The following is a 288358-nucleotide window of genomic DNA, read 5'->3' as shown; positions in this document are numbered from 1 at the left end:
ATTTAATCAAAAACCCCCTTTGTCTCTCATCACAGGAAAAACCATGACCTATTTCAGCAGCTGACCTCAAAAACAAAGTAGAGCCGTAGTATTGGGACTTGATACAAAAGATGTATTTGTGGGCATCTCCACAAAAGGTGTCCAACCACAGCTGACTGACTAAATGAAAGTCCACATCATGTTTAAATACCGAGGAACGTTCATTCCCTCCTCTTTACTCTGCCATGGTTTTCATCTGACATCACGCTCTCAGTAAGAAGCTCATTTGATTTAAGAGGTTTTGCTGTGATTGATAAAAAAGATATTTCACACGAGTTTCTAGTGAATTAAAGAGCATGAATCTTGAAGAAATGCATGTTAATATAGGTTTAAGCTGCTTTTTACACATATGGGACAGCCTGACTCTGAAATCTTGTTGTTTTGCATCGTGTCGAACAAACCTCATAGCAGGAGACTTTCCCGTTAGATGGGACGGGGCTCAGACGGCAGGACGTGATGAAATAGGGACGTCACAGAAATGGCGGATTAAGTAATAGAGCCCAACTTTATTTTTATTGTTTTTGCCTCTGTGCAGCGTGGAATTGGACTCACAGTATTATAAATGAGTGGAAAGAGATAAAACTGGCAAGCAGAAAAGTCAAAAGAAGCAGCTTTATTTCAGGAATGAAAACTTATATAATGATTGCATGAAGTACATGTCAAATGACCTGACCTTACCTATCAGTTTTCACATGCATGTTCACACCAACTTCTTAATAACAGTTTACTAGATGAAACACTCAATGAAAAAAAAAAAATTCTCAGGAGAGCATCAATCTACAAATTAATTTACAACTCTGCCAACTCCAGCTCCAGCTCCAGCTCCAGCCCACCTCTGCTGAATCCTTCTCAGAACTCATTTTGAATTGTGAACTCTTATAGGTTGTTTCCACCTAGCGGTCGGGTTCAGTACGATGCAGTATGGCACTTTTTTTTGCGTTTCCATCCTTAAAAAGTTGGAAAGAGTCCCAAAAAAACAGCCCGTACAGTCCCACTTTTTTCACACCCCTCCATAGGGGTATCAATCTTACTTATTCATCCCAAAAAGGTGGAGCTCCATACACGACTATAGGTTTGCAATGACGTCACTTTCAGCACACGACACGACTGCTCAGCTTACTGCTATTTCTCTGCAACTTCTTACTTTTTACTTGTGAAAAGTTGTGTAAAACTTTGGGCTGCAGCCTATTTTAAAACAAGATCAACGCACCCAGGATATCTTAATTAATCTGGTTTGATTTTAACACCAGTTAAATGTTAAGTTTATTTTAATGTGACAAATTATCATGGTACAGCTCACAACTTTTATGTCATCTAAACTGTTTTAGATATATTCACATATGAATGTTTCTGTACACGTATTCCATCAGCTGGGTATCTGTACTGACCGCGGTTAACATAGTTAAGAAGTAATTCTTTTAAAAACAGCAGTTTTCAGCTGAAATAAAGCTGTTTACTGCTACTGATGTCTGTCACTCATCTTTTCTACAACTTAGCGGCTGGAACAGCAGATTCATGCTGCATGTGACATCACACACATAGCCTCTACAGTCCACCTATCAGGTGAGGGTACCGATGGAAATGCAAACTAGTTTTGGGTTTAGCGTACTACACCATACCAAACTTTACTCAATCAAACAAGACCACCTGATGGAACCGGCTTTAGAGAACCTTGTAAGTGTTTACTACACACAGAACCAAGGTTTTGCTTTGATTCATAAATTTCTCATACAAAAGGACAGTTGCACTTAAAAGTGCCCTTCCGTGTTCTTGATGGAAGTGGTCCCAGGATGTGCATGTGCACTAAAGCAACACTGGAGCGCACCGTGCTATTTTTATTGATCAGAGTCCTCAATTCAGAACAAGGCAGACTGGTCAGTTTTTATCAAATTGTGTTATTATTTTGGTTGAGAGCCCCCTGGTGGTGGGATTTTACACCACTTTTTGCACCATCAGCGCCAACAACTTCAGCTTAGAAGTGCTTCTCACCAGCATTTATTGTAAGCTACAACTGTTAACTGTAACTGTTAACTGTTTCTGATTTCCACAATAGTATAAAGCAGTGGTTTTCAACCTTTTTTGCCCAAGACACATCTTAAACCAGGCCGAAATCTCAAGGCACACCATATCCTTACTCATACAAAATGGCCTTTTTCAAACATGTTACGCCAACTTAAATTGTTGTATAATTGTATTGATAACATACTGTAGTTGTACAAATTCCCATGGCACACCAGTGTGCTTTGCCACATTATTTCAGAAATACTGGTATGCAGTATTTAAGGATGTTTTAAAATAGCTCTGTGGGCTTAAAATTTCCCACATTCAAGTAAATAGCACCAAGAAAACTGAAATTAGTCTAAATGAATCCTATTCTGGTATTTGCAGAGGCTGTAGACCACAAAATGACTCCCTTGAAAAGGTGAGTCAGTTGGTACCTCCTTCACCATGATAGGTGACAAGGTTGCAGTGCTGCCCCTTCCTGATTTTGATTGGGCACCACTGAGCACAGTGCTGTAGCAATGTCTCACATTATCATGAAGTGTGCTGTGACACTGTTGCATCGCAGATAGCCAGTACAGTGGTTACTCATGTAAAATAATGATGTGGTCCAGGATAGCTAATGTAAACACAGGATTGAACATTGTAATGGAGGCTGAGCAGAGCACTAATATACACAATTGTAGCTGCTTTTCTCTACTTCTGCGTATTCCTACATAGCCTTGATAGTTGCTACCAAAGCTAAACACTTCTAGGCGTTACTGCCACCTAGACTGTCGTGTAAATACTGCAATGTGTGTTTTCCATTCTTCTCTCCATTCAGACATATTGCATAACAGGCATGTTCTTGATCATCATTTTACAAATATTGAGTTCTACTGAAGGCATCTCAGGTTTTCCAGCCATGTCTGGAAATACGCTGTCCAACTAATAGAACTAATTGCTTTTTGTTCAGTGACCAGCTTTATTATTTCCCAGCAGCTGTTTCCTGTCTGACAGTGCAGCCAAATGCCACGAGCCAAGAACAAAACATAGATAGAAGATAAGGCCCTAAAAAAATAAATCTGGTCAAATCCCTTTAATTGAACAGATGTAATGCCTATATGTATGTCAGACAAATCAATTATCAGGAATGCATAGAAGTTGGAGATTAAATATTAATTTCCTGATGTTTTTCATGACATCTGTGCTGTTTTTGACTCATGGATAGATTTAATTACCACTTTTCAGGCTCCTGGCTAGAAGAAAAAGAAGTAAAGAGCCTCTGCTTGAGTCAGCACCAAAGTGAAATGGAGTTGTTTAGACATCACCAAATCACAATCAATATCCCAGCGGGCTGTGCCATGATATACAGTTCATGTTTGCTGGCTATACTCGGCCCTCGGCCCCCTCGCCTCCCCTCCAGTCTGCTCTGATGTGTCCCGGCTTGTTAAGCCAACCATTGGCTTTGATCCAAGGGGGATAATGCCAGATTGAGGGGTTAGAGGCAGGGTAAGAGTTTACCACATGATACAGGCGGGACGTGACACAGGACAAAACAAACCAGTCACACACTATTGGCTTAGTTAAGCTGAGAAGACTTGACTCTCAATATGCTACACTGTCTGATCATACGGGGAAAAATATAAAGACATAAACAGTGCAATGGCAACCGTTTTTCTCCTGTAAGGTCGTACAAATCCATGACAAATATGGCTTTAGCACAGTACAATAAGAGTCTGAACACTAGTACATGATTATACATTTAAAGAGACATTATAATTTTAGTTTTGGATTTTGACACATAATGAACTTAATTTTATGGCTTAAACCAGAAGATTATTGGTTAACATGGGACTAAAATTGTGATAGTTAGCATAAGTATTTCATTTAAAAAAATATTTGGACTTCCTTGCACAAGCTCTAAAAAGATATGAGGGATTCATATTTACAACTGACCCTTAGCTGCTTCTGATTGGTCCACTGACCCACCAATCAGAGGGCCTTCTGCCATAGCAGCTAGGTTACCTCCAGTCAGACAAACTTTCACTGGTCTTTTAAGGTCATTGCTGTGATATTATGACTTCAGTACACTTAAAGAGTGTGATCGGGGTGTCTGAAGAGTGATATTAGATATCTAAGTCGAAGTCCAGGAGCAGTTTTTTTTTTCCTGTTTCCAAAACTGAGGGTAAAAATTTGAAAATACTGACTTTGGATTTGACACTGTGAATGTGTAATAAAAACAGCTGCAAAAAATACTTGCAATGCTTGAAAGGATGAGAGAACACTCTTGATACTGACAATAGAGGGTATGCATGTGACATCACAGGCAGTGAGTGCAGTCCAGAGAGTGGCAGAAAGCATGAACTGGTGACAGTAGGTAGTGAACGTGAGCGCTGTTATCCCAGCTGAAAAGTGCCGTATTTTTATTAACTACACCTTGATGATGTTCACCGTGTCCAGTACAGATCCTGGACTGATGGAATATATTTATGGAAATGTTTTGGACCATAACTGTAGCTCAATAAAGACACAAGATGAAGCTGGGTACAACAAGCATTCAGACAGTGATTAATATCAGCTTGACCTCACTCCAGTCTCCTTCCTCTTACCTTAAACGAAAATAAGGACCTTAAATTTCAGCAACACCATACAATTGTGTTTATAGCTTTACAAATAGCCCCATGATGGCTGATTAGCACAGTTGATTTTATAGGGGAAAGATCAACAAACTGTTAAGTCCTCTGATAATTATCACAGATTAAATAGAGCAGCCATTGCAAACTAACAAGATTTCTATTCAGTTAAAAACTTATTTGGTTAAATAATTTCCTTGACTCTTCATGAAGTGAACGTATGATGCTAACAAATGTGAATTTATCGTATTAAAAATAAAATACGGGTGTAATTCAGGTTAATTGTGAACTAGCTTAAGAAAGACATGCGTGGTCTGTATTCTGAGTTTTTGCAGATATAACAACCACGTAGCGATCTTTTTAAAGATTAGCTAAGTAGGAAGAAGTAAACAAAACACTGAATAGGCCTGCAGAGAAAGAACTGATCTACAGCATCACATTAACTACATTTTTCCATGTTAATTCAGTTCACAGCCATCACTGATGAACCAGGCTGGTGTGTGCCTGAAGGCTCTGCTTTGTTTACTTGAAACAAAGTCCATTATAAATGTCAGGAAACTTGGTATATGACCACATTATCAATGTCAACGGTCCACAGTGTCTTTAGGAAATGGTACGGATCTCTGTCCAGTCCAAATATCCCTAGTTTAAACAGATATTAATCAGTTTTTATCCCATTTTTACCTGTTCCCATAGAGCAGACAGCCGTTTTGCCATACTCTCTATATGTGATGTTCTGCTAATTATTAGCAGCGATAACATAACCTAATTTTTAAACCAGCACTGGCATTGTGTAATGTTGATGTTCTATTCTTTAGCTTTAACTAACTACAATTTATATCAACTTACAACTTATTGTTAATGCTAGTATAAGGCAGATTGAATGTATAACATTTCTAATGTACCTCATTTTGCAAAGCAAGCACTTTGTTGATTTACCAAAAGACAGCTAACATTAGACAACATCACTAGTGTCAGACATCACTACTAGTGTGATCATTTTATTATGTTTCAAAGGTTTGAGTTATCCTCATAAACCTTACTATATATCATTGCCTTGATTTTTTTTCTGAGGCTAAATTTAGAAAAAAAAAATTAATTAAGTTGTATATGAATGAGAATTGATCTGAGTTGATTGATCTTAACCTGGGAACAGTCAGTGAGTGAGTTATAGTTTTGGAATTTAAATTTATGTTGAATATGTAGAAAAAGAGAGCAAAATTGTCATACGAAAAATATAAATAAATCTAAATAAGTCTTAATTAGCAGTTTATTTCAAAGATGCAAAAAAAAGGAGAAAGAATGCGATTATGTGAGGCTAGGTATGTTTTCTGAACACTGTTGAGAAAGTTACTCAAAAACGTCTTGCATTACACATTATTAGTTACTCTGTTTAAAAAAGTAATAAATTATATTACTGTCTTTCAAAGGTAATTGGTTACACTACCAGTTAAATTACTTTTGCATTGCTCCACAATACTACCTCAGATGCCCTGTCACTTAAATCAAAATTAAAAATGTAAAGTTGAACATAACATAGTCTGCTTACATCAGCACAAATCCTCACTCTAATAATAATGACCAGGCCTACCCACAGAAATATCTTGGCCCCTGAAAGGCACAGGCCTAAAAAGAAGCAGTTTATTAATATCAATGCTTGTTGAATGAGTAGCATTGGGACCCGCCTCCTGGACAGTGTTGGGGTCGTTCCTCCATAAAAGTAATCCATTACACATCACTAGTTACGTTCTAAGAAAGGTAATGACTAACATTATAGTTATACTAGTTTTGTATTACTTCTTGTCACCTGAAATCTTCTAGAACTTAATTGCCAATGGAAAGTACAATTTTAAACCTTACGTGTCCCCCACATTAGTGGCACTGTTTCCTGCAGTTAAAGGTTAAGGACATGTGAGTGATGTCAGCATAAGAAGTGATGTTATCAGATGGGACTAATATATGCACCACCAGAAGTCAGCAGCTGAGTGCATCTGTCATGTTATGTTAGGTTAGAAACGGTTTCAAAAAGGCATCAATAAATAAATCTGGATTTTTTTCTGCTTTGTATTTAGGTTAAAAATGAAGCGCATCAATGCTTGAATTTAGGATGGATATCTTTACTTAATGCCATGGGGTCCTCCATGACCCCAGCCCCCAGAAAGCTTTCAACTTTAGCCCCCCTTATGTGCAGCCTTGATGGGAACAAACACAAGATCTTTTCTTTTTTTGCTCTTGGTACAATTAAAAAAAAAAACTCTGACTAAGCCTTTTTTTTTTTTTTTTTTAAATCTCTGCTGATTCTTGTTGTTAAAGACCAAGTCTTGGTAGCTTGGTTGATGGCTGTGAAGCAGGTGCTGATAGATTTGATTTAGAATTCACAGCAGTGGCGAGTACTCTGGGCACAGTTTACACGCTATCATCACATACAGTACATGTTGTTTTTTGCACAGCAAATTCAAACTAGCAGACTTTTCACAAGGCCTCTAAAGATGTTTTCATTTGAATGTACTTTTAAAATTTTCTTCCTCTGGACTCAAGCCGATGCAACTGAGTATAGTCAGATAAGTGTTATGTAAGCGAGTGTAAAAATGGACATTTGATTTGTTTTTCTGGCCTCTTATGACACAGATAAATGTCACATTTGGTAGTTTTGGTACTGAATAAGGTTGACTAAAAGATTCAACCCAAAATAGTATGAAAAATATTTTACGGATTTTTTGAAGTGGACATTGTTTTCCTTAATGGCACTGATGTTAGAAATTTGATTCCAGAGGGTAAAATGAAAAACCTGACATTACTTTGGTAATGGTATTTTAAAGAGTAAATCAGTTCTTTTAGTTGTTTTGATAAGTCTGTGCAGTTCTGGATATTCCTGGGGATGAACTTTTGAAACAGCACACTTCCTCAGAAATGCTGGAGCTGTGTATCCACAGGGAAATAAACTCTGTGCTCCTGCAGCTTTCTGCATACTTGGATCAAACTCTGGGCTCAGCAATGGCACCTGGCGATGAAACCATCTTATCAGAACACAAGCTCTGCTGCCTCTGCTCTTTGGCTCCCACCGTGATATCGTATTGCTGAGTCTCACTTTGCATGAGAAATCGAAGTGCAATCCCGTTCTTTATGGCCGCTGCCCGCGACCTTTGTCAACCCAGCGAATTAACCTAGAGGCGTATCAGCAACGCTGGCCCTTTTCTCCTAGAGCCTGTCCTATTAACTGAGTGAGGAGCACAGTGAGGGTCACACTTAAGTAACCTTATCTTGTAATTGGGTTCAAGGTTAAGTGACCCTGGAGCACGGAGGTCCGGGGGTTAAGGTCACAATGTCAGGCAGAAGGGGGAGCTTTTAATCACCGATGGGGCTGGAAATCAAGGCCCCAGCTTTTGCTATCTGACCGGGCTGGATCCGCCCACCCCCATCACCTCCAGCTTCACCCTCATCCACATCCCGCATGAAGCTGTCCACGTATGCTGGAACAGGGTGGGGTTTAGGGGGGATCGAATGGAGCAGTTGCCAGGCAACCCCTATTCAAGCCAAGGTCTTGCAAGCTTTTAACCTTAGCACAAATCGATATAGACAGCAATTGGGCTAATATTCATCGAGCAGATGGGAAAATTAGGCACAAGTCTGCCTGCAGGAGATAGAGGAGACACGCCGGTGGGCGAGCGGTCAGAGCATCACTCAGACTCCTGGATGAATATATGCATGGCCAGGAAGACTGTGAACAGGATGACAACTGTGGCAAGCTTTTTAGAGGAGTAACAACTCTGAGAAATCCCTCTTTTCATGTGTATCACTTTCTCTCTAACCCTGCTCTCTTCTCATCCCCCTCTTTCCTGTCTCAACAGCTAAAATCTTAGCCCTCCTTTGTTTGCAGACTATCCTTATTCCTTCAGTCTTTCCTTCTGTTGGGACATATCTGAATAGGTCCCTGTGTCCAGGTTAAACACGCGCTTATTCCCACCAATTATTCCACCCCCACCCTCTCTCTCTCTCCCTGTCTTTTAAAGAGGGAGATGGATGACCACTGGTGGAGGGGTTCAGGCAGCATGACCCATAGACCTATCCATTGCCAAGGGCGAGGAAATAGCCCAGATTAAAGAGCTTGTAAATAATGGCCCATAAACATCTGCCTGTTAGCCCGGCCAATCCATCTCAGTCTCCCATCTGGTCCTCTCTCTTTCTCTCTCTCGCTCCCCCGCTTTTGATTTCCTCATCGCTAACAGTCCACAGGGCAAATGCATCATCAGACCAAAGTCAGTCATATTCCAACACAAACAAACACCCAGATTGACCCTCAGGTCGTGTACAGTTCAAATCCCCAGCAGCCACTGCACCCATGACTCAACCCAAAGACAACAATGGAAAGCATTAGCTTTGTTTTCTTTCCCTGGGTTTCCTTCCATTTATTAAAGCCTTGTTGTACAGCGTTGCTTTGTTAGATTAGCATACGGCAAAACTGAGTGCATGTACGTATTAACTGTAACTAATCAGTCCCAAATTCCCCTAATCATTTTTGCATGATTACAGTGGTTTTACAATCCTCCACTGGGGCTCTTGTTAGCAGGGCCTCATCAGGAGCCCGCCCTAATTACCGACTAGGTGTCGTTAATGTTGAGCCTCAAACATCTGCTCAGACAACTGCCCACTTGCACTCCCTCAGATCTCCGACCAGAGCGATGTAGTCTGGCCGGAGCTGTGAGAACAGGCCGCTGGCACTGGTTTTAAGCACCTCAGTCATGGCCGGACTGCAGGTGGCAAATTAGAGCGAACAAAGGGCAGATTGCAGGAAGCCTGAGGCCGGGCTCTCACCAACAAGCCTCACGGACGGTGAAAGCTTTGTCTTTTGTGTCACATCCAAGCCTCAAAACGCTTCACTGCTGGGATAAACCAGTTACATAAGCATTTTCTAACTCTAACTATGGTCTCTTTTGTGTTTTAAAAGCTTTGCTGCCTCATAATACATTGTTAAAATGGCACTGTGGCATTAATTGCAATACAACACAGGTCTGAAATAACACATTTAACTTTTATAACCACATTACTTGCATGCTAATGCCCTGTTTTAGCTTCTAGGCAGCTTGATAATATTCATAGTGATAGAAATTTGGGACAAGATCACATTTTCTAGTGTATACGCTGAGTTATATGCTGTTTTTCAGGATCTCTAACCATTCATATAGAGCCAAGCTGTGGATTAATGGTTAGTACATTTGATAACATTTACATACAAAGAGGTGCATTAACTCCATCCATGCTGTCTCCATGTAAACGCTCATATCTATGCAGGCAAATGCTTACCTTGGCAAAGCAGCCGTCTGATGTTGGAAGGCAGAGCGGTTTGGAAGTATTGTTATCTGCAGCGTATGCAAAATTGAAAATGAGTGAAATGCAAGCTAGGAGAATCACCAAATAATGTATTGATCCCATTGAATCTCTTAATTGTGAAAGTAGCCATCTTGTTCTTTCTGTAATGGCTAAGCAGATAGAGATGGCTAAAATGTGACTTTGTGTTGCATGTCCAAGCAGCAACTTTGAATAAATATTTAGCTTTAAGTGGTTCACACCAAAATATACCAGAGAGAAAACATCACAAAAGCATGGAGGCTGGAAATTCTTTGGCACATAAATCCTGATTGACACAGCTTCTCACCATAACACCGATCATTTGGCAATAATTAAAGATTTTATGTAAATGGAAAGTAACTTTTAGCCAAGTGGAAACACTGTGGCTGTGACCAAACTTTAAAAAGTGTTGCATATATGTAAAACTAGGAAGAAAAGGTTAAAAGAGGAAGTCAAAGACCCAACACATAGTCTTGTTTAAACACAGGCCTGTTTGTAAAACATTTAACTTTCACACATGAAGCTTACGTTTGTGAATGGCTGTTCAAAATCGGCTGCATGGTTTAACATCATCCACTTTAATGGACCTCAGTAAGTCCTCTCATACAGCTCCACTCGGTGGTTGATATACCAAAAGCTTCTTAAAAATCAAGATTGCATCAAAAATAAATGGTATTATGGTAAATTTTAGTGCCTTTCTGTTGTTGAATTACTTAAAGCACTGTTTTCACCAGTAGTCACACATAACCTGAGCCTCCGATTGCTGGCATAGCTGGTTTCACGGGTGGAAATCCCCCAGATAAAATATTATCAAAATTTCCGGCTGAAAAATATGCAAGTTACCAGTCACCATAGTGAACGTATTATATATTGTGTTTCCAAAAAGATATGTTGCGAGAATCCTTCAATAGCAACTGAAAGTAATAATACTACTTTCCCAGCAATGCTGAAGAATTTCAAAAAATGGCTCAAATATCATGTATAAAGTTTTTATGCTCTCATGAAGAGGTTTTTCAGATGTTTCGATATAGAAATGTATTGCAAAAGTGCAATGGAAACAAATTTTCCACATTTACACATCACCGGATGTTACATAAAGTGTCACATGACCAGTTCACTCCCAGACAACATGAGACTCTGAGACTTTTCTTAACATCATACTCATCCAGCACGCGTCCATCTTCCTTGCAGCATAGTTTCGCAAGATGAGATTTTACAAGTATTGCGAGGCTCATGCTCAAAACACCCTTCAAATTTTACTTATCTTTGGAAATATTGCTTTTATTTTCCAAGAACTGTAATGGAAACGCAGCTAATTACTCTGGTTTACTCTTGGTTTGGTTTGTCAGAAAAAAGAACGTGTCCCATTTTAGCGCAGACTCGAAGGCTGCTGTTAAATGTGGGACAGTGGTCACATACTCCAGCAAATGTCTGGTAGTTTTTCTCAGTGGTCACAATCCTTGAGAACTAATAGTCATTTTGGCTGGAGACAAAAAAGTCTAGCAGACTGTATGGCCACAGCAGCACTTTTATCAGAACTGGATCACATTTCTTTATTAAAACAAGAGCAAAGAGCCACTGTCTCTGCCTTTCAAACACTATAGTAGTGCTAGCCTGTGTAGCTCAGGTTAGCACTGGACTTGTGCATATCTACTACCTCACTTTGTCTTGTTGCTCTGATTGGCCAGTCATGAATGACAGAACATTCATCCAATTACGTCCTGAGAAAGTCCTGTCCTTCCCAAACGCTTTGTAAGGGAGGTTTCCCAGATTAATGTGAAATATATACATGCTATAGATATATGAAACAGTCTGGTGTTTGGTGTGTCACATTATGGAGGATGTAACAAACTGAAAACATGTTTGTTAAAAGAATTTTTTGTTTGTTTTATGCATTAAAAAGGAATTTTTGCATTGCACCATTGCATAATGTCCTTTCTGACTGACACTCCTGTAAGCTGTGTAGAATGAATATTCAAAAAATTATAGCATCACATTTCATGTGCCAAATTCTTTTCATTATCTGTGCATGAAAGGGTTAACTGTGGAGTGTAAGCCGCTAATAAAGTTCCCTGAATGTTCCTTTTTAAAGTATTCTGTTCAGAGTTGGCCGTCACTCATTATTTTCCTCATTGAATCTCAATGTCACAGCAAACCACACACACTAACCTCAACAAGACATAAAAGTTGGAATGAGAGGCAGGTAAGTAGATTTTCCAGGCAGGTGAGCTGCAACTAAAGCTTCATGATCTGACATCACTGAGGGGGACACTGGCCTTCACTTCAGAAATGAGCCCTCTAACCTCCTGCTGTCAAAATGACTGATAGACCATCTTAGCGCTGAATCTCACTCAAGGTAAGGTGTCCAGTGATGGCACCTTATGTGTCCTGTTTTTATGCATCTCAGAATTGCTCTCTCCTCTTCTCTAGATTGCTTTTTAAAGTCATTTTTATTCTTAATTCTGAAAGATTTTCTCTCAAAATCACCATTTTATCCTTTCCCCTTTTTTCACTCATTCTTTGCTTCAATTTATGAGCCGCCATATTTGACCTAGTGAGCGACCCCGCAGCTTAAACACATTCCAATGGAGCCAACAAATTTATTTGGCAGATAAATCATTGCTTACCAAATGCTGGTGGTGTGCAAGGTCAAAGTTGTGGAAGGGGATAAAAATGAGATCACAGAGACGCTGGGTCGGGCTGAGTGCAAACATAAATGTCCTGTGAGTCGGTGCTTAGACACAATGTAAATAGAGATTTAAGACACCAGTTGTTTGCATGCATTTATCTAAATGAGGCACACATGGAGCAGGTCACGGTCAGTATCCTCTTATATGATTGAGCTTTACCCAACAAAGAACAACAGTATCTATCATCGTCTGCACCATGTGCAGAAAAATAGCCAGCAGATGTTGGTCAGTTATAATAATTCTTTCACAGCTTCAGTCAGGTCTGACCGCTTCTCTCTTCTTCTGCAGCTGTAATTACCGTAAAGCAGCAGTCACACTCTAGCAGCACAACATTAACAGGTCAGCACTCTTGGGCCTCTTCACACCAAAGTTAAATGCTTGTAACACTTTGTATTAGCAGCTCCAATAAAACGTGAGAAAAATAAATACTTCACTAACAAATGAGCCCATCTGGACATGAGACAGTGATGAAAGTCTGACACAAATAGAACTACACGGTTCAGTTGTGGTATAGATCTTTAACTTTATGAATATAATGACAATATTCAAATACAGATAACAAGAGAAGAGTCTGTTGGCTAATTGTTGTGATTTGGGACACTCTGGCTCAGAAGTCTTGCTAAGCAGATAGACTGGCCAAATTCTATTTCTCTCATTGGGCAGATCCATCTTACTTTTCAAACTGATTGCCATGCTTCTTGCAAGAAAGTAGCCCGACCAATCAGCCTATATTTAAGGAGAAAGAGCAGGTAGTTATGATTGGGTTCGATTGGAGCCGCTGCATGCCTGTAAACAATGGCAGTCAGGGAAGATATTAGCATGGGCGCAGCTTTTGCGATCCCTGGATATCAGTGGAGCCAGTTTACACATTAAAGTCTTGTCAAAGATAGTCAGGAGCAGAGCAGAGCGTCTTTTAAACCAAGAAAATCTTTTATTGTGGTTCTTTGCTCTTGTTTTAATAAAGACGTGTTGTCCAGTTCACATAAAAGTGCTGCTATAGCGGCACTGCAGCTAGGATCTTCACTGTCCACCATTGTTTACAGTCTAACAATAGTTCAGGTCAACAGCATCCATAACTATTGCCCTTTCTCCGTGAATGATGTGATTGGTGCAGTCCTTCTCTGACCAGGAACGAGCATGTCAGCTTGAAGCTTTGCAAGATAGATAACAGACATGGAATCTGGCCAATCAATCACTTTGCAAGGTATAGGTTCTTTATAGATGACATCATGTGGCAGTGAAGAACTCCTGATGGGGGGAAGGAAGGGATTTCTGTATAAAGAAATGCTAACACAGGGTTGCCAGGTCTGGGTGACAATTCTAGCCCAATGGCTGAAAAAAACTAGCCAAAAACCAAGTCCAACACTGAAATTCAACATAAGCCAGAAAAACCTCTGCAACACTGCATATATTGCATGTGTGCCTGCAGGCGTGCCGTGTGTGGTGTATATGTCTATGTGTCAGTGTGGCAAAGTGGATTAATGTTTTCCTGCCTCTCTACTGGTTGACTTAGTTGTATTTGAGGGTAAATAAAGTAGTTAATTCTGCTTTGCATATTAAATGTACATACAGAAGACATCAAAAACGGGTCTGCTCAACCTGCATACAACAAAATCTACCCACGGCTGTACGGAAGAAGTAGCCCCTTGTTGACCCCTTTACACACCTACATTCAACCTTAAACAGTCAATGCAAAGCTCTATATGAATAACGAAGCATATAAATTGTGTATAAATACAGAGTAAGAGTAAGATTGGGTAAAAATAAAGAAATTAAAGCGACTGCCTGCTCATGAAGTACTTTGGGTTATCAGCATTCGTGTACCAGGTGAGCTGTATTGTTTTTCTTCTCATTGGCTGCCACAGGAGGGGATTTGCAGTACCTCAAATACAAAAATGTGCATGATTTTTTCACTCTGAATGCTCTTATAGGCTACTCCCTCAGGTATCAGTTTTACTACATTATTCCCACTTTCAAACATGTCTGTGGATATGCCTTTACCTCATAACTACAACAAAGATGAAACTGTAAATGAACAGTTTGCTGACAGCTGCTTCTATCATGTCAGTTTGCCTTCATAAAAGCTTTCTCTGGTGTTACTTTGGGAGGATGTTCTCACCTTGTCATGCACTGCCAATGATGCACACACAGCACATCAATGATAATGACTGGTTGCATAACAATTATGCAATTCCTGTTTCTATACAAACTCTGCACCAGGAGCAGGCTCAGTAAGCTTCACTAGATTATCATCCTGCACCTTATGACAAATGTTAAAGCACACAAGAGCCTCTCACTGCACACGTGGACACCCTGAGGCATTAACACCTGTACGATACCTGAACTCTGAGGTGTGCTTCATTGTTAACTTTTTACTAGCCCACAGGTCGAATTCTACAAAGTGGAATTTTTTTAAAAAGTGCAGCTACCTCCTCTAATTCTTCATGGGTGGCGGTTTAAGAGGGAATCACCAGGGGATGCTAATTTGATTTGTCTGACCAATCATCCAATAGGGCGGCTTATCCATGACCTCTGAAACTGTGAGTTTTCCAGTCGGCTGATCAGGGCGAGAACCTTCACTTGACCCCCTCAGTCTGTATGGTAATGTGGTTTACTGGGGGAGGGGTCACTGATCAGGGGAAAAGATGCAGATGGAGCTCAAGGCCTCCATGTGTCTTTTTATGTCCACAGTATGACTCATATCTGTTAAAAAAAAAGCTGAAGATAATGTCCTGGGGCAGTTAACTCTGAAATAACATTAAAAAACAAAGACAGACTTTGTTTTCATCATTACTGACATTTTGAAATGTATGCTGATGAGTATCAGTGTCAGATAAGATGAAACCAACATCATATGCCTTGCAAGTTGTATAGCTTTAAGGATGTTTGTCATTGAATTCCCGACTAAAATATTTTGATAAAAATAGACCTTGTTTTCAGCAATGGCTTTTGAAATGTTTTCTGGTGCCACTAAGTGTTTGACTTTCAAGACTTTACATGAAATGTCTGGACTTACAGCACTGTGCAGAACTTTTAGGAATGTTTGGGCTTAGAATTGATGCTGTTGTAATGCGTAGATGCAGCGAGTAAGCTGCCTGATGGCACCATCAGGTGTGAAGGAGGATTGACACAACCCAGATCTTGCTCTGCATGTCCTTGCATTTTACCAAGGGCATGGGAAAAGAATGTTGTAAAAATAACAGTCCACAATATCTAAGTGGGGCCGGAGATGAACCCCTGGTTCTGTGGATGTCCGATGGCCCTGAAAACTGCCGGCAGTCTCTTGGCATAGCACCAGCGGTGAAAAGGCCTAGACAAAAGAGATGCTGTCGAGCTTGACTTTGGCTGGCCCCCCATCCCCCTTGCCAGCCCAGATTCTGGCACATAAAACTTATGTATATGTCTGTATATAGTACAAATAGCAACGCAAGTGTTAGCAAAGGGGTCATCAATGCCATGAGATTTCTCAAACTTCACCAGGTTCTCCAACCGTGTATAGATCGTACTCATCATGCCATCAAAAAATGCGCTAAAGAGAAGAAGTCATGAGGACTACAGTCGTCGCCTCTGGGCATCAGTGAACGTCCAGGCCTCACAAGGGTATAGTAAGACTGGAGGGACAAAGGACTGAAAGACTCAGACACAGCGTGTGACCCAGTAGACTTTGAGAACTTGGAGTTGTGAAATGTGGTCAACAAAGAATCCACTTGTTACTGAGGCTGAACTGTTTTAGCATTTCTGAGGGCATTTTATATTGTTTTTATCATTCTTTTGTTGAAAGTCCTTGACATCTTTTATCAGCTGGTTCATTGGGTTGTCTGTGAAGGACAGCAATAGTCTGAACCACATTGTAAAATTCTGCTCCAAGATTATTGGAGTTCAGCTGAAGGAACTGAGCTGTCTTTGGAGAGGACGTGTGGTCCAGAAAGTCCAGGGAGTAACTGATCAGCCTGGCCAGATTCTCTCCTCTGACTTTTCCTGAATGCTCTTTGGGTGGCACAATCAAGCACCCCAAGAGCAAACTAACAGATACTAAAATGTATTTCAACTATCAGAATGCTGAAAGCTGTAATTGACTTTAAGTCTCAGCTGTGTCTGACTTCTTTATGCATTCTGGCATTGTATTTACAGAGTTCCTATGTTTTCTGGCCAGAGAGACTCCCTAACAAACTTGGTGATCTCTTCACTTTTCATGCGGCATCTCTATTAAAATTTTCAATTTGTTCAATAGAGGAAATTAGCCTAAGTGATTCTTTGTGCTTCATGCTAATTACCAACAGAAGTAACTTGACATGATCAAAGGATTTTTTTTTAAAACAGCTCACTAAATATCAGTATACTTACTCGTCATCCACAAACTTGCCCCCCCTTGGTTACTGTTGCTATGCCTGCCAAGCTTTTATAAACGCGGTGCTGAATACCTAGCTTTCCACTGTGTGAGTAGGGGGTATTCTACTATCAAATTTGATGTGAAAAGTGCTGTAAAAGCTACTTTCCCGGGGCGCAGCTGGCTGAGTGGTTAAGGCGCGCCCCATGTACGCGGACAGCCCTGGGTTCGATTCTGGCCTGGGGCCCCTCACCGCAAGTCTCTCCCCCCCGCTCTCGTCCCTGTTTCTGACTCTATCCACTTTCCTCCTCTGTCAAATAAAGGTGCAACAATACCCAAAATAAACCTAAAAAAAAAAAAGCTACATTCCCGATATCATCTGTGGACAGAGTGTTAGCAGATACATTAGCACTGGGCTAAATACCTAATGACTGATACGTGAGATAGCACATGACTACTTAAGGCAGTGAATTTTCATGAGATTGAGGATGTGCAAAATATCTTTGGTGATGTTAAAACTAGGGATGTTCTAATGCCATTTTCTCCCTCCCGATACGATTCCGATACTAAGGTGTTGGATATTGGCTGATACCGAATACTGATCTGACACCAGTCTGAACTTTCTGAAATGACTGTTCAGACTAGCAAATTATTTTAGACCTATATTTGACTCAGAACATGACTCAACAAATAGAATCATAATGTACAGCATCTCTCAGCCTAAAGCTGTTTTCCTGCTGGTTATTGAGTTTTACTGCTAAATATTAAAATAACAATAAAACAGGGGGCTGTATCACAGGCTCTCTCTCTCTCTCTCTCTCTCTCTCTCTCTCTTTTTTTTTTTTTAAATACCAACTTTATTTCACTTTTCCAAATACAATATAAAACTTACAACTTGCATGTTAACAATTGTTCTATACAGATATGCGGCCTATTTCATGTATACAGTTGTATAAATCATCAAGTGCAATGAATTCTCTCTAATCTCTCCTTTCTGCTATTTTGTGCAGCATCACATGATTACGGAACAGCCTGCTATATATGGTGGTTAGCATTCGAGCTAGCTGTAAAAAAAAAGATCATAATTCGATTAAAATGGATAAAAGAAATGTTCAATATTGGGTTTTCTGGTGTGGATTTAATCATTAAAGTCCCCAAAAGTCACACCTGTTCCAGGCTTGCTTCAATGGGAAAACACCACGGCTAGCTTCAAGAGGAAATACAAGTAAGATGCAACGGTTTATGCTTCAAAAGTTATTTAACTTTTTATAAATGGTGTCACTTCCTGTTGTGTACTACAGTGCGGGTCTGGAAGACTTTTTAATGGTCACATTCTGAGAAAAACTGTCACGCAGACAACATTCTCTGCAGCTGCAGCGGGTCCCTTGGTTGTTCTTCACCGCTGCTGTGCCAATAAGGTAAGTCCGGTCATACAGTGGCAGCAAAGAAAAATTGATTTCAGGTTTATTGCTAACAGTTAGCATGGCTAAACGAAGCAAAATATAAAGCTAAACCAAACAGTATCGGATCGGTGAATAAACTTGTGTACTCGCCGATACCGATACCTGCATTTTAAGCAGTATTGGAGCATATTTATGCTTCATGCCTTTAAATGCTGGTACAGGGCTGACAAGTAATAGCATGTGCCAAAAACTGACTTTTATTAAATCTCTCTAGCAAGTTTATATATTTTGTTAGAAAACACGACTTACATGTGCATAAGACCAAACCAAAAAGAGATATAAGGAACCACTTTGTCCTCAGGGTTGTCAAAAATGAAACAAATGGAAAGTTTCTCACAGTAGCTTTTATGTTTTTAGCCTTGGTTTCCTATGTAGCGCCAATTAGCCAAAAAATGCATACTAACACACCCCGTTAACACGCTGCAAGTCTTGACGTGACCTACCAAAGGGCAGCATGTTAAATTTCTAATTGGCATACTTGGATTTGATGTTTACCCATGCCAGGTATCGCTAATAAAAGCAGGTAGACAGTAAAAGGGATTTCCTGATCAGCCTCCAAAGCCTTGTGAAAGCATGCTGAGCTTTACATGGAAGTGCTGCGATCAGAGCGCTGAAGCTCAATTAGCTACTGTTGTGGGTGGAGAGGTCCAAATCCTCTCTCGCGGGCCCAGCTGGGGGGATTAAGAATGGTTCCTGTCCCGTGGCTGACCTCTTCAAAGCCTGCGCAGATGTCCTGATCTCTCTCCACACACTCAACAAACGCCAACACGCACACTACAATACCCTCTCCCCGTGAACTCTCTCTTGACCCCACAACCAAAACAAAGCACTCAGGTGACATTTCTTATCACAAGAGCTCTCAGCCGCTCTTTGACTCGTTATCTCCCATATCTCCTTAGCCGTACGTCTTTCTGTCTCTCTGGGTCCCTCTGTCAAGCCTCTGGTCCTGGGAGGGATCCCTCCTGGTGTCAGCTGTCCTTTGACACCGAGCATGGTCAGGTTTCTGAATGACCTTAGCATGTTAATGAGCCTGTCGCTTTCAATATTCCAGTGCCCTTTGGTTTCAGTGTGTTTTTGAATAGTAAACCAAGGTCAAGAGGCACCAGAGAAGACACTCAGTGTGAGATTTTGAATCAAACATCTCAATCAAAATAGGAAACAAACACTTTATATGGAGATGACTTAAAGGTCCTCTGAGGTCGGTGGTGGTCCTTAGAGGTTGTGACCCTTTTTTAAGGCTGTAAGTCATGTCAAAGTCATAATGATGGCCACCCAATTGGAGCTTCATTTAAGGCTAAGAAGGCCACGATGGACAATGAATGGATTAAATCACTCTAGGGGGCACAATCCAAGATTACTTTCAATCAGTAAAAACCCGAACAGATCTTTGGAGAATAAGCCAAATGTGAGATTAGCTGTTAGGATAATTATTCTTTTTTTAGTGCCGTCTTTGGTGGCCTCAGGGTGCACGGTTTGTAAAGAAGATAAGATTTTAGGATAGCTCTCCTAAAGCATGGCTACAAGTAAACGCAACAAGGATTCAAATCATGACCATGATTGTTTTGAAAATAAAATGACATAAATGCTAATAATCTAGGAATCCATGCAAGACTCAAGTGAATGTGAATCACTTTTTGGTATTGTCAGCTATTAAAAAAATTATTGAATTCAATGTCTTGTGGATGCACATATAGTATAGCTGCAATGATGACCACACTGGACCACATTTCTGTATTAACATTTTTCTAATTATGTTCTGTATGCATTTGCAGCTCTTACAGAACATTTTCTAGTGAGTCCGTAACTTGGCTGAATTTCTGGGGAAAGCTTTTTTTCATATGATAAAAAGTGATACAGGTTATAAAAAACCGTTAATAGCTTTTGAACCACACTTACTTATTTTTTCTTACCAAAGCGGACCTTTTTGTCATTCGTTTGCTACCACTGCCATCTCTGTAGTTGTAAAGGACAGCGTACTAGTGAGCCTGGAACTTCTGTGACTTTTCTGGGTCCTTAAAGATTAAATCCATGGCATTAGATCCGATATAATAAGCATCTTTTTTTTTTTTTTATCAATTTTTAGTCAATTTTTGATCATTTACTTAATCTTTCTGGCATGGGAATGGCCATATTGTTTATCGGCAATGCATCGTAGGAGGGACCAATGGCAAGCTGTTACGTCTTTACTGCTTTGAGGAATGGCACAAATGAATCTAACTGCAAAAAGCGCATGGACTTTTTTTGTATATATGTTGATATTTTGGAAAACTTCTGTCACAGCATATTTATTTTTCCACTGTTTTGTCCCCAAAAGATATCCCAAAGTCTGTGCAAAGGAAAAGCCTGGTCACTATTGTCTACTGTGTGCTATAAATACAAATCTTTGAGTTTAAAATTCCAATTTTTTTTTCTGTTGTCTTTAGAGTCATAACTTTTTTAAAATTCAAGACATTACTCTGGCAGATATATTCTTAAAGCCCAGGTTGTCCTGAAAAAAGTATGTATAAAGCTTGACTGTGCACCATAGGGTTGATGTTTTACAAGCTGTTTAAGACAAAAAGTCCAGACGAGACATGATGGTGAAAAAACAGCTGTGAGCTCTAAGGATTAACCCGCTTCAACATGAGTTTACAACAGTAACAGGCAGGGTTAAGTAAGTACTGAGTGCTGGTAGTAATGACTGCCGCCAGTGAAGCTTTTAGCTTGAATAAAGGTTTATTAATAGCTCTTATCAGAGCTAGACTGCATTTCTTCACTGAAGGAGGAGCAAAGAGCCACACTGAAAGCTTTTTCTTGACAGGGAAGATGTTTCTGCCGTTCTCCCCACCAGCCACTGCATGAGTTAATCCAACAAGAAGTTCCACTGTTCATAAACTATGGGTGTCCAGGTTCACTTGCGTATGTGTTGTTTTAGTCTGATGAAGAGCAACTCTGCTTTAAACATCACGTTAGTGCAATAAATAATCATATTTTTGGAGCCCTGCAGTGTGTAAGACATCTTTCTGTTCTTTGTTTTTACTCTCTTTCGCCTCAGCACCTGCCTACCTTGGTTTGGATGTGCATGTAGACTTTTTCCTAGTGTTCCACTTGCCTATGTACTCCGTCTGATTCAGCAGCTGGCATTATGCCCCTAGCTGGAGAAAGAAGAAGGAGCTACCATGGCAACCACTCGGAGTGAAGATTGTTTATGTTTTAACCCGGCAAAAAAGTCCATCCTGCCACCACTTCTTCAGAGATGCCAGCAACGTCCATCTTCGAATCTACACACCTACGTGCAGCTGTTTTTGATGTGCCAGGAGAGGTTTATTGCCATTGCATCTCATCTTGCTGACTCCAACTTTTGTTTATCCATGAGGTGAGTCATAACAGACCATTTGACCACATTTTTCCTCAATAAGAGGTCAAAAATCATAATCATAGTCAACAAACTATCGTGCTGCAGAAAGAAGTTTCGTTTTCATGATGACATCAAATAAATGATGTGACTCTCTGTGCCCTATCCGAACATGATTGCATCCATTTGAATCATGCCCGAGACCACCTCCTCAACCCAGGTATGGTTCGTTTGCATTCACACTGTCCAAAACAAACCAGATCCAGGACCGGGCCCCTAATGTGAAGGCCACCTATGATAGCACCTCACTGCTAAGCTTAGGTCACTTAGCTACCTTAGCTACACACACCTACTACCTCATTTTGTTTTGTCGCTCTGATTGGCCCGTAATGAATGTGACTGATAGAACATTTGTCCAATCACATTCCAAGAATGTTTTCCAAAAGTCCTGCCCTTCACAAAAACTTTGTATGGGAGTTTTCCCAGAGGAATGTGAAATATATTCATGCAGTGGGTACATGAGCAAGTCTATCCAGCATGTCAGGTTTGGTGCTGCTTGCTACAACCCTACTTTATTGCAATTATGCCCCATTCCAGCACCAAAAACCAAGATGGCAACCAAAAGCCAAAGTTGAGGTTTCATGAAAGTTGGGGATTACCTCTCAAGGTCAACGGTCATTCTGTATACCAGTAGATTACATGTGCCTCGACTGGTGTCCCAACCCAGATTAGGATTACACTTTCAATGATAGCCTTCAGTGGGTGCCAGTCTAGCTCAGTTGTTGGATCAGGCAACCGTACTAAGAAGCTACAGTCCTCAACGCACTGGTCAAACTGGTGCTGTTTGTCTTCTCTCACTCATTCATGTTGCCTCTCTCTTCAGCTGTCCTGTTTAATAAAGGCAAATCACTAAAAAATTGATTCAATAGCACAATGCATCGTAATGAGTTGCACCCTAACTCCTAACATTACTGCACATGGCTTTTTGGTCCTCAGTGAAGAGAAGCAATCAGAAAAATATGATTTTGTAATGTGAAGCAAAATAAAAAGTGTTAATATATGGTACGAACAATAATTGCTCATGTTCTGCCCCTGCATTGACACAGAAGCCCCTACATCCGCATCTTGATGCATGATCGAATGATTAATTTCAAAAGCCCTAGTGATAGGAGGTGCAGTAGACCTTTCTTTTTCATATCAGCAGTCCCACTGGCAACTTATAACGGACATCTGAAAGGCAGACAACAACCGAATTGACGGGTATGTCTGGAGACTCCGTCTGCTCTTTGACACATCTTCTCCATCTTATCAACCATCAGCTTCTCCTCTTTCTCCTGCTCATCTTCCAATCTGCCCATCTTCAATTTCTACTGTCATCTCTGCATTCATTCCCTCTGCCACTCCATCCGTCCATCTCCCCCTCCCCTCCCTTATTACCCCCCACCTCACCACAAGGCTGTCAGAGTTTTAGGGATCCGCTGAGCTGTGAAATCGCACAAATTGCTGTTGCTTTGCGTCTGGCCCGGCAACAGAGGGGGGAGATAGAGCGAGAGACAGAGAGAGGGAAAGAAAGAGAGGGAGAGATTTTATGCTTCAACACTTCTAAACCTGAATCCCCCCCTTCACTCCCCCCTTCACTGCCCCTTCTTCCCTTTATTCACTCAGACATGGACAAGCACACGCACAGCTGCAAGACCACATATCTACCCACTACAATCCAAATACTCACCCCCAACCCTCACACGTCCCCCACACCACCACCACTAAACATGTGACCATACCACCACCCTCACCGTAAAGACACCTCCGCCACTTTGCTTCAATGTGCGGGTCACTTCACAGAACAACTCGACGAGAGGCTGCAGCCCTCCAGAGAGATAAAACCCCTCCTCGTCCTGAGGAGCTGTCTCAGCCACCTCTACTAGAAAGAGCAACACCAGACCCCCGCTCTAACAACCCCCACACCATAACCCCAGGTTCACCCTCTGGCAAAAGGTCACAAACATACATGATGTTACTCTGGACATAGAGTGTGCATGTTTTAATATTTTATAGCAGAGGGGTGTCACAGCCAGTACATTTAAATGAGGTTAGAAAAAGTCAGATTATTGTGTATTTGTCTTCTCCTTTTTGTTCATGTAAAGTGAGATTGTTTTAAGTTTACGTTTAGAAGTTATTGTCTTTTTTCTTTCCTTGTTCTATTTTCTTTAATGTTTTTATGTTGTCATTTTACATTTTTGAAATAAAGATATCAATCAATGAAATGTATTTGTCCGACTAAAACTGGACCTTTAAATTGCACATAAACATGTCAGTTAAACTGAAATGGTAGTAAATTTAATCTTTTAATGCCTGACTAACACACCTAGGTAATGCAGTTTGAAATGAATTTAGTCTTGCACGTATTTGCCTCAATTATACCCAAACTGGATGTTCTGCACAAAGTAAAGTAACCTGCCACACATCCTCCTGGTTTATGTTACAGGCATGCAGTGGTTTGCTTAAACTGTACAGTCCTGTACTGATATGGGCAGAAAGGCCTTACATCAACTCCAAACACAACATAAAAAAAGTTAGATTAGTTTTGGACAAGGATTTAATTTTTAGAAACATGTTCTGTGGTCTGATGAAACTAAAGTTGAACTGTTTGGCCATAATGACCATCATTACATTTGGAGAAAAAAGGGGAATGCTCGCAAGCCTGAGAACACCATCCCATCTGTGAAATACGGGGGTGGCAGCATCATGCTGTGGGGGTGTTTTGCTGCAGGAAGGACTGGTGCACTTCACAAAATAGATGGCATCATGAGGAAAGAACATTATGTAGAAATATTGAAGCAACATCTCAAGACATCAGCCAGAAAGTTGAAGCAGTTGTTTGGAGCAAGGCAGCCTACAAACCTTACTCAGTTAAAACAGTTCTGTCAGAAGGAATGGGACAAAATTCCAGCAAACTCTTGTAAGGAGCTTGTGGAAAGATACCCATAACGTTTGACCCAAGTCATACAGTTTAAAGGCAACGTTACAAAATACTAAGGAAATGTATGTGACCTTCTGCCTTTCACGAGTAATAACAAATCTCTCTCTCATTTTTGGACATTTAGCAATTAACATAATTTTGGTAATCCTAACTGACATAAAACAGGAAAAGTTTATTTTGGTGTAATGTCAGACAGTGAGACAAAAAAGGTAGTGTCTTGTGTGTTTTATACATTGCATATAAATTTCTGGTTTCAACTGTATGTTTTCTACCAAAGATGTGCGATGTCAAATAAAATCCTGTGGTTTTCTAACTCGTAATGTAAGTTTTTCATCCATGGTGTTATGTTACCTCTTTGACCTTCTGAATGAGTGACGATTCATGGCTTGTGCCACAGGATGAGATGTACAAGTCTGTGCATTGTGTTGTATTTCTAAGATGACCAAATGCTTTGCACGATCTTCCTCCTGTTGGGTCAATCTACTCAATATGGATTAACCTGTTTTTGGAGTTGCCTCCACTGAAAAATAGACGGGGTGAAGCAGAGGGGAGTGATGACAAATGACAGACCACAGCATGCCCAATGGGACTTTAAAAACAGACAAAGAAGGGAGCTATTTTCCCCAGAGTTTGCTTTACATGCAGATCACACCACCGATGGAGTATGTGGAAATTAAGGGTTGGGCGTATAAGAAATGTAAAGACCGGTAGAATTGTAGGATTTTTGCGGTTCACCTTAAGTTTGGTTAAGTGTTTTATGTCAGCTTTCCACCTGATGTTTGTTACATAGTGGTGTGGCAAGGCACACTGGTGTGCCTTGAGACAAATTTAGGTGTGCTGTGGGATTTAGTACAACCGTATGTTATTACAACAACTATATTAAAATTAAAGACACTTTAACATGTGTTGAAGAGGCCATTCTGCATGTATATGAACACAGTGTGCCTTGGGATTTTGGCTAGATGGTAGGTTTGCCTTGGGTAAATAAAGTGTGAAAACCACAGCATTATACAATGGAATATTCCCTCTGAAATATTGTTTTTTCTGTACTTTAACAGAGTCATGGAAATCTGTTTTTATTAATTTGGTTGGATCTATATTGCCATATGATCTAGACTTATGTGTGCATAGACTGGTACAATTTAATATCTCAATGATGCTAAAAATTAAGCACAGTATCTTGAACACTTGAAATTGTATTTATCACATATGGTCACTGAGTTGTATGTTGACATTTACCTTTGAAACTTGCTCATGTGATGACATATGGATCATGTGACTGTTCATGTGATTACCTTCACCTGTATAGTCTGATGAAGAGCAGCAGTGCCCGTAACATCACGACTTTGAGACTCTTAAGAGTCACAGTTTTATGGTGACAGAAGCATCTCAGTGTTGTCGTGGAAATGTCAGTTTCAAACTATAGATCTTGAGGGCAAAAAGTGTGAAATTTTTAGTGGAGCTGAGCAAAGGGAAGTGGAAACTACAGTTATGGCCTTTGTGTACCCATCATTCTTTGTGCTCCACTTCCTGGCTTGATCTAACAGCACGAAAATGGCGGATGCTACAAGTGGCAAGGAAAGCCGTCAAAGTTTTAGAGATTGTGGAGACTCCAGTGACTTTCAAATCTGACGTGTGGAAGCATTTTGGTTTCCTGGTGTCAAGAAAAGAGAAAAGGTGATGGGTGAACCAAAAACAATATGCAGATACTTGATGGGGAATACAAGTTACATGAAGAGCTACTTGGAAAATCCTCACCCTGAAAAGATTCGCGAAGATACGAGGAATAGAATCTGGCCAGGCCAAAAGGCTCTTAAGGAAGCGTTCACAATCCCACTTCCCCACAACAGCATGAGGGCTCAAGAGATCACAAGGTGTGCCAGTGAATATCTGCAAAGACCTACAGCTGTTTTCAGTGGACAAGGAAGGTTTTAGAGGGTTAGTAAACACGCTGGAGCAAAGGTATAGGTTTATATTTTCAAGCTTAATGCACATATTGTAATATTCAAAGTGCAACTGTTGTTTAATTAATGCCAATATCAGTTTTTTTTAAGTCATTTGTTGTTTTGTTTTTTGTTTTTTTAAATACTGCAATAAATACCATACCATGGACTTGTTACTGAGGTGTTATCATACAGTGAGATTTTCATACCTAACATGTCAGTGAGGTCAGGTTGCCAAATGTCTTGCCCAGGTATGAAACGTCCCATATTTTGAACTAAATTTGTCTGCCCTGCACAAGATGCACAAGAAGGCCACACTAGCAGAAGGTGCAAATAATATCAGTGCGTTTTTTTTGTCATTGACACCAGAAAATGACAACCTTGCAGCAAAGTACAGCATTGCACACTGCACCTGACTCAGGTGAAACACAATGCTGATCAAAACCAAACTTATGATATGCATCAGCTGTGACGTTTCCTATAGCCTAAGGAGTTTTCTGTTGCAACAGACTTATTGAAGCTGCCAAGAGCATCAAGGAAACATTTCCTCTCTTTTAGATTTTAACTCCTTTTTTAAGATGCTGATATTAATCCTATAATTTGTTTGAACGTTTATTAGAGCGGTTCTCATAGGGGAGTCAGGGACTGTCATACGTCAGTGAGGGGGTGCAAAGATAGTAAAGTGGGCAAATAGGTCATGATTTTATTCCCTGTCTATAACAAATATGTCTAAAGTGATTCTTAGATAGAGCTCTGTGGTATAATGCTTCAGTGGAGGAGGAGGGGATTTTGGGAGAAAGGAGGGGTTTATTATGAATTACACTGTGGTGAAGTTTTATTAAAAGTACAATATTATGTAAATATTATCATTATTAAATATTAAAAAACTTTAAATGATGATTAGTGCTTTCAGTTTAAATAAGGGACCAAGAGTGAAAAATACTACACAAAATATATTTTGATTAACCAAAAAGTCCCTGGGGAGGACCCCTGGCTGCAGCAGTAAGGTGCAACCCCCTAAAAAAGCCCCCAAATGTCCCTATATCAATCAAAATATAGATAGGAAGATCCCTATAGACATATTGAAACAATGAATTGGTGAATTATTATGTGGTAAGATGGCCTGCAGTAAATAAAAATGTCTGATTAGTGTCAAAAGACTAGATACCACACCAATAACAAGCATAGATCTTTTTTTCATCTTTGGCTGACTGTTGGAGTCAGCCCTACACATGCTCTGTATGTGACTGACTGCCTGACTTTACTTTCAGAGCCGTACAGAGCTGCATCATCAGAGGAGTAGTGATATCTAATGGAGCACAGCGGACCTCCTCTGACGCCATGCTCTGTTTAAATCACTGTGGATACCTTTTTTGGGAGTAGGCGGAGCTACTAGTCTCCCCTGTCCTCACATACGTTCACATAGAAAGCAAAAATGACTGGTACTAGTTGATACATGATGCTGCAATTCACTTGGTGAATTCTGATGACGATTGTTCCATTATGATCTGAGGTGGTGCCGGTGGAGCGTCACTGTTACTGCCGACAGGGCTTTAAAACTTTTGTGATCCCTTAATTCTCAACCCACAGACGTGAGAGACAGCAACCAAGTCCTGTTTGTCAATGTACTTAAATGATGTGACAGTCCTTCCTTAATCTGCAGAGTTTCTCCAGAATATCTTAGGGCATTAGACATTTCTGCACCATAAGTACAGTTACTGACTCAGTTACACATGTCCCACCTATGGAGACAAACCTCTGTATTGTGGACTGAACATGATGGAGGAGGTTTTCAGTGTGCACCTTACAGTTATTGTCTCTTGTAGCCATTCAAGGTGGCCAACAACGAGTGACATAAATGTTTAAGAGTAAAGTACATGATAGAAATAAAGGAGGACTGCAGTCATGAAGAACTTGTAGCTTTATGGAAATACATGCAAGTTGTTTGAGTCGGATTTAAACAGAATTATTATTATTATTTTGTGAAGTTTCCACAGTGTAGATTAACTTTAAAAAGTTGAGATAACCTAAAATAAATGTACAAGTAAAATTGAGTTGATATAACTCAGAAAAGCTAAGTACCTGCCACTAAACAATACTGTTTTTTCAGTTACTTAAAATGTTTGTATGATCAGTTGCCTCTAATGTTTTGAGTTCTATTAACTCATCAGGGATAACAGTGTAAATTATATTTAACTTGAGTCCACTCCAAAAATGTATTCCCACTTCTTAAAATCTTCAACATAATCAGTTTCAACAAATATTTTGGGTATTTTTAACTTATTCAGTTTTACAGTGTACATCTAAAAGTCTCATGTCACAGCCATACGGGCTGCCCTGGTCAAAGAAAGTCTGGCTTTGGTCATAACTAAAGTTAGATTAAGGTACTTATCAGTTTAATTTTAGTCTTATTTTAATCCCCCATCTTTTGATTGTTATTTTATTAAATATATATTTGTGTGCATTCATGTCTAGAAATGTTTTTATCTTTTAAAGCACTTTAAGAGAAACTGAATTTATGTCAAAGACTCCAAATAAATAAAAAGTTATTATTTGTATTTGTTGTGTTTTTTAAATTTGTTTTTATTAAATCAGGAACTGTTCAACTATATTATTCATTTTCTCACTGTATAGAAGAAATCTAGCACTATAACTTCCCTCAGGGTTAATAGAGTTCTGTTTTATCTTTTTAGCTTATCTTATGAAAGATGAAAATAAATATAGGCCTAGATCACATGACAGAAAGCACGCAGCAACTTTATCCATTCACATCAGCCTATATATCAAGCAAAAGCTAAAATGACACTTTAAGATGTAGTTTAATTTTATCAGATTGTAAAAATATATAACTATAACTATTATCATGTAACAGAAATATATAAATGACCAAAAAACAAAACAAAACAAACAAAAAAAAAAAAAACGAACAAGAGCTATGTCTGCTTCTATTTCTTACCAACAAAGTCATTTTTATGTATTATATTAGCAGTTTTTACATTGTATGGTGTCCCACAGTTTACTTTATTTAGAAAGTTTTATAAAAAAGAATTAATCCACAATGTTTGACAGATAATTGCATCACATGTACATTCACACTGAGTCACAGTGCAAAGAAAGGTGGACAAAGTTCTACATTCAAACAAACCAACATTCATGACCCCTCAGGTTGTCATGCATTCATGAGTTAAAGCCTTACATGATAAAAACCATCTACACTGCTCTCTAGTGGAAGAAGTCATCCACTGCACCCTCCTGCCCCTCTGTAGTGCAAAATACTTCTCATGAAAATAGCATGGTATGATCCAGGAATTAAACTATTTCAAATTTATCAGATCATGAGAATTCAAGTTAAAGACTTTAATTTATATCTGTAAAGAGTTTGGAATGGAGTAGTGAAAAGCCAAATGGATCAAGTGCCTTTAGCCAGTTTATTTCAACATTTTAAGATCATCTTTTGTCAAAACATGAAGAGAAGACGAATGAAGGAAATTTAGCATGCTTCCCTAAGTCTGAAATCATGATTTATGATTTGTTAGCTCCAGGGGAAGATGTCAAGCATGCCATATGACTCACATATGATGACTGTGACACATTTTTAGCTCCTGTTAACTAGGCCTACAATTTGGCATTAAACACTAACATTTAGAGACATGCATATGATAAAATATCATATTATTCATGGTCTTTAAAAAACACTTTTGGAGATATATGGTATTACTTTCACTGTTTGACATATCAAGCTATACATTCTTCTCACTAGCTTGTCTGAAACTAGCTGGGTTTGTTGTTTTTCTTAAGGGCATCATGATAAATTCTTGTTCTGCCTTGAAAAAAGGCAAAACATTCTTGTGTCACAGTTTGGTTTGGATGGAAATATTTATACCGATTTTCTACTGGATAAAACTTAAAAGTTCTTCATTCAATTTTCAGATGGAGTCAATAATTCAGGATGTGGTAGACAACTAAACAAAAATGGCTTTACTTTCTTACCCAGTTAATGAAAATTCAACCTTTTTTTCTAAATTCTACATCTGAGATGTCACATAATAAAAATTGCACAACCTCATAGATGTGATATTACATTGATGGGCAAAGCAATTTCTAAAAAAACATAGGTTGACCCTGACAGTTATGAAATAAGCTTTTGCTCGTTTTCATCACAAGGTAAAAGAAAACTGTCAAAGCTGTTAAAATCTCAAGCTTTTTCACACAAACTTAAAATTGATGTCCTTCTGCAACAAAACCAGTAAAAAATGTGCTCATATTGTCTGTTTATTCTTGGAATTAGGTTGTGTTTATGCTGTCTCATCCAACCAATAATGATAATGGTCTGGGGCTGTTTTTCAGGGTTTAGGTGAGGCCCCTTATCTCCAATGAAGGACAATCTTAATGCTCAAGCACACCAAGATACTTTGGACAATGCTATGCTTCAAACCTTGTGGCAACAGTTGCAAGGACTATAAAGACATGGTTTGATGAGTTCAGTGTGGGAGAACTTAACTGACCCACACAGAGCACTGACCTCAACTCAATCCAGCACATTTAGGATGAACTGGAATGGAGACTGTGAGTTAGGTCTCCTTGTCCAACATCAGTTCTGACCTCATAACTACTCTACAGAATAAATGGGGACAAATTCCCACAAAAACAGTCCAAAATCTTGTGAAAAGTCTTCCAATAAAGTCTTGAATACAATGTCATTACAGTCCATGTTGGTGTGATGCTCAGGTGGCAGATTACTTTTGTCCATATAGCATGTTTATTAATAAGAATTTTAAAACTATTTGAACCAAATTAGAGTATAAAAAAATAAAAGCGCTAAATAGCTTTAAACAGTGATCAGTTGTCCTTGTCAAATCACCCAAAGGCACTTGGAAAAAAATAGTTTTAGATCAGTTTCCACAAAAGTGTTGGCATCTTCAGTATCAGAGAAATGTATCATGTATGTGATGTTTCATTAATTCCATTAATGGTAAGAAATCAAATAAAAGACAGAAATTGAAACTATCTCAATAAACCAAGTAAAGTAATCAAAAGAAAATTGCTGCTCACATAATATGGTCCACCTAGATGTTTCTATTGATAAAATACTCTACTTACATACGATTTTTGCTTGAGTTGCACTGCATTTCAAACTACAGAAATGCATGAACACAAGGGGTTAATTCTCTTTGCAGTGAGAAAGGTCATCGTTAACTGGGCCTACATCCTCAGTTTGGAATCACTTCCTTGATTTACTTTTAGCCTGAGCAACAAGACACTGGAGGACAACACTGCAACATTACAGCCTTAAACTGTAAGTACTGTTGATGTGGTTAAATAAACCTAACTATAACCACATACTGTGTTGAAACATTCAGATTTATCGTTTATACGTTTATCAGCTTTGTATTGTGTCAAAATCAATCCTTTAAAAGTCTTAAACTTGACTTTTGGAAATTCTTACATTTTAGAAGAAACATTGGCTAAGACAGCTTTATTCAATCTTTATTTTTTCTAGCATTTGCTTGTAATCACTCTTTTTTACCTTATATTCTTTTTGCATATCTTATGGTACCTGTGCATAATGCATGGACTCGAGGAATTAAATGTGCCAAAAATAATCAAATCAGAAAAAAGTCCTAAACCAATTGACATTTCATTAACAGTGCATTAATTAGTCCTGTGTACTGAGAAAAACTGACTCACCTTACATTTTTGACAACTTGCTGTGCAAAAAGTAGTATTCATTTTTCTCAGTTCAGGTCTTAAAAGTCTTTTACCAGATTCATGAAAGTGTGTAGGAACTCTGTTTATAGCCAGTCCAATTTTCTGAGAATAAGTTACTGGCAATGATATCGGTGTTGCAATGTCTGTAAACTCCAAAACCGCTAAAACTCGGATACATTTGATCAATGACAAGTGGTGTATCGCTTTAAATCGTGAACATGCTAACTGGTGACCTTCGGCTTTCAGAAAGCATCTGTTGTGACTAAATGGTCCTGAATAATGCCGATGTCTTTATTCATTTGTTGCAATAAGGGCACAGTGTATCCTATGTCTTTAAAATAATAAGATAAATCGAAATAAAAACGGCACTCGCGAGAACCAGGTTAGGACACTTTACGTTGTCAACATCCGTTGTAACCACGACTACAACCGACGCATTCGTCTAAAAGTCGCCAGATAACATGGTCACTTTTTTAACCATAACACCGGTATGCCTGTTACAGTTGAAAAATAACTATCCTCACGCCATTTATTTTAGCATATAATCAAAATGTAACCGCTGTTTGGGTATTTCTATGACTTTTGCAAAATGCATACTGGGCTGGCAGCTAGCTAGCAGACCGATAGCAAGCTAACGAAAATGTGGACGTTCCAGAAACAGCCATCAACGCCACTGCGGTTTAACCTACCAAGAGGATCCTTTTGTTGTAAAAGTAGTGAAAATGGGTCTATTAAAAAGTAGATGAGTGAAGTTTACTTACACTCACACTTTTACAGTTTACCTTTACTGGCCACTGAACTGTCACACAGCATGTACCGAAATACTGAGAGAACAAGATGTGAAAGCGAAACAACCAGGCTGCAATGGCGGACTTCCCCAGTGAGTGAAGCTTGGATATAATAGTGTTTTTGCTGTATGATGGACTTACTGTTATTATAATTGAGAAGTGAATGTTGTGCACCTTCAGGCCAGTGTTTCTAAGGAAGTGGAGCAGGCCTATCGTTCACAACATTTTTTACCCTCAGTTTGTGGCAGCGGAAACACATTACCTAAATATAAGCTACCAGAGGTGGCACAAGTGCATGACTGTTGTATGCAGGTAAAAGAACAGTTACTCTAGTTAAATTGTACTTAACTAAAAGTACTGGTCCGTAAAGCTACTGAAGTAAGAGTTTAAAGTATCTCATTTAAACTTTAAGCACTGAGTAGCTAAGTTAAGTAAATTTACTTAAGTACTGTACTTAGGTACAGTTTTTGAGTATTTGTACTTTGCTTGAGTTTTATTTCTTGGGGAGACTTTAACTTTTACTCCCCTACATTCAACAGGCAAATATCTACTTTTTACTCCACTACATTTCCATAAACCATCTCATTACTTTTTCTCTGAAGTCAGCTGATGACTTTTTTCTCCACAGTCCGATTAAGGACATAATACACTCTGTTTGTGTGGTTTGTCTATGTGGAGTTGCCGTAGCTACCTGTATTACATCACGCATCTCCAGGGCAGAGCCAGATGCTAGAGCAAATGACACACAACTAGGGTGTTCCCTGCCTCTCGCCTGATGACTGCAGGGATAGTGCTCCAGCCCCCCACGCCCCCAACGAGATAATAGAAAATGGATAGGCTATATGGAAACCAAAGCACATCAGTATGAATATTATAATCATTAAAAGACAAAGGAAACGGACGTCTGCATTAATTAGCAATAATTAGGTTTCTCAAAAAACCCTTTAAATAAAAATATATAGTGTAGACAAATATCTTTATATGTTTTGTATATCAATCCAGGTGAGTGAATGAACCAAAAACCAAATTTGCATGTGTTATTTAGTGTTTTCTGATGAAATCATCCATCATTTTACTTTAATTTAGGCCCCAGATGGTCCTGAAGTGCTTCTTTACTGCTTAAGTACAGTTAAGACCAACGTGCAGGGTTCTTTTTCCTTTTACTTTTACACTAAATCTTGTCTAACAATGGTAGTTGAATTCTTGATTTTACATGTTTTCTGGCAGAAAGTCAAAAACATTTACAATTAAAAGTGTCAAGTATTTGTTGAGCTGCTAAATCATCTCTTTTTTCCAACGCTGCTTCAAGTGAATTGAAAAGGTTTAGAGGGGCTGGTACAAAATAAACCTCAATAACAGTGGCATCTAGTGGTGGTGACATTGTTCTGACAGCTCTGTAGCTGCACTGAGGATTTGAGCTACATGCTTTGAGCACTTTCTGGTTATTTGAGCGCACAAAAGCTAATTTTGACAGCCTGGACTTGATGTTGGGCTGTAACCTGAACTTTGACTACATTGTAAAGAGCTGCAGCGTACACACCAGACCATATCAGCACTGTATGCCATGAAATAAACTTTATTTTATTATTTACAGGGAAATAGAGGTACTTTATTTAACCCATCCAAGTAAACAGCCTCAGTGCAGCGGACCAACAAAAAGAATAGTCGTTACTTGCAAATCATTCACCTCATAAAGTGATTTATTTTTGAACTAGTGAAAAAAGGATAGTTACAATCAGTTGAATCTTCATGCTTACACTACCTAGTATCTTGTTCTGTGAGAATACAAGTCCAAAACTCCAAAGTATTTAATTGTACTCTGATTTCAGATCACAGAAAGGAAATCTCAGTGTTTCTGAAGCTAAAACGATTGAATGTTTGGAATTTTTGCTTCGAAGATGACTTTAACCTTTAATAGTTAGTTTCAATAGTTATCAGGTAGGTGCAGGTGCACAGCTCTTTGTAGTTTTAAGTGTCAGAAAAACATCTGCAATGACTAATATTTGTACAATGATATTTAATGATAGGTGTCTGCACGCCTACTTAGTGGTTCTGAATACCATCAAAGGTCACCCACTGTGCAACACTCATTGGATGATACATCGTACGTGTGCGCCTCATTGTTCATATAGTTGAGGCTCTGATTAAAAACATGCTCTTTTAGTCTAAAATGTGAAGCATTTAGAGTTGATTTAATCATTAAAAGCGAGCTTTAAGAAGCACCACAGAGAGACGGTGACTCATTTAGCTTCTAATAAGTCACACTGTGCTGGAGACTGCTGAAACCCCCCATAGATGTGTGGGTGTGTGATAAGGGTCCAATGAAAGGTATCAAAAAGCATCTCTGCTGTTTTGAAATGATTTGACTTGTTCGATGTTGTGCTATAATTAACACATTTTATGAAAGTCAAAAGCAAATTTGGAGGGAAAGCGCATGCTTCAAATCACCCTGTTTTCCACTACAAAAAAATGGATTCAGTTGACCTCTGGAAACAAGGAAGAGGTTAAATTCTTACTTGACATAAATATACTGTAATTTTTTTCTCTAAGGAGGTAATTTCAGTTTCCCCTTGACTTTTTTTTTGGCTAACTATTGCATATTCATAGCAGCAGAGTGGATGTGGTTGAAATAACCCTGCAGGCATGGTTTAAAAAAAAAAAAGTAACCACATCCTGAGTCACCCCTACTGATGATGACGCCTTTACAGATAGAAACCTGAAAATGTTCCCCTAGATGTTCTCACACAGACAGCAGAGCATCAGTGAGTCTGTAAGCTTGTTGACTGACTATTGGGACATTTTTGAAATTTGAAAAAGGTAAGATACTTTTAATTTTAAACAAGAACGGAAAAGGCTGAGAATGTTTTTGAAGTTGTTTAGCTGGTATAAAAATGGCTTAGTTTTTATACATTTACATGATTGCGATGAAGAGATTTAATAACTATATTTAATTTATGATACTGCTGCTTTCATGTTTCCACATTTGATACAAACTTTAAATTAAATTATTATTCATTATTTATTTTATAGTGCTTCAACCAGTGGCTGGTAACTGAGTCATCCCCATGGCTCTCAAAACTGGGTTCTTATTGTTCCTATTGGGCCTTGCTTTGTTTGTTTGCGGTGGTAAGTAAATCTAATTTGTGTTTTCTTCATGTTATGATGAGAATTTCTCACAGTGATTCCCAAATTTATTCTTCCTATAAAAATCTTTGTACTCTTTAAACTTGGAGAGTTTATCTAGGTAATCTTAGATTTGACTTAAAGAGTGTTTCTTAACCTGCGTTGAATTTTCTTATTTTAAACACACATCAAATTAAGTGTAAGACTCAAGTGAAAGCTTTAATGTTGAGAAAAGTGACTTCAAACTTGCTTAAATGACCAGTTTTCATTTCTGATGCAGGAACGGCTTTCTGCAATGTCACCTGCTGGACTAACTACAAAAACATGGTGAACTGCTCCTGCTCTGCTTCTTTACCTGTCCTTATTGAAGTCAGCTGCAGGTAAATATCATCTTAAGCATCATTTAATTCAGTGTATTCAGTTGTATTATAATGCTACAAAGTGTTGCATGGGAGCTAGCTGGTTATCTTCCACATTTTATTACAACATGGAGATAATAACCATTTCAACACTGTGCTCTTGGTTAATAGTATAAACAGTTCGAGTAATATTATTAACGTTATAATAAAACTAGAGTTTTCAGTTAGTTTTGCCTAGAGGCCAACTTTTGCACACTTAAAAAATGGTGGTGTTTTGGACCAGTTGCTCTGATATAATGGAGAGACTGTAGTGTGTGGACTTTTGACCCCCATAGTTTCCTCTACTGCATCTGTCTTGAAGCTTTACTTCTGGAAGTTTCCACCAGACTATTTCAGTGTCAGCACCCATCTGTGATGTCTTAGAATTGTATGTCATGTGAAATATATGTTCTGAGTTACCTCCTGGCTTTGTTGCATGCATTTTATTTATGCAAAGTAAGAGCATTTTCAAAAACACATTTTTCAAAAAGCATTTATGCTGTTAATTTGTTGGCTCCAGCTTCTCAAATGTGACAGTTGGATGCTTTTCTTGACGCTTTTATTTGATAAATAACAATAATAAATCAAATTTGCATAGGTTCCTGACTTTTAATGACATTAGCAACAGATGTGATAATAGAAGATAACAGAAGATGATACTGATCCAGACAGAAATTCTTGTGCTTGGTTGCTGCTGGCATTTCAGAACAAAAACAGACTAGCACCAAAGATCATATACAAGTATTAGTAAGAAATATATTAAACCTCAAGTTAATTATAACAGGTTTTGTGAAATTGAAGGAAAAAGTGCCTCAACAAGAATAAATAGTCTTAAGATAAATAAAAGGTGCCAGAAAGATTTGTACGACAGTAATTGTTTTATTAATCCTAGTATTGACCGTTGGAACCAAGAGCCTTGTCTACACATTATTGCTTAAAGTAAATGCCATTTTCTCCAGTGTTCAACGAGTGCTGAAATTGCCTGTTCAATTTATTTTCACAGAGACACTCATGATAGGAACTGAAGCTTTCAGACTTGCACTGCGTCACCTCTGCTCTAAAACAATCACTTTGAAACCACAACCTCTGTGCTGAGATGTCGATTGATGTCACAGATCACTATTGATTAAACCTCTCTGTTTGTCTGGGGTAGTGATGGTTTTGAATCTGAGGCCAGCAGCAGCTGTGAAGTTAGACCGCCTCAGTCCTGGTGCGCCATGTATCCTGAAGATTTTGATGAGGTTACCTATGTTGGAACGACATGTAACACAACCGCCACCCTACAAGATGGTGGCATTTCAATGAACAGCACCGAGTCATCTATCTGGGAACTGAGTCATGTTGGTGAGTTAAACTGATAGCAAATGTGTGAAGTGGCCTTTCAGTTTCCGTCATGTTTGCTAAACAGATAAGGCCATTGTGCAGAGATAACAAAGACATTTAAAGTCGGTCAAAGATCAAAGACTTTATATCCTTTGTGGTACTTTTAAAAGAATTACTGCCTGGTGGTTTGTGCCTCTGCGATGTATACAGTTACCGGAAGCTCGCCTCATTTTTATAATTAATTGCCACCAACAGTAATACAAGCCCAAAGTTGGGGCACTGTTTCAAATGTATATAATGATGGTTTTCAGTGATTCACAAATCTCATAAGCCCATATTTTATTCACAATAGAACATAAACAACACATCAGATGTTGGGAACATATTCTGTTGTAAAGCCTCAATATATTTTTCAGCATTGATAGTGCCTTTCCAGATGGGTAAGCTGCCCATGCCATAGGCACTAACACAACCTCATACCATAAGAGATGCAAGCTGTTTAACTGTGTGCTGATAACAAGCTGGATGACCCCTCTCCTCTTAAGTCCACAGGAAACAGCGTCTGTGGTCCCAAAAGGAATAAAAAATTTTGATTCATCTGACCACAGACACTGTTTTCCATATTGCCTCAGTTCATTTTAAATGAGCTTTGGGTCAGAGAAGATGGTAGCATTTCTGTTCACATATGACTTCTTATTTGCATGATTCAGCTTTAACTTGCATTTGTGGACAGCGCAGTAGAATTTGTTTGTGGCCCTTTTAAGACTTCCTCATTAGCATCATACTTAGACATCATACTCTTTAAGAGTCTGTTGTCTTGACTGTTGGAAGTGAGGCTTGACCTTCTGTTTTCAAATTGTCAGAGTTGATAATTGTACAAAGTTTGAAGAAAATCACTCAAAGAATGAAGTGTGATGTAGAAATTTTGAATTTACAATATAGGCCAGGAAGCATGCGTGCACAGACATTTATTTCAAGAGATTTAAGATGCTTTTCAAAAACTTAAGCTTGGTTTAAAGGGTTCATAAATTATTCAACCTTAAACCAATTTTATGTTTGTTTGACAATGTTCAACTTGCAAAAAAGGATGTATTTATTTACAACGTTTCGGTACTAGACCTTCATCAGGCAAACAGTGACTGTTTATACATCCTTTTTTGCAAGTTGGACAGTGTGCGGGTGTTACCTTTGAACTGTTTGCTGGATACCCTGCCCTCCGACGCACCTGTCCTGAGAAGTAGATGTGCGAAGTAACCTTTTTGATTGTTTGACAATGTTAAAAAAATAATTCTGGAACTTTCCCAGCTCACCTGAAATATACCTTTGTTGCAGACACTAACCCTCCTGTTTCCTCCTAATGATTTAAACAAAAGTTTAACTGCCACATTACATTGTCACAGTATTTCACTTTGTACTTTCCTTTCACAGTAAAAGCAGAGCCTCCTATTGATGTCCACGTGACTAACAGTGATGGATTCTACAACATCACCTGGGACCATGCCAACATAAAAGCCCGCCTCACATACAGAGTTCGTGTTAGAGAGAGTGAAGACACGTCAAAGGTAACAATTGAACAAAAACAAACACTCAAAATTGCATCTTCACATGACTCCCATTAAAAAAAAAACCTTTTTCTCTGTCATGACAGGTTCTGGCTCTTTCAGATTCAGTGAAAGGAAAGTACATTCTCATAGAGCACGGGAAGCTGCAGCCAGCTGTCAACTACACTGTAGATGTTGGGGCCAAAATAGGCACTGAGAATCATTACTGGGGTCCATGGAGCGAGTGGAGCTCCTCTGCTGAATGGAGGACTGCAGGGTGTCAAACAGGGATTGAAGGTAAAAGACTGCACTTTACAACTATAATATGATCATCACCTCCGCCAAGGAAGTTATGTGATCGGGTGGGTTTGTTAGTTTGTTAGTTTGATCGTTTGTTAGCAACATAATTCAAAAAGATGTGGACGGATTTTGATGAAATTTTCAGGAAATGTCAAAAATGGCATGAGGAAGAACTGATTAGATTTTGGGAGTGATCCACATCACTGTCTGGATTCAGCAATTTTTTTTAAAGATTCTGTACTATTGGGAGATAGGGCTAATGGCAGAGGTCTGCGCTGTTACCACTTTACACCAGGAGATGGCAGACATGAGTAACATCAATCCCAGCAGCATTTTGGGTGTGTTTCTAGTCAAAGTTTTGGAGTTTATAGAGTTTGAAAGATGCACGCCCAGTCGAGGAGACGAGTAGGAGCGTAACAGAGAGAAAGACAGTGAATTGTAGCAAGAATACTCACAATGCTGGGAGGAATAGAGGAATATTCACCCTCTGCCATGACTTCCAGTCGTCCAGTGAGACCATGGGTGAGACTGTAAGTGCATCTGTTGGCACCAGCAGGCAATGCTTCTACCATGACAGTCCACACATAGCAAAGTCAGTTCTTTGCCTCACCATGATTCCACCCTACCGGCGAGGGAGTAATGCCATGGTTGGGGCCACATTGGGATTGATCCAGGAATTTTTTAAAGAATTCTTCACTATTAGGAGATAGGTCTAATGGCAGAGGTCTGCTTTTCTAGTTTCTTTCTGCAAGTGCAGGTTTCTGTTCTGATTCATCATATATACAGGACAGCAGTTAGAGCAAGTGTGAACGCTGTTGTTATTTTTTGTCTCTTTTATAGAAATGAATAGAAACTGGCTGTATGCCCTCCTGTCCATCATTCTTGTCCTTGGAGCCGTGGTATATTCACAGAAAACGTAAGTATAGCAGCCAAAGAGTTATGAACTTTAAAACTTTTCTTAACCTCAGTAACTTTACCACATAACCTCAGAAGCCTGATTTCTCTTTTAAGTCTCTGCTATTCACTGTCCTGAATTTACAAGAATAAAATAAAATAAATTAGCTAAGTGAATGTTAATTAAGTCTTCAGGTCAGCAATATGTAGTTTTCCAGTAAGTGATTTGCATAGGCTCAATATAGACTTTACTGGCACCACCTCCCACATATACAGAAACCACTGCAGTGATGTACGTGCAGCAGCACATTGCAGTGAAATAGCTTACAGACGTAGGAAATCGTGCAGAGCATCAGTGTCTGTCACTGAGAGCGCCTCGCTCAAGGGCACACAGGAAAAACAAATATAGGCTTAGAAGATGAAGATGAACTTTGTATCCTCTGTTTATCTTAGAGTGCAAGATGAAACTTGTATGTAAGGAAGAAGTGATGGCTCAGTGCATGCATCAAGTAAGCTCTGTGCAATCAATATTTTAGGGAAAGCAGCTAATGTAGTCATTATATGCTTTGCAGATGCAATATTTTCATACAGTTTTTGTTTTACAAAGTGTGCAGAGCTAAAGCTAATTTTTTCTTTATGAAGATTTTTCAGTTATTTTTTGTTAAACCTAAATGTTCAGGGCTTTACACTGTAAAAACTCAAAATTTTTAAAGTATTTCTCTTACATAATCAAAACTATCTCATTGCTCCTACCATGTTATTTCAGTTTATAAAAGTCAAAATAAAGCCTGAACGGCTTGAATAATGGCATCAATGATTGGATAGCACATTACTTTTTGCTACGATTTGGTTGGCCAGATTCCATGTCTGCTATCTGGTAGATCCATCTTTCAAAACTTTGAGTTTTATGAAATAGATGACGTGTGTACAGCTTAGTTACTTCTCTATACTATCATCTCATAAGAAGTGAGGAAATATGATGCGTAAAATTAATAAAAAAATAGCGAGGTAGTGACAACCTTAATCCAAAATGCCAGTCTACAATTCACTAAATAATGCTGAAATGAATGGACATGACAAGGTGTGACTGAGGCTCCATTCAGTCAAGTATCCAATAAAGATTAGTTATGAAAAATGAAACTCAGGATGGCATTTAACTTTTTGAATTTTTTTTTTTTCAAGATTTTCTTGTTTTTTATTTTTGCCTTTATTGATAGAGGAGGACAGTGGATAGAATCGGAAACAGGGATGGGAGAGTGGGGGAAAGGAGCTGCAGGATGGATTTGAACGTGGGCCACCTATGTACATGGGGTGCTGCCTAACAACTAGGCTATCTGCGCCCAAACATTTTGAATTTAAATGAGAGGAAAATTGAGGCAGTCCTGTTTGTCCCTCCCAACTCCACCACCTCATTTTGTTAGGAACTTCACCCTCTCTCTTCTTATGTGAAACCCTCTGACAAAAATCTAGGTGTGACTTTAGAGTCTGCTTTTACATTTGATCTAGAATAAAAAAATTTGGTGAGAGGATGCTTCCATCAGTAATACTCTTTAGCCAAAGGGAAGCCAGTTTTGATGTGCCAGACACTGAAAAACTACCTAGGCTTTTTTATTTTATTAGTCGAATGACATGCAGTTATTTTCTAATGTTTCCCATCTTATGTATTTTTCAACAAACATAAGCAATAAATAACTATATTATAACCAGCACTATTAGATTAAACCTAGGCTCACACAAAAATATGCATGTATCAGTAAGAGTTACATATCTTTATTAATCTACTTTGATTAATTTACTGATTTGTTTAACTTAAAGCCTTGTATGGATCGTTATGACAATTAGGGCTGAACACTTTTGAAAAAAAAATAGCAGTTATTATTTTGACTTATATTTCAGATGCAATGCGCTTTTTTTGTATTGAAGGAAAATTTATGTAATTGTCATTTTAAATAAGAAAAACATATACAAAATAAGAAAGTCAGATTTTTTGGAAACTATTCTAAAAAAATTATGCTTCAATGTTTGCCTGATGAGTAGAGCATTTCTCCTGCAAAAAAAAAAAAAAAAAAAAAAAAAATGTCTGAAAATGTTTTTGACAGGCAGGTCTGGTCAAAGAGATATTAAAACTTGAAATTTGCAGTAGGACATTTTGTGATTTAATTGAAATTTAGATTGATTGTTTGCTACGAGGGGTTTAGCAGCACAATATGAACTTTCCTTATTGGCCGTAACAACATGAGAATATGGATCTGCAATTATGTTTTTGAGGTAAAGCCGGACCTTAATAATAAAGTAAAATACAACAGTTTTTTGGGATGTGATGTGCTACGGTGTAGTCAACAGAGGTGGAAAAAGTACAAGAGTATTGTACTCTTGTAGTAGCCACTGATTTCAAAATGTACTCAAAAAATACAAGTACCTAAAAAACTACTTAATTACAGGAATTTGAGTAATGTGATTTGTTACTTTCCACCTCTGATAACTACAGACGTGATTTAGTTGAACCTAAAGCAAGCCTGTAAACAACAGCGGGCTGTGAAGACATTCGTATGGGTGCAGACATAGAGGCAAACATTTCTTTATTAAAAGAAGACCAAAGAACAGCACTACGTGCTCTTGCACCTTTCCCGACAGGCTTCAACAATAGTTTGATTTACGAACTAGCTCCACTAATTGTAAACAATTACAACGGCTGCCTGTTGAGCTCACATTATGCAGTTTATTTCCTCTGACAGTGCAAGCCTCCTACGTCTGATGTTTTGTTGCTCTTATCGGCCTGTAATGAATGTAACAGACAGGAACAGCGTTCTTAGAAACATTGCATTCAAAGTCGCTCTCATTTTTGCTGTGCTAACAAGAAATAAAGGTGGAGCCCTCAAACGTTTCTAGGAACTATTAAAACGCCCTCTGGTTAAAAATAAGGTATGGTAAAAGTAAACTTTAATAACTTTATCATGTCTGTGGAGTACGATCAGCGAGATACTGCAGAGGCCATTGAAGTTTTTTCAAGTAACATCTTTGTACTTATTTATGTAAAGTCATACCTTACACATTATTGTAGCTTGACTCATTAAAGTGAACACTAGAGTCATTTTATGACACCACTGTTACTGGTTTTGAGTAAGAAAATTGTCACAGCCTTGCTTTTGCACGTCAGCTACCAAAATAAAACATGAAAGGCAGGCACAGAGGAATTAAAAATGAAATATTCTTTTTTCCTTTTCTGAACTTGTTTCAAATTTCTTTCAGATATCTGCAGAAGAAATTCCACCTGATAACATATGTCCCCACACCAGACGAGTTTTTCAGTCCTCTTTATCACAACTATGGAGGGAACTTTAAGGTAAGAAAAGTGAAAGTGTAACAGGTTCTGTGTGTAGTTTCCACATCGGTCCAGCAGGTGTTGCTAAGAGGGGACTTTCAACACATCTGCACCCATGTTGGTGGGACTTTCCCATGACTTCACATGTGCGGGTTCATGAGGGGGGTGACTCAGGGGCTTCAAGAGGTTTTTGGTTTCTGATCTGTCTAGCTTGCTGTGGGTAGATATTTTTGTGTGATGGAAAGACCTGTTCCACCCTGGTGGAAAATACCTCAGAAATCTAAATTTACATCAGTTATGTGTCATTGTGTCTGACTTGAAACTGCTTGTTTTTCACTTGTGAAGGGAACAAAAAGAGGCATATTTGGTGGCATTTTTTTTTCTTGCCATGATGACAGTATTTTGCCACAGCTTATTATGTGTTCTTCTCATGTTGATTGTGTCTCTGTTTCTTGGGGCCGTTGTGAAAAACCAACTCAATTGTCAAAGTAACGTTAGAGCTGTTGGTTTAATTAACTCAACGCTCAGGAAGAGAGAGGCTTTTTCTGTCCAAAAATCAGGGCATAGCTCCCAACAGAAACACATCTGAAATAGGGTGGTCATCATACCAGAATGTTAAACACTAGTCATAAAAATACAACACCAGGAAAAATCAACGGTTGTAAAAATACCAGTTTGACTGGATATTTCTTGTACATTGCCAGTGAATTTGTGCAGTTTGGACAATTTGCAGGACTTTACTTCTGTTTTTTTTATGGGATTAGGCCTCTTTTAAGCTCAGTTTCTTGGGAGTGGATGTGGTTTTTATCAAACTTTGGCCCTTTGCTACACTATTTTTCATGAAAATAACAATGAACATATTTTTTATCAAGCTTAAGTGTGCTGCAGCCCAATTTTTGAGACCCGATTTTTTTCTGGGGGCCATCAGAAAACTCTTGTACCATAACATAAGACTCAAATATTGATCTCTTTTTAACCTTTTTTTTTCATAAACAGGGCGTTACAATGCCAACGCTTGGCTTTTGGATACATTCAGTGTTTTTGGAGTCACAAAGTACAATTCATGAGCCGCTGACATTAATAATCTTTTTATAAGGCATCCACAAAGTCACTCCAGAGTATTTTTCTGTTACCTTTGTTTCTGTAGCATCAGTGTCTTCAAAAAGAAATTCTAAAACTGGAAAAGTTGTTATATAGCATGTTTAATGAAGAGTCACCAGTTAATCCAGTGCCAGTTAAACCATGACACCTGTTGTATCCATCATACAAAATACGCGATAAAAAGGTTAAACCTGTGTTAAAACTTCTAGCAGTTTTGTTACTTCTGGAACTTAAAATCAAAACATTTAACTAAGTGTTTTATGATCATTTAAAATGTGATTTATTATCATTATTTTAAATAATGATCATTTCTTTGGTCTTCATTTACTTTAAATGACTTTTTGTGGCCCACCTGTAGTAGCTCTAGGGCCCACCAGAGGGCCCCAGACCACACTTTGGGAAGCACTGCTCTAGAACGTCTCAAAATATAGCAAGGTAGTGACATTTGACATTTTGATATTCTTCATTTAAAATGTCAGCCTAAAATTAACTATATAAATACTGATAAAGAAGTATTGCAAGGCATTACTGAGCCACTCGGCTCAACTGTCCAATAAAAATTGGTTGCACTGTAATGAAACCCAGGAAATAAAATCAGCCTCTGGGTTTAGGCAGAAAAAACAACAACAAAACATTAATAACAACAGTAAGAAAAAAAATCTTTTCATGAGCTTTTCACCAATAGATTTGAGTCTGACTAAAGGTCTCATGTCCCCTCCCAAGTTACCATATTACATTACTTATGATTGCTCTTACTTTGTTTTTTAAATATAATATCTATTTAGAAACCAACTGCCATTTTGACAGTATTACTAGGTTATTAATATTCCCCCAAAATACTTCAGTATATATTTTGTGTGTGGCCCATTGGACAGAGTTACATCCCAACTAAAAACACAAAAGAGGAAGAACAACTTATTTAAGGTTGTATGCATTTACACATGTTGGTCAGCAGAGTGCGCCACTGCAACAACTAACATGAACATGCAGTTCTTTTAAAGGGGAAGTGCTTCGGAGACAATGACATAGCAAAATGCTTCCTTTTATACCAAAAATTTATTTGACAAACTATGCAGAACTTGGGTAATAAAGAACATCTGATGCTTTCATGGATTAGATATGAAATGGGGGTGAGTTTTAGGGGGCAAGGAAGGTGTGTTTACAAGCATTTAAACTCAAAATGGTTCTTCCACCATGTGAGTGCAAAACAAAGTGTTACCTCTGCTACAGAGTTGAATCATCTGAATGAAATCTTGGAAGAAAATCAGACATGTTTATGTTTGCTATTATTAATTTTATCACCACTCTATGTGCATCCATGTGCTAGGTAGAAGACATAAAGATGTAATACGCAACTACTGATAACACTAACAGAACAAGCCTGGTCGAGGTAGGGAGAGAAAAATTTCACCGACCAGAAAGTAAACTAGTGAGAGATGTGTCTAAATACTCCTGAACAACTGCCAAGACACTACTGAAGGACTTAGACAAGTCTGGAATTGTAGTCTGAAAGAAGACAGTCACTAGAGCCCTGCACAGGAATGGCCCAGTGACACCTGGGATAGGTTCCACCCCCCATGGGACCCCGAATGGGATAAGGGCTATAAAAAAATGGATGGATGGAAAAGCTCTGTTAAAAATTCAGTGCTCTCTTTAACACTACTTGGGAAATCCTTAAAAAATTAAATTTTCATAGGGGGCTAATAATTTTGACCTTGTCTATACTGTGAGGATCTATGGTCCATAAAGCTCTTACAAAATAGACGTTTCTGCTGAGCCAGCAGTTCCAAAATTAAACATTTCCATCTGCCATTTGACATTTTCTTTATGTAGATGACTACATGTCTCCATTATTAAATAACACAACCACCCACAACACTCCATAAGCACATGTATATCTCATTTACCATCAGCTCCTACTAGAATACTAGTTTCATATTTGCATTCTTCTACATACTATTTGATGGTTGTTTTCCCAAACCTGATTCAAAGTTCTTTATTATCCATGAATGAATATAAAACCACACATGTCGAAATGATTATGTAAAACTAGTGTGATGCTCTCGTCCTTGTAATTGATTTTTTTTCTAGTCTTGTAATCTAGATTTCCGCTGTCAACCTGCCAGGTTTACTTCTTGCTTTAGACGTCCTTGTTCTAGTTTGACTTTGCTATCTCTGTCTTGTGGTGCAGAAGGCTCCATTCAGCAATGTTGTTTAGCTCTGCACCACAGGATGTGGTGTCCTTTACAAGTCAAAAAGCGTAATATGCTTATCTGGTCATCACCTTGCTTAATGGAGGGAAATGGTAGCTGCAAAATTTTCCATTTCGTTATATATTTCTAGATTTTTTAGGAGACAAACATTGAAAACACATCAAAACTAAAATCACAATTGTGTGTGTTTTTTCTGCAGACTTCTTTTCTCATGGATTTAACTTGTCATCTTTTGTTGCCAATGAAAACCTTTCCTGTACGTCAGTCATTTTTAGTACTGATCCCTTTGTATTCATTGTTCAAATCTATTTAGCCCTTCACAAAGTGACTCATTGTTCAGAAACTTCCTGATAAACAGCATTATAAAATCCCCAAATAAGATAAACATTTATGTACATGCCAAGCTGTGCTTCTTCTTACATATCTACTGATCGAAAGATTAGATACCCTCCTCTGATACAGTGTACTCTCACATAGGTATAGAACTAAAAACTTTGGTCAGTCTCACTTTCAGAAGGTTTGATGAAGATCAAACTCTCTTGTCTGTGCAGCGTGATTAGCCATGTAGATTGAAACATGGCGACTCTGGTAACAAAGGCTTGATAAATCACTCTTCCTGCATATTCTCAAGTCAACAATTAACCAGCTATTGCACCAGCTGTGAGGAGCATGCTTTAACCTAATTTAGACTGAAGACCACCTAAAAAGTTCTTCTAAAACCAAAAGATTGTTTGAAGCAAACTCTTAAAACAGAAGTATTTCCTGAAAAGACTGAGCCTTCTTCATTTCTCAGCCTTGGTAGTAGAAAGACATTGATTAAACTATTGGCTTTTACTGTAAATGACTGCATTGTCCAAAAGTATAGGTAACATTTCAGCCAGGAACACCTGTCATAATTGAACCATTTATTACAAAATGGATCTACAGTGTTACTTGGCAGTGAAGGCTCTGCTTAAAAGTTGCTCCTTGGGTTAGTCAAGCAGCATGCTTTGACTTTCCCGGGAATGCATGGCTAGAAAACCCCAGATGGATATATACATTTATGACAATGCATAATACAATGAAAATGAGTGCAGAAGCGTTGTATCTATTCATAGTAGTGTGAAACTGAATGTGAGGGTGTAACAACAGCTTTAGGCTAAAATGAGGCAGCTGGGGTGGTGGAGGTGAAGTTTTGCCAGTGTGGTGTTTTTGGTATCAATGAAGCATGGCTTAATGGCGAGGATGTCATTTTAAATGGAGCACTGTGTTGGGAAAATGAGCCATGATTGTGAGGCTGTGAGAGCTGGGAGGTGATAATTGAAATCAGCTGATGTTATGTCTGAATTTGACTTATTATGAGGTGATCGTGGTTCCTTATAATGTCAAAGTATAATTTAGAATTTTACTGTTGATCTACAGTTTTTGTCACACTTTTTTCATTGCTAATTTTGGTGTAAGACTTCCACTTTTCTCTCATGTGTGAAAATAGATCATAGTTTGTCTAACGGATGGTTAAAACTGTTAAAAGATTACCTATCTCTACTGGTAGTTTTTTTTTTTCTTTTCTTTTTGTAGAGCAACTTTTCACTGCATTTAATGCTTTAAATTTCTCTGTTTTAGGAATGGGTGAAACCTGTCTTCAGTGAGTGTGATTACATAAAAATCAACGCTCATGCTCAGGAGAAAAGTGAGAAGCAGCCTGATGTCCTTCAGTGGAAGAACGAGAAACAAGGCAACAATGAGGACAGTGAGGCAACTCAAGCTGCAGTCTCCCTCCACATGCTGCTGCCTCACAGCAAGTCACTGCCGTCCCAGGACAGTGGCATCTCAGAGGGACCCGATGACTCCAGTGGACACATCTCCATCCACACTGTAATGCTGTCCGGAGAGGACGAGTTTGAGGAGGAAGTTGGGCGCTCTGTCGGCATGCTCAGAGGATACCAAGATGGAGGAAGCTTTGGTTCATTTGGAGACAACAACGGAGAACACGCCGGCTACAATTTTGGAGAAGCACAGCCGTTAAGGCTGGATAGGATAAGTGGGATGTTACCACAGCATGAAATCCAAATATTCAATGAGGTATCAGAAAGAAATGACAACTTTGATCAGCATAATGACATTAATGAACCAGAGAGGGTATCACTTAACTCATTTGGTTCACATGGGCTATCAGAGGATGGCTACCCTCACGTTGATCTGGACACTATTGACAGTGGGTTTGGAGAGTGCAGCAGCCCTGGGGCCTCAGACTCAAACATGAGGGAGCAGATGGATTTATTTCAGGAGCACAAAAGCTCAAATTCGAACTATGTGAAACAGTGGATGATTTGCAGTACAATTCAGGAAGATTCAAGCAATCCAGAAATTGAACCTAATGAAACACAGTGAATAATGTGGCTGATGAACTGAAGAAATCAGAAGTGATTTGGGATGAATATTTAAAAACAGACATTATTTTTAACATTCTAAATGTTTGAAAGAAAGTTGGATGTATCTGTCATTCCTTTTCCTGTAAATAATGTAATATTTCAAGAATGCTTAGGTTTACACTTTTCTTTATATTTATGTTTATAGTAAGATTTGTTTTCTTTGTTCAGATTGGACTATGCACACCAAATCATGTTTTAATGCTGTCACTGTGTTCTTACTACACCAGAGGCAAGCAAGCTTCAATGACAAAATAAACTTGATTACATTGATTCCTTTTATACTGTCATTACAGCATACAGGCAATGCAGCGTGAAGCTGCACATTTTTCTCCCATTATTCCTCAAGATGGTTGAGGAAGAAGGAAAGAGGGAGATGTCAAGGAATCCGGAGTGTCCGCCAGGAATATTTCCTTTATTTTCTATTACTTTCTTACTCACAGAGGTTGTTAGCTTGCTTTACAAAGTGGAAATAGTGGTGCATTGATTATATTCAAATCTACGATTGAATTGCTATGCTCTGACTTGTTTTAACCTGGAAGCAAAACTATTTTGCTCAAAACTGTCAAAGGCACTTCCATTCAAAGACACTTCTGTTTGTCCACATCAAAATAAAAGTGGCAGATGTCATGCTATTTACAAAAGAAGCCTGTCATTCGCAGGGCAGTGAATTCAGTTTTTAACAGATGTAGTGAGGACAGCAACCATGCGAAGCTATGTCTGACCCTTGCATGCTGTTATGACCTGGTATTTGGTTAAATCATCTATGATGAACGAGCCCTCTTAAAGATGCAGTGTGTGGTATTTAGCCTGAGGGCATTTAGCAGAACAATCCTGGTAAAAGATGAAACAGAATATGTATAAGTAGGTCTATCTTAATTAGTGTTTAGTCATCTAATAGAAACAAACTGTTTCCTTAATTAACTCAGAATAAGCCTTTTATTCATACATAGGGATGGTCCCCCCATGGAAGCCGCCATCTTGGATTTTTGCATGTTTCTTTGGCACCACAGAAGGAACCAAATAACAGATACACATACATAAATTTTCTAAATTTCACCGGTTGCCACAGTTATTACAAGAGAAATTAGCATCACATTCTAGAATTGACTGTTAGATGTTGATATTCCCGATTTTACACACTGCACCTTTAAATAGCGTTGTTACGAAGCAGAACTTTACACGTAAGTGGGTCACACACTACACAATCATCCTGCCGATGGTCAGCCTGAATTCCCTCTTCCAACCAAAGTCAGAAAAGGCCAGATTATCGGATGGTTTTTAGGATTATCTTGCCAGATTATCCTGTGGTGTATTACAAGTGAATTTTCCCCCTAGCATATTAAACGTGTTTAATATTTACGACCAAAAATCCTTTGTGTGGTGAGCACCGAGGTCAGCGGAGCAGGTGTAAGCATTTAATGGAGCAATAGCCAATCAGGAAGCAAGCTGGCTGAAGGAGGAAGAAAAACAAAACACAGCCATGGCAACGATAGTAAATGTGAAGCACAAAATCCGATGGACGACAGAAATGGAAAAGCAACTTGTTGATTTGTGGCAACAAACTGACGGAAAGGGGAGTTGGACTGAAAAGGCAACTTCAATGGACTTAGCATGTAGCTAACAGCTAACCGCAGTAGCTTATTCACTCTAAAGTCCCATTTTAACAGTTTAGAATCTGTTAGTATGTGGTGTGCTGAGTTGATCCTCTCAGTCTACACCACACACTATACAAATAAAACCGTGAAATCTGGGATATTTGTCACTATGTGTGGAGTCTCTTTTGCACGAGGAATCACTGTACCAGCTTTTTAAAAATTCACAACTGTGTTACAGCAATCCTTATAAATCATACATTGCTCCAAAAACACATATTATAATTTGCAAATGTATTTATTTTACTTTGTAAACCAGGCAATATTGGGCTGTTTCCTGGTTTGCTTTCTGTTTTGCATGTTTGTTTGTTTTGCATGTTTGTTTGTCTTTTTTGTCTCATGTTTAATACCTCACCGGCGTACCAACTATCACTGATAGTTCTAAATAACACTAGATGGAACTAAATATTGATCGACTGATTGAAATTCATATTTTGAACATCTAAGTAAAGTATTAGCTGCTGCTGCATTAACATTAGTAAAAGAAAGCATAGCTATAATAAGTGAGGGAAATCTAGAATTGTAAATCTGGTACTTTTTCTTTTTTCTAGTCGATGAACTGAACACAAACCAAACCGTGACCCCAAAACCAAGGCACGAACCAAACCGGGACCTCTGTGAACCGTTACACTACTCTTAACACATCATTCACCACAGGAAAATCTGTCAAACTGATCTTTAGAACCACCCAATAATCGAGCCTTTTCTGACTTTAGTAGGAATGGTGGAATCTGGACGGAAATATGCAGTATTATGTAGTGTGTGCCAGGCTTTACTCAGTGGCACCTCTTCAGCTACTTGATTCCAGACTTAATCCAACCAGGACTTAACCTGGTGACCCTCGGATTCCCAAACCTTTACTAATATAATTCTATAATTTAACAACAACTGGGAACAAAAAGTATCCAAATTATTGTTAACTTTGACAACTTTTCTTTCAAGGCTGAAAAGGACAATAGACTTTAAGTTTACATCAAAACAAACCTTTCAGGTTTTTATTATTCAATTATTATTATTATTATTTTATTCAATTTTCAATGAATCATCTGAATTATAATTGAATGCATAAAGGTCTGTTTTACTTTTATCTGTTCACACACTGTGATGGCCTATGTTTAATTTCTCTTACACTTCAGAATGCACAGGCTGCAGTATGGGATCACAATGCCGACTTGCAATGGAGAATATTTTCTTGTCTCTGTATAACTGCTTCATATTGTCACACTTGTGCATGCTTTGCTGCATCTTGCAAGTATTCTACCCTATCAAGATGTCTGATAATGTCTGTTCTCCTTGCACGTGCATATTTCAGAAACCACTGTAACCAGCTGTCCTGATTGTTTTGTTTCTCAGTAAAAAAGAACACACTTGGTAAAAACCTTTATCTGTTCACTCAAGAAGAATGTAACATCTCTGGGCTAGCTTTCAATTATCAGATGAAGTGGAGAAACATGGCAGGCAAGCTGTTCTTTCACCTCTCAGCATTTCTTTTACTCTGCAAAAAAACACATGTTGAAGTTTCTGACTTTGCAGCTGTGGAGATGCAGTATGAACTCAGTTCAACTGGTTTAAACTAGACTGTTAACACCCATATATACAGATGCATTTAAAAAGTCAGAATATCATAAGAAGCAACTTTTCCTGTGATTTTATTCATAAAGTGAACCTTCCATATAGAACAGATTCATCTCATATAAAGTGAAATATTTCAAGATGTTTATTTGTTTTAATGGTCAGCAAACTAGTTTCTGGTCGTCAGTTTCTCCTGATGGTTGACAGCGCTGACTCTGGACTTGATAGGACAAAAGATGACAGCAAAAGATGACCTGGCCCAAACCATCACTGACTGTGGAAACTGAAAACACTGGACTTCAAGCACCTTGGAGTCTGTGACTTTCTGATGTTCTCCAAGACTCGGGGACCTTGTTTCCAAATGAAATTCAAAATTAACTTAAATTTAAAAACAGAACTTTTCTACCACTGAGGGATGATCTAGCTCTCTCAGCAGCCCAGGCGAGAAACTGATGATGTTGTCAGTGGTTCAGAAGCAGCTCCACACAAGGAACATGATACAGGGTCCACATTCAGGCAGGTCCAATTCCTGGACCCATCTGAATGTGGTGACTCTTGGTCCACTGACTCCAGCCATAGTCAGCTCTTTGTGATGCTCTCCTTAGTGCTTGAATCTGCTTTGTTTGTCAATCCTCAGAAGGCTGAGCTCATCCCTGTTTTCTTACTACACTTCTTCCTTCCAGTCAGCGTTCCATGAACATGAATTTGGGGGCGACTATAGCTCAGTAGGTAGAGTCAGTTGTCTCACAGCTGGAAGACTGTGGGTTCGATCTGCATTCACAACGATGGGTCCTTGGACAAGACACTTAACCCCAATTTGCTGCATCAGTGGGTGTGTGTAAATGGGTATGGAAGTGTATGAATGGTAGAATGAAACTGATGGTAGCAATCTCTGCCATCAGTGAATGAATGTGTGAGTAAAATGGGTGTGAATGGGTAGGTGTGCCTGCGATGTAAAGAGCTCTTTTGAGTAGTCGAATGACTGGCCATAAGCTTTGATACAGCATGTCCTTTCAGCCGTGAACTGTGGCTAACCCGCCTTGTGAAGGGTGTCAGTGATTTTCTTCTGGACAAAAGTCAAGTCAGCAGTCTTCCCCATGACTGTAGCTGTGTGTAGAACCAGAGAGAAAGAATAAAAGTTCAGGAAACCTTTGCAAATTGGACTTGTCCACAATATTCTAATATTATGAGATGATGGTGTTCAGATTTTTGTCAGCTGTGAGTTCATGAATCATGAAGCCACCAGCTGCATTTTTTCCCCTAATACTTACAGAGATGTTACCTCAATAAGGATGTTTTGGGAGGTTGAAGGTACATATTATTCAGATGTTGATGAACTTCATTAACTGATAATATCTAAGGCTGTGTGAGGGTGGATTTTTTCTGATTGAAAGCCTTTTGATGCTAGTTACAGTGGGAGGGGGCTTTTGAAGGTTTCTCTGACAGCTAATGGTCTCACTTTGTCATTTGTTATTGCAGATTTGTTCTCTAGCTCACAACAGTCTGGTACTATAGGCTCACTATTATTCATGGATATGTTTCATGGAAAGTACAGTCTATAGTTAAATTATTTATTATTATAGCTCTGTCTGCATCATATTCACTAAAATGTCTTTTTATGAGGATAAAAGTTCAGCTGTCAGACTGATGTGGTTGCAGGTTTCCAGTGCTCAGTTCTAAGTCCTATTAGCATTTCTGTAGCATTAGTAAGACTAGAACCACAAACAAGATAGAACTGCCTTATTGTCACAAGATGTCCGCTGTTATCGTTTTATCTCATGCTGCAGCGTCATAATGAAACCCAGGCTCAGTAATGCTTCAAAACACTAGCATTATTTAACCCTTTGTTAACTAACTGGACAAGTAAAGGATACAGACAGTGTACAGAACTTAACTGTCATAAAAGTCTAAAACTGATTCCTCTTTTTGAACAGCAAAAGTAGGGAAGAGTTTCAACTGGAAGTCTATTTTTCCCTTTTGAAGATGCAAACAAGTCAGAGACATACAAGCAGATTGACAGCAAAATAGCTCTTGTCATGCCTCCTGGCTATAGCCAGGATATGAGGCGATATTTTAAAGGTTGTGCTTTCATACATCTGTACTCCTTCCAAAGAAGCTGTATCAAAACGAAATGTGCACTGGGGCACAGCCATGTTAGACTCGAAATGGACCTTCCCCAAGCTGTTGCCACAAAGTTGGAAGCATAGACCTGTCCAAAATGTCCTGGTATGCAGAAGCTGGAGATAAGGGGCCTCACTTAAACGCTGAAAACAGTATCATACCGGTAATCCTCCTCCACCAAATTTCACAGTTGGCACAATACAGTCAGGTAAACCCAGACTCACCCATCTGACTGCCAAGCAGACAAGCATGAGTTGTCCACAGCCTAGTGCCGGTGTGCTTTCCACCACTTCATGTGACTCTTGGCAGTGGACTTGGTGATGTGAGGCTTGCATGCAGCTGCTCAGTCATGGACCTATTCCTTGAAGCTCCTGTCTCAGTTTTTTCGCTTACATTTATGCCAGTGGAAGTTCAACTTTTACTGTCTTACACTTTGTGGCTGAGTTGCTATTGTTCCTGAACATTTCCACATTCTTATGGTACCACTTAGAGCTGACTGGAACATCCGTCAAGGATGGAGTCTGACAAACCGTCTTATTGCAAAGGTGGCATCCATCACAGTACCACGCAAGAAGTCACTGAGCTCTTCAGAACCACACATTTGTATCACACATGTTTGTTAATGGAGATTGCATGGCTAAGTGGTTGATTTTATACACCTGTGGCAACAGGTCTGATTGAAACACTTGAATTCAGTGATTAACAGGTGGAGCCAAATACTTTGATCCATATAGTGTACTTGCCATTACATTCAAAAGTAGGGCACTGTTCACCCACGCCATACTTGTAGATATGATTTCTCCAAAACACTTTGAGGGATTTTCTCTCTAGACTTTGCAGAAATTTCCACTCTGCCTCAAGGATGAACTGATAAGATTTCTGAGTTACAAGCTTCATGACCTCAAATCTTCAGAGCACAATTTTTTAAAGAATGCATTGAGATAGTTTTGACAAATTTGGCACAAACCACTTGATGACCTGATTAGGTTTTAGAAAACAAAGGTTGTTAATTTATGCAGTTTTGCTCCACTATCTGTGTTAATTGTCCAGAGTTACTACAAACCATGCACCTGCATCTTTAAAGAGATATCATTCTCACTGATCAACAGATTTCTTTCAACTCATTATTGTACTTTCACTGTATGATGACCGTTTAACCTCACAGCGACGTGTAGTCTGGCACCACTTTCAGATTTTATGTGTTTACCAAAGATTATTAGTGACTCATGAACATTATGAGTAACCGGATGAGATTTTCAATTAGAAAACATTTGTTACTCACATACTGCATGCCATCAACAAAAATATAGCATGCATAACTGCAGCCAACTTTTAGATTAAAAAAGTATGCATTAAAAGTGTGGCTTATACAAAGAATTTTACAGACAATGAAAAGGGGTTTGTTTTTTTATTATCTTTTTTTCTCTATGTCGAGATTTTGAAAAGGGAACTCAAAGAAAGGCTGTAACGTTTTTTTTCCTCCTATTTGTGTAAGTAGTTTTTTTAAATTCAATTTTTATCACGTCATAAAAATGATCAAATTAAAAATGTTGTTCTTCAAGCACTTTTTTTTATAGAAAGTAAAAAATGAGAGACTGAAATCATGTTTTTTTTTTCCTATTATTTTTCCTTTTTTATTCTCTATTTCTGACTGAAAGAGCCATGGTTATATTTTTTGCTCTGTTTTTAAATTGTAATTAGGAGACAGCTTGCTTCTGAGTAACAGGGTGATGACAGCCTCCATGACAAGACACGATGCAGTATAACGATAAAAACTGTAGAAAAGATTGACCTTTTTAAGGATATTTTTAAGGGCTTTTAATGCCTTTATCCATAGAGGAGGACAGAGGATAGAATCCAAAAACAGGAATGAGAAAGTGGTGGATGGACATGAGGGACATGGTGCCACGGGCCAAACTTATACCCGGGCCGTCCGCACACATGGGGCATGACCTAACGACGAGGCCGAACGTTTATCATACAGATTTACCATAATGCTAGCACTTTATTTTAGTAGGCCCCCATTACTTTTTTTAGTGTTAAAATGATGATTATCCAGTCATTTTTCAAAGAATAAAGGTGATGATTACACCGTAATAAGCTGGCATTTAACCAAGCAATAACTTGGAAATATGGCAACTTCAAGGAGGTATCTATGTAGCAATATCAATTTTGAGTCATTCTTTGTTATACTGTGGTAATTCTCTGGTGGCATTTTACCCTAGCCATAACCTTTAACCCTAACCCTACCATCTTAATATTTTTCCCTACCTAACCTCTAACTCAACCATTGTGATACTGTGTGTGTGTTTTGTGTGTGTTTGTGAAACAGTGTGTGTGAGTGGGTGTAAGTGGGTGCACATGTAACTGTTGTCTGTAGGGTGGTTGCGGGTGTGTGGGTGTGAGGGAATGACTCTAATTGTCTATATTACGCAAAAGGTGGGGGTGGGTGGGTTTGAGGGAATGTTTTTAATTTGTCCATGTACAGCACTTTGAGTTACATGTCATGTATGAAAAGCGCTTTATAAATAAAGTTTGATTGATTGATTGATTGTGGCAATTCTCTGGTAATTACATGGAATTTAACCCTAGCCCTAACCCCTAACCCTAGCCATTGTGATAATGTGGAAATTCTCGGATAATTAGGGGTCATTTTACTATAATTCTTACCCTACGGCTAACCCTAACCATGACAATCAATGACAACCAATCAGTCTCTTCCCAACAAACGCACAGATTTTTTATATTTTTTTTAAATTATTATTTCTATTATTTTTTTATTCTTATTGTTTTATCTAATAATCTGATTTTTTCAATATACATTGATAATCTTTGTAATTATTTAATATGCAAATATATATTACGTGTAAATATTTCATGCATTTTTATTTCTTACCCTGACTTTGGCAGTAACTGATCTGTTCATGCCAATAAAGCAAAAATGAAATTGGAAAGTGAAATTGAAATTGATAATACTGTAGCAATTCCCTGGTAATCAGGTAGTATTTTACCCTGACCAGAACCATTGTTATATTGTGGCAATTCTCTAGTAATTAGGTGGCATTTTACCCTAACTTAACACTTACCCTACACCTAACCTTAACCCTCAAAATATTGTGGAATTTTACAAAAAATTCCTTTAAAATAAGATGATAATTTTCTATATAGGTTGCTTGGTAATTCCCATGGAATTTCTTCATTTTGGCCCACTGAATTTAAGTAAGTTGTTCCTGAATAATCTAAAAGTAATTTTTAGGGTTAGGGTTGGGTTAGGGAAAGGTAAAATACCATATAATTACTAGAGAATTGCCATCATTATATAAGGAATTACTTGATATTTATTACTAGGTTAATACTTCCTTAATATTAGCATATAATATAGAATATAATATAAAACTGCTGGAAAAATCTCAGGAAGTCATCAGGCCGGGGTAATGTCTATCTATAACAGGTCCTGAGGAGGGCTAATGCTATTCTGGATCATCCACTTCAGAGCTAGTTTGAGCTTTTGCCCTCAGGCTGTGGTTTTAGGGCTCCTATGAGGAGGACAAAGACTTCAGGTCTCATTTATCCCCAGTGCACTTTAATTACTAAATGAAAATGAGCCCTTAGGTTGCTCCTGTTCTTCTCGCACTATTACTGCTCATTTGCACATCCACACATTGCATGTTTTTGCATTAATTGGTAGTAATTTTCCATTTTTGGTATGAGCTCTGGATTGAACTTTTGTTAGTGATTATGTGTATGTGTATGGTGTTTCTTATATTGCGCTGTTTTTTATTATGTCTGACTTTTAGGCTTTTAATTGGGTTTTATTCTCACTGCTGATGTTGTCAGTGTGTACCTTGTCTTCTGTCAACACTAATTTCCCTTCGCGGGACAATAAAGAGATTCTGATTCTGATTCTGAATATAGAACAATTAAAAACATAAAATTCTACATATTGTATAATTAATGCACCAGCTTTATGTATATGCATATTTAATTTTTTAAAATTTATTTTCTGACTGCTGAACTGATTAATTGATAAAGCTACATTCTTAGTAATGATGGGGAATATTTTTATCATGTGTTTTTTTCTGCCTGCTACCTGTGTTATCAGCACATAAATACAGGTGGTGTAGTCAAAGGAACTAATAAATACATAGCTTCCATAAGGTCTTACTCAATGATATGAGGGGATTTACAAAGATGAGACAAGTCCCCCGCTCTGCATTTTACAGTCAACAGAGCTTAAAAAGCTGAGCAGTGGCACCAAGATCAAAGGAGAGTGGTACCCAAAGACAAACCAAAAAGAGAAAAAAAGAGAAAAAACTGTGACGTGAAAAAAAAGGTTTAACATCCTGTGATGTCAGTAGTGATAAGTTAACCCTCAGTTCCATCACTCATTCACGGTCTGAGACATCAAGAGCAGCAGGACAGCCCCTGAGGTACAAGTTTGTTTCTATCCATATATCACATACTGATTTTTGATCATGTAATCTCTTTGTTTTTGTATTTTTTACTCTTATGTCTTGTGTTTATTATAGTGGGAAATAGAGCTGTGAATGTTGTTCATATAACAGAACATGTGGGTGAAATAAGACATTAAAGAATAATGTAATAAGTAGACATGTTTGGCTCATCTTCACAGTGTGATGGTTGTGTTCATGAAGACATGAAGTATCTGATGCTGCTCCTCCTGTCCTGCTGCTCCCTCACACTGACCAGCGCCTTCAAAGGTACTGCTCTCTTATACTTAACATGCTGGTGTTTTCTTCTGAAATTCCTCTGTAGTACAAGCTTAATTATCACTGCCTCTGACATGTATCATCTTGTGGCTTGCATCACAAGATCAAATCATGCCCTTTACATGAATTCTCATCAACAGGCTACTTAAAGGTCATTTAACAGTCATCAACCACAGAGAGGGGTTCATGTGAAATACTGGAAATAGAAATGTCACCTCTTCATCTTTTATTAGAGAGAGCCATGCTTGAGCTAAAAGACTGAAGCCTCTGTACAGACCCTGCACATGAGGCTGCATTGGATGTTTAAATCCCAGTTCCAAAAAAGTTTGGATGACGTGTAAAACATGAATAAAAACAGAAAACAGTAATTTGCAAATCCTTTTTAACCAATCAATTGAATACAGCACAAAGACAAGATATATGATGCCTAATATAAAGATATAAAGCTCTAAATGGACCAATGGCCACATGCCCACGTTTGTCTGCCATTGTTTAATTTCTGTCTTGTCTCTGATGTGATTATTCACAAGCCTTCTAAAGGGTTTTTATGATTGTGGAAATAGTTGTTGATGTTTTTAACCCCTCCTTGTAAAGCACATTGAGCTTTCCTGTTATGAAATGTGCTATATAAATTAAGTTGCTTGCTTGCTTGCTATGTGCTGCAATTGAGCTGCAATCAATCAGAGGCACTAACAAGGAACAAAACTTCACCCAACAGCAACTTTAATGTCTTAAAGGTTTCTGTACATGCTGACAATATTTTCCATCTTCTTTCTTTAGCTGATGGTCATTCCTGCGTGAGTGCTTACTGGAACAGTATTTCATGTGTTGTGAACATCATGAATGTTCCTGTGGGATGGCCCAACATCACCTACCGTCTGGAATTCACTGAATCTCTGTAAATGCACTTGTTGTTGATCACTATAATGAGCTGAAAATGTAAATCTTCCAGCATTGATTAATGCTCTGTCTTTTTTATTGAACCTTCAGAGGTGAAAGGACCTCCTGCCCACTTGTGTTGATAGATGGCAGCTACAGATGTGTTTGTAACGTCAAGAGCGACTCTTTTGATATAGAGGATGAATATAAAATCAAGCTTTGTAATGATTCCAGCTGCATAAACTTAGAGGAGACATTTAATCCATCAGAGAACAGTAAGTATGTTTTTATTACTATGTGTGGTTCTTGTAAATGACATGCATGTGTCAGATAATAGTGTTTGTTTACATTTATTTATGCACAAACATCTGCCATTGCATCTGTATTTGGAACTAAGTGCAGTACCTTCAGGCCCAAAGCCAGCATAGTGGAAGTGTGGAGGGGCGGTCTTTTATTTCCCTAAAAGTGGATCTTTTTGGCAGTTTTTCCTCTAGAGTTACGGGGCACTTCTGGTTATGTCCATGTGGCCATATCCAGAGGCTGCTGTCCTCCAAGTGGACAGCCAGATTTAAATCTGGCTCCTTTCCCCTATCTATCTCCCACTTTCCAATCCTATCAAGACGTCCTTTATCTTCTTCTGAAACCCCCTGGCTATGGGCTTGATCTTTTACATCTTCAAATAAAACAACATAATGCCGTTGCAATGTATTTTCTATATCTTTTTTCACTCACAATATCATTGTACCTATTTTCTGTTCAGTTCAGCTGACACCTCCGTATGATATCGAGGTCAAAGAAAGTCTTGAGACTTTGAACATCACCTGGAAAAGTGGGTATGAAGACCACCGCTACCTTAAGGATGAGCTTGACTATGAGCTCCTTTATCAAACATCTCAAAGTTCTGAAAACAAAGTAAGACCTGATTTTATACACAGCTATATTTTGATGATGTTTTAAAAATAATATCTATGTTTTTGATAATATCAATCTTTGTGCAGACTCTTTTCATCAGCTCACAGAGCTCCTCAGTTCAAAGATCATTACTCAGACCAGGTGCTACGTACTGCTTCAAAGTGAAATCAGTGCCAAGTAATTCTGATTATGACGCTACTTGGAGTCAATGGAGCCCAACAGTATGCCTGAAAAATGAAGCAAGAGATGGTAATGAGTTTTTATTTTTCTTGGACAAAAAAAGTCATCATTCATGATGTCTTGTTACTCTCTAACTAGGCTCAGTTCCATTTCTAACGTTACCCCTACCCAGGCCTGCACAAACATTTGGCTGGGCCCCTGAAAAGCCAAGTGCTGGCCCTCCCAAGTCAGGATTACTTTCTGACATCAGTGCATGTGTGTTGACTCAGTAGCATTAGTGCTAGCATCCTGGCTAACAGTTACCTCATTAAAGAGCTTTTTACCACTTTAAATACCTTTTTGCCACATTCAACCCTTTTAGCAACTTTTCTTTCTGCCCATTTAACCCTTTATGGCCACTCCTTTTCCATTCCTAGTCCATTTTTGCCATTTTTACCACTTTATCCCCCTTTTTGCCTCTTTTTGGCACTTTTTTATTGCATATTTAAAGTCATTTCTACCACATTTTGCTATTTCAACCAATTTTCACCCTATTTTCGAATCATTTTTGCCACTTAAAGCCCATTTAAGTTTGTTGCCTCTTTTAACACCTTTTTGCCATGTTTAATCCATTTTTTTGCTTGTTGCCACTTTTAGCTTTTTTTTTGCTACCATTAACTAGCTATTATCACTAATTTCTGCTGCTTTTAACCCTTTTGTCAGTTCCTTCTTGCTACGTTTAACCCATTTTGCACCACGTTTTAGCTACTTTAAATAACTTTCCCTTACCTTGACCCAATTTTTGCTACTTTGTTTTTAACACTTTAGCTCAACTTTTGCTACTCTTGTGCCACTTTTCACCCATTTTTGCCATTTTTTTGCCTGTTTTTACCACCTTTCTGCAAATTGAAACCCATTTCACAACTCACACCAATGTCATTTATTTCCAACTTTAACCCATTTTCGTCACTTGTCTCCCATCTTTGCATCATTTCACAATTATCTAATTATTGCAGCATGAATTGGGACACCCCATCCTTACACTTGAACATGCAGCATGCAGGGGTAGCGCTAAGTGGTAGAAGCCATCATGTATTGCACTAAGTAGTAAAATTTGCTGTGTAATGAACATTTTAGTTCAGTGAGAGTCTAAAGATGTTTTCCTGTCAAACTCCCTACTTCTTAGAAAAATCCCTCATTGACGTATATGGCCTGATTGATTTAGTGTCAGCTCATGAGTATGACTCAGCAATTCTGTATAATTTTGTTGAACTTCCTCAGAACAAGATAACATCTTGGTCATCTTGATGAAGTCTCTGGGCCCCATGTGTGTGGCCTTTGGTGTCCTGCTGTTTGTCTTTCACAGTCCTGCTGCGAGGTGAGTCATCTGAAATTAAAAATTTAAGTCTGAGGTAACACGAGACCATCTACTTCACCTGTTTCAGATAATGACTGCATGCCTTTAAGGGAAGATGTGATTGTTCTCCTTTTTCTTGATTTGTACGACAGGATGAAGATCAAAACTCTGTCCCATACTCCATCACCAGCCCCTTTCTTCGAACCTCTGTATAAAGACCACGATGGAAATCTCCAGGTGAACTTCAAAATTATTTCACCCTGTCAATAATCAAAAGATTTTGATCTAGGGTACACCTTTTCTGGCCTGTTTCTACCCAAAACTTGCTGGATTAGTAGAGAATCTGTACCCTTCTGCTACGCTGTATGGCCTAGCTTATCTAAGTACGTCCTGTCTGAAGGGGCTCTGGAGGCTAATGGCACTGCTATCACCAAGTACCTTATATATAACCCAACTTCAAAAATATTGAAATATCCCCTTGAAATAGAGCCCTGAATGTCTATGTATCAAGTGAACTATATATTGTACAGGTCTTTGCCTGGGGGCTCCAAATGAGTAAAACCACCTTTGAGCAGGCAGGTTTTGTCTTTCATGTTATTACTGGGGCCATGAAATGACTGCACATTTTAAAATCCTGATTAATCTCATGATTTCTGTAATTAATCACAGTAATTCTCTCCTTTTTACTCTTTTTTCAAATTCCACTATTTGAATTAGAGCTGTTTTTGTTTTGGTTTGAATTTGTGTAATGCCATAAAAGTCTGACTGCTCAGCCCTCTGATCCAGCCGTCCATCCAGCAACTTCTGCTCATCCAGGGCCAGGCGATGGCTAAGCAGGCTAAGCAAGTCCACCCAGACATCTCTCTGCCCAGGAACATTTTCCAGCTCTTCCTGGGGATTCATAAGCTTTCCTAGGCCAGATTAGATATATACACTGTAATTCCTCCAACAAGTCCTACCTGGGGCCTCCTTCCAGTTGGATGTGTCCGGAAGACCTCCACAGAGGGGCGACCAGGAGGCATCCTGATCAGATGCTGGAACCACGGCAACTGGCTGCTTTAGAGGTGAAGGAGTAGTGGCTCTACTTCGAGATCATCCAGATCCAAACTCCCCTCCCTATCTTAGGCTGGGCCCGGGCCAAAATGAGATTCCCAAGGAATCTCACTTCAGCCGCTTGAACCCCAACTTATTCTTTTGGTCATTACCCAGAGTTTATGACCATAGGTGAGGGTTGGGACGAAGATTGACCGGTAAATTGAAAGTTTCTGCTTCCGACTCAGCTCCCTTTTCACTACGACGGTACAAAACAACATCTGCAATACTGCTGATGCTGCACTAATCCACCTGTCGATCTCATGGTCCATTCTATCCTCACTTGTGAAGAAGACCCAGAGATACTTGAACTCCTTCACTTGGGCCAAACCCTCCTCACCTGGAGGAAGCAATCCACTATTTTCCGGCAGAGAACCATGGCCTGAGTCTTGGTGACCACTTCACACTCAGCCACAAACCATAAATGTCATAAATGAAAGTTAATTTCCTTTTTGGATAGAGACATGCCTTTATTTTAAAGGACATAAAGAACTTGGGGTAGATTGAAGATTAAGACATGAATTTAACAACAGGAGAAGAACTTATTGTGGATTGAAAAGGAAATAAGGAAACAGAGGAAAGGTAAATATTTGATAAGACAAGGTGCAGAGGACTTTTGACTTGTCCACTGAGGTGCAGGGAGGTGTTTCATAGGGCTTAGAGTGTGCTGAAAAGGACAATGAATCATGCAATTAGCGTGATTTTTACAAAATGAATGCACTAATTATGCACTTAGTTATCAGGCCCTACCTATTTGGCCTAGAGAAATCACAGCAAGTGAACAACATGTGTCAAATATCTCTCCTTCAGGTAACAAAACCAGACAACTGCAGGAGAAATCTACCCAAATGTACCTCATCCTCTCTTAGAAGAGCATCATAACTCAAACTCACCACATCAAAATAATTTAACACGTCTCTGGGCCAGATGTTACCAACAAAACTAAAATATACGCTCACTACTGCTGCACTATCTTAACAACGTTGTAGTCCACCAGTTCATCATTTCAGTATGTCTGGATAGACATGCCCCACTACAGTTTGCTGGATATTAAGATATTTTGTGGCTTTTTGAAAGGATGGGTCCTTGCTGTTGGGGCTGGAGGTCTGCCCCAGAGACTGTCCTAGGACCAGGGCGTGCCCAGGAACTTTTTTGATCATTATAATGTGTCTCTTTTGATGCCATCTATTCACTCTTGGGATCTTATTTAAATATATAAATGCATGTGTTATCAATATAAAATGGTTGTATAGATGTAGACTTCCATATACAATATTTGAGGCATATCTATGATGACTATCTTGAGGTCCCTGGAGGCCCTTATGTTTGAAATGTTAAGATTTTTAAGATACATTGCAGGTACCATGTTAGGAAATAACCATGGATGCTAAGATCTTTTCATCTTGGTGCCATAAAAACTGATGTAAAGGTCATGGTAATGCATCAAAAAGTGGCTGTGGCAAAGCCATTACAAAACCATTCACACTGGGGAACATGGCATTATGCCATAGGGGTGTGTAACATATGTACTAGTCATTATTAGTTTCATCCATGCTGTGAATTATGTGTCTAACACTAAAAAAAGTCATGCATCTTCATCACATCTAATGCATCTCAATGCTGCTGAATTTTCAGGAATGGCTCTCACCTAAAGGCAAACTTCTGCTGACATATCCACCTGACGAGATCCTGACAGCTGACGCGGTGATTGTTGTGCCCAAACCTGCTGTAAAGGATCCAGAGGAGAACCATGAGCTCCTTAACCCACCACTAACTCAACTGCTCCTCACTCAGGGCCCAACCGCCTATGTTGGCATACCTGGGGTACACGAGCCCCCCCCAGCTGTCCCTATAGCCTGTCTAGGAGAAATGCCGTACACTCAGCTGCCCTGTACTGTCTGGGGCGTCAGTGTGGGAGAAGTAGAGGTCGTCTCCTTTCCGGGAAAGGAAGTCTTAAACATCAGCTGTGCAGACTCTGGCTGCAGCAGTGAGGAGGTGACTGAAAGCCCAGACTGCAGTGAACCAAACAGTCCTGTCAGTGATGTCGGTCCACTACCGTGTTTATGTACTGATTACTGCATCCTAAACAAAACTGCAGATGGTTTCGCTCCTGTTTTAGTTTCCAAATAAAGCAGCCCAAGTGCTCCAGACTCCCAGCAGGAAGTAGAGAGCTAGAATGCACAGGTAACTGGTTACCGTCATTCTTGTATGCTCACACATGTATTTACTGCACATGGCAGCTTTAAAATCAAGCTTCTGATTTAGACAATGTAGGTTTTATTTTATGACTTGAATTTTTTATACATCTACAAAACATTTGAACATACCTCAAAATCTCCTCTGAGACAAACGTGGAGTGAGCAGAGCAGACATGAATGTTGAATTTGATGAATTTATTATGCTAACGTGAGTGTGCAGGCTTGCAGAGCACAGCTATTTTTTATGTATTGCTCATATTTTTACATTTTCTTCTAATATCAAAAGTCCGACACTGTAAAACAATAGCTTTATATCTTTTTCTGTTGCTTAAGAAAAATGCATTTAGATTATTTCTGCACCACTTTAATCTGTTTCAACTTTAGCTGTCCATAATGCTGCTGTAGAAACTTTGACTGTGGCTCAGTTCTCATTAAAAGCATATTTTATCTTTGTTTAATGAAGGTTAATGCTGATTTGAATGTGTCTCTAAGATTTACTCTTTTAATACTACAAGGAAAATACATCAGCATTTTACTGTGGTGTGAAACAGGATGTTTAAGGGGTGAGGGTAAACATGTGGTCAGGCACTATAGTGCACAAACAGATATTAATGATAAAAATCAGTTAGAAACCTTCTCTAGAGTCAAGGTTTTTTTCAAATTTGTCCTGTTTTAGGGAACTTAAGAGGGCATTTTCTCATCTTTTGGTTGCTAAGAGCGCAGTAAAGAGGGCATTTTGTCAAATTTTGTCGACTTAGAAGGAACTTATGAGGGCATTTTCGCCAACTTAGAGGGCAAGTAAGAGGTCTTTTTGTCAAATTTGTCCACTTTGAGAGTACTTAGGCATGTTGTAAATTTTTATCTGCTTGGATGGCACTGCAGAGGGCATTTTGTGAATTTGTCCAACTTGAGGGTACTTGAGAGGGCACTTTGTCAACTCTTGTCAACATGTAAGGAACTAAAGAGGGCATTTTGTCAGATTTTTCCACTTTAAGGGCACTTAAGAGGGAAATTTGTCGACTTTTGTCTGCTTTGAGGGCACTAAAGAGGGCCCTTTTTTAATGTTTAGCTGTTAAGAGAGCACTAGAAAGGGCATTTTTTCCCAATTTTGTCTACTTAGAAGGAGCCTAAGAGGGCATTTTGTCATTTTTTTCAACTGGGAGGGATATTAAGAGGGCTTTAAATCCAATCTGACCACTTTGACAGCACTTAGGATGGCATTTTGTCATCTTGTTTCTGCCTGGATGGAACTAAAGAGGCCATTTTGTTGATTCCTCCACCTTGAGGGTTACGAGGGCACTTTGCCAACCTCTGTCAACCTATAGGGAACTAAAGAGGATATTTAGTCAAATCTGTCCCCTTTATGGGCACTTAAGAGGAAAATTTGTCAAATTCTGTCTGCCTAGAGGGCACTAAAGTGGGCACTTTGTCAAATATGTCCACTTTGGAGTATTTAAAAAGGCACTTTGTCTACATCTGTCTGCTAAGACGGCAATAAAGACGGCATTTAGTCAAATGCTGTCTGCTTAGGGGAATTTTGTCCAAATTGACCACTTTGAGGATACTCATTAGGGCACTCAACTTTTGTTTTCCACCAGTGACTGTTTCTGTGTTTCCTGAGGCCTATAATAAGTAAGAAAAGTATGGTTTCTGGAAACGTCTATACACACGTTGCAGAGCTGAGCCCATTCACACAGAATTAAATAATAAGTCTTCACACAGCCACCATGCACCTAGTCTGAAATGGCCAACATGGAACTGATTCAGCAATCCTGTAGTCCATTCACCACAGACTTGAACAGGTCAGCATTTCAGTGCTCCCCTCAAGACAAAACTCAGTTACTTTGTCACTCCAGAACAGAGACCCTCTTGTTGCTGCTGCTCACTGGTGAACCCACAGGTGGGGCATGGGAGGTCCCATGGGAGGGTAATGCCCCCTCGGTGCCCCAGTGTTTGAAAAGGGCATCCTGTGGTACATGGAACATGACAGTGCCCTCTACTGCAGTGGTTCTCCACTGGTCAGGCATCAGGACTAATAACAATCTCCTTATGAGAAATTGCGATCCATTTTTTAAATGTTCAACCACTTGTATGTATTTAATGAAAAATATTACACTTAGGATCCTAAATGGAGCGACACATGATTGAATGGATGGACGGGACAAAAGAAACCTGTTAAAAAAGCATACCATTACAGAAGGACATGTAGGCGTACATTTTATTATGCTACATTTTTCCTAAGGTAGCATGGATATTTGGCAATTTATGGAAGAATTTTCAAAATTACTTGGGAAAACAGGCTTCTTTTACCAAAAAAAAGGGGGAAAAAGTTGAAATCTTGAGAAAAACATGGACTGAAATGTATGTGCTGTTCTAGGAAAACCTGCAAAAATGCATTAATGTACTTTATGTCCACTTAGGGCTTTTGTTCATTGCAGACTTTTGGTGACATTCTCTTACCCCACCATTCACTGGTTAAAAGCTTCATGACCCTTTTTTGTGTCCCCACCCACCAGTTGAGAACTGCTGCTCTAAGAAGTCCCTCCAACTTGTTTGATCGTCCTCCAGGGTTTAATCTTAACCAGAGTTTTTAAATGTTTCAGAATAATTGATGTAAGCTTCTGTGGGTTTGTGCCCCCTCCCTTCAAACATCCTGAGTCTGCCACTGCTACATTTGTTTTGCACATGCATCACTTTGCAGAGCACAAGGTAAGACAAGGCATCCTATCGTTGCTCCAGGTAGCAAAACCAGGTCAAGAGCCCCCTGGTTTCTGAAATCAGGATCGGATACCCAACCTGAAACCATCAGGATGACTGTAGACCATGTTAAAATGGGAGTCAGAAAGTTCTCTGTGGTATAGCCTACTGTAAGTCTGCACTGAATGAATGAGTTAATTATGCAAGAGGATATTGTCGATGCAGACAAGTAAGGATGTGGTCGTGAAGCTCACCCACTCATCTTTCTATACATTTATCTGTTCATCAGGTGTCGGCACATCGGCACCCACACAAGTTTCCTTACTGAAGGTCTTTCCCCACCTACATGGCCAGGAGAGAACGTTTAATAAAAGAGCTGGATGGCAGGAATCTGAGGAAAGTATTTGAATAGAACATGTAATAAAAGCTCTACTCTTTAACTAAAACTATGACTAAAAAGTTTGATGACTACATTTTTTTCATGAGAAAGACGAGACGAGCTAAACATAGATCTTTAATGATAAGATATGTCTGGTTTCATTCAGGAGACTAAAACAAGACTAATCAAATAAATCTATCAGTCAATCAAACTTTATTGATATTGCACCTTTCAAACAAATTCAATTCCAGTTCAAAGTGTTAACAGGAATGTACAAAAATGATTGACAAGAAGGTAAAAAGGGTTTAGAGACTAATGCACACCAAAATTACTTCAATAAAATAATCTAAAAGATGGATGACGAGTCATGACGCAAGCAAGCAGCAACGAAAGGCGGGTGCAATCATGGTGGAAGAAATTAGCGTGAATGCTGCTAAAGCGCCAGTTTTATCAGAACTTGACGACATTTCTTCGTTAGAAGAAGAAGAAGAACAACAAAGAACAGCAGTGAGTTGTTTTCTTTTCAAAAATGACAAAAGTCGTGTCTGACATGTCTACAGTCGCCATGGTTCGCGTTATGCAGCTCTCTATCTCTCTATGGAGTTTGCTCCTTTGGTAGGGGCACAGCCATAGGCTCAGTAGAGGCTACGTCACGTGCTGTTTTTCTGATTGGCCCGTAAAGATGTGGCAGACAGAACGTTCATCCAATCACCCTCCGAGTTTTTTTTTCAAAGGCTCTGTCTATGAGTGGTTTACCAGATGGATGTGTGTACTGTGTACTGTGCTTTTTTCTAAAATCAGACTGATAATTAAATAAAATATTGTTGTTTGATAGAAAAATTGCCCATACTGATACTGAACGTTGGTGCGTGCCTTTTTAACCTTGTAATTTTGGTCTCATTTTAGTCAATCAAAAACCATTTTAGTCCAGTGTCAGTCAAATAAAAATCCTTACATTTTAGTATTTGCTTTTAGTCAGTGCATTTATTTTCTTTGGACTTGTCTAATCAGCCAATTATAGAATTGATATAACTGCAAAATGCTCTTATTAATGCACTATCAATACTGTAATTGATGTAAAATACAGTCATGAGAATACTGACATATGCATAGTGGAGAAATATCATGGATTTTGACTGTCCAACAGTCCTTACATCTCTTTTTAGTCTTCTTGATGAAAACTCAATTCAAGTCTCAATTTTGTCATCCTCATGGGAAAAAGCAAGTCATCAAACATTTTTTAGTAATATTTTTAATCACCCGCACTCACACTGAAGTCACACGTCACTAATGCAGCAGCAGGAGCAACCAAACCCCCGACTTTCCCAGCCAACTTTACCACTGGACCCCATTAACAAATGGAAACTGAAAATGGGTACAGTGTTGATCAAGAGAGCATAAATGTAGAGAGCAACTCTCTGCATTAGTCAGGTCAGACCACCATCGTATCATGATGCTTAAAAGGTCACCCAGAACAGGTGTCTTATCTAATGTATCACATTTCTGATAAAATTTTTAAAATGCAGACAACAAAAACATCAATAACGATGATAGACATGATTGATTGGAAATCAATGAGAAGCAAACCTCAATATTGGCGAGGAGATGCAGCCTTCCTCCCACACAGTTTCAAGTGTTGCTCATACATGGTTAGAAAATGAGACCTCTGACTTTTACCCAAGAACAGAGGGGGAAATAAAAGGCATTCAAAGGTTCTCTTGATCTTTATGTAAATTGTTACTGGGTGTTTAAACTGTTTTTTATTTTCCTTTCCTCATAAACACGTAATCCAGCATAATTTCTAACATTCTCCCAACCATTTCATTTTTAACTCTCGTAAACACTTTCTGTGTTTACGAGAAAGTTTTGTTTTCGAGGAAGACTGAAATTGTGGGCTGCCAGAGTTGGAGATAACTTGATTGTATCATATTTCTGTTTAAGAAAGTTTCAAACTAAACTGTCTACTGCAACAGATACATTCAAATGTGAAGTCTGTTTTAAATACACTCCAGATTCTGTCCTTGTGAACACGCCAAGAGGGCAAATTTCTCACCACCACCCACCAACTTGATAATAGTGTGCTGTTAAACAGTATGGGCTAAGCAAGACATCCCTCTGCTCTTTGGTATTTTCCAACTCCATCCCGTGGCATTCCCAGGCCAGATAGGATATAATCCCTCCAGTGAGTTCTGGGTCTGACCTGAGGTCTCCTCCTAAGTGGATGTGCCTGGAAGACCAAAGCATGGTGACAAGGAGGTATTCTGATCAGATCCCTGAACCACCTCAACTGGCTCCTTTCAGTGCAGTAAAGCAGCTTCACTCTTATCTCCCTCTGGATGTTTGAATTCCCTCCAGATCAAACTCATGTTAGCCACTTGTATCTCAGTCTTTGGCCACTGCCCAAACTTCATGACCATAAATGAAGGATGGAACATAGACCGATGGGTAAATCAGTCAATCTTCACCCCAACAGTGGTACGATGTCCAAAATACTGCTGATGCTGCACGAACCCACCTGTCAATCTCATGGTCAGCCCATGGATCACCCCTTTTCCTATCTCTCTTTGTGCATCTCCTTCTCTCCCTGTTCAAACCTAACACTTTCTCAACAGTTGGCTGTTCAACGAGAGCCTGGTTCCCACCATCTACAGCACATAAAATCATCAGAAGGAGAAATCTTTGTACCTGAAGGACAAGGCCAAAGGTCAATATTGGATACTCATGGTCTTCAGGCCCTCAGATGGCACTGCTTTAAAAACAGGAATGATTCTGTACTGGAAATCACTGCATGGGCTCAGGAACAATTCCAGGAATCACAATCTGCAAATGTAAATTAAAGTTGTATCATGCATATAAGCCATATGTGAACATGATCCAGAGACGGCACAAAACTCATTTAAAATGGATTGAGGCAAAATGGAAAACTGTTCTGTGATCAGATTAATCAAAATATGAAATTTCTTTTGGAAACCAGGGACGCTGTGTCCCTTAGGCTTAAGTGGAAGTGGACAATCCAGCGTGTTATCAGATCACAGTTAAAAAGACTGCATCTCTGATGGGGTTGCTTTAGTGCCAACGGCATGGGCAGCTTACACATCTGAAAAGACACTATCAAAGCTGAAAAGTATATTGAGTATTTAGAGCAACATATGCTCCCATCAAGACAGCATCTCCTCAAGGGAAGGCCTTGCATATTTCAGCAAGACAATGCTAAACCACATACCACATTCATCACAACAGCATGGCTTCACAGTAGAAGAGTCTGGGTACTGAACTGGCCTTCCTGCAGTCCAGATCTTCCACCAACAGAAAACATTTAGTGCACCATAAAACAAACAAATCCAAAGAAGACCCAGGACTGTTGAGTAGCTAGAATCATCAGACAAGAACGGGACAACATTCCTCTCCCAAAACTCCTGCAACTGGTTCCCAGATGTTTACAGTCCGTTGTTAAAGAAGAGGGGATGCTACACAATGGCAAACATGGCCCTGTCCCTACTTTTTTAAGATGTGTTGCTGATATAAATTTCCAAATGAGTTAATATTTCTCAGTGTGTTAAAATGTCTCAGTTTAAATGTCTGATATGTTGTTTATGTTCTATTTTGAATAAAATGGAGATTTGCAAATCATCGGCCCAACCTTTTTGGAATTGGCTTGATTGACTGCTGCATTTCTATAAGTTCAATATTCTCATAGCCTCTGTCAAACAACTATTTTAATCCATCAAATATCTTTTTTTCTCACTCTTTTCCTTATTTTGCTCAATGTCATCTTTTTAATTCTTCTTACTTTATATTTTTCTTTTTCAATTTTATGATCTTTAGTTGTATTTTAATGCTTTTATGTTATAACAGTTTCATTTCAGACTCTTAAAGCACTTTGAGTATGAATGGTGCTCTATAACATGGACTTTTAATGGTATTCATTCAAGAGTATTCTGTATTTATGACAACAGACTAAGACACATAAGAACATTAAACCAAATATCTTAGTATCTAATATCTAGTATCTTCTTAAAAACACTGACGCAACATCCAGCACTAAAACACTGCCACTGTTTACAGATCAAAGCAGCACGAGCACAGAGAAAATGTGCAGAGTACTACCACAGTAGCTGTATGCAAATTTGTTTTAACCCAGAAAGACTCAAAAAATTCTAAGATAAGAGTTTTTCTAGGAACTGTGGGTGTGTTTTTCTTCTATGAATTCTGAGAGTTTAATGTATTTTTGTCCTGCTGTGATAAGCCCACTTCCTGCATACATATGTACACCTAAATGTAGAAAACAGACTTCTTTTGTGGGTTTGTGCTGATGATGCCTAAAAGACTTGTGAAAGTTAGATTTAATTCCCCCACAATTTTAAGCAGGTAAATGCCATTTCCTGTCTAAAAAGAGAGCAAGCACCAATCAGAACATCAGAAGTGTCCACAACAGGTACTGATTACACATTCAACATACATATCATTATTGGGGTTGTGTTTTTATATCATCTGCATGTTATAAAAGATTTTCCCTAATATCCTGTGACCGCGGTGCATCTTCAGAGCATTGGATATATTTGAGTGGAGAATAAAAGCTCTTATTTCTTTGATGTGGCATTAATGTCCGTTTTTATCAATGCTTAGTTTAACACAAAGTGATGTTTAATATTTATTCCAAAGGTTGCATACTTGCTTGTTCACATTAACAATGCTAACATGTTGACATTTGACAGGTATAATGTTTGTAGAGTTATAATGTGTTAGCATGCTTATGTTCCATTTTCTATTTTATTTATAAAACCGCATGTGTCATTTTAAGGGCTGTCAGCATTAATTCATTAATCAAGATTAATTGATGCATTTTTTTTATCAAAATTCATTGCATGTTTTATTGTCTCTTTTAGCCTACTATGATTAAGCCACAATGTCTTCCTGCAGCCACAGTGATATGCATTGAGTCCAATCAAAAGTCACCTGAACCTTGTGATATCAAACATTTACCTTTAAACTGTTCCCTTATGTCAGTTTCAATTCATAAAAAAGTTCCTTGTCTGTGGTTAAATTTGTATCATAATCTTTGATCTACCAGAAGTTCCTTTTTTCCGTTTCAAAATAAAATGAGTTCTGTGTCCAAACAGAAGTCAAATACCCTTAAACAGCACAAATATCCAAAAGGAAACATTGACATCTTTAGATGCAAAATGGGGAGATTAATTGCCATTAAAGACTTTACTTGATTTAAAGCCCTAGTGATTTAGATTTCATTTTTACTTGTTGGACATTACCTGAGGCTGACAAGTTTTCGACAATAACCTCGTCAGTGACATTTTTTTGCACTTGGACTATGATCTTGAGCTTTGAATTAAAACTGTTGATTGGTAATAGCACAGACATGTCGACAGATGATTTAAAAGGTTATTTTTTGTATGTTTTTTGTTCATTAACAGAGGTATTACATTAGCTGCAAATCTGCTATCATAGTGATGCTGGAGAAAAAAATGTAGGAGTTTCCACATTTAAATAAATGTCATGTTTTCATAAGTGTTCATAAGAAATGTTTCTGGTAATGTATTTTAAATATGTAGATATGTCTGGGCAAATATATTAACAAACTAAGAAAAGTGTGTGCAACAAAGTTTGTTGGCTTTGGCATAACTGATCTTGGCCATGTTTTTCAGGGGAGAGTCACAGAAGCTAAAGGCTATCCTGGGAGACCCTCAGCAGCCCCCTCTGAGTGCAGAGTTTGGACTTCTGCCATCAGGGAGGTTTACCTACACCAGGAGGGACAAATCTAACAGATATCTGAGGTCATTTGCTCCATCCGCTGTTGGGTTTTTGAAGAAGCTGTAGGCACCGCTGCCATTACAGTTGGACTGTTTGAGTTGTGTATTTAATCTCACTGCCTGTTTATCATGATGAAATCCATGGGATATCATGTATGTATCAATTCAATTCAATTCACTTCAATTCAAAACACTTAATTTGTCCCCGAAGGTAAATTAAAAGACACAGAGAGCAGTAGCATGGACAAACACTCATCATTTAAAACAGAACATGTGCAAATAGCAAGAAATAAATAAGATGTAGTGCCCAAAAACATTCAGCTCCAAAGTGCTGTGTGCAGTCAGTGCAAGAGGACAACTGTCTATTACAGGAGAGAGCATCAATCTGACGTTGTAGTACAAATGGGTTAAAGTTTAGGAGCTGGACTGCTTTGGGGACGAAGGTAGCTTTACTTCTTTGAGTTGAGCAGCCGGGCAATGTAGTCTGCGGTCTGACCAGTCACTCAAACACAGACTGGAGAATGTGTGAGGGATCGTCAAGTATCCTGAGAGCAGTTATGTATTCTTGTATAGGGATTTAGACCAGCGCTGCACCTTACAATGACATTTTTCCCACACCAACCAGCCAAAATAAAGAAGGGGCAGGACCTACGATACCAGCTCTGTCAACAGCAATAGTGGAGGATTCTTCGAATCCGTCCCTTCAAGGGCAGCGTCCAGGTCTACAGCTGCTGCACATGTCAGGACAGGATTTCTTTGCATCGATCCATGTTTTCTTGGTGGTATTTCCCTAAAATAAGGAGAAGATGAAAAGATTAAGCACACTATAAAGCACACTATTTTAATTCAATGTTAAATATACTGCAAAGAAAAGCAGAGGTCTTCACTCTGAAAAGGTGTTGAGGGTGCTGCAAATGCAAAAAACAGTGAACTCTACTTACGTTGTTAAAGTTATATCATTAAAGACTTCTAAGAAGATTTTTACTAAGCTTTTACTTAATTTTTTTTTTTTTTATAAAGCTTGTTCACACTTTGACAACCTGGAAATCTCTGCTATAGATGGGAAATATATAGTATTTATGACAGATTCAGATCTGAAACATATTTCTCCAATTTAAGAATTAATGTTAAATTGGCATTAGATAAATGGAGGAAATAATGATTTGTGTCAGAAAAACTGATATGTAGAGTGCAAAATATTTTCAGAAGTTTCAGTTAGTTATTGATTATATCCTATTGTTGTGTAGTTTTATGTCTTTTAGCAATAAAAATGTAATCAAAAATATATCTCTTTACTAGTTATGGCTTCTTTAAGGAAAATAATGGAGAAGGGCCTCATATTGGTCTCTGTCTGGGGCCTCTAGACTACCTCTGAAAAGGTACCTCAGCAGCCAGCCAAGCCACCAGGTGTCGCTGTGGCCTCCAAACAAGCTTCTGTTCGCTGATGAACGCTTTCACCGAAGAAGCGAACGACGCATCGCATGAAGCGAAGCTGTTTTTCAGGTGGTACGATTACATGTTGAAGTTAAACAAGTCGGCGTTACTCTGTGTTGTTTTCGCTTTCTTTACATAACGGGAAAGGACGTGTAGTAGATGTGGTGAGTGTAAATTTATCGCCCTGGTCGGCGCCGTGCGCGTGGTAAGTGTTTGGGGGGCTACACTGCATGTTAGCCTAGCATCTTTATAGCCAGGCTAACACCTTCGCCATAGCTTGGAAGTTAGCATCAAAACAGCCGATTTTAACCATGAATTTGGTCAGAAATAAAACTTTGCACCCGAACATGCGTGACGACGAGGTTCTCGTGGTGGAAAACGCCATCCGGCTAGCGATAGACTCGATAATAAACGTGCTGTACGGTGTCAACAGTGCCAGGACTCATGAGTACCAGCGGATGGTGGCCGACAGGGACAAAGAGATCCAGAGGCTGGAGCGCAGGCTGGGGGAAGTAGAGCTCGAGCTGCAGGAGCTGCGTCAACATGGGTGCACGAGCAGGCTCCTGGAGAAGGAGCAGAGCCTCGTTACGGAATCACTGAGCTCCGGGGAGCCTCAGGAGGGAGGACTGAGCGTGTTTGAACAGCGCTGCATGGACACGGAAATGGCAACGGGGCAGCAGGAGTGTGAAATGAGTTTATCATGTAAGTAAATACAGAAACAGAGAGTAAGTAAGCCTAAAGACGCCACCTGAAGCTGTTCAGGAACAGAATCAATGAGAGAAGTATTTATCAGGGGATTAAACGTAGATAGTTAGTCTTTTAAACCTTTGTTTTTGTTGATATTGTTGGGGACCCGTTTGTGGGCGGGGCCCTTAGATATTGCTGCTGTATGCATAAAAAGAAACGTCGCAATATCAATCATTTGTTCACTTCAGGCGTTATTCTTTCTGTACTTCATCAGTAAAGTATATCAGTACAGCTGTAAGCCGTTCCCTTGCCATAGAATGGGTTTATCATCTGTGGCTTTTACATTTAAACAGGGGGTTAATTATCACTGAAACACTGGCTTGACTTTGACGTCAAATTTAAGTTTGCTTCTTGTTTTACACCAAAAAGACTACTCAAAAACATATTCTGTTACCCCAAGACAGTGATTGTAAGAAGGCTTAACCAGTATATTTTCTTGAAGAATGGCCCTTTATACTTCTTTTGAAATTTATTGTCTCACCTGGGAACGTATATAGTGTATTCAAAACAACTACAACACACAAAGAGCTCATGGAGACTCTTGTATTTACCCACATAAGTTAAATCCATACATTTTTACTTGGTGTTTTTTTCATTGATAACATGTAAACAATGTTTTTTTAAATAATTTTCACTTTTGTGTTACTGAATGCTTGAAGAACCACATTTATCATTTGTGTTAGAATCCTTTCTTTCATGTCTGTATTTTTATCTTTTTTTTTTTTAAGTCAATGGACAGTCATACTCAGCAACCAATCAAGTTTAATATAGGAAACCCTTGGTTTTCTTTCCAAAACGTTTAAAAAATGTGTGAGTTGAAAAAGAGTAGAAATATTTAGAGGTGAACCATTAACAATTTAGCCGATACAGATGGTTTTTTGTTAATTCTCGAAACAGTCTGATTATATCAACATTTTCTCCAATGTTTGAACACAACATCAGGTCAGAGTTTGCCCAGTGGATCACATTTCTGCCCTGTAAAAACTTACTATTTCAGCAGCTAGATATGCAAGATATAAAACTGATTGGACACAACAGATAAACATTGATATTTGATATCAGTTCATGACCTATTATTTGGTTGATGACTGATGTTTGTAAACAGGGTCAATATCAATGATTCCAATCTTAAACAGATGCATTTATACATCCCTGGAAATATTGACATATATCAGCAAAAATCCAAACTCATGCATTTCTGATTTGAAACAAATACTCTTAATACCACTCTGATTACTGGTATGTTTATTAATTGGTCTGCTTCTATAAAAGTTTGGAGAATGTGGATATGAGTCCGTGTGGAGCCACACAGAAGAGTATATGTTATTTCATTAACACTTTTTTTTCACAGTTATAGAAGTGATTGCAATCTTCTTCCATCTCTGAGAATGCCATGTTTCTATCTCCTTCTCCACAGTGGGCCTTTTTGCTCGTCCCTCCTCTCATGTCTCCTCTCAAAGCCAAGAATCAGCTCTTCCATCCTCCCCCAGCAGACACGGTCTGGACCAGACCTGCACCCCCCACTCATCGAACTCCTCAGGTGTCTCAGAGGCAGCCAGGAATCTGCCCACATCTCCCAGCAGTGTTGTCGTCAAAGAAGAGCCTTGTGACATGGACGCAGTTTTAATCAAGTTGGAAATGAGTGAGGAGAGAATCACTGAGATCCCAGAGAGCACAAGCAGTCTGTGTCAGGAACAAGAGAGCCCCAGTGTGACAAGTAATGTCATATACTTTATTTAATTCTTATTAAATATGAGGATTCAGTTTATGCCAAGTAAAAATAATTCTGAATTTTGAATTTTTTTTTAGCCCAGTGCTTACAATCAAATGATGATTCTGTGCTATCCTCATAAATTTGGCGTGAATTTAAATGATAATTTTTTTTATTTTGAGTTCTCTTCTTTAAATAGAGAATGTTCTTCCATTAACTTTAGCTTAATTTCAAGCTGAAAACTGAATATGCATATTTGTTCACATGACAGGGGGGTTGTATAACTAAATCTAAATCTTTTCAGGGAAACTGGAGAGCAGAGAGCAGAATAACTCAAAGGAGAAACCTCACGCAGACTTGGATGGACACAAAGTCACTCAGGGAGGGCAGCTGAGGTGGGTTATGCCATACATTTGAAGCCAGAGTTTTTTTTCCTCTCCAGTGTATAAATTTGGAAATTTAGACTTTATGGTGTTATTAATGAAAATGCTTAGTTTATAGGAAACACAAATTTCTTATTAAGATCTTCTCTGAAATTGAAGTAAACTGATGTGTACAAAAAATTAACTTGTGATTCTTTTTAAACACATATTTTGGACTTTTTATGCCTTTATTTTGGCAAAGAGAACAGTGGGTAGAGTTGGAAAGGGACGAGACATGAAGAAAAGAGACTGCAGGTGGGACTTTTACCATGCTGCCTGTGTGTATGGGGTGCGACCACTGCTAGGTTGTCCACACCCCAATTTATTTCTTTTTAACTGAAAATTCAATCCATCAAGCTCTAACATAATTTTCTTTGACCCTAAAGAGATTTATTGTTTTGTTGTGCATTTTGTTTGGTATTAGCCTTGCAAAGCTCCAATCTGACAGGCTTGTACCAGGTCTGAAAACAGACCTGAACAATCAGTGTCATTTGAGGAGAATGAGGCGGTAGCTACAGGCAGGGTTTAGTCGTGCTGGAAGCTGACAGCAATGTCATCCTCCAGTGTATCCAAACCAGGCCCCATCTATATTAAAACAAGAGCAAAGAGCCACATTGAAAGTGTTTCTTGGTGTGAGAAGATGTTTTTGCACTTCTACCAGGTCCTGGGTTTTATCCACCAACAAGCTCCAGTGTTCATAAACTACAGCAGTGTTTGCCAATTACCTAATTTTGTCTCCTCACTCTGATTGGCCTGTAATGAATGTGATGGAGAGTGCTTGTCCAATCACTACCCAAGATTTTTTTTAAATGCCCGACCCCTCCCAAAAATAGTTAACTTAACCAACAATAATGGTGGTAAAAATGCAATCTGAGGGTGCATTAAAGGTTAGTTCAATTGATAATTAGAGTGTCAAAGTCAGTTTCATAGAATTATTACAATGTTTCATCTTTTAAAAAGGCAAATCTAGTTGTTCAAAAACCTGGCTGTAATAGAAAATTGGTGTTAACTGTCATTATTTACCTCATTAACATCTGCAGTCATGTTGATCTGTTTGAAGAACACTATGTGTTCAATGAGTTACAAATCCACTCATCTTTGTGACCCTAACTCGCCTCTCCACCTCTTCAGGAACAAGAAGAGGAACGTGCCGATGTCCGAGCTGCCAGAGGAGGTTCAGAAACTGAAGCGAGCGGCCTGGAGAGCAGCATCCAGGCGGTACTATGCCAGAAAAGTAGCCCGCCAACAAGCAAACCCTTTACACTCTGCCCCTTACCTCCAAATGACAGACTCCCATTTCACACAGCCCATCTCTTTCGTGCAGAGGAGAAGGAAGGTGCTGACATCAGAGTTACCCGCAGGGTCTCAGACGCATCAGAGGGAGGCATGGAGAGGTGTATCCAAGAGGCACTATTCTCGAAAAACAGCTCGCCATCAGACTGATCAGTCACAGTTCATACTGTTGAACACCGATCCAAGTGGAGAAACACAGGGACCAAACAGTGGAGGAATCATGTGTAGCTGATAGACGGAAATGCTGTAGACGAGGTTTTACTTTCTGCAAGGGTTGTTTTACTGTCTTTTGGTTAGGGATGCACTGATTCTGACACCGAGGCTTAGTACTAACACTCAGAAAACACTGGAGATCATCACTGTATCATTTTAAAGGCTAAGCTGGAGCCATGTGGCCAGTTTGGTGATATTTGAACATGAATGAGGACAGCAAATGTAGAGCAGACTGAAAAATATGCATTTTTAAATTTAAAGAGGAGCTACATCTAAGCAAGACGACAAACCTGCTAAGAGCTGTAGTGATTTTCATTAGTAGGTGTGTGTTGGAAGAAACTAGCCCTGCTAGTTTTTTTCTCTGCGATATATGTTGCAAATTTAAAAAAAAATATAAAATGAAATTAACCGGATAAATGTAGTGCCTTTTTATGTACACTAGAGTGTAAATCAACTGTATTTTTTGTTTTTCTTATTTGGGCATTAAAGTCATTTTTCAGATTTCATGTCCTGCAGAATTCCTGCAGATCCTTGAAAAGTCTTCAAAAGTCTTAAATCGGGCCTTTGAAATGTAACCCTTAAAAGCCAGATACTTCAAATAATAGCCAAAAAAATGTCATTTTCTGGAATAGAGATGTTTTTAACCTTCAAGTGAAATCCAAAGAAAAATTGTCATAAAAATTCATGTTTTTGTTGCATTTGCTGCATTATGTGTATCTTTAAAGGGATAATCCCCTGGAGAGCATTTCTAATCATTTATCAGATTGTATATAAAATGTATTTATAGGCGTTTATGGTTCCAAAACGTCTTTCCCCAGTATCATTTGACATTTTCTAAACTGTGCATTAAATCAGAAAATTCACTGACGTCTTAAAGGTCTTTAAAAGCATTAAATTTTGTTTTTGAAGGGTGTAGGACTCCTTTACAGTGATGTTTATTGCTCATGCACACACCTCTGTTGAGATTTAAAACACGTTTCATTTAGCCCTCAGTATCATTGAGTACACACATGCAAGTACTTGTACCTGGTCTTAAAATGAGTGGTATCAGTGCATCCCTACTCGTGATATCTGAACACTGGACTACATGGATGTTTATATGCCTTTTTTTCTTTTTAATCTGTGCTGATGATGACATCTGTCTCTTTTTTCTGATATGATCTGAATAGTTCAAGACTGTTGTTTGACACAGTATTTTTATTCTATTGTGGCTCTCTCCACAGCTGAATTATGATTTTTTCTCCTTTCATTTCAAGCTACTTTGGTTACTTGCCTTGCATGTTGGTACAAAATTCAAGCAGCAAAAAAATGAGACTGAATCAATGAGGCAACACAAAACTATTGTTTTACTCTTCTGCACCCCTGGAGTCCAACATGTGCAACTACAGCAGAGTCATCATTCAAGGTCAGATTCTGAACTCTACACCCGTGTGTTAATGACAAATGTGGAATTACACAATGGGTTTTTATAAAATGCATTAAACATGTTTGTGTGTCTTTTGTTTACATTTCAACTAATAAAGTTGAGGTGATTTTGATAAAAATGCAGCAGTCTTCATTTTGTAATCAGAAATCACATCAGTTTAAGTTTTTCCAGTAATAAACGACACATTTCCAACTTTATTGCACAAAGAATCTCTTTATTTTTCATTCAGATCAGCAGGAAATGATTTGACATCATGTGTGCTCATGTAAAATAAGATTCCTAACCACTGAGGTACAAAGAAAGATGAAGATTGGAAACCTGATCTATTCTTTGAACCCAAAAGTAAGCAAAACGAAAAAAAAAAAAAAAAAAAAAAACTTTCCATTCTTTAAAAAACCTCAAACTTTTATTTCATATTTTTTTTTGCTTACATGAAATGAAATATGACACAATACTCATACGAACTAAAATCATGATACACTTCTAGTTCATAAAAAAGCCTTTGGTAAAAAAACATTTGTTTTATTGCTATTTCATTTGGATCTGAACAATAAACTGTTCAAATGATGATTTTTGACAGTACAGGTGCATCTCAAAATATTTGAATATCATGAAAAAGTTCGAATTTTTTGTCACTCTTCTGAAAGTGAAACCCATATATTAAATAGACTTGTTACACATAGAGTGAAATATTTCAAGCCTTTATTTGTTGAAATTTTGATGCTTATGGCTTACAGATAATGAAAACCCAAAATTCAGTGTCTCAGAAATTTAGAAAATTGTGGAAAAAGCTGAATATTGGAAAGTCATGGTGTCACACCCTAATCAGCTAATTAACTCCAAACACCTGCAAAGGTTTCCTGAGCCTTTAAATGGTCTCTCAGTCTGGGTCAGTAGGCTACACAATCATGGGGAAGACCCTCTCTTTCTCCACCTTTCAGAAAATATGTGCTGAAACAAGCTGTTCTCAGCTGTTCTTCTATGCCTAGTGACCTCACCAGGGGCCCTTAGCACCCACCCTGGGTTTTGGTTGGCCCTCCCTCACTTGGAGGAAAGTTGCGCCCTCCTCTACTGATCCTCTCAGCTACCAGCCAAGATGCTGGATAGCTCAGTGGGTTACCCTGAGTGTCTGTAATATCACAAGTGCTGCATCCATTTCCTGAGAGGGGTGTGGTCAGGGGCGGAGTCAGACAGCTAATTACCATTTAAAGCCACAGACACAGAAACGGCTTGTTCTGAGAAGGGCTGAAACAGTGGAGTCTTTAGACATACAAAAATCCAACTGGAGTGTTTTTTCAGCAATAAACCTCACAGGCATGTTTTGGGGACCTCTGAGACCAGTATAAACTTGTCTTAAAAGGGTAAAATATGTCCCCTTTAAGGTAGTGATTCCAACCTTGGGTCTGGGCACCACTAGGGGATGCCAAAGATTTCAGGGGGGCTCTGGACCCTGTCAGCTCTCAACTTGTGAACATATATATATATATATATATATATATATATATATATATATATATTTTTTTTTTTTTTTTTTTTTTTTAATTAAAACAAATCAGGATTAGAAACATAATGTACAAAGGTGTACTGGGCTACCCTAAAAAACAATAAAAAAAGAGGATCTCCTAATTTTTAACAAAAAGAGGGAAAATGTGGGGAAAAAATTAGAATCTTTTGAGATTATTAGATTTTTTTTAAAATGACATTTGCATTGGGGGGCTTCCACTTTATTTAGAGTAGACAGTACTTAAACAAAGGTTTTACATCAAAAGATTTATAATTTTCTTCATATAGGAAGCACTAGCACTGTCACAATCACCCCAAATGATGCTGACCCATCGACTAAGAGAGGGTTTGGGTGGATAGGACAACATAAAAACAACTCTGTAAATTAAATCAATAACATGAACGTTTAACTTGCTTTGCTGCAGTAGTAGCTACAATAAAATGAAGTTTACAACTTAAGTTCAAGCAATTTAAACCAGTAAACCTTCAGATTTCCTCCACCTCATGAACTGCAGTGTCCAGATACTTACCACGCCCACCCACGTGACGTCACATTAACGAGGGCATGCAATTGTCATTGTGTGCCCTCAACTTGGGCTCTAACAACGTTTTCATTCTCATGGGTGAGAAAATAAACCCTATTTTGTTAAATTTCCTCATTCAACCTCATGTCCTAACCGCCCTGAATTCACTCGTCCATTATCCTCACTGCCTCCAGACATCATTACTGGCGCTCCAACGCCATCACAGCCTCCTTCTGCCCCCCAGCTAAGAAAAAACAAGCATGAACGTCTTACAGCAGCAGCTGTCTCTCTCTCTCTCTGTAGCCCTCCATTGCGCATGTTGACCACAGACAGCTGATAGCTCATCCGTAGCTGTTTCTGTCACATACAGGACTGTGAGCATCCCTGCTACTGAAATCTGATCTGTTTGACAGCTGCAGCGGTGTTTGCACAATGAGAACAGGCGTGCGTCCGGCTGCAGCTCCGGCTGCGCCCTGGTGCTGAAAACAGGCGACACATGCGCCTGTTCGCTCTGAGCGTGGATGTGCTGAGGCGTTTGAGAGCAGATAAAGACGGCTTTGTCATTCCAACGGACACTATTCTTTTTATTTCTATTTTTTGCTTCAAAACGCTCTGAAGACAGAGTCTCTCTTGTCCTACTGCTGCTGCCTGAGGCTTGGTGCACAGAGAGGGGATGCAGGGTCTTAAACCTGCCGGGGGCTCAGGTCTGGACACGCAGGGAGGCAAACGCCCGTCGTAATTGTGACTATATGTTGCAGAAGTGTAGCCAGGACATAAACAGAGACATCAGCTCTGCGTTACAGAGAACAGGATTGTCTTTTAACGCCCTGCTAGCAGCTGCAACACGATTTGCATAGAGCTTTGTTTGTTTTGGGTAAAACAGCTTCAACCGCCAGCACGCTCATCCCTCGACTAAAGAATCAGTAGGGTTCGTCTGCAGGGTCTTTTCTCTCATGTTTTCTGTGTTCAGCAAAGACACATTTATTTTAAAGCTTGGATTTATGACCAGACCAGTGCTAGCAGAAAGACTGCTGTTGCGCACTGAGTGGATGCGTTTCTGCTCAGGTTTTTGACCGTTTAATGGCTACTGTTGGTCAGGTAGGTAGGCCTTGTCAGCAATGCTAAAGTGATATCCGTTTTACTAATCACATATTTAAGCATATATAGTTATTAAATGCGTTTTATTATTTAATTAACTTTCTGTAATGCCAGTTGTGCCATTTGGTACTTTCATCATAGGATTTGGCTTCAAAATTGACCTAAAATTCGATTTTCTTTTGGCTTGTCTTTTGAAAATGAGTTTCATTTTCAAACATTTTAACAGAATTATTATTTCAATTACCTTTTAAGCTGGATAAAGTTCATTTTTTTTCTCCTCAAGCCTTTGGAGAGCTCCACTTGCCTTTGGATACACCTGCGCACATTTGGAGATGTCCATTTGGATCCACAGCTGTCCATTAACCCTGCTGTGTTCCTCGCGCTTGTAAATATTTTCCTTCGAAAAATTTTGGTCCAGTCCAAAGGAAAAGGGTCTCTTTGACTCAAAAATACCACCAAAGACTATTTGTAGTCTCCAAAAGATGCTCCAGGGCTTGGCTAACGCACAAAAAGCGACAGAAAGTAACCCAGAGTTCAGCTGCGCACTGACTGACAATTGCGCTTCTGTATCAACTGTATGACTGCTGGATGGACCAAAATAAGTTGAAAATATGGGGGTAGAACATGGTGTTTATGGGGAGTGGGCTGTACTGTTTCAGTCCATTGAAAAATATTTTTTTGAATTTATTTTGGAGCTTATAGGTATTTGGGGCCAAAAGGGCCAATTTTGGGTTCCAGGGGCTCTCTAGGCCCTTAAAAAATGGTTAAGATCAATGTAGACACCCCTACACATTAGACACACATGGAAGTGTCCTTTTTTGCAGGGATTGCTGGGAAGAAGAAGGAGGCTGTCGAGGTTGGGACTCTGAAGAGGGAGGTATAGGCAGAGCCAGTGTCTAAAAGGTAAGAAATCCTCTCTCCTACTGTGGCCAATGGTGCCCAACTCTGGCTAGAAGGCAGATTTAGACTCTATAAACGACATTTAGACAGAGAAATCTGACTTTTAAGGAGTATTTTGGTATATATTTGGTGTTATAGAGAAGGGAGGGTCAGGGCATTATGGAGTGCATTAACAAGGAAATATGGAGGCACGGCTAGGGGGAGCCATAGCTGGGTAGGAGGCACTCACCAGGCCCTGTGATGTAGCAGTGAGGATGTTGTGCTTATTTTAGTACTCACAAACATGAAGAAGTCCGGAAGATTCTTCATTGTTGAGTGCTAGTCTTCATTTATGTCGGTATTGTTTGAGTAGCATTAGCTTGAAGGGTGTACACTTCCTCAGGGAAGAGCTAAACTCACAAACAGGCTGACAGCTGTAAATATACAGAGCAAACACGTGGAAGTTGGAGAAATGTGTTCAAAAAAGTTATTAAAACGTAAATTTAACCGTTCAAGAAGAGTTTTAAAAGAATTAAATGCACTTATATGGATTAGCATTAGCCTTTCTGTGATCATAGAAAACATTCAAGATGGCCTCTGCACTGCAGTCAAACAGGTGAGAGTAACTCAGCACTTCCTGATTAGATTTCAAGAGGGCATTCATTTAACTTTTACTTGAATTTAAAGAGTTTTATATAAGAATAATTATCTTTAATTCCCCTTGAAGATAGATTTTTGTGAATTCAGAGAAATTCAGAAGAAATGAAACTTAATGCTGAGGTTTTATGAGTGAGAGTGGGTGTGTTGTTGTGTCATGTCTTTTATTTAAAGGCCATGCGGCTGCAGAGCCCTGATTGGTCAGTCCGTGGCATCCATATTTAACTTAAAACCTTTATAGATTTTACTTATTAGGACTTTTATAAAAAAAATATCAAGCAAATTACATCATGCATTAATGATTAGTTGTCTTAAAAATGACACAGATTGATCAAGGTTACTTATTAATGACCTTAATTGACAGTTAGGGGTCAATTGGGGCCAATTTTACACGCGTAAAGGGTTAATTTTCAGTTTCAGATTAAAATGAAACTAGAGGAAACTGTTAAATAATCAAAGTCATCAATTTCATGATAGATGCAGCTCAGAATATAAACATTATTCAATAATATTTGTAATTTATTGATTCAGATAGATAATTTGGCAGAAACAGTGGTATTAACCCTTTCATTACCTGCGTCTCCTCTTGCTTTTTTACGCCCCGCCGTGCTGATAAATGAAGGGATTTCTGTGGCAAAACTCCATCTGTGAAGACAACAGTAAGGAAAAGAGAACAAAAACATATAAATGGAATATCCTGATACTTTAGTTTCTTTTAAAGCACAGTTTTAAAGCCAAAAATCTCTGTTTATGAGCAGTCAGTATCGGAAAAGTGGGAAAGTTTTCATTCATTTGCAAAGCAAGCAGCCTAGAGCTCAAATAATCAGAATATGTGATGTTATAAATGAATAAACTGTACAAAACAAATGCTTTAGGGGACATTTTATGCATATTTAATGATATTTTTTTAGAATATTTTGCACATTTGTGTCTATAGTATTCATACAAAGAGGAACATTTAAACATTTTAGTTGCAATCACTCATTTAAACACATTATTTAAAGTTAACCTGAAGTTAAAGGGTTAAATCCTGCTGCTGAGTGTTACTGCTTTAGTCCACAGTCGTGGTGCTGAAATCAGATGGAGGAAAACATGAGCGTCTTTGTCATTAAAAGGTAAATTACTGCCCCCTGTGGTGGCCACAGGTATTATAGGACAGAAAGACGAACAGAAACACAGATATCAGCCTTTTCCTCAAAACAAGAGAGTGTTGTAGGGCCTGTGTGGACGTGCTCAGCCTTGTGGTCATCAGCTGTTTGGGTCCCCAGTGTTTTCACAACACTAGTGTTATCTCTGTGACTGTATGTGATCTCAGAGTGTCTGGAGTACCTCAAAACGCACGCTGAGCTTAAACTGGCCTGCAGAGGTGAAGTGAAAGATATCAGAGTACTTCACAGGAGAGACCAGACTGAATTTAGCTCAATGACTGATTTCCCTGTCCTGTTTTAGACTCATATTTGAGGAGAAATAACCACGTATGAGCCTGCTTTTAGAGCTTTCACTCATCAGCTGATAAAATCTGACTTAAAATATCAAAATTCTGCCTAGAAATGTCAAAATGTTTTGACCAGAGGCTGATGTTATGTAACAAACAAGTCTTACAGCCCAGTCAGCTGTGACATTATTTGTTTTCACGCTTTATTCCAGCGCTGAGTTTCTGTAGGTAACGCCCTTTCAGCTGCTGCCTGCTAGCGCCTTGACATGCCGGCTGCTGAGGAGCTATCAGCTCGGCCCATAGACACACACACAGAGCGAGCTGGTGCTGAAAAAGGCCGGGTGCTTCTGAGTGGAGCTGTGACATACTAAAGCAGAGAGGCTGTTAACTCTTTCACTGCTGACTAAAATATGTTCATTTGAAGGTTCAGAGAGGAGAATGAACCAAAATCAGCACCATGTAAACTCTTGTGTCTGAATCTCTGCTTGTTTTTCATTTCAGGAATCCTGATCAGGACCAGAGTCCTTGTCAAAGAAAAAACAAACCCGAGAGAGGCTCTAGTGTGAGCTTGAAGAGAGGAAATTTGATGTAAGAAGCTACACAAATCCTTCGGTGTCATCCTGTCAGTCAGATTTTTTTAAATCATTAGTCTTGTTCTGTGCCTTTCCAAAAAATCAGCAAGGCTGAATAGAAGAGAAATAATCAGTGATTCATAGATGATTTCCTCCCTTAGAGCTTAACTGAACATCATTGGATTATTTCTGAAGGGCGTTGGCACTATAGAGTCGTTAGAGTTGTGCTTGAATTGTTTTCCAAAGCAGCAGAGAAGTGGAATCGGCTGACTGATTAGCTGTGACACTGATGGTCAAGCTGAGCCTCGAGACCATAATAAGGTCATTGTGTTTTTTTTCATTGCTGTCAAATGAAATCACTTCAGTTTATACAAGACTCTTCTAGTTAATGGCTAAAGTATGATTTACTCAAGACACACCGTTATTCTTATCAGTGTATTTGTAATACTGCAGTATTTTTAATTGATTTATAACTGTGTGATATATACCTGCAATACAATCACTGCAGGAAATCATAAATCTACTCTTAGAGCTAAACTTGTGACAGGAACTTAAGGAGACTAAATATCATGCAAAATCATCATGCAAAAGCTCAACAAATGATTAGTCTGATGTAAAAATTAGGTGGGAATTGGGCTTTGACATAAATAAACATTGTACCCTCATTAAATTGTTGATGCCTTAGTCTATCCCAAAACATCATGTACATTTTTCAGTCTTAAAATAATATTAACACTTCAAGTAAGGCTGGCCAATCTACAAAATTTTAAGGCTGATTTGAGGACAGGTTTGCCTCCCTGATGATCATGATGGCATATCCCAAGTGGACGTTCATCACAAACAGTTATTTGTCTGAATAATCCTTAAGTAAATGGTGTCAACACAATTATTTTGCCACTCCAAATCAAGGTGTAGGCTCTCAGACCCCGGTTCTAGGTTGTAATTCCTCTGACAGGACACCCACAACAACCAATGAGAGCGAGCAGACCACATAGCGTCACCAGCTGAATCTTACATACTTCCACCACTCACAAACACAAATGTACCGTCATTCATGTACCTTCATTCCAACCAGGATTTCATCCTGATTCTTTTCCTTGTTTTATGGTTTTTGCTGCAGCTTATTGTAGAGGGACAGTCAGCTGAGGTTGTTGGCATCCACGTTTGTTTTTCTTCTGAAGTCACGTAATTATGTCAGGTCACTGGCAGGTCAGTTGACAGTAAGTCCTGCAGTCTCAGTGGTTGTTTAGTGCAGTGTTGCCCAAACTTTTCCTCTTCTTTACTTTTTAGAAGATGAAAGCCATGTTGACCCAACAACTTCGTTTTCCCTACATTATTGCTTTTCAGGTCTTCCCTCTGTGTCGTTCATGAGCTGATGGCTAGTGCTAACCTAGATAATATTTCCTAAGAGTCTGGAAGGGGCCACTTTATCTCCAACATACTGACTTTGCTCGGCCCCTTGGGTCATCAGTGGCTGTCTGGTCAGAAACAGTCATCTCTTTATTATTCGCCAAGTATCCATAACTGCAACTGTTGGCTCTACCGCCATCCATTAGCAGTTAAAGCCTGTTTTGTGTTTTGTTATGGTGGAGAGGATGAGTGTTGAAGGGTGGAGCTCCCTTTAGTGGGCATAATGTACAGCAGACACGACTGATGCATTTGATACTTTACCCAAAAAAGTGACCCATCTGTGGTTCCCGACCCAGACTTTGGGGATGAGTGCTCTATTGTGCGTGCCCAGAGAATTATACAATGAAAAACCATTTGAATTTGTCCTTGTGTCTTTAGTCTCCTACCTTTATAAAATGGTTTCAAGATTTCAAGGAAATCTTTGCTGTTGCTTTGTTCACCATTACCTCATCATTCTTTTGACCTAGTATCCTGCCTCCATTTCCATCCGTTCAGGACAAAAGAGAACAGGCAACTCAAAAAGCTTTCAAGGGTGGCCAGACTGGGAATTTTCTCTAATTTTTTTCAGGAGTGCATGTGAAACTGAACTTGAAAAAAATGATACATGTAGTTCTTATGTTAAAATAGATTAAATGTCCCTTTAATGTCACTTCCATCCCTGAAAACTAAATCATTTGATAAATGTGGTTTCAGCGCCCTAAAGACTATCAGACTAAACTGTGATCTTTCCCTCTCCTTGTCTCTGCCACAGCTACCACACAGTGACATCTTCACCATGGACACCATGATGGACGAAGAGATCATCGAGGACAGAACCAAGCTGAAGCAGGGTCTGTGTAAAGTGCTGCAGTGTGTGGCCACCATCTCCTCTGCAGCCGCTGTAGTTAACCCTATCTTTGGAGTAGCGGGTTCTCTGATCCGGGTGGTGCTGCACCACATCGATGACGAGGACATTCGCACCCTGAAGCGTGAGTTCGGCTCGGTGAACCGAGCTCTGGACCAGCTGTCCCAGATTAACCGCAACACGCTGGTTCAGATCAGGAAGGAGACGGTGGACGGCCAGTACCTCCGCGTGGAGGAGAACCTGAAGAACCAGTTCAGGAAGTTCATGGAGATGGTGGAAGCTCGACCAGAGCATCGCGAGCGCAAGAAGGACGACTTTGAGGAGAGCTACGCCAATGACTTGGGAGACCAGAACCTGCACACGCTGTACGACGGTGTGGTGGGCAAACGTAAGCTCTTCAGCCGGCCCATCCTGGAGGTTTACCTAAAGCACTCGCAGGGCGACCGCCAAACTATGGAGGTTCTCTGCACACGCCTCACCTACCTGTTCTGCATCGGCCTCATCGCCCTCATGGGCTACGCCGCCGTCATCGGAGATGACGAGGAGGGCCTGAGTGAGGAGTGGGCTGAGAAGATGGAGCATGTGCAGGAGAAGATGCAAGAGGCTCTCCGCAGGTGCCACTGAAGAAAGAATAAAGAGGAGCTCTTCTTGTCGTGCACTTTTGCTTTCCCTTCATCACCTGGACTCACATGTCCACATTCCCTCTGTAACTCCTTCGTCTTCCTCTTTTCTCTCCCTAGAAGCACTTTGTAAGCATCTACAGCACTGCTTTAAAATCCAGTGGTATGAGAAAAAAAAACCCATCTCATACTTTTCATGACAGTATGCCCATATTCTCTGCATATGCAAACAGTCTCTGAGCCACTTTGACATGTAAGCAGACCCAAATGAAAAGAAAAAGTCTAAACATCACAATTGGCTCACAGATAAGGCTTAAAGCCATGTAATAAATATGAAAGGTTAAAACCGTGATAGTAGTCAACATTAAAATCTCTGCAATTAATTATAAGTCTACTCTTAAGGCTAAATTTCAAGCATGAATGCAAGAAAACGACACTACTAAGGATGCATGATATTGGATTTTGCCAGTATCAACACATAACCATGGTTCAGACCTTAAACTTCCTTAAACTTAAAGTCTGTTTTTGCTGCCTATAACTCTTCTCTACATATGACCAATATTAACAGCCGATATACCGTCAGTGAAAATGGTCACATCTGCCAGTTGTGATGATTAAGTTTCCAAATCAGTATGTGACAGTATCATGCTAAAAAAATGTGTATCTCAACACTACATATCAAAACAACACTAAAGCTAGCTAAACATGTAATCTGATTATAGCATCATGTAGAAACCAAGAAAACTAATCTTGATATAAATGCAGCTTGATTTTATTTTAAATGTCAGACTTTGCAATCTAGCCCAAACCATTTTTTTTTAAGTTTCTGAGTTACATTTATAACACTAAAAGCAATCAGATTTTTGGAATACCATACTAACTAGCTAAACTAAAACCTCCTGAAACCAGAGACATACATGAGTGGATTTAATCAGGAACAGGAAGCAACTTTGTCTGCTGTAACACTAATCTATCTCCACTAGAGGGAGCTATTTTTGCAATACAGTTTCATTGCAGAGCTGCTATATCATTTAGGGCAAAACTATAGATGAGAAAAATCCAACTAGAATCCCAAAGTTTTCATGGCTATGAATGTAACAGCAGTAAAAATAATCACAGGTATGCATCTTGTATAATCAAACTGCCATGTGCAAAACAACATAGTTGCCGCAAACATTGAGATTATGATACACTATTTTTTTGCTGCTAATACCAAGCCTAATCTAAATTAACACTAGTTTTTGATGCTGCTGTACTATTTTTCTCAAATGAAAAACTGAAGAATAATAATTAAAAACACTAAAGGTACACAGAAACTGAATTAGTGACACTATCTAGTTAAGCACTTCACCAAAAAATGGTTTTTATTTCTGCTTTCAGTTTCCACTGTCTAGATCTTTCTGTTCCTGCTCCTTACTGCTAAAGTACATCATGTTTTAAATGTTTCAGAGCCAGTCATACTGTCATAGTGTGATTCTCTACTCTTATTTTGTTCTGTCCTGTTTCAGTCTTTATTTGCCGTGGCCTGATGCCTTATAGCAACGCCACGAGTTAATTTGTAACATAAAAATAAAAGTATTTAGGGGTTTCTTTGGTGTATGGCCATTTAGAACGTCCAAAACAACATGGAATAATAATTACTTGAGATCATTATAATTTTTTAAAGGTTGAGTCTCATCATCATGATAAATGTTGCTCTCCTCATCATAACCTCCTCCTCCTCTGACCAACAGTGCCTAAATGTGCCATTAATTTTATATTATTTTTTTATTTTAAGGGTTTTTTCTGTATCATTTAGATATATTTTTGTGTGAGGCATTCTGTTATAAAAGTTTCTATGCTGTTGTTCAGACTTGTGTTTAAATATTTGTAAATGTTCCTTTTTTTAATCAAACAGGTTTGAATCTGTCCAGTTTGAATCTGTCCAGTTTAAAGGTTGACGGTGGTCAGACATGATCACTAAAAAGTATCCAGCTTCCATTCCTCTCTGTTAATGTGTTTTACATTTATCTCAGTTTGTTTAACAGTCATAGAAATTAAAAAACTAACTCTGCCTGTAACTCAGTTATGGTATTGTGGCATTGTGCCATCTCTATTATTGTCACATCAGATTCAAGGCTGCAGAAATATAATATATTCAACAAGCTGTTGATATGGAGGATTATATGAACCTCTAAAAAGCTTTTATGAAATGTCTTTTGTAAATTTGTCGCCTTTTTTGTTATGAATCCTAGACGCCTGGTTGTACATGTACCACTACAAATAAAAAGGAGTGAATATACTCATTCTGAGGTGTCTACTCTTTCCTTTAGTGTAAAATATACCAACATAAAAAGAATCCTGATCATTTACTTCAGTTTAAGTTTGATGATGGTCTCAAATATAGAAATGATTTCTAGAGGTCAGATCTAGGTCCACATCCACATGGCAGTGCCTGGATGCTGTGTTGACTGGAATTCTCAGGTACAGTTAAAAATTTGGGATACACATTAGTATCGGCCTATATCAGCCCTACTGACAGACATCAGCTGTTGGTAAATGATGCTGGCATGAAGCGATGTCAGTAGCCGATGTTTATCTGTTGTTTTACTTTAGCGCCTTCATCTAGCGCACCTAACAGCTGATTCAGATAACAGATTTATTAACAGGTAGACAATGTGGTCTATTGGAAAAATAATTCAACACCGTTAAACATGAGAGAAATATGCTGAGGATGGAGTCTTGCACCAAAAGATCTCAGAGATCAGCTCATCTGTTATTCTGGACATCAGTATCAGCATTGGTTTTTATGCATGTCTGGTGTAAATGCACCTCAGTATATATACAAAAACTTGCAATCACTTGGGCCACATATGAAGGTGGACACTCATGTCCAGGTCCACACGCTCAGCCTGCTGTCTGTAAGCATGGCAATAATGTCTGCTTGTCTTATGTTACCTGATTATATATATATATATATATATATATATATATATATATATATATATATATATATGTATGTATGTGTGTGTGTGTGTGTGTGTGTGTGTGTGCGTGTGAAGATATTTTAGTTTACTTCTTATGTATCACTCAGGGCGGATTCATCGACTACAACTGTGACTAAAAATGTTTGTCAACAGCCTTTTTTTCCATGACAAAAACTAGACTAAGACTAGAAAAAATAGACCTGTGATGACTAAAACTGAAAAAACTAAGTTTAATTTTCATCAAGATGACTAAAACTAGACTAAAATGTAATGTATTTTTGTCAGACATTCAAAACCTGTGATATTTCTCCACTGTGGGTAAATCTGTCAAAAAAAAAAAAAAAAAAAAAATGCAGCTGTATCTTTTTTGCCTCTCAGCTGTAGAAAGCAGGGACCTCAGATTTAGCAGAGTGCCGAGAACACACTATCATGATTTGGTACCAGATTTAGGCAAGAGAATAAAAGTAAAGACTTCCACTCTTTACTAACTGGACTAAAACTAGAGTTTGGAGTTTTCTTTAACTAAAAGTAGACTAAAACTAAAGATGATAGAAATGACTATAATTTGATTAAAACTGAAATGCATTTCATTTAAAGACTAAATCAAGAATAACATTAAAAATAGCTGCCAAAATTAACACTGATGTAAACACGCACTGTGTCCTTAGAGGTCCATCTGTGCTGTTTAAAGGCCGTTTAAAACCATTTAAGAGAAATGCAGACTAAAACTGTGTAAAATTGTGGAATTTTAAAATGCAATCAAAAGGATGCTCTTCATCACTATGAACTACAGAAATTGTGAAATTAGTCAAAATTTAAAAATTAAAATCTTTAAACAGCCCAAGTAAAAACACTAGCAGAGACGGGTGAGAGAGCATTCAGGGTCAGTCAGTATTTTAATCATGTCACATCAGTTTTCCTGTCAAATTATATCAAAGCAAATAAATATTTTGATCAAAAGTAAAGACGAAAATGTCAGGACGTTCTCTGGACTAAAACTGGGCTTGATTCTTAAAAACTAAATCTGGAATAAAATTTTGACAAAGATGTGGCTTAAAACATCAAGTATTGCAAAGTAAAGCTGCCAAAATGAACACTGAGCTAAAGGTGCATTTCTCTGATTTGTCCGCCAGAGGGCGTGATGAGTTCACGTGTCTCCCCTGAACACCTGTTTTCTCAGAAGTCCCCGGGGGGCCAGCAGCAGCTCTAAAAGCATCATATTCTTCTCGATGTTTCCACGTCTCCACGTAGACGATCTAAACCTCTGCTCATGATTCAGGACCCAAACATGAGTACCCCACTACACGCTCTGCTGATGTGTGTGTGCGATCCACAATAAACGTAAAGGTTGAGAAAAAAGTAAGAATGCACCTGAGGTGAAATAAAGCGGGCACATGGCCGAGGTTAAGTACCTCAGGAATGGCCCTCATGTAAAACTTTCCAGCTGAACTGGTTTGACTCTCAGCTCAGAGTTGGGGAACAACAACAGGAAAACGTGCATTGTATGCGTCTGAAAAGCAGATTAATGGAAGACTGAGAGACAAAGATTTTTGGTTCTTACCTGCTCTGCTGACTGTGTGATGAGTCTGTGAAGCTGTGACGCAGCTCGTCTATCATGTGATGGAGCTCATTTTCTCTGCAGGACAAGAGAACAGCCTCAGAGAATCCGTTCACACCTGAAAAGAGGGGGAATAGTTTGATGAAATCATTGATTTAAATCAAAGAGGGATCGAGATAAATGGTGTGAAGCCCTGCATTGTTTGGAGGATAAAACGATTTGCGTAATGATTCGTTTTTCGGGGAGGGAGGCTCAGGCTGTGCGCTCACAGGGCGCGTCGAGTGCGCGCAGAAGAGATGTGAGGATTTATTTTAAGATCAGAAACCATTTTGATAATAATAAAGACTTTTATGAGCTAAACTCGATTTTAAACGTACGCTTCAATCTGGTATTTTTTAGTTTACCACGCACGGCTCAACAGCAGTTTACCTCTTTATACAGACTGAAAACCTTCCTTTGGAGAGTGATCTGTATCAAAAATGTCCTGAATCTGATCAAATATCCAAACACCTTCAAACGTTTTTCCAATCACAGCTATTTAAGAACAATGGACCTAACTATTGTGTCTTAAATCTGTGGAAATATCACCATAATTCTGAGGGAATTGAATGATGATTAAACACCAAAAAATATAGCAGATGTAAAGTGTTCTCTTACCTCATAAATAGATCCTTTGACAGCTGAGGAGCAGAATGCTGCTGAATGAGACATTTACACCAAAAGCGCAAAAGACTTCTCTGAGAAAAAAAGGTTAAAATGTCTCAGGAAAAATAAATGAAAAAAAAGAAATGCGTAAACATGTCCTTTCCGTTGCTAGGAGCCGGGAACGTCCTTTCTTGTTGGAGACTGAGAGGAAAATGGAGCCTTGCGCACATTTCAGCTCGTGCAGTTTGCGCTCTGTCAGTCTGTCTGTCCTCTCCCTCTCTCTCCTTTTCTCTCTCTCTCTCCTTTGCAGATATTCTGAGTGCGCATCTTCCTCCTCTCCGGATCCTGTTCTGGAGCCCTCCTCAGCTCCACAGTGGGAGAGAGAACCGTGGGAATTTTCTCAAACTTGACAGGGGGAAAAAAAAAAACAAAAACTTGTTTGCAGCTGTTGGAGCACATCAGGCGTGAAGGAGCAGCAGAGTCATTTCATTAAGGTAGAGAAAAACGCAGTGAATGTATGAATGTGATGAATGTCCTTGTTCTCCATCAGAGAGGATGGCTCTGCTGTAAGGTGTGTCCGATGATGTCTGAAGATCTGTGCGTAAAAAGGCTGCCGTTGCGCAATGTCTCTTAGATGCGCATGACAATTACACACGGTGCAGTTAGGTTTACTAAATGGATATTTAACCCTCATTTACTTTTATATTATTCAATCATATTACCCTCAGATTTTGTTTTAGGAACTCTTTGCTCCAAATATAGAAAAATAATTATGTTAGTGCTAATATATGTAGGAGTTCAGTGACGCAGTCTCTGCTCTCCATCCACAGACTAACATGAGAACAGACAGGGCTCCGTTATGTGGGTTTGACAGTGAATCAAGGATGAGAGGGGATTTTAAACATGCTTTGGCCTTGGGCTGCTCTGCTCTCACATGAGTCAGACTCAAGGGCAGCTGTGCCATTTTCTCCTTCAAGGATGTCAGGCCCCATTTTGTTTGTATGACATCAGCAGGTGCATTATTTTGGGTGGATAGATCAAGTCTTTGACCGTGTGAGAGCAGAAAGGTTCAAGGTAAACATCAGAGCACTTATGAAGCTCTAAATCTGAGTCTGACATGATGTTTAACTCAGGTTTAGACAACCAATCATTTGGTGTTTGTTTGTGCTCAAGTTTTGTAGTTCTGCTTTAAATGTTTTATTTATTCCATACTTAAATGTGTAAATACATCCTTGTGCCATGATATAACAAAACAGTTTAAGGAAAGAAAATAGAAAAAGAGAGGAAAAAAGAGACCATAATCTCCATCTGCAAACATTTAAGCATCTCAGTTTACATGAGTGAAAAGAAACTGATTCAATCCTACCCCTTTATTTTCTAGTTTTATCAATAACATCCTTACTGGACCGTCTCAGTTTTACATTCAACTTTTGAAACCAATGTCCAGTAAATAACTCATAGAAAATATAAAAGAAAAGTGCTTTCACTTTCAAACAAACAAACTGTAAATACATATTTAAGCTGCAACATGATCATCCATGTAACCAACGCTGAAAAATAAAGCTTCCCCCTTGAACTACAGCTTCCTGCACTATTACTAAACATTTTGAGTGCTTCCTGGCAGCAGATTATTCCTCACTTTGCTCCTTATCTGAGCCGGTTTAAGTCCACCAAGTCAAACCAAATTTAAAGTTGTAAATGTTAAAAATAACTGATCAGTATGCACCCAAAACCAAGATTGAAAACTATTCTCATTGCTCGTTCTGCAGTCTTAAAGTGGTTGTAATGAGCTTTAATAAAGAGAGTATTCAGACCCTCTTCGCTTTTTCAGTTTTGTTATGTAGCAGCGAAATGATGAAGTGAAACCAGATTTTTTCAAAAATAAATACAAATAAAAAACTGAAAAATCTCTGAAAAACACACTTGAAATTCAGCTCAAGTTCCTCCTATTTCTCTTGATTATTGCTGAGATGTTTCTACACCTTGACTGGAGTTCACCTTTGCTAAATTAAACTGATTGGACATGATTTGGAAAGGCACACACCTCTGTCTAAAGGCCTCGCAGCTGACAATGCAGATCAGAGCAAATCAAAACCATGAAACCAAAGGAACTGCCCGCAGAGCTCAGAAACAGGATTGTTGCAAGGCACAGATTTGGGGCTACAAAAAATCTTCTGCACTGAAGGTTCCCAAGAGCACAGTGGCCTCCATAATTCTCAAATGGAAGAAGTCTGGCACAACTAGGACTCTTCCAAGAGCTGTTGGCCCAGCCAAACTGAGCAATCAAGGGGGAAGGGTCCTAATGGTCACTCTGACTGAGCTCAAGAGATCCTGTGTGGAGATGGGACAAACTTCCAGAAGGACAGTGGCAGTTTGGGAATACAGAGTCTGTATTGCACACAGACATTCAGAGAACACATTGTTTTTTTGTCACAGGTATCTAATTCCTCATTTTGTCCCCTCTCAGACAATGTCCAGTCCGTTGGAGAAGGTCGTAGCCCAGAAGAAAGAGGCCATCGAGGCTGCGATGGACATGTTTGAGAAGGGGGCCGAGGTGTTGGCCAGCGCTGTGGGCGAGCTCTTCCCTCTCTGTGAGGCCGCCGCCCCGGTTCTCCGCCTGGCCTTAGACAATGTCCAGAGCAAAGAGGTCTTCTACGTCAAAGAGCAGTTCCTGACCGTGAGGAACAAGCTGGACGTCCTGTCTGCACAGCTGGAAGACATCGACTGTGAGATCAAGAAGGGGAGGCTGGACTCACAGTACTTCTCTGTGGAGGAGAACATCAGGAACCAGTTTAGGAAATACATGGACATCCTGGAGGCCAAACAGCAGTTCAGGGAGGTGAAGACCAGACTTTTCCTGGAGCATTTTTCCAAAACTGGAGGGGAGAAGAATCTTTTTGTGCTGTATGATGCTGTGATGGGGACCAACAGCTTTGGAGAGTCGGTTTTAGAGGTGGTGGACAGGTAAGGTTTCATTTTACATCAGTCCTAGCCATCATTGTATCTTTAAGGTAGACAAACATAATGAGGTTGGTTTAAAAGTATCATATGCATTATTTTAAATATGAACATGGCAGATACCAAATATATCCAAACTCTCTTGGAACTGGGGTTGATCATTCAAGGTTTTTTGACTGGAGAATAGAATAGATTTCCTTATTTTGCATGCAAATGTTACATCTGTTTCGCAGGTATGTAGCAAGGAACCGCCGCCTCCTGGAGGATTTCTGTGTCCGCCTGAAGGAGCTCTTCTGTCTGGGCCTGATCGCCCTCCTGGGCCACAGCGCTTTAACCCAGGGCCAAGAGGATGAAGAGGAGAAAATCAGAGAGTGGAGCAGCAAAATTGAAGAAGTTGAGTCCAGGATGAAGATGACTATTGAGTCCTGTGTTGCTGGATTTGCAGAGCAAGCAAAGTTAGACTCCCAGCACCTCCTTCAGGAAAAAGAAGCAGAGAATCTGCAGGATTCGACTCAGCGGCTCCTGGAGTTCTTGGTGAAAAAGTACGACTGGGTCAGCTGGTCCGTGCGGCTGATCAACCATTCAGGGAGCACGTACCGCAACTGGAGAGCAGGGGAGCACTTTCACCATGTGGCGGGACAGAACTGGTTCGAGGTCCTCCAGGTGAACAACATCAACCTAGTGGTGTCGTTCAGCTCCAAACCCCAGCCGGTGCCTCGAGACTTTATCCAGCAGGTGATGGAGGGCCCGGGGAAGAAGGGGAAGGCTCCAGATGTGGTTGAGGTGCTGGAGAAGCAGCTGTGTGGGTTTGTTGTTCACGCTGTGAGTCGCCATAAGGAGTCTGCAGCTGCATGGAACTTTCCGGAAGACTGTCACTACTGGGAGAGACACAAGAATGTGGCGGTTTGTGTGCACTCTGAGTAAAACTGAAACAGAGAGTATGTTGACCAGATCAGTGAGTTGATTCATCATGAAATTATTTCAGTAGTGAATCTCAAGCTGCTTTCCCACGTGCATAACAGAAACTTTTCAGAGATACCAGCCTGCCCTGAAATCTTCCTAAGTGGCTTTTTCCTTCCTGCCACGCAGGTTTTTACCTTTGTATCAGTGTTACATGTAACTGGAAAAAAATGGAAAAGAACTCACTTATGAGCAGAAAAGAGTACCATGCTATGTCCAGGTAGTATTTGAATTTTCCTAAATACTACAGTATCTCCTACACTGACATATCAGCTCACCTCGACTTCACACAGAAGGCGGCTGGCAGCAGGTAAAGTAAGGGAAACAAATCTGGTCATTCATGTTTGCACATTCAGCTCATCCCCAAAATTCTGCAGGAAAATTCCAGAGCTTTGTGCATGTGCGAAAGCAGCTTCAGAGAATGGGATCAACACGCTCGTAACATTACCAACATGGTCTTATTTAGCAGACCAGGTATTAGCCAGGTGTAACCAATCTACTTGAAAGCCTCTCTTTTTAAGTGACGTCTTATTTTTGTTACTTTGTTTATACACTGAGCAGCATGCTGAGTATCGAGCATCACGTCATTATATTGTGTAAAATATTATTTTATGCGTCTGTGTTTGCAAACAAGTGATACACACTTTTGTCATGCAAATTAAAAATGCATAGCATCAGTCACTTTACAAACTTGACTGTGGATCACAGTCTAAGTATTATGTCGAGGATGTTCCCCACACCAAGGTTGCAATAGATTTGGATTTTTCATTGGTTTTTGTTTTTGTTTTGTTTTCACTTTCTCTGTTCAATTTTAGTTTAGTTTTTATTAGTTTCTGCTGCTGGTTTGTCAGTTCAGTTTAGTTTTTATTTTGCAAAAATGCTTTGTTTTAGTTGAGTTTTTATGAGTTTAATGTTAGTTTTAGTTTGTTCAAATACATGTCAGAGATCATACATTTTTAAAAACATATTCAAACAGGCTGCTCTTCACTTATCATTTTATTTATGGAAAGATTATGTTTGAATACAACTAAAGACATAAAACTACCACTGTGTGAGGTCTTAACCAATCAAATCAGGCCATTTTACTCATGTAGGTACTAGTCAGTGTGGTTGTCAAAGACTAAAACTAAGGATAGTTAGTTTTGATTTTTGTTTAATTTTTGTTTTGTAAGCTCACCCTAAACTTTAAATTAGTTTTGGTTTTTTTTTTTGGGTAAAGCTTAGTTTTTATTCACTTTCAGTTAACTAAATGATTTCCAATTGTAGTTCTATTTATTTAGTTAGTGTTTTTCCTCATTTTTTCATCTTCTTTTTATCAGTGCAGTTATAAAACTTGTGTTTTCCTCTGGCCAAAATGACCCACCCTGCTTGTTTTTTTTTTATTTTTTTATGTTTTTGTGTCACCTCTTGTTGTATTATGATTTAATGTTAATACTTAATATGAGTGGGGGTAGTGGTCAAAAATAGGAGACTACATAGTGTTTGAAGTTGCCTGCTTCATTGTACAGTAAATTGGAATTTGCAATATTGCCATACTTTCACAAAAAAGCTTAATTCTTTTTAATAAAATGCATTCAAAGAAGACTTCTGCTGCTCTTTAAGGCTATGCCTCTCTATCAAACTAAAGTAATGAGTCCAATTATGCATTAATTTAGCAGTCATATTGGTAGAAATAACCCCTTTATACCAGTTTTGTCGTGGTTTAGCACATTAAATCCTGATGTTGCCCATGTTTTCTCAGCGGGTGTCCATCCAGTCTCACTCACTGTGGCAGGAATTCCGTCTCTTTTAGCAGATCCAGATCATTCGCCTCAGCTCAGTAGAGCTGGTTGTTTCGTTCCCACACAGCTCTTCATTTGGCACCAGTTTGGCTTCAAATGTGGATTAAATAATGACAAAAGATGGAAAGAAGACTGGCACTCAAATGGGAGCTGGCTATATCAGTGGCTCACATTAAAGGGCTATTTCGTAGCACAGAGCTCATCATTGCTCAGTCTCTTACTCCACAAAGTTGATTAAGGTTATACTATATCATGGTTTCAATTAAAAGTAGGTTTTTGACATGATGAGGATCAATTTTTTTTTGTACATGTTAAAGGGGCTCAGCTAGCCTGTTAGCTCAGTACCAGACTCCTCAAGACTCTTGTCTCAACGTTAGGTCTGCAGGACTGGGCATTTTGTGAAATTGATCGCTTCGTGATCAAATTGGCTGAACTGTGTGAGGAAAAAATCTCTCTTTAAAGTGTAGGGAATGCATTTAATTATGCAGAAATTTTCTCATGAAAACTGCAGCTTAGAGATCCATTAGAGCTGTCAAGCACTAACTTTGCTCTGTTCCCATTCATTCCTAACGGCTGTACCTCACTTCCTGCCCCCCATTTGACATTCATGCGTCATCAGGATCACATGACTGCAAACATTTAAAAGACAAAGGTTTTACTTGAAGGGAAAGCAACACTTCTAGTGCATCGGCCACAGAATCCTAAAGAGGTGTGTAACCTACAGCCCGTTTTCTAAAAATCAAGATCACATCTTATTGGTGACATTTTCTCAAGAAAACAACCCTAGATTTCCTGTCTTAGCAAGCTATTTTCTATAGTTTTCTTGAGATTTTGAGACATAAAACTAACACTATCCAAAGATAGTGACATGAATGAGTCAAGATCTTGAGGAAAACAGAAATTACTCTGTATGGGCAGAAAAGTGGGGTAAAATAAAATGAATGGGGCTTCTATAATCAGCTAATACTCTTTCTTTACATCTTACAACTGTCAGGAGTTTGCACTTCCCTCAGAATCTTTGTATTAATTCATAAAGATTTTTAATCCCAGTCAGTTTTAGTAGCGTCCTTGCTTATGTCACCTTTTATAAAGTGTTGTTTTATAGACAGTTGGTGTACATTCCTATTACAGCCATTTTAAAATAGACTGTATGTTCTTTAAAGTGTCCCTATGTATCTTACTGTAGTATGAGCAACTAACACTTGTTTACAGCTTTGTGAATGACTACACTAACGCTGCAGTGTAAATAATGAAGTATTTGTGCTTCTACCTCCGCTCATACAATGATAATCCAGTCTAGCGTGAATAAAGGCCTCTGTACCTACAGAGGAGCTTGTGCTGAGGCTGCATCCTGAGCTCTGCTCCCATTCAGTCCCTGCTCAGCGGGCTGCCCTACATAACTGTGACAGGACGACGGTGCCGACTCTTTCAGGCATGAACGACAAAAGAGTTTGGCAGCAGAGATGCGACATTGTGCCTTGTGTTTTAAACACATTCAAAGCCCTTAGACCGAAACAAGTGAACACCAACTGCTAACCAGAGCTGTGCCTATGATTATATAACAGTGTGAGCTGCTTCAGAGATGTGACCTGCATTTGTGACTCTTATTTTTGATGGTTAAGTGTAAAAACTATGTTGTTTTCACTTCCCATGTCATTATGATCGATTATTTTTATTCATGTGTGAATTTTTGTTGGTGAAGGTTTTACTTTTTCTCGTTTGGTGAGAGAGTTACTCTTGTTTTAAACAAACCATTGTGATTTTGGCCTTTAAATTTACCATAATATCACTGTCTGAGCTTTAAATGATGTTGTGAAAGATTAGAGATTCTATCACAATGCATGAACTGCTTTAAGAAAAAATTATGTCATGGATATTGCTGCTAAAAAGGAGGACCATTTGCATTTATCCACATCAAGATGGCATGTGTCATCTGTAAAACCATTCAGCTTTTATGTTCAAATGAAAAAATCTAAATAAATACCAGTGCATGATTGATGTCCCGTGTAATATTTATACCTTCTGACAGTTACTGACAGAATACAAATCATTAATGCACGTGTAAACAAGTCTAATCTAATATCAGCCTCTAAATTCTTGTTCTGAAATGACTTACGCAGCACTGTTAACGTCTGCATCCATTAAAACAAGGCAGTGCAACCTCAGCATCAGGGGCCCGTGCTAATTAAATTGATATTTACACATAAGTCAGCATTTCCTGACCACAGCTCTGGTTTGATAGTCTAGGAATAACCTTTGGCTGAGCTAATACCCCGCAGACGAGCAGCAAAGTGCTTGTCTTAGCAGGAACGGATCAGTCATAGAGGTGCAGAGCGAGCACAGACAGCCATTATTTCATATCTCAGAGGATCTGCAGGGTCTTTAGCCGCTCAGCTTCTCTGTTGTAAATCAGGCCTGTCAGAATCAATCCAGAGTTATCTGTAATACAAAACAGTGCAGGAGGAAGTGGACGGTCTTATCAGCTGAGATTTATCTGGGTGCAGAGGAAAAAAACTGCTGATGATGGAAAGGTGAGGCTGTTACACAACAAAGACTCATATCTTAGTTTTCTTCTAATTCATAGTAAAAGAATATGGCAGTAGACCTACTATTAGCCACATTTAACAGACAAGTGCAGATGAATATCTTACCGCTTAAAATATAGAACTCACTTTTCAATTATTTGTAAAAGTCTGTTCACTGCACTGGGAGCTAATTTTGGTCATTACAAGAAATTAAGGCTTAATTTTTGCTTTCTGTATCTTTAGATAAGTTACTGATGTAGACTTGATCATTGAATGTTGCTAACTTTATTATTTACAGCTCATACATAAAAACTACCTGCAGTTTATTTGCCACAAAATCCATTTATTTACTGAATTGTGCGGCAAACAAGCGAGTCATAGCTGTTTGTATTTTCATTGCAAATTTGAGGATTTTTTTTTCAATAGTATGAGTTAAAGGAAGAAACATAAGAAATAAACTCCTTTATTCCTATTCAGATTATTTGTGATGGGATTTTATGATGAGGCAAAAACGCCTGCTGAGGTTTGACTTTCAGTTGCACTATTTAAAAGTTCTCAAGAAATAAATACATGCATTTAACTAATTTAAATAAATAACTCACTGTTTCTCAGGTACATGTGATGACTAGCAGACTAGGACCCAAAAGCAGAGCACAAGCTGAGGCTGAAGGTGAAAGGAGTTTAGTTAACGGGAAGAGATCCTGAGAGCTTGACTGCAGCCGTGACTGTCAGTGCTCCTGCCCTCTCCAACCAGCCTGTAGTGAGAGAATAACAGAGAGCCTCCTCTCCAACACAATCCAAAAACAATCCAAACGAAAAATTTAGAAAAGCACAGGAGGTCAACCGTGACAGAGAAAACCGTTTTTATATTTAGTTTAGCTTAACAATATTATACTTCAGCTCCAAACTCTGCTGTATCATCAGTATCAGTCTCCTCATTGAACTTTTTGTGACAAAAGTCAAGTTATGAAAATGAAATTGAACCTTTTCTCTATAAATGTGGGTATACAAATCTAAGTCTGGTGAAAAGTGTAGAAATTTAAACTGTTGCTGCACTGTTGGAAAAAACTATTAGAATGATGTGACTTGGAAACAAGGCAATACAATTGAAGCATGTCAAAACCTTGTCAAACAATTTTCTTTAATCTCTCCCTATTATTCTTTATACCAAAAAATAAAATCCCTCCTATGCAGCCATACGTGCTACAAGGGCATTTACAAGTTGACCCCTTTTAATGGTTCGATGGATAAATGTTGCCCACACAAGAAAACCTGTGGAGTTATTTTTCCAGAGTTAAAATATTTTATTTAAAACTAGTCAAATGTACTCTTTTTTAGTGCATTTGTTACCATCCACAGCCAGGAGTAAACACTGATGAAACTCTGCTGGAGTGAAACTTTAACCACACCCACTCTAGTTCTAATTCACCTGTCATCACTCATGCATGCTCACAGCTGCAGCTCGTTAGGCCTCCCGGCTGCAGCTAATCACTGGCAATCAAGATCTACACACCTGACACCTGTGTACTAAGGCCTATAATTTCGGTAACCTGGCTCTCCAACCTTGTGATTTTACAGTGAATTTTTAAATCCCATTTTGTCCTCTTTTTGCAGCATCTCCGTCTCTCTGCCAATCATCAGCCAGTACACTCAGCATCATCTCCACTATTGCTGTTGTCAAATAAACTCCTTTAATCTGACTACTTTGACTCGTGCTCTGCTCCTGGGTCCTTGTCAGAAGTTCATCACACCTGTTTCTTTAATATTAGAACATTAAGTCGCACACCTACAGTATATATGGACAAAAAGGGTATTTTGCTGTTCCTCTATTTATATGTGGAAAGGCAGAAGAATTATCTATTTAGATGTAGCTCATCTCTATACTGTATGAGGATTAAAACAGGATGAAAATTGCACTGAACTGAGTAAAAATGGCTCTGTACGGTGTGAATTATGTTCTGTTTTACTCTGTATTGAGTACAGTGTTATTTCTATTTTGTTCATCACTGAGAACATAGTCATCATTAAGAGTTAAATAAAAACATGTCTAGAGTAAAAACAACTGAAAATATTACTCTGCCAGCAGAGTTAATTTTACTCTAAATAGACTGGGACCAAATAATCTATTTTTAGAGTGAAATTGTATTGTATACTTCAAATCAGGGGTAGACAAATGGCAGCTTAGAGCTTTGTGTGGTATCTGAATGGGAACTAATAATGTTTTGACCTGTGGTCGCTCAGACTGTGTACACAGGTGGTCTAGAATGCCTTCACTGGGATTTGTTTAAATACGACATGTATTGGCATGCACCGCAGACTTCCTCGCCAACTGATGTGATCTACGTTATTCCACTAGTAAACTAATATGGCTTTATCTATGTACAGAAAGCCTGGTGAAGAGATTAGAGTGATGAGGACTGGGACTATTTTAGAGATAATTTGTCTCCACTCAATAGGAGCTCATCTTTTGGTACGTTTGTGCCGTCACTCATGTCTTTAAAACAACCACAATAATGGAAAAGAAACCAGCTTTCTAAAGGATGCCAGAAAGAACGGCTCACAAAAGAAGCAGGCTCTTAGCTTGCCTGGGAATATGACATTGTTTTTCCCTTGTAACTCTTCATCTTCAAGTGAGTTGGCATTTTATTCTAACCAAAACCCAACAGGATTTATTTACTATACATTTGCTAAAACTTTTTTTATGAAAACATGAGGGTGAAAAGCTGTTAAAAAAAAAGCACCGCCATCTTCTCAGCTCAGGGCTGACTCACTCGTAAGAGAGCTGTGGATAGGATGTTCGGGCTGTTGTTTGCATGAGAGGCAGCAAAGTGAGGTCTAATATCAGGTCATCACTGAAGATGTATCATTAATGCATCAGCAATTAAAATCTATGTTGATTTTTTAACAGCAATGTGTCACTTTTTCTTCTCTCTTGGGTCCCGGGGGTGGGGGGCTCTGCTTTTCTTGAGTACATGTGGGGACTCCAAGGAAAATTGGTTGGGAAATACTGTGTTAAAGCATAATATGGATGAACCCGCTAAGTTCAGTTACATCATCTCTGTGTTTAGATTGTTCCACACAGGAAGCTTCACCTGCTGCCTTGTTGGCTCAGAGCTTTTTTATAATTCGAAACCTCAGATGAATGCTAACATGCTTTACTATCTTTGAAATATCTCGACTTTAATCCTACACTGAAAGAAACTGAAAAAACGGAGCAGACAGAGAGATGGTCATGTCAGAGAGCAGCTCCATCTTTGAACGCACCACAGAACCAGTTTGAGAGAAAAGACCACCGAAAAATCACTAAACACTACCACAAACAAAAACCAGAAACTGGCTGGTGTTACACCTGCTGAAGGATAATAGACCGTTTCATCTTTTAAAATACACCTCCACTTGAATTCTCCTGATAATTGTATTTTCATTTTCTAACCTCAAACAGCAGCTGTACTTAGGAATAAATAAATTATAAATTAGTATTTCCATGCTTTTTCTCCTGTGTAGACAAACAGCAGCAGAAGGAGCTGGCTCTGTAAGCCAGAGGATTCATTAGTGGTTGTGTGGGCTTTGCCTAGGTAACAACTATTGATCCAGGAGCCTCTTCCCTGCATAAAAGGCTTTAGCTGTGGTGGGCCGTCAATCCTGACTGTCATTAGAGGAAGACTGAAGCTTCTGTTCACGGACCAGATCCTCTGCATCCATCCTGGGCCGCAGCAGCCACAGTGGGCTCGTTTTGTGGTCGAGTGAAGGTTAAAGGACGGTTTTCTGGATCAGAGAGGGAAATCTGATGAGTAGATGGTACCAGAGGGAGTCTACAGACAGAGGGCGCTATTAACATACAGATCTTTGGCAGTTATAGTTTAAACACAACTACACTCACTAGACACAAAGCTTTTTCCTGCACTGGAGAAACTCATATTTAACAGTGGATTCGTCCAAATTCTGGTCTCTTTGTTCTTATTAGAAGCTGCTTTCAATACAGCAAGTACATTTTATGAGATGGAATAATAAATTCATGCAGACATCACATGCTAAGTATAGTTTGTTTGCAGATATTGAGGCCTTTTTTGCTTTTTACGCCCTGAAATAAGATGTTAATCTGGGCTTGTTCAGAGATACATAAGACACAGATTTAAGTTTCTGCAGTGTAGTTTAAACAGATGAAACCACATCACTCTAATCATTGCTCCCTCCTCTGCATACCTGTACATCTAAGTATTGATCTTAAGGTTTGACTGACCACTTTTAAAGCTGATTGGGGTCTTACCTTGACTTACAGTACATTGTAGAGAAGCTGACCCCTAAGGAGCCGTCTCATGACCTTACATCCTCAAATCAGATCTGTGGTTCAGTCAGGAAGTCATCCTTTTGTCATCAGAGCCCCCTGACTGCCTGTCTGAGGAGATAACGGGAGCAGAATCAGTGACCTTTCATAAATCGCTTCTTATGATTCACTTTTATGGTTGTCAAAACTTTGAAAATGTACTTTTCAACGCCATGTATTAGAAGTGTAATCTCCTCCATAGTCAGTAGTATCAAAAAGTTAAAAAAGGTCATTTAATGACAGACGAGAGGTAAATCCTTCTGAAGGGTTGTCTTAATGGCACACATACAGGTGCATCTAAAAAATAGAATTTCATAAAGATTTCTATTTTTGCTGTGATTTAATTCAAGGATTTAAACGTCTATCCTAGATTAATCTCATGCAGAGGGACTTTTTTGTTTTAATGTTCACGATTATGGCTTTGAGCTCACAAAAATATAAAAATCCACTGTCTCAAAATGTTAGAATATCACAAAACACCAGTCCAAAACAAGGATTTATAACTCAGAAATGTTGACCAGGGAAATTCTGCTCATTTATGCGCTCAGTAAGTGGTTGGAGCTTCTTTTGCAAAAGTTACTGTGCAATGTGGCATGGAGCCATCAGTCCATGGCACCAGGTCAGTTTTTTTGCTTTGATGCTGCATGTTTACTATGATAAACCAAAAATAAGACTCAGAATGAAGGAAAAATGGCGTTTCTTGCTCCGGGGATGAAGCATTTAGGAAGTTGTGTGCTGCAAAGTCTGTGACCGGAAAGCATGATGCCATCAAAACTGAATGATATTTGGAAATGGGGCCAGTAGATTAAGTTAAAATGTTGTTCTGTTGTGTTTTGCTCTATTGAGGTGAGATTTGTCTACAGTTCAAATGGCATTAACTTTCCTTGAGTAAATTAGAGAGGTGGAAATGCTCAGAAATGTGGGTTGCAATTTGACATTCAGGATATGCTGGTGAGTCCTCTGAGCATTAATGCAGTGAAAAGCAGTATTTTAGAGACACCTCTCCAGCTAACAGACCAGTTTCCAGACTTGGTTTCACCAGAACTTGAACTGGGACTCATCAGTTCCTAGCCCAAGTCCTTACAGAATGATCTGCTGCCAACTCCAATCATCTAAAAGTAGATCTTCCCCTTTTTTTAACTGTTTACTAGAAGACTTACGGTAATCAGGTGCAGATGTTTTCCTCTCCTCTCCTGGGACTTTTGTCTGTGACTCAATCAAGCTCATTTTTAAATTAGGAAATAGAAAATCTATCATGATGCAATCACAGAAATAATAAACTGATTACACACCCTCCCAGAAAAAAATACTTTCAGTTCACAAAACCTCAAATTAAAGCCTTCCAGCTCCTCCTGCACACGCCCTCCTTCCATCATCTGAATCTCCTCGTCTCCAGCAGGAGATAGCAGCCAATATCAATATTTCATAAACAAATGAAACAGTGGATGGAGGCGAGCGTCAGAGCGGCCCTGCAGGGAAAAGTCGATCAATGGTAAGATAGGTCAGTGTCTGCCAATCCCGGCCCACACAGGATAATGCTATTACCCATCAGCCCGAGTGGACCATCGACCGGCCTGCTGCACTGAGAGTGGACTAATCTGATAAAAAGCATTAAAACATTTGTTCAGTGACACGCGGATTGCAGGTCCGAGCAGAACTCTGGACCCCTCTGCCAAAGACTGACTGGTTTAGACTTAAAATAACACAAACTTTATGGTGCTTGGATTTACTTTGGCTTATCTTATAACCATATGCACTCATTCTAGCTCACACAACAATCTACCAAAAGGCGTTTGATGAAGTTGATGTGCTTTGGTTTCATGGTCCCCTCATCTTTGTCTTTCTAAAAGATGGAGCAATGGCAAATTAATTTCAAAATTCATAATTCAGGGATGCCGTAACGTGACAAATTTCAAAGTAAAAGTCATGCAGATTTGAATATAGACTGACAAACAACCAGTGTTAGCATTAGCTTAGCCAGCCTTTGGCTGTCCCTGCAGAGTCTAATAAATGAGAGAGATACAAATGTGAGTGTTGTTGTGGATAATTCCAAAATTAACAGAGGACTGCAGATTATAATCCAGTGAAAATACATCATTTTAGTACTGAGAGTCCTGGTTCATTTATCAAAGAATTTCCTATGTACAGCATAGACAGGTCAGGTCAGGTATGGTTTGGCACTTTACTGCATCAACCTTGGTCCTGTACTGCTCTGGCCTCTTGATGGCCATCCTCCAGGCCTGTGCCAGGCCCATGCTCCAACTCTCCAAGTATCCTCCTATCTTACCCGTCCACGATGCCCGCGGTCGCCCCTGGCATGTGGACCAGCTCACAGGGCCTAGGAGAGGTGCCTGAAAAAGTGCAGCTGCTTTTCCAGTAATATGCAGCTCCCCTTCCCATCCCAGTTCTCCTGAGCATGTCTTACCAACAATATCCGAAGATGCACTGAAGAGAAGCTGTCACACAGGAGTCCAGTTGGTGCTTCAGCCATCAGTCAACGTCCAGAGCTCACAAAAGTATAGTAAGACCATAAGGACCCAAAGACTCTGACTTTTGCCCAAATGCTCAGATACTGGGAACACCACACTGTCTTGCTCAGTGAACCCATTGCCCCATATCTCCGGTTGATCTCAGCCTCCCATCAGTAGATTGATGGATTACACTGCCAAGGTAAGTGAACTGCTCTACAACATCCACGCTGTCACCATTCACAGACACAGCTTTGATGGCAGCATCCTCCAATGCCTGAATCTCTGTTTGGGTCCAGCAGACGCTCATTCCCAACACTTCAGCCTGTTTGCTCAGCAAGTTCACAGCTCCCACAAGGACATTTACACTCTCTGCAAGGATCAAAGTATTGTTGGCAAAGTCCAAAGACACTCCACAGGTCACTTCCTCTGTTACCCGCCCCACTATTCAGTTCATGCTTGTTCTCAAGAGTGTAGGGGCTAAGACCGAAGAATCAACTGGGGAGAAGTCAGAGGTGGAACAATGGGCAGAAAGCAGCTGGATGAGTGAATGTGGGAACCCTCAAAGCTCCAGAATCCTCCAGAGACCATTTCTACTGAATGCCATCTGGAAGTCAACAGCCCATACTGGGTGTTCAGGACTCTGTAAGGCTGGTCCAGATGCTAGAGGTGACCGCATGCCTCACGGGTACCTGAGGAAATGGGGCGTGGACACAGGCCTGGACGATGGCCATCAGGAGGCCAGAGCAGTACAGGACCAAGGTTTATGTGATGAAGGTCAAAACTGGCATATGCTCCCATACCTGACCTGATCTGACCTGGAATCTGGAATAAAAACCATCAAGAGCATTTGCAAAAAACAAAGTCTGAGTTAGAGTTAACTAAAGGGGCAATGCTTGTATTTTTGAGTTCCATAGGCCTGTCATAGCTTTCAGGAACATGTGGGGCAATTGAATCATGTGTTTCTAGTTGAAACCTTAAATGAGCTGTAGCAGATTTGAAGATCAGATTAAAACTTTGCCTTTCCTTTGAATATTTGTGTTCAGTGGGTCAGTATATGCACTTGTATTATGTTATTAGTCTAGCTTATTTTTTCATTGTTTTTGGTATATTTTGACTCCATAACACAAGACTGTAGCGCTGCACTGACAGATATTTATCTAATATCTGCATTCATGCCGTTGCCTTGTCACTTTTCTTCTTTTTGTGTTACAGGGCAACATGATCCAGTCATAGCAGGTGTTTGTGTATATTGTGAGGAGAAATAATCCAATGTTAAACAAATTGAAAGTGTCCTAGATCTCATCTTTACTGTGAGTTTTACCTGCCGTGTTAGAGAGGGCTATCATGTGCCTGCATGCATCATAAATCTGTGGGGAATCCATCCGTCAGCAGAGCTTTAAATCCACCGGGTGGTAAACACATGTCTGAACCGTCTGCAGGGCCTCAAAGTTTCCCTCATGTTTTCCAACACTTCCTTCTCTCTGTGGATGCCATCGCTGTCTGCTTTCCTTCTTCAAGACCCCGTGCAGTCTTTCTGCAAGCCCCCAGCTCTGTGTAGTCTAAACCGCTGCACTGACACCATCAGCACTGAAGAATCTTAGAATATTAATCTTAATGTTCACCGTGACCTTCACTCACCTTACTCTCTTTCTCCACTGCACACCCATCTGTTTTTGCTCATTTGCAGTCTGCAGTTCATGACCTGTAAGCCTGCCTTCTCTCCTACTTTACCATCTCTGTAGATGAAGGGGTTAAAGCCCAAAAACAAACACAACATTTCACATATTGTATTAATCAGGAAGTAATAAATGTTTACAGACTTTCAACATTTCTTGGAACTTATTCCTGGCTTCAGCCTCTAAAAGCAAGAAAATCTGCAACTATTAGATGAAAAACACTCGTTCTTTGGTTTTATCAGTCACACACATTGTAAGTTAGTCTGGTTGTGCAACACTAACATCAGAGGTGGATTTGTGGATAATGACTCCCAGGGAGCTCGGGGTGAATGAGCAAAAGCGTGAGAAAGAGGAAATTAAAGAGTGGAGAACCAGGAAACGCCACGTCACTCCTTCACTGGGTTAATCCTTCACAATTCTCATGAGAGCATCAACAAACAGAGGATCAGATGCAGGGGCGGCTACATGATTTAAGGCCTGGAGGCAAATACCAGCATGGGCCCCCCTCAGTCTGGGTGTTTGACAACAGACAGAAGCTTCAATGATTCTTAAAGGGCTGCCCATTAGTAACAGAGGAGAGAGCTGTAACAGTGACATGAGGATAAACAAAGCTTTTGCAAACACAGTTCACCCAGGACCATGATGTCGAACCTTGGTTTGTGTTAGGCACTTCGGTTTGCGTCACTTCTAAGCACCTGGAATGATTCTGCACTGCATTTTTGTCTTATTTCTTACGCCGACTATTCTCTCACAAGCCCCTTAAAGGTCACATGTTTTACCCTTTTAAGACTAGTTTATATTGGTATCAGAAGTCCCCAAAGCATGCCTGTGAAGCACTCCAGTGCTGGATTTTTGCATGTCTAAACCCCCCTGTTTCAGATGAAGCTCTTTCTGTGTCTGTGGCTTTAAATGTTACTGAACTGTCTGACTCTGCCGTTCTCTGGAAATGGATGTGGCTCTCGCTGAGAGGAGGATCAGGAGAGGATGGCAGAGCTTTCTTCCAAGTGGGGAGGGCCAACCGAACCAGGGGGAGGTACTAACTCCCCACACAACATCATGAGGGGAAAGTCTAAGAATGACTTGTTTGAGCACACATTATCTGAAAGGTGGAGAAAGAGAGGGGGGTGGGGGTTCTGATTCTTGGGGGAATTGTGTACAGGCCAGGGGCACATATTTTTGTTAGAAAAGCCTGAAAAGTGTATTTCGCATAATGTGTGACCTTTAAGTCCTACCATAGCATGTGCAATCTCATGAATACATGTGCAAACCCCTAATTAGGAAATAATTAAGCAAATGCAAGCACAGATAGTGCTTCAGTATATGCACAAACCCCCAATGAACATCCTGATATTTCCAGGTTAGGCTGCATGTTTGAATGCAAACAGCCAAAATATTTGCCAAAGATTTATCTAGAATTTTTTTGCCAATCCCTGATAAATTATCCACATAAGGCCTGGGGGAGCTGATGTGTAAATGCAGCAGGAAACCTTGGTAAAATTTGCTGTGGGCAAATGAAAGTGTGATGCAAAATTGCAATCAACCATACACTGTATGAATACAATTTCAATAAAGATCAAATATGATTTAATTAATAATATGAGTTTTTGTAGTTAACTGCAACTCATCTACCTTCTTACTGCATGCTTAAATTCAGATATTTTGCATTTAAAACAATTTTTGTTTCATTTTGGATTTTGGTACTGTTTCATACTTAAGGTATTAGCTATCTGTTTGGATAAAGACTGCTTCTATTTTGAAAGAAAAAGGAACTTCAGACAGACTGAAGAGTATAAGCGTGCTACAAATCACCTTCCATTCGTACACTTCAGACACAAAGTCAAACATGTCCCAGTGCGTGATGGCCTCCCCAGGGAAGCCCCTTATCTCTGGTTCTGTCTGTGATTTTCATGGACAGGATCTTGTGGCGTATCCAGGGCCAGGAGGGTTTCTGGTTCAGGGACATTTAGAATTCTATCTCTGCTTTATGCAGATGATGTGGACTGTTCTTGAGGTTTTTAGCCAGGGACCTCTAGCAGGCATTGGGGCGGTTTGTTGCAGAGTCAGCACCTCCAAGTCCAAGGCCATAGTTCTTTGCTGGAAAACAGTGGATTGTGCTCTCTTGGTGAGGAGTAAGTCTCTGCTGCAGGTGAAGGAGTTCAAGTTTCTCAGGGTCTTGTTCACAAGAAGGAGGAGAAGCTTTCACTTTACCAGTTGATCTACCTCCCAACCTTCACCTTTGGGCATGAACTCTGGCTAATGACTGAACAATGAGATAGTGGATGCAAGCAGCCAAAATGAGTTTTTTTCCAGAGGGTGTCTGGGCTCAGCCGTAGAGATAGGGTAAGGAGTTCAGACGTCCAGAGGGAACTGAGAGTAGAGCTGCTGTTGTCACACGTCTGATCAGGATGCCTCCTGGGCACCTCCCTTTGGAGGTCTTTCGAGCATGTCCAGCTGGGAAGAGATCACTGGGAAGACCCAGAATGTGCTGGAGGGATTACTTTCTGGTCTGGGAACGCCATGGGACCCATAGAAGATGTTGGAAAATGCAGCTGGGGAGAGGGATAGCTGGGTTGACTTGCATGGCCTGCTGTCACTGTGACGAGGCCTGGGGTAAGTGGAAGAAGATGGATGGACTTGCCGTACTAAATCATGGTATGGTAGATATCACACATTTCCATTTTGCACCGATAGGAAATGATGACAGTTTAACCCCTCTGTTGTCTTCTTCTACTCCTTTTTTAACAGCAACTTGCAAACAGATGTTAATGTGATTCACACAGAAAATAAGCTATTTTTCATCACTCTGAAATTAAATCACTTTCTAATTTATTTAAATATTATCACAACAAAAAAATGAACTTATTTTACTTATATGTCTTTTACTTGACTAAAACATGATGCCTTGCTAATAACTTGTTAGCTACAAGCTGATGCTAATGTTTGCTAGCATGCTCAATACCATATCTGCTATGTTACCACTGAGGAGTGTTCATCGTTCATCGTGCATCACCGTGAGATGCTGCAATGGCTCAGCCAAAGTGTGTTGAATGGGACCATAAAGCATGAGATTAATCATGATTTTAAAAAATAAGGCAATAATAATTCACCTTTATCAAGACACAATTAATTCATTAACAATGACTCTCTAATTAAAACAAGAAACAAAAAAAGATGAATTAACAATCTGTTCTTCGAGCAATGTCACATCTGTTTAATAACGTATACCACAGTCAGCCAGCAGGGGGAGTCTAAAGATTTTGGCTTCACTTTCTGGGCTCTATCATGTCATCCTTCTTTTTACACAGTTTATAAATCCTGTGAGGAATGACTGTTGACTGTTGTCTGTTGCATTTTTGTGCATGAGTCCTCCTTCTAAATAACACTGTGTGGTTTCCGAAAGCAGCAAACGTATGATTTAGTAGAGGCCTGAGGATGACGATGTGTAACCTCAACGTTTAGAGAGCTTCTGGGAGTTTCCCCCTAAAGCTGGAGTATAAATAGTCCCCCAGGCTGGTTTGTCTGTCCACAAAAGCATTAGTGAATTACAGCTGTAATTGCTTTATTGATCTGGTTTGTAGAACATGTTCAATCCACTGCTTCAGCGACTCTTTTCTAGTCCTGGCAGGCGGCACATGTAACATCATGCATTTGACTTATTCTCTGAAAAAGGGCACGTTTCTCCTTGTGACGTCCCGTCACTGCAGGCAATTTCTGCAGTCAACACTGAAGGATGTCCTTTTTTCATAAACAGAAAAATAAGAGCATGTACTTCTTTATAAGTATAAAACTGATGGTAGATCATAAGTCATTAAACTTCTTGGAGTATGTGGAATTAGTTTAACCTTTGTAGCATGGTTCTGCAGAAGTCTGACTTGAGTACAAACAGGCCCATTAGGAGGCTTTCAGTAAATCAGCAGAACAATAACATGATTGAACTGAATGTCTGACTGTAAAAATAACTGAATTTTAGTCAACATGGAGCATCTAGATTTAACCATCTTCTTAAAGTACAAGCAGCCCTGGCCACAGAGCTGACTTGGCCCCTAAAACAAACAGTGAACGCCCTCCCCAGTAGTGATTACTTTACCATGTCAGTGCACGTGTGTTGACCCACTAGCATGGTTCTAGCATCCTGGCTAACAGTTTACAAATTTTGGGGCTGAAAGTGTGTCAAGAAGTTATTGGGTCTGGTGTTGAATTTATCACCTTTTTCACTTATTTTGCCACAAGAGACCCAGTTTCACCATGGGTTTTTTTCCACTTTGAATACCTGTTTACCACTTGTAGTGCCGCATTATGTAATAATGCTGCATTATGTAATAATGTAACACATTGTCCATCCATCATGTAATAACGCCGCATTTTCTGAGCCACTAAGCAGTTAGGGTTAGGGCAAGGTAGTTGGGTAAGGCATACCTTAGAGCCCACATTAAGTCCTATGGTTATGGTTATTACATAATGCGATGTTATTACGTAATATGGCTTTACACCACTTAAAATCATTTTTACCAATTTCAGTACCTTTAATCTGTTTTCACCAATTTTCAACACCTTTGACCCATTTCCACATTTTTGCCACTCTAAACCCATGTGTGCCACCTTTAGTGCATTTCTGCCACTTTCTGCCTCTGATGCCTCCTTTTTGCTGTTTTTTTTTTTACCCATTTCACCTCTTTTTTTCACCACTCTTGGCTTATTCATTGCCATAATTGCCACATTAAACCTCTTTCTGCCTCGTTTTCCAAATTTTATCCAATGTTTGCTAAATTTTGCCACTTTTGACCCACTATTCCAACTTTTTGGCCACTTTGAACAAATTTTGCATCTTCATAAACCTTTTGTCACCACTTTTTAACACCAATTCACCAATTTTTGTCCGTTTTAATTGATTTCCACAATTTTTTGCCAATCTCAACCAATTTTCCCCATCTTTTTGCCACTTCAACCCATTTTTTTCATCAGTTGTTTGCCACCTTAAACACATTTTTTCCACTTTAACACCTCGTTTGCCACTTTTTTGCTAATTTCCACTTTTTGACATTTGAGCCTTAGCCATTCTTTATCCATTGTTGCCAGTGTTTTTGCCGCTTTAGACCTCTTTTGCCATTTTTCCAACTTTAAACCATTTTTCCCAACTTTCTCCCACTTTGTTCTCATTTTCACGACTTTTTTTGCCACTTTGAACACCCTTAGACTGATTTGTGCCAATTTCCACTTTCTTCAACCTGTTTTTGCCGATTTCTGCCACTTTTCACCCTTTCTTTGCTACTTTTAACCCATATTTTAGCCATTTTTAATCAATTTCCACCACTCTATGCCACCTTCAACTCACTTTTGTCTTTTTTGCCATTTTCCCCACTTGTTTGCCACCTTAAACACATTTTACTACTTTTTACACATTTTTGCCACTTTTTGTCCTTTCAGACTTCTTTTGCCAATTTTCTTGCAACTTTGATCACATTTTCACACCTTTCTTCCACTTTTAACCAAGTTTTGCCACATACTTTATTTTTAATCGCTTTTAATTCATTTTTGCCACTTGTTTCCCACTTTTGCTTCATCTGCAAATATTTAATTATTTTTCCATTTAAGTTAACACAGTTCTTGACATCCAACATGACTTTCCAAGTGGTTTATTCAGTGTTTTACATCCACAGTGTTCCCATTATCTACAAAAAGGTGATTCTGTTTTAAGAAATGTGTTTTATAATCTGTAAAAGGCTACACTGTACCACAGCATGAATAAATAAAATGCATTTTTGGGGACATATTATTTAGGTTAAAAATAAAACATATTCATCACAGCTTAACTTTACACTGTGACCTCCATTGGCTCCTCATTTGGCAGAAAACTGTCCCCTCTATCCCCCCTTATGGACCTTGAGTACAAGGATGGACTCTGAGGAGAACTGGCCTGCGATCAATAATCCACTGTCTTCCAGCTACTGAACCTCAATCTGTTTCCTCAGATCTCAGCCCTGCTTGTATTGATCCGTGTGAGTGACAGTCAGGCTCGTATCGAGGTTGTGTGTTGCTTCTGGACTCACTGTTGTGCACATGAATCATTGCTATGAGCCAGACTGGTCAAAGTTCAGCTGTGTGATTAAACTCTGCTCAGAAACTCAATAAAAGAGGGAGAGAAAGAGATAAGTGGCAAAGTGTTGGTTCAAGATAAATGTTTGATAACAGTCAAAGCACTAAAATCAATCTATTAAATGAGCTTTGATGAGAATATCTTGCCATGATGGTATTTTTCTATCTTTATTTGTTTTTTTGTGGAATGACTACCAAGTCTACCAAGGCTTTCATCAAAGAATCCACTAGAAAAATTAAATACGTCATCATTTCAGTGAGGACTTTAGACCCAAGTCTCAGGTTCCAACAGCAGATAAGCAGAGAGCAGTCAGCAAAGAAGAACAGATAGTAGCTCTGTCACTTTTCTTTCCCATGAAATGAGGCCTCGAAGAGAGCTGCGGAAACACTTTCCCTGCGGCCCTGCCCTCCTGTGACTTCTTCATACAGAGCCATGTTTTAGTCTGACTCTGAACACCATGTTGTCTGTGACCTGGAAACATCTGCAGGGGGGTGCGAGAGGGCGGACTGTCCTCAGACTGGAAAACACCACCTTTCAACCAAAACTATACAGACTGTTCAAATACAGCATGTGCTGATGTCTGGTGGCATTTCACGCTATCAAAATTAAAGGAAAAAATCCTGAAGGACAAGTTTGAATTAGATTTAGTCAACTTAGTAGTCTGACAGACATGGGGAGGCAATAAAACAGACAATAAATTTAATGCTAATACTCTGCAAAAGTCAAGAGATAAAAGATTTGTGTGCAACCTTTAAAACAAGGGGGGATGTTATCTAGGTACATCTGACAAAAAAGAAAATCAGAATTCAAGAACAACACAAACATGGTGATTTTCAGCCTCAGTTGTGGCAGTGAGAGTATGATTCTTAATATTTTTACACAAGAATGGGCAACAAGTGGCCAAAATGGGTTAAAAGTGGTTAGAAAAAAATATGTGGCAAACTTGGTTTAAGGTGGCAAAACGTTGTAAAGGTTAAAAGTGGAGAGAATTGCAAAAAAGATTCAATGATTTCCTTAAAAATAATTTGAAAAAAATGGTTCAAAAAATTCTAAATTACTGCCATCTCAACCCCTGTTTTCCCCTCTTTTGAACACCTTGTCCTTAACCTCCCCGGTCCCACACCCCTGGTTATTGCTATCATTTATCGCCCCCCCCACCCAAGCCAAACCCCAGCTTTTTCACAGAATTTCCAGACTTCCTGACCCAATTATGTTCCACTTCATCCTCTGTTCTCCTCCTTGGGGACTTTAATTTCCATATTGACAACCCACAATCCAAACCCGCCAAGGACTTTCTTGACTTATTACACTACTCAGTTTCACACAGCACGTCAACTTCCCCACCCACAGTCACGGACACATACTGGACTTAGTTTGCACCACTGGCCTCACTATCCATAATCTCTCAAGTCTCAACCTCCACATCTCTGACCACCCAGCAGTCATAATGGACATTGACCTTCTCATCCCCACCTCAAGACAAAAACGTACCATTTCCTTCAGAAACATTAACACAATCTGCCCCACTGCCCTGTCTGCTTTAATTTCTAGTCATATTTCTTTGTCCCCCCCACCCGTGTCTGACGACTCCTCTGAACAAGTTTCCTATTACAACAACTCACTCACCTCCTGTCTTAATCAACCGGCACCTCTCAAAACTAAAACTGTCTCTTTCATTCACTCCGCCCCCTGGTATACCCCTGCCCCCCATTCAATGAAATCTCAAAAACGTCAACTGGAAAGACTCTATAGAAAAACTGGTTTAACTGTCCACCTCCACGCCTACACTGACTATATTCAGGAATACAAGCAAGCCCTCATCTCAGCCCGGTCCACCTACTACTCCCAGATCATCCACTCCGGCTCCTCCAACCCCAAAGCTCTTCTCTCCACTATCAATAAACTCCTCAAACCCCATGACAGTACCTCATCAACCTTCACCACCGACAAATGCAACTCATTCCTCTCACAATTCCAGACCAAAATTGACAATATCTACAGCAGCTTCACCCCTGGATGAACAACAATTTCCTTTCTCTGAACTACAATAAATCTGAACGTATGATTATTGGCCCCAAATCCCTCACCAAATCCATCCATAACTTCAGCCTTCAAATTGACTCCTTCATCCTGTCCCCCTCCCCTCACACCTGCAATCTTGGTATCATCTTTGACAGTCACCTCTCATTTGATCAACACGTCACCCAGCTCACTAAAACGGCCTTCTTTCACTTGAAAAACATAGCCCGCATCCGTCCACTACTCTCCTTCCCTGCAGCTGAAACCCTCATCCACGCCTTCATCACATCCAGACCAGATTACTGCAACAGCATCCTCCATGGCACATCCTCTACAGTCCTCAATAAACTCCAATACAACCAGAACTCTGCAGCACGCCTCCTGACCCACAGCTGCTGTCATGACCACATCACCCCCATCCTTCAAAACCTCCACTGGCTCCCTGTCCCCTACCGCATCAAATTTAAAATCCTCCTCCTCACCCACAAAGCCCTAAACCAAAAGGCCCCTCCTTACCTTACTGACCTCCTGCACCATCACACCCCCTCCCGTAATCTCCGCTCATCAAACCTCAGTCTCCTCTCCCCACCAACAAGAACCAAGCACCGAACCTGGGGGGACAGAGCCTTCTCCATAGCCGCCCCCTCCCTCTGGAACTCACTCCCTAAACATATCCAAGACTGTACAGACTCATCCACATTCAAATCACTGCTCAAAACTCACCTTTTAAAACTGGCTTTTAATGGTTGATTGTTGTTTTCTTGTCACTTTGACTGCATGTTTGTTTGTTTGTTTGTTTGTTGTTTGATCTTGATATTGTCCTGTTTTGGCTTTTTGTGCAATGCATTTTATTATTTTTGTACAGTGTCTTTGAGTTCTTGAAAAGCGCTCTATAAATAAAATGTGTTATTATTATTATTAAAAAAGACCCCCCAGTGGATTAATTGCTAGAAAGTTGCAAAAAAAGAAAATGGCGTAAAGAGGGTATAATGGTCAATACAGTGGTAAAATGGGCTAAGACTGGCAAAAAGGGGCAACAACATGGTTAAACGGGGCAAATTGGTGTTCAAAGCAACAAAAATGTGTTTAGAGTGGCAACAAAGTGGGGGAAAATGGGTCAAAGGTGTAAAAAAAAAAGGCAGAAACTGGTTAAAAGCAGTGGAAGATTGGCAAAAAACTGGTTAGAAGTGGCAGTAAATATACGGTGATAATGGGTTTAAAGTGGTTAGAAAAAAATGTTCTGCAAAACTTGATTTTAAGTGGCAAAAAGTTGTGAAAATATTTTTTTAAAAGGCAAAAAATGACAAATGTTAGTTAAAAGTTGCAAAATAATCAAGCACACAAGTTTAAATTGGCAAGAAAAGGCTAAGAGTGGCACAAAAGAGGGTAAAATTAGTTTAAAGTGATTTTTAAAAAATTGGTTAAAAAGTGGCCAACAGAGTTTTGAAGTGGCAGAAAGCGACAAAAATGTGATTAAAGTGGCAACAAAGTGGGAAAGATGTTCAGAAGAAGAGAAAGATTGGCATGGATGAAAGTGGCAAAAACAAAAAAAGATAGTGAAAATGGGTTACAAGTGGCAAAAATGGGTTGAAAAAGTGCTGAAAAGATTTTAAAAAGTTGCACAAATAAACAACTCCAACGTGGAACCCATAATTTTGACATTCACTTCATCTCCAAAATGAGGTAAATGTTAGCCAGGATGCTAGCTCCAATGCTACTCATCCAGCCCTCATGCACTGACATTGTAAATAAATCACATCTGGGAGGGGCCCATTGTCTGGGTTTCTTAGGGGCCCAGCTGATTCTGTCAGGGAGCTTTGGCTCATCCGTCTGTATGCAGAAAAAAAGAGGCAAAAACACTGAACAATGCAATCCTGGAATCCACTGGAAGTCATCAACAACATGATGCAGTCATGTTTTTTACTTCAATTGCTTAATGTTTAAATGGCTAAGAAAATTTGACTGAAAACTACACATAGGCAAAGGCACTCCACTAAAAGAACAAATACAATGATATGTTAATTCATTATTGCAAAGGGAAGAATTTAAGATGGACTGTTAACTGGTAATTGGCTGAATATTGTTGCACCTCTTAGATGATTAAGCCTGTTTTGTGGCATTATGATTGTCTACATTTACACATACAGTGAGGCAAAGCTAAACAATGACGAGGCTATTTAACAGGAATACTGTTCTTGTATACATGCACCAGAGAGAGTCAGCTTTGTCCACATCCTGCAAGCTTTCAGCTGGTTATAATAGACATTTTTCCAGTTGATAACAACTAGCATGCAGGTAACCAGCTGTATGTCTAACAGTGAAAACATGGGCAAACTTTACAGCTCTGAAAATATATAGTAGGCTACATACTATTAATATGTTTTACTTTTGTGATGCATGCATATGGTGACATCCAAAGTCAAGCTACCTTAGCTACACTGCTTTTTTCCTTATTGTTTTTCTACCAGTGTCTTAAAATGCTATGAATAAAGCTTACATGCGTTTTTACAGTTTTAGTCAAATACTCACAACAATTTGACTTTTTCAGGTCAACATAGTGACTAAATATGGCTGTGGTCTCCTTACAGAAGGGCACTATCATATGGTTCACTTTATCAGCTCTTAATCACTGCTTTGCTGTAGGAGCTAGTGGTCGTCAGGTGAAAGGCTTTGGTTAACTCAGATCACGACATTAGAATTACATGGTAAACTAAACTCATACCTGCCAGGCATTATTCTTTTGTCTCCTCCTGAAGAATCTGTGCTCCTCACCTCTGAGGAATGTAAATGAGGGGAGGGCAGCACATTCACCCTGGGGAGGGGGCTCCAAACAAACTCCATGGGTCTGTAAATTCTGGGATTTAGACTTTCCACTTTTATTTCATTGCAAGTCATTGCAGTTTGGATCTTTGCATAATCTTTAGTGGCTGTTGATTTAGACCAGACATCATTTATGGTGCATTCAGCTTTAGAAATAAATTAGCATTATAGCCAGCAGTGCCTGCAGGTTACAGCTTTCCCCCATCTTACAGCTGGGGTTTAAGCTTTGGTAGGGTCGTTTGCATCTGCATTCTGTTTTTTATACTTCAAGGGGAACAAAGTGATTACCAGCACCAGGGCAGGACTTTTGTTGGCCTTTAGTTACATTTCACATCCAGAATCCATTACAAGCATACAGCATTTTAATGCAGAGACCCTGTCTGCCATGCTTTTATTTATTTTCCCATGGGAAATCCAGCATTACTGTGACCTAATCCGGCTGGTCTTTCTGTTGAAGCTGCTCTGTGATGTTTGCTTGCTATATTGTATGTTCGAGTTTTTAAGTTTACAACTGCAAGTTTTCTGTTTAAGGCTTAACATGTCAGCCTCAAAATTCTTATTCTCCTGTCATTTATACAATGATATATACAGTTGCACATATTTCTAATGTAAAAGCTTTTGCTCCTATCATGTATCTATTGCTATTGACATCTTCAGGCACTATCTCCTCCCAGAAAATGCCTTATTGTATTTCCTACTGTGGTGAACCACTGGGGGCTTTTCCTGTGAGCAGAAGAGACATCTTGTGGTGAGGAGGAATCACTGGACAAGGTCAGGAAGATAAGAGGAGGTCAATGGCTTCCTCGGGCAGGAAAGTCATTCATCATTTCAGCTTGAGGACACAAACAAGAAAGATGATACGACCTCTGTTGGGCTTTGTTTTGAGATACTTTTCTCAGGAGACAATGGGGATAAGAACTCATAGAAATGATATGGGTGTTGTGCTGTTCATGCAAAACACTGATGTTAAGCAAGCAATACAGTTAAACTAGTAGTATTTTTCCTTTCACATCAATAGTCTGAATAAAAGCCCTGTGCAGCAGGATACATTTGGGGTACCAAGTGACTGAACTTTTGCATATGTGTCCTAATGCATTAAATATACAACTTCAGTGTTGACCTGAAATCTGAATTCACTGCTGGGCTGTTATGCAAACAATCCATTCATTCACCATTTCTGTCTCTTTGTCTGTGTCTTTGCATCCCTACATGCATTATGCAGTAACGCCACTAATGATAAGAACGAATGGGAGAAAATTGGACAAGATCAGAGGCAAGCAGGGCCTCTTTAACAGCTTTTCTCCCTCATTTTTTGATACATTTGCCCTGTGTATGTTTTTAAAGGACATAGCAAATAAATCTTGTAGGCTACAGGTTGAACTGAAATGACCACTTAATTTAAGATAACGGGATAAGAGGAGGTTGTGTCATTTGTGATTGAGGCAACTCTAATGGGGATTTTCTGCTATGAATTTAGGCCACACCAATCCAAACCAAGCCGTGCTGATTTAGTTTTCCCTTCCCAGTTTGTCCACACTAGGCTACGCCAAGCCGCGCACAGGAGGGTCCAGCTCTGAGGCAGGGCCCTGCACTGCCTCTAAATGCCACGATGACATTACAGCAATTCGTCAACGTTCAGGGACATCTTAGACATGGTTAAGTAGCAACCACCTCACCAAACTTTAAAAACATTAGAAGAAAGGGAACTTTGAGGTGGAATCAATGTCCAAATCTTGAATAAAACAAAGCTATTTTATGACATAAACTAAAAATGCTGCATCATCAGCTCTAGATGCACCCTAGAAAAGATAGCTCAGTTGTGGTGGAAAAGCAAATCTCCTGCAGCGCTGGGCTGCAGTGCCGATTCAAACCAAGTAAAGCCAAACTGCTGAATGTAATGGAAAAGCCTCATAAGAGCTGGCTCCCATTTCAGAAGTGGTTTACTTTATTCCATTTTTGTTTTAGTTGTTTTAAAGTTATTAAAAGGCAAAAGGGAAGGGGCATTGAAGGACCTTAAAGAGGCAGTAATTTCCATCACCCTGAGCACGGCTGGGTAGACTTAAAATTAAGCAATGCTTCTGTTTAGTTGTGGAACTCTGCAGACTAGGTCAAGGTGGTTTTAATGCATGCTAGTATTTGTTGAATCCACAAAACTAGTCCGTCCTGGATGAGGGCATCACAGATCACCTCTGTTAGCAGTCTGAGCTGCTGGATATCAAACAATAACCAGTACACAATGAGGTACATCCACACAAATCTGTCCAGATAACTACTTGGTGTGTTAACAGGTTATAATTCCCTGTAAATAGGTTGTTTAAATGGGATAAAATCCTCTTATAACTCCAGAGCACCCTGTTCAGGTTTTCAGGGACTTTGGGGGATGGGGCCTGCAGCACTTTGATAGTTCCTTACCACTATCTGAAGCAGTCCTATCACCTTTTCACACATCATCAGACTAATTTGCCTAATCTTTACAGGTCATCTTTTTCTTTGTGTAAATGCAAACAACAAAGGGCAAAAGCTTTAGCTTCTCTGAAGGAAACCCAGCCTGCTTGGCTGAGAGTCACGCTTTTGTTTTATTTTGAAGGTTGAATCTTTTAATTCTCTGAGGGAAGAGTTGCTCCCTGGATCAAAAATCATGGCTTCTTTTATTGTAAAAATGCTGATTAAGACTGGAAGCATTTAAAAATTCAGTTTATGCAGTTATCATATTGGGGATAGTGTCAGCATGAGGTGCATTATGGGAGAAGACAATACAGTTGTATGCACATGAAAGCCCCTTTGGCTGGCTATCATTACCTTGAAGATTTCACTCATGTTTCCAACATCAGTAAGAAAAGAAGTCGCAAAGAAGAGACTCCAGGGAGGTACTAAGGAAAATTCCCACCATCAACGAAATCCAGGTCTTTCATGAGATTTATCTTGAAAACAAACACTCAACACTAGAGAAGGGTTTGTTGGCTCTTGTGGTGGGCAGTGGGCCGACTCTGGGACTAAGTGGTGGTAGTAATGGCTGACCTGCATCATTTTCCCTGCAAACATTCTTCTGTTTTAGCCTCTTGATGAACCTTTTCACCTCACAGTTGAAGGAACAGGCCTTTTTGCCTCCCTGATTGGATGTGATCTATGTTAGTGCCGGCCCCTCATTCCTCTGAGGGTGGCTCCAGGAATGCTGTGAAAGGGGTAGAGGAGGAGGAGTGGGAGAGGGACTCCATATATACACCCCAAAACCGGGTGGTGGTCACAGACACATTGGGACAACTGAGAAAGTGGACTCCAAACCAGCTGATATCAGGAAAGAAGGTGAGCCCTTTGTTTTACCCTGGTTTAAAACTCAGCATCTCCACCATTTGCAATGAAAGAGGGGATTAAGGAAAGAAGGTTCAATACTTTTCTTACTTTGACTTGACCTGGCCTTCAGCATGATTAACTAAAAACCAGATCCATATTCTCTGTCTTTCTGATAGATCTTGATTTTCATGGTGGCAATATGGACTTCTGCAGAAACAGACCATATTGGCTGTCCATGGTGGATACACACTGCAAAAACTTGAATCAAGCAAATCTTCAGTCTAACCCCACTAAGATCATCAGTGAGATTAATGCAAACCCCTTTTACCTTAAAAGTCCATTTACTGTGCTAATGTAAGTCCTGAAATGCTTCTAACAAGTTAAAGTGGTTGTCACTATGGCAACAAATCAACTTTATAATGAAACGTAGTGTCTTGCTTTAAGATCTTAACAAGTAGAAATTGTCAAAATGTGTTTCAAAGCTTTACTGTTGCCTTTGAGAGGGGTTAGATTTCACTGGCAAATGTTTAAGTGCTGTCGTAAATCTACACTGTCATGTTAGCATCAACATTTTTGTACTTTTTAGTGGATTCTCTTGTTGTTGATTTCACAGCAATCAAGTCATTATCACTCACCATATTTTTAAAATATATTTTGATATGGACATACATTTCAAAAACTGTAATGGGAAATTTTGGGGTCAGTTAGCTCCATTCCTCTTACCATAAGTTTCATTTAGCTCGACATGATCAGTGCTGGGTTTATGCACAGTATGCTTTTATAGGATGCTCGAAGGGTCCAAATCCTGCCCAAATATGGTCAGATTTATTTGAGACAATCGAGATTCAAGGCATGTCGCAAACTCTAATGAGCTCAATAGCGTTATATATTTACCAACCAAAGTTGATCTCTGTAATCGGCACTTTTATTGTGAAATGTTTTTCCCGTTTTATGGCGGCTGGCATCCGTCACTTAAGTACTTTACCACCACTTTCTGATGCAAGGTTCTGGCCTGGACAGCGGACTTAACTGACCAAAAATAAATAAATTAATATAATACAATAATAAGGAAGTTTTTTTTTTTTACTTTTCCTCAAACTCTGTCATCATCCTCACTCACTACAAGCCCCTAAACAGCAATGGCCTATTCCAAACTAACCCCTTATTTCAGCTTATTATCAGATCCTGTGAACAACCTCCATGTCCCAAAGGCCACTGCTCCTTCTGCCCACTGCTGAAACTTTAATGCTCCATTAAATTTGATAAAGATGCCTTTATTTGTCCTCTCAGCCCCAAACTTTTACACAAATCTGATAAAATTCTAATCTTATTTACATCTTTCAATTCTGTCTTGCTAAAGTTCACTTGATTTTCTACAACCTGAATTCCAAAAAAGTTGGGGCACTGTGGGAAATGCAAATAAAATCAGTATGCAATGATTCGCAATTCTCATAAACCCATATCTCATTTACAGCTGTATATAATCAACATATCAGATGTTGTAACTGAGACATTTTACTGTTTCATGAAAAATATTTACTAACTCTGAATTTGGTGGCAGCAACACATCTCAAAAAAGTAGGGACAGGGTCATGTTTACCATTGTGTGACGTCCCCTCCTCTTTCAACAACAGCCTGTAAATGTCTGGGAAGTTAGGAGGCCTGTTGCTGGAGTTTGGTAGAGGAATGTTGTCCCATTCCAATCGGATATAGGATACTAACTGCTCAACAGTCCTGGGTCTGCTTTGCCCTTTTTTATGATGCTCCAAATGTTTTCTACTGGTGAAAGGTCTGGACTCCAGACAGGCAGGACTCTTCTCCTGTGATGGATGCAGAATGTGGTTTAGCATTGTCTTGCTGTAATTTGCAAGGCCTTCCCTCAAAGAGACGTTGTCTGGTTGGGGCCATATGTTGCTCTAAAACCATGATATACTTGTTAGCATTGGTAGTGCCTATCCATATGTTTAAGCTGCCCACACCATGGACTCTAATGCAACCTCATAGCATCAGAGATGCAGGCTTTTGAACTGTGTGCCAATAACAAGCTGCATGGTCCCTTTCTCCTTTAGCCCACAGAACACAGCACCCATAGTTTCCAAAGAGAATTCAAATTTAGGTTCATATGACCACAGAACAGTTTTCCATTTTGCCTCAGTCCATTCTAAATGAGCTTTGGCCAAGAGAAGATGGATTTTTGGACATTTTTCTGCATGACACAGCTTTAACTATGATTTGTGGATTCATGGTGAACTGTGTTGACAGACAGTGATTTCTGGAAGTGTTCCTGAAGCCATGCAGTGATTTCCAGTACAGAATCATGCGTGTTTTTACTGCAGTGCCACCTAGAGGCCTGGAGATCATGCGGATCCAACACTGACCTTCGGCTTTGTCCCTTTCATACAGAGACTTCTCCAGATTCTCAGAATTTTTTTGTTTACATTATGGCTGTAAATGATGGGATATTCAGAATCTCTGTAATTTTATGTTGGGGAACATTTTTCTGAAATTTTTTGACACAGGTGTCTCAGATTGGTGAACCTCTGCCCATCTTTACTTCTGAGAGACTCTGCCTCTCCAAAATGCTCCTTTAAAGGGGACATATTTTACTTTTTCAAGACACGTTTATATTGCTCTCAGAGGTCCCCAAAACATGCCTGTGAAGTTTATTCCTGAGAAAACACTCCAGAATTGGATTTTTGCACGTCTAAAAACCCCTCTGTTTCAGCCCTGCTCAGAACGAGCTGTTTCTGTGTCTGTGGCTTCAAATCTTACTAAGCTGTTTGACTCCGCCCCCTCAGGAAATAGATGTGGCTCTCCTGATCCTCCACTCAGCTGCCAGATCAGGAGAGGAGGGCAGAACTTTCTTCCAAGCAGGGCAGGGCCAATCAAATCCACATGACATCATGAGGGGAAATCTGAGAACGGCTTGTTTCAGCACACATTTTCTGAAAGGTGGCGAAAGAGAGAGAGGAAGGGAATAGATTTTTCTGGTACTTGAGGGGATAGTGGACAGTCAGGTGCACATATTTTTGTTAGAAAAAGTATTTTTTGCATTAAATGTCCCCTTTAATATCCAGTCATTTTACTGACTTATTGCCAGTTCACCTAATTAGCTGCAAAATGCTCCTTCAGTTGTTTTTCATTAGTACCACTTTTACAGCTTTTCGTTGCCCCGTCACTACTTTTTTGAGCCGTGTGTTGCCATAAAATTCAAAATGAGATTATATTTTTAATGAAATGGTAAAAAAAAGTCTCGGTTACAACGTTTGATATGTTGCTTATGTTTTATCGTGAATAAAATATGGGTTAATGAGATTTGTGAATCACTGCATTCTGATGTATTTACATTTTACAGTGTCCCAACTTTTATGAAATAGGGTTTCACTTTATTTTGAGCTCTCTTTGAATTCTGTAACTCCCATCTTTGTTTTTATAAAGAATCATTTGTGTAAACTGTACAGATCGAGGTAACATTTCTGGTTAATTCTAGCCATAACTGATCTAACATCAAATTCTACTATTTTGCTTTTTTCATGATGGTTCTGTGTGTTTTCTTGTTTCAGTCACCAGCCAAGATGAACAGCATAGCCGACTGGTTCACTCAGAACAGGGACATGATTGAAACAGGAGTGGATATGATGGGGAAAGCCTCAGAGGTGCTTGCAGCCACTGTTGGCAAACTTCACCCCCTCCTGGAAGCTGTGTTCATCGGTTGCTCCCATCTATTCAGCAACCCGGACAGCTCAGAGGCTCGCTTCCTGACTGAACAAATGGAACTTATCAACAAGAAGCTTGCAGGGATCCATAGTGACCTCGATAAAATCACCTTGGAGCTGCAGAGGACGTCTCTGAACAAGCAGAACTTCAATCGAGAGGTGCAGATGATCAGCCAGTATGAGAAGTTCCAGGACTTCATCAACGCCGAACCAGAAATGAAGCAGAAGAAGAGGGAGAAGTTCCTCAGCCATTACAAGAACACAGATGGCGACTTGAACTTGGACGCCCTCTACAATGCTGTCACTGGGGAGAACACCACTGGAGAGCCCATGCTGAAAATTGTTGTCGCCATTGAGAAGAGAAGCAGGAGGGCAGTGGAGGACTTCTGCGCCCGGCTGAAGAAGCTCTTTGTCGTGGGCATCATCGCTGTCATGGGCCACGCCGCCCTCAAAGAAGGAGCGGTGGGGGAGGAGATGGTGAAGAAGTGGAAGGACCGCATGGAGGACGTGGAGAAGCGGATGAAAGCGGCTGTGGATGAGTGTACAGAGAAATTTCCAGATCAAGCCAAAATAGACATGGAGGTCATACTCCAGGACAACCCTGGCATGGTGGACCAGGAGTTCACCTCTCCTGGACGCTCTTGTCAAGAAATACGACTGGGTGAACTGGTCCGTCAGAGCCTTCAAAAACAGGGAGAAAACCTTCTTTTTCAACTGGCTGGCAGGAAAGAAGTGCCATGGAAGCGGGGGCACCAACTGGTTTGACTTTCTGACCAAGAACGGTATCAAAGTGGTGATCTCTTTCTGTGTCGACCCCAAGCCTATCGACAAGTCTCAGATCCAGGAGAAGATCATGGCCAGGAAGCTGAAGGGGAACATGGTGGATCTGGCTCAGTCTTTGAACAACACTTTCCCCAACTGCCTGATCCATACTGTCAGCCATTACAAAGAGGTGGTGGAGTCCAACAACTTCAACGCTGATTGTTTTTATCAAGAGAAGCACAAAAAAGCCAGCCTTTGTATCCACCCTGAGTAGACCTGAGGCACGAAGAACAGCCATTCATGGATTTATGAACTTTGATTTCACCAGATAAATATACAGGATCTTAAATGTGATTTAGATCATCTTTCTTAAAGGCTTCTTTTTCTTATCTTTTTACTAACAAATTTCCTTGATGACAGAGTGACGGAGCACCTATACGTCTATATGCCACCTTCAGATCAAGTCTCATGAATTTTTACACTCACACTCTCCTTTTTACACATACTAGGTTTGGTTGGTATTTTGTCATTCCCTTTCATTTTGATCTTTGAAAGACCTTCTCTTTCCTGTTTTCAGAAATTCTGTGTAAATGTGTTCGAGTGCATAGAATTTATTTATTTTTTTATATATATACCAAGACAATGTTGGTGTTTTCCAGCTTCACAAATCATCAAAAGCATGTACTCAATTGATATAAGGAGATACAAATAAAAACATTTTTATAAATTCTTCAACTTTGTCAATGTTCTTGCAAAGAGTTGCGCAGGAAGATTGGTTGCATATGTGGACCCAAAGGAGGACCTCTGGCCCCTCTTTGGGAAACATGCTGAGCTAATTTTACGTTTAACTCAACAAATATTACAATAACCTGGTTAGGAAAGGTAAAACCTGCCAGGCATCATTGGTTTCTCCAGAGGAAGAGGTACATAACTCACCTAATCCAACAAGGACTGGTCATTTTGTCTCTACAGCATCAGAACTCAGTGAGCTCTTCATTCGGGTCAATCCAAAGGAAGTTTCTTCAGCTAAATTTGTAGAACTTGGAAAAATAGTTTAAACCTATTACATAGAAAATAAGATATACTAAATTTAAAAAAAGTATTTGTTAACGTCCTGAGACCTGAGCTCTTGTTTTGAATGCATTTTTAGTTTCTCCCATTTATATGGGATGAGAACATTTGAATTCTAGGCCCTGTCTTTTAACAGGAAGTAGTCTAGACCAAAAATGATCTCCTGAGGGTCCCGTTTCTGCAGGAAAGCCATTTCTGGATTGTTTTTCGAGCAAAATTTCCGCTAAAACTTCTACAGATCTTAAAAATGTTCACACAAAAAATTCCAAGAAATTTCCTAAAATTGTTAAATTATTTGAACATGTTCTTAAAGAATTTATTTAAAAATACAACAAATTTCTACAAATAATCCTGAAATGTTTCAGTGAAATTTGATCATAAAGCCTTAGCATCCCAATAAAAACATCCCTCTATTCTCCATATGAATTCTTGATAAAAAAAAAAAAAAAAACGAATTCTAATGAATTAAACAAAATCTCCCAGATTTACCATGAAAATTTTTGAATTTTTTCAAAGGGTATGCCCCACCCAAAACATTTACAAAAAAATCCCCAAATATCCATAGAAATACCCAAAAGGCAAAGCAAAATCCCCTACAAAAACTCAAATAAAATTTCATAAAATTGCAGATATATTCTCCAAATTTAAACAATAAACATGTCAGAAAGGAACCAAACAAAACAAATTCCCCCGAGCAATCAAACAAGTTTTATATTTCTATGAAAATTTCACAGAGAATTCCACCAACATTTAAAAAAGAATTCTTAAACTTTAATGGACAATTCAGACCACTGTGTCCATAATTTAATAGAATAATTTAGTACTATGTTGTAGCCAAAATCGTGTGTCCTCATTCAGTTTTTTGGGAGATTAAATACAAGGTGCTAAACCATTTTAGGAGGACAAACTTGATTTACTTGTACGTAAAACATGTCTAATTATGTACATTATTCAAGTTGAAGCAACACAAAGTTGTTCTTCCTCCTTAAAAGTACGTGCTGGATACTGTAATACTTTTTTAAGATGTAAAATAAAGTTTTATATTCTCTGTAGGTTGTAATTGTTGTTGTGCTAACTTCTTCAAGTTTAACACGGAAAGAATCTTCTACAATTAGAAATCCTTTTTCAACAAAAATCTGAACAGCAAGCTAAAAAAAGTTAACATTTATGTTGGGCCTACATGTTTCCCATCTGCAGGTATTTCACTAATTGGTTTCACATTACTTGTACATTTATTCTGCCCACACTCCACCCATAATGTGGCAGAATTTGGCGTCCAAAGGTGAATTCTGAACCAGGCCCTCCTCTTCATCATGTATGCAGAGTTACATGCATGGCCGGCACTAAACCAGTGGGTAACTTCACTCATGCTGCAAAAGTGTCGGACCAGTAGAGCGCTACTTACACCAGGAACATGTACCAAATAATCACAACAGTGAACACGGCATAAAGGGTAGCACAGTTCCTCTCTTACTGTGTGGTCCTACTGTGAGAGGAAACCTTCCTTTCCTTGGTTTTACCTGCACATGAGTCTTTGGAGAATCATACAGGCCTCTCATAATGCTTAAAAAAGAACAATGTGATAATCTGTAACTGGACAGGACCCAACTTTTGTGGCCCTCTGGCGAAATCCCACATTCAGGAACACATTACTCTGCTGTAACGTTTCATTTTTACAGCTCGCCTGTATTCAGAGAACCTGTCAGACCTGCCCACATTTATTTTTCCCATGGGAGTCAGCCAAAATCCAGCCTGACGGTTACTTAATCCTGCCTTTCCCACTAACAACTTTCTATTTGTGAGGCCGACCTCTGATACAGGAGAGGATGAGCAAGAAGAAAAGCACGTGTTACTGCTCATATTTACTTTCTCAGGATGATGTTTTGTGCTGGTATAAGTCATGTTTGTTAACTTGGCTGCTTAGACTGCACAGTTTATTCAGCAGGTGTATCCTTGTCTGAACAGGTGATCAGTACGCCTGTTTGCCAACAGTAGGTGTTTATATTCATTAATATTCATTCTGGCCTGTCTGCATATGTCTGCTTCTCTTTTTGTTGTAACTTTCTCTGTTAGAGACCTTTAACAGAAGGATCAACATGAGAGCCAATGTATTTGGCCTTCGATCCATGACCTCTAAAATTTTGTGGATTCATTCTTGAGTCAAAACAAACATTTTTGCGAAGTTTGAAGAAAATCTTCCAGATTTTTCTTCTTCTTGAGATACCGCTGTCACAACAGCAGCAAAGATGGACAGACTGATGGATGGAGGGACAACCAGAAAAAATAAACCTAGAGGCCCCGAGTTATCGAGGCAGAAAAAGATTTGTCATCAGGAACAATGCCTGTTTACAACTTTGGATGGGCTCATGTAATTTTGCCCTGTAAATATAAAAGTTTAAACTTTTTACCCTTTTTATATGACAAATATGTTCAGCAGATTTTAAAGAAAATGCTGGAGATGTTTGAAACCTTTAGTCCATGATAGAGACAGCCCTTAGTTAACATGACAGCTAAATGTCTTGTACTTATTTATTCTTATTTACTTACTTATTTTATCAATTCTCAAAGGACTTAAAGGCCACATAATTTACCCTTTCAAGACACGTTTATGTTGGTCTCAGAGTTCCCCAAAACATGCCTGTGACATTTGTTGATGAAGAAACACTCCAGTATCTGATTTTTGCATGTCTAAATACCCCTCTGTTTCAGCCTTGTTCAGAATGAGCTGCTTCTGTGTCTGTGGCTTTAAATGTTACTGAGCTGTTTGACTCCGCCCATGACCACACCCCTCTCAGGAAATGGGTGTGGCTCTGGTGGAACTTTCTTCCAGGTGGGGAGGGCCAACCAAACCTGGGGCTGGTGCTAACTCCCCACATGACATCATGAGGGAAAAATCTTGATGATTAAAATGAATTAGCATTTGTTTATACACTGAGAAAAGAGAGCGAGTGAGAGAGTCAATGGGTCAGGTCTGATTTTTGCTTTAAGACAATTTAAAGACCCTCAGATCAGACAGGAACATACAGTGCTAACTTGAGGACTTCTTTGTTGGTTTTTGTAGTGTCATAAAGTAGGCTTATTCCACGTAGAAAATCAGATGTGACTCTCAGCGGATGCAGTCAGTCACTGTGATCGATCTAAAATTGATCATCTCTTGCTCAGCTGGAGACAGTACTATGCAGAATTCTAAGGCTTTTTGAGGCCAAAAATTGAGGGTGAAATAAGGCAGATATGTGGCGAGTAAGCTGCCTGAGGGCAACATAGGGTGGGAAGGAGGATCAACACATCCCTGGTTGGGCTCTGGATGTCCTTGCATATGCCAGGGGCATGGGAAAATAATCTGTTAAAGAAATAAAGCCCACACCTTTAGGGCAAAGTAAAGGTTGGATGTGGCAAGTAAGCATGGCCTAAGTAGGTAGTAGGGTTTTCAGGAGCCCCTGGACATGCTGTGGATGTCCCAAGGGCCCAACAATCACTGGCGGTCTCAGGGTGTATTACCAGGGTGGAAAGGCCCTGACAAAAGAGATGCTGTTGAGCTTGACCTTGGCTGCCAGGCGTGTCCAGCCCACTCCTGCTCCAGCCCCTGGTTGTGGCACACTGAGGCTTGTGACAAATCCTTAGCACCCTACGTGCCTAAAACTTTTCACATGACTGGATATCAATAAAAGCAAATATCAGCAAATAAAGTCAATTATGTCAAATTTCCAAAATGTTTAGGTTGGGCCAAGTGGAGAAGTGGATGGGCTGTGGCCTATAAGACCTACCCATAATGCCACACCTGTGTCATCATTAACACCTGCAGCGAAACAAGACACAAAAGGACTTCAAGTGGAATAATCTATTATTCTGTTATAAAAACAAAAATGTTAGCAACTTGTTCACACCTATTGTGGTGTAATTTAAAGTGTAAAGATGTAGTTCTGTCCTGATAAAGCACCATGAAAGACACTAACACTCATGCTGAGGTGTTTCATGCTGAGTAAAACCAGACAGGACAGCTATATGCACACAAAGCTTTAGTCCCTGTTCCTTCCAGCTGGCATTCATTACCTCAGATTCACTCATGTTTCCACCTGGACAGACTGCAACCATTAACAACAAAGGCCAAAACTCTGCAGCAACTTTAACACTTTCCACTGATGCTGCAGCCAGAGACCACCTAATGGGGCCTGCAAAAAATTCCCAGCATCAAAGAAAATTGAGATCTTTTGTGATATTGATCTGGAAAACAAACTCATAACTGCTCCTCCAGCTGGATGACATGACGCTCAGGCCCTCTATGGTGTGTCTCCTAGCATCACCTTGTACCACCCATCACGCCACATACCGTTGAGTCCCTGCGAAAGTTATACTCCACGTCACAAACAAGTCAAGTGTGAGATGTGACAGTGGGTCGATACAGAAACAAGGCGGTGGCGGGCTGGCCTGTTCGCCAAGCTCTCCACTTGCTCGGCGTAGCAGCATCACTTTTGCTGCAAAGGTCCTCTCTGCCTCTTCCTGTTCCTGCCTCTGTGAACCTCATGGTTGACTGTGACGCTGTGATGCACGTGTCACAGCCTGCTTTATAAAGCACAAAGGCTGTAACGGAGACACAGACGCTCTTTCACTAGGCTGCTCCGTGACCAACTGATTCTGAGGGTGCTGCCTCTGCAGGGCAAATGCCATGACTTTTTAATGCTTGAACCCAGCAGCCAATCACTTTCCATCACTAATCATCAGATTTGTTCTGAGGGCAGTCATGGATCTTTTTTTCCTGAAATCTGAAAGTCAAAATGATGTTTTTTTTTATTCACTGTGGATTAAAACTTGTAGCAAACAAGCTAAGTGGAGCTTTAAAGCATGCACAGTTGCACAGATTTAAAGGAAGCAGAGCAGTAGCCATGGCAGCATGGTCTCAGCGACAACAAAAAGGGTTTTGTCCTCACGGGCCACTTTGCTGAACCCCACTGCAACTGGTCTCCTTTAATTCTCCCTCTCTCTCTCTCTTTTACTCTGAAACACACTCAGACTAACCAGACTGGGAGAAACCAGTTTTTTTTTTTTTATGTTTCCCATGGTGCATGGTGTCCTTGCATGGGGAGTGTTTACAGGATGTTATCTGTGTCAGTGCCGGCCCCTCATCCCTCTGAGTGGGTTTCTGAGGAATGCTGCACGGGATGGAGGAGTTCCAAAGGGGGAGTGACGGGAGAGAGACAGACAGACACTGGAGAGAGAGAGAGAGAGAGAGAGAGAGAGAGAGAGAGAGAGTATATATACATCCCAAGGAGGCTGGTGCTCACAGGCACAGCTGGACTACTGAATAACTGGACTATAGCCCATTGGATATTTAATAAGAAAGGTGAGTAATTTTTCCCCTAAATTAGTCATTTTATCGAGCAGCTCCATCCTTTACTTCATGTAGATTGTGCAAGTTCTGATTTTCCTGTAAAGAAAGAAAAATTGGAGACAGAAAGAAAGAAAAGTCAACATTTAGTTTCCATTTCTCAGCTTTTCTTATCTTTTTTACTCCAACTGCCCTAATTGGAGAAGCTTTGAGGGACTATATTTTGCAAAATGACCCAATTTTTACAAAAAGTGAAATCCCAAATGTGGCAAAAATACCAGAAGCAGAAATGAGTCCTCTGGGGGACGTGCTCTTGTTGAGGACTGACGTATGTGGTCTGTATTAAAGCTCTGAGGCAGAGCATATCACTCTGAAATGGTGGACCAGTGTTTGATCAAGCTCTGTGTGGGACTCGCCTTTTTCTGTCCAACTTTAAAATATTTCACTTTTTGAGTTAAAAAAAGAGAAGAAAAACTTTTTTGTGTTGAAGATATTTCCAAGCACAAAGCAAGATAACTCATCAGTAAGTATTTTTATTCACTTTTTGTCTTTTCTAGAATGAAATTTAATTCTATTGTGTAGTTACAAATACAGATTTTGAATGTTGCACTTGTAGCTGAGGTAAAAGTTAAAAAAGCTCTGATGGCATGTGGTGAATAGAGTAGATTTAATTAGTCCAGTTAAAGGAAAGGCTGTAAAATGACACCACTGATCTCATCACTGCAGCAATTAACGGTGAGCTTTTTTTCTATTTCCCTTCAAAAATAGTCTCTCTTTTTTTACAAACTATCAAAAACTGATATTTTGTGTGCTTTAATTACATTGGGGTCACATTGAGGAGTGTAATGCCATTACTGAACAAGTGCACTAGTGGGGGTTTTCTGCTCTCAGACTTGGGTGTGCCTTTACTGAGCTGAATGTGGCCTCTAGGGAGCGAGACATGAGTTAGGTCATCTCTCTTGACTATTTTACTCTGAAAATCGTACTATCATTACCAAGTCAAAATCCCCCTCTTCTACCATGTTGCGAACATCTGTGTTTGCTTTAGGTCTTGGCTATTGTTAGAGCAATAAAAATGACATCCCAAAGGGCCAGTTCTGCTATGTTGCACAATGCTCGACGTCATAATTCATGAGTACACACTCCATGTTTGATATTTGCTCTGAATAACCATCAATGTGTGCCTGGTTTGTGTACTTTCATGAGCTTTTTGGATTTGTTTCAATGCCACCAAGGCATTAAAAAAACGAGTCCCTGTCATTAACTGAAGCTGTGAGGGTGCGGCATGAAACTGGATGCCTACATGTGCTGACATGACCTGCCTTTTGCTTTATAGTAGGGGTTTGTTTGTCAGGAATATGTCCTATGAGAAAAAAAAATGACTGGATGTCAGCTGATTGCATTTGCCTTGCCAAATGCAACTGAAAATAGAAAGATGACTACCTCAGCGTATCTGAAATGCCTTAAAATTGCACTACAATGAACTTTACACAGGTTTCATGTTTCTTCTCCTTTCAGGCACCAGTAAACTCTCTGGCTGTGAAACCCAAATTAGATTATTTAGTGTGAAATACATAATACAAAGATGAACAACGTGGCTGACTGGGTCCTGCAGAACAGGGACAAGATTGAGAAAGGTGTGGCGATCATGGGGCAAGCCTCCGAGGTGCTCGCTGCCACTGTAGGCCAGCTTCATCCCGTCTTGGAGGCCGTGTTTGTTGCCTCTGCTGAGTTACTCAGCAATCCGGACAGCTCTGAGGCCCGCTACCTGACTCAGCAGTTTGAGATGGTCAACCAAAAGCTCGAGGGAATTCAGGATGAGATTGATAAAATCGCCTTGGAGCTGCAGAGGACGTCTTTGAACAAGCAGAACTTCGATCGAGAGGCGCAGATGATCAGCCAGTACGAGAAGTTCCAGGACTTCGTCAATGCCAAGCCAAAGTTCAAGGAGAAGAAGATGGAGAAGTTCCTCAGCCATTACGAGAACACAGAAGGCGACTTGAACTTGGACGCCCTCTACAATGCTGTCACCGGGGAGAACACCTCCGGGGACCCCATGCTGGAAACCATCGTTGCCACAGAGAAGAGAAGCAGGAGGGCAGTGGAGGACTTCTGCGCCCGGCTGAAGAAGCTCTTTGTCGTGGGCATCATCGCCGTCATGGGCCACGCCGCCCTCAAAGAAGGAGCGGTGGGGGAGGAGATGGTGAAGAAGTGGAAGGACCGCATGGAGGACGTTGAGAAACGGATGAAAGCGGCCGTGGATGAGTGTACAGAGAAATTTCCAGATCAAGCCAAAATAGACATGGAGCACATACTCCAGGAAAACCCTGGCACGGTGGACCAGGAGTTCACCCAGTCTCTCCTGGATGCTCTTGTCAAGAAATACGACTGGGTGAACTGGTCCGTCAGAGCCTTCAAAAACAGGGAGAAGATCTTCTTTTTCAACTGGCTGGCAGGAAAGAAGTGCCATGGAAGCGGGGGCACCAACTGGTTTGACTTTCTGACCAAGAATAATGTCAAAGTGGTGGTCTCTTTCTGTGTCGACCCCAAGCCCATCAACAAGTCTGAGATCCAGGAGACAATCGAGAACAGGAAGCTGAAGGGGAACATGATGGGTCTGGCTCTGTCTTTGAACACAAGCTTCCCCAACTGCCTGGTTCACGCTGTCAGCCATTACAAGGAGGTGGTGGAGTCTAACAACTTCCAAGAGGATTGCTACTACTACGGGAAACACAAAAGAGCCCACCTGTGTCTGCACTCAGAGTAGACTCGCAGAAAGGTGTGGAGCCCTGCATAGATTAATGAATGTGTTTATCAGAGACCTGGACCAATGTCCATTAAATTCAGAAATATATTCATAAATGTTGTCTGTGTTCAAGCATGTCTGCTCTACACGGGATCTTGAATGTGAGTCATTGCCTTACTTAAAATGATTTTTTATTCTTATACAAATATATCTTTCCTTCGTTGGGTATACAGGAGCTTCAGGGTGTTAGAAATTTCAAAGCCATACTTGTTCATGCCAGCTTCTTCTAAGTTACTTATAATTATGAAGCCCTTGTGTTTGTGCTGCCTATACTTTTATACCGCAGTTCCAGTAGTCCCTCTGAGATCTCTTGGCATACCAGGCTATTGGGACAAGGCTGTAAAACAATCAACAAGTTGTCTTTTGAGGGATTTTAGCGTAAATTTGATGCCATATCAAGAAGTGTCAGTTAGCTTAGGCCAAACATATTGGAAATATTATATTATACTACACAGTTCTTCAGAAGCCCCTGATCCATCCAAAAGAGAGTTTGAAAGGACAATTAATTGATAGTTTCAACTTTGGGGTTGTCCACTTTCTTGCTAAGAGTTACAGAAGAAGATCAATGCCAGTCTCTGTGCATTAAACAAACAAACAAACAAGCGCTAGCATAGCATGGCTTGCTTAATTTGCTGCCTCCAAATGGAACTAATAAAGTCGCAAAGTCTTACTGGAACTTAGTAAGTCTTGGCCTTCAAGCCATAACCATGTGGAAGCACTGCTGCACCTCAGCTGCCGAAATATCGCTTGTTCCCTTGGCTTTCTTTATGAAAATGCCAATGTTAATTTATGCCATTTCTGAAAATGGCATTTAAGACAACAAAATTTATTGGTTAGAAGCATTCAGAAATAGAGTGTTAATATCTCCATCTCTCCATTTGAAGGCATCATTAACAGCAAGTCACAATAGCAGCACAGTGCTATCCTCTTCATGCTAAAGCCATAAGTAAGGTTAGATAAGGTTGTGTAGCTTAGCTTTTTGGCTTATTTAGCTTAGCATATGTTAGCTAAACGCAGAAAATAGAAATAAAAGTTAAGCAGTTTGATTGGCTCTGTCTATAGCTTTTTAAAAATCTCACATTTGGGCAAGTATGTACAGTACCATTTTTGTTAGCTTGGCATTAATGAATGGCAATTGCTATTGAGGGCTAACAGCATTATCATCACAGTTATCATATTTTTAATTCAGAAATAATCTCTTTTCTTTTACATTTCTCAGTAAAATACCTGTTTTTCAAACATATGCTAGCAAAGCATCTCTAGTTTGTAACACTGCAGTTGCACCACTGGTCAAAAGACAGCGATCGTAAAGTGACAAGAAGGATGCTACATGGTTCAAGCTGTTTAAAAAAAAAAAAATACAAGCTCATTTAAAGATGCTACGCGTAGTTGACTTGGTTGCTACTCCGGGTTTCACAAAAAATAAAGACAATCTGTTTTAAGGTATTTGAATAGTTTTCTCATTTTCATCGTAGCCTCTACAATAGGGAAGGCTTAGTCTTTCTGGCCCAGTTGTACCAGCCATCCATGGTTATTTAACAGTTAGCAAGAGTTTTTTGAGCTAGGCCAGCTTTTCTGAACTTCAGTTTGCTGTGGCCCCTTTAGAGACCTGAAAATCTTACAGGCCCAACTGACCCTCATAACATGAGACTCAAAGTAGGATTTCAAATCAAATGCCTAGTTTTAAAAGACATTAATGCCATGAGAAAGTGTTAGCATAGTCACTAAGCTAAATTAACAAGCCACCAGCATTTATTGTGTTTTAACAGGCATCTGCAAAGTCACCTACATTTTATTTTCTAATGTCAAACTCTTCTCATGAATTCTATAATCCCTTTCCTTGTAATGTTAATGCAGCATTATAGAATGTTTAATGGAGTGTCGCCAGTCGAATCATGACACCCACTCTGTATGTCAGACAAAATAAACCATGAAATGATGACATGTAAGTTAAATTTTCTGGCTGTTTTGTTATTTAAAATTCATTTTGACATATTAAGTATTTTATGAGAATTTAAAACGTGATTTTTAATTTTAAAAATCATGTTTATGCTTTTAATGTGAAGAAAGAGCTGTCGCAGCCTACCTGCAGTACCTCCAGGGCCCACTAGTGGCCCTCACTTTGGGAAGCACTGAGCTAGCATGTAAGGTAGACATACTTTTATACTAATATGTATACAAAGTGGTATGATAGTGATTGAAAATAGCTAATTGCTAGGTATGATGCAGAGTAAAGGTGCCTTTTAGTTTCATAAGTGTTTTTGAGAAATTGCTCTATCTAAACAAAAAGACAAAAATCCTATACTATCACTACAGAAAGAAATGTTCTATTGAACATTATTTAATATCATCCTATATGTGTAAAGATCAAGATTAACAAAAGTCCATGCTGCTTTCTGTGCAATATAGGGCTATATGGCTGTTTCTCTTTTTTTTTTTCTTTTTCTTTTTTTTTTTTTTTGACAATCTTGTTTTGGAAACTTGTACATATTTAGGCTACTTTAATTTGCAATAAATGAAAAAATATAAATGTTTCTGTCATCATTAGAATTCATAACTTAATTACTTGAAACCAATATTTCATAATAAACCCTGCTGCTACAGTTATTAAAAGCCAGAGTAATATTTCTGCTGACTGTATTTCCTCTCCAGATACAGCCAACGGTAAATACGGCTTCAATGACACCCCATTGTTTACCAAAAGGGTGGAGGTTGACCTGTAATAATATTAACGCCACTGCGGCGACCTATTATGAGCACAACTTTTTTTTTTTCTTTATCCACCACCCAGGTTTTTTGTCAGCCTGGGTGTGCCTACTCTCTGTAACATGAGAGCCACATGACCAATAGGAAGACAAACAGTCGTGAAGTTTGTGTATTTCTTCCGTAAACTTTGTAAGGTGAGTCCAGCTCTGATCTAAATGCTTCATATTGAACAAGAACGTTAATGTTAACTCTGTATTAGCGTGTTAAGATACTTTATGAGGATATGATCGATCAAAATTCATCAACTTCACTCAAGTCTGATGTTACATAATCGATCCTTTCTCTCCTTTACGCACTGCTGTGCTGTAAAACGTCGACTACGTTGATATATTTCGTTAACGCAGCTTAATTTCATAAAGTAAAGTGGGTAAAAAGATGAATTTGCAGAATTAAAGCACTCTGAACTCAGACTTGTGTATTTTATGGGCGTTGGTTGCCAGCTCGTGCCACCGCTCCACTTCTTCCAGGAAGTGACAAACTTTTTATAAAGGCACTTGTAGCAAAATAGAGGCTGATCTGCGGTGTTAACCTGCCATGTTTGTTTGCCTCTCTGTCCTTTGGCTGCAAAGTGATACAATTAGAGCCCTCGTACACGGACGGGTCGATATTTTTTCCATTAAGAGGGCGCATTAACAGATCGTTGAGCTCTTCTCTCGGTGGTCAGACTGAGTGGTCAGCTGGCAGAGAGGAGGGGGGGAGGAGGCGGTCAGTTGTGTGTTAAGATGAAGCTATGGTACACAACATTTCTGAGGCATGAAGCATTTAAAGAGCCTTAAGAGCCATTCTGTGATTTAGACAGAGAGAGCAGCATGCACGTGATCTGATTCACTTCCGCCTGTCTCTGACTACATCATCAATCAATTACATAAACTCTATGCTAAGCTATTAAATGTTACAACATAAAAATGTTTGATATTAAGCTTACATCAGTTATACAGCTGTTTAATTCAAGACTATTAAGGAGTAAAAAGCTCATATGGGCTCAGTAGGCTACTGATACTAAACTTGAAATATTTAATGGTATATTAAATTTAGAAAAAGGAAATATAACTTTGAATTCTAGCTTTCTTCAAACAGTTCCCGATGTAAAGTCATAATTGTTGTCAGCAGGGGCAGTTTAAGTCATTTGGGCCTATGAGGCCTCTCCCTATTTCTTTAAAACGATCATAGCCTGTAAACACATACTTAGTCATCCCTTGTTAAAGCTAGAAAACTACAGGACTATGGACAAATGCCCAACAGTACTGGCTCATCATCTTTAAAGCATCAAATCTCAAACTCACCACCTTTAAATATTGTATGTTGTCTCTAAGCCAGACGTAACAAGTCAAAATAAAAACATATGCTCATTATTGGGTTTTTCTTCTGCCACAAACTTATTAGGGATGCATGATATTGGATTTTTGCTGATATCTGATATGCCAATATTTTCACATTAATTATATCTGACACTGAAATCAATACTTTTGTTTTTTAATGTAGATCAGGTATAAAACTTTTGTCCTTAAAACTCATGAATAATGAAAAAGACTTTAGCTGATGCAGGTCTGTTGATCAAAACTAAAACTCCACTAACTTATTTGTTTTAAGGGCCAATATTTACAACTAATGTAGGCAAATGTTATAGCCAAAAATAATTACTGTAAATATGTAAGGATTTTTCTTATCTACTGGTACCAATAATTCACCACACAGACCAATATGTAGGAACCTTACTTTAAAGGGGAAATTTTATGCAAAAATCTCTTTTTCAGGCTTTTCTAACAAAAATATGTGCCCCTGGCCTGTCCACAATCCCCCTCAAGTGCCTACCTCTATATATTGACCTTATAATCTGGGTCATTAAGAAAGTATATTTTCAAAAGGCTGATGTTACTAATTTATTTATCTGGCATTTATTTCTTCTATAAAGTATCACCATTAGTGGTTGCAGAGGGCAGATTAGTAATTATCTCTGATATATTGCACAAAGGACCGTGACATAGAAATTCCTGAATACCTTAGAGTTTACAGTGCTGTACAAGTATATAAATTCACTGTAAAGTAGTATATATTGCTAAACATTGTATGTATAGTCAAATAATACTCATGTGCTTGTCAGCAGCCTCACATTTATGTCTCTGGAATATTACCTGCAGCTTTCAGCTCTGTCTCTGAAAATCTGATTTCTTTCAGCACATTTATGTCAGAAAAGTCTACGTATAGCCGCTTCACATCCACTCAGTCTGCAGCAACACAACCCCTGGGACCCTGAAATAGACGGAGAACATCAGTAGAAAACAGGAATCACAGTTTGAGCATGGCTAAATCTAATAAGATACAGAAGCTGTAAAAGCTCTGCTGAGGATGTTATCTCTTACACTTTGTTGCTTTGGTTTAGGAGTCTGAAAAGGAAGTTTTGCAGAAGTTGCTTCAGTAGTAGAGCTTAACATTTTCTATTTGAAGGATTCTGTCTTAAAGTAATGGCTGCACAATGTGGAAAATGCATTGAATATATGGGAAGAATTAGGCTATACTCTCATCTCTGTCCATTAGGACAAACTATTATATTTTTGTTGGTTTTATCCTTTCAGAAAAAGAGATTGGAGCATGAGTGTTGAACATTTTAAAGGTTGATGCCTTCTGCTAAGAAACAGTGCAGCAGAGCACCCATAAAATCCTATTTTTTGTGCTTACATGTGGGTTTCTTTATTAGAATGCAAAGATTTGTCTTTTTGTGAGACAAAACATTGCGATTTTTTTATAATTTCATCACACTGAAAGTGCAAGACTTCCCAATAGACACATGAAAGAGTCAAAATTCACTGAAATATGCAGGAAAAAATAGTATTAATTGGAAGCAATGTTATTTTACATAGCATTCATACATTTAACCTGCTGGATAAAGGACTTGGCATGATGAAAACACTAAGTTATAGCTAATATTCACTCTTTAATTTTAAAAATAGCATTTTATATTACCATCACAGTACTGAAAAGTGTTATTCATCACCTATTTTTTCATATGCAGGCCTTTTATGAGCATTGGGGATATTTGTAGCCTGTTTGATTCCTCTTGATGCTAGGCTAGGCTAACAAGATGCAGATTTTGACTTTATGTTATAGGTACAACTTCAAATCTCAAGCAAGAAAAGTATGTCTACATCTTAAGCTGTGAAACTGGGTCTTTGATTGTAGACACATCAGATGTTAAGATCTGTAAATCTGTTATAAATGCGCCCCCAGTGCAAACATCCTCGTATGGATGTGTGCTGATCTGCAGAGCTGTGATGCATCAGACTGAGAAAAGGCTGCTGTCGTCTTACTGCATCCGTCTGCAGTCTGGTCAGATAAACCTCACAGAGCCGACCTCAGCAGAGACCAACCAGCTGACAGATTATTTTCCATTGTCCTGTTGCTGTGGTAACGTGCTGAGATTCACTGGAAAACGCACCCTTGCCCAGCAAATTTAACCTCTTATCCTCAATCACTTCCCACGACTGCTGCTCCATTATCGACTGTGCTGGCCGAGGAGAAAACAGCCACCACTGCTGCTCCTCATTCAGTCACAGTTTAGAAAAATACTGAAAAGTCTAAAGGTCAGAGGCTTTAGTGAAAACACGTGACGAAGACTGTTTACCTACTCAGACAATGAACATGAGACTTCAGCTTTGTGAAGTCAGTGGATGACTGTACCTTCAGTTTGTGCCAAAATTGGATTTCCACATTAAACATTTCCAGTTTTTTACTCGGACATGTCTGAACATGCCCAGGCAATAGATCAGGTCTGCTCTAAAAGTCAGCTTTTCTCTGCTTGCTGACCTCAAGGAGGAGTTGTTGATGCCTGATCCAGACTTTCCAGGTTTCATACACTTTTTTATTAGTGCCAAACTGAGAGAAATGTCCTTTATATTGGAATCTAAAGGCATCAGAGGAAGCTTTACTTTTACAGCATTCATTTGCATTTTTATTTTAGGGACACTGAAGCGATTATGGCAATAATTCTATTGAAAATGTGTCAGACAGGGTTGAGACTTTACAACAGGGTCATCAACTCCATTTTTACAAGGGACAGCTTTTTCTTGCCTGGGGCGGCCGGACATTGAAATAAACTGTAATAAAGTCTATGTTTTTGTCTAATTAAAATATTCTTCTAAAAATATTATTTCCTTCCAAAATTAATGGAACTTTTATAATGAGATCAGTCCCTATCACCTATACTGCAGCCAGCCACAAGGGGGGGGCGGAGTAAGCTACTTTCAAATATATTGTTTTAATATAAAATAAAGGCACTGTAATTCTTAACAAATCCCGTAGTGGGCCTGACGTTTATTTTGAAGAGCAGTCGCTCTTCATTGAGGCTTTTTGTATGGATTTGGTGTGCCTTGAGATTTTGGCTTGTTCTTCGGTGTGCCTTTGGCAAAAAAAGGGTGTAAACCACTGCACTGGACAACACTGGTTTTGTATTGAAAATGAGCACTGCCATTGTAAAAAGCACTCGCTGTGGACACAGGCCCTTAAAAAGTTAAGAGAGCTGTTTCCCTTCTTTCTATTATTTATGCTGAGCTAACACGCTGCAGGTGGGTGGATGCTTCTTAGCTTCTTAATTTAAAGTATTTTGACCAAAATGTTGAAGTATTCTTTGAAACAGTGGTTCTCAACTGGTGGGTCAGGACCCAAAAGTGGGTCCTTTTCAGTGGGTCGTGGATGTGTGCCTGGGAAAAAGTTGCACCAAATTGTAGTGCTGTACTATTTGACTGTTTCGTCACTGACATTTTTACATTTAAACGTGAGTAGAGTGAAACTTGTAGGTAGCTTGGCTTGTAGTCCGTCAGTGCTCCTCCATTTTGAATTGGATGGCTGAAACTGTGTCAAGAGACATGGTTGCTCTTTTTGAGAGAAATAGCAGCGCCTTCCATTCTCAAAATACCTGCAATGTCAACTTAAAATTTCTCCTGAGCCTTTTAAAGTAAACACAAACATTGCAAACAAACCCGTACCAGTCTGTCGTCACTGCTGAATTCCCTCTGCATAGTTGACTCATTGCTCACTGGGTGTGGCCTGCAGCCAGCACTGAAGCTCACTTGGCTGTTTCTCTCTTTCTTATCAGTTTCTGCTGTGTTGTAAGAGAAGCAAAGGAGAAGGCCAGAGTCCAACAACACTGAAACAGAACTGTAAGTAGAACAAATGAACTCAACGTTTGTGTCTAAAAGTACAGCTGAGACATCTGCCCCATGTTTTACCCTTGTCTTGGGAAGTTCTTCTTGAATTGATGCCTCTCTTTAATAGTGACAATATTTTCCTCTCATTAGGAACAGTCTGAGACACATCAGCAGCAAAGATGGCACAACTGCAGCGGCTCGTATCAGAGAAGAAGGATATGGTGGAAAATGTGATGGAAGTGTTCGAGCAGGGAGCTGAAGTGGTGGCCAGTATCGCAGGCGACCTTTTCCCAGTTTTTTCCATCGCTGCTCCGATTGTTAAACTGGCTCTGGACAACGTAGAAAGCAAAGAGGCTGTGTACATGAAGGAGCAGTTTCAGAGGGTGCGAGACCGCCTGGAGGTGGTCTCTGAGGAGCTTCAGCGGATCAACGAGGAGATCAAGAAGAGCGGACTGGATGCTGTGTATTTCCCAGTGGAGGAGAACATCACCAACCAGTTCAGGAAGTACATGGACATCCTCAATGCCAAGCCAAAGTTCAGGGAGGTCAAGAAGAAGACGTTCCTGGACCACTTTGGCAGAACCGGCGGTGACAAAAACCTCCACACACTCTACAATTCTGTGACAGGGGAAACCTTCTCTGGGGAGTCGGTGCTTGAGATCACTCTGAACTACGAGGAGAAAAGCCGCCGGCCTGTGGAGGACTTCTGCGCCCGTCTGAAGAACCTCTTCTGCATCGGGCTCATCGCCCTGCTCGGCCACGCTGCCCTGAAAGGATACGACGAGGAGGATGCACTTCTGAAAGAATGGGGCGAGAAAATGAAGGTGGTGCAGGAGAAAATGAATGCAGTCATTTTAGACTGCATCGAAAGCTTCCCCAAACAGGCGGAGCTGGATTCCCGTCGGCTGGTGAGAGATCATCCTGAGCTGACCAACCAGCAGCTAGCTGATGTCATCATAGAGAAGCTGAAGAAGAAGTACGACTGGGTGAGATGGTCCGTGCGTGTATTCAGGCCCCCTTCAGGCATTTTAAACAAAAAGAAGAATTTCCACTGCCCAGCGGGGAAGAACCGCTTTCAGGTCCCTTCATCAGATGAGAAATTGAACATCTGGGTGTCCTATAGCTCCTCGCCAGAGCCCGTGGATAAGAACCAAATCCAGCAGCTGATCCAGAGCCAGAAGAAACTCTCAGTGGTGAGTCTGGCTGAGTTCCTGTTTGAGAATTTGCCAGGCGACTGCGTGGTCCACACGATCAAATTCACCAAAGATCTAGGCTGCTCCTGGAGCTTCATTGACGAGCTCCACTACTGGGAGGAGCACAAGCCTCTCTATGTCTGCGTTCACACGGCTTGAAGTCTGAGACACTGAAAAACTCTGAAATCTCTGTTATCAACATCATGTACTCACAAGTAATCACAGAGTCAATCACTGCCTCTCTGGTCAGCCTTAGGAACCAAATACTTCACAGTGTGTGCCTTAATTTCACCTCTTTTACTTGTTTTTGTCCAAAATGTTCTCACTATTTCTGTTGGTCTCTTGCAGCAGTGAGGATGCATGCAGCAATCAAGCTAAGGCAGACGTATTTAAGAGCATTTTTTTAACATATATTTTTTAGGGCTTTCTTTGCCTTTTTTTTTAATAGAGGAGGATGGTGATAGAGTTGGAAACAGGGATGAGAGAGTAGGGGAGAACCACGCAGGAAAGCAGCCATGGGCCTCCCTCGTACATGGGATGCCATCTGCAACAAAAGTTAACGCAGATGTATCAATTCTTTTGTGTAATTTGTGTTAAAAATATCCTTTTAAACTTATTTTAAGCCTCGTTCAACTGAAAAGTCCAAATAAATATCTTAATTTAAGGTGTAACACACAAAAAAGGTCTAAGTTGATTTCAGCGTAATCTGCAGTTAAAGATTTTACATTAGGATGCAGAATACGTTCAGAATATGTGGTTCCTCTGTTTTAAATTAGTAGTCCAAGCTGTATTGACCAATCACGTATCATCAGGATTTGGTACAATGACGAACAGGCAGGACTTTTGCCACGCTGATGACAGACCAGATCCCATTAATGGCATTCTAATAATGATTTAACTCCATTCATTCCTTTATAAAACAAACATTCAAACTCAATCTACAAATAAAAAAGTGTAACTTGTAAAGTTGAAATGAGATGTGCTTACTAAATTAGTGTGAATATCTTACTTCTATACAGTCAACAAATATTTACCTAAACAGGTAGGTTTGGTTATAAATTAGGCAAATACACATGCTTTTGAGTTTTGCAGTGTGTAAAGCCAAGATTATGGTGGATCATCTTATGGATTCACACTCTGGATTTTAAGACCCTTGGTTAGGATTGAAGAAATTTCCCCCCTGAGAAAAAAACAACATTTCAGGAGAAGTAACATAGGAAAGATTCCTCTCCAAAGACAAGGAGCTGTTGTAGATTCTGTGCATAGACACAAGAAAGCTCCACTTACTCAATTCTTAAACTGCCAGTAATGGCCTCTCTGATCTCTTGCAGCTGTGCTTTTGGCTCATAACAAAGAGCTCACCCCTTTGTTTAGGCCGTATTCCATACAAGTGTCTCATTTTATTCTAAAACAGCATAAAATGTGCAAGATGAAACTGTTGAGAAAGTCTTAAACTTGTATCTTATGGTTGTGTTTGTTTTGGTAGAGTGGGGCATGCTGGGAGAGTTGCAAAAGTAGAATCCAGCTGTCAGACAGAGATAATATTCTGCTGGTGGAGATAAGCGGTGACCTCGACATGCTGAGGAGTTAAAGCCATGAGAAAAAAACACTCCAGACATTAGCAGAGACTGTAAAAGAATTAGATTCACTCCAACATTCTTGAACAATCTGCAACTACAGTTAACAGTGGTAATGGTAGAGTGCAGACAAGAGTATGAGAAATCAACAAGGAAAGTTTTCAAACAACACTGCAGAGGTGACCTGAAGATTTATTTACACACCCTGAACATGCCAAGAACATGCTTAAGTTAAGCGAACGCAATGTGTTGTTTACATCGATATCTAGCAGAACTACTCTACTACTAACACAAACTGGAATATTTTACCTTCAACTCTCCTCTTTAAGTGCTTTTATATGAAAGGTTAACTCTTAAAAATAAAGAGGCAAGTATAAATACAAGTCATGGGATTGGGGTATTCTTTTTAACATTTTTATTAGATATGCATAATCTGACTTTGACATTCACACTACATTATTTTACTGCTGAAATAATTCATCTCTGCAAAAACATCTTTAAACTTTTGCACCACTGACCTGTTCTGATTGTTGATATATGTTTATGTTGTTGTACACCTCCGTTGTGTCTCTTCCTTGTTTGTGTATTGTTTATGTTGTATTTCTGTAAATATTTCTATCTGACCAAAACAAGCCCTATATTTGCCTGAAAACTATTGGTGGAAGTGTTGTTGCACTGCTTTGTATTAACTGTATTACCATGCAGTTTTTTGGGGGGGAATTAAAAATGTCTCAGAATGAAAATACTGTTGGTACAATATAAAAATGATTGTAATAAATCTTCCAAACAAGAGATTTTTTTTGTATTTTTTAACAACTCACAGTTTTTTTGGTTGTCATCAGTTTAAGTGCAGGTGTAACACTAAAAATGAAGCAAATTTGCTGATATTTTCCTGTTATTTTTAGGTAGTTATGGATTTTGTGGTGTCTGATTTTGACTTAAAGTAGAATATAGGAATTCAATTGGGTGCTCATCCACTAATGGGCGCAAACATAAGTCCCCACAGGCAAGCAGAAGGTCACAAAGACAGCAAAGATGTAAGAAGTCAAGAGAGCCATGGAGTTATAGCTGAGAGTAGGCAACCATAGCACACCATTGTTCCTGTTTGAACAACTATGAAACAACTATTCTTAAGTGGAAAAGTTACTTATTGATACTTTTAATTAAGAAAAACTGAGACTATCAGTGTGTTTAGCATACTTCTGTGATAAATATTAAAGATTTTGAGTGCTTAAAATGTGGGACATTATCGCCATGTACAGGTGAAAGAAGTACAAAGAATTTACCTCTGATTTTGATGCAAAAACAGTGAAACAGAGGTAGAATCAAAAATTGAAAAGTGAGACGCAGATGACCTAGCGGTTAGGTCGTGTCCCACATATGTAAGCTGTCCAGGTTCAGGTGCGGCCTGCAGCTTTTTTTTTCCCCAGCAGTAGTAGTTGCATTAGCCTCCAGTGATTTCAGTGAGCATTGCTCCTTTAAGAAGGACTCACTGGTTGTACCGGCCTGGAAGCTAGGCTATATTTTGGTAAAAATAAGCCACTTTTTTGTCATTATTTTGCAATGCAGGCTTTGGCTGCTGGTTATCTGCTCTGCAAAATAGTGACAAAAACAAAAAAAGCTGTCTGGGTGTAAAAATTCAGTAGTGCGTGAATTTGAGCCAACATTGTTTAATGGCTTATTTTTACTTAAAAATCACTAGATTCCATGGAGAAACTGACCCATCTGCCACCCTGTATAACCTAGCTTCCTGGCTGGTACAACCAGCGAGTCCTTCTGTAAGAAGCAATGCTCTCTAAAATCACTGGAGGCTAATGCAACTACTACTGCTAGGTGACGCAACTTAAAAAAAATACTGAAATATACCTTTAACTGACATCAAAAAGAAAATGAATATGATTCCCATGTTTCCTTTCAGTCACAGTGACAGTCAGCTATTCATGGACGTTCTAACGTTAGCTTTCAAGTCAAACCTGTATTCTGCCATGAACACCGTGTTATGTAACTCACTAACCACACTCACATGCCACAAACAACCAGGATCATCCGTTTTAATGTCCAGGATGAGGGAATAGAAAACTTCAACAAATTCCACTCCATGGTGGAGAAACTGAGCATCATTTCCCTGAGATAACACCAAACTGTCTGCTAGGAATTCTTACAGTTAGAAAAAAAGAAATAAAAAAGAGAAAAGGGATATTTTGGTTAGCTGGCGTGGAAACACCCTCAGTGCTCTGTAATTATGTGGTTGTGGCTTTTCTATCTTGGGCATATAAGGACTCGTGTCACAGTAGTTCATCACACTGACGGGTCGAGGGAGCCAAAGAAAAGGAACAAGTGGAAGGAAAACAAGTGGGTCAGCACTGTTTGTGAAATTCACTGTGACATAATGAAATATAATATTTATTTGATGAAGAAAAAATACTGGGAAGTAAAGTCAGGACGTGGATTATTACACAAGACTTCGACCACGCAGTATGCACTTCAAAAACTCAAATCTTAGCAAGTCTTAGCAAGTATTGGCAATTTTATTTTCAAAAATATTGTATTGCACTTTATTCAAGCCACATATATACACAGCAATTCCAGAAAAGATCTTATGTCAAGCAAATGATGAGGCCTTCTCTGTTTCTAATAAGTAAAAAAAAAAAAGGCAATTTTGGCAAATTGTGTTGTTGAGTCTTAAAATGAGGTTTCATCATTTTAATAATTGTATCATATTTCAGGACTAAACAGTTAGATTTTTAAGCCACATTGGCAGATATTTGTCAGTAATGCAGGCCTTGTTTATTTTCTTGTAACATTTTGAAACCAGATTTTAACTGGCCTTCCTGTGTAATGGCCTATTTAAAATGAGTTATTTTGACAGGGAAATAAACAAATGCACTTTTTTATCTGCATTTCTGTGTCTTTTTTATACTTAATGCCATTTCCTGCCCATATACCTAAGTTTGATCCTTTATCACACCGAAGGCTGGAGCTGTGAAGACATAAAAAATCTCTTCATTGAATCAAATTGAAAAGAGGAAACCAAGCAACAACCTCCAGTGCTGAAAAATTAAGCCAATGAGGAAAACATGCAAAAATGTGCAGTTCCTTCAGTGTCCACTTGAGGCTGTCTGCAAAAACTTCCTTGAAGTTCCATTACCTTCCATTATAAAATGCCCTTTTAAATAGCAGAAATAAAAATGTTTGCAGCCTGATTCAATGAATACTTTCAGCCTATAATGAATACTTTATGTTTTCAGCTGCACACACTGAACGACTGGTGGATTTTTCTGTTTCACACTCATTTTGATTATATTACAGCCAAAAGCTATAAATAATCAGGGATGTGGCTGATCTGACTGACATGTTTCTAGCTGTGAGATAGAGCGCTAAAGGCTTGCCTCAGCTTCACCTCTTTTTCTGTTGCCAGGCTGAGTTCGGGTCAGAGCATTTCTGTTATGGTGACTGCCATGGATTAGTCTCTTCATGTATCTTCAGAAACCTATGTGTGATCTCACTGAGGCTACACCCATGTTTCATACAGTCCACAGAGGAAAACAAACCCCCCACCCACCACCACACACATTTCTCCCCATAAATTGTGCTGAAAGAACAGTTCAATTAAATTTTCAGGCTTTATTGGTCCTGATACATATTACCAAGACTTATTCTGAATAGACAAGGACCAGCGTCAGTAGTTGAAGGTTTATTCAAATTTACAAAAATGTTGCAAAGTGCAAAATTAAGGTGATCATTGCATGATTCTGATGCTATATTAAAACTTGATTAATGGAGAAAACACTACAGTATATTAAGTAGCTGTTCTGCCACTTAGAAATGACAAATCTTTCATGCATAGGTTTAAAATGAGATATAAGACCTGTCTAAGTGTGTACTAGCCTGACACGCACCTCTCATAGACAGCGTTTAGGAAAGGGCAGAGCCTTTGAAAAAAAAAAACTGGGAGGGTGATTGGATGAACGTTCTGTCACATCTTTACGGGCCAATCAGAGCAACAAAACACATGACATAGCCGCTACCCACGAGTAAACTCCATAGAGAACTGCATAACACGAACCATGACGGCTGCAGACGTGTCAGTACACAAATTTTGGCGTTTTTGAAAAGAAAACAACTCACCGCTGTTCTTTGTGCTTTTCACGAAGAAATGTTGTCAAGTTCTGATAAAACTGGTGCTTTAGCAGCATCCACGATAAGCTCTTCCACCATAACTGCACTGGCCTCTTGTTGCTGCTCGCTTACATCACGGCCCCACTGCGCCTGAAAGTACTGCCCCTCGTCGCTGATTGGTCCTGTCACTTTCTAACCAGGCCCAGACCTTTCAGACGGGAGCTTTGCAAGACGGATTCGCCACTGAGAAACACATGAAAACGGGCAAATCCATCTGCTTTGCAAGGTTAGGAGTGTACATTAAAATGTAAAATTTTACTATTTTCCTTCAAAATGAATCACTGACATTAAAGAATGCATGGTTTTATGTGCGATGGTGGAGAAATTATAAAAACGTGGTTATAAAGGGAGTTAATGGGACTTTTTTTTTTGTTCATGAATGGCATTTGAAGTTTTGAATCAGGCAACACAAAAAAACCTCCCAATGCATCAAAATCTTTTTTTTTTTTTGCTTATCTTTGACACATCTAAGACTATAATTAACGAAATACTCAAAATATGTACTCTATGGAAAATAACTAATTCTACTGTGTGTTATTTTCATCTAAAACAGTAATACCATGTGATAACAGGAACTGGATAGCTCGGTGGGTTTCCTCGTTAACTTTGGTCAGGGAGTTCAATGGTTCAAATCCCTGTCAGTGCATCCATGTCCAGTTTGGGCCCTTGGGCAAGGTCTTCAACTCCTGAAACACCTGTCTACCTGTCAGAATTAGTCTCTTTGGTTAAAAGCATCTGCTAAATGACAGTGTAACAATGTAATAAAACTGACATTTAAAGGGTCAAAATCCTAAAATAATTGAATATTTGGTAGTTTTGATTAGGACTGAAGATGACTGAAAAATTTAGGCCAAAATAAAGGAAAAATATATTAATTTGCTGTACTTTATTATCAGTTTTTGTAAGTGTACAATTTTGTCCATAAATGGCTTTTCAGGGTGGATTGCATCAAAATCAGTTTGTTGCTAAACTTTTATATATCCAGAACTATTTTTGAAAAAAAAAAATCCCTGATTCCCCTGACATTTATTTATTTATTTATATTCTATATTTTTATAATTCAAATAGTTGAGTTATTATAATCAAACTGGTATTTAAAGGGTTAAAATACCACAGATATATACATATTTGGTAGTTTTGGACAGGACTGAAGATAATGAAAGAATTCATTAAAGACAATTATAATGGGTTTTTTTTTTTTTTTTCTTCAGTGGGCATTTTTGTCCTGAATGGCTTAGGGGGGGAATGAATTTGGCTGATACCGGAGGGTTAATTTTAGAGGTCACTAATTGGTTATGAAAGAAGAAAAGAACAAGTTTTCCTTTTATGAATTTCTGGTAGGAAATACTGTCTCTAGAGAAAAACCTTCATGATTAAACATCTCAAAGCACAGTGACAACAACCACATCTGTGATAATAATGGGACTATTTACTTTGTTTATGAGGATGTTTAACCAATAACAGCCACAAAGGACATTTAAAAAGCAAGGAGGAGACTGCAACAGACAAAAGAGAAAAAACACTGACTTCAAAATGTGCCAAAAACTCAGCAAACGTGGAGTAGCATAAGATTTGGTCGGGTAAGTATATAAAACATCAGAAATTCTGCACTAACATAAATTAAGAGAGCTCAGACGGTCTTCTTGGAAAAACACTAATTACCACTCCATGCATGGAGGAGACAGACTTTGTTGTCTGGATACCTGTTTGCCAATGGAACAAAACTGAGACAGAAGGAATTTAAAGTTTCCCATTTACTTCTTAACGAAGCAAATCTCTCACAAGTGCTTTCCAAATTTCCACTGGCAACTGACCCAGTTAATTCAATGCTCAGTGAGCTGGGGCCCACACGCTGCTTCATCAGCAAGTTTCAGACAAAGCTGAGCATCTGAAAAAGATCAGCTCTGACAAACTCTGGCAAACACTTAAAGCTATGGGAAGACTTTCTAGAAAATTCAGCTTGTGTTTACAAACCAGCAACATCTGACCAGTGAGCTGCACCGATGTTCTCCACTGATATGAAAAATACGCTGACACATCAGGCAGCTATAGGGACTTGATCATTCTTTTCATGGCCTCTGTGTACATCAAAGACTGCATATTAAGATGGACGGAGCAACAGCTACGTGGAAGTGAAGCCAAAATATTTAGGGCTCCCCGGGCTGACTGGCTGCAGAATAGGTCATACAAATGGTGGGTGAGAAGGGTAGGTGGAACAAAACAGCTCCAAGAAGAGGAAAGCTTCAACTTAAGGAACACAATTAGAAGTCTGAATGAATCGGTGCAATTGACAAAATGCAACGTAAGAATAAAAAATTATTAATGAAGAGAAAACACACTTCAAAATACAGAAATGATTCCAAACTCAAAACAATCCTGACACAAAACACGTTTCAAAACCGGGAACTTCAAAAAGCTCCTAGCCTTTTTTTATTTAAAGCTATTTAACCAGGAAAACTTAATTGGTATTAAGAATCAGTGAGTTATAAACACACTAAATAAATGGGTCTGTGTTGAGATTATTCTGACTATGCTTTAAGCACAGCAGAACATAATACAGGAAGAACCAAATACCGTCTCATTCTGCAGGACAATAATCCAAAGTTTTTTCTCCATCATTCACAGTTGACCTTACAAACTGATATTTTATGTCAACATGTTTACATCTCTGCCTGTTTACAGGGCTATCCTCGTAAACCTTAGGTGGTTGTACTGATATACATCACGTCTCTTTAATAGTTGTATAAGATGCAAACACTTCTGTAGTTGTAGATAAGGACACACACTCTGCCTCACAAGTGAAGAACTGAACAATTGGTTGCTTAATAGTTTTCCAAGAAGTTACAGGATTCACTTTCATTTTACTACATGCGTCACTTAGATCAGCAGCCAGGCATGCTTCACTTTCAGCTTGTAGTCTCAGTTTCATTCTCACACTGTCTGTAACACAGCACTCTCATTTGTGCCTTTCAGACCCATGTCTCCCTGTTTTACAGTAGTCCACTGTTCTTCTGTTTCTCTGGGGAACTTTGGGCCCGCAGCAAAGCCGGTTTGCACGAGGATTCTGGTGAGTATACTCTAAATCAGTGACACATCAGATCTGCCTGACCTGGATCTCATTTTCTTCTTAGGAGAAGAAAAACTTAATTGATTCTGATAATTGACATTCACACATTCATACCAATAGAGCTCTACAGTGTGCTTCCAGAATAAAAAACTCTCAGTTTCTCCATGGCAGATTAGAAAATCAGCTATAACATGATAACCATCCAAGGTAGACTTGAACATGAGTGATAAAAATAAAAATTGGCTGATAAAAACAAAAATCACCACTATGAAGCACTAAACACAAACTACATTATTACATTCAGTGCCAGAATGCAAGGTATCACAGGTGAATAGAGTATACCCACTTCTAAATCCTCTGTAGTTTCATCATTCGCCTATAAAAGGCTTGTGTTGTCTTACTCTGCCATTACTTGTGTAGTTCTTGTTGTTTTTATTTATTACAGGGAAGAATACTGGGGTAAGTCAATCACTGGCAGATTCAGGTCTGGGACCTCCTTGTGGGGGGCAGAGTTTTCAGGGAAACATGAGAGTCTGTCCTCACCGAGATTGTTAAAATTAGGTTCACTCATAATAACTAAAATTAAATTTCTTGGAAAAAAATTTCGTGTGTATTTTTCACTGCAATCAGTTACATTTTGTGAATGGGTCCTGGTGGGCCTCAGCTCTTCTTAGATAGGAGTAGGGGAACTCAGTTTCTTCAAAATAGTTGGAATTCAATCAAGAATTATAATGAATATTCAGATTACAAACTATCCCAGCATAAACCATCAAAATGCCATGATATCATATATATCATATGTTGCTGTTAGTGAATGAACAGGCTTATGGCAGTGCACACTGTGCAAGAGTCTTGCAGTTTATTTTCCTAGTTTGGCATGTATGCTAAAACACATTAAAGTGTGTTCTCAGTGGCATACATCGCCATGTCTTGATAATAAAGACATGCTAATTATTTTAAGAGGTTGCTTTTGAGATTTATCTTGATAAGATAGATATTCATTTATTAGTCCCAAAGAGAGCTCGGACACAGTCCCCCACTTCCAGAAATTATGCAGTCGAGATTCCCACGTGTGGGGAATTCACACGGGTCTGCTCTAGGCCTGAGTCAATGGCTGAGCTTCACCATGGGGGAACCAGTGATCATGGTGTCTCCCCCTGCTAGGTAAGTATTACTATTACTACTATTATTACTACTAATAATACTACACAAATCCCTCAGCAGTCAGCACACAATGACTGGGGTGACTTTATATGTTTCAAACAGGGCTGTCAAAAGATAAGATTTTTACTGATAGTGATTAATCATCTCCCTTTCTTTGAAAATTCCACTATTTTGCATTTAAATAGGTGATTCTGTCATTTTAGATTCTTCTACTGTCTTAAACTTGGGGCTATTGACTTCCTGTTTGGATACAGACCTGCTTTTATTGATATAATGAAGACTATTGCATAAACGTATCCATGGAAGAATGAACTTGTCATGGATTGAAAAGGTCATAAGGGGGCAGTAAAAAGGTAAAAATGTGATATGACTTGTCCACTGAGTTTTCTTAGAGTTTTTCAAAGCAAAATGAGACATTAAAGAGCAGTGCTGGACTTACTTTACATCACCATGGCTTAATCAAATTTAAACATTTCAGAGCACCAGCTGTTTGTGAGAGTTCATCACGGTTAATGCAGTGAATCTTGACAGCCCTGGTTTCTAATTCTGAAAGTGTGCCTCGACAAAAGAGAAGACGAGGATATCCAGCAACGCAAGCAGAACCGGCTGCGTTCCTTTTTATGAGCTTGCTTCCCTCATCATATTTATAATAATCCTTAATACCTGAAGCAGCAGAGGCTCAACGTCTATGTGAAAATGCATAAGGCCTATTTCTTGTTGTATTAAATTTATAATAGCAGTCAAGCCATCTATCCATTGCTGGACAGTTTACTTTAAAATATGGGCCATAGATTTCTTCTGCAGGCAATAGAGCACTCAAGACATTGTCAACATTTTTACAGTATCACCACTGCAGTTCAGCTAAATGTAGAATCAATGTCCATGTATGTTTTGAAAGTTTGAACTCTGTCATTACCAATGAATTAAGAGGATCACAATGGATTGTGGGATGCGTAGTTTTTTCACTTTTGGCTAAAAATATTCATACCGGCCTGTTCGTTTACCTTTCTCTGATTTTTTTTAATGCTGTTTTTGTGTCAAATCATGTTTTATAAAGTCACAAGAATTCAGGCAGCAGGTTGACTTGGTTCCTGGATTAGAAATGTTGGTTTAAGAAGGTCAGTGTTGGATTGAATGGGTAAATTCATTCATCAGAACAAGAGCCAGTGCAAAGTGGGCGGTCACTGCTGCTGTCTGAGCATGTACATTTCTGCTTATTTCACTACAACTTTTACTCAAAAGAGTTTAAATGTTGGAAAAGAGACAGAAAAGTAAACAAAACAACAAAATATGAATATTTTTGTAAGTGATTTTGTCCGACGACGCCTCCCCTTCTCCCCCTCAGTAAAGAAAAGCTGCTACAGGCCTGTCTGTCTACGCCCAGGTGGGTTAAAGAGGTTGCTGACTAAAAAGTAGTTGAATAGGAGGAGTGATGCTTTAAATCAGATCAGAATTACTCTTCCATGAATATGATTTGGTTTACACAGTCCTGCATTGAGTCCGGCCCATCAGGTGACCTCAGGAACGCAGAAAAACATCATGAGGCAACGAAAAGATTCGCCCGGTTGCAGGAATACATTGTACTGGCACCCGTCACCTTAACTCTTCCTTAATTCAGTCTCAATAGCAGCAGCAGTCATTTTGGGTTATCAGAAAGTGGTCAGATATTTTAATCTGATGGTCAAGGTCAGATGGTGTGAAGGAGGGGCTAAGGTTTAGAGACACTACAGGCCCTGAACAGGCTTGCTTTGGTATCAGGGGCAGATAAGGAGAGAAATCTAGCATGGAGGACCTTAAAGACTCTGTTTAAGACGTATTAAGAGAAGCAGACTTCAAAGACAGTTCAATGTAATAAGTCTGTGTCTGATTAGCAGTCACAGCAAAGACATTGAATCCTTGATCTTAAGTTGAGAAGCTTTTTTATAAGAGTAAACTTTTCCTAATCCGAGCCATCTTTACCAGGCTTTGGTAATATTATCTGTTGTGAGTTTAAAGGTTGTTTTGTTTTGTTTTCTTCAAATTATTCTACAGTCAAAGAATGACATTTTTAATCTGAATAAACTTTGACCAAGAGATGAAATATCAATTTTTCTTTCTCTTGAAGGTTCAAAATTTAAAAAAAGCAAAGTTTTAGTAAAAGGTCTTCTGCTTCTCATGTCAGGTTTTGATTTTTTCAATAAAAATAGGGAATTTAATATGGGCTCTTACAGAGATTCCTTGTTTTGCCTCAAGTGGACATTAGAGGAACTGCAATGTTTTGCACTGGCTTCATTTGAACACCAGAAGCGGTCGCTTGATAAACCTTTACAGTTGTGGAAGTACACCAGGCAAACAATGGGACTTTTAAAATATAGGCTGAAGCATACCAAACCAAATTTACACAATATGGATATAATTATTATGGCCACACCTGTTAAACACTAAATTCAGGTGTTTCAATCAGACTTGATGCCACAGGTGTATAAAATCATGCCGTCTCCTTTTGCAAACATCTGTGATACAAATGTGTCATTCTGAAGATCTCAGCAGGGTCATTGACCACTAAGGTGCATTATAAGGACCACTACGGTGCATGAAAGTCACCAACGCTCTGCTGATTCTATAGCTGAAGAGTTCTGAACTTCCAGCTTCAGGGAGAAGCTTCGTGAAAGGGTTTCCATGGCAAAGCAGCTGCATTCAAGCTTCACATTACCAAGTCCAGTGACAGGCGTCGGATGGAGTGGTGTAAAGCTCACCGACGCTGGACTGTGGAGCAGTGCAAAAGGTTATGTGGAATGTTTGGCAGTCAGATGGGTGAGTCTGGGTTTGGTGGATGCTGGGAGAATGTTACCTGCCTGACTGCATTGTGCCAACTGTGAAGTCTGGTGGAGGAGGGATAATGGTATGGGCTCGACCCCTTATCTCCAGTGAAGGCCAATCTTAATGCTTCAGCAAACCAGGACATTTGGACAATACTATACTTCCAACTTTGCAGCAACAGTTTGGGAAGGCCTTTTTCCATTCCAACATGACTGTGTGCTCCACTGCAGAGCAAGGGCTGTAAAGACATGGTTTGGTAAGTTCAGTTTGGAAGACTTTGACTGGACTTTACAGAGCCCTGACCTCAACCCCATCAAGCACCTTTGGCATGAAATGGAGCGGAGATTGAGAGCCAGGCCTTCTCGTCTAATATTGGTGCCTGATTTCATAAATGCTCTACAGAAAAAATGGGCAAAAATTCCAAAAACACACCAGAAGGCCATCCAGAAGAGTTGAGGTTGTTGTCCTTATAGTGCATCAAAGTTGGACTAACATACCTAAAGTTGGGGAACAGTTGTCATCAGTGTTAATTTCATTGATTTAATATGACTAAAAAGTTGTCTAAATGTTGAACACAGAACGTCTTTAAAACTGAAAAACAGAAAAATTTTTTCCTCCCTTTTGTCCCCTTCACTGCTCCAGGCTGTAACTTTATCCAGGCGGGCCGACCTGTGTAAACTTGACTCTGTAGTTCACACGTTGACCCCACACTCTCTGGGGTAAGAATTTGCAGGTGAAGAGAGAAACTAAAACCACACAGTCTTGACATTTAATCTGCACTTGTTTTCTCTCAGCACCTCCTGGTCCCTGTCCCCACCCTTGTTTCTCTGATGCTCTGTCCTCCATCGCTACATACCGATGTCTGGGCAAGACCCGACAGGCTTATGTGGCGCTGACTGTGTCAAAGAACCCTCTCTATTGTGAAGCTTAGAGGTGGTAACACAGATAGTGTCTGGTAATTACATCAAAATGTAACCTGGGGTAACATACAGATCCTCGCATACCTCTAAGTCTTTGAACAAAGCATGAGTTAGGTCTGTTTTTGAATATAATAACAAACTGTGACAACAAGACAAGCAATGTAAAGCCTCCAGACATTATCTCCACCTTTAAAAATACCTTTACAAGGTACTCATGTCTGATTTCTCTCCCATTACACAGCACAACAAATGGTTCAGGACATCATGATTTACTGAAAGAACTAACCAAAAGTCTCTTTTAAGAGTCAGTGCCTATTTTCTCTTGAACAAGGCACCCAGACCAATAGTGCTGGTGCAGTTTGGCTGTCAGACAGGAAGTTTTGCCTTTCTCTCACATTAACACTGTTAAAATGAAAAGGAATTAATGAGAACTGAATTATTTCTCTCTGACTTGGTCATGAAATTGCTAACCAATACTGGAAACATATATGTACAGCCAAAATGAAAATGGTTCAGTGAGAAAATCTGTATTTGAATTGGTATAGATGAATAAATGCAAGTTTAGGGGTCATCAACTACATTTGCACAAGGCCCAGCTTTTTCCTAAACATGCACTTTGGTGGCCAAAATTTCAAATAAATAAAATGATTTTTTAAATGTTTGCCAAATTAATCTATTTTTGTTCAAAATTTGTATTTCTTTTGAACATACGCAATTATTAGTCTCTAGCAGTGAGATCACAGTCAGCCACAAGGGGGCGATTGAAATATTTTAGCTGAATATTTCTGTGGCTGTCATGTTGTCCATCACTGGGTTTGATGCTAATATGCTGTGTATTAAAAAATGAAAAACCCATGCAGGAAAACAGCATTTCCAAAACACCTGAAGATTGAAGACAATACAAAACGACGTCAGTTTTTTCAAATCAAGAATGGCCTTATTTATACATGTTTAATTTGCATTCTATTTGCTAGTAACGACTGACAGGTCGGGTTTGAAAAATGGATGGAACTAAAAGTCACACCTGATGAAATAGTTTTGATCTCAGTTGTTTTTGGAGTTTTTTTTAATAGCTGCAGGGCATTTATTTGAAGATAAAAAATGCAACATTTTTTTTCCTCTGCACATGTTCTGAATTTGATAATGTTCTGGGGGCCACATGGGAAGATATGGGGGGCCTGATGTGATGTGTCTGATGTGACTTTTATAAAATTACCATAAACTTGCATGTTGTAGCTGTCAGTATGAGAGTGTCTATGACAATAAAAACTTTGTTAGTTCTAGCTTTCAGTCTTGTGCTTTGATCACTTTTGGTCCTCTTCCTTCAACTCCTGGTTACGTAGACGTTACACCTCATCATCCAGGACTGAGAATACCTGAAAACACAGACATACCTGTGGCTCTACCTTAAGCCTCTCAGTGTATTTGAAACTATTGTGCAACAGGAATTCGACATGAATCGACAAGTATGTTCAACGCACCTGCTACACAAAGAGCAGAATATCATGCTGAATGAAAATGAGACAGGTGTCTCTGTTATGATTGGATTTTGTGATTCTAACTCTTGGGGTAGAAAAAAAAAAACTTAGCATGGGAAAAGCTTGGAGATAAAAAAAAAAAAAAAACACTCAAATGTGGAGCCTGAATCAGGAAAAAATATAAATCAAAGTTAAACATTCAAAGTTAGCCAAGAATATTTTTTTAATTAAGAAATTAAAACCATTATTTAAGTGAAGGCAGGTTCACATAAACTAAAATAAATGCTTTACATTATTTTTATAAATTCTTCGGAAAGGAACTTTGAGCATGATACCATAAAAGTGTTATACTGTACAAAAATGAGAGAAAGTATGTGAAAAAAATACTTAAGTGGAGCAAAATGTCAAAACTAAAGAAACTCAGTGAAGTCAGGTTATTTCTGGGTTGAACAAATATTATTGAAGAAGATTAGAGAGCTTTTTTTTTTTTTTTTTTACAGGTAACTAAAGTCCCTAAAGGACTTAAAAGATAATTGTCTTTTAAGAGAGAAATGGTAAAAATGACTACATTCTATTTGCAACATCTTAGCCTTAACATTACTTTCCCCAAGAATAAATACTTATACCATTAATATGAATCAAGTCAATATTCATTATTATATGTAATGTAAAAATATAAGTTTTAGTACGTTTTATGTTCATTGTCATGGTGTTGACATGTTCAGAAAATCTACATTTTAAGAAGTAATGCACACGTATGAGGATTTAAGAGAATGAGCACCACCTAGTGGTGAAAACTGTCATCAACTGGCATCATATGGTGCAGTACTGTTGTAAACAACACAGCAGGGTGTTCCTCTGTTTGACCTAAGGTGGTACCATTCCACATAGATCCATCCCTTCTTCATTTAATATTTTTGATTCACCATGGCTCAGATCATGCCCTTGGCCTCACTGATGATGCTCCCTGGATCCTTCCTGTCTGCTGCTGATTTAGTCCACCTATTCAGACCGGCACACCAGCTCCCCATCAGCTCAACAGTAGATCCAGTCTAGTTCTTCATCCACTCATCACCAGATCATTGTTTCAACCACTGTGACAGATCAAAGTTAGGGCTTCTTTTTCACTGATTTTTGACAGTTTTAAAGGATTTTTTTCTGAATGTTTTTGCCTTTTGATTACTACCTTCTCTGTGCTTCAGGATTAACAGTCATGCCAGCTGTAAGAAAGCACGTAATTTAAGCTGTAGATTTAAAATTCTAAAAGTAACAAATTAACTCAGAAGTAGTTTTTAATATTTGTTACCAACCAATTTCTGGTATTTTAGTGGTGTTAACCCTTTAACTCCTGAGCCTCTGGACACGTTCTTATTTTAACTATAAATGGCACAGAAAGTGTCTTGTAAGTGCTTTTGCCCATTATTCTAGAGTATTTTAATATCTGGCAGTCGTGTACAATGTACTGCATGTTTAAAAAGTGTTGTTTTTTTAACTGTTTAAATTAAAACTGAGTTTCTGGGCTCTTTTCTTATTTTAACCATAAAAGGCCCAGAAAATGTCCTGTGAGTATGTGCTTTTGTCCATTTTTCCACAATACTTATAACTTTTAATATATGGCAGTTATTTACATATTACTGCATGTTAAGTGTTTTAACAGTTTAAAATGAAGAAACACAAAAAACGGGGGAACTTTATGCTAGAATCTTAGTGAGAAAAGGGGAAATTACAGAAATAACCACATGCTGGCTGTAAAGCACAGCTTCTTAGCTTTCAGAAACTGTTTTAATTTTTTCGATAGCACAAACGGTCATGCAATTATGGTCATGTAAAGTGTGCTTCAACAGTGTGTTGTCGACGACGTGCTAGGAGTAAAAGGGTTAATGAGCAAAGTTTCAGGAGCAGCTTGTCGTGCCTTGGAGCTCAGGCGGTTTCCCTAACCTTCCCCAAACACGTCATCAAATGTTTCTCATCACAGACTCAAAAGAATCATTCAAATACTATCAATAAACAAATGTCAAATTGCATCATGTTGATGTTGTGGTCCTTGCTGATGAAAAGAAGAAAAAAGTCTCATAATAAATAAACATGCTAATGAGCTCAAAGACAGCATGTCTGCTGCTTCATACATGGGTTCTTCCCAGTAGTCGTTCTAGTTAGGAAGGTGCTTCAATGAGGGAAATGACCCAGATGCATTTGAGTGTTAGCCGTGATAAGGGCTGTTTGAATTTTCCAAAAAGGAAAGAAGCTTCACTGCATCCTTTATTATCACCTTTAGCCTGAGATACCCTGGACCATCTGCCATCTGAAAAGACAACCCCCAACCTTAAAGTGACAACCGTTTCGACCGTTCCTAAACAAGCATTGAGCAAGACCATAATCATCATCTTAACTGAATTTAAGGAATACTTTTCATTCTAATGAGTTTTTGATTAATTTAGATAAATGTGAGAGGAAAGGAGGATGAGGGGACTTTTTTGAACAGACCACATGAAAGCTGCAGGATAATTTCTTTGTTGCTCTTGTGAGAAGTTCCACAGTACGTCAGTAAAGCAGCTGCACAAACTCACTTTGGGACATATAAACACTTTCATTACAATCGTCTTGCTCAAACAGACCTTTGTTTATTCTGCTCTACAGTGTTTAAATAGCATTGAGTGAGCTCTGTGCATCTGCCATGTTGTGTGGGATCACTCCTCTTCCCTCATAAACCACCTCAAGTTTTCATGTTTTTAAAATAAAATTATTAAAAATTATGAGGAAAAAAAAATCATTTTTCCCCATTTACCTTTTGGTGTCAAACGATAACAAAACTTTTACTTTGATCAAAGACATTTTGAGATTTCTTCCAAGCTGATACAATGATTAAACTCTGTGAAAATACACGGATTTTGTAAAATTTTTCCCTTTTTAATGTCTTTTTATTTGAGTACATCTTTTTTTGGATACAAAACATCTTTTAAAAATATACTTCTACTACTACACTGTGTAACTGCATGCATAAAATGGCTGCTATATGCTGCATTTAATATGATTTGAAGCAATTTTGTTAATATAAAAGCCAACATGTGTAACAGAACTGAGATGATGCATTGCTGATTATACCCATACATGTCTGTGATGAGACGAGTTCAGGACTCGTGACTGGTCAGGATGACTTCCTCTAACTTCAGCTTGAATACAGAATCGTCTGATGACCAGGTGCAGCCTTGAGTGGGTCTGTATCCAGGTGCTTGTACCACTGACCCTCCCTATTTACCTGCAGAAAAAAAGGTTCTTTACTTAGATTTTTACACATCTATATTTGATATTTGAATACAATGTATAACTTAAAATCCTAAAAACTGCTAATATACTGTTGCAATGATGTTATTTTGTGTTAAGGCATATATCATTAATTATTTTTACATTAAATTAAAAAAATCAATAAATCAGTCACTAAGACAAGCAATAAAAACAAAAAATGAACATGAAAACCAACATTTAACACACTAAAAAAAGTGAGTAAAAGTAAATTAATTTGCACCTTCCATCAACTTTTGAAGTACTAGCACACAAATATCCATTCAGTGTCAATAGTTAAGAAAATACAGACATGAAATACTAAATCTAACAAACTACCACACACTTTCCACTTCTCTATACCTGCTCAAAATTCTTTTTTATTTTTTATTTATTTTTTATTTTTTGGAAAATGCAAACTTTTACCATTTCAAATAATCTTCATTGTTACAGCAGCAATTTCGAACCAATGTTAAGTGCAGGTCTAAACTGTTATATTAATTCTAAACATTTCCATCAAACCTAATATTTACAACATTACAGACTTTACTGGATCCACTGTTGTAGTTTAATAGCTGCAGCAACCAGCATTAAAGTGCATCTCTTCTGGGGAGTGCATGCACACAGCATTTTAGGAAACATATCCTTCAAAATAAAAGCACAGAATAGTCTTTTTACCATAACTTTCCCCTAAGGCACATATTTAGGACAAGAGCTGTGCACCTTGACTCGTCTCAAGATTTGATTCAGTTCCAATTATTAGGTCAACAATTCAATTCGATATCACGATTCATCATGCAGGGTTCTCAATTTTCTATATAACTACACATCTACTTTTGATCAACAGAGGCAAGGTCAGATAAATATTAACTGCAAATGCAATTTTACATTTATTTGGATTGTAAATCAAAAGTTTTATTGTCAACTCATTTAACTAAATGCAGGACCAGCCTGCCAGGTCCTGGGCACCCAGTATACAGTGAGCTGGCCCAGGAAAGTGAGCCAGGTAGGAAGTAAAAGCACAGCTGACCCTTCCCATCCCCTCTCTACTGAGCATGTCAACATCAGACACAAGGTCTTGCCAACAATTCCCAAGAATGCACCAAACAGAATTTGCCACAAAGGAGTCTAACCTGCGCCTTTAAATCGGACTACCATTGTAATGTATGGAAAGCAGCCAGGTTGAAAGGGGAACAGGTTGTCATTTGAATATTTACTGTAGGTCCAGCGGCAGTGAGAAAATACACAAGCAGCATCCAAAATGAGATGCCTCTGCAAAATCATCCACGTCAGCATCAAGATGTATCATGGAAGAGATTTTCTACATCAGTATTTGGGACCCTCTGAAAACAGCTCTGCAACCCACTTTTGGGTCCCGACCACCAGCTGAACACCACTGAACTAAAGGATAATATCTGATGTAAGAAAAGACTAAGTGTTACCTTTATTTTGGAGCTTAGTGCTTTTTAAGAAAGGACAACCAAAGAGAGACAGGAAATATGGGGAGTCAGGAAGACATGCAGTAAATGTGTGCCGAGACAAGTGCGTTGAGGATTAGCCTCGGCACATGTTTGCCTGCTCAACCACCTGAGTTAAACCAGCGCCCAAGTGTTCACCTTTTTAAGTAATAAGCCCAGCCAAACTATGACAGAATCTATTTCTATTCAGCATTTTTATGCTGAGCTTCTGATGTTAGTAAGCATACAGCTACATGTAGTTTTAAAGGGTTTTTTGTCATGTGACTGTGCAAGTTTGTCTTGGCTCTCACCTCCTCACTCTTTGGGTTGATCAGAGCTTTGATTCCCAGAACAGCAAAGCTAATGCAGACACACAGCTGGAGAACAGTCATGATCATCATGGTGATGTCCATACCTACCAGCAAACGCTGCACACCAGAAATAAAAAGAACAGAATTCAGTTTCACTCAGAGGGTGAGCACTTAACTATGGGCTCAAATATGAGTGTTAAGGATTAATTTAGCACAAATGTATGATATGCATCAGCTGAATTTTGAACAGGCACATTTGTCTGTTCAATAAAATGGGCTTTACTACGAGAATTGTCCTTTCTTCTATGAAACAATCAGTAGAATTCAAAATGTTGACTGAACGAGTTTTAGCATGCACACAACATGCACATGTGTACACAGTAAAACAGATCCCACCTCAGTTTGACTCAGGTAAAATCGTGAAGCAATGGCGATTTCACTCAGGTCGATGCTGTACATCACGATACCAACAATGGAAAAGACTGATCCCAGTAAGTTCATCAACACAGCAAGGCTCACCTGAGGACAAACATTATATCACTCAGATAACATCATGTTTTCACAAATTACCAGCAATTATTAACTTCCACAAAGCAGCAGAGCTTAATAGATTTTCTAAGTATCTAACCACCTTTTTAAAATGTTTAAACACTTCTTTCCTTTGTCAGTTTCTTTGCATGCATGTGCACAGGTGTGAACATGTGGTTGTGTATTTATGTACATGGATGTGTAGAAGTTGGTATCTATTGTGTATATGTAAACAAATATCTTGCTTCTTTTTTCATCATTCTAGGATCAAAAGGTTTCTCTTTACTTGCCTTATTATTTTTTTTATTTTGTGCAACCATACTGTGCATCTTTCTATTAGTATTGCCAGACAAAACTCTGCAACACACTGCTGTATTGATATTTTCACCACTCTTAGATCAAGCAAGCACAACATCCAATTATTACATGCCACCTACAGGAAAGTCTGACATGCTAGAAAATTTTGTTTTTATCATGACAAGAAAGCAGAGTTTTAAGAGATTTATCAGACACAAGGGCACTCTAAACAACATAAATTCTACAGTTTTTTTGAGCCCAGTTCAACCGATAATTTTAAAATCATCACAATGATTGTAGAAAGCTTTAATCATAAGAATGTTATTCAACACCAATTTCACACCAATGTATCAAACATTTACTCACCAAGCAAACCGAGGAGAAGCGACCGGCAAGAACAGACATGAGTCCGGACAAAATAAACTGAGGAGAAGAAAAAACAGCGTGCAGTGATGTGATTAAAATTACTGACAATAAAACACAGAACAAAGAAAGGTTACACCCAGAAGCAAACGCAGCAGAGGTAAAAGACCCACCATCTTCTTACTTCTCTCTTTAACTTTTTCCATGCTGATTTTAAAAGCTTTGAGATGCTATGCATCGATATGCAGAATCAGAGAGCACCAGCTACAAGTATGTAAATTAATACCCTGCCAATCAATCAATCAATTCCTTTGTTGCAGCACATCAGCAACATAGTAAGACATTAGAACAAAACTCGAAGACTTGCACATGTGGGGGGCAGCCACAACCCACCCATGCTACACTGCGGCGAAGGAAGGGAGGGGGGTGGGAGCCAATGAAGGCGTTGAGTTGGAGGGGGTGTACGTGTTATATGTGTCTTGTGTGTGCGTATGTGTAAGCCCGTGTACTTCATCTCCACTCAGTCCCACCCATTGGCTCTGCCGTCTGATAACAGGTGATGAAGACACGGCCGCTGCCGTGGAGACGACCTCGGAGAGTTCTGATCCAGAAACAAAGTTCACAGGAGTAGGGGGTGGGGATGGGGCCGGAGCATCTTGTCCGCATAACAACCAAGCGAGTGGAGAGACAACCGGCCTTGGGAAGGCTGGTTATCTCAGGGAGCCAATGAAGATAAGTGTTTTGGGTCAGGCCAACACTGCAATTTTCCGCCTGCCTTTGAGTCTTTCTGAGTCTCCCGGTGGCTTTACCTCAAATATGTCTGAATTCGGTGGCCCATTTCAGCTGAGCCGAGCTGACAACTTCTCCAAGTTGGCATCCATCTTGCGAAGGAGTTCAAAAATCGCATCCTGTTTGCGATTGAGCTCGCATATCGCTTGAGTCTGAGTGTTGACAGCCAAGGCTCAGTTACAACGTCCTGTTCTGTGTTTACATAAGTAAGTCTAGGGATCTTTACTGATGCACATGGGTCATAATTTTGCATGAGTAACAACTGAACTGGCTATTTACTAACAACTATGTGATGTTGTCATGGCACACTTTATAAATCAATGATATGATGCGATTCACTACAACACATATTTGAATTAGCATTTTTATGATATATTCATTTCCAGTAGAGGAGATATTAGTCAATCATTTCTGTGTTGCTTTCTATTTTGTATCTGTTTTTTGTTCATGTTTAACCTCATAAGACCCTGCATTTTTATATGAGGACATTACATGTTGGCTTTCTAACAGTGTAGTGTTAATTTCTGCAATTAGTATTTTTAAGATAATTATCAGGAATGCCCTTTGAAGGTAAGTTATTGCTTAATATGTTGGGAGAATCTGTTATGAAAATTTTAAGGCAGTTTTCTGGGGAATTTGCATAGAAATATTCAAGTATTTTTATGGACACTTTTTTGTATTACGGTATTTCATTTGAAGTTTTGGGGAAAATATGCTTTCAATTTTTTAGGCATTTTAATTGGAATTTGGGAAATTTATTTCAATTTTTTGGGGAATTTGATTGGTAATTTGGGTTGGGGTATACTTTAAAACTTTCAGGAATTTTGTGGAAATTTGTTTTTGGGTCAGAGGGAATTTTCCACTCCATTTAATGGGCTTTTGAGGAATGTATTCAGAATGTTTTTGGAATTTGATATGAAATTTGAGGGGGAAGTTACTTGAAATTTTTCAATATTTACATGGAATTTCTGGAGAAAAAGTAATTGGAATATTTAGTCTTTGTTATAAAGTGTCGCTATTACATTCATGGAATATTTTAGGAAATTCTGGGGTACTTTTTACGAGATACTTTAAAAATATGTTCAAGAATTTTCACCAAAATTTTTGGCAATTGCTTTGAATTTTTAAGGGAATTGTGTGAGTTTTGAAAAAGAAAATTCCAAGAAATGTAGAACTTTTTGTTAAAATGTTGTTTATCCTTGGTCTGAACAAGTCTTCTTAGTCCATTATCAAAATAACAAGAAAAATAAATTCACCACACCTCTCTCAATGACTGACACCATTTTTTACTGAGGGCCCTGATAACTGACCAACGTATAGACACACAGTCAAAATATCTTTTCTAAACCTATCCAGTGCTGTATTTTCTGCAGAAACAGGACCTTCAGGAGATTTGTGGGGGTCACTTTTGGTAAAAACTAATTCCTGTTCATGGACTAGGCTGAGCTTTTAAACTTATTGAGCCCTACTTATCCCAGATAAGTGGAAGAAACTAAAAATACATTCTAAACAAAAGCTCAGGCCCCATAGGCTAACACACCACAACCTGTTGCAGGTATTTCTAAATAACACTAGATAGTTCAGCTGTAAGCTGGACTACTGTCAGTTAGAAGTAATAAATGAGGGACAGCTAGAATTAAAAACACAGGACTTTATGTTGCCTTTTCTGATGAACCAAGCCCAAACCAAATCATGACCCAAAATCAAGGTACAAACTGAACTGTGACCTCTGTGAACCGTTACAACCCTAGCATGACTGGGTGTTGATGTTTATCAGGAGATAAACAGATTCTGCTATTTGTATTGAAACATCTCTGAGACTATGCCAGGACATTCTCAATGGTCAAGAGTACGTGTGAGAATAAACAGATATGTTCTTACCACACCACCCAGCCAGTAAGCAACTCCTAGATGAGCAAAATCCTCAGGATGTCGACTTGTTCGTCCTGGCCCGAGCCCAATGCTAAACAAGCCCACCATGATCTGTATCACCTGTAAAGATATTAAACATAAATACCACCGCTTTAATGCTACATAAACCAGTATAGGTCAACTTTCCTTACCCCGAGGGCTACAGCAACGCTGGTCTCCATCATCCCTCTGTAAACCAAGCAGCACGTGGGATTGTAGCAGAGAGCTTTGAGGATCTGACACACCGGGGGAAGCATGCTGTTTTTGTCTACAGCCACAGTGATCACAGTCACTTCTTTGTCTTTGACCATCTTGACGGACATGGCTCACACCTGAAACAGGACACACAGAGACAGCGGGGTAAGAACCATGGAGACACTGCAGCCTTACAACAACCGAGTGATACATAGTATATCATAGTGGTCTACATAATGGGAGAACACAAGTTAAAGGAAAATTCAAGATCAACCTTTGAAGTCTGACTTTTGCAATATTTAATTTCATTCTAAGGGAACTTTATTTATTTGCTTTAACTATTTATTTTGCATTTAGTCCATATTATTTATTTTCTTATTTGTTAACTCAGTCTATTTTATCATTGTTAAATTTCTCTTGGTGTTTTGTTGTGGTAATATAGTTAATTTCTATTAATACGAACACTGGATTTTGGGTTTTAATTAGGGCTGAAAGATTTTGGAAAATAATGTAATTGCGATTTTTTCCCCCAGTATTGCAATTGCGATTTGTTATGCGATTATCCCTCAACTTTCTTTATTCTAAACAAGGGCTGAAATATTCTTTAAAAATATTTTGTTCTGATGATTTTTACCAGTATTGCCAACTGGATATGAATTGTTGTATTGGAGGTTTTTTTTTTTTGCATTCTCATATTTAATGAGAAAAAAATACAAAAATTAAGAAGGTAGGATTTTTTGTTGACTATTCTAAAAAAAAAGATGGCACTTGAATGATTGCATAAGTCATGCATAACATCTCTGCAGCAAAAAAAAGTTTAAAACTGGTATTTTAGCACAAATTTCAGGTCGAAGAAATATTGCACCTTTTGCAATTTGAAAATTGCAGCAAGCCATATTGTGATTTAATCTAATTTTTGATTAATTACCCAGCCCTAGTTTAAATAATCTATTTTGTTTTGAATAACTTTTATTCTACTGGGTTATATTTCAACTGAATAAATGTAATTTTAACTAATGCCATTTTATTTTATGGTTTCCTCTGGTTTATATTGTCTTTAAATTATTACTGTCCTTTAGTTCTTGAATTATCTATCAAATTTTAACATTTTAACTCCATCTGATGTGTCAGTCTTCGTCCTTGCTGTGCATAAATAGTACAGATGGGGGTTATTAATTGTTTTAATCGCCTTTCTTGTATGAAAAACAGCGTGTGCAACATTTTTAGTATGAAAAGTGCTATATTAATGAAGTGTGATTGAATCCCAACAGAAGCAAACAGAGAAAAAAAAATAAGACAATGAGCATAAATAGATAAATATTTGAACCGGAAACTGATGTGAATCATCTCCTAAAATGAGACTCCATCCGGTCTGGTAATAACAATCCTTATGACATTGTTTGTATTATTACAGGTAGGTATAGGCTGAGGCTTTTCAAAAGTAAAGACACAAAGCAACGTAAAGTGATTAAACAGCTCCAGAGGATTAAGAAGACTAAAACCATAAACACAAAACGACCACATAGAGGTCCAAAGCAACTTAAAAGAAACGAAACAAACAGGGAAAAAAACGAGCAAAAGAACCTCAGAAACTTAGTTACCAGATAAAAGACGTCGAAAATAGCACTTAGAAAAACGAAATCACATGAAACCTACCTATTTAAAAGAAGTCGACAGTCAGGTAAGAACCAAGTTTAAGCTTTAGGGCAAGGCAGCAGCAGCAGGAATGTAACAAACGTCAGTGCGATATTGATGACGCATTTACGCACAACTATATCATTAACCCGTTATTTGCCAAACATTTTCTAACATGTAGAAGGGGCCTAGGCATGTTGTAACCTGTCCACACAACACGGAAAAATATATTTTGATTAACAACACGTTAACTTTATCTCCATCTTTCCCTACAACTTTTTATGACCCCAGAACCATTGACTTTATCAAAAATTATTACTTAAACTTACTTAAACTTATCATTAGAGAAATGTCCATATTCACTGATAACTCGTTGAAGACGCTGTCTTACGAAAACGCTCACAATATTGTACTTCAGGTGGATTTTCCACATAAGCTTACTGTTGATGGATGAGGAGTTTGCAGCGGCAAAAAACTAAAGTTACTTCCTGTCGTTTGTTTCAGAAGACTACTTCAAAATAAAAGCCTCAGGAAGTCTACTTCAGAAGTGACAAACACACTAAAAACGTTACTTAGAGCTTTCGTAAGTTTTATTTAAATCTGGATAATAAATGGTATTTTACACTGACGCCTCCCTCCTATGACAAGCATGATATGATATTTTTTCTTAATTGTTGTATGTAACGCTTAAAGCCGCTGCCATGGCTACGCATAATTATATCACACAAGAGGTACCGAATCATCTCTGCTCTACCTCAGTCACTAACACTCGGCCATAGGCTGACTGCTACAGAAGATCACAATAACATTATCAGTGTGCAACATGTCAGCCTCAAATCTGATCTTGCTTCATTTCAACAGGCTGCATCTGTATGAATAAGGACTCTCATGCGCTTAAGCCTCTCCACAAGGTGGAGGTCGGTTGCGCTCAGAAAGGATCAGTGATGTACTAAAGGTGGATTCTATCTCACAGGGACATCTAAAGGAGGAACTGGAACACACGAGTCACTTTAATGCAGTTAAATCAGGTGCAGACGTCTGACGTTATGACGCGCACTGCGTCCCCAACACAAGACTGACTCTGTATAGACTCTATTGTTCTTAAAACGTTTCTAACAGAAACCGACGTGGACTTCATACCCGCTGAATTTTTTGCACCTGTGTTCTTATGAGGGCATAAGAATGCATGGCAGTGTACAAACATAGAAGGCACTCGAGGAGAATTAAGATGTTAGTAATGTTCAGAGTAAACTGCAAAAAACAATCATAGTACTTTGCATAATTTGATAGTTCTAAAGCGGATGTAGTGCAGCTTTTTTACATCAAAAGAGGAAGACTTAATCATATTTTTAGCACCAAAGTAGATATTAAACACGCTACAAACGCAAATTCATGAACTCACTGGTTTAGATTCTCAGACATGAGAAGCTCTATAAAAAGGATATTTACAAGAGCAAAAAAATTGTTAAATCGGCCGGGGGTAGGTTCAAAGTACGATTTCAAATTATCCATATTATGTAACTGGTGCTTTAAAATGATAGAAAACCATTCAAACACATTTATACCTGCTGATGCATACCTGTGAGTGAAGATAGGTTTTCAGGTATGAGTTTAGAATAAAACTCTAGGGAGGCTCAGCTCATAAAGACGATTTAACGTCTTTGCAAGTATTCAGTAGCCCATACCCACCAAAAAACGTGTCACTGAACAACATGTAATATTTTCCAGTGTAGGATACTGTGTTAAAGTAACAATAAAACTAGGTAACACAAAATACATTTATTGCATTTTACATGTGATCATCATAAAGCTGTCATCAATACTATCAAAATAAAACTAGGATGACATTTTGTACCTGCAGTTCAGTATATAAGAAACTAACTTATTTTTGGACATTTTTGCTGAAAATATTATTAAACTATTTTCTCATTAAGTTTTGAAAGCAGGACTTTCACTGTGATGCTTTATGTGAAGGATACTTTTGGACCTATGACTGGGTACATTGACTTTTTTGCATGGTTGAGCTAATATCTAATATTTTCTTATGAAGTGCTTTTTTATGTGATAGCTGGAAAATTAAGATTTTTATAATACAATTGTTAGATATTAAAAGTCTGATTTTAGGGTGGCTTAACCCATAAAAAGGGCCGTAAATGGTCTATCGTTTTCATTTTTAATAAGTGTCAAACATAGAACTCCTACACATGCGCAAATGTATATATGTATATTCATAATTCAAGCTTTTCAGCAAAGATAAATCACTGCACGTTTTAATTATGTCGTTCTTCATCTAGCACATCTGAGTGGTGATGAGTAAAAAATTAACGTTACCCTCACATATCAGCACTCTAATGTTTTTAGATTAATGTTATTTATGAACAAAGGTAGACTGATAAGAAAACGTAAGGTTTTAAGAGCAGTTTTACTGTAAAGAACTGCTGATAAATGTGGCCTATTGTTGTTGCTGGTTGCGCGGGAAAAGTCCACACCTGAGCACAAACACGCGCCAAACTTTTCCCTGCCCTCTAATCACCCGGCAAACTGGTAAACTTTGTCATTATCTCTCTTTCAGTCCCCGTTTTAGTAAAAAGAACAGAGTTAGAAAACTCAGAGCAACATTCTCTCATATTTCCCAAAAGTTCATCTCATTTTCGCCTCCTGGGCGTGCACACCATAACCCACCTGCCATGTCCCCTCTGCAGGTGAAACTGAAGAACCCGAGGCGGTGCATTTCCGCGTTGTAAATAGACGGGAAGGCGCGAAATGACGACTTCCTGGGTTGAAAAAAAGCCGCTCCTTTTGTTTGTCTCATGTTTTCTCCATGATTATGACTTTAATTTTGACTTAGCATGATCGTTAAAATGTGTAAAATGTTGACGAAGAGGGTGTTCGGAGTTTAAAAGGTTTAACAGCGCTGTAATGATAAGAAAATAGCTTTTTGTGGAAAAATATGTGATTAAACGTCCAGTGGGCGGGGCTACAGGTTATAAAAGGAGGAGGCCTGAGTCCGCTCATTCAGTCTGGAGCACGCAGCGCTGCAGGTATGAGGTGGTTTTGTGCATCCACCTACTTCGATTGTTTGGTTGTTATAGAAGTCCTGTTTGTTTGTTATTGGTTCAGAAATTTTCCCTGTTTTATGCTAGTAAAGTGAGGCCTGAAATGTTAGGACTTAATTTCCATTTATGTTGGAAGATTTTAAGCTTTTTGGGTTTCAGTTTTAGGAACAAGGATGCCACCTGGTGGCATTGTGAACTCACAGCATCCAGTTAATAGAGGGAAAGAAGCACTTAGTGCACAATAACTTGTTTCAGTTGCAAATCTCTTCATTAAAAGCAACAATGCTGCGTGTCTACTCATTTAGTACAGCTTATTAATGCACCCATTATCAGACCTTTTTGTTTAGTTCACTCTGCAACAGAAATTATACAGCTATTGGTTAAAAGCAGCATGCTGTTCCTATTTAGCAGATATTTGTGAGGCACAAGCAGCAGTCAGATTCTCCACTCATTTGGCAATGATTCTCAAGATTAAAGAAATACGTGTAGATATTCTTAAACATACGTTAAAATCAATCTCCTTACTCATACCCCTGCATTGTTTAGACTACAGGTGCTTAAGCTGGTTGACAAATGAGCCAAATTGTAAAAAAAAAAAAAAAACCTTTGCAAAAGCCTTACATTTATATACTATATTATTATTTTATTATTATAATACACAATATTATATCTATTTTTACATGTAGGAGTAAGAGTTTTATCCCCATTGTGAACTGTTTCGTTCATTTTACAAAAAAGCATTTTCCTGTGTTATTTTCAATTTGCATATTTGTTAAAACACCAGCTAATCTACATGCAACAATTTAAAAATTAGTTCATTATAGTTAATATTAAAGATAAAGCTAAAAATAATTAAATTCAGCGATGAGCTGCTTCACATGAATGACAGATTAAAAAAAACAATCATAATGCATTTTATAACCAAATATCATTATTGCATTACAGATTTATTGTATGAATTAAAAATGAATAAATTTAAGTGTGTCTCACAGATTGACAAAAAATAGGATATGATTGGCAAAAATGTCATGTTTTGAGAAAAAAAACCTGTTCCACACAAAACTGCTAGTTGAGACCTCAACCTACACAAGTGTACAAAGTCAAACTTTGGACCCGTTTTCTCCTTTTTCTCAAGAATCACTGATATTTATCCTGCATGCTCTTTCTTGTGCACATCCAGTGGAAATATACAGACAAAAAGGTTGGCATTTAAATTTCACAAAGCCTACTGTATAGGTGTGGGAAATACACTGAGTGATGTGACTTGCAATAGGTAATTTCTGAGGTCAAAATGTCCTTTTTAAGCTTTTTTAGGGTGAATTATTTTTCAAGTAAAACTTTAAAGACCAATACCTTCAGTATCACCGGTTTAGACTCTGAGGCATCACATACAAGTACCACAATTGAAGTATCCAAGGCCATGTAATGTTTTGTGGAGATTTGACATAGACTTTATTAAGGGGATTTTTTTTTACCCAATTACTTTTACTCCTTACTTTTTAAAAATTTGATGACTTAACTGAAGGATATTTTTAAATCATTGAGGTGAAGTTTACATTTTTATACTGGAGGAAATCTGCAGACCTCATACCAATGGGCTAGTTCTATTAAAATATGATAGGGCTGGGTATAACTATACCATGGGCCGGATTTGGCCCCCTGGCCTTGAGTTTGACACCCCTTCTTTAGCCTAAGAGTAAACAGATTTTGTATTTAAAGTTTCTGTGTGTAACACTTCCCAAACAGTGGTGGCATCTGAGAGCTGCGTTCTGCAGCCAGACTGTCTTAAAAAATGTGTGGGTCATTCTAAAGAAACATCTTGTTTCTGTCTCTGGCCTTTACTGAAACATTTCATTAAAAAATAATAACTTTTAAATATTCTAACATAAAACAATGTTATCTGAACAACCTTCCTGAATGAATCATGAAACACGGGGTGTGATGTTAAGCTGTCCGTTGTGCCAATAGGTGGAATGCACTTACCTGAGGGTTTCCTTGATGTTAAGGGTGATTGGGAGTCCTCCTGGTGGTTCCTTGATGTTAAGAGCATCATTGGAGGTGCATCTCAGATATGGACAGATGTAAATTTGTGACACATCATCAGTAGTGTAATTTTCAATAGATCGAAGTAAAACCAGTGGCAAAAATATTGTGCAGGTCATCTTTAATCCAGTAAGTTGTGTAGTAATGTTGAATCGGTTAACATGTTTCAAAAAAGAAACTTTTTTGACATTTCACAACCCTAAATGTTCATGTTTCTGTAGAATGACCCTAATATAAGTCAGGTACAGAATAGGTACAGAAGCCTGAAGCAGACATCTTTTCATTTTATTTTACTATTTTAGAGTGATAACAAGATGCATTTTTTTCTCAACATCTCTGTTCATTTATCCTGTTTGCTGGGATGTAGAACCTGTTCTTTCCATGATAATGTGTTAATGTGTTATCTCTAGAAAAATAACAAAATTGATATGAAATCATGGGAAATGGAGGAAAATAAAATGTGTGCCAAGTATGTCCTCCCAGGGCTTCTGTAGCACCGTCTTTTTAAACATGCTTGTTTTGACCTCTTTCTTCAGTCGTTTGGTGTTCATTCCAAACTGCTTCATTCTTATTAAACATGTTGGACTAGACCAATAGAGAACTGATCTAAACTCAGGACCCACCACTAATGAGAAATGATTGCTAAACCACTTAATCACTTAAATGTATTACATAAAAATGTCAGAGTTTGGACCTTGGCTAGGACAACACCTGATGAACGAAGAGACAGTGCAGCAAACATGAAAGCTCATAACTGCAGGGGGACATGTCTCTATTTTCTCTTCTCAAATGATTTGATGAAAATTTTGGTTGTTATTGAGACAACTCAAGAAATTCATACTTTATCATGGGACAATCTACCGTATTATCCAGAGATAATGAGTATAAGCAGAGATCTCGAGAACACCATTTTTTTATTCGGATACACATTCGCAACCCATTCAAATGAGCTCACTGACCATTTTTTGGGTCCAGAACCACCAGGTGAGAACCACTGGTTTAGATAATTGTTTGACTATTTAGAGCAGTGCTGCAGCCCCCTTCCCCTTTCTCTCCCCTCATACTGAAAGTTCAGTTCAAACATGTCTGTTCTGTGGGGTTTAACCATGGAACAAATTAGTTCAAAACTGCACTAGCAATCGCATCTGACCAGACTGAACTAAAAAGAATTCTCTTCCTAACATGGTTTTTAGTGCTTTGCACAGAGCTGTAATGCACAAGACACATAAGCACATGCTGCAACGTTCACAATAGATGGAAACTATATGCAATGGACTTTGTTGTGTTTGTGTGCCCTTTTTTTTTTTTTTCAAATAAGATTTTGGATCTGAAAACTCATAAAAAATTATTCTGTGTGAAAAGACCTTAATGTGATAATTGAAGTTTTAAATGCCAGCGTATTAAGTTGAATACCCCCCATTTTTTAACAGGGCCTCCAGTCAAAGGCAAAGTGTTGATGTTCCAAGTTCACCTGAACTCATCAAATTCAACCCTACCTGGACAAAGACGTCACGCTGCTATAACACCAGGATTCACAGGTATGTCCCACTTGTATCCACAAGTGTCCACAACTCCTGACCCTACCTTAGGTAAGTCATGTTTATTTATTGTCAAGTTGAAACGCGTTTGAGTGGTCTTATCAATAAAAAAAAAAGTTTAGTGTGTTGATACAGATGTTCAATAAAACAAAATTTGTAAGAATCTAAAAAAAAAAAAAAACATGGGTTTAATACTAAAAAAAGGTGTTTAAAAAAGGTCAATATCAGACACATGAAAGTTTCTCACTAAAATAAACAATTAAAATACAAAAATGAACAATACCAAAATAAAACAATACAAACAAAAATAATAATACAAAAACTTTCAAACAAAAATACAAAAATAAAACAATACAAAAACGAAGCCCCAAAAAAAAATACAAAAATAAACAATACAAAAACAAAACAATACAACCAAAATACCTTAAAAACAAATAAAAAAAAAACTATATGAACAAAAATACCAAAAAAAACAATACTAAAACAAAACTAAATGATACAATCAAAAATACCAAAACAAAACACAAAAACAAAAACAAAATGATACAAACAAAAATACCAAAAATCAAAAACAAAATGGTACAAACAAAATACCAAAAATCAAAAACAAAATGATACAAACAAAAATCAAAAAACAAAAACAATACAAAAACAAAACTTAAACAAAACTGAATGATACAAACAAAAATACCAAAACAAAAACAATACAAAAACAAAACTTAAACAAAACTGAATGATGCAATCAAAAATACCAAAACAACACACAAAAAAAACAAAAACAAAATGATACAACCAAAAATACAAAGAAAAATACAAAACAAAAAAAAATACAAAACAAAAAAAAACAAAAATACCAAAAGTCAAAAACAAAACGATACAAACAAATAACAAAACAAAAATAATACAAAAAAGACAAAAAACAGAACCAAATGATACAAACAAAAATCAAAAAACAAAAACAATACAAAAACAAAACTTAAACAAAACTGAATGATACAAACAAAAATACCAAAACAAAAACAATACAAAAACAAAACTTAAACAAAACTGAATGATACAAACAAAAATACCAAAACAAAAACAATACAAAAACAAAACTTAAACAAAACTGAATGATGCAATCAAAAATACCAAAACAACACACAAAAAAAACAAAAACAAAATGATACAACCAAAAATACAAAGAAAAATACAAAACAAAAAAAAATACAAAACAAAAAAAAACAAAAATACCAAAAGTCAAAAACAAAACGATACAAACAAATAACAAAACAAAAATAATACAAAAAAGACAAAAAACAGAACCAAATGATACAAACAAAAATACCAAAACAAAAACAATACAAAAACAAACCAAAAAAACTAATACAAAAACAACTGATACAAACAAATATACCAAAAAACAAAAACAAAATTATACAGACAGAATACCAAATAGCAATACAAATACAAAACAATACATAAAAAAGCTTCAAAAACTTAAGAGTATAACATGAATAGAACATCTATCATTAACAATGTTTATGCGCATGGAATACTAAACAAATACCAACCGCTGTAACTTTTTTGAGGGGGATGATGACGCTTAGATCTGCAAGGAGGAAACCGTTTCACTGCCCACACCTGCACTGCACAATTAACGCTGAATCAGTCCATAAAGCAGGACATTGGAGGTCTGTGATCTTTCAACATTAATGCCTTGTACCTGATGTTGGATATGTTTCAGTCTGTTCACTCTGCAAATGAAAATGAAAATCAAAGCATTCATGTGAGGAATGTACATGTTATTTCTCTCTGCTAAAGTTAAAATCCAAACAGTCATTCAGGCAATGACTCTGTTTTTTCATTGTGCTAATTTTAACTTGAATACAGAAGGGTTATGCTGGGAATCATTCTGTTATTTCACTGTGCTAATGTTAACAAAATATCAACACTCATGTTGGCAATCATTCTGTTATTTCACTGAGCTAATGTTAACTAAAACACCAACAGTCATGCTGCAATCGTTCTGTTATTTCACTGAGCTAATGTTAACTAAAATACCAACAGTCATGCTGGCAATGACTTCTGTTATTTCACTGAGCTAATGTTAACTAAAATATCAACCGTCATGCTGGGAATCATTCTGTTATTTCACTGTGCTAATGTTAACAAAATATCAACACTCATGTTGGCAATCATTCTGTTATTTCACTGAGCTAATGTTAACTAAAACACCAACAGTCATGCTGCAATCGTTCTGTTATTTCACTGAGCTAATGTTAACTAAAATACCAACAGTCATGCTGCAATCGTTCTGTTATTTCACTGAGCTAATGTTAACTAAAATATCAACCGTCATGTTGGCAATCATTCAGTTATTTTCCTGAGCTAATGTTAACTAAAATACTGCCAGTCATGTTGGCAGTCATTCTGTTATTTCACTGAGCTAATGTTAACTAAAATATCAACACTCATGTTAGCAATCATTCTGTTATTTCACTGAGCTAATGTTAACTAAAATACCAACAGTCATGCTGCAATCGTTCTGTTATTTCACTGAGCTAATGTTAACCAAAATATCAACCGTCATGTTGGCAATCATTCAGTTATTTTCCTGAGCTAATGTTAACTAAAATACTGCCAGTCATGCTGGCAGTCATTCTGTTATTTCACTGAGATAATGTTAACTAAAATACCAACAGTCTTCCTGGCAATCATTCTATTTCACTCTGCTAATCAAAAAATTAAAATCAAACTGTCATCCTACCAGTTTGGCTGGTTTTACACCGTAAATGGTATTAAAGATTCATTGCGTTCCTCTTTTTAGCCGAAATGACAATTCACCATCTGATTGACTGGGAGTCTGACCTGCCATGGGAGGGCCCCTGCTGGCCAGCCTTGTGCTGGTGGTCAGTTGGATGGTTCGTCCAGCCTGTGAGTCTGCTTCCACCCTTCAGAGGGTTCCTTTGAGTGTGTTAACAAAAAACGATACCAATGAGTGTTACTTTGAAAAAGAACTTACATTTTCCCTCTTAAACAGTCTTTAACAAATAATGTATCAAAAGCCCTGACAACCGCCATCGTCTCAGAGGAACAACTGTCAACGCTCACATCTGGATGGAAGCGCCAGCCATCCCTGCCTACACCTGGATGTGTCCATCAAGACTGAACTGTTCAAAGACTGGGTCATTGGAGGTTGGTGAACCTTGTGTTAAAGTTGTCCTTTATTTTTTTTTATTTTCACTTTATTAATGATAATGAAAATTAAGGTTGGCAATGTGCCTGCTATATCATTCTGCTAATGGTAATAAAAATACTACTAGTCATGCTGACAATGTCCCTGCTGCTTCCTTCTGCTAATGGTAATTAAAACACCAGCAGTAATGCTGGGAATATTTCTGTCCTCTTTTACCATGTTGTTCCATTTGCTAATGATAATTGAATCACGATCAGTAATGTCAGCATTTTGTTTTTCTGTTGTTTTGCTGTGAGTGACAATTCACAACCTGATCGACTGGCACTCATACCCACCATCAGAGGGCCCCCGCTGGCCGGCCTTGTGCTGGTGTTCAGGTGGACGGTTCCTCCGGCCTGTGGGCTGCCTCTACCCTATATAGGGTTCCTTGGGCCTTTGGGTCTGCTTCCACCCTTCAGTGGGGTACTTTAGACCTTTGGGTCTGCTTCCACCCTTCAGTGGGGTACTTTAGACCTTTGGGTCTGCTTCCACCCTTCAGTGGGGTACTTTAGACCTTTGGGTCTGCTTCCACCCTTGAAAGGGTTCTTTAGACCTTTGGGTCTGCTTCCACCCTTCAGAGGGTTTATCCAGCCTTCAGCTACACCTCCATTTTACAACAGGTAGGTCGTCTTCACAGGTGAGTCAAGTTTATTTAATGTTATTATGCTGCATGGTTGATCAGTGACAAAAACACAGTAATCAACAAAACCAAAAACACAAAAACAAAATTATCAATATGCCTTTAATATAATCTCTGCACAACAAAAAGTTTTAAAAGGGTTTCCAAAATTAATAAAAACAGCAAACTGTTTAAAATAATATTTTGTTTAAGTGTACACTTGAAACAACAAAAATCAAAACAAGGACTAGGTTAATAAAACACACCTTTTCAGCACAGCTGAGCTGAAACAAAAGTCACAAAATGTGCAAAAAGGGCACAAAAAAAACCAAAAGTTCCACAATAAAAAAATATAACAAATCGTCATCATAACAAGGTACTTTCAAGGAAACCTCAGAAAATCACAACAAAGAGCACCACCACACCAACCACCTCCAAAACCTTTTTGAAAGAAACTACAATGTTCAGGAGGCACTGTAAAGGAAACGTGGGCCAACAACAGAACAATAACATTTAAAGTGCTATCTGGAAAACATCCCAATGTCAACAATGTGGGCAAAATACTTTTGAGGAAACAATGGAGCAACAAGAGAACAACAGCAAACAATGATTTCCTTAAAGTGCTTCAAGGAAATTTGGACCAACATTGGAACAACAAAATCCAAACTACTCCCAGGGAAACATCACAACATCAACAATGTCCATGATGCTTTCAAGGAAACAATGGATCAACAATGGAACAACAGCAAAATAACAATATTCACAAATCACGCTCAGATCAATGGCATGAAAACAAAGTTCATTTAAGTTCTTTCAAGGAAATAATGGAACAACTATCTTTCAAGGAAATTAAAGTGCAGCAACAGAACATTTATAAGGTCCTCTCAAAGGAACAACTGCTCAACTGATGGCGAATCCTGACAACCAGCAAGGCATTAAACCTTGTTTCATCACTCCTGCAAAACCACCCAGCTGCATGAGGTTACTTGGATGGAGATGAGAACAATAACCTGGATGATGGGGATAAAGACTGTAGACCCCAAGGCCATGGCGTGTACTGATAACTTCACTTTTTATGCTGTTCTAGTCATGTCTGCATTCCTTTGTGTATTTGTATGTCTCTGCTTTTTCATAACTGATTGCTAGAATGTCCAATGCTGCAGCGTTGGATATTTTGGCAGACTTTTCAGGGACGCAGTGCTGCTGTTCCATATCCTGCCATTCTACAAGGAGATGGTCTTTGGTTCTTCCATCCTCGGGAGAAGCTGAGTCAGGCATCCTTACGCTGGGAGCTACAGCCAAAGGTGGGTACAGAATAAGGTGTACTTTTCAACACAGTCATGTTTCACCCAAATTATTGACAACTTTATCCCACTTTTTCAGAATACCTTTAGCTGGTTGATTGTTTTTTTCTGTTGCCTCTACCAATGGGTTAGGACCATGATGTACCGAAACCTTAAGTGGACTTGTCTTCATTTCTTTCTTGTGTGTTGCTGTTTTGCAGCTTGTGCAAGTGTACTTTGGATGTTTCCTTGAGATCTTGACTTATTTTTCTCCTTATCTTGGAATTAAAAAGCTGGTTTCCCATGATAATCTGTTAGTTTCTTGGGATCTCTTTAAAAAAATTACTTACAAGGGGATATAACAAGATTTATCTTTTTCAGTGTCACTCTTGGCAGATATTTTGAATGTAGTCTTTTTTTGTCACATTTTAGTTGCATTACTTTGAGGGTTTTTTTTAGGTTTAGTCACATTTTAGTCACTTAATTTTTGTAGTTTTAATCTAGATTTGGTCAATGAAAACTCAACATTTTAGTCCAGTTCTAGTCCAAGAAAAATTCTTGAGATTCAGTCTTTATTTTTCCTGAAGGAATTTTATTTCTTTGAACTAATTTAATCAAACAAATTGTAAAATTAATACAAGTGTGCAGCCTATGATATAATGCACCATATAATGCTTTAACTGATTTTGAACTAATGATGAAAGTCCCGATGTAGATCATTTGCAATGTGAATGTCCAACAGTCCAGCATTAATATCTTTATCTTGCTTTAGTACTTCATGAAAATTAAACATATTTTTTTCAGTGTTTCTCAGAAAAGATCTATTTTATCTATTTAAAATAGTAGTCAACTGACATTTTTAGTCATAGTAATGTTCTACAACATCTGAGGAAAAATGCAGCAGTAAATAGATTTGTGTGGTTGAAATTCTTTGAAATTTAAGTCATGATCCCTCCTTTTCGAGGTGGTGGATCCTCAGGTGTGATCAGTTGACAACCAGTGGTCTAACCTTTAAGTTCATTTTTATACAAGTGGCCATCTAACAATTATTTAAAATGCTCAGTTGGGTCAGTTCTGATCCAGTATATCTCTACTGACAGGCTTAAACAAAGGGGGAAAAGGAGATCTTATGCTCACATAATGAAAATCACCCAGGGAGTAAGACTGTAACCACAGGAGAAACGTTCGCCTTTTGTGACTCTGTACTGGTCTCTGACCATAGGGTGCATGTAGAGTAAACTCTTGCCTATAACTGAATTAATTTCTTTGCCTCTCATCCAGTGTTCCTCTGAGAAGAAGATCCTGCTGCCCTCCATCACCTTTTGGATGCTGAGCAAGGATGCAGACTGGGTCATCAACCAGCCACTGGATACGTATCTGAGGCCATCAGAGGCCAGAGCTGTCCAAACCGGTTCTTGACAGAAACAAGTGCTTGCAAGTGAGCCTGAAGTTTTTAAGACTTATTTTTAGGCCTTGGATGGGAGAATTGCATGTGGTAAAGAAGGCACAGTTCAGGTTTGAACCTGGGTCACTTGCATTGAGGACAGCCTTTGTGCATTCAATATGACTCTACTAAAAGGATTAAAAATCAAGAAAAACTTAAACGTGCCGTTGCAGCTGCCAGCATTTAATCTTACAGGCCATATTCCAACTGTAGCAGTACTGTGTTGTCACACTCTGGAGAGGAAACTTGAAAGGTTATCAAGTCATTCTGCTATGTTTTTAAGATGTAAATCAATTGAATCTTAAGAATCTGTTATATTTAATCACTTCACCTCCTGATTGCCAATGGAAACTATAACATCAGGCCATACGTCAAGTTAAAAACTTTGCTTCCATATTTGCTTCACTCAGAACTTATCAAACATTACTGTTTAGCCAGTTCCTTGCTAAAATTTACACTTTGAAGTTGCAGATATGATACAACAGGTGTGGACTAATTCTGATATTACTGCTCATCTTAAACACATTTACACAAGTGTGAGACAAAACTCATTGGGGTATTCATGCCTGGAAGAAGGACGTTATCTGTGTGCATTCTGTACCTCCCTCCATCCTTTGACTGCTAGGGTATAAACTCTTGCCCATAACTGAATTAATTTCCTCCCCTCTCATCCGGTGTTTGTTTAATAAGAAGACCCCGATGCCCTCCAATCACCCTCTGGATGCTGAGCCAGGATGCAGACTTGGTCGTCAACCAGCCAACGGATACATGCCTGAAGCCATCAGAGACCAGAGCTGTCCAAACCGGTTCTCCAACAGGAACAAGGAGCTTGCAGGTGGGCATAAAGTATTTGTTTAACAGCACTGAGAAACTTGGTTCTACATGTTGATCTTTGCTAGCTACAGGGGTGGCTTTAGTGACTGGACTGGAATGTAATATTACATAAAACTTCACTAAATTAAATGTTACAATTTTGCTGACTTTCTCAAGAAACATCTATTTCAATTTAAAACACTTTATGTATCAGGTCCAATCAAATTGTGTCATTTTGACTGCATCAGTTTTTCTGTGCTTACAATGATACAATCATTTGCAAAGGCAGCTGCAGATTAATTGCTGGTCAACAATTATTATTTCTCACTACGTCAAATCCCTATTTGAATAATTCCAGGTGATTGGTAGTCTAAGTTGTTGGTAGTCACTATAAATGTGCCACCCTGTGGGGCTGATCAAAGGCTGATTTCAGGGAGGACCATACTTGGACATCATCACATTTGAATTTGCCTATTTTGCTTCTGTAGGTTATTAGTTTTAAGTTTAATTATATTTCATATTCATAAATGATTATTCCAAGAGGGTAAAGAACTGCAAAGGTTAAAAGATTTGCATCAAGAGCTCAAAGATAATGATGGCAGTGAGGCACATCTGCAGGGTTGGTTAGGGTCTTTGAGACTGGGAATCTGAAAAGCCTGGTTGTCATTATTTGAATGCTTTGTATTATTAGCCTCACTGCTCTTTTGTTGCATCATCCCTATCTTGGGAAACATTTGCTATGGCCAAACAAAAGTCTCTGACTACAACTTTTAAGCCAGTTCAGACTAAGTGGTTCAACACTAATTCAAATGTCCCATGGAAGCGCAATTTCACGGCACATAAAAGCACAGGAATGCTGTGCTAGCTCAGTCTATTACAACAAACATCAGCTAAGAGTAATTTAGCTCCCACAGCCTTGACTTTCTAGTGCTCATACAGCACCCTGCTTGTGTGCACAGGTGATGGAGGAGACAGGAATGGTTGTGTTGGAAAAGTTAAAGAAAGAGACAGATATAATCATTCCTAAAATTCATAGCATGAGTTTGATTATTCTACTTAAGACAAATATTTGTTGAGATTTATAGCCTTTCACAATGAGATTTTCATTTCCCATTCTACATTTACCTACCTGACACGTCCTGCAACCAGCTGTCTGTGACTGAATCACAGGTGTCATTAGATGGCTTTATTTGAGCCGCGACAGCCTGGTTCAGACAGCTCCAAGTATCGCTAGTGCTTCTAGAACAGTCTTGTGATACAAGAGATCTTTGGTCTGAACTTGTCCAACTTGTGACTAATCCGCCTGATCTCTTGTCTGTTCCAGACTATGAGGAGGAAGATGACAACTCCAGTGCTTACTCTGAGCTGGAGAGGACAGCTGGTGTTTAAGGTGGACTATGTTACTGGATTACAAAACTGGACTAGACTTTTGTTGCAAAGTGTGTGAATCAGAAGAATCAACCCAGACTCGCTGATGTATCCTGGACATTTTTGGTCAGAATACTCTATGGTCTTTTATTTTGATTCATCATGCTTGCTCTGCCTTGAAGCAGCATTTCACTAAGATGGACTGTTATTATGCAAGACTCTTGACTCTACTTTTATTTTACACACAACTGTACATATTGTCATTAAGCTATGATATAAAAAACTAGAATTTAGTAAATCTGAAGTCAGCAGCTAAGTAATTCATGTAGCGGCTTTGCCGTGATCGCCCATCTCTTATATGGCCGTGGGGGTCGTTCGGGTCTTTTCCAACAATAGGATGTAAATCCTCTTGAGTGTCATTATCTGGGAAGGAAGGAAGAAGGCTGTTGGTTTTTCACCCGATCTACATGGATTGTTGTTGTGGAGCCCCTAAAAGCTCCAACGGGGGTAAAATATGAGGGAGTAAAATAACTGCTGATATGAAAAACTGCATTTTAATATAAAAGGTTGTGTTCTTTTGCTAAAATGTTTCAGCTGTATGCTCACCCATGTCCTATGGTCAGCATGACCTGGTCGATAATGCCGTTGCCACTCATGATTATGGGTGTAAGATTGTTTTTGATTAAGAGTTGCTTAAGGCTGTGTAATAGATGATCATTAATGTTTTGTTTGACTTCGTATCTTCCATCTTATACTGTTCATGGTAAAAGACTGTTAAAGAAAAACATCTCCAATAAATTGTTTATGACAAGCCTTGTTTTGACTTGAACTGATGATGTACAAATGTCAGGAAAAATTCTGCTGTGTGATGCCCTATTTGCATGGGATTAATATAACCTAGGGAGCTCTGGTAATTTGTAATAATCACACAGGATGTCTGTGTTTTTAATCCCTTGTGAATCTACCATGTCTAATTTGTGGAATAAAAATTCCAGGGCAAATTACCTACCAAATTTCAGCTCACAAAGAGCTATGCAAGTAATTCTAATCCTGTGCAAATCGGCATTTCTGTTTTTTCAAGTGATAATTCTTCATTATGGCTTTTTGTGTGCCCTGATCTGATTGAAAAATGATAGCGGCAGCGTAGGAGAGTTAAAGTTTTGACTCAAAGATTAAAGTTCATGCATCACTTTCAGTAAATTTCAGCTTGTTTATCTGACTAAATTTATTTAAACTCTACTGTCCAAATGTGCATGCATTCAGTTCCTTGGAATCTTCTTGTATCCATCCCCTGACCTATACTTTTTAATAACCTTTTCTCTGAGTTACTCTGAGTGTTCTTTTGTCTTCATTATGTAATGGTAGCCAAGAATACTGATTAACCCATGACTGGGCCTTCCAGAAACAGATGTCTTTATACTATAATAACTTCAGACACATTCACTGCACTTGGGTGGCCCCCATTTCACTAATTGTGAGACTACAAGCACCAAGTGGCTGGACCTTTGTTGAATTAAGTAAATCAGTTTAAATTTTATAGAAATTGTTTTCACTTTTAACATTAAATAGGTTTTCTGTATATTTTTAGTCAAAATGCCAGATTGTATTGACCATGACTGATATGAAAAATCAGTTAAAGGGTAAAACATCCATAGGGGTGAATATTTTTATAGGCACTGTACCCAAAGCTAGCCAGTCAGTTGCAGTAGAGGAAAAAATTCTGGTAACTATGCTGGAACTGTGAAAAAATAATGGTATAATTGAAGCATGACAAAAGAGTAGCGATGAAACTGTGTGAGCCCTCCTGAAAGTATGCTTTAAACTAAACATTTTGTAAATTCTCATGTACACAGCTACCAGGGAAAATCTTTAATGTAGAACTGAATGTCTGAAATAAGAACAAAGGAGCTAAGCTCTGGTTTGGTGACTCAGGGTTGAGTGCAGGGGAGTTTGGGTTGTGTGAGTCCAGCAGATGTATGGCAGTAAACTGATGTTATCGTATCCTAATAAGGGAAGTCATCAGAAGGAGCCCAGAGGAGTACTTAACTGTAATTAGGAGAGATTAAGAAGGGGGTAAAACATTGGTGATGGTTTATTTTAGAGAAAGGAACAAGACGTCTGGAAATCAAAGAGTGATAAACAGTATATATGTGAATACACCTTTTTTTAAGTGTGTTTAGCTGTGGAGTAATGTTAGAAACTGTAAAAAAGTGAATGCATGTAGTATAGAAGTTCAGCGTGCTTTTCCACAGCTAATCACGTTTATTCTTTGTTGAAGAATCAAAAAATAGTTCTTTTTAGAATCTGCCCTTATTAACAATATCCAACACATTTTTATACCACAGCAGAAATTGTATTCTTCACTTCAGTGTGCTAAAACAGCACCAGTTTTGGGTTTTAAAAATAACCTCAGCCGAATCATTTAAAATATTTTGCTCTTTCTTCATGAAATACAGTATATCCCAATACTTTTAATGTCTAGACTTTGAGATGCCATCCTAAACATTACAAAAATAATTTTAAAGAATTCCCATTATACAGCTTCCTCTTTTTTAACACTTTTTATTCAAGTGCACATAAAGTCGAGGAGATATGAGACATTTAAAAAATATACTTCAAACCTTGGAGTGGAATATATCAAATAAAAGTCATAAAAAGTGTTAATACCATAAAAGGGGTTACTGTAAAGCTGATGTATGTAAAAGCAGTGAAATGATTGGTTTATGATTATGCTCACACATCTGCATTTGGATGGTTTTAGGCTGCAGCATTGGATAAGTTGGCTTTCTTTAAAGGTGCAGTGTGTAATATTTAGCCAAGTAGTATTTAGCAGAACAAACTTTGTAAAAATAAAACATAATACTGATAATTAGGCCTATCAAAATTGGTGTTTTATCACCCGAATACTTAAAATTGTTTTATTATCAACTTAGAAAAGGGTTTTTTTTCCATACATACAGAGGGTTCCCTCCATAGAGTCCACTACCTTGGATTTATGTATTTAGATGTTGTAGAATCAATGTAGAATCTGCTAGATGTTGCTAAAATTTTCCACTTTTATACAGTGCACCTTTAACTTTGGTTGGAACAGGTCGATCTGCTGACCAGGGTCCTCCTGAATTTCCTAAAGAAGAAAAAAAGAAACACTTTATTATTTCTTACTTTTGAATACAATTAATGACCTGATGTCCTTTCAGGAAGTGCAAAGTTATTGTTGATTATGCCGCTATTTTGTTAACTTCAAGCATATTAAAAATTAGGGAAGAAAAAGTATTTGGCAAGAAAATCTATATAAATGAAAAACGTTAACCTAGATTCCACAAGGAATCTTAAACACAGTGGACAGAAAAAGAAAGGCGTTAATTTCTTTAAACAAAAAGTATGTAAATTCCACCACCAGGGGGCTCTCGATCTAAACATTAATTTAATATGAAGAGCAGAGACCAGGCTTGAGGAATTTATTCATTCAAAAAATGAGGGAGAAAAGCTGTATATAGTGGCATTCCTGTTTCCCTCTGCAAACCCAAGTGTTGGTTCACTGTTTAGTAAATACACATGGGGGGGGGGGGGGCATTTTAATGAACAAATTCTTTAATTCAAATTAAGATTTAAACCCTTTAAGTAATCAGTCGAGACCAGAGCCTTGTCTCTACTTAACCTGGAAATGTCTCATGGGGCTACAACACTCGTGTGGTGGAGTTCTGTGTTACATGTATGAGCCTGGGTGACCTGCCACTGAAAAACTGTCCTGTTCCTGAAGAAATACAGCACTTGACAGGTTTTAGAATATCTGTTTTGGCTGTTTGTCGGCGAGTTGGTCAACTGGTGGAAATTAGTCAGTAAGAAATGGTATCCGTCATTAGAGAAGGATGGGGGTCATTTTGATTATGGAACAAAAAGACTTTAATGGTCACACACCAACAAAATTTCCCCTAAAAGTTCTACATTTCTAGGAGTATTTTCTAACCAAAATCCTCACAAACTCCTCAAAATTTTAAAGGAATTACATAATTCTCTGTGACATTTCTAAAATATATTTATAAAGTATCCCATCAAAAGTACCCCAACATTTCTTCAAATATTCCCCAATTATTTCAGTCAAATTTTATCACAAAGCCTAAAGATTCCAATTAAAGAATACCCCCAAAAGCAAATTTCACCGATTTTTAAAGCAAATTCCCCTTACTTCCCAAAAATGTCCAAATATATTCCCAAAAATTCAATAAAAATGATGGAAAATTCCCCAAAATAAGTGAAGAAGTTCTTTTAAAAATCCTATCTTATTCTCTAAAATTATAAAATAATTTCTGAAATTTCCATGAAAATGCATGGAAATTCCCTAACATCCACACAAAGTTCCTTAATTCCCACAGAAATTCCCCAAAAATACGAGGCAAATTTCCCCAAAAACTTACAATGAAGTTCTTCAAATATACAAACATCCCAAAAAAGACCATGTAGAAACTTTAAAATTTCCAAGAAAATCCCCCAAAATATCCAAAGTTCCATAAATGGCCATAACAAATTTCCCTTACTTCCCAAAAATTTACAAATACATTCCTCAAAATTCCATGGAAATGACGGAAAATTCCCTCAAAACATCCTAAGAAATTCTCTCCCCAAAATTTGAATCTTTTCCCAAAACTACCGAATTAATTTTCAAAATTTCCACGAAAGAGCCTGAAAACTCACCTCAAAATTTCCCCTAACATCCACACAAATTTCCACAAAAATGCCCCAAAAATTCAAGGCAATTTTAAATTTGCTGTGAAATTTTCACGACTTATTATGGAAATTTTATTTATTTATTTTTTATATATTTACTTTGGGTGATTTGCTTGGAAATGTTCAAGTATGTACAGGGAAATCTTGGAGATATGTTTGTAAGTTTTGGAGAATGTCAATGAAAGTTTAGGGGAATGTAAAAATTGTACATACTGTAGCTTTAATTAATAAGCTGACAGTAATAAAATGTATTATGTATTCAATAAAGAGAATCATCACAGTCTGCACCAAATCTATAATTACTTAAACTTTTTTCCTATTTTGAAAGTAAATCTTTACTTCTCATATTACAATGGTGCTGCAGCTGCTTGTAAGCATACTTTGGCCACAGTCAGTATTTGTATTGCTTGTGATACTGGTTGTTGATTATACCCCTATGTGTAACTTAACCTTTGTAACTGTGCATGTTTGTCTTGATTCTCACCTCCTCCCTCTCTGTGATGATCAGAGCTTTGATTCCCAGAACAGCAAAACTAATGGAGGCAGACAGCTGAACCACAGACTGGACAATCATGGAGATGTCCATACCTACCACCAAACGCTGCACACCAGGAATAAAAAGGAGGAAGCATTCAGTTATACTTGGGCATAAATTGAACTCAAAATTTTAAGTGTTTTTGCGGATTAAAGTCGAATGATGTCCTGACATCAAAGAGAGGGATGTGAGATGCCAAACCTAAAAGTCGTAGATTAATATTTTAACACATTTATTCTGTTCGACATTAAGACAGACGAGACACAAAAGCAGTTTTATCCTGTAAAAATGTGCTAACCTTAAAGAAGTTCTCCACATATGAACAGTTGGATTGACCCCCGCCACAATAATTGGCAGAAATTGTTCTGCTCAGGTCAACGCTGTAAATCACAATACCAATGATGGAAAAGGCAAATGCCAGTATGTTCAGGAACACAGCAAACACCATCTGAGGAGGGAAGATTCATCACTCAGCTTACATGATTTTTACAAATTATCACAGATAATCAACTTTTTACCACAAAGCAAAGCAATGTGTAAATATCCATTTAACTTTTTAACAATTTAAACACTGTTTTATATTCTTAGTTTATTGATGATATAAAATGTATTAAAATTTTATTTATGAACATTTTCCTGATGTCAGTGGTGTTCCCATAGAAAAACTGACATCTAATTTAATCAAGATTATGCTTCTAATTTCTAGATTCTACATAAGATGCAAACATTTAATAATAATAATAATAATAATAACTTTATTTATATAGCACTTTTAAAGCAAGGTTTTACAAAGTGCTTTCACACTCAGAAAAACAAAGCAGCAAGACAACAAAACACAACAACAAAGACAAAAGTGCACTCAAGGGGACAGAACCTAAACAAGATCAAACCAACTATAGGTTCAGCCCAAACAACAATATTACTGAGATATTAGAAATACAAATCCATGGAAGTCATGAGAGCTTTGATATGTTTCACATGACTACACTTGAGCTGAAACATCCTGGAACATCATTAAAACAAGACATCATAAGAACCCACGGGTACCCGGCCAACACAGGAACCCAACTACAGAAACTGAGACCAAGGGGACTGAAGTTTTAAAAGACAAGCAGTAAGAACTAAAACATTAAGATAAGTAAAATTGTAAAGGAAGAATAAGTGTAAAAGAATATGTCCGAGGTGTGAAAACACTAAAATGATACAAGCATCAAAGGTAAAAGCTAAAACCAGTAAGAACTGCCTAAATTAAAGACTCAAGATCATTGATATAGAAAATCAGAACAGTAAGGAGTAAGAGATATTAAAACATGAATAAGAAGAGTAAAAGGTACTAAATAAGCTAAAAATCAGAAGTAGTGAAGAATAATAGTAACAATAATAACAGTAAAACAGCAAAAATAGGTGTAATGTAACAAAAGTGAAGATAAAGGGTAAAACGATAATTGAAGAAATAGGAATGAGTAAGAAGACGACATCACATAAATGCAAGTCTATAAATATGAGTTTTAAGAAGTGATTTAAAAGCAGTGACAGTTTCTGTTTTTGTTGATGATTTGTTGACCACACATATAATCTGTCAGCCTGGCGGTCAGGAATTTATTCCCCACCTCCTAGAGCACTTTTTATCTATCTTTCTAGTATTAAAATGGCATTGGTGTGCTTGCATTTTTACCTTGGAGATGAGACTGTGCCTGAATTAGCTGAAAATATCTAATTATACTGGATTAAATATCAGTATCAGCCTATACTCACTGTGATAATCTGCCTATACTGGCTGTAAATTTCAGTCTGCAACAGCTGTAAGTATCAGCTTCAACTATCAGACTATATTTGCTTGAATATCAGTCTATAATGGCTGTAAATTTGGGCCAAAAATAGCAGCAAATAATATTCTGTGTCAGTTGTAAAATATGCCTATATCGGCAGTAACTATCAAAGTTTATTGGCTTAAGTATCAGTCTACAACACCAGTAAAAATAAGCCTAGAATAACTGTAAATATCTGCCTATATTGGCTCTGAATTTGGGCCTAGAAAAGCTGTAAATATCGGCCAAAACTGGCTAAAAATATACGCCTGTTTCAGCTGTAAAATTTGGTCTATATCAGCTGAAAATATCTGCCTATATTGGCTTCAAATATCCTTCTTCATGAGCTGTAAATAGCCTAACTGGCTTCAAACATTAGTCTAAATCCACATTAAATATCTGCCTAAACCAGCTGTAAATATCAGCCATATATATTTAATAAATTGTAGCGTTAAAGGAAGGAGAACCACACCTTATCTAACTGAAGTCTTTCTTCATGCTCGCTTCTTCAATTTGAGAATGTGTTTTAAGGATGGAAGGGTTTTTTTTCCATCCTTAAACTTTCAAGTTTGTTTCAAGGCCTCAAGTTTTTTTTGACTGAGCTGAAGTGAATTTATTTTTCTCTTCACTTTGATTAATCTACTTTACTGTATGTCTTATGTCAACTCTGTTTAATCACTCCTTGTCTATTTCTGTGTTAATTTCCTTCTTTGTCAGTTCATTGTGTCCATCTCCTTGTGATGCTACCAGTTATTCTCATGACTTTTGCACTTTCTATTTGGAGTATTTGTGTGGACTTTGATGAAATTTTTTTTTTTATCTGTACTGAGGTCCTGAACCTTTCCCAGTTTAAATTACTTACTTTTGAAAAATGGGTTTAGTGATTTATCTTACATCATGCGCTACTTTTGTCACATGACAGCATGAAAATAAAGCCACATTTTGCAATCACTTTGTGTGGAAAGCATGATCTTTAAGCATTTTTCAGTTTTTGTTTGATGTCAATAGACCAAATAAAACAGGAAATATGATCATTTTAATTCTATATAAAAAGTAATGTCACACATAGAGGACAGTGCACCATGCTGTACAGAACTGGCACTGGTATTTTTTTCATAATTTCAGCATATTGTAATTTCATTTAAAAATGACAATATATTGTTTTACAAAACAATTTTTAAAAATCATTTTTATGGGATGTTTTGTTTTTGGAGGCACAGTAAATTAAACTTAAAAAGGTAAAATAGTTTTGATTTTATAAAGTTGAGGTAGTGCTGAAAAAGGTTATACCAACCATGAGCATGGTAAAGATTTTCTGAATGATTTATTTTGTCAAAAGAAAATTAACAAAATGGCAAAATAACCAGTGGACCTCTAAGGGTTAACTTAGAATTTTTTTGGGAAATATCTCACCAGTTTGTTCATCATCATAAATGCAGCATAAAAGAGCAAGATTTTACTCACCCAATAAAATGTGGAGATTCGGCCGGCAGCGAAAGTTGAAAGTCCAGACACAAGGAACTAAAAAGAGGACAACAAACCAAATTAAAGTTCATTTGAATCATACACTCTCTATTTCAATCAATTTACACTCTATTTTAATTTTTACGAGACATAAAAAGGTAGAAAATCACGTAAAACCAGTTAAATAGATGATGGATTTTGCTGGAGTTTTTAGAATTGGTATTTTGCTTTGGTAATGTTTGAAAGCAGTATTCCAGGTCAGTGAATACACAGGAAATGGAGTGAAACAACCAAACAATATGTTAGCAACTAGAAAAATCTCCTTTTTATAGGTAAATTATCAAGTGTAACAGGAGTGACGGAGCAAGAGACTCCAGGAAATGAAGCCAAAGGACAGAGGACTGAGGAAATATGTTTCAAATGACATGAGACGCCCGGTCCGCTGCAGGGTCAAGTGAAGGGACATCCACATGTCGTAAAGGCATTGTCAAGCGACTTTTAACAGCTGTTTGTGTCCATGTAAATATGCATTGTATTTGTTTTAATAAAATATTCACATGAACAGTGTTTGGTCCCAGTATTTGTGTGATTACAAACACCTGAATATGAAGGGCAACTTCATATCAACGACTCTATTAATCTGCTCAATGCTTGATTATAAAATTAATGGTTTATATGATGTGTAGATAACTGAACTGAGTATTTGATTAAAACTGATCATTCTAGAGTTATAGATTTTTTTGTTTGATGGTGATTTACAAAAAATTCAAAAGTTAATCTCTGTAGTGATACACTATGATTTTGATTTCATTAAATTTACACTAAACATTTCATTGTAAAAGTCTGTTTCTCCTCTGTTATTAAATTCTGCTGATGCTGTGAAGTTTCACTGCGCGTCCACACAGTGAGTGATATTCCAATAAGCAGATGTTTGTTTCAGTAAAAAGATTTCAGGGAACCTGCTCTTGTGTGTCCTTGTGTGTTTTTATCTGTAGGTCCATGGGTAGGCATTTCCTGCCCACCTATTTCCTTTATTATGGCAGGGTGGGGTATCAGAAAGGCATTCCTGCTGTTTCCATGGTGATTTAGGACCTCGTCTGACAGTTTAAAAAGGAAAAATGCCTCAAAGTTGAGGATTCTGCTTGTGGTTCTGCTCTCATTAACCTCGATTATGTCTGAAATCCATCTGACCAGTTGGTAGCAGATGGTCAGGCTGCAGTCATGGCAGGTCGTTGTATCCCCCGTACACTGCACGACAAATGACACACAATCCAACTGAAAATTGCAACTTCTGAGCTAGTCATGTCACTAAAAATTTCTGTCTGAATTAAATGAAATTTGCACAGCGTAGACACCCAGCTTAAGGGTGAACTTGCTCATAGGTGATAAGTGTTTGGCTGCACTAAACCTGATGAAAGCATCCTACGTTCTTACCACACCACCCAGCCAGTAAGCAGCCCTCAGATCACTGAAATCCCCAGGATATCTGCTCATTCGTCCCGGCCCTAGTCCAATGTTGAACACACCCACCATGATCTGCATCATCTGTAAAGGTTGAAGACAAATAAATCATGATCAATGCTTTAATGTCACACACACCCACACACAAAGTTGGTGCATTAATAATGCATTAATTTCAATTCATTTTAACACCACTGGGATTTTTTGGTTGCACAATTAATGCATGCCCATTTTGTATGACCCCATGACCTATCCTGTAGTTTGAGAGATCAGGAAGCAATGTCATAGTGCATAAAACTTAAGTTATTTGCACTGACTGTCGATTTTTAAAGCGCTCTGCAGTGATTTCCAAGCAGATGGTGCACAGGAGCCAAAAATGAGATCTCATTGTACTGTGGTTCTGGAAGATCAGATATTCAAGGACGAATATAAGGAGGACATCTCCCAATAAGAGCTTTGTAAATAAACATGCAAATCAGGTCTCGCAGAGAGTGATGACCAACCAAACTTACAGTAAAGGATGCAGTGGTGAGTGTTATAGGCATCACCAGAAATGAACCTCAGTGCAGAGTGGAAAACTGCATCAAGGGGTTTTAAAGTTGCAGCTGAAGCATGCATAAAATATCACCATAATAAAATAAGTTGCCTCAACCAGGATTTTTCTGCAATGCAGAGGAACTTAAGAGTTATTCCTATAGAAAAAAGCCAATTTTTGTCTCAGTTTACTTACCAGATTAGAAACATGACTTTTAAATGTAATCTTCTCATCAATCTAAATTCCAAGATATTTATATGCTGTCACTCTTTTACACAGTCAGTAATAATCGTGAAACTTTTAAAAGCAATGTTTCTACCTCTAGAAAGAGCATAAATTTAGTTTCTCTGCATTCAGAACTTACCTGTCTGGTCAGAGCAACCTCCAAATCATTAAAGCAGCTCTGAAGAGAACACATTATGTGTTAAGTGCTAAGAACAACAGAGGCACATTGTGGTTTTATTCAGTAATGTTACATTGAGGTCAGCATCCCCATCTGTTGTGGCTTGTTGGGCTTGAGTTTACCATGTTCTGCTCTAAGCATATTTTTGGAGCATTCAGTATCTTCGAGCTTAATCCAGAGATTTTTTGGACATTATCTGTGTGGTTGTTGCCATGAACAAACATTTAAAGCAACCCGTGTGTTGATAAGGGTATTTAAATCTTGAGAAATATTCCTGTACGGCACATATATAATTCAACCTTTCTTACCCCTAGGGCTGAAGTTGCACTGATCTGCATCATCCCTGTGTACACAGAGCGGTTCATGGTACTGTAGAGACAAGCTTTGCGGATATGAAACACCAGGGGAAACATGCTGTTTCTGTCCATCGCCACAGTGATCACAGTCATCGCTCTGTCTTTATTCACCTTAATGAACGAGGCTCACACCTGGAAAAACACACACAAACATTAAAGATGACTAGATAAACTGAGAAAGTATAAAGACTGCAGTTGTCTATTTGTTTATTTTTTCAATTTTATTTGATGGAACTTCATTTATTTACTCATGTCTTTAAAATAAATCTCAGTTCATTTTGGTTTTTTATTATATTATATTTCAATTTTTCAGACTGATCTCTGAATGTTTTAATTCTTGTTTACTTTCATTAAAAAAATCATGCTATGTTTAGTAACTTATTCTGCTAGGTTACCATTAATTATTTTATTCTAGTTTTGTATGTATAAATTATCTTTAAACCAAAATCTGTCTTTGTTTCTGGATCATCTTTAAGTATTTAATTATCTTAATTATTTAGCATACTTAATTTTTATTCGATCTTCTGGATCTCGTATTTTTTTAAATCTTATTACAAATTAATTAAACCATTTACAACATCGTCCCTCAATTCGTCAGGTAAGTATGGAGTCTTAACATGCATGGCATATTTTAAAAATAAAGTCTGACTGACTGATAGATTGATCATCAAAATCACGTGTCAAATGAAGCACGCTATGGGCTATTCAACACAGAACTGTCTTCATACTGAAAGGTACTTCTGATTTAAGACTCAACATAACTGAGACCAAAAAACTGTCTTAAAAAGAACCACAAAATGAACGAAAAAAAACACGAAGCACTCTTAAAGAAACACAAAATAACGACTAGGAGAAAAACAACTGAAATGACATGAAGAAGAATCGTGAAAACACACTTCTCCTAAAACAGGAGATAAAAGTATAACGAAAATGACGCATATAAGCTGAGACAACACTGACATCCAGTTAATCCTTCGGTAAATGTTTGACTCAACACTTAAGTTAATGTATGCTCAATAAGACAGGTTATACCTGTTGACGGTTCGTATTTGATCATTCATTTGAAGCAAGTTCATTTTAAAAGATTTATGGCACTTCTTCTCCATCTTTACCTTTTTTCTTCAACTTTTTCAAAACCCATCGACTCTACAGCACCGTTAAAATCTTACTTTTAGTAGCTGGAGCTCATACCTTGCCAAGTCTCATAAAAAGTTAATAACATGAGTTATTATTATCCACTCCTCTTCAGATTCAGAGAACTTACCTGCTGCAGCTGTAACCTGATGAATCCCGGAGACTTTTACTGAGAGTCGATGATTTTGGGCAGCAGCAGTAAAAGTGAAAGCTACTTCCTGTCTTGTTTCATCACTTCAAGATAAAAGCCCCGGTAAATCTACTTTAAAACAGAGAAGCTGGCTCTGTTCTTTGACTTAAAGTATGAAATACGATTTTTTTTCAAAGTTAAGGGAATTGGACCGCAAAATTATGAGATAGTAAGTCAAATTTATGAGCTCAAAATCGAAATTATGAGCTAGCCTAGTAATAGCTTGATGAGTCTAAAGTGTTGCCATTTCTCACCTCTAATTCGTTTTTTTTTTAATTGGCTGGACTGAAAATTAATTTATTTTTAATAAATGCTAAATTAAAAAAAATCAATTTAAAGATGCTTCCGTATCCTTTATGTGGCAGACCTGCAATAGAAATTTTACTTTGTTTTTTTGTTCTGAGGGTTGTTTCAAATACTAGTAAAATATTAACAAGAGGAAATCGTCGCAAAATCCACCATAATGCATGAAATAGGAAAAAGATCTTATATTCTTGAAGTAGTGTTATATGTTTAGTTATGTGACAGAAATTAGTAGATATACAGGTGCATTTAAAAAATAGAATATCATAAAAAGTAGTTTTAATTGTAATTCACATGTTTAACTTCTACTAGCTCAAATCATCACACAAAAAGTGAAATATTCCAATACTTTTTTTTTTGTTCTAATGTTGATGATTATGGCTAACAGTGCACACAAGTCTAAAATCTATCATCTCAAAATATTAGAAAATCATATAAAATAAAATATAATATTAACTCAGAAATGTCAACCTTCCTGCTCATTTATCCTTTAGTGGTTGGAGCTCCTTCTCCACAAATCACTGCATCTATGCGGTGCAGCACAGAGCCAATTAGTCTGTGGTGCTGCTTGGGTGTTATGAAGCCCAGGTCGCTCTGATAGCAGCCTTCAGCTCGTCTGTAGTGTTGAGTCTGGTGTTTCTCATCTTCCTCTTGATAGTACTGCAGAGATTCTCTACAGGGTCAGGTCAGTTGGCTGGTCAATCAAGCACAGTAATACTGGGGTCAGCAAACCAGTTTCTGGTGGTTCTGGCTTCACTGTGGTGCCAAGTCCTGCTGGAAAAGGAAACCAGTATCTCTATAAAGCTTCTCAGCAGATAAAAGCGGTGAAGTTCTCTAAAATCTCCTGGTAGACAGCTGACAGCATTGACTCTGGACTTGATAAAGCACAGAGGACCAACAGCAGCGGATGACATGGCACCTCAAACCATCACTGACTGTGGAAACTGGAAACACTGGACTTCAAGCACCTTGGACTCTGTGCCTATCTGATCTTCCTCCAGACTCTGGGGCCTTAATTTTGAAATTAAATTCACAATCTATTTTCATCTGGACTTTTGACCACTGAAATCACAATGGTCCAGATCTTTTTCTCCTTAGCCCTGGTTCATTTGAACAAACGGTATTCTGTTATAAATAAACAGTGTATTCCTGCAGTTCATCAGGCAAAACCCTGCAGTTATACACCAGCATACTTAAAATGGACAATCAGGTTCAAAGACAACAGGACAGGTGTCTGCTTTAATACTGATAGAAACAATGCATTAATGCATTATAGAAAGGGGCTCATAGATGGAGTGATAACTACATCTTACTAAAGACATGACATTAAAATGTGTATTATACATCTACAGACACTTTTCTTGTAAGAAAGGTCCATGTTCATATCACATAATACTAAAAATGTTTGTTTTTATCAGGTGACATTTGAATATATCCAGCCTGAGTTGAAGTTAGAGGAAATAAATCAGTAACAAATCAAACTGAAAACTCAACAGCAGTGTCTCTTTATTGAAGCAATTTCAGAGGAAAATATTTCAAAGCAGATAAAATGGACATTTGTTGGCATTGAAATAGTTTCAATGTGGTGCAAAGCAGTTTAAGTAACTTTTATTTATTCATTTTGTGTGTTTAAGTTTTAAAATCATGAGCTGCTCTGTCGTTATCATGCATCCATGAGTTTAAATTAGTTTAAGCTCCACAACTGGTCAGAGGGAGTTTCTTCAACCACTGCAGCTGATCTTCAGCATCTCTGTCTTCCTGACTGAACAGAGAAAATGGAGATATTTTCAGAACAGGACTTTACTTAAAGCTCTACAATAACTGTTTAATAATAAAATAGAAATCTAACTTTAACAGCCTTTCTTAGTAGATATTTGTACCAGAGTTCTACCTAATTTTATCTTCTTCTCTCATGTTTCTTCAGTTTCATTTGTGTTCTCAAAATGTACATTTAACTCTATTTACATAAATATCACACCCCGATCTTACATGTCTTCTTGTGTGTATTGTTTGCAGGTTCAGACCTTTTCTTCTTTTGTCCCAACTATGAAAAACTTGATGCCCAGAACAGAAAGTCCAACACTGACAAAGAGCTGAAGCAAAGCCAGGGCCATCATTGTGATGTCCATGGACACCAGCAAAGTCTGAGGGGTTGCAAATTTAAAAAAACATGTTAGTTAGAATGAATGTCTAGTGAAGAGGATATGCTTTTGTAATGTACCAAATTCAGTTGTTGACCATGTGTGTGCATGGGCTGAAATACATGCACACCCAAGATCCTATGGACATGCACTGTTAAAGGGGTGTGAGAGTGAGGACAGCTGATTTGTCCTTAACCTCTTCTTCACTGTTTCTTGCAGCATACTTGCCTGTGCATGGAGTGCCACATTTGTGCAGTTGTCTCCATGAGAATGACGAGCAGGGATTCTGCTGCGATCACACAGCCAGAGGACGGAGGCGTTTCCCAGGTCTATGGCATACAGCAGAATGCCAATGATGGCAAAGATGGCTGCAGCAATGTTCATGAACACAGTGAAGCCCACCTGAGAGCAGAGACACCTTCAGTCAGAAGTCACAATTAAGCAACGTCACTTAGCAGACACTATCCAGCTGCATTTAAACCGGGACAAAAAACCAGTTGTCTTGTTTCTTGTTTGCTTACAAATAAAGGTTATCATAATTATTACTCACCAAGACGCGGGAAGGGAACTGTCCAGCCAGAATGGACAGGATTCCAGCAACAATGAACTGATGAAAGATGACCACAGAGCTCGTTTTAGTGACAGTCAAGCAGAATCGATGAACAGTGTACAGAATAGTGCAATCATAGTAATTCAAAAAGTCTCTCCTAGCAGGGTTAAAACATTTTGCAGCAGATAAAAATGCAGCAGCTTTTAAAAGAGAAATTTCAGACCTGGAAGAAAACATAAATGCCAAAATATCATTTTACCACACCACCCAGCCAGTAGGCAGCTCCAAGACTGGCCAAGTCTCCAGGAACTAAACTTGTTCGGCCTGGACCGAGTCCGATGTGGAACAGACCCACCATAATCTGCAAAGTCTGTAAAAGATTTAAACAACTAAGTTATGCTGCATGATAGGAAACAGTAGGTTATAACACCACAGCAGTGATAGCCAGGCAGAGGTATTTTATTTTGAACTGTTTGTCCCTTAAGCCGTAGTTTTGCATGTGCCTTATTCCTTCCATGTCTTGATGATGGATTTAAATGAACTGTTAAGTGCCTTGGATTTTTTGTATCCATCCCCTGACTTATACCTTACAATAACCTTTTTTTTCTGTGTTTCTTGGAGTGTTCTTTTTGTGTTCATGGTGTAATGGTAGCCAGGTATACTGATTAACCAGTAACTAGACCTTCCAGACACAGGTGTCTCTATACCAGTGGTTCTCAACTGGTTCGGCCTCAGGACCCACCAGTCTGTCTTATGACAGATCATGACCCAAGTTTCCAAAAATGTTCAAAAACACATGTTTAGTTCATTTTAATGCTGCACTATGGAGCATGATATAAAAAATGGGAAGAGAATGAAAAATTTTATACCCTCTCTCCCCATCAGTATACAATTTTTGCCCATTTTTTAGAGAACTTGTGAAATCACTTCATTACCATGGGAAAGTAGTCATTTATTGCAAGAAGGGGAGAAAAATTAGTTGAAATATTGATCAAACATTTAAATTTACCTGATTTCACAGTAAAACCAGGTAAGATAAAAGGTATTGATGCATGTGCAATCAGGACTTCAGGACTTTTGTCACCATTTTTGTTTTCAGACACCTAGTCACGACCCAAACTGCTCCGCAACCCACTTTTGGGTCCTGACCCACCAGTTGAGAACCACTGCTTCATACTACAATCACTTGAGATACATTCACTGCACTCAGGTGATCATTAAATCACTAATTGTGAGACTACTAGCACCAAATGGCTGGACCACTGTTGAATTAGGTCAGCCACCTTAAAGGGGGTGAATATTTATGCACTCACTTATCTTACACTACATATTTTTCTTTATTTGACATTACGTTATAGAAAATTTTGTAATTTTTTTGTCAAAACCACTGTTGATTAATAAGATTAATAAACAGGTAAAACATCCAAGTGGATGAATATTTTATATAGGCATTGTAACCACCAGGCAGTTGTTCTAGTTTTAACAGTGTTAATAAAGTTCATTATTCTTACCCCACAAGCTGTGGTGAAACATGACTGCAGATCTGAAGAACTGAAGGACTTTAGGGTCTGGCGGTGAGTGGGAAACATGCTCTGACTGTGATCCACTCACACCTGAAACAGGAAACAAAAGATCACACACATTATTCAGGTGATCAGCTCAAGGACTGAACCCTCAACCAAGACTGTGTTCTTGGGAATTTGTTTTCTTATCCACAGTTGAAGCTCAAGAGTCAGATGTTTTGGTTTGCAGGTGTATTTGTCTCAGTGTGTATTTTTAGAGCTGACTGAGTCAGTGTGTAAGTGTGTTCAAGTCTTTGCACCTGGCAGAGCAAACAGAAAGTCACTGGTTTAGTTCAACAATCATATCAATATCAAATATGCAGATATATCACAGCGTGGTTTAGCTTTCAGGCAGCAAGGTTACACCTATTGTTCCCTTTCTGAAGGTTTTTATTCAGAAATGTTAAGCTATGCTGCAGAGGCTTAGACTTCCAGATTTAAAGCATTCAGCTCAATTAACAAGAATTTGACAAGCTGTTTTATTTGGACTTTATTGCCTTTCTGTGAAACAAAGCCAGGCTGTTTTTGTTTTCTGAAACGAATAATGCTCAACTTTTGTCTTTGCTTGTCTTCAGACTACTCCCAAAATTACACAAAATTCACCTCTATCTTAAACAGAAACATTACAACAAAGTTATATTTTGACAGACTTTACCATTGGGAATGTTATCACTTAATGCCCTTTTCTCACCCAAAGAACTGTCTCTGTAAAACCTCATGCATGTGTTCATGCAGTGAACTCACCTGTTGATGTGCTGATCGTCTTGATCCTCCACCTGCAGCCTCAGTTTATCTGCATCCACAAGTCTCACTTCCCGTTCTACCACCTACTCTGCCCTTCAAAATAAAAGCCTTATACAAGCCTAGATGGAGCGATGAGGGAGAAGAAAGCGGGGACAGAGAGGAAGATGAGGATGATGAAGGAGAAGAAAGCAGGAACAGGGAGAAAGTGGGAGTCATGGAGGAAGAAAGCAGGGACAGAGATACAGATGAGGATGATGGAGGAAGAAAACTGGGACAGAGAGCAAGATGAGGATAATTGTGGTAAAGAAAGCAGGGACAGAGATCAGGATGATGAAGTAGAAGACTGCAGGGACAGAGAGAAAATGGGAGTGATGGAGAGGAAAGCAGGGACAGAGAGCAAGGCTGAGCTATTTTCCTTAATTCTGGAAATCAATCAGTGAGTAAACAGTTCGAAAAGGAAGTGTTACTAGACAGCCAGTAAAGGTTTTCCATCTTGATTTTTTTATTAACAAACTTTCAAAATGTAATCATCATTTAGGCATCAAGAAAATACAATGAAGGGATTTCCATCTGCTATACCAAGATGGATGAACAGTGAGCTTCACAGAATTTATTTTTGAAGATTGAAAAAATGTGAATAAGTTTATTCATTTAAATAAATTAAAATGTTTAAAAACCAGTCATGACTCCAAACTTAAAAATGGAGAAACCCCAAACAGCAGCTTTGTGGGAAATGTGGGAATGATCAAGTTTGAAAATAACTGCTGTGACTGTGCAGTTTTTTTTTTCTCTCTCTCTCTCTTTTTTTTTTTTTTTTAGCAAATCTTCAGCCACATAAATAAGAATAAATAAAAAACATCCCAAACGACTCTTCTGATGAAAAAATGTTTTGGTCTGGGTCTGAAACATTAATTCATAAAATACATTCAGAATGTGAATAAAGGGACCACAAAACCCACAAGCAAAGTTCAGCTTTTGTTGATTTGACTGAATATTCAAAGCTCAAATACAAGCAAAATATGGTCAAATATATAGAAACAAATAAAACATTTACAAAAAAAGACTAGTCTTTGGAAAAAAAAAGATTCAGGGGTTCAGCAGAGACTGTGCTTGTTGAAGTAGTCTAAATCAGTAAGTGCCCAGTTTTATAGTCTGGTTTTTTAAATCACCAAACAGAGATTTTCATCTAGACTGCAGGGTTACTGGTGATCCCCTCCATCAGTTGTCTGTATTTCTTTGTAAGCACATTTCTAAATATTATGGCAATAAAATCAGATACATCAAGAAAGCCAACAGCCTAATGAGTTATTTCTGTAAGAAACTCCTTCGAAGATTAATACCTCGCACAGTTTTAAAATAAAACTTTCAAGTTACTTTTTAAAAAGGAAGAGAGAAAGAGACTTTGGTGTTACGCTCATGTCTTCATGTTAAACTGGAAGCTGAAACCAGCAGGCTGACTCTTCTAGAGCAGTGGTTCCCTACCTGGGGTCTGGGGAACTGCTGGCATCGGGCCAAAACCTCAAATCTCAAAAATCACCACTTTTCAGGGAATGGAAATAAAGCTCTCAGTTAATCTAACACTGAATGGTCTGAGTCAGCACCTTTTTACAACTTTAACTAATACTGGTTAAAACCCACAGAAATATAACCTTGTAAAGCAGATGGATGCGCCCGTTTCCTTGTTTGTGAATCCATTTTGCAAAGCTCCCGTCTGAACCGTTTGGGCCCGGTTAGAAAGTGACAGGACCAATCAGCAACGAGGGGCAGTGCTTTCAGACGCAGTGGAGTCATGACGAATGCAAGCAGCAAAAAGAGGCCGGTGCAATTATGGTGGAAGAGCTTAGCGTGGATGCTGCTAAAGCACCAGTTTTATCAGAACTTGACAACATTTCTTCATTAAAAGAAGAACAAAGAACAGCAGGGAGTTGTTTTCTTCTCAAAAAAGACAAAAAAAGGCAAAAGTCGTGTACTGAAATGTCTACAGTCGTCATAGTTCGCGTTATTCCTCGGTAGCTGCACACACACACCTCAGTCGCAGCTATGTCACGTGTTTTGTTGCTCTGATTGGCCCGTAAAGATGTGACAGACACAACGTTCATCCAAATCACACTCCGACTTTTTTTTTTTCAAAGCCTCTGCCCTTTCCAAAACACTTAGTATTGAAGGTTTTCCAGATGGATGTGTGAAACAAATCCAGTTGGTGTGTGAGGTTAACAGACATATGTAAAGGATGCATAATACTGGTTTATGTAAAAATAATTAAAATTATGAAAAATGGTGACATGAGGTTTTGGGCAGATGCCAGCAGTATGTTTTATTTTCAGAAATGATTAGAAATATAATTCATGATGGTGTATAAGAGTCAATTATAATTTTAAAAAATAAAGAGGATATGTTAATTTTTGAAAGATAAATCAAAATTTTGGTGGGAAAAAGAATAGAGGATTTTGAGATTATAAAGTCGTATATGTACAAGAAAACAAACTCATAATTGCAGAGTTTAAAAGTTTGGTAATTGATGAGAAGAGAAAAATAAAATTTCTTGGTTTAAAAAGTCTTAATTTTTGATATTAGGGACTCAAAAATTTCAAGATTTCAAAACGAACTATCAACAACAGTGTAAAGTCAAAATTTACAAGAAACCAAACTGAAAAAGGGGTTGAATTTTTGAGATTTCGACTTAATAATCTCAAAAATTCTGAGCTTTGGTTCACATTCATTTACGACTTTTAAAGTAGAAAATTGTTTTTTCTTTCTGTGCATAACAGAAAGGTTACACACAGTTAGGAGGACACCTCACTGTATCTTTCACTCTAACGTATCAAAAGATGAATGAATGCAGAATGTCTTTTATGTGCATCATTTTTTGGACAACTGCATCAATCTTGCCTCTGAAAATGCATTTTCATGCTTTTTATCCAGATTGTCATTGGTGTGCAAAGGCTTTTAGACTCTTACTCAAGTGATGAGGACTCAACTAAATTCATATCGGTGACTTAGACTTGAACGACCTAAAACTTGACGCTCAATTCAGACTCAGGTTTTTGTGACTTGACTCATTTTTCAAGCCTACAAAGATGGCGTCATAACAGAGGTTTGTGGTACATTCAGACATAAAGAAGTAAGAAGCAACTGAGGAAAAGAGCTTTTGCTGTGAGTCTGCCTTTCCTGAGTGTCACAGTAGACTAGGATTTATCAGACTATACCTTGTTCTCTGTCTTGCCACTTCTCTTCAAAGCCTTGACCCCTAAGGTAACAGAAGACATGGCAACACAGAGCTCCAGGAGTGAAATGACGATCAGCATGCCGTTGATGCTTTTAAAAAGCAGCTGTGTGGACAAAAAAGACAGGGATAACTTAAAAACACACATTTACACATCAAACTCTGCCCAGTTCTTTCATATGTGCTCTTCTTTTGTTGCACTTTTTATTTTGGACTGATATTATGGATAATCAGAGAACATTTATTAAGAAACTGGATCTTTCAATTGTTCTTCCCAGTGTTAATTTTGTGGACTAAAACTATGACTGAAACTATTCATCGACAGCATTTTTTTCCGTGACAAAAACTAGACTAACACTAACAAAAATAGATCCGTGATGACAAAAACTGACAAAAATTAAGTTTAGTTTTCATCAAGATGACTAAAACTAGACTAACCCAAATGTTTGTAATAGTTGGACTGGAAAAAAGTGATGGTGCATCCTTTATTATTATTACTGATGAGTTAAAGACCCTCGTAAGTGAAATCCAAAATTTATGTCTTAACACTAAGTATCATGACAGATTTGAGACAGAAAAACAGACTTTGTCTCTTCTCTGGCACAGAGTCAGGCCGCTGCACTCTGATCACAAGGTCAAGGGGCAGGATAATGGCGTTACTGCTTTCCTCCATTCTGATTGTAACATTTTTTTGAATTTGAGAGGACCCTTTTTCTCCTGTGTGGGCGTGGCTTCAGCTCGTTCAACAGACACGCCCACACCATGCTGGAGCATATTTTACTGCCTCATTTTTCATGATTCTCTAGCTTAATTTTATAAACTTGGAGATGTTTAATCAGACTAAAACTGAACTAGAGGTTCATTACAGTGACCTGTCATACCATAAACCTAAATACTGATCTATTTTCACTTTACAGGGTCTTTAATAGAGTGATAAGGTGTAAAACTTTCTAAAAGAATCAATAACTCATTAAAAAGAACATTTTGAAGAAGTAAATTTCACATCACAGACAGCCTTCATTTGTGAACATAGAGGTATTCACTCATCAGACTGTTTGACATTTTTCCTAAAGGCATTAAAAACTCACCAGAGTCAGTTCTCTGCCCTCCATGCACTTCTTCATCATCAGCTGATCCTCTGGAGACCGAGTCGAGGTTGGCCGTTCCCTATAGTTGTACCTGTAGTTGTCCCTGTAGTCATTTGGGTCACAACTTCCCCAATATAGCCACATGAGGAAGGTGTTCAGGATGTAGAGGACTACGCCTGTGATGGCAAACCCAACTCCTACTAGGTTCAGAAGCACATTGAGGACGACCTGAGAAAAACAGAAAAAGCTTTTAAGTTTCGCATTAACAAGTATAGAATTCTGAAACCACAAAGTAGAGGAAAGAGAGAAAGAAAGTGAGAGATAACAGCAGGATGACAGGCTGAGCTACTCACCATACAGGGACTGGGGCGTTTCTCTGACAGGATGCACATGCAACCGAAGAAAATGAACTAAAAAGAAAGGAGACATGGTACAGAATAAACTGGCCTTTCCATCAGCTTCAATGCAAAGATGATGTGCACTAGTACTCTGGAGTTAATGGAGGTGCAAAACAATAACAATTAATCAGCTTTTTTGTTGCTTGGAGTCTTTACGAAACTCTGTATGATTTTATTTTTATTTCATTTATTCAGTTTAAATTGTTTTTTTTTAGAGTATTTTCTTCTCAAAACCATTTGTTAAGCATATTTAGGATCTGGATCTTTATTTTGGTGGTTTTGAGGTGAAGCCACCTCATTTTACAGCACTCTCTGTGCCAGAATATAGGGTAGACATCAGCTTGATGTCTACGTGAGATCCCACAGAGCTCCAGAATCCTCTAGGTGGCATCCATCAGCAAGTCAAATGCCTTCCAAAAGTCAGAAGAGGGTTCAACCACAGGAGGGAGGTTTCACCACTTTGAGCCTGGATCCCAAATATACCAGGAGCTTTCCCTGCCTTCACCTTGTTTCCTGCCTGTCAAGTCTCCTCGAGCAGTTAGTGGAACGTAGCTTACAGGTGGGTCCACACACACTGCATCTGAGGCATCTGTTTGGAGCTCATGACTGAAAAGATCTGCCTGCTACAACTCCTTAAAGCAGTCGATTATCATTCCTTGATATCTGACTCCATCAGGATTGTGTCATGAGGCCCCTTTACTGCAGTGTTTGCATGGCCACTGTGATGTTCTGCTATATAAAGTTTAAAATCAGAACTCTTTTGTCCATAAAGCTGAACTAACCAGCTATCTAAAGGCTTCTGCTAATTGTTAAATGTTGCTGGGCCCTCAGTCTATACCGTCATGTAAGATAGAGGAATATTTCTACCTATTTTTAATGTAGTTTTTTCTGACAGTGGACTGTGGAGCCACTTCCCAGATATCTGTAGAGTCTACTGTGAAGCAAATAATTTTCTAAACTTTGATTTGTACCTTTATTCACAAAAAGAGCATAAATTGCATGATTAGCTTGCTTACCAGAGCACCTAACCAAAAGTGATACAAGGTATAGTCAAGAGACGACCAGGGGGTGATGCCACTCTCATAAAGGATCGTTCCAAGACCGAGGGTGAGCAGCCCAGCCATGATTTGTATAGCCTATAAAGAAGGAAACACAGAATGAACAACAGCATGATAAACAAATACCTGAACTGTGAAACTACAGTCACCAGGTAGCATAATAAAGCTAATACTTGGCCTTATGATGGATCCTTCACTCTCACAAAGTCTTGGTGTACTCACCCCCAGCACTGACTGAGAGGCTCCCTGGACCCTCTTCAGCCGCTCCGACACAGAGTAGCAAGCTGGGCTGCAACAGAGGCCTTTGAGGATCTGGCACAGTGGAGGACATGAGCTTTCAGGGTCGGCGGCTGAAGTGAGCATAGTGACCCCATCAGTTTTGGTCATGGTCACAGACATCCTGCTGATCCTGGAGCCTGAACAAGATCACAGAGGAAACTTAACATCACATAAGTTAGAGTGTAGCTGCTATTGTTCTGTAACTTTAAACTTAATATGTTTTTATTTGTTCTGTGAGTGAAAGTGGTAAGGTATACAGTATAGGTCAAAAGGGCTGAAGGCAGTCAAAGCTGATATACAGTACAAAAATGTCCCTGTGGGGAAAACATCACTCATCGTGTTGTCTTTAAATTCTTTATTTGTGACCAGCAGATGGACTCCGTATGTAAATTCACTGTCAGATAACTCTGGTACAATGCATCAAATAGCAACATTGTTGTTTAATATTGTTCAAGGTACCTTTACAAATTAATTTAAATGATATTAAAAGGTTGTAGTTCATGATTGATCATCAACTAAAACAGAGCAGCCTTAGGGTTTCTGCTAAACTAGGGCTGTATTAACCCTTTGTTGTGCCTTATGCGCTTTTTAGCCACTTCTTCATCCCACTTTTAACACATTTTTTACATGTTTGTCATTGTTAATCTCTTTTTGCACTTTTTTGCCAATTGTGGCCCATTTTTGCAGCTTCATTTTTGTCACTTTTCACCTACTTTTCTTGTTTTTTTTTCCCACCGTATTTTGGCGGCACACAATTTTGCTTTTTTATGCCCATTTTTTGCCACACTGTTGCCACAACCAATTTTTGCCCCTTTTTTGCTACTTTTAACCCATTTTTGCCACTTGCTTTTGCTACTCTCACCAGTTCTCTGTTGCCTTAGCCCTTGTTTTCCACTTTTTATCCATATTGACTGTTTTCAACCAGTTTTCCACTTCTTGTGTTCCTTTTTTGCCACATTTAACCAATTTCTGCTACTTTTTGCCACTTTTGTCACTTCTTTTGTTACTTGAACCCTTTGTTACAGTTTCAGAACTTTATTCTCCCACTTTTCCCTAATTTTTGCATCTTTTTGCCCTTTTATGCCATTATTTTTTGCCAATTATTTTTGGATTTTTCCCCCCTTTTCTTGTTTTGTTTTTTTTTTACCCTATTTTGCCATTTTAAACCAATTTTGCTACCTTATTTTGATTTCTCTACCTCTTTGTCAATTTTTGCCACTTTTACCCATATTTACCACTTAGACCACAGTTGTTGCTTCTTGCCTTTGTTTCCACTTTTTCCCACTTTTAACCCATTTTTTTTTTTTGCCTCTTCTTTTTCCTACCTAATCTATCCTTTTTTTGCGTTTTTCCAATTTTTGCCATTTGTTTTTTTTTTTACTTTTTTTACCCATTTTTGCCACTGTTTTAAAACTTCTATCTGACACATTTAAACCATTTTTTCATCTTTTTTCTGCCAACATTGGCATTTTTGCCACTTTTTTCACTTTTCACCTGTTTTTCTTGTTTACCATTTTGCTTTTTTCCACATTTTTTTGCCACTTTGTTGCTAATTGTGGCCCATTTTTGCCTCTCCACTTTTTTCCATCAATATTTTTATTAGACTTTTAGGCCATATTAAACAAGGCGATCTACAGCAAGCAGGCTGAGTGAGCCTCTGGTAGCATTTCCTCTGAAATAGTTAACCAATGAGTGGTACGTGAGAGAGAACACGCAGCAGGAGGAGATTTCTTCACAGGATTCACAGGATGAACGGACAAGACAAGATCAGCAAAGAGCACTGAACACTTTTACAGGATGCTAAGCTACTGTAAATGGCTGTAGAACCATGTACAATGATTGGCTTAAAATGATAAATACTCTTCTTTAAATGATTTCTATCATAAAAGGCAAAGCACATACCTGTTTGTGTCAACAGGAACAAAATCAAAACAGTTGCGCTATGCCTGAAAGAACCAGTCTGACAACATCTGTGAGACGGTGAAGAGGAAGTCCTTACATGTTCCCAGCAGTACCTCCCTCTTCCTGAGTACGGAGAATAATTTGACCCTGAACAGAAAGAAATCTGAGAACTTTCTGCTTTGATTTTGAAATAAAGGAAAGATAAATTAAGGGAATGACCTGAAGTTTAGCAGCTGCGGCAAACACTGCAAGCTATACCCGGCCATGAGCCTTTTACATCGCTGTGAAGGAATTTTGGCCCACTCTTCCTTGTAGAATTGTTTTAATCCAGCGGCATTGGAGGGTTTTAGAGCTTACTGGTGTTTTTGATCATTGTCCTGTTCAGTAACCCAGGTGTGCCCGAGCTTGAGGTCACAAACTGATGACGGGACATTCTCCTTCAGCATTCCCCGTTAGAGAGCAGAACTCATGGACCAAGTCATGGTCCTGATGCAGTAAGGCGACCCCTAACATCACCCTACCACCTCCATGATGCTCTTTTTATAACATGTTAGTATTAAAACGGCATGGGTGTGCTTGCATTTTTACCTTGGAGATGACACTGTGCCTGAATTGGCTGGAAATATCTTATTATACTGGATTAAATATCTGTATCAGCCTATACCCACTGTGATAATCTGCCTATACTGGCTGTAAATTTCAGTCTGCATCAGCTGTAAGTATCGGCTTCAACTATCAAACTACATTGGCTTGAATATCAGTTTGTAATGGCTGTAAATTTGGGCCAAAATAGCAGCAAATAATAGTCTGTATCAGTTGTAAAATACTGACCTATGTCAGCTGTAAATATCAGCCTGTATCATCTTTAAATATTGGCCTATATTGGCAGTAACCATCAAACTTTATTGGCTTAAATATCAGTCTGTATCACCAGTGAAAATACACCTATAGTCACTGTAAATATCTACTTATATTGGCTGTAAATTTGGGCCTAAAAAAGCTGTAAATATCTCCCAAAACTGGCTGAAAATATCCGCCTGTTTCAGCTGTAAAATTTGCCCTATATCAGCTGAGAATATCTGCCTATATTGGCTTCAAATATCCTTCTTCATGAGCTGTAAATAGTGTAATTGGCTTCAAACGTTAGTCTAAATCCACAGTAAATATCTGTCTAATATCTGTCAGCATCATGAAGTGCTTTAATGCGAACTCTTTCATTTTCAGTGAGCTCTCCACGTTTTACCATTTTGAACAGGAATGAGGGATTTCAAACTGAATTCAATCAAATTTGAGCCGGCTCACTGGGCTTCTCTGAGAAGTCAGAAATGAATCAAGTATAATTTAACCTCTAAAACTCATTTTTCTGTTCAGGAATGTACGCAAATAACTACAATTTGTCATCAAGAAATATTAATGTGCTTTACTATTTTTTCAGTTTTTTAGTAAATCAGTAAAACAATACTAATTATATATAATTCTATTTTAGCATTAAAAATATCATTTGTGTTAAAGAGCTTCTACATAATGTTGTATTAACCATTGCAGAAACATAAAAAATGATTTTGGTAATTACCAATGCAGTTAATTTAGGGCAGCTATGGCATAAACCTCACTTTGGTTAGGGTTAGGGTGGTCTAATAAATTCGTTAAGCACTGTAAATACTTAAAGTTGATTCTTTTTTTGATTTTGTGGCTAATATGTTACTATGATAAACTAATCAGAGAGATTTTAGGGGGCATAGCTCTTAGGGGTCTATGATCACGCCGGCATGATATCATCATGCGCTACTTTTGTCACATGACAGCATTAAAAAAAAAACACATTTTGCAATCACTTTGTGTGGAAAGCATGATCTTTAAGCTTTTTTCAGTTTTTGTTTGATGTCAATAGACCAAATAAAACAGGAAATATGATCATTTTAATTCTATATAAAAAGTAATGTCACACACAGGGGACAGTGGACCATGCTGTACAGGACTGGCACTGGTATTTTTTCAAAATTTCAGCATTTTGTAATTCCTTTTTAAAAATGACAATATATTGTTTAAAAAAAATTAATTTAAAAATCATGTTTGTGGGATGATTTGTTTTTGGAGGCCCTATATCTAATACAGTAAATTAAACTTAAAAAGGTAAAATAGTTTTGATTTTATAAAGTTGAGGTAGTGCCGAAAAAGATTACATCAACCATGAGCATAGTAAACATATTCTGAATGATTTATTTAGTCAGAAGAAAATTTTTAAAAATGGCAAAATAGCCAGTGGACCTCTAAGAGTTAACTTAGAAACTTTTTTGTGAAATATCACACCAGTTTGTTCATCATCATAAATGCAGAAATTGAGAAAAACAGAGGAGTTAACATAAGTCTGAAGCTGGACACTACATTGTTGTTTTAATCAGTAATGTTACATTGACGTCAGTATTCCCATCTGTTGTGACTTGCTGGGCTTCAGTTTACCATGTTCTGCTCTCAGCATATTTCTTCATACCCTGTCCACTTGTGTAAAACCTGTTTTTTGTAATCTCTGTGTTTCATTTAGCCACTCCTTGTCTCTACGTAGACCAGCATGTCCATAATCTGGTCCGTTCTTGCTTTTTCCAACTCAAAATATCGCTCAACTAAGACATGTTGTTTCTACAGCTCAGATGGAGATGGTTATTCATACATTTATTTCCTCCTGTTTAGACTACTGTTACTCACATTTCAACAGTCTCAGTAAAACGTCTATAAATCATCTACAATTAGTTCAAAACGCTGCAGCCAGACTACTTACCAAGTTTTCAAAAAGGTCACACATCACACCAATTCTGTGTTCTCTCCACTGGCTTCCCATACATTTCAGAATACGTTTGAAGATTCTTATGTTTACTTTTAAAGCCCTGCATGGTCAGGCACCAGCCTACCTTTCAGAACTCTTAAAACCTTACAATCCCAGCAGGACTCTTCAGTCCTCCGATCAGGGTCCGTTGGTTGTTCCACACTCCAGCCTTACCAAAGGAGACTGTGCTTTCAGGGTCATTGCTGCACCTCTTTGGAGCTCTCTTCCATTGGGTTTAAGATCAGTAGACACTGTTATAGATCTTGAAATCAAAGGTGAGGTTGAGAAGGAGAGGTAGAGACTTGTAACTTGCTTAAGTGTGGAGAAAAAATTGCTATCAGAAAAATCTAAGGCCTATGTTTTGCAAAAATTAAAAAGCCTTTGATTTATTGGCTAAAGCACCTTTATGTTTCAACTTTTTAAGTCTTCATGTTCTTTGACATTATTTATTTATTTATTTATTTTTTGTCCTTTTCTTTATGATGATGGTTTTAGTTTGTTACTGCTGATTGTGTTATATTTGTATTTTGCTCTGAGCATGTCTTGATGGAGTGTAAAAAATGTGAAAACATGCCAGTTATGCCAGTTACAAGTCTGACCTCTCCTTGTTTGGTTTCATGGTTTTATTCTTGGGACCTGAGAGCACCTCTTTCCTTTGTTCAAATCTTCTTCCACTAAAGTCAGACAATAAATGTATGAAGTGTTTGAATGGGATTAGCTAACACTGGTGGCTGATTCTCCATAGCAACCTCTGCCATCAGTGAATAAATGTGGTGTAAAAACACTTTGAGTTATCAGACAACTAGAAAAGTGCTGTACAAGCTTAAGTCCTTTTACCATTCATCATAAAAGTCACAGTTAATACCATAGTAGGCTAATTCCCAAATCAATCGGTGAGTAAACAGTCATTGAAAGAAAAGTGTTAAGAGAGAGTCAGTACAGGTTTTCCATCTTGAATGTAGTTTTTTAATTAACAAGCTTTCAAAATGTAATCATCATTCAGCTATAAAAAATACAATGACAGGAATTCCATCTGCTATACCAAGATGTATGAAAATAAAGAGCTTCACTGGTTTTATTTCTCAAGATTGAAAATAAGTGAATGAATTTCTTCATTTTAATAACTTAAAATACATAAAAACCAATCATGACTCCAAACTTAAAGTGTAAGTGAAGCCCCAGCTCAAAGATAACTCCGCCCACTTGAGGATTTTTAAAATGCACAGAAAGTGAGCAGTTTGGTGCTGAGAGGAGGGAGGGGAAAAGGACGGAGCTTTCCAGATGAGGCGGGAGTGACAGTGACTCCCCTTGCCAGAAAGTGGCACAGCGTCCCGCAGCACTGCTGCCTCAGAGCGACCTTTAGAGGTGGAGGATTTTCCCCCTCCCGAGTCCCCTGAAGCAGGCTGTGGAGTGGTGGAGGACTGTGGTGGTCTTGAGCACTACCTGTTTAGGCGGATGGCTCTATTACTTACTAAAGCCAGAGCTCTCGGAGCTGAAACTTAAAAATGGAGCTTTTTAGGAAATGTGGGAATGACCGAGTTTGAACAAACCTGCTGTGGCTGTTCACTTTTTAAGGAAATTTTCAGCCACAAAAATTAAGTGCATTTTAAAAAACATCACACTAAATACAAAAGACCCCCCTGATGAAAAAATGTTTTGGTCTGGGTCTGAAGCATTAATTCACAGAATACATTCAGAATGTCAATAAAGGTAATATAAAACCTACAACCAAAGTTCAGCTTTTGTTGATTTGATTGAATATTCAAAGCTCAGATATAAGCAAAATAATCAAATATACACAAACAAAAATTTTGAAGTCCTTAAAAAAAGATTTGGAAGTTCATCAGAGACTTTGCTTGTTAAATGAGTCTGATTCATATCTGCATTAAACAATACGAAGCACCCAGTGTTATAGTCTGGGTTTTTAAAATCACCAAACAGAGATTTTTATTTAGACTGCAGGGTTACTGGTGATCTCCTCCATCAGTTGTTTGTATTCTGGATCATCAGGACTCTAGAGGACAAAAATGATATCAGCAGGGTGAAAAAAGAATAGCAGGTATCACTTTTCTATCTGAACTAAAAGCACCATTTCTAAATATTAAGGCAATAAAATCAGATACAACAAGGAAGCCAACAGCCTAATGAATTATTTCTGTGAGAAACTCCTTAGAAGATTAATACCTCGTGCAGTTTTAAAATAAAAGTTTAAAGTTACTTTTTAAAAAAAGAAAGAGAGAGAGAGACTTTCGTGTTACGCTCATGTCTTCTCATTAACCTGGAAGCTGCGGCCAGCGGGCAGCAGGCTGACTCCTCTAGAGCAGTGGTTCCCAAACTGGGGTCTGTGGACCCCCAGGGAGAGTGCCGTAGATCTTAGGGGGTGCTCGGGACACTGTCTAGTCTGAAGTGGTCAAACTTAGATGTGCATGTTGCTGGTGTTGGCCCAAAACCTCATATCTCCAAAATCACCACTTTTCAGGGAATGGAAATAAAGCTCTCAGTTGATCTAACACTGAATGGTCTGAGTCAGCACCTTTTTACAACTTTTATTTCACTAATATTGGTTAAAAACCACAGACATATGTAGAGGATGCATAATAGCACTGGTTTATCTAACAATAATTAAAATTGTAAAAAAAAAAAAAAAAAAAAAAAAAAAAAAGGTGATACAAGATTTTGGGCAGATGCCTGCAATATGTTTTTTTTTTTTTAAACCATTATTAGAAATATAATGTATGATGGCTTATAGGAGTCATTTAAAAAATAAATAAATAAAGAGGATATGTTCATTTAAAAAAAAAATAAAGCAACATTTTGGTGGGAAAAATAATAGAGGATTTTGAGATTATAAAGTCATATATGTACAAGAAAACAAACTCATAATTTCAGAGTTTAAAAGTTTGGTAATTTATGGGAAAAAAAATTAGTTTACAAAGTCTTGATTTTTGATATTAGAGACTCAAAAATTTCAAGATTTCAAAATGATAAATCAACACCAGTGTAAAGTCAAAATTTATAAGAAACTAAACTGAAAAAAAGTGGTTGGATTTTTTTAGTTTTTGACTTAATAATCTCAAAAATTCTGAGCTTTGGTTTACATTGATTAATGACTTTCAAAGCAGAAATTCGTTATTTTTTTTTTGTACATGAATAACTTTTTAAACTTCAGAATGTCAAGTTTTTATCTGAATAAAAACAAAATCCTTTTTTTTTTTCTAGAGTGGCCCTCATACGCTGTCGTCCACTTGTCAAGAACAAGTGTATGTAGGCCCATTATTTTGTTTTGTCAATGAAAACCGTGAAAATTGATCTGCTATTTTTCCAAGTGGGTCTCAGGGTGGCTTAGGGTTTTCTAAATACAAGAAAAGGAAAAATGCTGGGAACCACTGCTTTAGAGGGGAAAAGGTGAGAGCATCCAGTCGCAGACCTCTGCAGTGGGGTGTTTTGGGCTCATCTACTGCAAACCTCTAGAATGGGGCAAGCTTGTACGTGGGGCAGGAAGTGATGTACTAGTCCTTATTGGGGTTTTCCTTTATCGTGTGTTATTTTCAATTTTATCCCCCTTTCCCTAACCCTAATCTTTTTGGTTGGGATGCCGAACCTTAAACCTCTTTGGGTTTTCATTAGTTTGTGGTGTGTTACATTTAAATGCATCCCCCTCTGTAAATTTTGATTTTTAGCCATAAAAAAACAAAAACTTGTTGTAACCACTGAAATGTAGAGGTCTACATCCAGACACCCACCATAGAAGCCTGTAGCCAGATCCTCTTGGAAGAGGTTGAAAACTTAATGGGTATCAAAATGCACCAACTAACACTTTTTGTCACAGTATCTGTCTGTTGATCAAATTAATGAGCAGTGGTGTGACACTTTGGACAAGGAATTAAACTTGTGGAGTCTGAAGAGTCCTGGTGATTTGACTTTTACACGAGCACCGAGGACTCAAGTGTTGACTGCATTTGGACTACAGTGAAAGAAGAGGGTTTTAGGCTTATTTAAAGAAAATAACTTATTTTAATTACAGTTTATATTAACTACACACTTTTATTGATAATGAGGCATTAGGAGGATTAAGGCAAGCTTTCAAAACAACAATGTAATTTTGCCTTACAAAATTGCAGCTTGTTATTTTTCAAATCATGGTGGATTTTTTGATCAACTGCATCAATCTTGCCTCTGGAAATGCATTTTCATGCTTTTTATCCAGATTGTCATTGGTGTGCAAAGGCTTTTAGACTCTTACTCAAGGGATGAGGACTCAACTAAATTCATATCGGTGACTTAGACTTGAACAACCTAAAACTTGACGCTCAATTCAGACTCAAGTTTTCATGACTTGACTCATTTTTCAAGTCTTCAAAGATGGCGTCATAACAGAGGTTTGTGGTACATTCAGACACAAAGAAGTAAGAAGCAACTGAGGAAAAGAGCTTTTGCTGTGAGTCTGCCTTTCCTGAGTGTCACAGTAGACTAGGATTTATCAGAGTCTACCTTGTTCTCTGTCTTGCCACTTCTCTTCAAAGCCTTGACCCCTAAGGTAACAGAAGATACGACAACACAGAGCTCCAGGAGTGAAATGACGATCAGCATGCCGTTGATGCTTCTCAAAAGCAGCTGTGTGGACAAAAAAGACAGGGATAACTTAAAAACACACATTTACACATCAAACTCTGCCCAGTTCTTTCAAATGTGCTCTTCTTTTTTTGCACTTCTTTTATTTTGGACTGATGTTAAGGATTGTCAGAGTTTAAGAAACTGGATCTTTCCCTCTCTTATAAAAATCTATGCATGATTATGCCCATTGATCTCATTAGGTGAGAGGACTATGGAAACACAAAGACGTCTTTATTGACTATAAAAAAGCAAAACAGAAATAAAGAAGGCCACCGTGGTGTCTGTCATAGGGTTGTAGACATCACTTTGAAGGCTTTAGTTTTAAAATGACTATGAATGGACAAGAAACTACAGCTTTAAAGAAGTAAAAATTTAAATATCAAAAGAATAGGAGGCCAGTGTTTTATTTTGCTGTAAATTCAACCTCCATGATGTCACTTTGGTAGCTCTGGATGTGACATTTTGGCAAACTAAATGTTATGCTTACAGTATTTTCACTCTCAAGTTATTTCCTTATCAGGGAGAAATCTTGATGAGCTAACTTTGTTCAAAACATAGAAAACATAATTGTTGTTACAAACATACAGACATGTTGTTACATAATGCATCGTTGCTACATCGTGTGATGTAGTAAAATTATGTCATTATTACATTATCAGCTCTACCAAGCATTTTCCCCAAAACGCATTAAGACTGCACTGACCTGTCCACCGTTACATCCTTGATTAAGATTTAAGAACAAGTTTTTAATTTGTGATTTTATGTTGTGTTATTGTTTATTAAAGACTAATATTTGTACTCTTTGTCAGTGAGAACCCAAATGTTAGTGGAGTTTGTACTGGAAAAAAGTGATGGTGCATCCTTTATTATTATTACTGATGAGTTAAAGACCCTCTTAAGTGAAATCCAAAATGTATGTCTTAACACTCTAGATATGTTGGAAAGTGTTTGCTGTAAACATGTGAAAACACTGAGATCTTCATTGGAGTGAATTCTGGCTGGTGATGTCACGAGCCCACAGTGGGGAATGACCCCGCCCCTCTCACACTATGATATAAAATCACAGAGCAGTTCATCTCAGTACAGTCTGTTGTTAGCTGATGTCACTGCCTTTATTGAAAGTTAACAGTCTGTTCAGTGCTGTTTATTAGTCTTAGTATTAGTGTTTATTTATTCACTGTGAGCTAAATTTGCCAAATCTATCCGCCACAGTGGTCTATGGATCATTTAAAGTATCATGACAGAGATTTGAGCCAGAAAACGGACTCTAGATGATGGCATGACTGCTTTCCTCCATTCAGATTGTTACATTTTTTGAATTTGAGAGGATCCTATAGAGTGTTGCAGGAATGAGTCCTAACACGCGGAAGTGAGTTAGCATTTTAGCACTTCTGGTTCCCTCGTCTGAAAGTCTATGGGATTTTTGAATAAGTTTTTGGTTAAATGCCTGAAATAAGGTCTGTGGTGAACACAAGCTCAAGAGAGTTTAACGTTTTATCCTACAACATAAAATACATCTGAAACGTGCCCCACCTTTGAATTGTGTATCTTTTCACGTCTTAATAAAGGCGGTTGCTAAAAGATAGCTAACAAGGACTGCAGCGTTTGTCAGGAAGATTACACGTCATCGTCAGAAGCAAGGAAACTGAGCCTGTCATTCACATGTATCCGCGGGTGATGACGTTAAACTCAGTTGACTGTGTTGTAGTTCAGTATAGGACATTAGCTTTTTACTTTCGTCAGTGAGATTAACGAACCAGATATGATGCTTATATTATCAATTTGTGAAGATTATCTTTATGAACAAAACATGTAAGTTTCAAAAACTTTTACTGGACAAAGAGCTTATTTTCACCAACAATCCAAAAACCCAGTGAAAAATCCCACAGGTTCGAGGAAACCCATGCTATGTGAACTTCTGGGTTTGCCTACAAAATTACGTCACGACTGTACCACTCTATTTCTTCTGAGTGGGCGTGGCTTCAGCTCATTCAACAGACACGCCCACGCCATCCTGGAGCCCATTTTTCATGATTTTCTAGCTTAATTCTATAAACTTGGAGATGTTTTATCAGACTAAAATTGAACTAGAGGTTCATAACACAGTGACCTGCCATACAACAAACCTAAATACAGATCTATTTTCACTTTACAGGGTCTTTAATAGAGTGATAAGGTGTAAAACTTTCTAAAAGAATCAACAGCTCATGAAAAAGAACATTTTGAAGAAGTAAATTTCACATCACAGACAGCCTTCATTTGTGAACATAGAGGTATTCACTCATCAGACTGTTTGATTTTTTTCCTAAAGGCATTAAAAACTCACCAGAGTCAGTTCTCTGCTCTCGATGCACTTCTTCATCATTAGCTGTTCCTCTGGAGACGAAGTCGAGGTTGGCCGTTCCCCATAGTTGTACCTGTAGTTGTTCCAGTAGTCATCTGGGTCACAATTTCCCCACCACAGCCTGATGAGGAAGATGTTGATGGTGTAGAGGACGACGCCTGTGATGGCAAACGCAACTCCTACTAGGTTCAGAATCACATTGAGGATGACCTGAAAAAAAGGAAAACCTTCTGTACTTTGCACAAGTATAGAATTCTAAAACCATAGAGTAAAGGAAAAAGAGAAGGAAAGTGAGAGATAACAGCAGGATGACAGGCTGAGCTACTCACCATACAGGGACTGGGGCGTTTCTCTGACAGGATGCACATGCAACCGAAGAAAATGAACTAAAAAGAAAGGAGACATGGTACAGAATAAACTGGCCTTTCCATCAGCTTCAATGCAAAGATGATGTACAGTAGTACTCTGGAGTTAATGGAGATGTAAAGCAATATCTTTTTTGTTGCATGGAGTCTGTATGAAAATCTGTTTTTTATTCTATTTATTATTCAGATTTTATTTTTTATAGCATTTTCTTCTCAAAACCATTTGTTAAGCATATTCGGTTGTGCATTTTTATAACTCAGTGAATGTTTGTCCATAGAAGCCCAGCTGCTGCTCCTGTGTCCAGCAACTCACCCCTCCCATCTTTGCTCCGAGCGTGTCGGCATTAGACACACAGCACCCAGAGATGCACTGAAGAGATGTCATCACAAAGGGCCACCAGGCCTCACAAGAGTATAGTAAGACCAGAAGGACCGAAAGAGTCTGATTTTTGTCGACATGCTCAGATACCAGGAGCGCCACACCACCTTGCTTCATGTATCCATCGCCCTGTGTGTGAGTCTGTGGTTGATCTCAGCCATGCCGTCAGCGTCCTTGGTGTCCCTGAATGGCTGGATATTTATTTTGGCCCAAGAGACACACAGTCCCAACATTTCAGCCTCCTCACTCAGCCAGAAAAGAGTCCCCACAAGGACACCTACAGTCTCTGCAAGGCTCTCAGCATCATCAGCAAAGTCCTGACCAGTGATCTGGGCATCATCATATGACACATCACAGTTCTCTTATCCCTGTTACCCACCCCATTGTCTAGTCCACACAGGTACTAAAGAGCACAGGGGCTAAGACGCACTCCTACCCCACCCAAGAATCAACTGGGAAGAAGACAGAAGTTGAGCCACCACACTTTATGACCCTCTCTGTACCAGAATACAGGGTAGACATCATCTTTGTGAGTGAACGTGAGATCCCACACGGCTCCAGAATCCCCCAGAGGGCAACCCTGCTCACCAAGTCAAACACCTTCCAAAAGTCATAAGAGGGTTGCTGCAAGAATTCAACCACAGGAGGGAGGTTTCACCACGCTGAGCATCTCAGCCTGGATCCCAAATATGCCCAGCGCTTCCCATGCCTTCTCCTGGTTTACCGCCTGTTAAGTCTCCTCGAACAGTTAGTGGATCGTAGCTTACAGGTGGGTCTGCACACACTGCATCTGTTTGGAGCTCATGACTGAAAAGATCTGCCTGCTGCAACTCCGTAAAGCAGTCGATTATCGTTCCTTGATATCTGACTCCATCAGGAATGTGCCATGAGGCCCCTTTACTGCAGTGTTTGCATGGCCACTGTGAAGTTCTGCCATATAAAGTTTAAAATCAGAACTCTTTTGTCCATACAGCTGAACCAACCAGCTATCTAAAGGCTTCTGCTAATCGTTAAATGTTGCTGGGCCCTCAGTCTATATCATCATGTAAGATAGAGGAATATTTCTACCTATTTTTAATGTAGTTTTTTTTCTGACAGTGGACTGTGGAGCCACTTCCCAGATATCTGTAGAGTCTACTGTGAAGCAAATAATTTTCTAAACTTTGATCTGTACCTTTATTCACAAAAAGAGCATAAATTATATGATTAGATTGCTTACCAGAGCACCTAACCAAAAGTGATGCATGGTGTATTCAATTTCCCACCAAGGAGTGGTGTAACTCGCATGAAGGATCACTCCAAAACCGAGGGTGAGCAGCCCAGCCATGATTTGTATAGCCTATAAAGAAGGAAACACAGAATGAATAGCAGCATGAAAAGCAAATACCTGAACTGTGAAACTACAGTAACCAGGTGGCATAATGAAGCTAATACCCAACCTTATAATAGATCCTTGACTCTCACAAAATCTTGGTGTACTTCTATATAAATATCCTCTACATGCACGGAGCGTTACTCACAGGCTGTCTCAGAGCTATGACAGTGGACCAGAGAAGCTTTAAGCATTTGATAACAAACATGAACAATGTATATGAGGTTTTAACTCACCCCCAGCACTGACTGAGAAGCTCCCTGGACCCTCTTCAGCCGCTGCGACACAGAGCAGCAAGTTGGGCTGTAACAGAGGCCTCCAAGGATCTGGCACAGTGGAGGACATGAGCTTTCAGGGTCGGTGGTCAGAGTGAGGAAGGTGACCCCGTCAGTTTTGGTCATGGTCACAGACATCCTGCTGATCCTGGAGCCTGAATGAGATCACAGAGGAAACTTAACATCACATAAGTTAGAGTGTAGCTGCTATTGTTCTGTAACTTTAAACTTAACATGTTTTTTATCTGTAAGTGAAATAAATACTTTTACAGCATGGGTAAAAAGGGGATCAACCTTACTACTTGATGCTTTGCCTTTTCTTTTTCCAACTTGAACCATTTTTTTCCATTTTGCCCATTTTTGCCACTTCTCTTTGTTACTTTTTTTACCCATTTCTGTCACTTTTTTGGAACTTTTTTACACCACATCAAACCCATTTTTGCACCTTTTTTTGCCAATATTGCTATCTTTGCCCCTTCATTTTTGTCACTTTTCACCCACATTTTTCTTGTTCCTTAACGTTCTGCCATTTTTTTTACCCATTTTTTGCCAAGCTGTTGCCCATCAAAAGGAACCCTGCATGATCAGACAAGTTCCCCTTGTTGGATAGATATTTGTATCTGTCATATGTATTGATAATATTACCAATAAAAAGGTAATTCTGTGTGAAAAGGCAGCTTACATTTTTAAGAAGGCTGTATTGTAACAAAACATAAATAGATACAACTATTTTACTTTGATAAGAATGAAAATTATTCAGGTGAAAAATAAAGTATAGTTATCACAGCTTAATTTAAAACAGTGGGCCATTATTTGCTGACTCCCATGGGCCCCCAGTCTGGCTGGGCCTCAGAAAGCTCTACCCTTTATCGCCCTCTTGTGGACAGCCTTGAATGAAGCAGCCTTCATTTAACACTACTTCCTCCTTATGACTGACAAAAGCGAACCTTTTAGTTTTTATAACCTCCGTCTGCTACCAAAAGGTGGGATTAAACAAGGCGATCTACAGCAAGCAGGCTGATAGAGCCTCTGGTAGCATCTCCTCAGAAAAAGGTTTCCAACTGAGTGGAACATGAGAGAGTTAACACAGCAGGAAGTGATTTCTTCTACTAAAGGATTCACAGGAAGCACAGACAAGACAAGATCAGCAAAAAGCACTGAACACTTTTACAGGATGCTAAGCTACTGTAAATAGCTGTAGAACCATGTACAATGATTGGCTCAAAATAATAGTCTTCTTTAAATGATTTCTATTATAAAAGGCAAAGCACATACCTGTTTGTGTCAACAGGAACAAAATCAAAACAGTTGCGCTATGCCTGAAAGTACCAGTCTGATGACGTTTGTGAGGGGGCGAAGAGGAGGTCCCATCATGTTCCTAGCAGTACCTCCCTCTTCCTGAGAACTGGAGAGAAATTTGACCCCGAACAGAAAGAAATCTGAGAATTTTCCGCTTTGATTTTAATATTAAAAAAAAGGAAAGAGAAATTAAGGGAACGACCTGAAGTTTAGTAGTTGTTACCCTTGGTTGCAACAACTACAAGTGTTTGCGATACCTGGCCATGAGCCTTTTACATCGCTGTGAAGGAATTTTGGCCCACTCTTCCTTGTAGAATTGTTTTAATCCAGTCACATTGGAGGGTTTTGGAGTTTACTGGTGTTTTTGATCATTGTCCTGTTCCATAACCCAGGTGTGCTTGAGCTTGAGGTCACAAACTGATGACCGGACATTCTCCTTCAGGATTCTCTTCTAGAGTGCAGAACTCATGGACCAAGTCATGGTCCTGATGCAGCAAGACGACCCCTAACATCACCCTACCACCTCCATGTTTGACTGTTAGTATGATGTTCTTTTCATGACATGTTGTCTCAGGTCATCAAAGTTCTGAACAGCAAAGCATTTAACAAAGAGTACAGACTAGACCTACCCTTCTTTATGAAATGCTGTGTTAATTTTATGCCAGTTGTAACGGGCCACACACCTTACAAAAAGTTCAACTTTTGTCTTGTCAGTCCATAGAATATTTTCCCAGAGTCTTGGGGATTATCAAGATGTTTATCAGCAAATGTGAGGTATGCCTATGTGTCCTTTTTGGTCAGCAGTAGCTTTGGCCTTGGAACTCTCCCATGGATGCCGTTTTTGACCAGTCTCTTTGTCATCATTGAATCATGAACTCTGAACTTAACTGAGTCAAATGAGGCCTGCAGGTCTTAAGATGCTCTTCTGGGTTCTTTTGTGACCTCCCGGATGAGTCGTTGAAGCGCTCTTGAAGTCATTTTGGTTGGCTGGCAACTCCTAGGAGGGTTCACCATTGTTCCAACTTTTCTCCATTTGTGGATAATGGCTCTCACTGTGGTTTACTGAGGTCCCAACGCCTTAGAAATAGCCTTTTAACACTTTACAGACAGATAGATGTCAGTGACTTTGTTTCTCATCTTTTCTTGAATTTCTTTGGATAACGGAGAACTGTTTCATATTCCTCTGTGGTGTTAGGGTAATTTGTTAAAAAAGCAGTCCATTGGTGTATGCAGATTACTTTTTTGATGCTTTTTTTTTCAAATCTTAGGAGATGATATTTAGAAATGGGTATATGGAGTCTAAAAAGTAAATGAGTATGCTCTGTAAATCTTTGGATACTCTGAACCAAGGCCGCTCATAAGGGAGGACAGTGGGAAGAGCCAAATGGAGGGCCCATGCAGGTCAGTTAAATCATGGTCCATTGTTTAGTTAATCGGTGATGACCAAACTTTATTTTTAACCTGAATAATAACCACTTTTATCAAAGAAACAACTTTTTATTTATGCTGTGGTACAATATAGTCTTTTTAAAAATTGTGAGCCCCCTTTTCACACAGAATTACCTTTTTATCAGTAATGTTAACAATGTGGATGGGCACACTGTACTAAATGATTAGTATAAGTAATGTCAGACTTCATAACTAAGCCACAAACATCAGGATGCCGAAAATAAAGAAGAAACGGAGACAGCTTTAAATGAAAGGAACTGAATAATTATGAAAAAAAAAGAAAAAAATGGGTTAAAAGTGGCAACAACAGCAAAAAGTGTCAAAAGAAATGGCACAGAATGATTAAAAGTGGCCAGTTAATGGCAACATAGGCAAAAAAAAGGCAAAAATTGGTTATTCTGTCAAAAATAGTGACAACAATTAGGAAAGTAACGTCAGATTTTATAGCTGAGTTCTGATCTGCACAAATGTCAGGACGCCACAGAATAGAGTAGAAGGAATTCAAATAACTCAAATGTAAACGAATTAAATAATTGTGAAAGAAGTGGCATTAGTTGGCAAATACACAATAAAAGCTGTAAAAATGGGGTTGGAAAGACAAAAAGGGGGCAAAATGGTCAAAAAATGCTAAGGTTAGCAAAATTGGTTTAAAAGCAAAAATGGATTCAAAGTGGAAAAATGTGTCGAAATGAATGGAAACAGTGATAAAAAAAAAGGGGGTTAAAAAGTGGCAAGAATAAGTAATTTGCAAATCAGCTCGATACACTTTTCAGCTAAAATATGATGTGACTGTTAGCCAGGACGCTAGCACCAATGTCACTGATCCAACGCCACATATGTTGATATCATCAACAAACCACAATCTTAAAGGGAACATTCTCTGGGTTTTTAGGGGCCCAGCCAATTCTGCGGGCAGGCCTGCTCTGAACTACTACTAGACATACATTATCATTATAAAATTGATAGCTTTAAGATAAAAAGAAATGAAAAGTGGTGTATACGTGAACTTCACATCAGTTTAAAAGATCTAAAATGTAAGTTGAATGTTAAATGTACAATGTCATTTAGCAGACGCTTTTGTCCAAAGCGACGTACATTTGAGAGTGAGTACAAGACAAGCAAAGATCTAGACAAGAAGAAACAACATCAGTAAGGGCCACAAAGTGCTTCAAGTCCATTTTGACGCAGGTGCTGCTATGCAGTGTTAAAGAAAAAGCACATGGTGTATAAAAGCTTCTTTTTTAAATAAACATCAACAATGAAACAACCAATAATCAATGTAAGAGCTAATATTTTAAAGGACAGAGACGTGTGGCAGAGACTGAACATGCTGAACTTGTGTAGCTCATTTATGCTAAATGACGTAAAGTTACCAGTATAAAGGCACAGGACTATATAGTAGTACAGTGTAAGAAAAAAAACACAAAGCAAGGATTTTCAGTTAGACCACAGGGTCACTGGTGATGTCCTCCAGCAGTGGTTTGTACTGTTCTGGGTCATCAGGGCTCTGAAAGAGAAAAATACCATCAGCAAGGCAATTATTTTAAATTGATTTCAAAAAAGTACTATTGTAAGTTCTCTCTTTCAACTTAAATACCCCAAATTTTGATTGATTTTATTTGAAGAGGACATGATGGGTTAATAGAGCGGGAAATCATTAAAGGCAAATGGGGGCTGACTTATGGGAAAGGAGCCACAGGTTAGCCTGGACCCAGGCTGAGATATAGCCTCTACACATGGGGCCCAACCAAACTATTAGGCTGTCAGCACCCTTTAATAGGAAAATATGATTTTACAGATCCTACCTCTGTTTTCTCCCTTGTCCCCACCACATTTGTCCCCAAAATAGCTGAACTGAAACCAGCGCATAACTCCAGGACACACAAGATGATCAGCAAAGCATTGATGCCTATCAGAATCCGCTAAAGGAAAAGAAAAACAGAGAGAACTTCAGTTTTATTTTTATCTGCAGTCTGTAATCACTCTTACCAGGTTGAACATTATAAAGTTTGTTCCCACTGAGTCTTACGCAAATGTGCCTTTTTGGGTTTATGTTGGGTAGGAAGTAACATAGCCAAAGCACATTTACAAGAAAAGAGCTTTTTTTCTCACATTACTTGTCATATGTCACAGTTAATACAAATTTTAGATGTTGCTGCAAAATATCACATTACAAGCAACTCAGTAGTCTAATTTGGAGGAAAGCGCCATATACTGCGGTTCCACCAAGTGGTCCTGTTTGGTTTAACCCAGTCTGACAAATTTTTCATGGACGTGACCTCCTGATGTAACTCAGTTTCAATAAGAAATCCCTTCCAGCTGCCCTGCAAAGGTTTCCTAATAAACATAGGTTTTCAAGCACAGAAAAAAAAAGATTCTTCACTGTTGGAGGCCCTTAAAATTTTACACCCATAAAAGCCTGTCAGGACCAAAATGGTTCACTTTATATATTAAGCTATACAAATATTACACATTCATATTTTTTTTAAACATTTTTTTGTGACTTCTGCAAACCACCTCTCCCTCTACTCACAAAGATTAAATAACCATAACTTTCAAGAAATTTAACCCTTTAAATGACAGTTCCTGTCATCATGCCCCCCCCCCCCGGTTTTGGTTGGGAAAAAGTGAAAAAAATAAATGTTATTTTTAAAATATTACAAGCAAAGTTGAAGTTCTTCCTGGTCAAAAGAGCCTGTTATATATCAATAATAATTTGCAACATTGATTTTTATGCATTATGATTTTTCACGCATTGTAAAATGTAAAAAAAAGGAAAAGTGACACATAAGCCCTTGAGGACCAAAATGGCTCATTTCATACATTAGGTTATAAAATTTTTATATAGTTATATTTAAAACTTTTCAGTTTATTTTGTGAACTAGGTCCCCCTCTACTCATGAAAATTAAATAATCATAATTTTCAAGAAATGTAACCCTTTAAATGCCAGGTTCTGTTCCTGTGCCCCTCTTTGTTTAAGACGGGAAAAAGTGAAAAAAAAAAAAGTGTTATTTTTAAAGGTATGAATGAAGTTCCTGTAGAGGCACATATCTGCTTGCTGTGCTCGTGTGTGCATGCCAGCAAGCACCTGTATGATTTGGTTTTTAAACACCTAGCAGTTAGACTGTATACCCCAGGAGGGTTTGACCATATTAAAAACATCCATACCACCTGATCCTCATGTCATCCACTGGTTTTTAACAAGCTGCAACCTTCAGTGTTGAAAAAAGAAACCAGTACATAAGTAGCACTGGAAATCAAACGCACCCCTTGTGTGTTGATTTTTTTATAACAGATTAAAAATACATATTTACAGCCTGGACCTGATTCAAGAAACTATTTTGGTCAGAATAGTTCACATCTTTCTGGGGACACACTGTACAGGGGTTGAATTATTTCATAACATGTATCTTTTGGTTTTAAGGATAGAAGTTATGCATGATTAGGAGCATGGCTCAGTACCAGTGTTAAAGCTGTTTGCCATGAGGCTGAAGACTCAGTTCCATCTCTTGGCCTATTACCTGTCCAAACTGAAGTAATAAAGACGTTGGGGCATTTGTGTGGGTATAAAAGACTCACCTGAGTCACTGCATTAGCTTCCATGCATTTCTCAGTCATGAGCGTCATCTCTGAAGACTGTGTCATCGTGTCATTTTCTGGATAACCAAAATAGTCATAACCACACCCTCCATGAAACTGCACCAGCATGTTCATGTTCAAGCTGTAGAGTACGATGCCTGTGGTGGCAAACGCAGCTCCAACACCATTTACAATCATGTTGAGGTTGACCTGAGAAAAAAATACACAAAGAACCAGAGTAATCCATTTTAGCACGATCAAATATAAAAACTAAACCTTAACAGAAGAGTTGAATAAATCATATATAACAGTAGGGTTTTATAAAGCTAATACTCACCAAGAATGGACTGGGGAACTTCTCAGACAGGATGCACAATACACCAAAGCAAATGAACTGAAGATGACAAACAACAACAACAAATAAACAAATAAGAAGAATCTAATTAAACTTCCACCACTCTTATACACAAATATCAAAGATCATACACAGTTGGAATATCATTCACTACGCCCAGCTGGGTTTCAAAAGTTCATATTTGGTTTTATTCAAGCTTTAGGCAAATGTCCACTCTGACTCAAGGATGAACCAGATCAGAGGTCAAAGGTCATTAGGCCTCATGTTTAACAGGCACTCTTGAAATCTTTATTTTGCCATTTGTCTAATTTAATTTCATCACTAAAACTCAGATTGTATACTGTTTTGATATTCACTTGATATTTATTCAAGTCATCAATCTCGCCACCCTACACTTTACTCGCTCTGTCATCTGAAATTTATTCCAAAACATGCAGGTTATAATTGATTAATTGATTTTACAAGTAAACAGTGCATGGCACAATAAGTGAGAGAAGCACACATTATCACTATTAGAGTCAAGAGGAGTACAAAATGATCAGCTGTTGTATTTAGCTAATACTAATCCATGAATAGATTTTTCCTTTAATTTAACAATGACCCCTGAAACAGTCAGTCTGATGTCTTAGGATACAACTCATCAAAAAAAAAATCTCTTGAAAAAAGACCGTAACATTAGGTTGCTCACCAATGCGCCTAACCAAAAGTGATACATGGTGTAGTCAAGAAACCACCAAGGAGTACTGTCACTGTTGTAGAGGATCGCTCCCAGGCCGATGGTGAGCAGCCCAACCATAATTTGTATGGCCTGTGGAGGAGGAAACACAGAATGAATTAAAGCATGAATAACAGTAAAAAAGTACAGCAACACTGTTAAACTTAACTATAGAGTTACTCTGTTAATACTTAAAAGGTCACATATGCAAAATATACTTTTTCAGGCTTTTCTAACAAAAATATGTGACCCTGGCCTGTCCACAATCCCCCCAAGAATCAGAAAAATCAATTCCCTCAACCCTCTCGTTCTCCACCTTTCAGAAAATGTGTACTGAAAAAAGCCGTTCTCAGATTTTGCCCTCATGATGTCATGTAGCGAGTTAGCACCGCCCCCAGGTTAAGCTGGCCCTCCCCGCTTGGACAAAAGTTTAGCCCTCCTCTCCCCAAGACACATGAAAAAAGTGACATTTCTATTCATAATCAGCACTGATTTGATTTTTTTAATGAATAACACCATAATAAACTTGGCCAATACCAAAACACCATTATATAAACAATTTATTGAAAGTTTTATCATGATAGTAGCTGATAGATTCAAATCTTCTTTTGGTAACCTCAGAGGCCTGACCCCAACCCCACACCCCCTGAGTAGTTTGGCATCTCCTCTGGAGGGTCCCTGATACCAGGTTAGGAACCAGTGGTTAATATCAGCACACAAGAAATTCCTCTTCTCCAAAATCTTGAATATAAAAACAGATTTGGATGACATATGAAGTTGTAACTCACCCCCAGCATTGACTGAGAGGTTCCCTGGATCCTCTTCAGGTGTTGGGACACAAAGCAGCACCTAAAGCACCCAGGGCTGTAGCAGAGGCTCTTCAAGATTTGGCAAATTGGAGGTAAAGCGCTCTGGGGGTCAGTGGTAAAAGTGAGCACAGTGACCCTGTCACCTTTGGTCACACTCACAGACATCCTGCTGATCCTGGAGACTGAAAGAGACCAGAGAGGAAACTTATCCCCTGAGTAAGAGCACCGCTGCTGTTATATTATTCATCAAAAGTCAAAATACAAAGACTGCATTTTTACTTTTTACAATCAGGGTGGGGGTATGTATTTTGAGCTGGATATGAAGATGATTAAAACTATAACTGTGCCATCAAACCAGGTAGGAGATTAACCATTTCTGTGTAGGCATTTTTAATGACTCTCACAGCTGCAGCACAGGAGACCTCGACAAAGCCATTTACAGTAAACCTGTGTTTTAGCATATTTTCCCTACAGGAGCTATTCAAGCACAGGCATTATAAGATCAGCAAAGAGTAATAACATACCACTCTCTAAATCCCCTCTAACTGAGGTCCTCACTGTTAAAAAGCTTCAGATAAGTAGCTGTACAAAACCTTGTGCACAAAAATTTTAGATGCAATAATTAAATGATTTCTATTGAAAAACAAAAGACAAGAACCATACCTTTTTTGTCAAGAGGAAGACGAACCAAAACTGTTGTGCTTCACCCAATAGAACCTGTCTTACAGCATCTGAGGAGGCGGAGAAAAAGCCCATGTTCCCGGCAGTGCCTCCCTCCATCTGAAATCTGCAGAGAAGCTTGACCCGGAACACAGAGAAAATCTGAGAATACTGCTTTGTTTTCATCAATGTGCTGCTCTTAAAACCTGAAATTAAAGAGCAGGGTGACAGGGACATGCAGAACATGTCCTCAAGTTTGGAGATCACAAATCCAACTCCTAAAGCATTTCTTTAAAGCTCCTGTGAGGAATTTCCTGCTGGTCGTGAAACTGTCAGACATATTCTGACCAGAAAAGAAGTATTAAAGATTTTCAAAACTCTGCTCTTGTTGCGGGTTAGAAGATGTGCTAGATGAGATGACTACGCACGCAGCAGAGGTGGCTTCTCTTTAAAGCTAAAGAGATTGTAGACAGGCCTGTCCAGAGAACTACCTGGGCCCCTGAAAAGCCCAGTGAAATGTTTCCAACTTTTCTTTGAATTTTAGGGAGTTCATTTGTCAATTTTCCATAATGTGCCAAGAAATTTTGGTAAAATTTGTTTGGAAATTTGGGGAAATATTAGAAGAAATTTTATATATATATATATATATATATATATATATATATATATAGTTTGTATTTTATTAAATTTTTCATTAACATTGTCACATTTCGGTCAAAAACTCAGATGACTTATATATAGATAACAAGGTGACTTATATGTACCTATACATGTACATATGTACATACATAGCTACAAATATGTATGGCACATACAATTATAGAGACGCATAAAGACAAAAATAAATACATAAATAAACCATAAAAAATGTATATTAAAAAAATATTTTTAAAAAGTTTACACACATACTTTGCATCTTCCATACTTGACGTGCATCATGATTCATTATCTACATCAGCATTAGAGAAGAAATGTTGAGTGGAATTGTTTTGATTTTTTTGAGAATTTACTTGAAATTATTTCAGAAAATTTTCATTGATTGTTTTTCTTTTGGGGGGGGGGGGTGGGGGGGGGTGGTTGATCTTATTTAAATCTTTAGGATTTACAGAAAGATTCTTTTAAGCATTTGGGAAATATTTATAACCTTGCAAAGCAGATGGATACGCCTGTTTCCTTGTTTTTCACTGGCGAATCCATCTTGCAAAGCTCCCATCTGAACAGTCTGGGCCTGGTTAGAAAGTGACAGGACCAATCAGTGACACTGGGCAGTACTTTCAGGCCCAGCGGAGTTGTTGATGTAAGCAAGCAGCAACAAGATACCGATGCAATTATGGCGGAAGAGCGTAGCGTTGATGCTGTTAAAACACCAGTTTTATCAGAACTTGATGACATTTCTTCGTTAAAAGAAGAACAAAGAACAGCAGTGAGTTGTTTTCGTTTCAAAACTGCCAAAAAGCACGTACTGACATGTCTACAGTCGCCATGGTTCGCGTTATTCCTAAGTAGCTGCACACACGCACCTTGGTAGGGGCTACGTCACGTTTTGTTGCTCTGATTGTCCCGTAAAGATGTGACAGACAGAACATTCATCCAATCACACGCTGAGTTTTTTTCAAAGCCTCTGCCCTTCCCCAAACGCTTAGTATTGAAGGTTTTCCAGATAGATGTGTGGATGGATGGATGTGTGTCAGTTAATATATTTGTTTGTTTTTTTTTAATTGGTTTCATTTTCCAAGGAAAAAAAAAAAAGTTTGGTGGTGTCTAAAAAATGTAGGGAATTCATTTTTTAATGTTTTGGAAATCTCACTACTATAATTGGCAGCATGTCTGTCTGTCTGTCTGGATTTGCACGCCACACTGTTGCTCCAATTATCCTTGATACCTCCAAAAAGACTTCTTAGGTTTGCTGGTTCGAAACAGGTGCCACAAAAATCCTAGACATGCATTTTCTATAAAATCCAAAATTGTTGCATCTTTCACTTCAGTTTGCCCATCTCTCCATCCCTGATTATGTGATGATGCTTTGTTAAAGCTCCACAATAAAGTTAAAGAACAAACACTTGTAAATAAGTCAAAAGGCACAGATTAATGCTCCACTCATTGAGCTGTAGGCCAATTAGCACAAAGTGTTTATTTAAAAGCATAGCTTTAAATTTCCAACAGTCAAGCTCATTGTCTAACAGAAGCTGTTGGTAACAAGTGAGGATTCTGAGTTCTATTATGTTGGAAATGTGACAGCAGGTACAGAAATGCTAACCAGAAAGATTTGGATTTCTTTGTTAGAACAACTCTGTCTGCACATGCCCTCGGGTCTTCGGCTCATGTGACCAACACTTTCTCCTCCTTGTTTATCCTGCCTACCTGCAGCTTTTTTATCTTTAGAAAAAAAAGAGATAAAAATGGAAGATACAACACAAAACCATGCTACTCCCATCACTTTGGAAAAAAAAGACTGACAGATATCTGCACAAGTAAGTCAGATCAAATCCTGCTTAATGCCTGCCATTAATAAACAATGATTTATTTTTAAAAGCTCTTTTTGCTATGGGACATTTTAAACACTACGACAAAGTGTTATGTGCAAGGTAAATTTAGAAATTATAGAATAATAAATGGGTGAATTTGAAAAAATGACAATGACACCTTTAAAACTATCTTTGGAGGTCTTTATTTTCCAAATGGATAACTTCTACAAAATAAAAACAATGTAACCTACATGATTGACACATCTTTTCAGCTAACAACCTACTACCCATAAGGCACACTGCTTAATAGATGACTTATAAAATATTAGACATATACATGAGGACAAAATTATTCACCCCAATGAAAATGTCATTGATTTAAACATATTTTTCAAGTGCTGATAAACACAGCAAAGAATTTTTAACACAGCTTTTTCAAACATCCTAGTTTTATTTTGGAGGCTGAAATTATTTTACTTTGCACATAGAAATGAAAATATTCCACAAAAAACAAGAACTACCAGGGTCTAAATTATTAGCCCCCCTCGCTAACAGTCAGCTGTGTCTCCGTTTTGCTGAATAACAGCCTGCAGTCATTTGTTGTAGTTTTCAACAAGTCTCTGACACGTCTCCTGAAGAATCCCAGCCCGTTCTTCTTTGGTCAGTCTCTCAAGCTCCTCCAGATTTCACGACCTTCTGGCATGGACCTTCGTCTTCAGTTCACCCCACAGATTTCCAATGGGAGTTAAGTCAGGGCTTTGTGCAGGCCACTCAATAACGCTCACTTTGGCCTTCTGAAGGTAGTTCCTCACCAAGAGTGACGTATATGTTGGGTTGTTGTCGTGATGGTAGAAAAAGTGACAGCATAGACCCAGTCTTGCTGCTGACTTGCTAAGGTTTTCCTTCAAATCTCCACATATCCTTCTTTCTTCATGGCCTCTCCCTTCTTTCTCTAAACATCACCAATGTCTCTCTGGCCAAAGAGCTCTAGTTTAGTTTAATTTAACCAAAGGACACACTTCCAGGATTCATAATCCTTCTCCAGGTTGTCCTTACCAGACTTCAGTCTGGTTTGAAGGTCTTCTGCTAAAGGGGAGTTTTTCTTGGTCTGCAACCTCCCAGTCCATTCCTGTGCAGGGCTCTAGTGATGGTCTTCTCAGAGACTACAGTTCCTGACTTGGCTAAGTCCTTCACTAGTATCTTGGCAGTTGTTCTGGGGTCTTTGGACACATCTCTCACCATTTTTTTCCAGAGTCTTTGAAATCTTTCTCTTCCTCTCTCTGCCAGGCTTGGTCTAGACTGTGTGGCTCTCTGAATTTCTTGATTTTACTTCTCACTCCAGCTCTTTATGCTTGGAAACGCTGTAATAATTTTGTAGCTCCTTCTCCTGCTTTGTGAGCATGGACAATTCTTTTTCTCACTTCTAAACCGATTTCTTTTGTTTATGGCCCGGTGCCTTCTCAAGTTACAGCTCAAACCCTTTCAGAGGCTTTTATAATGTGTGTAAACTGGGAAATAACTGCTGGTTTTAACTTGATTTAAAAGCTTTGAGCATTGTAAACTGAAGGCACATCATTGAGTAACAGTGGTTTTTGCTTTGGCTTGACTAAAAAGTCAGTTCTGAAGGGGGCTAACAATTTAGACCCTGGTAGTTTTTGGGTTTAGTAAAATACTTTTGTTTTTGAGTGCAAAGTAAAATAATGTATCAAAATAAAACTAGGATGTTTGGAGAAGCGGTGTTAAAAACTCTCTGTTTAACAGCACTTGGGAAAATCTCGAGGAAAACTCAAATTTTCATAGGGGGGCTAATAATTTTGTCCTCATGTGTATGTCATTAAAAAAATAAGAGAGAATTAAAGGGAGAGCATCACGTCTTATAAAGTGCACAGCATTTAAAATTCTCTAAAATATAAGTGCAAACATTTTAAGCAGAAAGGAAAGAGAAGTGCAGTAAAGACTAAACATACTGAATTTTTGTAACTCATTTCTGCTACGTATAGTTAGGTCAATGATATAAATGCATAGGATTATACTGTAGTGTCCTTTAACTGATGGCACATGGAGGAGATTTTGCTTCAGGCCACAGGGTTACTGGTGACATCCTTCTGCAGCTTTTGGTAGTGTTCTTGCTCATCAGGGCTCTAAATGAGAAAAATTAAATCAGTAAATCACATAAATCGTGCTCTCCAAGTGCTTTTCTAGTTTAACTTTGTAACACTTCTTAAGCAGAGGAGCTTAAATCTTTTATGTCCACATATTTACACAATACATTGATTCAAATATGTTTCTCTTCATTTAACAACTTTTTAAACCTGAATTCAGCCAGGCAAACATGGAAAATTTTGATCATCATAATGTCTGTATGGACAAATTAATGCAGTACAGTAAAAACAGTATTTTTGTTTACAGTCATCTTTCCAGGCCTAGTCTAGCCCCGCCCCCTTTCCCTCTAACATCATCATGTTGGTTGTAAGGACTAGTACGTACAAATGCATGGCTCTGTTACTGCCTAATCTGGCCATCCTAACACACACAAAGACTGTGAAGTCTGGGACAGCCATATAGCCTTTGTGCACAGGGTGCCCACTCTAACTGAGCTCATTAGCTAGTAATCAAAATGGGCAGGTCTCCTGTAGATGAACTGCTTTGAAGCCAAAATACCCCTGTGATAGTTGCTGACATGAGTTTGTGGCTGACTGAGCTTAAAAATTGACACCACGGTGTCATTTTGCAGATACTCAGGTTAATGGAAAGTTTCATGAATGTATTCTTTGTTTTCATTATGTTCTATCCTGCTATTTTTTACTCAGCTGATATTTGATTTTAAAAATCATAATTTAGAGGTATCTTGATGTAATAGTTTGACCCCGTTCTGATGAGAAGAGCTTTGACTGATATGAGAATAAGAAGCCAAAATTACATCAACTTTTAGAGTTGCTTTAAAGTGAAATTCAAGATTTGTGTCTTCACACACAAAAAAATGTTGGAATAAGGTTGCTTGTGCCTGTGAAAACACTGAGATCTATGTGTGACTGAATTAAGAAAATTGTTCACCTCTTTCCTGGCTTGGTTCATTTGGGCAGGGCAAATATAGGGATCCACCACGATATCACATCACCGAGCAGTTCATCTCAGTACAGTCTGTTATTAGCTGATGTCACTGCCTTCATTAAGAGTTAACAACCAGCTACACGCTGTGCTTTTGTTCATTGTGAGGTAAATTACCAAATCTATCAGCCAGTGCGGCCTATGGGTCATTAAAAGCATCATAACAACAAGATGCAGCAGGAACAAACATATTACCTGCTGAAGGTGTTATAATCCAAATTTAACTTGTCTTTAGCCCTGGATGATTAAAAGAAACGGACTGTCACTGTCAAAGTAGCCACAGTTCAATCCCTCGTGTCTGTTAGCATTGGGATGCTTAAGTTCAGTGAAGTATCCAATGATAGACACGGTTTATTCCTGCCTCCAATGTTAATCATCAAAGACTTTTACTTTGAAGAGCTTTGCCTGGGAATGGAGTGCTTTCAGCAGCGACTTAATAACAAAGACGTCTCATAAACAGGAGAGACTTAACTTCACATAACTCGGACAATGAGATATAAGAAATTCCCAAAGAGTTAAATGCAGAATGAGAAAATGAAACTGAGACTTTTTAGCTCTCTAAACTGTCTTTGTGTCATGACATAAATGTGATTATTTCTGTGATGGCTTTAAAGGGGAGTTATAACATAGAATACCATTTAGGTTGTATCACTTTTTAACTGAGTAGAACTGTATTTCTCGTGAGTGGGCGTGGCTTCAGCTCAATCAACAGACACACCAACAGCATCCTAGTGAAGATTTTACTGCCTCATTTTTCATGATTTTAAAGTTTAATTTTACAAACTTAGAGATGTTTTTCATGACTGAAATTTGGCCTGGTGGTTCAAAACACAGTGGCCTGGCATACAATAAACCTAAACAGATTATTTAATCACTTTCGAGGAATTTCTGCTTTTATAACATCGCCGGTGTAATTGAATTAGACAGAAGCCACGCCGTTTGTAGCTCTGTCATGCCAAATTAAAATACTTCGGAGACACAACGAAGATTAGACACATATAATTTGCTTCCACCCAGAGGAGGAGGGAAACCTGCCCCTGCCGCTGTTGCTAAAGTGCCTCTGCTAACCAGAGAAACAAAGTTCCCAACCTCCTCGGAAAAGGTGAAGCAAATCAACAAGTCCATCCAACATTTATTGACTGGGATTTACGCCGTACTCGGTCGTGGAGAACCAGGGCTTTCTAGCGCTGCTGCATATGCTGGAGCATGGCCATCCTGACGCTTAACAACCAAACCAAAACAGGCCATGGCATCGCTGCTGTAAGTGGGTAGGATAGCAGTAACATTTGATGCGTGGACATTAATTGCCACTAAATGTAATGTAACAATAACCGCGCATTTTATCTTTGATGACTGGAAGCTAATGTCATACGTGCTCCAAACAAGAGCAATGACCGAGAGCTGAGCTGTACAGCCCACGTCTGCAAGGGCTAAGGAGGAAGTAAACAAGTACTGTAGCATACTTGCATCTGAACATAAGGTCAGCTCGTTTTTACACAAGAACTTGTAAATTTGCCCTTCACTAACTCACAGCAAACGTGCTTAACATTTGCTTTGTTTTTTGGAGTTTCTGTAGCCATGAAGCTCACAAGCTGTTTTGGAAGGACATAATTTTTTGTCTCCTTTTTCAGAGAATTGTTGCAGGCCAAAGTCTTATTTATTTTTGTCTAATGGCAGCCTTTTGTTAAGCTAGTGTTAGTTATTACAAGATAGGTTTGAAAGCACTATTGTTAAATATTGCTATATAATTTTATATTGCATCATTTTCTATAAAATGGCATTTTTTGTTCTGGTATAGCAAAATAATTTTGTTTTCTCTGAATGCTTTATTGCTCTTTGCACGTAACAGCAAGACAGAGACTAACAGTAGTTCTCTAACGACAAATGTAATGTCTTAATAAAAAGTCAGTGGACACAGTGAGAACAACAGATATGTTGTTAAAAAAACATGCATCAAAATACATCAAGAACCGATTTAGAATTGAATCGTAGCTCTCTGAATCGTAATCGAATCGAATCGCGAGGTGCCTAAAGATTCCCACCCCTAGGTAATATCAACTTTTTTCGCAAATGTTGACATCATGCCTGTCCAAATTTGAGTAATCCTCTGGAAATTTCCAAAAATATATATCTTCTTTTGTGCTGAAGATATTCATGTTTATTTTTTTACCTAAAGATTACAGACCTCTGTGCTAAGCCACCTTCCATGTTTGAAAAAATAACAGTTACAGCAGTCGGATATGTTTATAGACTCTACCTTGTTTTGTCCCATTTTGGTGCTGCACAGAGCCTTGATCCCCAGCACGGCAGAGCTGATGGTGATGAAGAACTCCAGGACTGACAGGGCAATCATCAAGGCAAAAATGCCTCTATAGAGCCCCTGTTGGTTCACACAAGCAAAACAAACAGTGTTACCTTTATATTCTTCTAATAGATATTTTTAATAAATTACTAGTGTAAACTTTCATTTTACACGTGTTTTTTTTTTGTTTCAATTTTGTATTTCCAATTAAAAGTGTTAAGCTTTAACAAACTATAATGGAAGCTCACTGAATTCAAATGATTGTAAATACCTATTTCGCCGCAGTGAATAATTTTGATTATGCTGTGCTGTGTGCTTTTTTGGTCTATGTTTAAACCTCTGGGCCTCGCATAACCCTTTTAGGGCATTTCAGTCGTATTTTGGCTGTTATAATGCTGGGATGAGGATATCTGGCAAAGATGTTCACTTTTTAAATGATTTTGGATTGTCAGCATCCACACTGTGTTGACAAAATTTTCCACTGTGTAGAAAAAAAGCAAGCACTCTTCCCCCGGAGTCCTTTTTGGCCCCAACTGACTATCATTAAAGTCACTGATTTTTAGCCATACAAATAATAGCTATAAACAGCAACTTTCCCTGTAATACCTTCCTTTTTCACTCTCAAGTTAACCTTCCAAGTAGATTTTTTTAAACTCTTACCAGGAAGAACTCTTCTGCTATGAGGCATTTGTCGGTCATGGTGTTCTCCCGAGGAGACGGAGTTGCGTCTCCATAGAACCCAGAGTCATCGTTGAAGTCTTGTTCACAAAGCCAAAACGCAGCAATGGCTAAATTGATGCTGTTGAGAATGATGCCTGCGATGGCAAAACCAGCTCCTGATAGATTCAGAATCACATTAAGGACGGCCTGAAGAGAAAAGCAGTTGTCTTTTTAATCACAGTGGAACAAAAGCAACATCCTACAGTAACAGTGATGTAAAATCGCACATGATACTGCTGCACTATGCTACTCACCACACAAGGACTGGGGTGCTTTTCAGACAAGATGCACATGCCACCAAATAAAATGAACTGAAGAAGACATAAAAACACAACACATTATATGTAATAAATACAATTTTACTCATTTAAGGCAGAGGTGAAACTTTTTTCCACTGGGGGCCACATACAGAAATATATGAGGATGGCTGGGCGACTTTCATACACCTCACAGTGAGGATATTTAAGTTTGTAAAACTAGTCTAACGTAGGTTAACATATACTTAGTGATTGAGTATGCCAACATTATTAGTCAATGGCTGAAAGGGAAATAGCCATCAGTCATTTTATGGATTTCAGGTGGCCAATCAGATTTCAGGGGACTACAGTCGGTCCTGGCCACCATTGGCTCAACCCCTGGAACGTCATTGGTCATTGCTGCTATTTTGATCCTTTAGGGCATAATACATTAATATGTTGTTATTATTTGGGGTACACACAGGCGCGCAGAGACATTGAGCTCATATGCAGTTATTTGGGGAAAAAAATCCACACCTTTCCATGCAAATTGCCCTTACTGTATTAAACATCTAATGATGAGGGCAGTAATAGCACAGTTAATAGAGTAAAGAGTAGACTACTTTCTGCAAGAGCTGACAGAAGTGCACAAGAGTTTTTATGATACCCAAACTTTCCAGTGATCAAGAAACAATTCCACCTCTGAATGACTTTAAAACAAATGATGTGTAAATGAGATCAGTTAATATTACTGTGAAATTGCTTTACTAAGCAATAACCATGAGTTAAATCAGTCTGAGACTCTGAGCTCTAAGGATCTACTCTCTAGGTGGAAGAGTAACATGTTTTTGCTTTAACCTCACATGTGACTGGCTTCGTATTTCTGCCCTGATATGTTAAAGATCAACACAATGTGAAGAATGTCTTTATTAGCCTGTAGTGCTCACACTTTCAGTGCCTTCTGTAATGGCTACATGTTTTTTGGATCATCCCATAAGGTAAAAGCTGGGAACAGAATCCCCTTTTAGTCAACAAAACATCCTAAACAAAGTTCTGCCTTTGCTCTAACTGTGTATTGGGTATGTTTGTGTAGACTTTGGGGGAAAAAATTCTGCAGAATTTTTGGTAGTGGCATACAAGAACGAAACAAATACATCAATAAATCTGCTGACAAACTTTCAGCTTACCATTCCTCCTATCCAGAAAGGAAATATGTAGTCATAGCCGGGCCATAACGGGGTATTGCAGATGACGATTGCACCCAAAGCAATGTTCAGCAAGCCAATCAGAATTTGCAGAGCCTGTGGAAGAAGATGCACAACTTGAGCAAAATTATGAATTAACAAGTGTACTTTGAAAACTGCTGTTAACAGGTTTAACTGTTAGAGATAATATAAGAACAACGCTGTGGTGAGGAAACACATTTCTCAATGTTTCATGATGTTGTCTCACTTTAATTTCCCTAACACTAGAATTATGCCTAGGGATGGATGGTAGGTACAGAGACATGAAAACGTAGGGATCAATGAGATTAGATTTTTCCCAATATCCAATATGCTGCTATTTCCAAAGTCATCAACATTTTTTAGGTCCACACAAACAAATCTACAGCCAAATCCACTTCCTTTCCTGTACTAGAATTTACCTGGTAGTCTTACTCTAACAGTCTATTTGTTGTTGAACCAGACATAAAACAAGCCAACACCTGATCCTGCCATCAATGAAAAATGAATTCTTTGACAAATGAGGACATTAAGTAATGAAAAACAAGATTTTATAGCTGTATTCAAATATTCATACACAGATATTTAACTTTGTGAGTCATTATCTGAATATCATGCCAATAATATTGTGCATCCCTACAAGTAATGGGCAAACTCCATAATGGCATGGAAATACATATAATGGCAAAGAATGGCAATAATACGCAGTTTTTGCGAAGAAAAAAAAACAATTGTGGACGTATTTACATACAGAAAATTATCCCATGAAATGTATTTGCTAAACAATAAATAAATCAAAAACTGTTGTGTTAAACAGTTGTGAACTTAAAGGCAGAATTTGCAGAGCAACATAAAACATACAAGGTTAAAACTCACCCCCAGTATTGACTGAGAAGCTCCCTGGACCCTCCGCAGGTCCTGAGATAAGGAGAAGCATGGAGGACTGTAGCAAAGATTTTTAATGACTTGGCAAAAAGGGGGACAAAGGCTTTTGGGGTCTGAGGTCAAAGTGATCACAGTGACCCCATCAGCTGTGGTCCTGCTCACAGACATCCTGCCTGCTCCTGGAGACTGAAACAGACAAAAGAGGAAATTTAATAATTTCTTTTTCAGCTTCTTGCATTTGGCCTCGACTCAAACTGGTACTTCTGTGTTCATCAGTCATAATGATGTTATTATCTTTCTATCATGTTTTGTTATGTTGACGTTGCTCTGCTTCTGTCCATCTCCTCTCTCTCTTTGTGTTTTTCTTCCTCTCTGACTTTTGTTATGCTGTTGACTCAAGCCAACATTCACAGTAACCCCAAGTAACCAACACATGTTTGTCAATTGCTAAAAAGTTAAAGAAATGTGTAGTTTTCAACTTCCGGTTCTAAATGTTTTTTTTAAAGAAGCCAGTCACCATATTTCAACTTCCCTTCCTTTTCCATTTTTTTCTTTTCATTTATTTCTGTGACTCAGATCCCAATCACAAATAGAGCACAAACAGAACACACAATACAAATAACAAAGGATAGCACGCAGCAAGTCCTAAAGACAATAATTACTTAAATAATGTATGAGTATTCTTCAAAACAGCACCAAGCTGACAAATAATTTTTATAGTTTCTCTGATGGCAACAGAAAAAAATAATTTATAAATCAAAGGATGGTTTAGATCGTACATTATACCTTTCTCTACAGCTGTTATGTACATGTTGAATATGTTACAGATTGGATAGTGGAGACATTAATATGTTTAACTATAAACACAAATTCCTATATACACATATATACCTATACACACCTATCAACACAATACAGGCTTAAATAACACTGTTCACGTTGCTGTGCATTTTGTTTTAACAAGAGGTGTGAGTTTACCTGAACAACCTGGTTGGAGAGCTTTTCTCTTGTTGTCATTGCCAATAAGAAGAAGATCATATTACTGTTCAATTACTCAGTAGCGTCTACCTAAAGTAACATTTAAATTGAGTACTTTTTACTTTCACTTGAGAGGATAATAGAACAGTAACCTACTAACTTTTACCTAGGTACATTTTAACCAGAGTAACTGCACTTTTACTTGAGTACAATAGTCATATACTTTTTACACCTCTGACTTTTGGTTTTCAGATAATATTTTATTTTCCAGTTTGAACTCCTGTATGGATAATAGAAATCACATAATGTCATACATTTCAGCTCTCTTTGCCACTTTTGCATGAACTTCTGTTTGAGCTTCTGTTCAACAATCAGTTGACAGTCAACAAACAACAAGGTGTACTGTTTTGAAATGTGACCATGTTAACTGGAGTCTTCAGCTGAACACGTCTGTGGTTATCGAGTACAACAGATGTTAAAACCTTAATGTGCCCTCTCAAGTATTTTGTTTAAATTAAACAATAACTCGTGGTAAATTAGTGAAAAATAAAGAAAGAAGAGGGCGAAGTAGAGAACATGAGGGCATTTTCCATCTTCAACGTTGGTTGTAAAACAACCACGACGTTTTCGACAGGAAGTCACCAATTAACACAGTTACTTTTTACATCACAACACCTTTAAAAACGCATCTTTCTTTACATAAAGGCATAAAATGACTGTTTATATAATCATGACTTTACAAGATTACGCTAAATGGTCGAATACAGCCACAAAGCTATACATAAACCTTTGAAATCATATCAAACTAACATAAAGTCGACTAAAACAAGCATAAATACACTACCTTTACAGTTGATGCCGAAAACTAAATGAAAAGTTTAAATCGTTTCAGAAGGCATGCAGAGACGTGTTGTGTGAATTTTTTGGGACATACCAAGACGGACAATGGCAGAGATGAAAACAAAGAAATCCTACTTCAAATTTGCTGTAAATGTTCAAGATTTCTAAAATAAATACCACATAAACCAAAACATCGCCCTTCTTCTCAGACTGGGGCGTTGCTTAATCGTGCATTGTGCTCGGTGCTGCCACCACTGGCCGAAAGCTGTACAACACTGACAAGGTCATTTAAGTTCATTTCTGGCCCACAGCTGTCATCAGACAAAGTAGGAACCCAGTCGTAGGATATTTTATTAACTTTAGTAAACTTTTATGGTGATACTGGAATATATCATCCATTGGCGCATTAAATGAAAACAGAATGGATGTAATAACTACCTCTGTTCTGTAGCAGTCCTCATAGCAGCATAGAAAGTGTTGGCCAAAATGCTGCAGGTCCCATCTGTTTACAAACTGAGTCACATATAGAATAAGACTTACCTGTTTGTGTTTGTCAGAGTAAAGGGAAAGGATCTATCCAACAAAGTCTGACTGAATGTGAGTTTATGGCACAGTTTGTTTGGAAAGGGAGGAATAGGAATCAACATGTTCCCAGATGGACTACCCCTCATCTGGAAGTTATAAAGAAAACCCAACCCCTTCTTCCTCATTTAGCTAAACTCAAGACAAATGTTAAGACTCCAGGCCAAATTTCCTTAGCAGGATTGTGACACATTTATTTACTTCTTGATTGATGTGAAAGTATTTTCAGTAAACCTTTCATGGGGGATTTTATGAGTTTTTTAAATTTACTTTGTTAAACGTGCCCCCCAGGATTTAACCTCCTTATCAGGAAAATAGCCAAAATGGAGAGATACATTATGCCTATTTTGATTCATTTAGCAATTCAAATGATTTATTTGTGGCTAAGTTTATGTATAGTAATCACCCACTGTTATTGACAGATGCAATACACAATTATGCGTGGCATATTTGAAGACTTGAAGGCACCCAAACAGATGTTTCTGGGCAGCTTAGGGCTGTGTCAAACTCAGACAGAGCAACAGTGAGCCAAAATCCTCAGGAAGAGCCACTACTGTAGATTGTTCATTTGATTAGGGGTGAAACATACACTGAGCAGAAACTATTGAGGATATTTCAAAATATTTTAAGTTCTTTTTTTGCTAAGTGCCAGTTTCCTTATTTCTTAACATCTTAAAATCTAGTTTATTCTACTTCAATGTCATTTTGATGTCTATTGATGCTCTTTGTTTTAAATGTTTATTGTATCTCTGTAAAGCACCTTGAACTGTGCCTAAATGTCTATAAATTTTTCTTGATTCAAAAAGACACTAACATGTGGGAAAGCCCATTAAAAATAAGTGATCCTAATGCATAATAGATCATTTTTAGTGTTGGCGAGCTTCACGCTATCACCCAAGAACAGAGCCCCATGGCGGGATAAAGGGGAAAGCTTTCTGGGACTCAGCCCCATCAGGGGCCCATACAGGTAAGCAAAAACATGGTCCATCCTAAATTTAAGCAATAATTTATTTTTTTTTTAAATAAAAAAACTATCCCAAAATCGCACACTTTTTTCTTGAGAAAATATTAAAATTTTGCTGGGGAATCAAGGACAAGAAAAGATGGTGCATTTGACCACCATGTGACTGAACCACATGGTTTTATCCCCATAAAGGCAGTCTCATTATTTAATAGCCATACCTCGTACATCACAATACTTCATTGCTGTCTACAACTTGAAACGAAGCAGCTTTTCACCCAACAGTTGTGGAAAAATCAAATATAAGTAGTTATTCAGTGATTCCATTTCTCAGTCATGCTTTAAGGCGTCTTGTAAAGGACAGAGCAGAGGTACAAAGAAAATGAAACCCACAGCTATGAGCCATTTTTATTCATGTTTTTAACATGGTTTAAAATAAAACAGAAACCCCATCAGTCCATCAGTGTTACACACATGCATGGACTTCCCTTCCAGTTACAAAACTACTGACCTTGAGGCACATCGCTCAACAATCATAATAAAGAGTAGCATTAAAAAACAGAAACAGACGAAATCAAAGAGAGGCTGTTGATTATTATTCAAAGTGCTCTGAAGAATAAGTGCAAACATTTTGAAACAACCCTCCAGAAAAGACCCAACATTTCAGCTGACTTTGTACTCACTGCATTAGTGTAATTCAAGAGTAAATACATTCAGTGGTAAAGATGCATAAGAGCTTAGGAGTAAACTTTCTCTTCAGTAATAGCGCAAAGCAGAGATTTGGATTTAAAGGGGACATATTATGCAAAAATCACTCTTTCAGGCTTTTCTAACAAAAATATGAACACCTGGCCTGTCCACAACCCCCCCTAAGAATCAGAAAAATCCATTCCTAACCCCCCTCTCTTTCTCCACCTTCCAGAAAATGTGTGCTAAAACAAACCGTTCTCAGATTTTAACCTCATGTTGACAAGTGGGGAGTAAGCACACGCCCCCAGGTTTGGATGGCCCTCCCCACTTGGAAGAAAGTTCCACACTCCTCTCCAGATCTTCCTCTTGATAGCTCAGTCTGACCTTAGTCTCGGAGGTTGATGGTTCAAATTCCAGTCAGGTCCTTAATTTTGTATAAGAGTATCTGTGACATTGTAACATAAGGAGTGCCATATCCATTTCCTGAGAGGGGTGTGGTAAGAGATGGAGTCAGGTAGCGAATTACAATATAAAGCCACAGACACAGAAACGGCTTGTTCTGAGAAGGGCTGAAACAGAGGGCTTTTCAGACATGCAAAAATCTAGTACTGGAGTCTTTTTTAAGCAACAGACTTCACAGGCATGTTTTGAGGACCTCTGAGAACAATATAAACTTGTCTTAAAAGGTAGAATATGTCCCCTTTAACCTGCAGGGTTACTGGTGACTTCCTCCAGCAGTGGTTTGTACTGATCTGGGTCATCAGGGCACTGGAAGAGAAAATCAATATCATGAAATCGTGCAATGTAATCTTTATGAGAACTTTATAAAGGTTATAATAGCTCATTTCACAATGAGCTATCTTTAATAAACATCAAACTGATTTTCAAGTGTGTGAATGATCTTGCTCCACAACTGGTCAGTCAACTGGTTCAAAAGTACTCCAGTAAAGGAGCCATTACAAGAGGAGCAGTTAGTGGAGACTGTAAATCAGCAAAATGCAAAACAACATTTGGCCAGTCCTCTTTCTCAGTTAAAGGCCCACAGATCTGGAATACTCTCCCATCAGAAATAAAAAAACACTGACTGACTAGTATTCAATAAGACGGTAAAACAATGGCTCAAACAAAGGCAAATCTGTGAACACTAAGCTACATGTCTTAAAAATTTTATATCATTCAGCTCATTTTACTCCTTTTTATCTTTTTTCTTAGCTACTTCACCTATTCTCTTAACTGTCATTTTAGTCATTTTCATTCGTCCGTATGTTTATGTCTGACTTACTGTTGCTTTTATGTATGTGGCTGCATGTTTATGTTTGTCTTGCTGCCGTTGTTTTTATGTATTTTTTGTGGTTGTTCATTTATGTCTTCTGCCATTGTTAGTCTTTTATGTCCATTTTATTCTGTTGTATCATATGTGTTATTTCTCAAAAGCATAACCAGGGACAAGGACTGCAAATTAGCCATGGCTAGATGTCTTTTATACATTGCATCGGTTGCACTGTAATTAAATGCAGCAATGCTCATGTATTGTCCCTGATAAATAAACGGATAAATAAAATAAAATAAATAGACTTTTACAGAGAGCAGTTTTAACTCTAAAGGCATAAACCAGTTCAGATCACCAAAACAACTTTACTTCCATATTTGGCTCTTTAAATCTTTAATGGAGGTACTGTTAATTCTGAGGTAAGCTGCAAGTCTGAATGCAAAAGGACAAACTTTTCACCCAGACTTTACCTACATCTCCACCAGCCCCTGTACACTTTTACATGAAGTCACACTGAGCTGATGTGAGAGTGCAGCAGGAAATATGTAGGAAAAATAACACAGACAGGTACAGGTAGTGCTGCAGTAAATGTGGTTAATTGTAACGTGGACAAACATTTATGCAAAAAAAGAATTGTTCAAATCTAAAAATTTTGCTACAAATTTGGGATAAATACACATCAAAGGCAATATGCCTTCTAAAAATAAGGACCTCTCACCTCTAATGCTTCACAAAGAAAATGAGATTATGTTTGTTCAGCCAGTATTCCCTGTGTTAACAAGTTAAACAGTGAGATATGATGTGTAGACTCTACCTTGTTCTCTGTCTTCTGCTTTAGAGCTTTGATCCCCAAAACAGCAGAACTGATGGTGACACAGAGCTCCAGGACTGCCAGGACGATCAGCACAGCGTTGATGCTCCTTAAAATCATCTGATCAGACACAAAAGAAATGATGTGACCTTTAAAATCACTCCTTTGAAAAGTTTTTTCACAGTTAACTTGTTGTTAGTCTGTATAATAATCACTGATCTAACTAAAATTGAAATTCAATCAGTAAAATATTTTTTCCATTCCTCAGCTACACAGTGTGTGTTTTCACTCACTAAATACCACTTATTAAACACATACCAGAACCAGATCTTGTGTCTCCAGGCATTTGGTCATTTCTTCAGGTGAAGGTGTCACCCTGTGTCTGTTTTCGTAATTATAATCATAATCATCACACATCCACTCCAACCAGATTTTTAAGACGTTGATGATGTAGAGAGCGATGGCTGCGATGGCAAAGGCAACTCCTGATAGATTCAAGGTCACACTGAGGATGACCTGCAAAAAGAAAAAAATACATAATTTATTCAAAACCAAACACAAAGAGTGTAAAATAAAACACTGCTGAGGGAAAAGTAACAATGCACAAAGTGCAGACTAGGTGTGAGTGATCCATGGTGCCTACTAGTGCTGAGTTTTAATCTTTATTCTGATTTTGGCATCCAACAGACATGATAACAACATAACTGAGTTTAAATGATTTCTGCATTGCATGAGGGCTCACAGTTGTTTTTTTTAACTCCATGTATTAATATTTTTAGATATTTATATTTTCCCCACTTATCTAAATTCATTTGCTGCTTTTTAGTCAAAGTGTTTCAAGTGATAAACTGCAATAAATACGTTTGATGCAAATCTTAAAAAAAACAATGAGTAATTGTGTTTAATTATTGTGATCTCAATTTCAATTAAAAATAACCATGATAATTTTTTTATATAAAAACCGAGCAGCACTAGCACCCATGTACAGTAAATGCTTTCACTGGGACACTGCACAGATATTTCCTGACTTTTTACTTTTTTACAACAATAATTTGAAGTAGAGATTTGTGTAAACTAGTAGTTGTGTGAAGTGACTGATTTTTATTTCCATTTCTTTTCTGAAATATGACTTTTTGTCCATCATATCTTGATTTTTGTCAGCTCTGTCAGACACACTAACATGCACTTAATCAAGGTGAATATCAAGTTTTCAGGTAACTAATACTGGTATTTAGTAGAATGTAATCATCCATAAATGTATGTCAGTACATCCACTGGTTAATTAATTATCCAATCAAATCGGTAGTTAGGAAGTGAATGAATTGCTGAAATACAGAGAAACAACTGATGTAAAACTTGATATTGACACAACTTTTCAAAGTTAATTCAGCTTCACATCCTTCAGTGACGAGCTCAGCTGATGTGAGCCTTCAGACTCTGCTTTGTGTACTGAAATCAGGTCCATTATAAATGTCAGGAAACTTGATTTAAGACCACATATCAATGTCCATGGTCCACTGTGTCTTTTGGGAATGGATGGATCTCTGCTGAGTCCAAATATCCATAATTTAAGCTGATATTAGTCTGTTTTTCCCTGTTTTCATCTGTTTCCTATAGAGCAGCCAGTGGTGTTTCAGACCATTTTCCCACTCAGCCAGACTGAGCATTTGGATTGTGGCTCTTGCAAAGGTATTTTTTCAACAATTTGGCTCTTTGTTTAGCAGGACTGAGTAACACTGATTTATACAAAACATGAATAACAGTTGACCATCAAATGAAAGCTCCAATGAAGATGTTATAAAGCTGTACTACTCACCAGACATGGACTTGGGAACTTCTCAGACAAAATGTTCATGATGCCGAATAAAATGAACTAAAGAAGAGACAAAAAAGAAAATGATTTAACCTTTCACCTTTTCACACCAAGGCTGAGAACCACAAGCCATTACTATTGTCCTCAACTTAAGTATTTCATGAAGCAAGGGTAACACTGATGCACCAGGGTAAGCAATTTAATAATGAGACTTATTAATGCCAACTGAGAACAACGACATTAAAGAAGCCTTGAGGAGCTGTTTTTGGGTTGGCCTGTGCCTAAAAGAAATATGTTGTTGCTCTGTTTTTGGTCAAGTATTCAAAAAAATATGCGTAAACTCAGATGTAAGACAGGGAAACGTACAGAAGGCAAATCTTATGATCAGTCAAAAACTACTTTTAATGAGATGGGGAAAAAACAAATTGCACTGATTCAGAAATATGCCAGGGCATTAAAAAAACCCTCTTGATATATTCTTGAAAATCGTTTTCAAAGCTGCTCAGAGGGTTAGTGAACTATCTCTGGTGTTTTAATCTTAATATCAGTGTCAACATGCTAATGCAGAGCAGGTCCTGTCCTGTGTGAACAAGCTGTAATACCCCAGAATCACTGCAAACCCCCAATGAAATTGCATCATTCCTAATTCTAGCTTCACAAAAGACTTGGGAGTTATTCAGAAACACATACCATACTTAAATTTAGGTTATGGAAAATGTTGGTTTAAGAGCAAAATAAAAAAACAAATAAAATGTTGGTTTGCTTACCAGTACTCCCATCCAAATAGGATACTCGTAGTCACGCATCTGCCATGAAGTGACGGAAGCACAATTGAGGAGGATTGTTCCAAGGCCGATGTTCAGCAAACCAACCATGATATGCAGGGCCTGAGGAGGAGCAAACACAGTGTGAACAACATGTACCTGTACAGTTTTACTATACTTACCATGTGCAATGGTTTGAGTACATTAGAGATCAGAGCTGTGGTGCAGAGAGTACTTTAATAGGACCTCTTTCTCTAAATTCCATTGTCTTTCCTTCCTAAATAAACAGAACTTTACCTGAAGATCCTAGAGGTACAGAGCTCTGACAGTATTATGAAAACACTCTTATAAAATGTGACTCCAACATAATTATGACAACAATATACAACTGTTAGGAAAGAGAAAGAAAAATTCAATTGGACTAGTATTTTGCTTAAGCTAATGTATCTCTGGAAACAAATTATTTCATAAAAGGTTAAACCAGACCTGTGTGGAGGAAGAAAAACTTATTTAAAAGCTGCTGAGTTGTGTGCTTTCACAGACTAACTTGAAAAATGTGTGTGGCTGTAACTCACCCCCAGGACTGACTGAGAAGCTCCCTGAAACTTCTTCAGGCGCTGAGACACAGAGCAGCAGACAGGGCTGTAGCAGAGGCCTCTGAGGATTTGGCATATTGGAGGTAAAGAACTTTGGGGGTCCGGGGTCAAAGTGAACACAGTGACCCCGTCACTTCTGGTCATGGTCACAGACATCCTGCTGATCCTGTCGACTGAAAAGAAAAAAAATGCAAAATCAGTTTTTGGATACTGTTTCTTACTCTTTAACTTAAAAACAAATAATGAGTATTAACATTAAAGTACATAGTATTTATTATTTTCATTTCCTCTTTGGTCACCAACATTACTGTCAAGTGAAACAAAGCTACATGTCATTTCTTTAAAACACTGATTGTATTCTATTTCCACAAACAGTAAAAAGGTGTCATACAGCTAATCTTTAAAAATTTTATATTTAATGTGGAAGTGATTTTCTCAACCAGTCAGTGTTTTGGGTCAGTCTGTTTCCAAAGAGGACCCACAGTATAAGCCTGACTGGACGTTTGAAGACTGCCATCATCACCATTTAACTTTGCAAAAATCATGCACGTATTGCCTCAAGGATTATTGCTTGGAAAGATTTGAGTTCTTATGGGCAGACCTTTTCAGTTTCTCATCATCATACTGCACAATAAGAGTTCAATGATGCCTATTTTTGAATCAAAAATACTGCTGCATTTGTGATGACTTATGTTTAAGCCTCTGTGCAGTGGCATCCATTTAGAGCCTTGGATATAATTTGTTGTTGTGATTTGCTTTTTCAATTAACAAAAGAAAAAAACAAAACAAACTCAAGAACTGAACTGACCACTGTTGAATACCAGGATCAAACATGTCAATGTCCATGTGAAAAATATGGTTTAAAAAATGTAGGTTTTTCCTTCAAACAAATTTTTTTGATGTTCTTGTTGCCATCCTAGTTAAAAAAAAAAACAAAAAAACATTTAACTTCTCCCCACACATCCTATCTTATCCGTCCATAGTATAGATGTTACCTGGTGCCTAAACTACACAAGCATTAACAAAAGCCCAAATGCTATAAACCACAAAAATACCAACATTAAACTTAATGCCTAGGTCCCTCCCTCTAAATAAATAACTCAATAAACTACATGAAACAATGTGAATAGCTCCAGCAGATTTAAACCCCCTGTGCTAACAGCCCTTACAGTTCAAGCAGCTTAAACAAGCTTGTTGTTCCCTGTAACACAATTAAAACAACATGCCTACAGAATGCAGGCCTGCTAGTGGTCCTTGATAGGGACCAAGACAATGCTGAAATTCAAAATAATACAGTAAAACCTCTGTCACACTGCATATATTGCTTGATTGCCCGCAGATATTCTGCTCCTCTGTGGGTGGTGTGTATGTCTGTGTGCCATGTTCCAAGTTTTCCTGCCTCTCTGCTCGTTGTTTTAGTTGTACTTCAGTGTAGATAGAGTAGTTTGTTCTGTTACAGAAATTAAATACTCATACACAAGACATAAAAAATTGGTCTGCTCAACCAAACAAAACAAACAACAAAAAAACAACAAAAAAATCTACCTGCGGCGGTACGCTGAAAGTAGCCCAATTCCACGGGAAAAACCGCGGACCTGGCAACCCTGACACTGGTACATAAATCCACTATTTACAGCCAATATTACCTGCTATTTATGGAAAGCATAGCCTGTTATTTACAGCAAATATAGCCCCTAATTTACAGCCAATATAGCCTGCTATTTATGGCAAATATTGCCTGATATTTACAACCAACATAGCCCCATATTTACAGCCAATAAAGCTCAACATTAACACCTGATATAGCCAAATAACTGCAGCCAATTCACAATATTTTTTTACAGCAGAGAAAGCATGATTATTATAGCCAATATAGCCCAATATTAATGGCCAACATAGCCTGCTATTTATAGCTAATAAAGCCCCATATTTACAGAAAATATAGCCTGATATTTACAGCCAACATAAACCCATATTTTCAGCCAATATAGCCAAAAATTTACAGGAAATATAGCCCAAAATCCATAGTCAATATAGCCCACGAACTGCAGTAAATAAGCTTACAGTGTTATTTCTTGAGCAGATAAAGCCTGACATTTACAGCCAATACAGCCTGACATTTATAGTAAATAATATAACCTGATATTTAAAGCCAACATTGGTTCAAATATCAGCTGATATAGCTTGATATTTACAGATGATATTTCAGCTGTATCATATTTGACAGTGCCAATAATTACCTTTTAAAACTTACATCATGCTGGCTGGTGTCATGTCAATAACATAGCTCATCCCTTTTACTTAGTTATTATCCAAAAGTGGTGTAGGAAGCAAGGAAGTTTGGAAGAGCAAGTGGACATCATCTCTACTTTCAAGAGGAGGCTGGCTCATGCTTGCAATGGAGCATCTCTTAGTTTTAATACCGTAGGCTTAGACTAAATGAACACAGACCTCTACCCATTTATGTCTCAATAATGCATGACACTAGCTCTGTGTTGCTCTCAGATGGTTTGTGGGTCGATGTGTGTGGAAGAATACCAGCTGTCAAACTTCAATCTCACTGCTACTTAAAATTTCATATGCACTTTTTGGTTATCATTAAAACTACAGGAAGTCGCCAATTAACACAGTTACTTTTTACAGCACAACACCTTCAAAAACGCATCTTTCTTTGCATAAAGGCATAAAATGACTTTTTATGCTAAATGGTCGAATACAGCCACAAAACTATACACAAACCTTTGAAATCATATCAAACTATCATAAAGTCGACTAAAACTAGCATAAATACACCACCGTCACAGTTGATACCGAAAAAGTAAATGGAAAGTTTAATGCGTTTCAGAAGGCATGCAGAGACGTGTTGTGCGAATTTTTCGAGACATACCAAGATGAACAATGGCAGAGATGAAGACAAAGAAATCCTATTTCAAGCTTGCTGTAAATGTTCAAGATTTCTAAAATAAATACCACATAAACCAAAACATCGCCCTTCTTCACAGACTGGGGCGTTGCTTTTTCAACTGCATTGTGCTCGGTGCTGCCACCACTGGCCGAAAGCTGTACAACAATGGCAAGGTCATTTAAGTTCATTTCATGCTCACATCAGTCATCAGACAAAGTAGGAACCCAGTAGTAGGATATTTTGTTAAGTTTAGTGAAATTTTATGGGGATACTGGAATATATCATCCATAAGCACATTAAGCGAAAACAAAGAAAACCTAACCCCTTCTTCCTCATTCAGCTAAACTCAAGACAAATGTTAAGACTCCAGGCCAAATTTCCTCAACAGGATCGTGGCACACTTATAATAGATTTACTTTCCCATGAAAGGGAATTTAGTGTTGCAGCAGGGGCACACAAAAGACAAGGTACACATGTGCAATATCAGCAGTGAAAATAAGATCCAATTAAAAGCCTAAGAGTCAGACATAATAAAAGCAACACATTATAAGAAACACCATACACATACAGAAAGTCACTAACAAAAGATCATTTCAGAGCTTGTACAAAACATGGAAAATTACCACCAAATGATGCAAAAAGTGCTATGTAAGGATGTGCAAATAAGCAAAGATAGTGCAAGAACAAGAGCAACCTAAGGGCTACTTGCCATTAAGTAAATAAATTGCACTGGGGATAAATGACACCTGTAGTCTTTTAGTCTTCCTCATAGGAACCCCGAAACAACAAAAAGGCAAAAGCTCAAACTCACTCTGAAGTGGATGATTAGCAAAATCCAGAATAGCATTAGCCCTCCTAAGGTCCTGTCTATAGATGGGCATTACTCCAGCCTGCTGTCTTCCTGAGATTTTTCTAGCAGTTTTAACAAGACTACCAAGGTGATTCTTGATTGGGCAAGTTCAGGTTGTCAAACCATGCAACAATACAAAAGGTTAAAACAGATTCCATAAAACTTCTGTAAAAGAGAGTCATCTCGATAAAAACATGGGAGGCTTTAATTTTCCTCAAAAAAAAAAAAAAAAATCTTTGCTGAACATTCTAAGAGGTAACAGTTAATTCTGGTTCAATTTCATTTTGATGTCTATTGATGCTCTTTGTTATAAATTCTTTTTAATCTCTGTAAAGCACCTTGAACTGTGCATAAATGGTCCATAAGCTTTTCTTGATTCAAAAAGACACTAACATGTGGGAAACCCCATTAAAATTACAATGATCATAATAATAATGGATAATTTTTAGTGTTAGCGAGATTCATGCTATCACCAAAGAACAGAGCCCCATGGAGGGATAAAGGAGAAAGCTTTCTGGGACTCAGCCCCATCAGGGGCCCATACAGGTAAGCAAAAACATGGTCCATCCTCAATTTAAGCAATAAAAATTTATTTTTTTTAACACAAAAACTATCCCAAAATCGCACACTTTTTCTTGAGAAAATATTAATTTTTTACTGTGGGGAATCAAGGGCAAGAAAAATAGTTGCATTTGACCACCATGTGACTGAACCACATGGTTTTATCCCTATAAAGGCAGTCTCATTATTTAATAGCCATACCTCGCACATCACAATACTTTATTGCTGTCTGCAACTTAAAAAGAAGCAGTTTTGCCCAACAGTTGTGGAAAAATTAAACACAAGTAGTTATTCAGTGATTCCATTTCTCAGTCATGCTTTAAGGCGGCTTGTAAAGGACAGAGCAGAGGAACAAAATAAATAAAACCCACAGCTTTGAGTCATTTTTATTCATGTTTTTAACATGGTTTAAAATAAAACAGAAACCCCATCAGTCCATCAGTATTACACACATGCATGGACTTCCCTTACAGTTACAAAATTACTGACCTTAAGGTACATTGCTCGACAATCATAATAAAGAGTAGCATTTAAAAATCAGAAACAGATGAAATCAGAGTGGCTGTTGACTATTATTCAAAGTGCTCCGAAGAATAAGTGCAAACATCCCTCAGGAAGAGACCCAACATTTCAGCTGACTTTGTACTCACTACATTAGTGTAATTCAAGAATAAATATGTTCAGTGGTAAAGATGCATAAGAGCTTAGGAGTAAACTTTCTCTTCAGTAACAGTGTGAAGCAGAGATTTGGATTTAAGCTGCACAGTTACTGGTGACTTCCTCCAGCAGTGGTTTGCACTGTTCTGGGTCATCAGGGCTCTGAAAGAGAAAATCAACATCATGAAATCACACAATGTAATCTTTATGAGAACTTTTGTTACACAGTTAAACCAGTAATAAAGGTTAGAATAGCTTCTTTAACAGGTAACTCATTTTAATAAATAGACTTTTACAGAGAGCACTTCTAACTCTAAAGGCATAAACCAGTTCAGATCACCAAAACAACCTTACTCCAATTGTTGGCTACTCTTTAAATCTTTAATGGAGGTACTGTTAATTCTGAGGTAAGCTGCAAGTGTGAATGCAAAATGACAAACTTTTACCCAGACTTTACCTACATCTCCACCAGCCCCTGTACACTTCTACATGAAGTCAGGCTGAGCTGATGAGAGAGTGCAGCAGGAAATATATAGTAAAACTGACACTGCTGCAGTAAATGTGGTTAATTGTAATGTGGACAAACATGTATGCAAAAAAAGAAAAAAAGAATTGTTCAAATCTAAAAATTTTGCTAGAAAACAATTTTGGGATAAATACCGGCTAAGGCAATGTGCCTTCTTAAAATCAGTAAAATTAAGACTCTTAAGACTTTTTAAAGCCTTAAATTTCAAAAATCTAATTTAAGACTTTTAAAGACTTTTCAAGGATCAGTGGGAACCCTTTAACAACTTTGTCATAATGGCATCCAACCCTGCTGCTTTGTTCACCATCATCCTGTAGTTCTTTGATGTTTTCAGGAGTGAAGATGTGACATTAGTTCAAAAGGCCAAACTCATAGCAGCACAGACATTCAGACATCTAATGCTTTACAAAGAAAATGAGAGCATGTTTGCTCAGCCAGTATTCCCTGTGTTAACAAGTTAAACAGTGAGATATGATGTGTAGACTCTACCTTGTTCTCTGTCTTCTGCTTTAGAGCTTTGATCCCCAAAACAGCAGAACTGATGGTGACACAGAGCTCCAGGACTGACAGGACGATCAGCACAGCATTGATGCTCCTTAAAATCATCTGATCAGACACAAAAGAAACAAAGTGACCTTTAAAATCACTCCTTTTAAAAGTTTTTTCATAGTTAACTTGTTGTAAAGCTGTATAATAATCACTGATCTAACTTTAAATTTGAAATCCAATCATTAAAATAATTTTTCCATTCCTCAGCTACAAAGCGTGTGTTTTCACTCACTAAATACCACTTTTTAAACACATACCAGAACCAGATCTTGAGCCTCCAGGCATTTGGGCATATCTTCAGGTGAAGGTGCCAACCTGTCATCATATTTGTCATAAGCACCATCATGACACATCCACCACAAATAAATGCCTAAGACGTTGATGATGTAGAGAACGATGGCTGCGATGGCAATAGCAACTCCTGATAGATTTAAGACCACAGTGAGGATGACCTGCAAAAAGAAACAAATACATAATTTATTCAAAACCAAACACAAACAGTGTAAAATAAAACACTGCTGAGGGATACATGACAATGCACAAAGTGCAGATTAGAGGTGGATGATCAATGGCGCCTGCTAGTGTATTAATTTGCTGCTTTTTTGTTAAAGAGTTAAAGGTGCTGAAATTCAATAAATACAGATGTGGCTCTCAATAAAACCCATGAGGAATTGTGTTCAATTATTATGATCTCAATTTCAATTAAAAATAATCATAATTATGTTTTTTTTTCATGCAAAAACAGAGCAGCATTCCTGCCCACTTACAGTAAATGCTTTCTTTCACTGTGACACCGCACAGATATTTCCTGACTTTGTAGTTTGTTTTTTTTTTTTACAACAATAATTTGAAGTGGAACTTTGTGGAAGTTGAGGTCTCAACTAGCAGTTGTGTAAAGGAACAGATTTTTAATTACATTTTTTTTCTCCCAAAATATAACTTTTGTGCACGTCATATCTTGATTTTTTTGTCAGACACATTAAAATGTACTAAATCAAGATGAATAGCAAGTATTTAGGTATCTTATACTGATATTCAGTAGGGGTGTAACCATCCATCAATGAATATCAATACAGCAACTGGTTAATTAATTATCCAATTAAATCGGTCGAACATCAAAATCAATCTACACCTTAAAACTACACTTTTATTCTGAAATCCCCCCAGCATGCCTGGTGAAAGTTCCAGCCCACCAGCAGCATCTGCAACAAGCTAGCAGTGGCAGTAGTTGCTTAAAGTTATCGGCTGAGGGAAAGGGGACTCTTCTCTCTCGGCTTTGTGGACATACAGTGCCATGAAAAAGTATTTGCCCCCTTTCTGATTCTAGATGTTTTTGCCTATTTATCACACTTAGATGTTTTGGATCATCAAACCAATTCTATTATCTCAAAAAGACAACCCAAGTAAATACAAAATGCTGTTTCTAAATTGTTTTATTTATTGAGGGGAAAAATCCAAACCTATCAGGCACTATGTGAAAAAGTAATTGCCCCCTTTGTTAAATCATGAGTTAACTGTGATTAACCACAGTTCTTGGAAAGCTGAGTTCAATTTCACTGGCCACACCCAGGCCTGATTACCGCCACCACCGCCAATGAGATGAATCAAGAAAATCACTTAAATAGAAGCTGTAAGACAAAGTGAAACAAAGTGATTGAAATCTATCAATCTGGAAAAGGATGCCAAGCCATTTCCAAGGCTATGGGACTCCAGCGAACCACAATCAGAGCCATTAGAGCCAGCTTATCAACCTACCTGATTGGAGTGGTCGGCCAACGAAAATTACTCCAAGAGTGCAACAATGACTCATCCAGGAGGTCACAAAAGAACATCCAAAGAACTGCAGGCCTACTGGCCTCAGTTAAGGTCAGAGTTCATGACTCAACCACAAGAAAGACACTGGGCAACAATGGCATTATGGGAGAGTTCCAAGGCAAAAACCTTTTATATTTACTAAGAAACATCTTGATGATCCCCAGGACTTTTGGAGAAATATTCTGTGGACTGATGAGACAAAAATTGAACTTTTTGGAGGGTTTGCAGCCCGTTACATCTGGAGTAAAAATAACACAGTATTTGATAAAGAACATCATGCCAACAGTCAAACATGGTGGTGGCAGTGTGATGGTCTGGGGCTGCTTTGCTGCTTCAGGACCTGGACCACTTGCTGTGATTGATGGAACAATGAATTCTGCTGTCTATCAGAAAATCCTGAAGGCCAACGTCCAGCCATCAATTCCTGCCCTAAAGCTCAAGCGCTCTTGGGTTATGCAGCAGGACAACGACCCCAAACATACCAGCCAGTCCACCTCTGAATGGTTAAAAAAAAAAAAAAAATTAAAGTTTTGGAGTGGCCAAGTCAAAGTCCGGACTTAAACCCAATTGAGATGCTATGGTGTGACCTTAAACAGGCAGTTCATGCTGAAAAACCCTCCAATATGGCTGGGTTAAAACAATTCTGTGAAGAAGAGTGGGCCAAAATTCCTCCACAGCAATGCACAAATGCTTGATTTCAGTTATTGCTGCCAAGGGTGGCATAACCAGTTATTAGGTTAGGGGGCATTTACTTTTTCACATAGGGCCAGACAGGTTTGAATTTTTGTCCCTTAATAAATAAAAGAAGCTGCATTTTGTATTTACTTGGGTCGTCTTTGTGAGATATTAAAATTGGTCTGATGATCCGAAACATTTAAGTGTGATACATATGGAAAAAAATCTGGAATCAGAAAGGGGGTAAATACTTTTTCACAGCACTGTATTTCAAACAGAGACAACTCAATTCAAGGTTAGAGGTTAAATTTGCCGTCTTTTTTTAATAACTACATCTTGACAATGTTCATGGCGGTCAGTCCAGATCCTCAGCTGATAGATTTTTGTTTATAGAAATTTTTGGAGTCATAACGGTATGTTTATAAGTAAACAAGACGATAAGTGTAAATACAACAATCATTCATTCAGTGATGAATAAGTTCTATTTTGTTAAATACTGGTGTCATGGGGAGCAGGTGGCCTAGTGGTTTAAGGCGCTTCCCATGTACGCGAGCGGCCCGGGTTCTAATCCAGCCTGAAGCCCTTAACCGCATGTCTCTCCCCACTCTTGACCCTGTTTCCGACTCTATCCACTGTCCTCCTCTATCTAATAAAAGCACAAAAATGCCCAAAAATATATAGATATATAAAAAAAATAGTGGGGTTATTTCCACTATCTGAGGCTTAACAGTTTATACAACATTATATAAAAGTTGAGGGCTATACCATGTGAGTCTGTCAAATTAAAGCAGGAAAATGAGGGTTTAACTTGTGTTACAATTGACTAGATTAGGAGAAACAACCGGGGTACGTAGAGCTGGTTCTGAAATACACCCCGAATGTTCCCAAATAGATTTGACAACTATGGAGCGATCTTCACAGCGATTAGAGAAAGTGAAAAGAATTAAATGACTTGCTGAAATACAGAGAAACATCTGATCTAAAATTTGATATTAACAAAACTTTTCAAAGTTAATTCAGCTTCACATCCTTCAGTGACGAGCTCAGCTGATGTGAGCCTTCAGGCTCTGCTTTGTGTGCTGAAATCAGGTCCATTATAAATGTCAGGAAACTCGATTTATGACCACATATCAATGTCCATGGTCCACTGTGTCTTTTGGGAATGGATGGATCTCTGCTGAGTCCAAATATCTCTCATTTAAGCTGATATTAGTCTGTTTTTCCCTGTTGTCATCCGTTTCTCATAGAGCAGCCAGTGGTGTTTCAGACCATTTTCCCGCTCAGCCAGACTGAGCATTTGGATTGTGGCTCTTGAAAAGGTATTTTTTTTTAACAATTTGGCTCTTTGTTTAGCAGGACTGAGTAACACTGATTTATACAAAGCGTGGATAACAGTTGACCATCAAATGAAAGCTCCAATGAAGATGTTATAAAGCTGTATTACTCACCAGACATGGACTTGGGAACTTCTCAGACAAAATGTTCATGATGCCGAATAAAATGAACTAAAGAACAGACAAAAAAGAAAATGATTTAACCTTTCACCTTTTCACACCAAGGCTGAGAACCACAAGCCATTACTATTGTCCTCAACTTAAGTATTTCATGAAGCAAGGATAACATGCACCAGGGCAAGAAATGTAATAATGACACTTATTAATGTCAACTGACAACTAAGACATTAAAGAAGCCTTGAGGAGCTGTTTTTGGGTTGGCCTGTGCCTAAAAGAAATATGTTGTTGCTCTGTTTTTGGTCAAGTATTCACAACCATAAAAAACATGTGAACTCAGATGTAAGACAGGGAAATGTACAGAAGGCAAATCTTGTGATCAGTACAAAAAAAAAAAAAACTTTTAACGAGATGGGGAAAAACAAATCTGCACTGATTCAGAAATCTGTCAGATTATCAAAAAAAACCCTCTCGATATATTCTTGAAAATCGTTTTCAAAGCTGCTCAGAGGGTTAGTGAACTATCTCTGGTGTTTTAATCTTAATATCAATGTTAACATGCTAATGTATAGCATTAGCTGTCCTGTATGAACAAGCTGTAATACCCCAGAATCACTGCAAACCCCCAGTAAAATTGCATCATTCCTAATTCTAGCTTCACAAAAGACTTGGGAGTTATTCAGAAACACAAACCAGACTTAAATTAAAACTATGGAAAATTTTGGCTAATAAGCAAAATAACCAAAAAACAAATAAAATGTTGGTTTGCTTACCAGTACTCCCATCCAAATAGGATACTTCATCTCATCCATCTGCCGCCAAGAGCCAAGACCACTACTGAGGAGGATTGCTCCAAGGCCGATGTTCAGCAAACCAACCATAATATGCAGGGCCTGAGGAGGAGCAAACACAGTGTGAACAACACATACCTGTACAGTTTTACTATACTTACCATGTGCAAGGTTTTGAGTACATTAGAGATCAGAGCTGTGGTGCAGAGAGTACTTTAATAGGACCTCTTTCTCTAAGTTTCATTGTCTTTCCTAAAAGTTGTTTAAAAAGGACTTTACCTGATCCTAGAGGTACAAAGCCCTGAAAGTATTATGAAAACACTCTTTTAAAATGAGATTCTGACATGATTATGACAACAATATACAACTGTTAGGAAAGAGAAAGAAAAATTCAATTGGACTAGTATTTTGCTTAAGCTAATGTATCTCTGGAAACAAATTATTTCATAAAAGGTTAAACCAGACCTGTGTGGAGGAAGAAAAACTTATTTAAAAGCTGCTGAGTTGTGTGCTTTCACAGACTAACTTGAAAAATGTGTGTGGCTGTAACTCACCCCCAGGACTGACTGAGAAGCTCCCTGAAACTTCTTCAGGCGCTGAGACACAGAGCAGCAGACAGGGCTGTAGCAGAGGCCTCTGAGGATTTGGCATATTGGAGGTAAAGAACTTTGGGGGTCCGGGGTCAAAGTGAACACAGTGACCCCGTCACTTCTGGTCATGGTCACAGACATCCTGCTGATCCTGTCGACTGAAAAGAAAAAAAATGCAAAATCAGTTTTTGGATACTGTTTCTTACTCTTTAACTTAAAAACAAATAATGAGTATTAACATTAAAGTACATAGTATTTATTATTTTCATTTCCTCTTTGGTCACCAACATTACTGTCAAGTGAAACAAAGCTACATGTCATTTCTCTAAAACACTGACTGTATTTTATTTCCACAAACAGTAAAAAGGTGTCATACAGCTAATCTTTAAAAATATTATATTTAATGTGGAAGTGATTTTCTCAAACAGCCAGTGTTTTGGGTCAGTTCCCAAAGAGAACCTACAGTATAAGCCTGACTGGAAGTTTAAAGACTCCCATCATCACCATGTAACTTTGCAAAAATCATGCACGTATTGTCTCAAGGATTATTGCTTGGAAAGATTTTAGTTCTTATGGGCTGACCTTTTCAGTTTCTCATCATCCTCCTATCGTCCCTCTCTCTTTGACTGTTCATGTGTCTTTTATGCAGCAATGTCGGATGCGCTCCTCTCATCCTGGTCTGCTTTCATGCTGCAGAGTGACACACATAAACGCGATGCTCACGCACACACCTACACTGAAACACAAGCTAACATGTTGGTAGTGTAGACTCAAGGCTTCAATCTGCTGAGGGAAAACGTTTCAGAATACTGGAGGATAAACAGCAGAACTTTCTCCTCTTAAAGCTCCTCTCTGACCAGGAGGACCAGCGCGTCAGTGCTGTGTGTGTGCGCTCCAGCTGCGTGTCTCTGTGTTGCCTGCATGAGCCAGGGGCGTGCGCTATGTTAAAAAAAACTTTGTAAATATTCCATCTATACTATATGATTATGGGGAACAAATAAATGTTTATCTCCACATTTGCATTGTTAAGAGAATGCTACTTAAACATTTGGCATGTCTTTATTTGCAGGGCATATGCTTTGCTGTTGCAAGTGCTGTTTATAGAAAATTAACGGATAACAAAACAATAGGAACACTAAAGTAGAAATTCAGCTTAATTTTACACATATCAAGACCCTTACACACCTGTCTGAGGAGAATTACAAATGTTCATGAAATCTGCAGCAGTTTTTATTTTATTTCAGAAAAAAACCTTCATTAACAGCTAGTGTTGTATTGTTAGTATAAACTTATTACCATTAAAGACTTATATCTGCCAAAAAAACATTTAATCTCTAGTGACTCAGTGTCTGTCTCTATCAGTGAAGTCTGACACATCTCTGTTAGGGCTGAACAATTTAAGAAAATAATCCAATTGCAATTTTCTCCCCCATAATTGCAATTGCAATTTGATATTCGATTACTCCAAGGTTCCTCATCTTATGTTATATTCAACAAACATAAGCAATAAATAATTCTATATTATAACCAATGCAATACTAGATAAATTAAACTAGGGATGAGAGATTTAAAAAAAATTCTAATTGTGATTTTGGCTTGTATAGCAAATTTGATATAGATAGCTATACTGAAGGGATGATACCTTTTTTATGTTATTCTCATTTTTATCAAGAAAATCATATACACTGACAAGAAAAGTAGGATTTTAGTTTGAAAAAAAATCACCTGTATATATGCACAATGTGTAGAGAATGAAATTTCTGCTGCAAACATTTTTTTTATCAAATTGGTATTTTGCCAGATTTCAGGTTAAAAAAATATTGCACTGTCTGCGATTTGAAAATTGCAGCAGGCCATATTGCCATTTAATCTAATTTGTAATTAATTGCCCAGCTCTACTCTCTGTAGGGCGTCATATGTGCACAGAGAAAAGCTTTATTAAGAGGAGACACAGAGAGAGAGGGGACAGAATATAGCTATACATTTAAGATGCCATAATAAATTTGCCTCACGAAAAATAACAATAATGACAAAATCACTCTGCCAGTCAGGCATTTCAACAGGCATCCCAGATAGTTGCGGTCAGCCATGTACTAGGTTTTAACCTAGTCTTGTTTGTTTTGAAAAGCCTTGGATATAATTTGTTATGGTGATTTGCTTTGTCGATTTAAAAAAAAAAAAAAAAAATCAAACTGACCAAATTGTATAAAGCCAATACAGCTTTATTTTTCAAGCAGATAAAGTCTGATATTTACAGTAAATACAGCCTGATATTTTCAGTCAATATAGCCCGATATTTACAGCCACCATGGCCTGATATTTATAGCCAATATACCCAAATTTTTGCAACCAGTGTTGTTTGATGCAGCCATTATAGCCCGATATTTACAGCTGATATAGCCTGATATTTACAGATGATATTTCAGCTGTATCATATTTGACAGTCCAAATAATTACCTTTAAAAACATGCATCATGCTGGCTGGTGCCATGCCAATAACATAGCTCATCCCTTTTACTTAGTTATTATCCAAAAGCGGTGTAGGAAGCAAGGAAGTTTGGAAGAGCCAGCGGACATCATCCTTACTTTCAGGAGGAGGCTGGCTCACTTATTCTTAATTCTGTAGGCATAAACTGCCAGGGGACTAAATGAACACAGATCCATTTACATCTGCATTCATTCATGTCTCAATAATGCATGCCACTAGCTCTGTGTTGTCCTCAGATAGTTTGGGGGTCGCTGTGTGTGGAAGAATACCAGCTGTCAAACTTCAATCTTACTGCTACTTTTAATTTCATATGATATTTTTGGTTATCATTAAAACTAGTTATTTGAAAAAACTCATATTTATCATCAGTGTGACCGCCGTTGTTATAATTTAACCTGATTATTATTCTTGTGCCATACTTTTCTCTGTCTCCATGAGGTGTCGTGCTTGTGCTTATCATTTTGTTGGTTAAATTTGTCTTATGGTCGCTCAAATTCAAGTATTACATGAAAATATAAATTATACCTTAGTCTTTCGTGAACGATCCCAATGTTGTCTTTACCTATACCTCTCACCGCTTCCTGTTAACCCCTTGTTTAACACTTACATAAGTTTTTTTAACTGCGCCCATCTTTTCCAAGACACTCCAGGAACGACAAAACGATCAACTTAAGCCTAAAACCACTGTTTTCGTTATGGTTGCTTTATCATAATGAGACAAGTGAACTAATAAAGCAGAATAATTGTATGTTGTGAAATATTAACATCACTGAGTCTTGGACCAGTTGTAGTTATTACAGCCCTTTCGTACCTAGGAAGGAAAATAAAAAGTTTAAGGCAAGAACTTACACAAAGTCTTGTTCCGTATCTTTTCCGTGTCCTACAGAGGAATACAGTCGATGTTCAACTGAAGAACTCCCAGATAAAACGTAAGTTTTTCGTATAAATTTTCAAGATTTATAAAGTAAATACCACATAACCTAAAACATCGCCATTCTTCGCAGACTGGGGCGTTGCTTATTCGACTGCATTTTTTCGGTGCTGCCACCACTGGCCGAAAGCTGGAAGGCTTTGAGCTTCGCTCCTCCAAGCATTGTGAAAGGCTCTCAAAAAATTTCTGACAAGCCTGAGATGCTAGCCTGTGTTGATGAGCATTTTATAGCCTTTGGATTTTTATTCGAGTCTCTTAACCCTTCCTTTAGCCCTACTAATTTTAATTCAATTATTGATAGTCAGGGTCAGTCAGTCCGTTTAACTCTTTTACTTTTAGCCTGATTTTAGTCTCTGGTTCATAAAACCCTCAAAATTTTGCACACCACAAAGTCTGCTGGCCCAGACACACCGAAGCTTTTCTCTCTAAAGTTAGCAGCTGATTTTATCGCACCTCCTTAAACCCACATTTTTAATCTGTCTCTGGTCACAAACAACATCCCCAAAGTCTGGAAATCTTCATATGTCCTACCTCTGCTCAAAGGGGGGGACCCCAGTCTTTTGAATAATAACAGACCCATTTCTAACCTTTCTGTTCTGGCCGAAGTTCTGGAGACTCTGGTAAGCAACCAACTGAAGGAGTTTTTAAATACCAATAGTACTGTCCACTCTCAATCTGGTTGTAGAAAGAAACATAGCACGACAACAGCAGTTCTTAAAGTTTTTAATGATTTTTATTGGTTTTATTGACAATAAGCAGCATTGTGTAACCCTTTTTATTGACCTTTCTAAGGCCTTTGATATGGAGGACCACTCAATTCTTAAAGGGATACTTCAAGATTTTGGCAAATTCTGATTTTTCAGTTTTTTTGGCAAAAACTGAGCAAGAACACTAATGAGGATATTTCAAAATATTTTAAGTTCTGTTTTTTTGCTGAGTGTCATTTTTCCTATTTCCTTTTATCTTTAATTCTACTTTATTCAATTTTAATGTCATTTAAATGTATATTGATGCTCTTTGTTGTAAATGCTGTTTTATCTCTGTAAAGTACCTTGAAGTGTGCATAAATGTTCTATAAACTTTTCTTGACAAAGCCGTTACATGTTTTTATGTACTCTTATGTGTTTTATGTGGCTTGTGTGTTTCTCATGCTCCCCATAATTTGCAGACTGAATCACCCCTATGGGGGAAAATAAAGTTCTTGATTGATTGAAAGATATGTCAAACATGGGAAACTCCATTAAAAATAACAGTGATCCTAATGCATAATAGATCATTTTAGTTTTGGTGAGCTTCACGCTATCACCCAAGAACAGAGCCCCATGGCGGGACAAAGGGGAAAGCTTTCTGGGACTCAGCCCCATCAGGGGCCCATACAGGTAAGCAAAAACATAGTCCATCCTAAATTTAAGCAATGAAAATTGATGTTTTTTTAAGTCAAAAACTATCCCAAAATCGCCCACTTTTTTCCTTATTGACTTTTTACTGGGAAATTAAGGACAAGAAAAGGTGGTGCATTTGACCACCATGTGACTGAAACACATGATTTTATCCCCATAAAGGCAGTCTCATTATTGAATAGCCATACCTTGCATATCACAATGCAACATTGCTGTCTGCAACTTTAAAAAAGCAGCCTTTCACCCAACAGTTGTGGAAAAATTAAACACAATTAGATATTAAGTGATTCCATTTCTCAGTCATGCTTTAAGGCATCTTGTAAAGGACAGAGCAGAGGTACAACATAAATGAAACCCACAGCTTTGAGTTATTTTTATTCATGTTTTTAACATGGTTTAGAATAAAACAGAAACCCCATCAGTCCATCAGTGTTACACACATGCATAGACTTCCCTTACAGTTACAAAATTACTGACCTTACGGCACATCGCTCGACAATCTTAATCATGAGTAGCATTGAAAGAACAGAAACAGAAGAAATGAAAAGAGTGGCTGTTGACTATTATTCAAAGTGCTCTGAAGAATAAGTGCAAAGATTCTGAAGCAACCCTCAGGAAGAGACCCAACATTTCAGCTGACTTTGTACTCACTGCATTAGTGTAATTCAACAGTAAATACATTCGGTGGTAAAGACGCATAAGAACTTAGGAGTAAACTTTCTCTTCAGTAATAGTGCCAAGCAGAGATTTGGATTTAAGCTGCAGGGTTACTGGTGACTTCCTCCAGCAGTGGTTTGTACTGTTCTGGGTCATCAGGGCTCTGAAAGAGAAAATCAACATCATGAAATCGCACAATGTAATCTTATAAGAACTTCTGTTACACAGTTAAACCATAAATAAAGGTTAGAATAGCTCCTTTCACGGGTAACTCATTTTAATAAATAGACTTTTACAGAGAGCACTTCTAACTCTAAAGGCATAAACCAGTTCAGATCACCAAAACAACCTTACTTCCATTGTTGGCTACTCTTTAAATCTTTAATGGAGGTACTGTTAATTCTGCGGTAAGCTGCAAGTGTGAATGCAAAAGGACAAACTTTTCACCCAGACTTTACCTACATCTCCACCAGACCCTGTACATTTTTACATGAAGTAGCGCTGAGCTGATGTGAGAGTGCAGCAGGAAATACACTATATTGCCAAAAGTATTCACTCCCCTGCCTTGACACGCATATGAACTTGAGTGACATCCTTTTCTTAATCCATAGGGTTTAATATGACGTCGGTCCACCCTTTGCAGCTATAACAGCTTCAACTCTTCTGGAAAGGCATTCCACAAGCTTTAGGAGTGTGTTTATGGAAATTTTGACCATTCTTCCAGAAACGCATTCATAAGGTCACACACTGATGTTGGACGAGAAGGCCTGGCTCTCAGTCTCTGCTCTAATTCATCCCAACAGTGTTCTATCAGGTTGAGGTCAGGACTCTGTGCAGGCCAGTCAAGTTCATCCACACCAAACTCTCTCATCCATGTCTTTATGGAACTTGCTTTGTGCACTGGTGCACAGTCATGTTGGAACATCCCCAAGCTGTTCCCACAAAGTTGGGAGCATGGAATTGTCCAAAATCTCTTGGTCTGCTGAAGCATTCAGAGTTCCTTTCACTGGAACTAAGGGGCCAAGCCCAGCTCCTGAAAAACAACCCCACACCATAATCCCCCCTCCACCAAACTTTACACTTGGCACAATGCAGTCAGACAAGTACCATTCTCCTGGCAACCGCAAAAACCAGACTCGTCCATCAGATTGCCAGATGGAGAAATGCATTTGCCACTCCAGAGAATGCATCTCCACTGCTCTAGAGTCCAGTGGCAGCGTGCTTAACACCACTGCCTCCGACTCTTTGCATTGCACTTGGTGATGTATGGCTTGGATGCAACTGCTTGGCCATGTAAATCCATTCCATGAAACTCTCTATGCACTGTTCTTGAGCTAATCTGAAGGCCACATGAAGTTTGGAGGTCTGTAGCGATTGATTCTGCAGAAAGTTGGCGACCTCTGTGCACTATGCGCCTCAGCATCCACTGACACCGCTCCGTCATTTTATATGGCCTACCACTTGGTGGCTGAGTTGCTGTTGTTCCCAATCACTTCCACTTTGTTATAACACCACTGACAGTTGACTGTGGAATATTTAGGAGCGAGGAAATTTCACCACTGGACTTGTTCCACAGGTGGCATCCTATCACAGTAACAGGCTGGAATTCACTGAGCTCCTGAGAGCAACCCATTCTTTCACAAATGTTTGTAGAAACAGTCTGCATGCTGAGGTGCTTGATTTTATACACCTGTGGCCATGGAAGTGATTGGAACACCTGATTTCAATTATTTGGACGGGTGAGTGAATACTTTTGGCAATATAGTGTATGTAGGAAAAGTGACACAGACAGGTACAGGCAGTGCTGTAGTAAATGTGGTTAATTGTAACGTGGACAAACATACAAAAAAATAATTATTCTAATCTAAAAGTTTTGCTAGAAATCAAATTTGGGATAAATACACATCGAAGGCAATGTGCCTTCTAAAAATCGATACCTCTCACAGGTAAAATTAAGACTCTTAAGACTTTTCATGGCCTAAATTTCAAAAATCTAATTGAAGACTTTTAAAGATTTTTCAAGGATCAGTGGGAACGCTTTAGCAACTTTGTCATAATGGCATCCAACCCTGCTGCTTTGTTCACCATTGTCATGTAGTTCTTTGATGTTTTCAGGAGTGAAGATGTGACATTAGTTCAAAAAGCCAAACTCATAGCAGCACAGACATTCAGACATGTAATGCTTTTCAAAGAAAATGAGAGCATGTTTGTTCAGCCAGTATTCCCTGTGTTAACAAGTTAAACAGTGAGATATGATGTGTAGACTCTACCTTGTTCTCTGTCTTCTGCTTTAGAGCTTTGATCCCCAAAACAGCAGAACTGATGGTGACACAGAGCTCCAGGACTGCCAGGACGATCAGCACAGCGTTGATGCTCCTTAAAATCATCTGATCAGACACAAAAGAAACAATGTGACCTTTAAAATCACTGAAGTTTTTTCATAGTTAATTTGTTGTAAAGCTGTGTAATAATCCCTGATCTAACTTTAAAGTTGAAATCTATCAGTAAAATAATTTTTCCATTCCTCAGCTACACAGCGTGTGTCTTCACTCACTAAATACCACTTTTTAAACACATACCAGAACCAGACCTTGTATCTCCAGGCATTTGGTCATTTCTTCAGGTGAAAGTGTCGCCCTGTGTCTGTATCTGATATCATAATCAAATTCATGGCACATCCACCACAACCAAATGTTTAAGACATTGATGATGTAGAGAACGATGGCTGTGATGGCAAAAGCAACTCCTGATAGATTCAAGATCACACTGAGGATGACCTGCAAAAAGAAAAAAATACATAATTTATTCAAAACCAAGCACAAACAGTGTAAAATAAAACACCGCTGAGGGATATGTGACAATGCACAAATTGCAGACTAGGGGTGGATGATCCATGGCACCTGCTAGTACTGAGTCTTTAATCTTTATTCTGATTTTGGCATCCAACAGACATGATAACAACATAACTGAGTTTAAATGATTTCTGCATTGCATGCAGGCTCACACTTGTTTTTTTAACCCCATATGTTATTATTTTTAGATATTTAAACTTTTCCCACTCATCTATATTCATTTGCTGCTTTTTGTCAAAGTGTTAAAGGTGTTTAAATTCAATATATGCAGTTGATGCAGATCTGATAAAACCCATGAGTAATTGTGTTTACTTATTGTGATCTCAATTTCAATTTAAAATAATTGTGATTATGTTTATCTTTTTATGTAAAAAAAAATGTGCAGCACTCACACCCATGTTCAGTAAAAGCTTTCCTTTCACTGTGACACTGCACAGATATTTCCTGACTTTGTACTTTTTTTTTCAATAAAAATTTTAAATGAAGATTTGTGTCAGTTGAGGTCTCAACTAGCAGTTGTGTGAAGGAACTGATTTTTGAGTCATCTTTTTTTTCTAGAATATGACTCTTTGTCCATCATATTTTGATTTTTGTCAACTCTGACACTAAAATGTACTAAATCAAGATGAATATCAAGTTTTCAGTATCTAATGCTGGTATTCAGTAGGTTAATTAATTACTGGTTAAGAATTATCTAAGAAAATCAGTAGAATATCAAACTACCAGCTTACACCTTAAAACTACGCTTTTATTTTGAAAATCTAACCCTATGCCCCCTGTTGACAGTTTCCACCTACCAGCAGTGTCTTCAACAGGCTAGTGGTGGCAGTAGTTGCTTAAAGTTTGTGGCTGAGGGAAAGAGGACTCTTCTCTCCCGGATCTGTGGGCATATTTTAGACATCCATCCAATTTTCTATACTGTTTATCCCGTTGGTAGGCGCAGGCTGACATATAGAGACAGACAACCAGGCTCGCTCACATTCACAACTACAGCAAATTTAGAGTGCTCAGTCAACCTAACAAGCATGTTCTTGGTGGTGGGAGGAAGCCGGAGTACTTGGAGAGAATCAAAGCTTGTACGAGGAGAACATGCAAACTCCCCTGATCCTCAGAGATCCTCAGCTGATATATTATGTTTATAGACATGTTTGGAGCCGTAACGGTATGCATATAATTAAACGAGATGATTACTGTAAATACAACAATCATTCATTCAGTGATGAATACATTCAATTTAGTGAAATACTAGGGTTGTTTCCACTATGTGAGGCTTAACAGTTTATACAGCATAGTATAAAAGTTGAGGGCTATACCATGGGAATCTGTCACATTAAAGAAGGGAAATGAGGGTTTAACTTGTTTTAAAATGAGACTAGATTAGGAAAAACAACCAGGGTGTGTTTATCTGGTTTTGAAATATACCCCATATTTTCCCAAACAGAGTTGACAACTATGGAGCGATCTTTACAGCGATAGGCGAAAGGAAAAAGAATTAAATGAATTGCTGAAATACAGAGAAACATCTGATCTAAAACTTGATATGAACAAAACTTTTCAAAGTTAATTCAGCTTCAAATCCGTCAGTGATGAGCTTGGCTGATGTGAGCCTTCAGGCTCTGCTATGTGTACTGAAATCAGGTCCATTATAAATGTCAGGAAATGAGATTTTATGACCACATATCAATGTCCATGGTCGACTGTGTCTTTTGGAAATGGATGGATCTCTGCTGAGTCCAAATATCTCTCATTTAAGCTGATATTAGTCTGTTTTTCCCTGTTGTCATCCGTTTCTCATAGAGCAGTCAGTGGTGTTTCAGACCATTTTCCCGCTCTGTCGGACTGGGCATTTGGATTGTGGCTCTTGAAAAGGTATTTTTTTTAACAATTTGGCTCTTTGTTTAGCAGGACTGAGTAACACTGATTCATACAAAACATGAATAACAGTTGACCATCAAATGAAAGCTCAAATGAAGATGTTACAAAGCTGTACTACTCACCAGACATGGACTTGGGAACTTCTCAGACAAAATGTTCATGATGCCGAATAAAATAAACTAAAGAAGAGACAAAAAACAAAAATGATTTAACCTTTCACCTTTTCACACCAAGGCTGAGAACCATGAGCCATTACTATCGTCCTCAACTTAAGTATTTCATGAAGCAAGGATAACACTCATGCACCAGGGCAAGAAATGTAATCATGAGACTTAATAATGCCAACTGACAACTAAGACATTAAAAAAGCTGTGAGAAGACTTGTTTGGGTTGGCCTGTGCCTAAAAGAAATATATCTTTGCTCTGTTTTTTGTCAAGTATTCACAACCATAAAAAAACATGTGAACTCAGATGTAAGACAGGGAAATGTACAGAAGACAAATCTTGTAATCAGTACAAAAAAAAATAATTTTAATGAAACGGGGAAAAAACAAATCTGCACTGTTTCAGAAATCTGCCAGATCATTAAAAAACCCTCTTGATATATTCTTGAAAATCATTTTCAAAGCTGCTTAGTGAACTGGTTAGTGAACTATCTCTGGTGTTTTAATCTTAATATCAGTGTCAACACGCTAATGCATAGCAGGTCCTGTCCTGTGTGAACAAGCTGTAATACCCCAGAATCACTGCAAACCCCCAATGAAATTGCATCACTCCTAATTCTAACGTCACAGAAGACTTGGTGGTATTCAGAAACACAAACCAGACTTAAATTAAAACTATGGAAAATGTTGGCTAATAAGCAAAATAACCTTAAAAACAAATAAAATGTTGGTTTGCTTACCAGTACTCCCAACCAAATAGGAAACTTGTAGTGATACATCTGCCATGAAGATTCACCATAGAGGAGGATTGCTCCAAGGCTGATGTTCAGCAAACCAACCATAATATGCAGGGCCTGAGGAGGAGCAAACACAGTGTGAACAACATGTACCTGTACAGTTTTACTATACTTACCATGTGCAATGGTTTGAGTACATTAGAGATCAGAGCTGTGGTGCAGAGAGTATTTTAATAGGACCTCTTTCTCTAAGTTTCATTGTCTTTCCTAAAAGTTGTTTAAAAATAACTTTACCTGATCCTAGAGGTACAGAGTCCTGACAGTATTATGAAAACACTCTTAAAATGAGACTCCAACGTGATTATGACAACAATATACAACTGTTAGGAAAGAGAATGAAAAATTCAGTTGGATTAACATTTTGCTTGAGCTAATGTTTCTCTGGAAACAAATTTTTTCATAAAAGATTAAACCAGACCTGTGTGGAAGAAGAAAAACGTATTTAAAAGCTGCTGAGTTGTACGTAAACACTCTAAAGCTGAAGTTTCACAGACTAAGTTGAAAAACGTGTGTGGTTGTAACTCACCCCCAGGACTGACTGAGAAGCTCCCTGAAACTTCTTCAGGCGCTGAGACACAGAGCAGCAGACAGGGCTGTAGCAGAGGCCTTTGAGGATTTGGCATATTGGAGGTAAAGAACTTTGGGGGTCCGAGGTCAAAGTGAACACAGTGACCCCGTCACTTCTGGTCATGGTCACAGACATCCTGCTGATCCTGCCGACTGAAAAGAAAAAAAAAATGCAAAATCAGATTATGGCTACTGTTTCTTACGCTTTGACTTAAAAACAAATACTGAGTATTGACATTAAAATCCACGGTATTTATTATTTTCATTTCCTTGTTGATCACAAACATTACTGTCAAGTGACCGGACTTCCATTAAACTGCCACTGAGTGGCAAGTGAAGCAAAGCTACGTCATTTCTCTACAACACTGATTGTATTCTATTTCCACAAACAGTAAAAAGGTGTCATACAGCTAATCTTTAAAAATGTTATATTTAATGTGGCAGTGATTTTCTCAACCAGTCAGTATTTTGGGTCAGTCTGTTCCCAAAGAGGACCCACAGTATAAGCCTGACTGGATGTTTGAAGACTCCCATCATCCCCATGTAACTTTGCAAAAATCATGCATGTATTGTCTCAAGGATTATTGCTTGGAAAGATTTGAGTTCTTATGGGCTGACCTTTTCAGTTTATAATCATCATACTGCACAATAAGAGGTCAAAGACGCCTTTTTTGTTTTCAAAAATACTGCTGCATTTGTGATGACTTATGTTTAAGCCTCTGTGCAGTGGCATCCATTCAGAGCCTTGGATATAAACTGTTGTGGTGATTTGCTTTGTCAATTAAAAAAAAAAAAAAAACTCAAAAACTGAACAGACCACTGTTGAATAGCAGGATCAAAAATCTCAATGTCCAAGCAAAAAATATAGTTAAAAATGTATTTAACAAGTTTTTCCTGAAAACCAAATTTTGTGGTGTGCTCTTTGCCATCCTAGTAAAAAAAAAAAAAAACTTGTTAACTTCCCCCCGCCCATCCTATCTTATCCGTCCATAATATAGATGTTACCTGGTGCCAAAAACAGATTCTATCAAAATAGCTCCAGATGATTTAAACCCCCTGTGCTAACTAATAGAGCCCTTACAGCTCAAGCAGCTTAAACAAGCCTTTTGTTCCCTGTAACCCAATTAAGATGCTGGCCTGCTAGTGGTCCTTGATAGAGACCAAGACATGTGATCTTTGCCCGTATCCGATATGTAGGTGCTTCCAAATTAATTTTAGCACAGATATCGTTACTGATACATAAATTAAGTTCAAAAATTAAACTTTAATCCTTGAAAGATACTTTCTAAGTATAATCCAGTCCTTCAGACATTCTTCACATGAGGACAAGAAATGGAAAAAAGACTTCAGCTGACATTGGTCTGTTAGTCCTGCCTAAAACTCCATAAACACACTGGTACATACATCCACTATTTACAGCCAATATAGCCAGATATTTATGGAAAATATAGCTTGTTATCAATAGCAAATATCGCCTGTTATTTATAGCAAATATAGCCAAATATTCACAGCCCATTTAGCCTGCAATTTATGCCAAATACAGCCAGATATTTACAACCAACATAGCCCAATATTTACAGCCAATATAGCCTGATGTTGGCAGCCAATATAGCTCGACATTTACAGAAATACAGCCCAATGTTTGCAGCCAAAACAGCATTATTTGTACAGCAGAGAAGGCCTGATTATTATAGCCAATGTAGCACAATATTAACGGCCAACAAAGCCTGTTATTTATAGCTGATAAAGCCCCATGTTTACAGCAAATATAGCCTGATACTTACAGCCAACATAAACCCATATTTTCAGCCAATAAAGCCTGCTATTTGTGGCAAATATAGCCTTATATTTCACAGCCAATATAGCCTGATGTTAGAAGCCAATGTAGCCCAAAAATATAGCCCAATATCCATAGCCTAAATAGCCCACTATTTGCAGCAAATAAAGCATTATTTTTCAAGCAGATAAAGCCTGATATTTAAAGCCAATAGAGCCTGATATTTACAGTAAATATAGCCTGATATTTAAAGCCAACATGGCATGATATTTACAGCCAAAATAGCCTGACATTTATAGCCAATACAGCTGAATATTTATGACAAGTTTTGTCTGATATATGCAGCCATCATATCCCAATATTTACAGCTGATATAGCCTGATATTTACAGATGATATTTCAGCTGTATCATATTTGACAGTGCCAGTGATTACCTTTTAAAACTTACATCATGCTGGCTGGTGTCATGTCAATAACTTAGCTCATCCCTTTTACTTAGATATTCTCCAAAGTGGTGTAGGAAGCATGGAAGTTTGGAAGAGCCAGTGGACATCATCTCTACTTTCAAGAGGAGGCTGGCTCACACTTGCAATGGAGCATCTCTTAGTTTTAATACTGTAGGCTTAGACCGCCAGGGGGCTAAATGAACACAGACCTCTATCCATTTACATCTGCATTCATTCATGTCTCAATAATGCATGACACTAGCTCTGTGTTGTCCTCAGATGGTTTGTGGGTCGCTGTGTGTGTACTTTTAATTTCATGCTATTTTTGGTTATCAATAAAACTGGTTGCTTGGAAAACTCTGTGCTTATCATTTTGTTGGTTAAATTTGTTTGTCGGCAGCTTAAATTCAAGTAATACATGAAAATGTAAATTATACCATGGTCTTTAGTGAATGATCCCAGTGTTGCCTTTACCTATACCTTCCCCACCCCTTCAACACCTGCTTCCAGTTCACCACTTTTTTAACTGCGCACATCTTTTCCAAGACACTTCAGGAACGACAAAACGATGAAGCCCAACCCCGATGTTTTCGTTATGGTTGCTTTATTATAATAAGACAAGTGAGCTAATAAAACAATATACTGTGATTGTATATTGTGAAATACTAACATCACTGAGCCTTAGATCAGTTGTAGTTATCACACCCCTTTCTTACCTATCTAAAGTAGGAAAATAAACAGTTTAATGCATTAAGAACTTATACAAAGTCTTGTTTCGTAGGTTTTCCGTGTCCTACACAGGTAATTTTAAAGTGATGTTTTTGATGAAGGTCTAACACCTACGCAACCCCATCCCGAGATGCCTTTCTTCTTCGCGGGCTAGAATGCAGCTGTATCGGTAGTTTGTGCTCAGTGCTGCCATTGGTGGTCGGAATGCATTAGTATGTCATCCTACCTGTTTTTGGCCACTGACACCATTCAGATAATCTTCGCTGGTAAAACAGTTAATAACGCACAGCCACAAATCTATTCATTGTGTAAATGTATTACATTTGTATTTGTAGGTCTTAACGTTACTGTTGTAATAGCAGAGCTTCCTAACGAGCGGTTAGCAAGCTAACAGCTCTGACGTCAGTGTAATGGATGAGTTTAAGAAACCTGATGTGGCTAATTAGTGTTTTTAACCTTTAATACTGCCCGAATTTAAAACGTTTTTATCCAAGCATGCTACCGGAAAGCTTTACATATCTCAATGGCTTCATATGTCATCCGTTAGATACCTTAAATGACACGGGACGGTTATAATTGGAGTTCGCATCAGCACCACTGGACTACTGTAGGCTATATAAATAATAGCATACCGTCTGGATAACCGGGAACTACGTTAAAGTAAAACACTCAAAGACTCACCGGTTTGTTTCTGTAAAAGAATTATGGAAGTCCAAACAATACGCACTATGATTGTTTTTGTGTGTGTGTCTTATTAGGGGGAGGAGTGAAGCTCTTCCCAGAAGTACTTCCCACACATTTAACTCAAACTGTAAATCCTAACCTCTCAGTGTCTAACGGGTTTCAAAAGGCAAAAAGCAATGCTATGCTTTGCTTTGACTTTGTTTTGGTCTTTAAAAGAAGGTGAAGTGACTAGCAAGAGCCGTTGCAGTAATTTCCAACATTAAAACATCTAGTTCAGTTGTGATTTGTTTGCTGCATCTGATATTCTCATGCAATTTTCTGACTTTCTGTGAAGGATGGTGTGTTAATGTCGGGTTAATGTGCGTTTTTGTTGTGGGGACAATATCTGCCTTTCAGCTCTTTGGTTGGTACTTCTACGTGACAGGGTGGAGGTATGCTGGCATGGCGGTGGTAGGTGGGGACTCTACAGGTGAGGATCCACCTGCGGTGTCTTTGCATACCGCTCCAATGTCTCTGTGCTCCTGAAGGACGTGGGGGGGGGGGGCTGAGTTGCCTGAAATCTGGTATTACTAATTATTTGTAATTATTATTGTTATTATTAGTACACCATTTATCATCGCTATTTATCATTGTTATCATATTATATTTTATTATAATTCATTGAGATCTTTCTGGGGAGGGAGGAGGGGGACGTCGCCATTTGTTTGTTTTGCTCTGATTTGTTTTATTTTAATTTGATATGCCTTGACTTGTATCATTCAGTTGTTACTACAACGAACTGCATATCTTTGAAAATTATCATAAAAATTTGATCGCAAAAAAACCCAAAAACATCTAGTTCAGTGTGATTATTCATCTGAATTTGTTAAACACTTTACGGAAGCCCATTTCCACCACTTGAAAAGCAAATAATACGTACTGTTACGGTTATTGTTAAGATTATGTTTTTCAGATTGCCACAATTGATTGAATAAGTCAAAATCATAACATAAAGAGTCTAATTTGTAAGATAAAAGGTCAAAATTATGAGCTTGTACAGTCTAATATGAGATTTAAAAGCTGAAATTTTGACATTCAAAGTCATAGTCAAGTTAATAGTTTGGTAAATCTTATAATTTTTACTTTTCATCTCATAATTATGGACTTTTACCTTGTTATTTAGATTTTATCTCATATTTATATATTTTTATCTCATTTTTATTGATTTTTAGCTCATGATTTCATTTTTATTACATAATTATGCTTTTTTAAATAAACAATTATGGCTTTTAATCTTATAACCACCGTGTTTGTGTCCCTTTTACTAACATAACGTTGACTAAAACTGGCATAAATACAACTACCTTTACAGTTGATGCCTAAAACTAAATGAAAAAGTTAAATTCGTTTCAGAAGGCATGCAGAGACGTGTTGTGTGATTTTTTTCGACACATACCAAGATAAGCAATGGCAGATATGAAGACACAGAAATCCTACTTCAGTTTTGCTGTAAACGTTCAAGATTTCTACAATAGGTACCACACAACCCAGAACTTCGCCCTTCTTCGCAGACTGGGGCGTTGCTTATTCGTGCATTGTGCTCGGTGCTGCCACCACAGGCTGATAGCTGTATAGCACTGGCAAGGTCATTTAAGTTCATTTCTGGCCCACATCAGTCATCAGACACAGTAGGATCCCAGTAGTAGGATATTTTATTAACTTTAGTAAACTTTTATGGTGATACTGGAATATATCATCCATGAGCACATTAAATGAAAACAGAATGGATGTAATAACTACCTCTGTTCTGTAGCAGTCCTCATAGCAGCATAGAAAGTGTTGGCCAAAATGCTACAGGCTGTTGACAAACTGAGTCACATATAGAATAAGACTTACCTGTTTGTGTTTGTCAGAGTAAAGGGAAAGGATCTATCCAACAAAGTCTGACTGAATGTGAGTTTATGGCACAGTTAATGTTTATTTGGAAAGGGAGGAATCAACATGTTCCCAGATGGACTACCCCTCATCTGGAAGTTATAAAGACAACCCAATCCCTTCTTCCTCATTTAGCTAAACTCAAGACAAATGTTAAGACCCCAGGCCAAATTTCCTTAGCAGGATTGTGATGCATTTATTTACTTCCT

General features: G+C 38.4%; 16 protein-coding genes, 1 long non-coding RNA gene, 1 other non-coding gene and 1 pseudogene across 34 annotated transcripts; 8 read left to right on the top strand and 11 right to left on the bottom strand.

The window, feature by feature from the left end:
* Positions 1–31972: 31972 nt before the first annotated feature.
* Positions 31973–50237, top strand: il21r.1 (interleukin 21 receptor, tandem duplicate 1). Of its 2 annotated transcripts, none has more exons than XM_041793929.1 (9): positions 31973–32034; positions 36266–36361; positions 36639–36738; positions 37910–38100; positions 39508–39641; positions 39728–39917; positions 40761–40836; positions 44064–44157; positions 49053–50237. In XM_041793929.1, the coding sequence occupies exons 2-9, from the start codon at positions 36301–36303 to the stop codon at positions 49818–49820; spliced, it is 1614 nt and encodes a 537-aa protein (XP_041649863.1). In that variant the 5' UTR covers positions 31973–32034; positions 36266–36300; the 3' UTR covers positions 49821–50237. The 2 variants fall into 2 exon arrangements, with proteins under 2 accessions (XP_041649863.1, XP_041649862.1); XM_041793928.1 differs by lacking the exon at positions 31973–32034 and adding an exon at positions 35992–36052.
* Positions 50238–76827: 26590 nt separating this feature from the next.
* On the top strand, positions 76828–82057 carry LOC121513045. Its single transcript, XM_041792532.1, has 4 exons — positions 76828–77510; positions 78973–79272; positions 79571–79661; positions 80820–82057. The coding sequence occupies exons 1-4, from the start codon at positions 77120–77122 to the stop codon at positions 81211–81213; spliced, it is 1176 nt and encodes a 391-aa protein (XP_041648466.1). The 5' UTR covers positions 76828–77119; the 3' UTR covers positions 81214–82057.
* Positions 82058–86348: 4291 nt separating this feature from the next.
* LOC121513718 (protein rapunzel-like) lies at positions 86349–94443 on the top strand. Of its 2 annotated transcripts, XM_041793651.1 has the most exons (3): positions 86349–86648; positions 89218–89304; positions 91450–94443. In XM_041793651.1, exon 3 carries the CDS (start codon positions 91474–91476, stop codon positions 92164–92166), a length of 693 nt encoding a protein of 230 aa, XP_041649585.1. In that variant the 5' UTR covers positions 86349–86648; positions 89218–89304; positions 91450–91473; the 3' UTR covers positions 92167–94443. The 2 variants fall into 2 exon arrangements, with proteins under 2 accessions (XP_041649585.1, XP_041649586.1); XM_041793652.1 differs by lacking the exon at positions 89218–89304 and having other exon boundaries at positions 86588–86648.
* Positions 94444–97385: 2942 nt separating this feature from the next.
* LOC121514136 (protein rapunzel-like) lies at positions 97386–101947 on the top strand. Its single transcript, XM_041794231.1, has 3 exons — positions 97386–97825; positions 99799–100295; positions 100523–101947. The coding sequence occupies exons 2-3, from the start codon at positions 99802–99804 to the stop codon at positions 101211–101213; spliced, it is 1185 nt and encodes a 394-aa protein (XP_041650165.1). The 5' UTR covers positions 97386–97825; positions 99799–99801; the 3' UTR covers positions 101214–101947.
* A 29878-nt stretch (positions 101948–131825) lies between these two features.
* On the top strand, positions 131826–133002 carry LOC121513015 (annotated as a pseudogene).
* A 5977-nt stretch (positions 133003–138979) lies between these two features.
* On the top strand, positions 138980–144440 carry LOC121513297. Of its 2 annotated transcripts, none has more exons than XM_041792939.1 (2): positions 138980–139137; positions 140641–144440. In XM_041792939.1, the coding sequence occupies exon 2, from the start codon at positions 140708–140710 to the stop codon at positions 141887–141889; it is 1182 nt and encodes a 393-aa protein (XP_041648873.1). In that variant the 5' UTR covers positions 138980–139137; positions 140641–140707; the 3' UTR covers positions 141890–144440. The 2 variants fall into 2 exon arrangements, with proteins under 2 accessions (XP_041648873.1, XP_041648874.1); XM_041792940.1 differs by lacking the exon at positions 138980–139137 and adding an exon at positions 139467–139645.
* Positions 144441–144704: 264 nt separating this feature from the next.
* On the top strand, positions 144705–153390 carry rpz4 (rapunzel 4). The gene is made up of 3 exons (XM_041792941.1): positions 144705–144828; positions 149784–149847; positions 149986–153390. Exon 3 carries the CDS (start codon positions 150015–150017, stop codon positions 151185–151187), a length of 1173 nt encoding a protein of 390 aa, XP_041648875.1. The 5' UTR covers positions 144705–144828; positions 149784–149847; positions 149986–150014; the 3' UTR covers positions 151188–153390.
* Positions 153391–160862: 7472 nt separating this feature from the next.
* On the bottom strand, positions 160863–161023 carry LOC121514339. Its single transcript, XR_005992282.1, has one exon. It is a non-coding gene; the product is annotated as a U1 spliceosomal RNA (small nuclear RNA).
* Positions 161024–169098: 8075 nt separating this feature from the next.
* Positions 169099–179724, bottom strand: LOC121513153 (membrane-spanning 4-domains subfamily A member 4A-like). 2 transcript variants are annotated; one of them, XM_041792709.1, is made up of 7 exons: positions 179660–179724; positions 175300–175479; positions 175118–175228; positions 172451–172507; positions 171656–171778; positions 171260–171376; positions 169099–169468 (listed from the first exon to the last, which is right to left on the bottom strand). In XM_041792709.1, exons 2-7 carry the CDS (start codon positions 175468–175470, stop codon positions 169379–169381), a joined length of 669 nt encoding a protein of 222 aa, XP_041648643.1. In that variant the 5' UTR covers positions 175471–175479; positions 179660–179724; the 3' UTR covers positions 169099–169378. The 2 variants fall into 2 exon arrangements, with proteins under 2 accessions (XP_041648643.1, XP_041648642.1); XM_041792708.1 differs by lacking the exon at positions 179660–179724 and adding an exon at positions 176999–177134.
* Positions 179725–183509: 3785 nt separating this feature from the next.
* Positions 183510–193138, top strand: LOC121513129. 3 transcript variants are annotated; one of them, XR_005992173.1, is made up of 7 exons: positions 183510–183614; positions 185186–185287; positions 186424–186530; positions 186637–188754; positions 190015–190171; positions 190868–191012; positions 192315–193138. It is a non-coding gene; the product is annotated as an uncharacterized LOC121513129 (long non-coding RNA). The 3 variants fall into 3 exon arrangements; XR_005992174.1 differs by lacking the exons at positions 183510–183614; positions 185186–185287 and having other exon boundaries at positions 185776–186530; positions 190871–191012; XR_005992172.1 differs by lacking the exons at positions 183510–183614; positions 185186–185287 and having other exon boundaries at positions 185776–186530.
* A 1807-nt stretch (positions 193139–194945) lies between these two features.
* Positions 194946–204946, bottom strand: LOC121514067. Of its 4 annotated transcripts, XM_041794137.1 has the most exons (8): positions 204910–204946; positions 203598–203777; positions 202325–202435; positions 202055–202138; positions 200891–200947; positions 197917–198066; positions 197568–197684; positions 194946–195482 (listed from the first exon to the last, which is right to left on the bottom strand). In XM_041794137.1, the coding sequence occupies exons 2-8, from the start codon at positions 203736–203738 to the stop codon at positions 195390–195392; spliced, it is 753 nt and encodes a 250-aa protein (XP_041650071.1). In that variant the 5' UTR covers positions 203739–203777; positions 204910–204946; the 3' UTR covers positions 194946–195389. The 4 variants fall into 4 exon arrangements, with proteins under 4 accessions (XP_041650071.1, XP_041650073.1, XP_041650074.1 ...); XM_041794139.1 differs by lacking the exon at positions 197568–197684; XM_041794140.1 differs by lacking the exon at positions 197917–198066.
* Positions 204947–206022: 1076 nt separating this feature from the next.
* LOC121514291 (membrane-spanning 4-domains subfamily A member 15-like) lies at positions 206023–210405 on the bottom strand. Of its 4 annotated transcripts, XM_041794434.1 has the most exons (7): positions 210270–210405; positions 209475–209576; positions 208223–208333; positions 207964–208020; positions 207642–207815; positions 207297–207416; positions 206774–207034 (listed from the first exon to the last, which is right to left on the bottom strand). In XM_041794434.1, the coding sequence occupies exons 2-7, from the start codon at positions 209550–209552 to the stop codon at positions 207014–207016; spliced, it is 561 nt and encodes a 186-aa protein (XP_041650368.1). In that variant the 5' UTR covers positions 209553–209576; positions 210270–210405; the 3' UTR covers positions 206774–207013. The 4 variants fall into 4 exon arrangements, with proteins under 4 accessions (XP_041650370.1, XP_041650368.1, XP_041650369.1 ...); XM_041794436.1 differs by lacking the exons at positions 206774–207034; positions 210270–210405 and adding an exon at positions 206023–206046 and having other exon boundaries at positions 207262–207416; positions 209475–209597; XM_041794435.1 differs by lacking the exon at positions 210270–210405 and having other exon boundaries at positions 207262–207416; positions 209475–209597.
* A 136-nt stretch (positions 210406–210541) lies between these two features.
* LOC121514290 (transmembrane protein 176B-like) lies at positions 210542–218295 on the bottom strand. The gene is made up of 7 exons (XM_041794432.1): positions 218218–218295; positions 216259–216452; positions 215995–216114; positions 214934–214990; positions 214581–214808; positions 213476–213598; positions 210542–210612 (listed from the first exon to the last, which is right to left on the bottom strand). Exons 2-7 carry the CDS (start codon positions 216433–216435, stop codon positions 210592–210594), a joined length of 726 nt encoding a protein of 241 aa, XP_041650366.1. The 5' UTR covers positions 216436–216452; positions 218218–218295; the 3' UTR covers positions 210542–210591.
* A 4067-nt stretch (positions 218296–222362) lies between these two features.
* Positions 222363–231737, bottom strand: LOC121514099. Its single transcript, XM_041794186.1, has 7 exons — positions 231663–231737; positions 230349–230542; positions 229960–230079; positions 228326–228382; positions 227979–228206; positions 225530–225652; positions 222363–223052 (listed from the first exon to the last, which is right to left on the bottom strand). Exons 2-7 carry the CDS (start codon positions 230523–230525, stop codon positions 222990–222992), a joined length of 768 nt encoding a protein of 255 aa, XP_041650120.1. The 5' UTR covers positions 230526–230542; positions 231663–231737; the 3' UTR covers positions 222363–222989.
* A 2839-nt stretch (positions 231738–234576) lies between these two features.
* LOC121514173 (membrane-spanning 4-domains subfamily A member 8-like) lies at positions 234577–238759 on the bottom strand. Its single transcript, XM_041794272.1, has 6 exons — positions 238574–238759; positions 237759–237878; positions 237053–237109; positions 236716–236925; positions 234941–235057; positions 234577–234642 (listed from the first exon to the last, which is right to left on the bottom strand). The coding sequence occupies exons 1-6, from the start codon at positions 238757–238759 to the stop codon at positions 234577–234579; spliced, it is 756 nt and encodes a 251-aa protein (XP_041650206.1).
* A 3147-nt stretch (positions 238760–241906) lies between these two features.
* On the bottom strand, positions 241907–252243 carry LOC121514100 (membrane-spanning 4-domains subfamily A member 4A-like). Its single transcript, XM_041794188.1, has 7 exons — positions 252106–252243; positions 250185–250379; positions 249273–249386; positions 248104–248160; positions 247790–247996; positions 247085–247207; positions 241907–243860 (listed from the first exon to the last, which is right to left on the bottom strand). The coding sequence occupies exons 2-7, from the start codon at positions 250359–250361 to the stop codon at positions 243795–243797; spliced, it is 744 nt and encodes a 247-aa protein (XP_041650122.1). The 5' UTR covers positions 250362–250379; positions 252106–252243; the 3' UTR covers positions 241907–243794.
* Positions 252244–253950: 1707 nt separating this feature from the next.
* Positions 253951–262523, bottom strand: LOC121514101 (high affinity immunoglobulin epsilon receptor subunit beta-like). 4 transcript variants are annotated; one of them, XM_041794189.1, is made up of 7 exons: positions 262386–262523; positions 259478–259671; positions 258906–259025; positions 258142–258198; positions 256644–256841; positions 256329–256445; positions 253951–255012 (listed from the first exon to the last, which is right to left on the bottom strand). In XM_041794189.1, exons 2-7 carry the CDS (start codon positions 259652–259654, stop codon positions 254947–254949), a joined length of 735 nt encoding a protein of 244 aa, XP_041650123.1. In that variant the 5' UTR covers positions 259655–259671; positions 262386–262523; the 3' UTR covers positions 253951–254946. The 4 variants fall into 4 exon arrangements, with proteins under 4 accessions (XP_041650123.1, XP_041650126.1, XP_041650125.1 ...); XM_041794192.1 differs by lacking the exon at positions 262386–262523 and adding an exon at positions 261739–261758; XM_041794191.1 differs by lacking the exon at positions 262386–262523 and adding an exon at positions 260307–260326.
* Positions 253951–286323, bottom strand: LOC121514103. Its single transcript, XM_041794195.1, has 8 exons — positions 286233–286323; positions 282559–282752; positions 281976–282089; positions 281194–281250; positions 278924–279121; positions 278615–278731; positions 276404–276507; positions 253951–254302 (listed from the first exon to the last, which is right to left on the bottom strand). The coding sequence occupies exons 2-7, from the start codon at positions 282733–282735 to the stop codon at positions 276442–276444; spliced, it is 729 nt and encodes a 242-aa protein (XP_041650129.1). The 5' UTR covers positions 282736–282752; positions 286233–286323; the 3' UTR covers positions 253951–254302; positions 276404–276441.
* Positions 264185–274399, bottom strand: LOC121514102 (membrane-spanning 4-domains subfamily A member 8-like). 2 transcript variants are annotated; one of them, XM_041794193.1, is made up of 8 exons: positions 274206–274399; positions 271451–271558; positions 270833–271026; positions 270261–270380; positions 269485–269541; positions 265804–265998; positions 265487–265603; positions 264185–264633 (listed from the first exon to the last, which is right to left on the bottom strand). In XM_041794193.1, exons 3-8 carry the CDS (start codon positions 271007–271009, stop codon positions 264568–264570), a joined length of 732 nt encoding a protein of 243 aa, XP_041650127.1. In that variant the 5' UTR covers positions 271010–271026; positions 271451–271558; positions 274206–274399; the 3' UTR covers positions 264185–264567. The 2 variants fall into 2 exon arrangements, with proteins under 2 accessions (XP_041650127.1, XP_041650128.1); XM_041794194.1 differs by lacking the exon at positions 271451–271558.
* Positions 286324–288358: the final 2035 nt, after the last annotated feature.

This window comes from Cheilinus undulatus, linkage group 8, assembly GCF_018320785.1.
Source record: "Cheilinus undulatus linkage group 8, ASM1832078v1, whole genome shotgun sequence".
Taxonomy (NCBI): domain Eukaryota; kingdom Metazoa; phylum Chordata; class Actinopteri; order Labriformes; family Labridae; genus Cheilinus; species Cheilinus undulatus.
Note: the sequence above shows the minus strand (reverse complement) of the source record. Positions and strands in the feature narration are given on the sequence as shown.

What these genes read in the sequence shown, in the direction of transcription:
- il21r.1 (XM_041793929.1), top strand. Translation starts at nt 36,301, where the DNA reads ATGGCTCTCAAAACTGGGTTCTTATTGTTCCTATTGGGCCTTGCTTTG. An exon ending in CTTATTGAAGTCAGCTGCAG is followed by an intron (nt 36,739 to 37,909) that starts GTAAATATCATC and finishes TGTCTGGGGTAG; the next exon opens with TGATGGTTTTGAATCTGAGG. An exon ending in GTGTCAAACAGGGATTGAAG is followed by an intron (nt 39,918 to 40,760) that starts GTAAAAGACTGC and finishes TCTCTTTTATAG; the next exon opens with AAATGAATAGAAACTGGCTG.
- LOC121513045 (XM_041792532.1), top strand. Translation starts at nt 77,120, where the DNA reads ATGAATTTGGTCAGAAATAAAACTTTGCACCCGAACATGCGTGACGAC. An exon ending in GTGTGAAATGAGTTTATCAT is followed by an intron (nt 77,511 to 78,972) that starts GTAAGTAAATAC and finishes CCTTCTCCACAG; the next exon opens with TGGGCCTTTTTGCTCGTCCC. An exon ending in AGAGAGCCCCAGTGTGACAA is followed by an intron (nt 79,273 to 79,570) that starts GTAATGTCATAT and finishes AAATCTTTTCAG; the next exon opens with GGAAACTGGAGAGCAGAGAG.
- LOC121513718 (XM_041793651.1), top strand. Translation starts at nt 91,474, where the DNA reads ATGGACACCATGATGGACGAAGAGATCATCGAGGACAGAACCAAGCTG.
- LOC121514136 (XM_041794231.1), top strand. Translation starts at nt 99,802, where the DNA reads ATGTCCAGTCCGTTGGAGAAGGTCGTAGCCCAGAAGAAAGAGGCCATC. An exon ending in GTTTTAGAGGTGGTGGACAG is followed by an intron (nt 100,296 to 100,522) that starts GTAAGGTTTCAT and finishes TCTGTTTCGCAG; the next exon opens with GTATGTAGCAAGGAACCGCC.
- LOC121513297 (XM_041792939.1), top strand. Translation starts at nt 140,708, where the DNA reads ATGAACAACGTGGCTGACTGGGTCCTGCAGAACAGGGACAAGATTGAG.
- rpz4 (XM_041792941.1), top strand. Translation starts at nt 150,015, where the DNA reads ATGGCACAACTGCAGCGGCTCGTATCAGAGAAGAAGGATATGGTGGAA.
- LOC121513153 (XM_041792709.1), bottom strand. Translation starts at nt 175,470, where the DNA reads ATGTCCGTCAAGATGGTCAAAGACAAAGAAGTGACTGTGATCACTGTG. An exon ending in GCGTTGCTGTAGCCCTCGGG is followed by an intron (nt 175,229 to 175,299) that starts GTAAGGAAAGTT and finishes ATATCTTTACAG; the next exon opens with GTGATACAGATCATGGTGGG. An exon ending in TTTACCTGAGTCAAACTGAG is followed by an intron (nt 171,377 to 171,655) that starts GTGGGATCTGTT and finishes TCTGGTGTGCAG; the next exon opens with CGTTTGCTGGTAGGTATGGA.
- LOC121514067 (XM_041794137.1), bottom strand. Translation starts at nt 203,738, where the DNA reads ATGACTGTGATCACTGTGGCGATGGACAGAAACAGCATGTTTCCCCTG. An exon ending in GGATTTCAGACATAATCGAG is followed by an intron (nt 200,948 to 202,054) that starts GTTAATGAGAGC and finishes TCCTCTTTTTAG; the next exon opens with TTCCTTGTGTCTGGACTTTC. An exon ending in TCATCACAGAGAGGGAGGAG is followed by an intron (nt 195,483 to 197,567) that starts GTGAGAATCAAG and finishes TTTCTTCTTTAG; the next exon opens with GAAATTCAGGAGGACCCTGG.
- LOC121514291 (XM_041794434.1), bottom strand. Translation starts at nt 209,552, where the DNA reads ATGTTTCCCACTCACCGCCAGACCCTAAAGTCCTTCAGTTCTTCAGAT. An exon ending in CCTACTGGCTGGGTGGTGTG is followed by an intron (nt 208,021 to 208,222) that starts GTAAAATGATAT and finishes ATCTTTCATCAG; the next exon opens with TTCATTGTTGCTGGAATCCT. An exon ending in ATGTGGCACTCCATGCACAG is followed by an intron (nt 207,417 to 207,641) that starts GCAAGTATGCTG and finishes GCAACCCCTCAG; the next exon opens with ACTTTGCTGGTGTCCATGGA.
- LOC121514290 (XM_041794432.1), bottom strand. Translation starts at nt 216,435, where the DNA reads ATGTCTGTGACCATGACCAAAACTGATGGGGTCACTATGCTCACTTCA. An exon ending in ACTTTTGGTTAGGTGCTCTG is followed by an intron (nt 214,991 to 215,994) that starts GTAAGCAAGCTA and finishes CTTTCTTTTTAG; the next exon opens with TTCATTTTCTTCGGTTGCAT. An exon ending in AGGGCAGAGAACTGACTCTG is followed by an intron (nt 213,599 to 214,580) that starts GTGAGTTTTTAA and finishes TTGTCCACACAG; the next exon opens with CTGCTTTTTAAAAGCATCAA.
- LOC121514099 (XM_041794186.1), bottom strand. Translation starts at nt 230,525, where the DNA reads ATGTCTGTGACCATGACCAAAACTGACGGGGTCACCTTCCTCACTCTG. An exon ending in AACGCCCCAGTCCCTGTATG is followed by an intron (nt 228,207 to 228,325) that starts GTGAGTAGCTCA and finishes CCTTTTTTTCAG; the next exon opens with GTCATCCTCAATGTGATTCT. An exon ending in AGAGCAGAGAACTGACTCTG is followed by an intron (nt 225,653 to 227,978) that starts GTGAGTTTTTAA and finishes TTGTCCACACAG; the next exon opens with CTGCTTTTGAGAAGCATCAA.
- LOC121514173 (XM_041794272.1), bottom strand. Translation starts at nt 238,759, where the DNA reads ATGTCTGTGAGTGTGACCAAAGGTGACAGGGTCACTGTGCTCACTTTT. An exon ending in CCTCTCAGTCAATGCTGGGG is followed by an intron (nt 237,879 to 238,573) that starts GTGAGTTACAAC and finishes CCTCCTCCACAG; the next exon opens with GCCATACAAATTATGGTTGG. An exon ending in ACTTTTGGTTAGGCGCATTG is followed by an intron (nt 237,110 to 237,758) that starts GTGAGCAACCTA and finishes TGTCATCTTCAG; the next exon opens with TTCATTTGCTTTGGTGTATT.
- LOC121514100 (XM_041794188.1), bottom strand. Translation starts at nt 250,361, where the DNA reads ATGTCTGTGAGCAGGACCACAGCTGATGGGGTCACTGTGATCACTTTG. An exon ending in AGCACCCCAGTCCTTGTGTG is followed by an intron (nt 247,997 to 248,103) that starts GTGAGTAGCATA and finishes TTTTCTCTTCAG; the next exon opens with GCCGTCCTTAATGTGATTCT. An exon ending in CCAAAATGGGACAAAACAAG is followed by an intron (nt 243,861 to 247,084) that starts GTAGAGTCTATA and finishes TTTCTCATTTAG; the next exon opens with AGCCCTGATGAGCAAGAACA.
- LOC121514101 (XM_041794189.1), bottom strand. Translation starts at nt 259,654, where the DNA reads ATGTCTGTGACCATGACCAGAAGTGACGGGGTCACTGTGTTCACTTTG. An exon ending in CTATTTGGATGGGAGTACTG is followed by an intron (nt 258,199 to 258,905) that starts GTAAGCAAACCA and finishes TCTCTTCTTTAG; the next exon opens with TTCATTTTATTCGGCATCAT. An exon ending in AGCAGAAGACAGAGAACAAG is followed by an intron (nt 255,013 to 256,328) that starts GTAGAGTCTACA and finishes TTTCTCTTCCAG; the next exon opens with TGCCCTGATGACCCAGATCA.
- LOC121514102 (XM_041794193.1), bottom strand. Translation starts at nt 271,009, where the DNA reads ATGTCTGTGACCATGACCAGAAGTGACGGGGTCACTGTGTTCACTTTG. An exon ending in CTTCTCAGTCAGTCCTGGGG is followed by an intron (nt 270,381 to 270,832) that starts GTGAGTTACAGC and finishes GCTCCTCCTCAG; the next exon opens with GCCCTGCATATTATGGTTGG. An exon ending in CTATTTGGATGGGAGTACTG is followed by an intron (nt 269,542 to 270,260) that starts GTAAGCAAACCA and finishes TCTGTTCTTTAG; the next exon opens with TTCATTTTATTCGGCATCAT.
- LOC121514103 (XM_041794195.1), bottom strand. Translation starts at nt 282,735, where the DNA reads ATGTCTGTGACCATGACCAGAAGTGACGGGGTCACTGTGTTCACTTTG. An exon ending in CTATTTGGTTGGGAGTACTG is followed by an intron (nt 281,251 to 281,975) that starts GTAAGCAAACCA and finishes TCTCTTCTTTAG; the next exon opens with TTTATTTTATTCGGCATCAT. An exon ending in AGATACAAGGTCTGGTTCTG is followed by an intron (nt 278,732 to 278,923) that starts GTATGTGTTTAA and finishes GTGTCTGATCAG; the next exon opens with ATGATTTTAAGGAGCATCAA.